Genomic DNA, 288,358 nt, shown 5'->3' with positions numbered 1-288,358 from the left:
GAAACGTTTACTTATTTGTATCTTTTTGAGACAGTGCCTTTCACCGACCTGGAATTTGCTGTGTGGCCTAGGCTACCCAGCCAACAAACACTGAGGACGCCACCTGTCTCTGCCTCACCAGGAGCAGGATTAAAAGCATTCCCCACTATGCCTAGCATCTCTCACATGGGTTTGTGGGGCTCAAACGCAAATCTCTGAGCTTGCAAGGCAAGCACTTACCAACCAAACTATCTTCAGCCCAAACTACTTTTTAAAGAGCAGTTTAGGCTCTGAAAAACTGAGTACTGAGTCTAGAAGGTCCCCAGATTTCCATTTTCCTGTGTGTGGGGTGTACACGTCACAGTCAGGGAAGTTAATGCTGAAGCAATGTTGTCACCAGAAGTCTATACCTTACGGCTCATTCTTGATGTACGTTCTCTGAGTTTCACCAAAAATGTAATGAGCCAGTTGAGTCTGGTCTGAGAGTGATCTGTAGGACCTGTGGTTTGGGATTTGAATGAATGAGTTTATCTGGTTCAGAGTGAGCAAAGGCAAGGGGCCGGTGGGAAGAGGATAGAGAGAAACATCAAATCGGTGCCTACAGCACCTGGTAAACCAGGTGCCTACAATATGCAGCTGAAGCTGGCTGAGGAGCAGGTCATCACAGGCAGTTTTAGATATCCCGATAAGCAGCAGCAGCGGCTGTCTGTGAGAAACAACTGATCCTCTAGCTGTTTTCAAGGGCACAGTGTTTTCATAATAATTCTTAAATTATAATATAGTTACATCATTTCCCTACTTCCCCTTCCCTCCCACCCCCCATCTCTCCCATGTATCACACTTCTCTCTTCAAATTCGTGGCCTTTTTCTTTAATTGTTGGTATATGTAATTCCTGAATATGTAAATACCACCTACTCAGTTTGAATGATGTTACTTGTATCTGTTTGACTTCAGGACTTTCATGTCAGCATGTCCATTGGTGCCCTCAACGTTCAGGTCTTAGCAGCTGTATTGGTAACACTTCATGGGTGTAGCTTATAACATTTCTAAGAGACACAATCTTATGGAAAACTTCCTGTTATGCTGGCTCTTACCATCTTTCTGCCCCTCTCTCTCCCGCAATGATACTGGGGCTTTAGGTGCAGGAATAGGGTTGTTGAAATGGCAGTTGGGACCGCTCCCCGCAAGATCTCTTGTTCTCTCTGTTTGGATGGTTGTTGTTTCTGGATGGTCTTCCTCTGTTGTAAAGAGAAGTTTCTTCAATGGGGGCAGGGGTAGGAACTACACTCATTTATGGACATAAAGACAAATATTTAGAATGTAGTTAGAAATTGTGTTGGTTTAACAAACTCATTCAAGATCTGTGAATTCTCTGTCTCCACGTGGTTGGCTAGGTGTCTAGTACCAGGCATGATTTCCCCCTTGTGAGCCGGCCTTAAATACAATGGGCAGCATTGGTCACCACCAAGGTTTGTGTGCCGCTCCTGCACCCTAGGGCTGTCGTGTCGTGCTGGTCATTGTGTGGTTCACAGGCATCAGAGCTGGGTAAGACTACAGGTTGTTTTCCTTCCTTAGGGGTTTGCATGGTGCCTCTGGTACCATGCAACCCATCCTCAGGGAGGATGCTTTTTGGTCAGATCAAGCTCAGGTCCTCTGGGTCCTGTGTCTGAAGCGTGTGGCATCTTCAGCAATGGGGACTTAACTTCCACTTCTGGGAGGCAACCAAGGGCAATATTACCTATAATGTTTTTGGAGTCTCTTGGAAAAGCCTGACCAGCAACTCTAAAGGGGGCTTTGCATGCCTGGTGTTGTAATTTTTTGTTAGATGGTCTACGGCTCTAAGGGGTGACATTATCAGTCTAAATGAGAACATTTCATTTGAACTATGTATGAATATATACCAATTTATATGTATTTATGTCATTTTAGGTAGATAGATACTAATATGACTAATTATGATTAATCCCCCTCTGGAGGGCATGATGTTTTTACCACCTTCAACTGTTTGCTGTTTTTCTTTTTCCATGTTGCAGAGTTAGAGGGGCTAACCTGCTTCAGGACAGGAAGCTGTGGAGGACACTCAGGGACAAAGATGCGTGGGTCTGAAGCAGGGAGGCCGACAGCCAACTTCCTGATAATCTCAAGTAGCACATGATGATTGACCAATGTAACACACACCCCAGACATGTATCCATCATGATGGGATCCCGAGGTGGTTTCCCTGCTTTAAAAGTCCTCTATGATCTGATTATCCATCCTCTTTCCAGCCCCTGGAAACCGCTGGTCTTTTCGTTGTCTCAATGTTTAGGAATACTATGATAAATATAGCCTTCCCAGACTGGGTTCTTCCATTTAATAATACACACACACACACACACACACACACACACACACGCATGCACATACACACACTATATATACAGATATACATATATACTATACACACATATATATTATACACATATATACACTATACACACATGCGCACACACTGATATATATGTGTATATCTGTACACACATACACACATATATTATACATGTATATACACTATACACACATGCATGCGCACACACACTGATATATATGTGTATATCTGTATACACACACACACACATATCAGTTTTCCTGTGTCTTTTGACAGTTTGATCACCCTTTTCTTTTTAGTGACAAATCCCATTTAGTGGCTATAAGGCTGCTTTTTGTTGTTGTATATTTTGGTTTTTCACCTATTTTTTCACCCTTTCATCTACTGTGAGCACACTCCACAGGTAATCATTCCCAGGGCTCCAAGGCTGCACTTCTCCTGGTGTCCAACAGGTGGCCACACTTCTCTGTTCTGCACTGTAAGGACAGGGCTGACGTCAGGTGGCAAGACTTTGTAGAGGAGAGAAGAGATGAATGGCTGCAGCTCCTGTAGGCTCCCTAACTCCTCCCTTCCCTCAGGCAATTTTTAACTGTTGGTACACGTTTCTTGGTTTGGGAAAGGATGAGGGCCTGAAATAAGTGACCATTTCCGTTTTTCAAAGAGGTGTTCTGCGGCCTTCCCCTCTTCAGTATTGCCTCCTAGAAGATGGGAGACTTCTAGGAAATCAGGTCCTTACAGTAGCCTCTGGTTTCAATATTGTGCTTTCCTGGCCTCGGACAAGGAGAGAAGCTCCCTGGATTGGGGAACGCCACAGTAACAGCCTAAATGAGAAACACTTCTGGTGGACAGGATTGTTGTCTTTTGCCAGAAAGACAGAACCATAGCAACAATGAAGTGGGTAAACAAAATATGGTATGTCCACGTGGTAGAATGTTATCCAGTCTTGAAGGAGAAGGAAGTTCTGACACTTGCTATGACATACATGAATCTCGAGGACATTTGCTGAGTAAGACACAGAGCAACAATACAACCCCCAAGTGTTTTATGATGATGTTTATGGGAGGGATCAACACTTACCATGGAGGTTACATTCTGATAAACTCATTGTGACTTGAAATGTACATTGGAAATGTGTTTACCTAATGCACCCCACTGGACATCCGAGCTGAGCAACACCACTGTACAGGGCTGGTCCCTTCCTCTGGGGGTCTCTCAGAGCCAACTCGGAGCTCTGGTTGCTACCACTGCTCGGCATTGTAAGAGAGGATGGGAATGTGTATCCCTACCTCAGGGACGGAGAAAAACCCTTAACACAGTTTATACTACATGCACATTATAAAGCTTCTACGTCACACACAGAATTATTGTGAGCTCATGACCATTTGTGGCACAAATGTTACTGTCACCATGACCCAGCACCAAAGGCCTCTGGGGAGAGACATTTTAAAAACAAGAGTCTGTGCCCTTCAATGGCCCTTTAGCAGTAGAAACAGGAACCCTAAAACAATGAGTCAGCAGATCACCTGCTGGGGCAAGGGAAAGGCTAAAGCTTGCTGTGCAGGCTTTCACACGGCTCTGACCGCTTATCACATAGCTAAATTAACGTGGTTATTTCCTGGATTTGTTTCGCCTTTCCCACAAAATGATAAAAGTGCTAGAGAAAAGGCAGAGAGAAGAAACTAGGAGTCGTTCTAGCCTCACTTTGGCCAAACTGGACATAGATCCGTGAAGGAAATATTGGCTTGTCTCCTGGTTTAAAGCGGTTAAGCACCCTGTAACAAGTCTGAGGAGCCAGCCAAGATATACACCCATGGCTTGCCCATTCCTGTGCTTGGAACCCATGGCTTTACTGCCCTGGTTCTCTCTGACCCTTGCGTGTCAGTTGTTATAAACACATGTTGGTGAATGGGTAAGGAAAGAAAATGCCTTGGATTTTGAGCAGGTCTTGCTTGTGTAGAGTAGCTTAGTTTTCAGCTTGTGAAGCAGGGTTCCTGCTTAATTCTCACAATCTGGTCCTTTGTGTTCTTGGTTGTCTTTGGGTTTTGGTTTAATATTTATCTCCATGTCTGGAACATGAATACCATTTAGATTTTGTCTCAAGTCACCTGGTCGTATCAGCTCGTAACAGTGAAGTCATTTCTGCTATCTGAGACTTTGGTGGCCATTTAGTTTCTGCCTTCGTTGTAGAATAAAGATTGATTCTTGAAAAACTTGCCTGGAGGTTTGGGGAGGTTGGCCCAATGGGCAAAAGCTATATGTGGTTGGATATTCACAGCTGGAACCCAGTGCAGAGTTGGAGACAGGGGGATCACTGGAGCTTGTTGGTCAGCCAGCCTAGCAGGGAAAAAAGGTAAGCTCTAGGTTCAACTAAAGACATGCGTCAAGGCAATACAAGGGAGAGTGATAGAAGAGAACAACACACAGTATCTTCCTTTGACATTTGCACATGTAAGCATGAGTGTGCACATCCCCACAAACACACACACACATACCCCACTGTACACATTGAGATTTGAGTAAATTGTTGAGAGATCCCTGCATGGAAAATAGTAAGTCCAACACTACCTTGCTGGACTTACCTGCTGAGTATTCCTCTTACGAGTGCTCTCTAAATTAATGTGACTTTTTAATGTATTGTTTTTATGTATTGTTTTGTAAATAAGTCTGCATCTCTGATAAGCAATTTCATGAAGGTTGAAATTCAGTGGCTGCAGCAATTAGGTCCCATTAAAGATTTAGAACTTCCGTTTAACACAAATAGAAGTTCTCGAGACTCCAGAGAAAAGACACAAATGTTCCCTCTTAGCCTAGTCCAGGGGATGGATGCTAAGTGACTTGCCCTGCTTTCAAGGTGAAGCAGGGAAGAAGAACGCATCTCATTTCTGGACTGGAAGAACTCTAATAGCGTGTTTGGGCATACCATAAGGTCACCCCCCACCTTAAGTCACCCCATAACCCTTGGTGTTGGGATTTCCTAGACCTGTGAGAGAAGAAATCTAGCCCTCTGCAGATACTCTGGGAAGGGATCCCCAATGCGCGGCACACACACATAGATACACTCTTCTGGAATTAACTTTTGCTTCAAGCCATCAAGGTGAGCCTCTAGAGTAAAACTCTATTTGCCTTTACATTTTCTAGAGATAACCAACCAACCATTGTGATTGTCTACCACCCTCTCCCCCACAACTTTAGACATTTTGAAAGTTTATTGCATACTAAAAATTATAATGATTGGCACACCTAATTAAAACATTTGAATTTGGGACTTGGGTCATCACTTGTTTATGCCAAGTCCCCCAACCCTTGGACCTAAAAGCACTTTATGTTAATTTAAATACTTCCAAATCATGTACTTTATAAAGGGCTTTTTTCTTAACTGGTCTAACTAGATATTGAAATGCTAACTTTGAGGTTTTTGGTAGACTACATAGAACTTTCTTCTTTTCTTTTCTTTTCTTTTTCTTCTTTTTTTTCAAGACAGGGTTTCTGTGTGTGTAGCCCTGGCTGTCCTGGACTTGCTCTGTAGACCAGGTTAGTCTCAAACTCAGAGATCTGATGTGGGATTCCCCTCTGTACGCTGTGAATACCATTGGTTAATAAAGAATCTGCTTTGGGCCTATTGCAATATAGAATAGGGCAAAATGGGAATTCCAAGCAGGTAGACGAGGAGAGAGTAGGCAGAGTCAGAGAGAAGCCACGTAACCACCTGGGAACTTTACCGGTAAACCACAAGCCTCGTGACAAAATACAATACAATACAATACAATAATATAAATGGATTACTTCAAGATCTAAGGGCTAGCTAGATAGATGCCTAAGCTATTGACCAAGCAGTGTTTTAATTAATACAGTTTTTCAGTCATCAAAAGTCTCCCAACCAAAAAAAGCCCAGGACCCGATGGTTTCAGCCCAGAATTCTACAAGATTTTCAAAGAACTAATACTAATACTCCTCAAATTGTTCCACATAATAGAAACAGAAGGAACATTGCCAAACTCTTTTTATGAGGCTACAATTACCTTGATACCCAAACCACAGAAAGATAATACTAAGAAAGAGAATTACAGACCAATCTCACTCATGAACATTGATGCAAAAATACTAAATAAAGTACTGGCAAATCAAATCCAAAAATACATCAGAACCATCATCCACCATGATCAAGTCAGCTTCATCCCAGAGATGCAGGGATGGATCAACATATGAAAATCTGTCAATGTAATCCACCATATAAACAAACTGAAAAATAAAAACCACATGATCATCTCATTAGATGCTGAAAAATCTTTTGACAAAATACAACATCCCTTCATGATAAAGGTCTTGGAGAGAGCAGGGATACAAGAAACATACCTAAACATAATAAAGGCAATATACAGCAAGCCAACAGCCAACATCAAACTAAATGGAGAGAAACTCCCAGCGTTTCCACTGAAATCAGGAACAAGACAAGGTTGTCAACTCTCTCCATATCTATTCAATATAGTTCTTGAGGTTCTAGCTAGAGCAATAAGACACCAAAAAGGGATCAAGGAGATACAAATCAGTAAAGAAGAAGTCAAACTCTCACTGTTTGCTGATATGATAGTTTACATAAGCCATCTCAAAAATTCTACCAAGGAACTTCTACAACTCATAAACACCTTCAGCAATGTAGCAGGATACAAAATTAACTAAAAAAAATCAGTAGCCCTCCTGTCCACAGATGATAAAAGGGCTGGGGAAGAAATCAGAGAAGCAACACCCTTCACAATAGCCACAAATAGCATAAAATATCTCGGAGTAACTCTAACCAAACAAGTGGAAGACCTGTATGACAAGAACTTTAAATCTTTGAAGAAAGAAATTGAAGAAGACACCAGAAAGTGGAAAGATCTCCCATGCTGTTGTGTAGGCAGAATCAACATAGTAAAAATGGCAATCTTACCAAAAGCAATCTACAGATTCAATGCAATGCCCAGCAAAATTCCAGCAAAATTTTTCACAGACCTCAAAAGACTGGTACTCAATTTCATCTAGAAAGTAAAAAAACCCAGGACAGCCAAAACTAACCTGTACAATAAAAGAACTTCTGAAGGTATCACAAGCCCTGACTTCAAACACTACTACAGAGTTACAGTACTGAAAACAGACTGGTATTGGCATAAAAACAGACAGGAAGACCAATGGAACCAAATTGAAGACCCGGATATTAATCCACACACTTTTTTTTTTTTTTTTGTTTTTCGAGACAGGGTTTCTCTGTAGCTTTGGAGCCTGTCCTGGAACTAGCTCTTGTAGACCAGGCTGGCCTCGAACTCACAGAGATCCACCTGCCTCTGCCTCCCGAGTGCTGGGATTAAAGGCATGCGCCACCGCCGCCCGGCTAATCCACACACTTTTGAACACCTGATTTTTGATAAAGAAGCAAAAAATATCAAATGGAAAAAAGAAAGCATATTTAACAAATGGTGCTGGCATAACTGGATACCAACATGTAAAAGAATGAAAATAGACCCATATCTATCACCATGCACAAAATTCAAGTCCACATGGATCAAAGACCTCAACATAAAGCCAGCCACACTGAACCTCATAGAAGAGAAAGTGGGAAGTATATGTGAACACATTGGCATGGGTGACCTCTTTCTAAATATAACCCCAATAGCACAGACACTGAGAGAAACAATTAATAAATGGGACCCCCTGAAACTTAAAAGCTTCTGTAAAACGAAGGACACAGTCAACAAGGCAAAACGACAGCCTACAGAATGGGGAAAGATCTTCACCAACCCCACATCAGACAGAGGGCTGATCTCCAAAATATACAAAGAACTCAAGAAATTGGTTATCAAAAGAACACATAATCTAATAAAAATAGAGTACAGACATAAACAGAGAACTCTCAACAGAGGAATCTAAAATGGCTGAAAGACACGGAAATGCTCGACATCCTTAGTCATCAGAGAAATGCAAATCAAAACATCTCTGAGATTCCATCTTACACCTGTAAGAATGGCCAAGATCAAAAACACTGATGACAACTTATGCTGGAGAGGCTGTGGGGAAAAGGGAACACTCCTGCATTGCTGGTGGGAGTGCAAGCTGGTACAACCCCTTTGGATGTCAGTGTGGCGATTTCTCAGAAAATTAGAAAACAGCCTTCCTCAAGATCCAGTAATACCACTTTTGGGTATATATCCAAAGGATATTCAATCGTGCCACAAGGACATGTGCTCAACTATGTTCATAGCAGCTTTGTTTGTCATAGCCAGAACCTGGAAACAACCTAAATGCCCCTTGACCAAAGAATGGATAAGGAAAATGTGGTACATTTCCACAATGGAGTACTACACAGCATCTTAATTTTTTCAGGCAAATGGATGGAGCTGAAAAAACATCATATTGAATGAGGTAACCCAGACCCAGAAAGACAATTATCACATGTCCTCACTCATAAGTGGCTTTTTAAACATAAAGCAAAGAAAACCAGCCTAAAAAAAAATCACAATCCCAGATAATCTAGACAACAATGAGGACCCTAAGAGAAACATACATAGATCTAATCTACATGGGAAGTTGAAAAAGGCAAGATCTCCTGAGTAAATTGGGACCTTCGGAGAGGGTTGAGGGGAGGAGAGCAGAGATAAATGTAGAGCTCAAGAAAAATCAATAAAATTAAAGAAATTAATACAGTTTCTCCGTGGCTATTTCGGGTCTGGGCAGCCAGGAAATGAGTGAACAGCCTCTGCCAACAGAGATCCACATGCGTATGCCTGCTGAGTGCTGGGAAAGGTGTGTGCCACCACTACCTGGCAGAACTTACTCTCCTGTGAACCCCTCCCATGTTCTTCATTCTCAAGTTGGTAGCCTCTTTTTCTCTGATACATACATACACATATGTGTGCACAAATAAATATGTATAAATAGGTCCTATTGAGTTTGTTTTTGTCGTGTGTGTGTGTGTGTGTGTGTGTGTGTGTGTGTGTGTATGTGTGGTTTCAAGACTGACAATTCTTCATTAGACAACCAAACCTGGGAGAGATTAATTCTTCTTCTCCGGGCAGTCATTAGTTGACTGTAGTTCTTTGTTTAGGGGTGGACCCCATGACATTTGCCCTCTTCAACATCAACATGTCACTAACATTGCCATTGTTCTGGTCTTGTTTATGCAGCCATGTCTAGGAGAGACTGCTTGCTGGCTGCCTTCCTGGTTTTCTGACCGAAGCAACCTTTCTATTCCTCTTCATGATGCTGGGAAACCTGGGGTAGATGTGTCCACTCAGCCTGGGCTCCCTGCAATCTTAATCTCGGTATTGAGGACACAGCATTTTCAAATGTCAGTTTTGGAAACCGAGGCAACAAACAGCAAGCAAACAACCATGTCTTAAGGGATTACAAAATAATTTACAAGAAAAAAATTTTCTTAAAGTAGATGTTCTTTATTTGTCATAAATATGGTTTCAATTTAACTGTCTGTTCAAAGACCTTTACTGCCTTATAAATCAGGGCACTCAGCTTAGCAAAACCTGTTAAAATAGTATTTGGAACCAGATGTAGTGGCACATGACTTTAATCCTAGCACTCCAGAGGGAGAGGCAGATCTCTGAGTTCGAGGTCACACAGAGAAATCCTGTCTCAAAAAAAACCAAAACCAAACCAAACAAAATTGGTGTTTGGGGGTCTATCTAGTATGTTTCATAAAAACATTAGAATGCTTTGAAAACATCGGGTTTTAGAAGGATGATACGCAACTAAGACACTTTACTGCAATAAAGTTTTTTTTTAAATGTAAAACAGCACCCATTGACTTAAATTTTGTTAGGTTACCAAATTTTATATTGGCTGTGCAGACCTTGATAAGGACTTTCTTCCAAAGCATATTTTACAAAGAAATTAAGCTTTATTAATTTCTCTAAATAGTCATTACCCTTGAGAGAACCTAAAAAAATATCATGTTAATTAAAATACCCCTAAATCATGTACTTATAAATCCTCTTATGAAGGAAACTTCTTATAGCCATGGGTTTCTCCTTCAGGAATACTCGTATATACAACTGATAAACAGGTGATTTCTTACTAAGGTTATGATACATATAAAATGATTGGGTGTATCTATTTGTCAGAGAACTTCATGCTGGATTTCCTTTTCATAATAGGATCACAGGGAATACCAATTCCTACAAACAGGAACATTTAGGGTCTGAGTAACCTTGTTTTTACCGTATTAGTCTTTGTAATTAAGTCTTACTCAGCAGAGAGATAGCTAGTATCTTGCATTTGAAGGGTGACTAAGTCGTCCAAATATGGGGCTGGCAAATAGCTCAGTGGGTTAACACACTTGCTACCAACTCTGAGGACTTGAGTTCAGTCCCCAGGACCCACGTGGTGGAAGGAGAGAGCCAAGTCCCATTGGTTGTTCTTTGACCTCCACACGTGTGCCGTGGCACATGCGACCCCCCTCCCCCATGAGATGAGTCATTTAAAAAGGAAGAAATATGTACTAAAATATGCCTTTGTTGATGTCTAGAAAATCTCTAAGCTATTTTTTGCTAGTCAAACTTAATACATTAAAAAGATAAAAATATTTTGTTTCTGTTGAAATGGGCTAATTTTTTATTGGGATGATAGATAAAGTTGTCAGTAAACATTCATTCACTGCTAGTAGGTAAAACATTTTATTATAAGTGACCTTAACATTTAAAACTTTAATATCTCTATCTATCTATCTATCTATCTATCTATCTATCTATCTATCTAACTAACAAAATTAAGATAAAACCAGTACTGCTCCCAAAAGGGCAATGTTAAGAGTGTCTGTAATCATCAGATCATTAAGTTCAATATTTATGTTTGTCACAGTCAATATCCTTATGGCACATGCAGTATAATGCTATGTAAGTATGTCTCTGACAGATGTGACATGAGGAAAACATTAGAAGTTTTGTTCGATTTTATGGCTTTAAGATATGTTATATTTTTAAATAAGAGTTTTAATATTCAAAGCATTCTTAGAATGCTGGTCTAATTTTAGTAAAATTGTATAAGGGCTATTTTTGTTTGGTTTTGTTTTTTATTTATTTATTTATTTATTTATTTATTTATTTATTTATTTATTTATTTTGGTTTTTCAAGACAGGGTTTCTCTGTAGCTTTGAAGCCTGTCCTGGAACTAGCTCTTGTAGACCAGGCTGGCCTTGAACTCATAGAGATCCACCTGCCTCTGCCTCCCAAGTGCTGGGATTAAAGGCGTGCGCCATCACTGCCTGGCTTGGTTTTGTTTTTGAGACAAAGTCTCACTATATAATCCTGGCTAGCCTGGATTTTTCTATATAGACCAGGCTGGCCTCAAACTCACAGAGACTACCTGTCTCTGCCTCTCAAATGTTGGGGTTAAAGATGTGTACCACCACACCTAGCCAAAAGAGATAGCTTTTCAAAGACAGGGGTTAATGTTTTATGCCCCTCCCACCCCCCTCTTTCTCTTTCTCCCTCCCTCTCATGTGTGTGTGTGTGTGTGTGTGTGTGTGTGTGTGATGTATAGGCACATCTAGGTATGTTTACATCTGTGCTGTGTGTGATGTATAGGCACATCTAGGTATGTTTTCATTTGTCTGTACATGCATGGAAGGTAGAGGAAGATTTTGTGTCCTGCTCTCCCATCGGATAATTTTTTTTTCCTATGAGACAAAGTCTTGCTGAATTTGGATCTGACTGTTACTGCTAGACTGGTTGGCCAGCAAGTCCAGTAAACCTCCTGTCTCCATCCCCACAATATGCTGGAATTGTAACCGCACCCTGTCTCCATCCCCACAGAGCTGGGGTTGTAACCGCATCCTGTCTCTGCCTCCAGGGAGCTGGGAGTAGTAACCACATCCTGTCTCTGTCTCCAGGGAGCTGGGGGTGGTAACTGCATCCTGTTTCTGTCTCCAGGGAGCTGGGGGTGGTAACCGCACCCTGTCTCCGTCTCCACGGAGCTGGGGTTATAACTGCGCCCTGCTTTTTACATGGGTACTAGGGATCCAGATTCGGGTCCTCATGTTCCCCACTGACCCATCGCCCAATCACCTCTTGATCCTTCCATCGGGTTTTTAAAACAGAATGGCTCCCATTTACATTTGGTTAAGCTGGAAACTTCCACTACCTCTTCCTAGCCCTGCTTTAGTAGGACTACCACATGAGAGGGACCCTTTGCAGCAGGCGATAAGTCTGGTTAGGACATAGGTGCTATTTTCAAAAAAAAAAAAAAAAAAGTTTGTAAGTGATGTTTTAAAACCCTGCAGGACTCTCTTAGTCAAGATTTAATGCACCAAAGTAAAACTGAACCAAAGTCTCTGTGTCCAAAACATTACGAACATAATCGCCATGAAGGATAAGATTTTTATGGTTCAGAAGATAACTGTTTTCTGCTCACTTTGTGAGGCTCCAAGGCTATGTAAGAAATTAAGTCTTAACCAAGTCTAGTTTTCTTGCAATGTATGAATATGTTAAAACTTATTCTTTCCAATTACCCGGATACCCAACTATTACTCTAAGGTGATTCTAGTACACTCAGGGTCCTCTGTGTCTCTGGTCAGCACCACGCAGAGCTGTATTCCTGAACCATAAATGTTATGCAAAAGTTGGCGTAGTTACTAAAGCTCTGTGTTAAATATATGCAAAATGACCAAATAAGTGTTCTGTTTATAGTACCACAACTGGGCTTTTAGATTTTTAAATGGCACCTTTACTAAGCTTTAAAGAAATGTATTTATTTATTTAATTTGTATGTGTGAGCCTATGTGTATATGTGTACATACATGCAAGTGCTCCCAGAGGCCAGAAGAGGGCGTCAGATCCCCTGGAGTGGAGTTACATGGGGGTTGTGAGCCACCTGATAATGGGTGCTGGGAACTAAACCTGAGTCTTCTGCAGGAGCAGCAAGTGCTCTTAACCGCTGAGCCATCTCTCTAGCCCCATCTTTTGCTATTTCCAGTTGGTACCATTCAGACTAAAACCTGATATCGGGGCCTTCAGGTTATATCTAAAACCAACCCGGGTCTGCATCTCTTAGCTTTGACTAAATGAGCCTGTGAGATGCCCTTTACACCAGAAAACTGGTCTCTGTGTAGCCACTAGCCTGTTGCCAAAGTTTGTACGAAGTATGAAGTTTCGCTTTTTGTCAGTCCTGGACACCTGTTATATTACTCTCTCAGAGTTATCATTATGACAATGAAATACCAGGACCAAATGGAAGTTGGGGAAGAAAGGGTTTATTTGGCTTATACTTCCCCATCCCAGCCAGGACAGAAATGCAAAGGGAGAGGGGCTCTGAAGGTAGGAACTGTCGCAGAGACGGTGGAGGGGTGCTTCTAAGTGGCTTGCTCATTGTGGCTTACTCAGCCTGCTTTCTTCCTTTTTAGAGTTGGTGTTTTGCCTGTATGTATGTCTGCGTGAGGGTATCGGATTCTGGAGTTACAGACAGTTATGAGCTTCCATGTGGGTGCTGGGAATTGAAACTAGATCCTCTGGAATAAGCAGCCAGTGCTCTTAACTGCTGAGTCATCTCTCCAGTCCTCTCTCTTTTTAAAAATAAGTTTTTCATTGCATTAGAATTACATCAATTTTTCCTCCCTTCCCTCTCTCCAGACTCTCTTGGCTACCCTCCTTTGAACCCCTCCCATTCCCCCTCCCATTCACTCCTCAAATTGATAGTCTCTTTATCTTTGATTATTATCGTTACATGCATGCATATATTCATGCCTAAACACACACACACACACATACACATACACATACACACACATACGCATGCTGGGTACATTTATGTTCCTTAGGAACATAAGCCTCCCAGAACACAACACTTAGGAGAACGTTTGACAAAGACGGCGTCCTACAAACTAGAATTATGAGTCTTTAAGCAAAGATAACCAGACCGTTGGGCAATTGCTGAGCCTCTAGAACATTCTAATCCTGGGCTATTCTAGGTCTTTTTGCCATGCTCAGCTTTTGTTCCTTCTCTAGAGAATTCCAACTCTATGAAAAGGACTACAACAAGTACTTAGGTTTCAAGCTGGTTTCTCTTTCAGTGTTTACTCTTTCTGGGCATGTTTCGTATTCTCCTTGTAGGACATTGTAAGTAACAATGTAGGACCTTGTTACTGCTGTCTGCCAACACTCTGCAGAAGGACTCATAACAAAAGATGCTGAGTAGTACTAGGAAACCACCTGCAGAAGAGGCAAAATTAAACTCAACAATGGATTCCAGATAGACTTGGCCTAAGAATGAATCGTTCCCTACTTTGAGTTACTTAGATTTGCCTAACAAGGGTTTTTATTGGCATCAGCTCCTTGCATCTGTCATTTACAACACCAGCGATGCCTTCAAAGACAATCTTAAGAATAAAATCAGCTGGTCACGATGCCTGCCTGGGTCCCAGCACTAATGAGGCTAAAGCAGAAAGATCTTGAGTCTGGGGCTAGCCTGAGGTTCACAGTGAGACCTGGTATCCAAATCAACAATGAAAATGGAGTCACTTGTGCCAGCCCTAATGCAAGCTCAGAGTTTACGAGCAAATGGTTCTTAGTCACAGTTCCCTGGCACTGACTCTTCTGACCTTTGGCTCCTACCTTGTGCTCTGTTTACACTTGCTTCAGGTACAGGCATAGTTCAGGAATTTACCTACTAATTCCACCATATCCTCAAGACGCTATCTTAAACAAAGGAGAGGATTTGATTTAAAGGAGACACTCTGCTTCTCTCTCTAGCTACCAGACCTACTGAAACATGGACCTCAAAGAATTAAAACTCTCCCAGGAATTCCATGGTAATTCCCATGGGGAAGGGAAAGGCAGAAGCCTAATGCCAGGCAGAGGAGGAACTTGCCTCCTCAACAGAGATCTCAGTTTTGACAAATTAGTACATGTGTGTTCCCTGGCTTCTGTTCTGTTGAGTCCGGGGGGCGGGGGGAGGAGGTCACGCAAAGATGGGGACAGACCACCAAAGTCTGATAAACCAGAAGCAAACTTTATTCCAGAAACCAGAATCCAGGAAAAATAAAATAAAACAAACAAACAAAAATCTCCATGGGGCACAAAAAGCTCATCATCTAGCTGAGACCACAGCCAGAGGTGGATTTTGTTAGGCTGTGGCGAAAGGCCGGTTTCTGAACCCACCTTTTTATAGTAGGGGCACCAAGCATTAGGTCTGAACAAAGGAATTTTTACAATCTCAAGGTAAAACTCAGATAAAGGTGTCCTTACTTTACAGTCTCCATTACCAGAGTTTTTCAGTTAAGCTAGTGTTTGTACCTAATCTATTGTCTTCCTTGGTACTTCCAGGTGGTGTTTACTGAAGCCCTGTGCTCTCCCCGCTTTGATGCTGCCAGTTTCACATAGCAGGGATAAGGCATAACCCAGAGGTCATATATCTGTTTCCTAAAAGTTGACTCAGCTCATATCCGTAGGCTAGCTCTCAGTTTGCAGAGAGATGCTTTGGCCTTGTAAATAGGGCTATGGGTTGTAAGGCAGAGGAACCCACTGTTAATAGTTAATCCTCAAGCTGCTGAGAAAGCTGCTGACAGCTGCTCTTATTCTCCTAGGCTTCCAATATTTCTTTATTTCTACATTCCTATTTCCGGAATCTACATTTTTATTTTCTTATTCTTGGACCCTTCATGTCCCGTCTTTTCTATAAAGCTCTGGCTACAGAAAGGGCGGGAGGAAGTAGATTTGCTGTCTCCCTAGTTTGTACAAATTGTGGATACATTCATTTTCTTTTCTCAAGTTGTTTTTGAATTTCTCTCTTGTGGATCTAAGTGCCCTCTATGACTAGATTCCCCAAAGAAACGAGGCTCTACTTTCTTCAGAAAGCCTTCTCACATACTCTCTCCCCTCCCCTCCGCTGAGACAATGAGAGTCTTGGGAGCAATGAGCGAACGTGATGATGATGATATAATATATGTATATGGAGTTATAAAGTCCTGAGTTTGAATTTTCCTGTTATCACCCAGAAGTGTCAATGGTAAAATACTGCACTTCATTGGACTTTAACATCTGCCTACAAGTTAATGGTAGTAATACATTACTTGATAGTATGGTGATGAAGATTAAATATTGCAACGTAACAGGCTAAACATGCAGGGTGCTGAGTCAGTAACAGTTTTGTTCCTTTGAACTCTCGGGGCTCTGCAGCTGAACTTTCTGTTTCGAGTCTTAGATGTCTGCGTTCACTCACTCACCTAACAAACATTTAATGACCTCAGAGGCGATAAGCACTAATAAAGAAAACTGACGCGTGGTGGAGGGGGGGGGGGCATGTTTTGCTGTTTTATTGAGGTAGTTTTGGAAAAAGCAGTGCTTGAGTAGGAGAAGTGAGGGATATCAGGGAAGACAGAAGTCCCTGAGGCAGGAGCCTAGCCTGGCCGTATGACAGGGAACAGAAAGTGGAGGAAGAGGGATAAAGGGGAGAAGAGGCAGGGGCTACATCACATGACCACTGTAAGGACCACCTCTGCCATCGACCCTAAGTGAGATGGGATGGAAGGATGAGAGAGCCAGCATAGATTATTTTTTTGTTTTTAAGTGGCAAGAATGGAAAGTGAAAGTGGGTTTGCAGGAACGACGGTCCCTGCCTTTCTGTTTCTTTCTGGACTGATGAGCCGTCCTTCCCATTTCCACGCTTTCTCCTTCCCCGTCATGTTTCCACACAGCAACCACCGGGACCCTTGAAACGTTGGGCAGCTCTTTTACTCTCCTGCCCACGCCAACCTTGTCTCCTTGGCTTCCTTGTCACCGTGTATTTGAAGACCGAGCCAAGATCCTTGCTCATTAGCTAATGGCAAGGTGTGCTAGGGGATTTACAGGAGGAGCATGTGCGCTCAAGTTGGGGCCAGAAGCAGCATCTGTGGCTTTGCATTTGCCTAGTGGTTTCCTATGTCCCGTGTGCTTCAGCCATTTGTAGCCACCAGACCCACCCTTGTGTCACCGAACCCACCCCAAGAGCTTTCTGTAACGTTTATTGTAGCGCAGTCTGCCAACTGTAAGTTTTCATACTTTCACTTTTGGTTTCAGAGGACTTTAGGTTTCTTTCTTTTTTTTTTTTTTTTTTTGGTTTTTCGAGACAGGGTTTCCCTGTAGTTTCTAGAGCCTGTCCTGGAACTAGCTCTTGTAGACCAGGCTGGCCTCGAACTCAGAGATCCGCCTGCCTCTGCCTCCCGAGTGCTGGGATTAAAGGCGTGCGCCACCACTGCCCGGCTTTCTTTTTTTTTTTTTTTTTTTTTTTAATTATGTTTGTGGTTGCTTGCCTGTAAGTCACCCTGTGCATGTAGTATCATGCAGTACCTTAAAAGGCCAGAAGAGGGCATCAGATCTACGGAACTGGTGTTAGAGACTGTGCATGGGTGCTGGGAACCAAACCAGGGTCTTCTAAAAGAGGAGCCAGTGCTCCTAACCACTGAGCCATCTTTCCATCAACAGGACTTATCTGTTTTAACAAGGACAGAAAGCATAGACTCTGGCTTCGCAGAAGAACATACAGAACTATTTGAAGCATACCACATACAGTCTGTAAAGGATAGACCTGTTTGGGGGACCTGAGTAAAGGCTTCATATCAAAACCATGAAAAGACACCAGAAGGTTGTTTCCACTGACAGTGATTCGTCCTAGCTAGTGTACTGCGCTTGGCAACCTCCATGGCCTTCGAAAAGTACGGCACACAGAGGTTCAGCATCCCCTTAGTCAGAGGCTGGGGCCAAAAGTTTAGCACATTACTGGTGGGAACAACTGGATCCCATCCTGCTTAGCATAAAATGCAGGCAAGTAATACTAAAATAGAATGAGTACTCAAATAAATGACCGGATCAGAATTGGAGCTGATGAGAGAATTGTTACAACATTCAGAAACATAATTACTCTCCAGTGATAAGTCACAGGATCTTCGCTCTCAAATAACATTCTATAAATCTTTATAAATTGTCTAATTTCATCTCTGTTGCTGTCATTAAACACTCCAACCAAAAATAACTTAGAGGTCTGAAGAGATGGTTCAGTGTTTAAGAGCATTGACTGCTATTCCAGACGACCCAGGTTCAATTCCCAGCATCCACATGACAGCTCACGACTGCCTGTAACTCCAGTTTCAGGGGACCCGACACCTATGGCAATACACCAATGTACATAAAATGAAAATAAATAAAAATGTAAAACCCTGCAAAAAACAACTTAGAGCAGGAAAGGGTTGATCTCCTCTTTTACTTCCAGACCACAGTTCATCATTGAGGGAAATCCAGGCAGAAATTTGAAACAGAAGGAAGGCTACCTGTTGGCTCAGCCACTGATCACTCTCTGGCCTGTCCTCTTATACATCCTGGAACCACCTGCTGGGGAATGGTGTCCCCTATGGGGGACAGGACTACCTTCATCGATTAATAATCAAGATAATCCTTCACAGATACAGCGGCACACAAACCTGGTCTAGCCTTCTCTCAGAGGACTCAGGTTGCTCAAGCTGACGTTAAGGTTAACCAGGACGTGTGCTTTAAGAATGCAAGCTTTTCTTCCATCACAGTTCTCATTAGGTAGACCAAAATGCCGTCCTTCTAACATGAGTGACCTTTCTCTGTGAAACCAACGAGACTTGGTGCCGAGGATAAACTTTCCCTGCCTACAGCGCTCACGTCAGGCGTGTTGGGGAAGCAATGCTCCTTTTTGATACCTTTGTGGGCTCTGGTCAAAGCAAGTCTTGGAGCAAGCAGATACCTACCCTACTGCAGTTTTAAACAAATGAAAATAATCCTTGTGTTATGGCTCCCATTGATCCACAGAAATGACCACAAGTTAACTAATAATCCGAGGTCATTGGTTGCCAATAAAATCATAAGGCAGAAGGATGGAGTGGCAAAATGTCTGCAATAGCAAATGCGTGTGCTGGCTTTTCCAAGGAAGAGTAGTCTGAGGGCAGATCCATTTTGATTAAACATTGACAGTTTAGATACGTGCCATGGCCTCCTCCCGTGAGTCTGAAGGCGGGCTGAAGGCTTTGTGGGAGACGTCTGACAATGTCGTTGGACAGCTGTGATGTCTCACGGGGTCATCACAGAGTGCAAACAAGACGCCACCACGCTGTGAAGAAGGGGCGGGAAGCCATCACTTTCACAGCCGTGAACTGCACACGAATTCTACCTCCATGGCTTCCCGCTGGGTGCATTTGGCTCTGAGAGGAGCCGCTATGCAGGACCTGGTTCCGCCCCGCCCCCGTCCGCCCCGTCTGCCCCCTCCCCCTGCACCACACGCCGGATCCCACTTCATCAGTTTGTTTGGTGCCTTTCAGGATGAGGTGGTTTTACAATACAGTGCTTGAAGGCCAGCTAGGATTCACTCATGCTTACAGTGTGAGGAACAAATGAATACCCCTGAAGGAAGGGTCTTGATCCCAACTCGGGACACTAACTAGTATGAGCCTCAATAGAATGCCTTTCCCATGCAAACAAGAATCTTATTTCCCTGTATTTCTGTTCCTGGGAGTTAAATATCTCCACAGTCACTTTAAACACAGACCAGGTTGTTCCCTTTTATGTTGTTGTTTATGGTTCTGCAGACACAGTCCCTGGGAACCGGCAGGAAGGTCTAAGAGCTGAGTTTTTATTTGTGGCCTGCAGCAGCTGCTCATCAACCGAGCCACCACTGAGTTACCTCTGGGTTGAAAGCTCTCTGCATTGTGCGTATGGACAACTCTGGAAGTTCATTATCAGATGCCATTTTCTCAAAAGTCTCTTCTTAGTTGGGATCTCTGTCTTGTTACACCCATAAACTGACCTTTTTGCAAGCTCCGTCTTGACAGCCCACTCTGGTCATAAATACCTGCTTCTGACTCCTGGGGCTCTTGCCTTGACAAGCTGGCCCCTCCCTGGTTGCCTTCCTCTTGGCCTAGACACTAGACCCTATAAGTTTTACTTTTACCTTTTTTCTTCTTTCATTTCTTTCTCTCCATCCTTCCCTCTCCCCCACCTTGGAAATACCTTCATTTTAACGTCACCTTTTATAGGCAATTTTTGCTGGGTATAGAATTCTGGATTTTGCTTTCAGTATTAAGATGTGGTTGCTGGTGTCTGAGCTCTGTTGGTAAGGCAGCAGTAATTTGAGACATTTCTCTCATTTGTAACGTGCCTTTCCCCCGGTGGCTTTCATGGTTTTCTCTTTGGTTTCTGCAGTTTGATTATGAGATGGGGTCATATTTGACTGCTATATTTGGGAAGTGATGATAGACAGGGGTGGTCTCCTGGGCCTGGTGACACACACCAGCTACTGGGGATGCTGAGAGAGAAGGAAATAAAAGCCCTTTTGTATTTGTCATCCTGGAGGAATCTACAAATGCATGTTCTTTCACCAAATTAGGGGACATTTTGAGAATTATTCCTTCAAGTTTTTTCCTTCCCTGCTCCCTTTCTGGTTCCAATTCTTACACAGTAAACATTTTGCTGTTGTTTTCCAGCCCTGCCTCAAGCTCGCTTTCCCCCGCTGCCTCAGCCCCTTTGTCCTTCAGATTGGAAACATCTAATTTTGGTTCATTCAGGTTCGTTCACTTCTTTCCCCCATCACTAACCCCATGCAGGTGACATTCCGTTTCAGGAACTCTTTCTCTAGCCTGCTATTTCCACTTAGTTCTCTGTCGAAAAGATAAAATCCTTCACCTAGAGAAACAAACTTGTAATAGCTACTTTAAAATTATGATGACCTAGGGCGAGGGGATGGCTCAGTGGACAAAAGTGCTGGCTGTGCAAGTCTAAGGACATGGGTTCAAATCCCCGGGACCCACGTAAGGTGGCACGAGAGAAGAGCATCCATGAAGTTGTCCGCTGACCTCCACACGTGCACCGTGGCACAACTATGCCTGTACAAGCGTATTCTCTCTCTCTCTCTCTCTCTCTCTCTCTCTCTCTCTCTCTCTCTCTCTCTCTCTCCCGCTCTCTCCTTCTTTCTTTCTCCATCTCTCTAAAAGAAAACATTGATTATATGATCTGTTAATTCCAAACTCAGGATCATCTGAAGGCTAGAATCTACTGGTTGCTTTTTCATATACTGAATAGCTTTTTTATATTCTGCACATTGTGATTCTTTGGTTGCAGAAATCTGGGCTCTGTTATGTAGTTCTCACAAAATGCCACATTTATTTGTATTTTTGTGTAGACAGTGAACTTCATCAGGTCAAGTGTCAACTGTCTCGTTGGTAATGGCCTAACTCTCAGTTCTGTCTGTCTACGGCTCGATGGCCACATGAGTGCATCTCATGCAGGTATTGGACTATCCAGGATTTATATAAAGTCTATCAAAATTATAGTTTGTCTTTGCGTGCATCCTCCCTCCTCGCTTTCATGGCTGTGATTGCCTTTAAGTCAAGCCTCTGATTCTTTGGGCTAAGATTCCTATTGCCATTTTACATATTTTTTAAAATTCTACTAAAAATGGAAAATTCATCCTAGACATCCTTTTTATTCCAGTGTTGACTCTGTTCTAAAAACTGCCTGCTTTGGGCACTATTCAGGGCCTCGTTTTCCACAGCTTGCCCAGACTACGACACTGTTATGTGCAGAGGCCAGTGTAGTGGTGGCCATTGGGCTGCCCTGGGAGAACTGTTGAGATCACTTAGAATGCATTAGGTTTGAGAGGGGCAGGAGCCATCCAGCTGAAGATGCTCAGTAGCCAGTTGGGGAGGTGCGCCTGGAGAATTCTGGGAAGGAATCACTTAACCTTTGACAGAACACACACAGCACAGGACATCATGTGACTATTGTGACCTAAGGTGTGAGTGGAGCGTATGAGGGAAACAGGACCAGAACCGAAAGCAACTACACTTGGATGCCAAGGATGGTAGGGTAAAATTAACAAAGTGGACTTAGAATGGACAAAGAGTGGGGAGAAAGAAAAACACAGGAGTGTTCTCTCGAAGTCCAAGGTAAGAGGGGATTTCAGTTAGAGTGGCTGATCAATTGAACACTGCTGACGGCAGTAAGAAAAAGATTAAAACTGACTGCTGGGCTTAGCTCTATGAGGGTATTCAGTGCAGGAGTGTTTCATTTGAGTGATGGAATCAGAACCTGATGGAGGGAACAACCAGTCTAGGAAAAAGAATAAAGTATTGGATATAAAAACTTTAAATATTAAACACACACACACAGACACACACACACACACACACACACACACACACACACACACACACACCACAAATAATAAAAATCCAGAGACAGATATTGGGGTTCAACCTGAAGATCAGAAAAGCAAAGCAGCCAAGCCACTAGAGAGTTCTTACCTCAATTAAATCTTCAGACTGAAAGAGAGCCAGTTCCTGGCTTATCCCACCTTATATTCCTCTCTAGTGCTGTAATTAAAGGTGTGTGCCACCACTGCCTGGCCTGGATAGCTGACTAGTATAGCTGCTTTGTGTTCTGGTCTTCAAACAAGCTTTATTTATTAAAATACAAATGAACTACCACTACATTTCCCCTTTTTTGTCTAAAATAAAAATAAAAACTATATACAATAAGTACAATAAATATATACAATATATACAGGTAATAAATATGTCAACAATGTCCAGTTCATTTGTATTTGACAAACTCAGAGAAAATACTCCAAATCTATCCTATCTTGGGGTGAGTCCAACGTCTTGTACCTAATTTACTTTCTATTATAACTTACTTTCTGCATCTGGTAAACAAAGAAAACTATATCTAGTCTGAAACTCCCTCAGAGACCCAAGAAGGAAATAATATTAACTGAGTAAACAGAAAATGCAAGCAAGCAACTTCCAAAAACTGTGAGAAATGGCAGAAACAGCTGGCTTCCTGGACAGTCACCCACAGTTCCTCTGCAGTGTTGGGGCATCCGTCTTCAGCCTACAGGCCTAGCATATCCGACAGACTCTTCTGTGAAGCAGGATGTTCTGAAGGGCTGTCCTGCCTTGTCTTGACAATGTTTGACAGTCACTTTGTTTTTGTGTCCTGCTTGTCAGTTAGGACAGCATACTGTCAGCAGTCAAGGAAAGGTTGTTTTCTTGCCCAGTGGCTTAATTTTGCCACAAAGTAAACTGCATGTGGAGTTTCTTCAATGCCCATCATCTTCTCTTTAGTAGATTGGTGCTGCCAGGAGCAGACATGTCTCATTGTCATAAAAAATGAACCTATGTTATTAAAACATCTTAAATTTCATATTCTGTAGATCTCTGAAGTGTTTGAAGATGATCTATTTAATCTAATATGCGTCTTTGTTTGACCTTGGAAACACACTTAATATGACTATAAGTTCATTTTTAGTAGGTGATTAACTACTAATCTTCATTTCCTTATTATCCTAAACAGCTGATAATAATTGTCAAGGACTAGAAGTTTACATTACATTGTTTAATGAGTTGAATAGGTACAACACCTTGAACAAGAGTAGCAATATAGGTACAGTATGTTCTAACAAAAATTAATCTCAAATTTGAATCAATATTCAAGATTTTCATATAATATAAAAATGTTATGTAAAATATTAAAACGAGTAGTTGCTTCTTAAAAGTAGATTCAATTATCTATCTTTTTATCTTATCATATCTATATCCTCCTTTTTTTCTTTTTAGAGTTGATTCAATAATCTACCCTTTTATCCTATCATACCTATATGCTCCTTTTTTCTTTTCAAAACAAGAACCTTGAATTTTCTTTGTTCAACTTTTCTCCTGGCCATAACCAACAACAACTTATAACCAACCCAGCTAAACAATGACAAATATCCATATCCCATTGAACAACCAACACCACACACTCCACCTCTTGGGAATGTGGGCATTGTGTTCTTAAATTACTTCCTGCTGTCTGGGAACAATGGTATTTTCAGGGGATCCTGAAAAGAAATATTTGAGTTAATCGTCAAGTCCTGGGAGAGGCAGCTGTATCATCTGTTGTCTAATCTCTGCATAATGGGAAAGTGCAGGACTTGACTCAAGTCCTGGCTTGAGTAATCTGTTTGGCTAGATCATCTCAGCCAGCCACCTTGAAATTGCTCTGAGCAGTTTGTAGTCCAAAAGCCAGTCTTTAGGTGGTGTTTTTCAGTTTAGTGGTGTTATCATAGTCCTGGAGAAATGGGGCCCTATTCTCCTTATGGAGACTTCACATGCTGTTAGGCATGCTCGTGGTTCACTGCAGAAAACTGATAGAGACTCAGACCCAAATCATGTACAGGAAGGTAGATGAAACCTTTTCCTGGAACTCATTAGTACTCTATATAACCACTATATGACAAAAAGCTTTAATATATACATATATGTTTCAGGAGCTCCTTCTGCTCCTTCAGTCAATAGCCTTTAAGAGACCACAAGAGCTCCTTCTGCTCCTTCAGCCCATATATATTAAATATATATATCTTATACCTTAATAATAATAATTATATATATATATATATATCTTATACCTTAAGAAAAGCTGTTAAAGTGTCAATATAAAACCAAAGGATTATGAGATTAGTGGCATTATAATAGCTCTTAAATTTTGTTTTTCTTCTGTCCCATATCAGGTGGCTTTTTTGACATGAGACAGAGATTTGGAATTTCATTTTAATAAGCATGATTAGGTTTACAGAAGGAGAGAGCCACACTCCTACTCCAAAGCCAGCATTGATTTTTAATTAGACTGGGATTATAAAAAAGACCATTTGCATTATTTATTTATAGAGAATAGCAGAAACAAACATTTGGGAAGATTTATGAAATTTTATCCTGTTGGAAAATGTGATATACCAATAGGCCAATTTACTTCTTTTCTTGGGATACTTTTTCTGGATGATTTGTTTTTTTTTCTTCAGAAGTCTCATTTGTCCAGTGGTCTTCTGATTCCTTAGCAGGATGCCTTTATTCTCCTGAAAAGGCAGAAACAAAACCTTTCCCCAACCCTAATTTTAGGAAGATTCTCTTTTGGCAAATAATATCTGATCAAATGAAAAGCATTTGTTAGTTTTATAGGTTAGTTTAGATTAAATGGCCATGGTGCTTAATGAACTATCATCTCTTCTAATAAAGACATGTCTCCTGTTCAAATTGAATCCTTATCAATTCTGATGGTATTCATAGCATTTCTTCTCCTGTGGAAACAAAGGCAAAACCCCTTCCCCAATATAACACCTGTCCTGGTTTCCATTCTGAGGTCAGGACATCTTTAAAGTATATTGGCTGATATAATTCTGTAATTTTCTCTATTATCCACTGTCTTTCCACAGCTGTTGTTCCTTTCTCATTAGCATTGAGAAAACTCAAAGCTAATAAAGCATTTTGCAATCTATTTCTGGGGGGTATTTATCATCCCTTTCTGTTTATTTAACATATCCTTTAGAGTTCAATTTGATCTTTTTATAATTGCCTGGCCTGTAGGGTTGTGTGGTATACCTGTAACATGCTTTATATTATAAGAAGCAAAAAAACGGTTTCATTTTCTTAGAGAGATAAGTTGGACCATTATCTGTCTTTATTTGCACAGGTATACCCATGATGGCCTTAACTTCTAGCAATTGTGTGGTTACCAAATCAGATTTTTTTTTCTAACTTCAAAGCAGTTTCTCATTGAAAACCTGAATAGGTATCAATGGTGCTATTTGCATATGTTAGTTTTTCAAATTCTACAAAATGGAACACATCCATCTGTCAGATTTCATTTCTTTGAGTACCCTTTGGGTTACTGCCTGCAGGTAGTGGTGTTTGGTTCTATAAAGAACAAGTAGGACATTTCCTTATAATTTCCTTGGCTTGTCACATGATGGAAAAGTCTTTTTTTCAAAGTTGCTATTGACATGATATTTTTGATGAATTACTGAGGCCTTCAGCACATTTCCAATCAATAATTGATCAATGTCTGCATTACCTTGTGCTAGAGGACCTGGCAGACCTGTATGGGATTGGATGTGTGTTATGTATATGGATAATTCCTATACCTGTTTGTATTTGTAACTGAATAAATAATAAAAATCAACTCTGTATCATATAGTATAACCTCAGCTGTTTCAATACGTAAAACAACTTTCTGCATATTGTGAATCAGTAACCATGTTGAGTGGTTCTTTAAAATCCCTTAGTACTATGAGAATAGTATGTAATTCTGACTTTTGGACAGAATCATAAGGACTGTGATCCACTTTACTTAAACTTTATGATTTGTAACCTGCCTTTTCTGATTTATTTGTATCAGTATAGAATGTAGGGACTCTAGTGATTGGTGTGTACCATACAATTTGAGGAAGGGTCTAGTTAGTTCTCTTTATAAGTTTAATTATCTTGCTTTTGAGATAGTTGCTGTTAATCTCTCCCCCAAAATTACTACAAGCTGTTTGCCAGGGTTCACTTTCTTCCCTTAATTTGTCAATAACATCATTATTAAAAGGTACTATAATTTCTTCTGGGTCAATTCCTGCTAATTTCAATGTTCCTTTTGGAATTAACTCAGAGACCTTTTTCATATAAATTTTTAATTTTTTACTTTGCTTATGTGGTAAAAAGATCTATTCTAAGATATTTCCCTCTGCATTAAAACTCCTATAGGAGAATGTTTAGATGGTAATATGACCAGAATGCAGTTAAGCTTCAGATCCATGTGATCTATGTGTACCTTTTATAATTTCTCTTTAATCAAAGCCAATTCTCTCTCAGCTTCAGCTAATAATTTTTTGGGACTATTTAAGTCCTTATCACCATCAAGGTTTTGCTTAAATTAATCAATTCATCAGGTTTTATTCCAATAGTGCATTGTAGGTGGAAAATGTCTCCTAGCAATTTTTGGAAGTCATTAAGAGTTTGCAATCGATCTCTTCTAATTTGCACCTTTTGGAGTCTAATTTTGTAAACCTACATTATAACTTAAATAATTAAAAGAATATTGTTCTTTGTATTTTTTTCAGGAACAATTTGTAATCCCCAACAATGCAAGATTTTCTTTACTTCTTCAAACATTCTTTCTAAAGTGTCTAGATTTGAATTAGATAACAAAATGTCATCCATGTAATGGTAAACTATAGATCCAGTGATATGGGATTTCCCTCTGTATGCTATAAATATGTTTTATTACCATTGGTTAATAAATAATCTGCTTTGGGCCTATGGCTTAATAGAATAAAGCCATGCAGGAAATCCAAGCAGAGATATAGAGAGAAAGTAGGAGGAGTCAGAAAGATGCCATGTAGCTGCCAAAGGAGACAGGTGCCAGAATTTTACCTGGTAAGCCACAGCCTGTGGCAATACACAGAATAATAGAAATGGGTTAGTTTAAGATGTAAGAGTTGGTTAATAAGAATCCTAAGCTAATAGGCCAAGCAGTGTTTTAATAATATAGTTTCTGTGTGATTATTTTGGGTCTGAGCATCCAGGAAATGAATAAGCATTCTCCATCTACAATTCAGGAGATTGCTTATGTACTATTTCTAAGCCTGGCTTATAAAATATTGGCACAGCGTGGGGCTATTTAACATTACCTGTGGGGGAATCTTCCATTCATATCTCTTAACAGGCTGAGAATTATTATAAGTAGGCACTGTGAAGGCAAAATTTTCTCTGTCTTTCTCTTGTAAAGGTATAGTGAGGAAAAAAATCTTTTAAACAAATAACTGTAAGAGGCTATCCTTTAGGTGATAGAGAAGGCAAAGGGATTTCAGACTGTAGAGAGTCCATTGGCTGAATCACCTTATTAACAGCTCTCAGATCTGTTACCATTCTCCATTTGAAGGCTCCTTTTTGACAACAAATACAGGAGAATTCCAAGGGTTGATTGATTCTTCACTTTGCTCTGCATTTAATTGCTCCTATACTAGCTATTCTATAGTCTGCAGTTTCTCTGTTGTTAAAGGCCATTACTTAAACCATGCAGATTTGTCTGCCAACCATTTTAAAGATAGTGTTGTTGGTACCTTTGAAATATCAGCAGCTGTTGTTCCCTGTTCTTGTATAACCTGAATGGTTGTGACTATTCTTTATAATATCTTATAATATTTTTCCCTGGGACATACATTAATTTATGATTTGTTTCTAAGATTGGGGAGATGTTTTTTGAGTATTCCATTGCTATGTTAGCCACATATGATTTTGATGTTCTTCTCTGTCCTTCTGACCCTGTACATTCAACCCATCTCATGTTCTTCTCTACCTGAGATAAAGTTCCAAGCCATAAAAAATGAATATTTACATCCTGAAGAGATCATTTGGATGTCAAGATTCTGATGAAATTATTTTTACATCTGCACCTGTGTCTACCAGACCCTCAATGACAACATAATTTATTTGTATTTTTAATTTTGGTCTTTGTTCATTTATAGAAGTTTGCTAAAATACTTACTTTATGATTTATCCTGAATTTTTTGTTCTCTCTTCTATAGCTGCTCTATTATCCACAGAAGTATGGTTTCTTACAGTAGGCATTAGGTTCTTTAATTGCTCTGGAAAAGAATTTCCTTTATAATGGCAGGAAATGACTGAACCAGATTTGGCATAGGGGTCCGCAAGAAGCCCCTCATGGAGTGTCCCAATGGCAAAGGATTATCTTGAATATGCCTTTGACCTACATTCACTAGTCCAGTGCCTGCCTTTGAGACAACTTCTGCATAATCCAGAAGGGGAGGGATATTCTGAATGGATCACTCTTAGAAAAATCATTGTTTCTAGGAATGCCCTGTCTATAATCCCCTTTAAGGTGACCTTGTTTGCCACAATTATAACATTTGACATTTCTATTTTTCCTCAAACCTCTGGAAATCCCCTCTCTTAACCATGCATCATTGCGGTCATGAGATTCAATATTAATTGTATCTTGAATTCATTCCTCCAAAAGTGCTGACCTTGCCTTTAATGGCCTAATTATCCTTTTACATAGAGAATTGGCACTTTCAAAAGTCAGAGATTCAATTATTATTTGTCTAGCTTCTGAATTTAGTATCATTCTATTTACTGTTGAAGTCAATCATTGAAAGAAATTCATAAAGGCTTCCTTTGGGCCCTGTGTAACTTTAGTAAATGACTCAATTTTCTTTCCTATTTCTCTAATTCTGCTCCAAGCATTCAAATATGTTGCATGGCATAAATCCAGGTTGTGGTCATCATATATAACTTGCCTTTCTGTAGTAGCATAATCTTCTCCAAGAATTCGATCTTGGGAGCATTCCCTACCTCTAGCTTATTTCATTGTTCAATAACATTAGCCTCTTTTCTAAACCAGGTACTCCATTGTAATTGTGGACCAGACTCTAAAACACCTTTAACCAATTCTACCAGTCTTTAAGGATAATTTTATTACAAACTGACCACAAGTTTAACATTTGCTTCACAAAAGGCAAATGAATGCTTTGTGAGGCAATTGCTTCCTTGAATCTCTTTAGCATTGACACAGGAGTCCAGTCAGCTGTAAGAGAGCCTCTGCCATTTGGCAATTCCTATAAGGTTACTGGATATATTAAAGTTGGTTGTCTAAAAATCTTAGGTTGTTCCTCGCTATTCTTATAATGCAATGCTTAAATTGTTTCTCCATTAAATTCCTCTGTCTAGATTTAACTATCTCTGTGATCTATTTTATTATGTTTTTCTAAGATTTATATCTTAGCACTCAGATTAACCAATTTTTTTAGTGATAATACAAAATTGATAAAGCTGATAATAATTGACATTATGTAAATCCCAGCTAAATTAGATATACTCTCATTTAATCATCCCATTTTCAAACTGTCTACCATATTATTTTACAGAGACCTAAATCCCTCCATTGTAATGGTTTTCCCCACTTTTTAATGTAGGATGTCCAGGTGAATGGAACTGGCCATGGAGCTGATTCCAGAGACGCAGTGGGTGCAGAAGTCTCTTTGCTTCCTCCTTAGGTGGAGTGAGGAACGTGGTCCAACTGAGTGTTAGGACAGTGCTGTCACTGTGGGGAGGAAGATCTAAGAATGGTGGAGCATTAAGGTATCATTGAGATCAAGTATGGTGCCTTCAGGTACATTTTTGTTGTGTCTCTTTCCAGGAGAATGGAGCCTCTTGCAGCCAGAACAGCATTTGTTTGCCATCTTGCCCAGGCCTGACCAGGTAAAATTATCTAGAGTTGGGATTTGGGCTGTGGAGCAGTTTTCCTTCTTTGTCTCTGATGTTGGCTTTCAAATTCTTTCCCCTCCCTCCCTCTCTCCTTCCTCTACCTCCATTTTTCTTTCTTTCTTTCTTTTCTTCCTTCCTTCCTCCCTTCCTTCCTTCCTTCCTTCCTTCCTTCCTTCCTTCCTTCTTTCCTTCCTTCTTTCTTTTTCTTTTTTTTTTTTGAGACAGGGTCTCACTCTGTTGCCCAAATAGTCCTGGGACTCACTAAGTAGCCCAGCCTGGACTTAAACTTGCAGTGATCCTCCTCACTCTATCTCTTGAGTGCTATGATTACTGGTATCAGTCACCATACCCAGCTTTAATTTTATTTTCACTAACTTTACATCATAGTTTAGTGCATATAGAGATAGGAATCATAGACTCCCACAGTATCCAAAAGGGATGGGAAGATGACTCGGTTGGTAAAATGCCTACTGCATAAGCATCAGGGTCTGCATTGAGGTCCCCAGTACCCACATAAAAGTCAGTCACTGAACTGGTAAAGTGGCTTTGTGTATAAAGACACTTGTTGCCAAGTCTGATGACCTGAGTTCAATCCCTGGGACCGACATGGGTGAGTAGTGACACATGCTTTTAATTCCAGCACTGAGAGAGGCAGAGGCAGGTGGACCCCTGTAATTTCGAGGCCAGCCTGGTCTACAGAGTGAATTCCAAGACAGTCAAGGCTGTTACACAGAGAAACCCTATCATGAAAAAAAAGCCAAGCATGGCAGTACATGTTTGAAGCCCAGTGCTGCTGGGACAGAAACAGGTGGGTCTTGAGCTCACTGGACAGCCAATAGCTGAATTAGTGAGCTCCATGCTCACTGATTTTGTCTCAAAAAAAAAATTAAAGAAGAAAACAATAAAGAAAGACTTTCTTTGGCTTCCAAAACTCCCCAAGAAGCTTCATATGTTTTATTAGTTGCTTTCCTCGTTGCTGTGACAGAATGCATGACAGAGCAACTTAATGAAGGAGAGGTTTCCTTCTGGCTCACAGCTGGAGAGTACAGTCCATGTGATGGGGAAGGCATGGCAGCAGGAGACTAGGGGAGATGTCTCATTTTCATCCTTCTCATTCAGTCTGGGCCCCAAGCCTGTGGTAACTGTCCACATTCACGGTGAGTCTTCCAACCTCAGTTAGCATAATGTAGATCATCCCAGACATGGCCAGAGCATGTCTCTTAGGTGACCCTAGATCTTGTCAATCATCACATGTACCATGGCTCAACTCTGTGTATTTCTCCTTCACCTGGATCAGCCTATGGAAACTTGAGGGTGCATTTATGTAAATGTGCAGTCTGGTTGCTGTATTAGCTACCTTTTTAATGCTGTGATAAAATGTTGGGACCAAGGCAACTTATGAAAGAAAGCATTCAATTGGCCCACATTTCCAGAGGGTTAGAGTCCATGATGGCAGAGCAAAGGCACAGTGGCAGGAAGAATTCACATCCTAATCTACAATCAAGATGCAGAAGGCACACTGGAGATTTTATTTAGTCTTTCGAAACCTCAAAGCCTGTCCCAATGACACGTCCTCCAACAAGGCCACACCTCCTAATGCTTCCCAGACAGTTCCATCATCTGGGACCAAGTATTCAAACAAATAAGCCTATGGGGCCTTTCTCATTCAAACTCCCACAGCTGCCTTGGCCTATGTCAAACATTCTCACTTTTCTGCATAGAAAGGAGTTGCAGCACCAAGCTTATCATTTCCTTTCTTAGTTCTCTAATCTGATCCCATTTCTCCTTAGTTCCCCTTCTTAACTCTGGGGGAGCCCCCTGAACTTAAACTACCCAAATTCCAGAATGCCTAGGGAAAATGAGACCTTAGGAGTCATTTGAGATGCTCACCACTTTTGGAGAGCATTCTGCAATTTCTGCTGATTCTCCAGCCACAGACAGTGCTTTGCTCACCAAGGCAGCCTCTTGCATGTTTAGACAACAATTTGGTTAAGGTCAGTCTGTATTCCTATGGCTTCTGTTGATTATTTTTTAGTTTAGTTTTGTTGTTGGTGGTTTTTTGGGGTATTGAAACTAATGAGACAATGTGTGAGCATGGAACATTTCTGGGAATAGAGTGGCCACCAGGTAAGTACTTGTTGCTACTAGTGTTCTGAAGGTCCACTGGAGTGATGCTGCAACAGCCATGTCTGATTGAATCCACTCCTTTCTCATGACTTCCCAAATGAAGATGGTGTGACACCTATCCCTTTTCTCCATCCTAGGCAACCCCAGCTCCATCAATCATGTGTCCTAGGGTGTACTAGTTAATCCTGACTGTCAACCTCATGAGATTTAGAATCTCCACAGAAACGAACCTCTGGGTGTGTCAATCTGAGAGTTTCTAGATTAGGTTGAGGTGGGAAGAGCTGCTTGAATGTGGGTAGACATGGGTTCTAGCCCAAAGACTGAATACAAAGGAGAAAGCCAGCTGAGCACCACATTCATTGTCCTCTACTTCCTAGTTAAAGGTACAGTGTGATCAGTCACCTCCTACTCCTGCAACCATGCTTTTCTATCTCCATGGTAGTACCCTCAAACCATGAGCCCAATAAACCCTTACAGAAGTTGCTTCTGCCATGTGTTTTGTCTCAGTGACACTGTTTCCTATCTATTTACTTCCCATCCTCATAACCAGTTGATGCCCCTCTGAAAATGTCAAATGTACCAAAACCTCCCCTTCAGGATTAGAGGTGAGATCAAGATTCTCAAAACCAGGGTACTCAGCAGTTAATCACAGTGGCCACATTATCTATAGCTATGTGTCTCATTTAGGGTTTCTATTGCTGTGAAGAGACACCATGACCATGGCAACTATTGTAAAGGAAAACATTCAACTGAGGTTGCTGCTTATAGTTCAGAGGTTTAGTCCTCTATTATCATGGAGACATGGTGCTGGAAAATTCTACATCTCCATACAAAGACAACAGGAAGTGAACTGAGATACTGCATGTGGCTTGAACATATATGAGACCTCAAAGCCTGCATTCATTGTGACATACTTCCTCAAACAAGACCATACCTACTCCAACAAGGCCTGTTGGTGATTACAGTAAAGTAGTCCCACACCAGCTCAGAATGGAGTATAATAAATGTCTCTTTATTTAGAAGTAGACTCACAGATCCACAGTTGGTGTGGGAGGTCCTTTTGCATATGTGTTGCTTTTATTGGTTAATTAATAAAGAAACTGGCTTGGCCTGATAGGTAGAGTATATATAGTGTGGGGAAAACTAAACTGAATGCTGGGAGAAAGAAGGTGGAGTCAAGAGAGAAGCCATGGAGCCACTGGAGACAGATGTGCTGAAACTTTGCTGGTAGGCCACGACCTGGTGGTGATGCATTGGTATGGATTTTGGTCTATTGATGCAAGGTCAATTTTGTTATATGTATAGTTTTGCTCTTGATTAAGGTATTGTGTTTGTGCAGCCCATTTAAAATGTAATGTATAATTAAAAATATAGGTTAATAGATAGTCATCCATAATAGTCAAGCTTGTAGTCATGTTAGCTAGGTTTTTTGAATATACAGAGATATATTTCAATAGAGATTCTTCAAATCTTTCAGAGAATTTCAGAATATGGCATTTAAAATGCTTTAAGAAGTTATGACTTTTCATAACATGAGATACATCTGCTCCTGGCAGCAACAATTACTTCAAGAAGAAGATGGGCACCAAAGAGGCTCCTTAAGGAGTTCACTAGCCATTTTGGGCAAGGAACTGCCATTGCCTGGACTGCTTGATGAACTGGACATGCAGGATCTACAGAGAAATGACTGATGAACTTGCCTAAAGATGAGACCATCCTTCGGGGTTCCTGCTTCATGAAAGAGTTTGCCAGGCATTCTGAAGGACACAGAAGAAAGTGACTGACAAATTGTCAATATAGGTGCAACTATCTGAAATTTCCTGTTTCATGGAAAAGTCTGCCAGATACTATGGGCCAGTAGACTGAATATTGGATGCTCCAATGTTACAGAAGAACTTTGGGTGACTGTCCAGGCAGCAAGATGTCTCTGTCAATTCTAGAGTTTTGGAAGTTGCTTACAATGTACTTCCTGTTTACTTAGATAATATTATTATATCCTTAGGTATTTGATGGAGTTGAATAATGCATAATTATAATTATGGTTTTTCTTATTTATAAAAAAGATAAATTAGATGTAAATATTGTAACTGTAATTCTTGCTTGATACCTATTTTGTTATATGTAATTTTACTATGTTAAAGTTAAAACCTTCCTTTTTATTTAAACAGAAAAGGGGAAATGATGTGGGAAGTCCTTCTGTCTATGTGCTGCTTTTATTGGTTAATGAATAAAAAAACTGGCTTGGCCTGATAGGGTGGAGTAGATCTAGGTGGGGAAAACTAAACTGAATTCTGGGAGAAAGAAGGTGGAGTCAGAAAGAAGCCATGGAGCCACCATCGGAGACAAACCTGCTGAAACTTTGCTGGTAGGCCATGACCTCATGGTGATGCATAGACTAATGGAAATGGGTTAAATTAAGATGTAAGAGTTAGCCAATAAGAAGGCAGAGCTAATAGGCCAAGCAGTGATTTAATTTATACAGTTTCTATTTGGTTATTTTGGGAGTCTGGGCAGCTGGAATATTAACAAGAAGCCTTATACAACACACAAGTCTTCTGCATGAGTTGGGAACAGGAACCGAATCCAGCAGCACATTTCTACATCTGTTTACATAGCACCCAAAGCCACACTCAAAGTAGGCCAGCATCTCAAAGGCCATAGGCTGAAGGAGTCCCCACAGCAAAGGTCATACCTTCTAATAGTGCCATTCTCTTTGGGGGTAATTTTTTTCAAACCACCATATTATGTCAGAGAAAACAGAAACGTGGCTACAAGTGATAGAGGAGCAGGAGAGACCCTGGCTCCAGAGCACATCCTGGTAGGGCTAAGCTTATGAGCAGCCTTTTGTAAGGAATCAGACCTTCATGGCCTATTTAGTAGGAGTCACTATCCAATGGAGTTTGAGATGCAAATAGCCCTAGTAGCCTGGCAAGATGCTAGCTTCATTATCAGAGACATGAGAGGAAAGGGTGGTGTGCTGGCTAGTATTAGGTCAATGTGACACAAGGTAGAGTCATTTGGGAAGAGGGAACCTCAACTGAAAAAAATATCCCACTGGATTGGCCTGTGGTGCATTTTATGTTTTTAATTGATCAGGGAGGGCACAGCTTACTGTAGGTTGTGCCATATCTAGGCATGTGGTCCTGGGGTGTATAAGAAAGTAGCTGAGCAAGACTTGGGGAGCAAGCCAGTTGGCAGCACTCCTCCATTGCCTCTACATCAGTTCCTGCCTACAGGTTCCTACCTTGACTTCCTTTGATGGTGAACATGGAAGTGAAAGCAAAATGAACTCTTTCCTCCCCAAGTTATTTTGGTCATGGTGTTTCATCACAGCAATAGAAAACCTAACTAAGGCAGGTGGGAATTTGTTGAAGCCTGCTCCAATAAAAGCAGGTATCTAGGTGTCTGGGTAAGGGTACAAGGATTAAGGAAATAACAGATTGAAAGAAATTGAGATGGGAAAACACAGGATCGATTTGGAGGACTGCCAGCTTACTCTACACAGCCCTCAAGGATACTGGAACAAGACTTTTTAAAGTCAGAATTGACTCCGATAGCAACTGAGTCACATGTGGGCTCCCACAGGAACTGTCATGAACTTGGACAGTACACACACTGTGCTGGAGATAGCCAGTTGTAGCCGAGTAAGACTATGGACCTCTATGTTCTAGATCATACACAGTATGAAAAGAAGCCAGAAACCTGCATTTAGAAATACAGAATCATTTCATTTTTAAGAGTCTCCTCATTTAATATGCTGTGTGAGCCGATGGTGTCCAGGCTAAATGGGTGCTGTGACACGGAGCTCGTCCTGGGTGCTGTGACACAGAGCTCGTCCTGGGTGCTGTGACACCACAGAGCTCTTCCTCCAGAAGCTGTTCTGTGACCCCAGGGCCAGGAACTAGGTCTGCTCAAAGCCGTTCTTTTAGCCAGGTCTTCCTAGATTGTTCTTATGTGCACTTCTATAGCCAAGGCCAAATTCAGAAGAGACAGATCAAGCTTATGTGAAGCTCCCGTGGGAGTTTTTCCTCTGTTATTGTTTTGTATCTTTTGTTTTTTTTTTTTTTTGTTTTTTTTGTTTTGTTTTGTTTTGTTTTGCAGGTGGAGAAGGTTGTTGAGACTGGAACATGGGGTCCAGGAGGACTCTGAATGGCATCCAGCCTCCACCCTGCAAGGGCAGCTTACCTTTGTGAACAAGCCAGAAGTCTCAACCTTGCTTTAGCCTCAGGCTTTGTGAATTGTGTCCAATTTTCCTCCCCCCAATCTCTGAAACTTATTTCTTTTGCAAAGTAGAGAACAAAAAATAAAGTTTTTGTGTTTCTTCTTAGAGAAAGCATGGAATGAATAAAGTTCTTAAAGAAAAAAATAAAACTTAAAAGAAAAAGCAAGCATGTAATGGCAGGTTGTATAGATGCTCATCACAGCAGTTTAATGGTGGCATGGGATCCAGAGAAGTAAACTGAGGCAGAGAGTAATTAGCCTATCGTCTCTCCGCTGGTTCACTGACTCTAACAGGAACCTTTCCAGTACCTTGGGAAAATAAATTGCACCCTGCTCTTGCCCATGCCACCCACTCACACACCATCACATATGTTAAGTATTTTTCCGGACTGACAAATCAAACCAGGTTTAGAATTCGAAAAGAGCCCAGGTTTAATGGATGGTAGCACTCCCAGGTGACCGCCGGGAAAACAGGGAGAGGGGAACAGAGACCGAAAGACCACAGACAACTGGAAGACCACGTGTTCATTCTCTGGCGGGCAGTTTAAATAGCCTGCGGGAGTGGTCTTGACACTCCCTGGGGAGGGGTCACTGATTGGCAGGCTTTCTTGGAGGTGGAGTCTGGACTGTGACCACTCCCAGGGAAGGGAGCTTTGAAATGGAGCTTGCGATCCAACATTCAAAAATGGATGTCGGGGGGCTGGGATGAGGCCCCCAGCCAAACAATCCAGACCTTTTTTGGATAAGGATGTTAGGAACTGAGGTGACACCTTTAACCAAACAGTCCAGACTCTTTTTTGGACTCCTGCAGGCATGGAGCAGCCATAGTTGCAGCGCTGGTCTGGCTCGTTGGCGCTGTCAGACCTGGGGATACTTGGTTTACGGCTATGTGTCTGGATCCTCTGTCGATTCCGCCGCCAGTATCAGAATCAGATGAGTGTCACCCGACAGGCCCTCCTACTGATGGCTGCACAGCCTGAATCTGCACAGTTTGGCTGCAAACGCTGGATAAGCGGTAGCCATGGAGGGGCAAAACCTTGAGGGCAGGATGTCCTAAGACAGGAGGGTCTTCTGTCTTATAAAAAATATAGTGGGGAGATGTTGGGACTGTTTGGAGTCCTGGCCTCCAGCTGCTGTTCCCACTAGTGACCTTTTCCTGCCCTTTTGATTTGAGCTTCTGAGAGCTGTGTCAAAGTTGTTTACCAACCCTGCTTCCTGAGCAGGCATTGCCCTGGCCTTGACCAAGGATCAGGCAATGAGGTCTTCACCTGTTGGCCCACCTGGCAGTGTTAAGCATAAAACCTCCTTCGTACTGTTCAATAAAGGGCTTCTACCGGCAGCTTGAGAGGTGTATGCGTGCTCAATCCTGACGTCCTTAGCTCGGTTTTGGTTCCAGACTGTGCAGGTGCGGCACCTGCTTGTGTTTCTTTTTTTCATATGGGTTCTAGGAGTTGGTCCTCCTGCATTCAAGGTAAGGCCTTCCCAGAGCTGTCCCCCAGCTCCCAGCTTCCAGTGTGCAGGGTTTCTGAATAAATCTTTGCTGTGAACTGAGCCACCTTGGCCACACTGCGGAGGCATTGTTGCTCCTCCGGTTGGATGGAAATCTGAGGTTTTGCTTGGTGAGTACTATAGTGTAGGAGGCATCATGGCTTCTCTCCCAACAGCTGCTCCTCCTTTCTTAGTATTGGATACCAGTTTTGATGAATGAGTGTTGAAGATGTGGTACACCTACACAGTCCCGGTTTTGATGAATGGGTATTGAAGATGTGGTACATGTACACAGTCCCAGTTTTGATGAATGGGTGTTGAAGATGTGGTACACGTACACAGTTTCAGTTTTGATGAATGAGTGTTGATGATGTGGTACATGTACACAGTCCCGGCTTTGATGAATGGTTAATGAAGATGTGGCTCTTACCTCAACCTCAGTCTGAAATGGCGATCCTGCCTCTTGGAATCTCAGAATGAGACTGTGTCTGAGAGCTGTCTCCCCAATCCCCCTTTTTATATTCCTCTCTAGGGATTAAAGGCATGTACCACCCAATTTCTATGGCAACTAGTGTGGCTACTGGAATTAAAGGTGCATGTCATTGTGGTTCCTGGGATTAAAGGTGTGTGTTATCATAATCTGGTTTGTAAGACTGATTAGTGGGACTGTTTTAGCCTCAGATCGTCAGGCAGTCTTATTTATTAAAATACAATTGAAATGCCACTACATTTGTATATTAAAAACTCTCATGTAATTTGCATTGGAAATCTGGCTCTGTGAATTTATTTGGGGACCAGAAACTTGGGCATAACATCAGGTGATTGGTTCATGTCTTTGTTCAGGGCAGTTTTATTGAACACTAATCCGAGTCAGTAGATCCTCTCCATTGGGCTACAGAGGGGCAAAGATTTCAAGTTGATAGACCTATGGCCAGCCAAAGAGCAGGGGTAATTGCTGGGAGGAGAGGGGAGGGGAGGAGAGGGAGAGGGAGAGGAGCATGGGATGTGATGGGGGCTCATCAGAGGAGGGACACGGAGGAGATTGGGGCATGGCATATGTTTTTCCAGGATACAGGGTAAATTTATCTATTTATTTGTTTGTTTGTTTGTTTCTTTATGTGAAGCTAGTTATCTGGTGGTGAAAGAAGTAGAAAGAAGAGTGTTCTCTGTTGAGAAAAAGAAAGGTTTAAATGGATAGTGTTTGGACATGAGACTTCAGGAGGGTATTGTAGGTAGAGGATGGCTGTAGTGCCACCTTCTATAATGGACCCATTTCTAATGGTCCTAGCCTTTGGACCAGCTGGGCTGCCAATGAATACATTCTACTGGGATTCCGATGAGGTAGTCTCCTGAGACTAGGGTTCCCTTTGGTCTGTGGATGTGAATGATACCTCTGCTCAGTCCAACAGACAGGGTCTCTCCAGAAGGAGGAGGGACGTTCCACCTGCCCCACTTTGACCTATGAGTTCTGTGGATACCTATTGTCACATCTTCTTACCAAGGACAAATAATAGGGGGGCAGTTTAGGCCCCCACCTCCCATGTAGGAAGCCTCTAGAACAATAGTTCTCAACCTTCCCAATGCCGCGACCCTTTAATACAGTTGCCATGTCGTGATAATCCCCAACCATAAAATTATTTTCATTGCTACTTTGTGACTGTAATTTTGCCACTGTTATGAATTGTAATGTAAATATCTGTGTTTTCTGATGGTCTTCTGGGAGTCATGACCCACAAGTTGAGAACCACTGCTCTAGAAGGTAGACTCCCATGTGCAGGAAGTGCCCCAAGTAACCATCTGCTCGTACAAGGACCAACAACATAACCATTTCTAAGGGACAGAGGCAGCTCTGTCTGAGGTCATTTGGTGGAAGGGGTAGAGGCAGCTCTGTCTGAAGTCATTTGGTGAAGGGGTCTTGAGAAAGAGACGCTGAGATGGGAGATGTCCCCCCTCCCAGGTAGTCAGATTCTACTGGAGGGAAGGATTTTCCTCCTCTTTCTTCCTTGGAGGGTTTCTGACCTGATGAATGGCAGGCCCTGTCTCAATCATGATGCCAGCTGGACCATGGAATGCTCCTGTTGTCTGATGACACATCCAGGCTCTAGGGCATCGACTGGCCAGAGTTCTGTCAGAGAGTGAGCAAAGTGTAGATTGCTGCCCCGTGCTGAGTAAGTCCCAAGAGAAACTGCAACAACAAAAGAGTGGATTTCTGTGAATGTTGAGTCAAGGCTAAAGTTATTTATTTATTTACTTACTGAGACTTTTTTCTCTTTACTTGCTTTAAAAAGGCATATCTCTTTGGGAACATTTTACTGACATGACATTTGTAAAAAGCCCTCTGCCCCTTATACCTCATCTCCACTCTCGCTTCTCTGGGATGACCAGAGTTAAAAATAAGAGGACAGCCTGGCTCTGTGCAAGCAATTCACGTGTTTGCTTTTGACTAGCTTTGCACTACTCCTCTTTCCTCTTTCTCTTCGTTTTTGTGCCAGTGTTTGGGCATTTGTTTGTGTGTTCACACATGCATATATATGTGTGTGTATGTATGTGTATATGTGTGTATGCATGTGTATATGAATATATAATATATCTGTATGTATATGTATATGTATATGTGTGTGTAGGTCAGAGGTCAACATTAGGAGTGTTCCTCAATCACTCTCCAGTTTATTTTTAACTGACTTTTATTTTTTTTTCTTTTAGGATTTTTGGAACAAGGCTTCTCTGTGTAGCCCTGGCTGTCTTGGAACTTGCTCTGTAGAGCATGGTGGCCTCAAACTCACAGATCTGCCTGACTCTGCCTCTCCTTCTAAGTGCTGGGATTAAAGACACATACTCTACCACTGTCCAGCATGATGTTTTAAAGGATTTCTTTATTTGTGTTTTATGTCCTTATATGTTTTTTCCCTGCATGTGCTATGTGTAGTACATGTGTGCAGTGCCCTCAGAGGCCAGAAGAGGGCAGCAAAGCCCCCTGGATCTGGGGTTACAGGTGGTTGTGGGTGCTGGGAAGGGAACCTGGGTCCTCTGGAAGAGCATCAAGTGTTCTTATGTGTTGAATCATCTCTCTAGCTCTTCCATTTTATTTTTTAGAGACAGGGTCTTCCAGCGAACACGGAGCTGCCCAGTGAGCCTCAGGAATCCCCTGCCCCTGCTTCCACAGCCCTGGGATGATTGGCACATGTTGCCACACTCAGCTTTGTCTTTTAAACCTGGGTTCTGGCGGTTAAGACACTGGTCCTTCCGCTGGTACAGCAAACATCTCACAGGCGAGCCACCTCCCTAGCTAGCCCTACTTTGCTTTGATTGATTTAAAAACAAATGAAATCATTCTTTCAGGCAGCTTTTGATCTTGCCTTGGAGAACGAAATGTAAAAGCCCAGTAGCCTTACCCCTCACCACGTCAGCCCCTGGAAACCCGCCCCGCAGGATTTGGGCATCATTTGATTTGTATAGAGGAGTGGTCAGACTGGTGATGTTGGAGTCATCAATTTCACGGGGTGCAGCTGCCTCTCTGACCTGTTGAGGCTCATCTCTGCTTATCTAGGCCCCTCCCTGTCCATGGTCATGCTGAGGAATAGGAGGAAGCAAGGAGAGGCCACATGGCATGAATGTGAGGTAAAGCATCTCAAAGTCTCAGAGCAGCTGGCCAGAAGCCCTTTCTGGGACTTGGGCACCTCCAGCCACAGTGAAGGGTATGCTCTCTGGACAGGTGGCTCTTCATTTTCCCTAAGAAATACCTTTTGTGTACAAAAGCGGTACAAAGAAGGGTCCCTGCACTAGGGATGACTAATTTGCATGCTGTCAGAGAGAGGGGAATGTTCTAGAGCAGGGGTTCTCAACCTTCCTAACGCTGTGACCCTTTAACACAATTCCTCACGTTGTAGTGACCCCCAACCATAAACTTATTTTCTTGCTACTTCATAACTATAATTTTGCTACTGCTAAGAATCATAATGTAACTATCTGTGTTTTTTGATGGTTTTAGGTGACCCCTATGAAAGAGTCATTTGAACCCCCCAAAGGGTCGCGCCCCACAGGCTGAGAACCACTGCTTTAGATATAAATTTTCAAAGGAGGTAAGCCTGCAGGACCTGAAAACAAAGTCCATGGGTAAAGGGTCCCTGAAGACTACAGGAAGCAAGTGCGGGCTGAGCACTCGGGACAGCCAGCCGATTGCAGAGCACACCACATCCCAAAGGTCGGGAATGGGAATGGGTTCTCTCTATTGTGAAGCTTAGACAGTGGCTTGACTCGGCACTCCCTGAAAAAGGCAAAGCAGGGATCAGGGTCAGAGATCTCGGGGCTTGTGCCTTAACTGTTTGTCATCTAAAACAGGTGGAACTTGTGGAGATCTTAGAGGCTGGGAGGAAACTGGTCAGATGTCGGTGGAGGAAGGTATTCGGACCAGGATACAGCTGGCAGAATTGCTTGGTTAGGTCAAGGGGAGTTTTTTAGTGTCTGAGCCACATGGCAAGTCTCGGTCACTGTGAAAGGCTTTAGGTGGGAAGGGGGACTAGAGAAGATCCTGTGGTCCTTCTTAGAAGGTCATGGGAGTCACAAACAGGAAAAGATTCACCTTGTGGGCATTGGCGAACCACGCCTGGATAAAGAGCGAAAAAGCCAACCAACCGAAGGAAGAAGCACTGGGAGGTGATGCCGGAAATGAGGCATGTGGAGATATGGGTGGGGCCAGGAGGCAAAGGGAGGAGGAGCCTTCCTCTGTCACGTGGATGGTGGGTCGTCCTCCTGGGAGATGCTGTCTAGAGAAACCTGTGCAGCAAACTGGCCCTCAGCGAGAAAACAGCAGTGCCCACCACCGAGGAGGGAATCGAGTGGGAAGAGGCAGGTCAAGGTGAGAAATGAGCTTTCATTAAAAGCCTTGCTCTGGGGATGGGGAAGGTAGTCAGCACCACTATTTACAGCTCTGCTTATGATGTATGGTGAGTGTCTTTGGCTGGGCTCTAGTGACCCGCTTGGGGACCAAGTGCCCACAGAATATGTGTCCTCTGTCGTCCTGGCCCTCAGTGCTCTGGTCATATCCTGGCATTGGGTCTGTGGGTCACGCTCCAGCACTGCACCCATGCCAATGGGTCTTGTCCCCCTAGTCAGATCTGCTAGGCGGAGCCCACATCTGTCTGCTCACAGCTGGCTGCCCTGCTTTTGTGCACGTGTCTACTGTCAGATTTCCCCATTTCTTCAAGACTGTGCTTGAAGTTGACAAGCTCTAAGCAGCTTCCCCCAGGGCCGCCCCTCTCTCTGATCTCAGCAGCGCTCTACACTTCTCTCTCCTCGTTGGTAAAGTTTCTATACTTTATTGTGGCTTGTGATTTCATCTTATCTTCCAAAGAGATGATGATAAAGTCTTGGAGGGTGGGGACCACGCCTCTCATGCCCCCCCCCCAGGTGATACTAAAATAGGGGTTGGTTCCCAGAAATCCCAACATGCCCAGAATGTTGAGTGAGTAGGGAATTCTTTCCATTCACTTGGCCCTGTGCCCCATTCTCTGGAATGATGGCCAGCTTGGGAGGGACCTGGTGATGATGAGCCAGCCTGCTCCCTCTAGGGATATGCAGACAGGATGCTCAGGTGAGAACAGTTGCCCAGGGGTAGCAAGCTGAAGTGAGACTCAGGAATTTCAATGGGCTCAGCAGTGAAATTCCCTTTGTTAAGACTCCGTTCTCCAAGCTTTAGATCCTTGACTCTTTTCCGTAACCAAGTCTTTTTTTTTTTTTTTTTTTTTTTTTTTTTTTTTTTTTTTTTTTGGTTTTTCGAGACAGGGTTTCTCTGCAGCTTTAGAGCCTGTCCTGGAGCTAGCTCTTGTAGACCAGGCTGGTCTCGAACTCACAGAGATCCACCTGCCTCTGCCTCCTGAGTGCTGGGATTAAAGGCATGTGCCACCACCGCCCGGCCGTAACCAAGTCTTTTACATGTGCGTGAGCACACGCATGCGTGCATGCATGTGTGTGAGTACAAGCCTGGTTGTGGTCTTTTGTCTCTACTTCCTATCTCCCTTTAGGAGTCCTGTCATTACAGACATATGCTATCGTGTCTGACTTTAAGTAGGTTCTGGGGACCCAAACCCAGGTCCCAAACCACATTTCTGTGGTGAGCTCTTTATCCACTGAGCCATGTGGTCAGTTTCTCTTCTGTCAGCTTTGTAGATCTTTGCTTCACAACTGGGTCCCGACACAATAGTTCCTTGGGTGGCAGTTCTTGGTGCTTTTCGTTTTGCTCTAGTTTTTCCCCAGACAGAAACCACAGCCTGGATGGCCTCCCAAGACTCCAAAATTGCTCTATCCCAGAACACACACGCGTGCTTTCTCACGCTGTCTTTCTTCCCCTCTTGAGACAGGCTAGTCTTGAATTCATAACTCCCCGTTTTAACCTTCACAGTGCTGGAGTTACAGGCATGAAGCACCACGCCTGGCTTCCAGGGCCCTCTTTTGAATCCCTGGTTTGTGTTCTGGCCTGTCCTTGGCACCTCTCAAGGAAGGGTGCATGTTAGTGCCTGAGTCAAGACTCTGGTGTCCCACAGCATTCTCTTCAACCCCCTCAACCGGGTCCTCTGATCCCGACTTAGTCACAAAACGGTGTCCAGGCCACTGTCCAGGTCAGAAATCTGTCCTCCCCTTTTACAGTGCCCGTTTCCTGCTTGAACATTTCCACTACGCCCATCGTCACCACCGCAAACCTCCTTCATGTCTTAAGTGGTGGTCTATAGCATCTGTCCTTCTCTTCCCGTAGTCACGTGGCCGTCAGAACCTGAGGGGAGGCTGGGTATGTGGTTTGGTTGCTGGAGTGCTTGCCTGGTGTTTATCCCAGGAAGCAGATGTCTTGAAGGTGACCGAGTCCCAAAGGTGATAGCAGTCTAAAGAGGATGGTTGCCTTTTGATAAAGACTCGGCGGCTCTCTCTTCCCTCCTTATCTCTCATATTGCCAAAGAATGAAACTATATTTTCCTACAGTTCAAGGCTGAGTCCTGAAGTTTCACTTCTCTCTCCTCCTTGATGCCTGATGTTTCAGGTTCACTAGAACCAACATACACCTCCCCTGTATAGCTCGGTGTTCTGAACCCATAGGAATCAGTCTGAGAGAGGCAGGGAGGCCAGGAGTCAGTACGCATTTTTCTCAGCTACCTGTACACCTGACCTGCATGGCCTCTGATCTCATGCAACTTCTATCTAAGCATGGCAGGGAGACATTCATTAATGTCATCTGCTTCCTGGGATAATTACACAGACAGAGCTCAATGGCCTTAGAGCAGGTGGGGTCTTACTGACGGAAGAAGCTAGAGGGCCTAGGAGAGGAGCCTTCTACTTTTAAGCTGCACACAGCATGGTTGGAATATGGTTTTTGAGTTCTTGAGGGAGAGTGGCTTGGGGCTGGGTACTGCAATTTTATGGCCTCACAAGTACATGGGTGTTGTCCTTGTGAGGTGGAGAGCTGCCGCGATGACTTTCTACGACATCTGAGTTCTCAAGTCTTCAAGTAGGATGAGGGTAGGAGCCAGTTCAGAGAGGCTGAGCTGCAGCACGAAGCCATCAGAGGTGAGAAAGAGGCCAAGGCTTACCACAGGAGCCTTACGAGATGGAGGACACTAGCCTACCTACCCAGCTGTAAACAGAGGTAATCATTGACTCCAATGAGCTAGGTCTACAACCAAAGCTTGGTTTTGACTAGTAAGTGGACAGGATCAATTCTTCCGCATAGGGGAAGCTCCTGTGTGATAAAATATCAAGCTGGTATGATACTGTTAGTTAGGGTTGCCTCTGCTGCGATGAAATACCATGACCGAAAAGCAAGTTGGGGAGGTTGGGGTTTATTTGGCTTATGCTTCTTCTAAACACTGCTCTTCATTGAAGGAAATCAGGATGGGAACTCAAACAGGGCAGGATCTGGAGGCAGGAGCTGATGCAGAGGCTGTGGCCACTTACTGACTTGCCCTCTCCTGGCTTGCTCAGTCTGTTTCCCTTTCCTTTCCTTTCATTTCCTTTCCTTTCCTGTCCTGTCCTGTCCCTGTCCCTGTCCCTGTCCTGTCCCTGTCCCTGTCCCTGTCCCTGTCCCTGTCCGTCCGTCCTTCCTTCCTTCCTTTGTTTTTGAGACAGGGTTTCTCTGTGTATCTTTGGCTGTCCTGGAACTTGCTTTGTAGACCAGGCTGGCCTCGAACTCACAGAGATCCACTTGCCTCTGCCTCCCTGAGTGCTAGGATTAAAGGCGTGCACCACCACCACCTGGCTTTATTCTGCTTTTTTTTTAGAACCCAGGACCACCAGCCCAGAGATAGCACCACCCACCATGGACTGGGTCCTCCCCTACTGATCACTAATTAAGAAAATGCCTTATGGCTGGATTTTATGGTAGCATTTTTTTCCAATTAAGGTTCCCTCCTTTCAGATAAGTCTTGTTTGTGTGTTAAGTTGACATAAAACCAGCCAGCACTGAGAGCAAAAGACTAGGTTCCATTAGAAATTCCCTCCCCCACTCCACAAAGGCTGAGGAAACTCTTGGTGCTGAGTCACAGAACACTTTTTTTTCTGTCCCTCTATCTAGGGAGCCAGGAGTGGGGATGGGGAGAGCTGGAAGAAGGGGTTGGGAAAGAATGATTCATGCCTGGCATCATTAAGCTTTTCACAGCATGATGATCCGACTGAAGATGGGGATACCTGCTCCCAGGAGGGGGTGTCGGTGGTGGGTTTGGAGTTTCTCATGGCAGAGGTTTGTTGTCCTGTGTTTCTCTGACCCATATAATGCTTTAGTCAGTTGGTCATGAAGAATCTCTCAGGCTCCTAATTGTCTTCACCCCCACCCTTCTGGGCTCTTCTCCAGGGTCCACATCTCCAGATACATCCTCATGCTGGCAAACCTCGTAGGTCTGGCCCTAGCCTGTCACTTGCCATCACAGGGAGGTTTCTGGGCCTTGGTGAGACACCAGTGTCTGTGCTCCTTGATGTGTGGGGAAGGGGTTTGAGCCCCACTTTCATCATTTGGAGCAGGTATGTGCACACTCATGTATACGTGTGTGTGTATGTGTGTGTGTGTGTGTGTATGTGTGTGTGTGTGATGTGTGCTTATGCATTGAAACCTGAGGTCAGCATTGGGTCCCTTTCTTTGATGGTTCTCCACCTTTGTTCTCTGGGAAAGGGTCTCTCTCTGAGCATGAAGTTTATCATTTTGTCTAAACTAACTGGCCAATGAGATCGACTTATCTTTCCTCCTTAGACCCCCACCACTACTATTATTTATTATTATTATTATTTCTTCTTCTTCTTCTCTTCTTCTTTTTTCTCTTCTTCCTCTTTGTCTTCTCATCCTCACCATCCTCCTCCTCTTCCTCTGTCTCTTCCTCCTCCTTCAGACTCATGCTTACTTCTAATTGAAGTAAACTAGGCAATCTCTGCTCTGAGCCCTGACCTAATGGCTGGACACCTGGGAACTCAGTGATCTCAAACTCCTATAAGCAGAATATGTCAGAGAAATGATCTTTCTGAAATAATCACATTCTCAGGACAAGCCAGCAGGCAGAAAGGACCATTTTCTCTGGATTTATTTGTCCTGAGGGGAGGGGGGCTAGTCTGGGAGGTCAGCGCTAAGAACTATGCTTGCATCCCACTTTATGATCCCTCCTCTTGGTGACACAATGACACCTAAGGACACAGGGTGAAAGGAAGGGCCAGCAAAGGCAAGTCATCAAGAACGCAGCTCCAGGGAAAGGTTACCCAAGCACAAATACCTGGATTCGACAAGTCAGTACAGTAGTCAAGGAACTCAAAGTGAAGGAAGAGGGGTCAAGGCTATTAAGCAGGATCTGCAACCAGTGGAGTGCCAAGGCTCAGTGATAAGCAGATGAAGCCCGATCCAAGTCAGGTGTCAAGATTACAGCAAAAACTCCAGCCAACCACAAGATGACGCCGGCAGATTAGTGGCGTAGATTTATAATCTTCCAGCCAGGAGGGACCCATCTGCAGTTTCCTCTGGATCTGCAGGAGTTCTAAGAGTACCTGAAAAGAGGGGGCGGGGTCTCTACTGACAAGTGTTCTCTTGGGGTGGGAATTTTGGCACTGACCTGGCAGAATATTTGGCAGTCCTGCTGGGCTCGTTACCCACATTTTATGGGACTGGCATGATTACAGGTTTTCTTGGTTTTCAGGGAGACTGCTCTAAGAGATTTCTTTGGAGAACAAAGAGACATATTTGGGTCCAGGAGCTGCCAAGGGTATCTCTTCCCTCATAAAGCCATATATTACAATTGGTCTCAAGGAATGCCTCTGAGGACTCTGTTACTAGCTGGGTTGCTATTGCATTAGGAGCTGTGTGGGAATGGCACTGAGGAATGAAATGTGGGTTCAGCCAAGGAGACAGCTCCAACTGGCCAACTGTTGGCTCCCCATCAAGGTGGAACAGCTGATGCGATGGGGCCTCTAGCAAACTGCCCGAGAGAATGGACCAGGGTGGTTAAGCCATCAAGAAGCAGAATTTGATTCTGCTTACTGGGGTCCCTGTAAGGAACCCAGGAATGGCTTGAGTGGGAGTGGATTTATACAACTAATGAGCAGTGACCACCATCAGCCTTATGCCGTGTAGTGGGGACACAGCAGCCAGTCAGTCTTTCTCCTCTTGGAGCTTAAGGTTGGTCAGACAGGATAATCTGTGGACAAGAAATCACAGGTTGAAAGACATACAAAAGCCCAGTGGGGTGTGTGTGTGTGTGTGTGTGTGTGTGTGTGTGTGTGTGTGTGTATGAGTGTGTGGGGAAGCATGTAAAACAAGGAGAGAGTATGGGACTTGAGGCTGAAGAAGAGGCATACAGAGCATTAAGAACCATGCTGAGATAGTTGGGCTTTAACTACAGGGCAATGAGAACTCATTCAAGGAAGAAGTATTATACAGGATATGACGTTAAGCTTGCACACAGACAAGATTGTTCAGACTGATATAGTTAAAGGAAGAAAGGAAAGGGAGACATAAGAAGCAGAGGTGGAGCTAGAGTCATTTGGCCAGCCCAGTGGGCAGTTGACAGTAGGCTGGGCCCAGCTTGGTCCAGTTTAGGATACAGAATTGAGGAGACTTGGCAATTGGTGATCTGCTGGCTGGAGGAGATGGAGACTCCAGGGACTCCGGGGACATTTCCTGGGTCTGTCTGTCATGGCCACTGCTGTTTCCTATAGGGTTGGAAACACTGGAGGAAGAATGATGCAGTCAGTTCTCCCCTCCCAGAGTCTGAAAAACTTCAAAGTGATTGTGTTGAGTCAGTGAAGGAGTTTATGGGGCTTGAAGCTCAGAAGAGAGGCTGGAAGTGGAAATGTGGGAATGATTGACACTTCGACTTTAAATCAAGCCATGGGCTCCTTATTATTGCCCTGAGAACCAGCAGAGTGGGAGGGGCCAGGCCAGAGGAGGAGTGGTCAGAAGAAGCCAGAAACCCTAGGCAGGACTAGAAGCTCAAGAATGTAGCAGAGGCCACCTGTGGAGCTTTGCTGAGATGCCCAGTAAGATAAAGTCTGGAGATCCTTCCTTGTCTGTTGAATTCAACAAACTGCTGACCTTCAAGAACTTTGGTGGAGTGGTGGGAACAGAAGCCAAAGGACAGGGACAGGTGAGTGAAAGGCATTTTAGAAATGCCACCTGGCAGTGAATTGGGGCAGTCACCTACAGGGATTCTTCCAGGATTCAGGTAACAAATGATCAAGGTGCAAGAATTTGAAGACTCATAAAGATTCAGGAGACACGGGAATCTGAACCTGAGGGAAGTTGGCCTGATGTAGCTCTGTCTCTGAAGCAAAGAAGAAAGTGAACAGGAACTAGGAGTGTCCATGATTCTCAGGAGGAGCACACTGAAATTCCAGCCACCCCGGAGAAGCATGTCCTCTCATGTTCTTGTCCCCCCAAACCCTTAAGAGGTCTCTAAATGTCAAGTAAGTGTCAGACCCAAAGGAACAAAGATGAGGAAGTGCTATGTCTTAGGTTAAAATAACTGGTCTTTGGAGCAGAAACACCAAGACAAAACAAAAACAACCGAGCTTTAAGGCTGGGCATAGTAGCACACAACTGTAATCTCAGTGCCCATGAGTCTGAGGCTAGGAGATCACATGTTCAAGGCTAATCTGAAATTTATTGTAAGACTCTATCTCAAAACAGATACAAATAAAATTTGCTTTTGCCACTCATTATCAGAAAAGCTTCTAAAATTTCTGCAGATTTAAAGGCAGTCCAAAAGGCTGGTGTGGAAGAACAAGACTGAACCCCCCAGTGGTAGAGACAGAAGAGTCTTTGGAGCTCACTGACCAGCTACTCTAGCCTCCTCAGCAAGTTCCAGGCCAATGAGAGACTCTCTCTCAAAATAGAAGTGCATAGTGCCAAATAAACGACACCTAAGGTTGTTCTCACACAGGTACACAAATACCCACACCCCCACAACACACATACACACACATATACACACACAATACATACAGGTACACCACACACACACACACACACAGAGAGAGAGAGAGAGAGAGAGAGAGAGAGAGAGAGAGAGAGAGAGAGAGAGAGAAAGAGGGAGAGAGAGAGGGAGGGAGGGAGGGAGGGAGAGAGAGAGAGAGAGAGAGAGAGAGAGAGAGAGAGAGAGAGAGAGTCTATTTTCAGAAATGCCTTAGTCTGAAAATAAGTTTAGGATTAAAAAGATGTAGATCTTGGGAATTCAATTTTCTGCAAGTAACAAGTCCTTCCTCCCGCATCTTTAAGGTGAAGACAGGACAGGTGGCAGGCTGATGTCAGTCAGAAGTGCCTGGAGGCAGTGGTGTATGGGCAGTCCCTCAGGAAACAAAACTTGAGGGAATAGCTTCTCCGTGAGCCACCCAGTCCCCAGCTCGGATGTCCTGATAGGTAGGGCGCAGCCCAGCTCTGGCTGGCCCCAGGGACCAGCAGGCCTTCTCCATCAGCACCTCCTCCTCTCTCCACCTACTCTCGCACAGCCCTCTCCCCAGGTGGTGCCATCCAAAGTAAACAGGTGGACAGGTCTGTGCATCACTGCCAAGGCCATTAACACCCACAGCTGCCTTGGTGTCCTGGGTGTTGGCCGCCCAGCCCTTGACCAAGCTGCTTACATAAAGTTCAGCAATCCCCTGCCCCACAACCAAAGGCTCAGAGGCCCCATCCAGCCAGCAAACTGCCCCAGTCAATCAGCAGGTACTGTTACCAGCATCCGGGTGAGAGACATTCAGGTGCAAGAGCTTCTTAATCTTCACTCCTGCCCTCTCTCTAATCCAAGACCGGGAGATGCTTTCTGGACGGGTGTTCTGTTGTGAATGCAGGCAAGGGAGGCAGGTGGGGTCAGCATGGGAGGCTTGGGGTTGTGGAATCCAGGGCCTTCTTGGCATGGCAGCAAGCAGTGAGGTTCCAGGGAAACCTTGGGGGTGGGGGTTGCGTATCCTTTGGACTTGAAGGACAGACGACAGCTCTTGCAGGCAGTGAGGTGACAATGGAGTTTCATGGGCAGAGCATCAAATCTCACGCCATCTGGCTTCCTAGCCTTGCTCTGTGGAACCATGGGTACCACGTACAGCATCTCAGTTCTGGGAGATCTAGGGAAGAGCTTCCCACACCAACCTTTCCCCAGGGACTCCACTGCTGTGGGACAATGGTTTTTACCCTATAAATATTTCTTTCTTGTACTTGTTTAATAAAATGCTGATTGGCCAGTAGCCAGGCAGGAAGTAGAGGAGGAGCAATGAAAATTCTGGGAAGAGGGAAGTTTCGGTCTGCGGTCATCACCCAGATAGAGAGGTAGCCAGACACAGAGCAAGCAAGATGTGACTGCCTTGCCAAAAAAGTTACCAAGTCACATGGCTAACACAGACAAGAATTATGGGCTAATATAAGTTATAAGAGTTAATAAGAAGCCTGAGATACTAGGCCAATCAGTTTATAATTAATGTAGACCTCTGTGTGATTTCTTTGGGACTTAACAACTATGGGAACCAGGCAGGACAGAAACCTCAGTCAACACTCCATGCTAAAACAAAGGTGGGGCAGGTGTGGGCATAAGGCTTTATGTTGGTATTATTTAGCATGGGTTTGTTTGTTTTGTTGTTTTGTTTTGTTGAGACAGGGTTTCTCTGTGCACCCCTGGCTGTCCTGGAACTCTCTTTATGGACCAGGCTGGCCTTGAACTCAGAGTTTCTCCTGCCACTACCTTCTGAGTGCTGGAATTAAAGGTGTGTGCCATCACCATCCAACTTAGCGCAGGTTTTGTTTTGAGTCTCCATAGCTTGAACTTGACCACTGCTGGCTGTGGTGGAGATACAAGCATCCTGGGATCTACCCTTAGTAGCTAAGCAACTTTGAGCCAGTTACTAATTCTCTGTGAGTTTTAAACTTCCTATCGATAAAACTGGACTAAAGTCACCATTGCTGTCATGGTCACATTCCTGAGCAATTAGAGGGAAACAGCATTGAACTTGGACCTGAGAGTCCAACTCCCAGCAATGCTTACTCATGACCAGGCTTCACAGAAGCTTCTTTCTTTGCCTCAGTTTTCTTCTGTGTGTGGTAGGGGCGGAGAAACCCTGGTCCAGGAAACTGATAAGGACCGAGTGCTTTCTGAACTATGCTTACAGTGTCCTGATTGTCCTCGGGGAGGGGAGAAGAAAGGACGGAGCTAGGCACCATCCTTTCTGTGGTGGGTTATAGAATGTCATCTTCTCTGGTGCTTCTGAAATAGTGCCAGAGAGGAGCCCTCTGGTGTCAGGAAAAGGGGTGCTGTACCTCCAGGTTCACCAGCACCCTAATTTTCAGATTCTGCATCCAGGATAAAAGAATTGCATTGGTAGGTAAGTCCTCTGTTAAATCTGATGTAAGAGCCAAAGGCAACCCTCCCACCACCACACAGGATCAGGAGCCTTCTGCCACTTCCCTCTTAAAGGAGAGTTAGGTGCTGCACTGGGTGGTCTCCCAGTGATGCTGCAGAGAAATGAATGGGGAGGGGCCTTAGATCAGAACCCTCTTTACTCTTACTCATCGGGTGACGTTTGACTTGGCTTTTTTTTTAGCCCCCAGGATCATTCATCGGGTGACCTTTGACCTTTGACTTGGCTTTTTTTTTTGTCCCTGGGAGGATCCCACTAGTACAAAATAAAACATTTATGAACATGAATTGCAAGAGGCCTGCTACTTAGTAGGTGCTCAGCTACTACTGAGTAGGTGTTCAATGGATGCTGTTTAACTCTGAATCTGGGTGTAGGTGCCTTAGTGGGCCCCAGGTGGGCAAAGAGATGTTCTGTCTGAACTTACAGGAGGGTGGGTACTGGGTTGGGCTGTTCAAAATACATGACTGATTGTCTCAAGCTTCTTGCTGTAAAAACATCTGCATTTTCTGTGTGATTGGAGGAATACAAGCTAGGAAGGCATGGCTCTCATAAATGTTTCTGTCTGTGCCACCAGGACGTTGGAGTCTAGAGGGCCCTCAGAGTCTGAAGGGGTAAGGTGTAGAGAAGCCGGGAAGACCCGTAGTTAGAGCATCCATGTGATTTGGGGACTACCAGGGCTCATACTGTGGAGACTCAGTCGCCCCCACTTGTGAATGGAGGTCAGCCAGCCCTAGTACCTTCTGTATTAATACCTGGTGTAGAAAGAGGGTATACTGCAGGCGTGAAGTGGGGTGGGTCAGCTCACCCCCCTCCTTCAAACACCGTGTGTCATGTGTAACTTGGCGCGGGTGTGTGGGTTCACGCGGATCTGTGAAATGAAGACTCAGAGACACCTTGAGAATAAACAGCCTCTGCGGCTGCAGGGGGTTCAGTCTCGATGAACTGAGGCGCTTCCCCTTTGCCTCTTGGCATCTTTATTCTTCCCTATGTTTACACTTTAGCTAGTAGATTTCCGTATCTCAAAACAAACAGACGTTTCTGAAAATACAATGCCAGGTGCACGTACCTGATTCATGAGGTACCACGGTTTTCCGGGTTCCCTCTAAACCAAGTTTTGCATAGGCTCTGTATCCATGGGAAACTCTCAGACAGGATTCTCACATAGGGCAACAAAAGGTATCTGTAACCCAAGGGTGGATTGGGGCAGAGTGAAAACTCCGGAGCGAGGCCAGGTATAGTCAGTCCAGCGCTTCAAGGCTCGTGGAGGTTGCTTGCTATCCCTCCGGCACCAGCCAGCGGGACATTATGCCACGACTGTGGATGCATCTGATGCGCCCACGGCGGAACGGAATCCATGCTGTCAAACACCACAGTAAATGAGGAAGAGAAAGAGCCTGCAAGTGACAGCAGGCATTAGGGCTGACCTCCAGCTTACACGTCCTGGGGGGGGCGGTCACAGACACTGCGCTTTTTCAGGCACCAACGTTCAGCACTTTTTCCATCTAACCCATGACCTCTGAGAAGTAAGCCCAGAATCTTTTTTTTTTTTTTTTTTTTTTTTTTTTTTTTTTTTTTTTTTTTGGTTTTTCGAGACAGGGTTTCTCTGTAGCTTTGGAGCCTGTCCTGGAACTAGCTCTTGTAGACCAGGCTGGTCTCGAACTCACAGAGATCCGCCTGCCTCTGCCTCCCGAGTGCTGGGATTAAAGGCGTGCGCCACCACCGCCCGGCTGTAAGCCCAGAATCTTAACAGACTGTGTGCGCCAATGAATTTTCTCTCTAGAGGTCAGCATGTTTTGCCAACTGTTAATAGCCTGACCTCTTGCCAGGTGGACTTTTGACTTGTCTGATGCAAGTCAGAGTCATCTTGTCATTCAGCTGGCTGCCTGGTAGCTCCTTGAGATTCCAAAAAAGGAAGCCAGGATTGGGAACCACCATGCGAACAAATCATGGCCACTTGCTCCACACACACGGGAGACATTCTCTTTGTCCTCAGCTCTCTGTGTTCAGTTGCAATTTGTATTCCTTTCATCTTTTCTAGTCTGTTCTGTGAGCTGATCTTTTTGTAGTCTTGGGCTCTGCTTCATTCCAACTTTTATCCCGTTTATTTATTCGCCCAGTACTGAAGGACTGCCTGCAGCAGTAGCCTTGGGCTAGCTTCTGGAGATGTTGCAGAGATCAAAGTAGACCAGGCGTCCCCTCTCAGGGGTTTGCCACGTCAGTCTTTCTTTCCTTCTTAGTAAGAATGAGATATTTCAAAAGTGTGGCTTTTCTCTAGAACTATATTGTTGATCCCCTCTTTGTTTCTGAGTGAAGTCCGTGTCTTCAGTATCTTGATATTAATTAGTCTCCATTCATGGGTAGCTGAATGAGCCTATTTCCTAGCGTAGGACAGTGTTTTGCTCACGTGGCCTGAGTCTTGTACTGGGAAACAGGCACCAGTAGATCCCCATCAGACACTTCCTATCATATTGTCCCCAGTCACGCCAGTGAATCCGGTTTTTCTTATTGAAGAAATGGAGCAGTTTACCTGAGGTTCTGCTCTCAACATTGCCCTTCCTACTGAGGCCCAGAACCAACCTCAGGCATTGCTTCTAGCTACTGTGTAACACAGAGGAATTGTGGCTCACTGCATCATCATCAGAGTACAAAACAGATCTCTGTGTTTCCTGCTAAGATAGTGGTTTTCAAATATTAACTGTGACCCACATTAGGAAGCACACTTCACAACATGTAGCTGAAACCAATTCCCCAGGCACCATGCTTATATTCAATACCCTCGAATGGTCTATAGTTGATTTTTTTAAATGGGATATTCATTTATCAAATTAAATTCATGAGAATAATAATCACTTATATCCTTTAGTTTGAAAGGATATTAAGTGCTTTTTAATCTGTGTGGGCCTTGAGCCTACAATTTGGTCTAGAACCTCCTAGTGGAATCTTGGGAAACAGCGACTACTTTGCTTTGTCTACAGAAGCCTTCCATGCAGGGAAGGAATACAGGCTAACCTCAAAGACATTGATGGGCTTGTTTCTTTCTCAAAGGGCACACTTGCTAGAACAGGCAATGGGGCACATTCACTCTTTTAGGACCTGTCTGTCCTCTTTACACATTTGATAGCATAAACAAATGGGAGAACGAAAGTTTACGGAGAAGTGATGAAGTTGACAGCTGCTTGCCTCTGGCTGTAGAGGACCTGCTCTTCCCTTGTTTCCTCGGGTGTAACAGGCCTCACAGACAGCAAGTACCATGCAAACTAACAGATGCCTTCACAGTGTTGGCAAGAGTGCCCACATAATGTCATTTACCAGTTGAGGGTCGATGGCTCACACCTGTAATCCCGTAACCCAGGAGGCCGAGCAAGGCAACTTCTTATGAGTTTAAGGACATCCTCAGAGACACTGCAAATTCTGAGCAGCCTGGAATACAGTGTGAGGCCATGTTTTACTGCAGCCCTGCACCCCCAAGAAAAACAGAAGAAAGAAAGGAAAGGGAAGGAAGGGAGGGAGGGAGGGAGGGAGGAAGGAAGGAAGGAAGGAAGGAAGGAAGGAAGGAAGGAAGGAAAACATTTTGCTTCCCTTACCACCACACAGCTAGTGAGGGTTCCTTTGAGGCACTGTTGATACTCCAATATTTCCTCCACTTAAAAGGCAATCCGACTGTCCTATGCTAAAATGTCTCCCAGAGATCAAAATGATTAAGTCCTATCTCATTTTTTAATGTAAAAGAGGTTATAGGATAGATTATGGCCAGCAACACACTGATGAAATTAGAGATGGGAGCAGGTATTTCTGCCCTTGCCCCATCATGCTCCATGCCCTACCTCCTCTTGGCCTACGCATGAGCAGAAGCTTATGGACCCTCATTGCCTTCAAGGAAGTTTGGCGATGCTCTTACAGGCTGCTGGCGGCACCGAGTGGGTGGTTCTGGCATCCTGAGAGGGGCAGCATCTGTGAGTCTGAGGTTGCATTTGTAGGCAGTCTAGTGATGGTGACAAGCGTCCAGGGAACATCTGTACTCAAACAGCCCCTGCAGACCTTGGCACATTTGGTACACTTTCTTCTTTCTTTTCTGAGCATGTCACTATCTCCCAGGCCATAGGATTAGCCCATGGTCAGCATGGTTAGTATGACAGTGTCTACACTCCACAACATGGTTTCACACCCATACAAAGTCCAAAGGCTGAGACTGGACCTGAGATGCATGGTCACCGATGTCACGTTTTTCTGAGCAGATGAGAAGGGATGACAATATTCTAGAATCAGGACTTTATAAACGAGGAGCTACCCACCTCTTCATCACTTTAGACACAAAGCAGTAAAGCTATATAAGAAAAAAATCTAAGTCAGGTTTGAGTTGGGTCATGGGAACCAGGTCAGGGCCCCTAGCTAGACCCCAGAGTTAGCTATCAGTAATCACGGGATGGGGAAGAGGCGAAGGTGACTTGCTTGTATTTGTGCGTATTATCCAAGGCAACCATTCCTTGGTATTTGGGGGGAAAGAATGAGAACGTCACCATCAACAGTTTGTGTCACTTAGGCTTTAGGCTCTAGCTCAGTCTGCTTGGCTTGGCCACAGCCCAGCGTCCCCTCTCCATGTACCCATGGAAACTGCTGATGGAGTCAGAGTGAGTTCCACGGCTCACCTCTTGGCCTTTTGCTTCTCACTGTTCAGAATGCAGACGATGGGTGTGCTCTACGCTGCCTGCGACTTCTGGCCATCAGTGTGTTTGGTGGTGGGGACAACAGAAACAAATCTCCCCTCGAGGTCCCAGCTACAGAGCCCAGCGGCTTCTGAGACCCGGTGGCGATGTATTTCCAACTAAGGAAGCTCCGATATGGAGCAGGTCTGATGGGTCCACAGCGGTCATGAAACACTTCCGTTCTCTGTGTCCTTATTTCCTGCAAACCAGGAAATAAAGGCAGACGCAGTCAAACTCAGGGATGTGCCAGAGTTTGGGCACATAGTGGGCTCCTAGCTCTATACATGGGAAGCTAAGGTTTATGGTCTCAGTAGCTCTGTCTCTGCCACCAGCCAACTCTGGACCTCTGACACCATGGAAGGTAGCAGGGAGGCCACCTGGTCCTGGTCTTTGGGTGTCTATGACTAGAGCATGCTACCCTGTTGTCAAGCTTCTGCCTAAATGTTAATATTTATCATTTACAGCCAGCCGCTGCCCCCTTTCAAAGGTGAGCACAGTAAAATTTACGACAGGTGTACTATCAGATCCTGGAGAAGCATAAAAGCAGGAAGGTGAGCGGTAACACAACCATCTGTGGAAGGAAGCCTCTTACTCAGAGGCCACGGACACCTGTGACGTTGTGGCATGGAGATGCGGCCAGGTGTTTCCCTCGCGGGGCTGCTGCTGCTGCTACTGGGACTAGGTAGGTGTGACTGGTGAGGGTAAGAGTCACTGGTACTCAGTCCTGTCGGTGCCCTCCACTGCTTAAGCAAGACGTCTAGGAGTGGAATGCCCCCTTCTATTGAGACAAAGCTCCGGATGGAAAGGTAAAACCCAAGAAGGCTTGTTTGCCTCTTGTGATGGGAGGCAGACACAGCCTTGCGAAGGACTGAGCATTAGGGGCTCTGAAGGCTGCGGTGGGCCTAGGGAGATGTCAGATGCATCGGTGAGCTGCGGAGTCTGGTGGGGGGGGGGGGGAAGCAGCGACTGCAGAGTCACCAACAGAGTCTGTTACTGTGTGGCCTTGGAAAAGTTCCCCCTACCTGGACCTCAGTTGTTGTTTTTTTTTTCCATCTTTGAAATGAGGCAGTGATGGTTGGAGATGTGGGTCCATGGTAGAGTGCTTGTTTATCAGTATAAGGCCCTGGGTTCAATACCCAAATTTTATTACCGCAAAAGAAACCAAGGAGAATAAAATGGGTATTTCAATATTAAGTCATGGTTATGGCTACTTGTGGCCTTTGTGTTTTTCTGTCAAGGACAGATAAATTCAGATGAGTGTGCTAAGTCCTAGAGATTCTCATAGGCTTCAGTTGTATGAGGTACTTAGTGAGCCTTGCTTGGACCACGTAGCAATGAGCAGGGCTTCATGTATCTTCTGATGCGGTGACTGTGAACAGTGTACTCCTGCTGCACCCTCTCTGCCCCATCCTCCGTGGTTTAGGAAGGCAGGATCCTTTAAGCTGACAAGGGCCTTGAGCATGACATTGCGTACTTTCCTCAGGAGAGGTTGGGTCTGGAGCCAAAGGCATTTGAGCCACCCAAACAATGCTGGAGGTATAGATAGGACAGAGCCACCCAAACAATGCAGGAGGTATAGATAGGACAGAGACCATACTGCCTGAGACCCCAAAGCCCTGCTTGCTCATCTAGAGTAAGTGTGCAGCCTCAGTGAGCCTCTGAGGAGACCAGTAGTGCCCCCTCTGCCTACTGTACCAGACGATTGTACTTTATGGTTCTGGTGAGACCCACAGGAGAACCTCTGGTGCTTAGTGATCACTGGGTTCTTTTCCTGTGCTGGGCTAAGTCCTCTGTTTTTCTGTAGTTTCATCTTTCCCTTGGATTATTTGAGTTCCTCATGTGTGCTGTTCTTTGGTGGGTGGACATATATGGCAACTGACTTTTCCCACCTGGAAACTCTCTTTCTGCTCTCTTCATGGAGAGACGCAGAATTAATATTGTGGGAACAGGCGATGCGCAGCCAGGAGGGACCTACAGGCTGTTTACTCAGAGTTTGCTAGAAGAAGCCATAATTGCGTTTTGTAGAGACTCAGAGGGAGTGGAAAGCTTAATGGTGGAGAACAGGAGGCTCCGGGTCTGCCGTGATTGTGGGCTGTTGGCTGGAAGCCTGCTAAGAAGTAGGGCATCTTCAGCAACTGACTTGAACAGACTTGGGTTTCTCTAGTGCGGCAGTTCTCAACCTATGGGTCACAATCCTTTGGCAAACCTCTATCTTCAAAAATATTTACATTATGACTCATTACAGTAGCAAAATTATAGTTATGAAGTAGCAATAAAAATAATTTTATGGTGGGGAGGTTAGCACAACCTGAGGAATTGTATTAAAGGGTCACAGCGTTAGGAAGGCCATTGCTCCAGCTGATCCTGAGTTGAAAGCAGTTACAGAACAATACAGACAGAAGGACAATGTTTGGTGGCCATAAATGATGGTCAGAGTCCTAATGTCTATATATACTGTCTCACTGCCTAAGGTATGAGTTGTTAAGTCTCTTCTATACAGTTGGCACTCCGTGTGTCTTGTTTAAGAGCGCCTACCTGGAGGTCATGAAGAATAGCTCACATTTCTCTCTCTATTTGCTGTTCCATTGTGGTTAATCTTGGTACATCTGGGCTTAATTTTTGTTGTGACTAGTGTATGAGAGGCACCCAGTGTTATGTTTGGTTATTTCGTCCCTCATGCAGATATCCGGCGGTCTCACCACCACTTATTGAAAAGTCAATTGTTTCCCACTGCTCCGGTGAGCCATTTGTTCCACAGGCGAGAGGTCATATGTGCTTGGCGAGCTCCTTTGTCTATTTCTCTGCCCGCGATACATTACCTTGACTCTGTAGTTCCATGGCAAGGGCTGTGATTTGACAAAGGAAGTTCCTGTTTCTCCTTCCTTAAAGTGTCGTGGCTTTGAAACCTCCTGTAACTCTATCAGCTTGTCCATTTTGACCTCAGAAAGACTGTTGGGATTTTGATAAAGATTGCTTTCAAGGCTATGAATCGAGTTGGGAGAAATAAACACCCCTGCCAGGTGGTGGTGGTGCACACCTTTAATCCCAGAACTCAGGAGGCAGAAGCAGGCAGATTTCTGAGTTTGAGGCCAGCCAACTCTACATAATGAGTTCCAGGACAGCCAGAGCTACACAAGAGAAACCCTGTCTCGGAAAACAAAAAATCAAGAACAAAACCCAAACCACCCTTCCAAAATTGAGTCATTAAAACCATGACTATATATTTAAACTTTTGTTCATAGCTCACTATGTTTCTTGTTGAAATCGTGCATGCATGTATTTTGATCAATTAGTTCCCAGGTAAATGATATTTATGTTGTATAAAAATGGATTTTTTTATTTTAAAATTATTTATTATAGGCATAAAGAAGTAAAATTGTTTGTTACATGTTGAGTTTTGAGCACAACTAAATTCTCATAGTCTATCTGCTTCTTCATTGGAATTTTTCATAATCACAATCTTATTGGTCCTGCCATTTTCTTCTCAGCCTTTCTGTCGTCCTTTCTTCTGTGCCCATGTGTTTCTAAAATCTCTGAAATCTGCTTTACAATTTCTCACAGAAGAGATGGCTGGGAGCATTATCATCTTACAAGTTCCATCAGGAAGTGTTTTCTTTTTAATTTTCTAAACTGCACTAAAAAAAACCTTGCAAACAAACATGAACACCCTAATTAACTAGACTCAAAGTCTATGCAACTCCATGAACTTCTATACAGTTCCATGTGTGCTATGGGCCTTTCTGTGGGACATTTCGAATATGTCTAATCTGAACATCCAGAGTCAGAAACCCACCAAAATGAAAGTTTGGGGGTGGGTGCAAGGGAGTGGAGGACTCAGAAGCAGCACTTCTGAGTCTGAGACCTGAGATGCTTCTGACTCCAGGTATCTTAAGGACAACTTAGCCTGCACTTCCCATGCAACTGAGAAACCTCCTTCTTGTTCTTAATTTAAAACAAAACAAGACAAAAATCTTAAAAGTCATAAGTGGATGTTCTGTGTGTATGTGTGTGTGTGTGTGTGTGTGAGAGTGTGTTGTGTGTGTGTGTGCATGTGTGTGTGCACATGTGTGTGCGTGCATGTGTGTGCGTGTGTTATACATGTCTAGGAGCACTGCACACGTGTGCACATGCTCATAGAGGACAGAGGTCTCTGCTGGATGTCTTTCTCAGTTGTTTCTCCTCAAGTTTTGAGACAGCATCTCTTACTGAAGCTGAAGCTCATCGTTCCAGATGGGCTGTCTGATGAATGAACTTAAGGGATCATTCCTGTTTCGGTACCTTCTTTCTCCACCGAGAAATGAGGTTACAGATGTGTGCTGGGCACCCAGCTTTTACATGGGTGCTGGGATCCAAACTCAGGTCCTCGTGATTACATGGCAGGCCCTTTACCAACAGAGCCATCTCCCCTGTCCCCAAACGATGGCTATGTTGAAAGCATATTTAAAGTCAGATTTTCTGTTTTCATCATTTTTTTTAATTTGTTTTTTGAGACAGGGTTTCTCTGTGTCGCCCTGGCTGTCCTAGAACTCACTCTGTAGACCAGGCTGGTCTCAAACTCAGAGATCTGCCTGCCTCTGCCTCCCGAGGGCTGGGATTAATGGCATGCACAACACACCCAGCTGTTTTCATCTTTTAAGTATCTATTTTAAGACCCTCCTTTTAAAATCTATCATTATTATCATCATGACTCTTATATATGTAGTGAGAGACAGACAGATAGACACACAGAAACAGAGACACAGACAAAGAAAGAACGCGTGGGTATATACTTGCCAAGGTCTAATAGGTGTGGAGGTCAAAGAACAAACTTGAGAATCAATTGTCCCCTCCCACCTTGCACTTGAGGCAAGTTCCCTCCTCTGTTTCTGCAGTGCTCTGGGGTAGCTGGCCTGGGAGAATCTTTGGTCTCTTCCTCCTGTCTCACCTTTGGAGTGCTGACATTTTAGATGCATGTCTCCATAATCTTTTTGTGTGAACTCTGGGGAGCAAACTCAGTGACAGGCTTACATGGCAGGAGCCTTTTCTCATGAGTAGCCTGCCCTCTTATTTTCAGGAAGGGAGTTGACATTGGTTGAGACTTAATCCATTTCCTTTTCCTTGTCTGTAGTCAGTGCTGGGGATTGAATCCAGGGTCGTGTGTATGTTAAGCGTGTACTACTTTACCACTGAGCTACATTCCCAAGCAACTCCCTTTTCTTTGTCTTATCAGAAGTTTGTCCATTTGAATATTTTTGGAGAACTAATTTTTGGCCAAACAATCTTCTATGTAATAGTTTTTGTTTGTTCGTTTTGCCGCATAGCAGATTGTAGCACACACGTCTCAGTGACTTAGTGGATCTGCAATTTGGGAAGCTCTCATCAAGGGCATCTTGTGTCAAGTCCCATAAACTGTCTGAAGTTGATCTGCAGGGTCTAACACGACATGCCTGGGTACTTGATGCTCTTGATGCTCTTGGTACATTTCCACATTGCCTATGTATTCTAATGTGCAGCTTATACTTTACATAATGACCCAAGACCCTTCCCCCCCAAAGAACACAAATAAAATTTAAAAGAGGTCTTCTAGTCTCTGGGCCCTGACATCACTCCTGCTGCTTCTGAGGGCCAAGGAAGATTTCAGAGCTGGCCTTGATTCAAGGAGAGAGAAATCAGCTTTGCAGCTGGGTGGAAGATAAAGTCACATCAACAAAGCAGAGGAAAAGTACCATGCCCTGGGTGGGGAGATGGCTCAGTCAGGAAACTGCGGTCTGCTCAGGTGTGAGGACCTAAGTTAGGGTCCCCAGAACCCACATAAAAAGTCAGACATGGTGGTGCTCAGTTATAATCCTGTACCACTGAGGCAGAGACCTGGAGATTCCCTGGGGCTTACTAGCCAGCTAGTCCTGGGAAAAATCAGTGAATTCTGGGCTCAAAATAAATAAACAAAAATAGAATCATAGATAAATAAAAAGGGAAGGTAGAAAATAATAGCGGAAGATACTGGATGGCAACCTCCAGTTTCTACACGCATCTACACATATGCAAAGAAGTGCACATGCGTGCACCACACACAAAGTATACATATATGCACATACATACTAAACCATATTGTGTGTTTGTTTCCTAGTTCACAAATTTCATACATTTACTTTGCTTGATCTTCCTGGTGTGCCCCAAACTTGTGGCTTGATTGTTTTCATCTGTTTTAAGCATTCTCAGCCAATAATTCTTTCTATTCCTCTTCTGTGCCAATTAGCTGTTTATTTGGCTTTCTCCTGGCACATACCATACCTTTTCATCTCTCTTCCAAAGCCACCATCCTTTTAGATACTCACCATTGAGCAGTTTATCTTAAAGCATGTAGGTTTTTCATTCTCTTTCAGTTGTTTCTAACTCACTGTTAGAGCTGATTAAGAAAGATTTTGAAAACTACTGATAATTATTTTTCAACTTTAATTTATATTCAGTTCTTCACATGTTGATTTGGCTTAATACATAGTATGTTATATATGTTATATAATATCTTGTCTACATTATACATATTATTATATATTATACATTATACACACATCACATTATATATTTACATATCACATGCATACATTATATATTATATATTATGCATTACTGCATTCATACCACACATATACATTATTATATACATCATTATAGTATTACATATTATACATTATTACACATATAGCATTATATATACATATTTGCATATTATACATATATTATCATATAATCATTATATAGTATTACATATTATATATTATATACATATTACATTATATATACATACATATACATGTTACATTGTATAAACATTATTATATACTATTTAGCATTATTACATTTACATACATTATACATGATATGTTGTATATGTTATGTACATAGCATGTTATATGTGTTATATACTATATTATACATAGTATATTAAGCTCTATTTTAATTATTATATCAATATCACTTGGTAATTTTGGCTACCTATAAAAACCTCAAGTATTTTCTGTTTTCCAAAAAACAGTTGTGTAATTTTGCCTGATAGTTTCAGCATACAAAGCTTTACGCTATCTCTGCTCTATTTTCTCCATGTTAACTGCTACTCACGGGCACTTGTGTCTCTGTGCTTTGGTTATATTTCCCGTACCCTCTAACAGCCTCCTTGAACAGTCTACCTATGATATTCTTTGGGGCCTAGGCTAAAGAAGACCAGTTCAGAGAAAATATAAGACTTCATGCTTTCAGACACTGAGGTCATTGCCAATAAAGAATCACTTCACACTAAACTCACTCTGTGATGTTCCCTAGAAGAGGTAAACCCCATGCCAAGCATTTACACACATTTCTCCCTGGTTCTAGCAGGGAGTGGGTTCCCAGACCCCACTCATTGGAGGATACTCCAATCAGAGGATGCTCAAGTTCCCTGTACAATCCATGTGCAGGTTGATGTGTATAGATAGACATATGTAGAGGCTCCAGTGTGCCTTAAGTCACATCTGGGTAGATTTCAATACAGACTGAATTGTAAATGCTGTGCAGATAGTTGGCACACCCGCACATGCTCAGTTCAGATAGATTTTCGAATATTTGCAACTCGCAGTGGTAAGATCCGTGGACGCAGGACATACAGCTGCAGAGAGCTGGCTGTACATAGCAACCCCCATTTAAGATGGATTGTGTCATTGTTCCCATTGTGCAGATGAGAACTCTGAGGGGTTTGGGGGCTTAACAAGACTCATTCAGCTAGTAAATCAAGGAACCAGTCCCAAGTCCCAGTCCCTTTGCCACTCATTCGTGTGATGCTAGAACCCATGGAGGACAGGAGCTAAATGGGCTATTTAAACTTAAAATACCCTCAGCAAACCACACATGTAAACACAGATCCCTGTGGAAAAACTCCCAAAGCAGAAACAGCATTACCTCAAAACTGCCCCAGCAAGCTGGCAGGAAAGCACCATAGATAATAAAATACAGATTTTTGTTAGAGTTTTGTTTTCCTCAAATGGGTCATACAAATCCTCAAGAGGCTGTCCGAACTGTGGATAAAATCTCATTGCATGGGCGATGTCTCCACGGCACGGTCAGTGCAAAGCCAGGGGTAGTTGAGTGAACTGACCGTGTATGTTCACATCACTGACAGGAGTGGAGTGGTCGACACACATCTGCAAGAAACCACAGTCCCGCTGGGAGTTTGCTTTCCCTTCCTCTTCCAGCCTTCTCTAGAAATACGATCACTACAAATTAAGAGTGAAGGGGCTGGAGAGATGGCTCAGTGGTTAAGAGCACTGACTGCTCTTGCAGAGGAGCTGGGTTCAATTCCCAGCACCCACATGGCAGCTCACCACTGTCTATAACCCCTGTTCCAGGGTACCCGACACCCTCACATGGGCATACATGCAGGCAAAACACCAATGAACATAAAATAAAGATAAATAAAATTTTAAAAATGAATAGAAGTGGAAACAGATCTTAGAGAAATTCTGAGCCAGACTCCTGCAAATTATTGGTGCAAGGGAGAAGGGACTGGCTTGGATCCCTCATTGGAGCCAGCAGAGCCATTCCTAGGACCCTGAGGTCACACCCTCCTCTCTATCTCAGCTGTCTCAGTCCCTGCCACCCTCCCTGCCATCACACATGTACATCCCCACACTCCTGCTGTGAACAGCCAGCACAGGCGTGGAGGTTTCTTTCAGGACTCGAGAGTCTATTTTCCTGGAATGTCACCCATATCTTGTAGATTTTTAGGACTTCCTGTCAATCATCATTTTCCTCAAGTTGCAGTTTTAGCTGCTGTCAATTAACTGTCTGAGCACCCCTGGGAGAGCCCAAGTCGGACTGAGCCTGGTTGGCAGATACTGAACAATGTGAGGAACCCTCTGGGGAGAGAGAGTGGATCTCATGGGGCACTGGAGGGAAATCAGGCACCAGTACAGGCACAAAGAGTCGTGATAGCTGCAGTAGGATTCCGAGAACTGGGGAGTGGTTGTGAACTAGAGAAGTCTTAAGTGGGGTGTGCTAGCAGAACTAGCAACTGGCTTGACATAAACCCAGAACAGACAAGGGGTGCAAAGGAAGGGAGGCGGACATGCCCACTCTGGGGCAAGGCTCACTGCCTGCCCCAAGCAGGCTGGTTGGGTTGGAGTCTGGTGTCCTGGGAGGAAGTGAAGAGCGAGCACGCCTAGTGCTCTCCCACTGAGCTGAGTCCCATCCTGAGCAGGAGGATTGGTGGACTCTGGAAAAGGCCGATGCAGCTCTCCTGCCTGAGGCTGCCATTTGCTCTTGTGTGTGAGGTTTTCCCCTTCACACCCCAACCTTCTCCCTTATCTCTGGGAGGAGTTCTTATCTCTGGGAGGAGACACCCTCCATACCCCCTACACACACTTCCTTAAGACTTCTCTCCTCTTGGAGCTCCCTGAGTATCATCCTTTCCCCACACCTAGCTCAGAGAGATCTCCATGGCCTTTTTGTCCTGGCCCCAGTACCTGTCCATACCCTCCCCCAAAAAAAATGAAATCAAGGAAAAATATAGGCCAAGGGCAAAACTACAAGTCAACTGTGTACATGCCCTGTCTTGTGAGGAGAGCTGCCATCCCTTGGAGCTCAGGGTGCATGATGTTGGGGGGCGGGGGTACGCAGAAGATGGAGAATATACTGGTCTCCGTCCCAAGCAGGTGATGTCTTCCTTTGGCCACTGGCATTGGACCCTGAATATTTAGACAATGTTGGTTCAGGACTTTTCAAATCATCTTTGATGACTTTCATGGCCTGTCAACCTAGGTGTCTCCCCAAAGGGAACGTTAGTGTTCTTGGTAAGTCACCTCTTGGGCCAGCCTGTTGGCAAACCTCTGCTGGAAGGTGCTGTCTTGTAGACATAGCCACAGGACACATTTCCAAACGGGGACAGTTCGGGGATGGGATTGTTAGTGTTCTCGTTGCTGTAACAGAATGCCTACAAGAAGCAATTTAAGACAGGGCTATTTATCTGGACTCAGGGTCCGAGATGATGCATCCATCGTGGGGAAGAGGGCATGGCAGAGTTTATAGCAACAGGAACCTGGGGCTTGACCACCGCACATTTCCATGGACCCAGAAGTAGAGAGCTCTCTCTGAAAGCAAGGTAGGCTCTAACTCTCCTTCCCGCAAGCCACCTACATCCTCCAACTAGGCCTCACTTCTAAAGGTTGTGGAACTTCTTTTCACAGTACCACCAGCTGAGGACCCAGTATTCAAACACAGCCCTATGGGGCACAATTTACACCCAAATCATCATAATACAACCAGTTCTTACTATGTTCTTTCAAATACCCTGTGGCCCAGGGCAAGGACACCAGACTCACTTAAAAAGAACTGAATGCTACACACCCCTTCACTACTGACTTATTGAATGTCTTTGGCATGTTTGCTGACCCATTAGATCATGGTTTCCTGAGGCAGCAAATGAAGTAATTATAGTGGCTTTCCCTTTCTACTATCCTAGAATTCAAATATTCAAAAGTCAGTCTCTCTGCACTTCAATGCCACCATGGACTGACTGGCATTTGGCTCCTCATGTACCAAGCTGGCAGAAGGATGCCTGTGCCTCCCAGCATGCCTGGAATTCTGAGGTGGAAGCCACAGTCAGGTGTGACTCATAGTTTCCTGACTCCGTGGGCACAGCTGCTCACAGGTCTGTCGGGCCACCACAGCATCCTGTAAGGTCCGTGTACTAATGAGACGTGCCAATCACCCAGGCGTTTAGAGTCACCCAGATCTGTGTACAGTCAGGGAGATCCCAGAGAGACATTCACTTTGACCCTCCCTTTTCCAGATCCTGGCATAGCGCAATGCTTAGTGATTACAGCATAGCTCAAGCCTGCATTTCCCTTCCAGCTTGCTGGTCTGCTCTCTGAGCCTGTTTTTTTTTTTTTTTTTTTTTTTTTAAAAAAAAAAAAAAAGTCTAGAGCAATGGTTCTCCACATGTGGGTCACGACCCCTGTCACGGGGCCCCATATCAGATCTCCTGTATGTCGAGATATTTACATTATGATTCATAGTGGTAACAGAAATACAGTTATGAAATAGCAACAAAATCATTTTGTTGGGGGTCCCCACAACATGAGGAACTGTATTAAAGGGTCGCAGCATTAGGAAGGTGGAGAAGCACTGGTCTAGAGGATCATAAATCCCGCCTCTCATGTTGCTGTGAGGACATGATGCTTTACAGAAAACCCAAGAATTTCATGCTCCCCCAAAGTGTGACCCCGGTTCCACTTCTGTTGCCCTAAGCCAGGCTCATTCCCAGTTTATAGATGAGGAAATCCATAGGCAGAAAGATCGAGGGCAGGATCAAGGTTGGCACATGAGGCTGTTTCTCCTCAAGGAAGCGGTTCGTTGTGGAACACTGTGTTCCAGATACTCTCTAAATGGACAGGCATCAAGATAATCTGTAAATTGGAGCGTGTGCCCTTTAACTTGGCCAGTAAAATCATCCCACCTGCCTGAGGCCAGCTGCTGGACTAGCACCAGTGGGTTGTCTCGTAGAGTCGGGTTCTGAACTTGGAAGTACATGAGCACCCCAAGGGTCTTTCTGTAATTGCTGTTGCCTAGCACATCCAGGCCCCATGCAATCTAATGAAACCTGGATTTGGTTTGGGGAGGGGGGGCGCAGCGAGGCAGTGTCTAGGTAACGGAGGAGCAATGGAGAGCTGATGCATTAAAAGGGGACCCTCTGAGGCAGAAGCCTCCAAAAGGCCTGGTGCTATGGTTCCCAACCCCAAAGGTTGCATTCTGATTTGGCTGACTGATCTCTTCCAGGCCTGTCCTGAGCACACACAGGTGGTTTTTCCTTTCATTCCCGGCAGGGTGGAAAAATACATGTTTTTTTTTTTTTTTTCCCTGTCTGACCTTACTGAGCAGGGGGAGGTTTTCAGGGAGACGACAGCCTTTTATGGATCTGTGATCCTGATAGTAATACAAACTTTCAGAAGTGAAACATTCCCTTTGGATCTCATGGCTGGGGTCAGTGATGTCACAGGTGCCTTAATGGTTCTTGTCACAACCCCTTAGGCACAGGGGGACACAGAATTTCCTTTCCACATAGCTGACAGAAAGCAAAAGCTAAGGCCCTCCAAGAGTCAATGGGGACAGGACAGAGGGCTGTAACTTTCCATGAGAATCAAGAGGATTGAGACTTACCATCTCTCAATCCAGTGCACAGCTTCTCTGACAGCCCCTGGCAGTTAGTTATACTGGGGACTCTACCATCATGTTGAAAATGCCAACCGTACAGCCTTTAGTTACATGGCTGATCTCAGGCTACAGAGTCTGGGGGTAGCTGAAGGGTTATATATGTGAACAGCCAATCACAGCTGCTCATTGCTGCACCCCTGACACCTGTTATATACACCTGTAAAAGTTAATTTATTTAGGGGACTGGACAGATGAATCCATGGTTAGAGCACTGGCTATTGTTCCAGAGGACACTGGTTTGATTCCTAGCACCTACATGGTAGTTCCCAACTATCTGTCACTCCAGTTCCAGGGCATCTGATGCCCTTTCCTGGCTTCTGTGGGTACCAGGCATGCATATGCTGCAGAGGCATACATGCACGCAAAGACACTCGGCATAAAATAAAAATAAATATCAAGAACATTTAGATTTATTTTCTCCCTTGGCAATTTTATATATGTCTATAATGTATTTGGTCATTTTCATCCCCATTACCCTCTCTCATTCCCCTCCCATGCTCACTAAACCCCATTTTACCAACAGCCTTCTTTCTGCTTTCCTGTCTATTTTGGTTTTGTGACCCACTGATTTTAAATAGGCTTGTTTGTTTGTTTGTTTTATTTCTTGAGACAGGGTTTCTCTGTAGTTTTGGAGCTTGTCCTGGAACTAGCTCTTGTAGACCAGGCTGGCCTCGAACTCACAGAGATCTGCCTGGCTCTGCCTCCCAAGTGCTGGGATTAAAGGCTTATGCCACCACTGCCCGGCTTAAATAGAGTTTTTGATGAGTAGGAGTGGGGAGGCTATTTAAACGAGCATGAGTGGGTACCTTACCAAAGTTGAGACCACTGAAGAAAATGACTTGCCTTCCCAAGCAACCATGCCTCTTTGGGCAGGAGGGAAACCTCGTGTTCCTTCCCTTTTAAACCTTATTACCATCATACAAGGCAGACATTACCACGTCCATCTTATAGACAGGAAACTAAGGCCTGGGAGGTTGACAGGACTCAGCGAGTCTAAGCTCCCAACCCTGTCTGAAATTCATAGCTTCTGCTTGGGCCAGCATTCTGGACTGCCTCTTCTTGTTTGGCGATCTGCAACTCGTCTCCCAAGGGGCAGCCTGTGTCCTTGTTCTGGTCTTGGTTTGGAAGCTGTCTGGGAAGGTCAGTTCTGATACCCAGCCCTGCAGCCACTGAGGAGTGGTTTCCTGAACCTTACTCTGCTTCTTCCTCCTAGACTCCCCTCTGTGATTGAATACAGTATCTTGCTATGTTTCAGGGTACTCTGTCTGTCCCAGGTTCTCTCTCCTTTCTCACCTCCTTAAATGCAGTATTTCTACTCTCACAGCCTCTGCCTCTTTCACCCGGATGACCTCTTTTCAGGCCCAGTGTCGATCATGGATTGGTTGGCAAACTAGCAGCACCACGTCAAATCCAGCCTGCTCTCTGTTTCTGGGTAGCTGAGGAGCTACAAGTCATTTGAAGGGAGTGTATCTATGTCCAGCAAGTCCAACATTTTCTTTTGAAAAGACTATAATTTCTCCACCACGTTGTCTCTGTTTCTTTGGTTCAATTGGTCGACTATGTTTTTCTGGGCCTCTCTGGCCTTCATTCTGTCCCATGCATCTCAGTTTTTTGGTAGTGCCACACTGTCTAGACTACTGTGCTCTGCAGTAAGTTTTGATACTGGGTTGTATTGGTCCTCGGTGTTGTGTTAGCTATTCGAGGACTTCTGCCTCTCCATAGAAACTTTAGAATCAGTTTGTTGATACCCAGAAACATTTCTGTACTCTTATATGGCTCTATCGTCTAAAAAGGAGAAAAGTATCTCATGGCCCGTGAAAGCTATGTAGAATATAAACTGTAGCCTCTGCAGGTGAAGCTAGCGGATATACATACTGCCTGTGACTGCTGTCACAGGATTGGAAGCGTGACTAGAACGGAATGGTCATGCCAGAAAAGAGACCCTTGGGTCTACAGATCCTCGAATAGGGGTGATCTGACCTCCATTTCCTCAGACCTGCCGTGGGTGTGCAGTTTATACTCACTGCGCTGCTTCCAAGCACGACTGAGTGAGCTAGGCTGCCTGTTTTGAGTTCCTCTGTCACCAGTTGATAGCGGTGTCAACTTCACTGTAAGCTGAGCTTTCTGGACCTCACTCTGCTGCACACAAGGTGTGATTATGGCGTTTATCTCATACAACGAGGCTGAAAGCAGTTACCTTATGTAAGTGCTCTAACTGGCACATAGAAGCTCTACGTAAGCAGTGGCTACCACGTATGTTTATATTTGCTTTCCTGGCCTGAGAAGAACATTGCCTGACGGTCTCAGCTCCCTGCCCTGATAACTCCACTACTGTAGTAACAACATCTTAAAAATCATCACAGTGTTGGTCAGGGTTCTCCGTCACCCATGGGTTAGCCTGGCGTTTGTGACTTTGAAGTCCAACTCCTGCCTCTTTGTGACCCACCCCTTCCTTGCGCTCTCGCCACAGACCCTGTGTCCTAGCTGTTTCCAGTACTCCATGCTTGTCCACACCTCACTGATTTCCCATCACCGGGCCCTTTCTGCTCAGAAAACCGGCTTCCGGGAATTCCCAGAGTCAGTGAGACCTGGATGTGGGCTCTGGCCACAGTTTGTGGAAACTGGTGTCTGGTCCCTCGGTGGGTAGGACTGGAAATGGACCGCTTCTCCCCCGTGCCACTCTAGACAAATTGTTTTGGGGGTCAAAAGGTAAAGCTGCAGAAGAAGGCTGGGGTGGGGAATGAGTCAAGCTTGCTGTTCACAGTGTCTGCTGTTCTTTAGAGTTAGTTCCCCGGGACCGTGCACATGGTGCAGAGAGTCGAAAGGAGAAAAGTCAGAGGATGCAAGGGATGTAAATCCAGGATCAAGTAGCAGGCTAGGAATGTCCTGTGGCGCTCTTGAGACAGATGTCAAGATTGTGTTACAATAGGAAAGATTTGCAGAGGCTGGCATACTGGCATGTGGCTTTAATGTCGGCACTTAGGAGGCAGAGTCAGGTGGAGCTTTATGAGCTGGAGGCCAGCCTGGTCTACACAGTGAGTTCCAGGCCAACTGGGGCTATAGAGCCAGAAGTATGCTGAGACTGAGGAGTAAGCCTCTGTGTCTCCCTATCTGCCTTGCCTTCTCCTTTGCCTCAATTAAGCAAGAGCCCTTGTGAAGTAACAGCTGTGGCTAGGTACATAGCACAGTTGTGGCTGCTGCAAGACCCCCATGATTAGCTCATTACAGTCTCATTCCCCTTCAGACCTTTCTGGGATGCCTTTTGTCTTCCCTGTCCAGTCCTAGATCCCCAAACAATGGCAGCTATCTGTTCATCATTAAGATTCTAGGGAGTTCTGTTCCTTGGCAAGGAAGCAGTGTGACAATCTAATAATGTGCCCATCAAGATGATGGCTGCCCCTCTCAGACAACACTATGTACCTTGATCTGGAGATTCTACCGTAATGGAATCTATTGATGGCATCATGGTGTCCCAAAGGGTGACAGCTAGAGAGACAAAGGATACTACTGCTGTGGGCATGTAGATAGGGTGGGGGGGGGGGACGGTTGTGAAGGGTACAAACTTGGGTAAGAGGAAATTTCAGCTTTAAAAACTATCTCTTATACAGAGACACATACATAAAACCAAACTATTTCTGCTTACTTGCTTGTGTGTTTCTTTTTATCCATTTTTAGGGCCCTTCCAAATTCATGGCTCTGCTGGAGAGAACACATTGGCATGGCAGCCACAGCAAGTGGTAAGATTTCACCCTGGTGGGAGGGGTGTGTGTGTGTGTGTGTGTGTGTGTTGGGGCATGGGATGTGAGCTCTCATCTTGTAGGGAAAAATCCAAATTTCAGAGCAGGTTGGTGGTCCCTCATTAAGGCCTTAATGGAATGGGCCAAAAAAGCTGCTTCCCCAGGCCAGCCGGGATGCCCAGCAGGACGTTACCAAAGCTCCCGAGATTTGGGTCTCATTATCCTTGCAGACCAAGTGGGTAGTTCCCAGAAGAGTCCACAAGTATTACAAATGGGTGTGTTATCACTGAGAACCTTGAAGCAGATGTTGTAAGTTATCCTACGGCATCTGGGCGAGGTCTTCCCAGAAGGTCCACAAGATAAGAGATGAGAGTAAAGGCTGTGTCTCTTACTGTAATCAGTAGTTCACGAGAAATTAGCTTACATTTGTGAGATACGACGAGGGTTTTGCGTGCTGCCTGTTTTTCCTGCCAGTGTCCCTCCCCTGGCAGTTTCCTTGTCCCAGTAAAACCGCTCTGGATTCCTGGCACCAGGACGCTGAGAGGCCCATGCCGCCCTGGGGACTTGCTTAGTGGTCACCATGTTCCCCCTCTGATCTCGGTGATCAGTTTGAGCTCAGGACGCTCCAATCTGGAGGAGATACAGGAGGCTGCTGGGTTCATGTTTACCCAGTTTCCTTCAGCAAATGTATACCATGCCTCATGTTCTTTCTCATGTGAAAATAAGAGAGAAAGAATATTTAATAAAAATAAATTATTATTTTTTTACATTTAGTCTCAATAAACTAGAGTATTCCTTCTTTTAAATTAGAATAAAAGTCCATAGCAAACATTAATATTTTCACTGTGTGTGTGGGACATTGGGCACACTGCCGTTGTGTATCCATGGCTGTCTATCCCAGAGCATTTCACCATCCCGAGAGTTCATTTTTATTCTCCTTCATCATCTGCTTTCCGTCTCCACCATTCTATTCCAAGACGGACACATGTCACTTGCTAAAACCCTCATTACCATGCCCTCTCTCCCCAGGGGAAGCGGAAAATGTGCCCATGGGCAAGTATTGCTTCTGCATTTTGAGCCTACATAACCCAGGGCAGGGACGTTGCTACACCAAGTGTTTTAGCAGGCGGGGCTTCTGTGCACAGAAATTGACGTTTGGGGGGTTTGGTTTCAGACACGGGCCCTGAAGAATTTTCCGTGCAAGGCGAGGAAGTTCGGACTGAGTATGACTTCTAAGTCAGGTATGTGCCCACTGGTCATGAGCAGGAGAGCTCTCTGGTCAACAGAAGCTCTGTCTCCATCCTTCTTCTACCGCTTGGCCTTCATCCTCCCTCAGCCCTTCACCAGACCATTTCAGTGATTCTCAACCTGTGTGGGTCCTGACCCCATCGGACGGTGGCATATCAGATCTCCTGCATGACCGGTGTTTATATTACAATTTATAACAGTAGCAAAATTACAGCTATGAAGTAGCAATGAAATAATTTTATGGTTGGGGTCACCATGACATGAGAGACTGTATTAAAGGGTCGAGGCATTAGGGCTGTTGAGAACCACTGCTCTATGTCCTCTTCAGTTACTCCCGTGGAGAGACAGTGACAGCCAACACTTACAGGATAAAAACAACTTGGAGACGAGCTCTAGTATCTTGACTCCCTTGAGGGATACTGTGTCCTGGGGATTGTGGGGTGGAAGCTGTCACTCACGTGGCGTCCCCATTTCTGCCACATAGTCACAGTGGCCATTCTAGCCATTTCCCCTTATTATGGGCTAGGTTTCTCTAAGACCTGGATGCCATAAACCAGCTTTACATGTTAAGTGCCTGGCTGAGCTTAATGGATGTGCATGCTGGGGTGTGTGTGTGTGTGTGTGTGTGTGTGTGTGTGTGTGTTCTTTTGTACTGACTTTATTAGGGTTCCCACTTAAGCTTATTTTAAGAAAAATAAACTGATGTACTTTTTAGAAAATGGTATCTTTAGCCAGGTAGTGGTGGCACATGCCTTTAATCCCAGCACTCGGGAGGCAGAGGCAGCCAGATCTCTGTGAGTTCAAGGCCAGCCTGGTCTACAAGAGCTAGTTCCAGGACATGCTCCAAAGCTACAGAGAAACCCTGTCTTGAAGAAACAAATTTAAAAAAAAAAGAAAAAAGAAAATGGTATCTTTTAGAAGTTTGTTTATTTATTTATTTAGAACCCATGTGCAAGGCAGGGTTTCTCTGTGTAGCTCTGACTGTCCTGGAACTGGCTCTGTGGACCAGGCTGGCCTCGAACTCACAAAGACCCTTCTGACTCTGCCTCCAAGTGCTGGGATTAAAGGCGTGCACCACCACTGCCCAGCTTGAAGTTTACATTTAAATCCCCCATAACATGGCCAGGGTGTTTGTCCAGTGGTTTCCAGGGAGACAAACATGTGGATCAAGGACATAGGTATCATTCACATAGAATTTGCATCCAATGTTTCTGTGTGGTCCCTGAGTTTGCATGCTATTCTCTGTAATCTTCAAGCTACAGTTAAGCATTGTGCACCCAGGTGCCCTAATTTTAGTCCGTTGGTCTGTTACTTATTAATGGTAGCTCAGAAATGCAGTCTTGAGTTAGGGGAGGTGAGAGGCAGGCAGAGGGTCAGGTGAGAAGATGCCATGAGAACCATGGGATATAGGCTTGGAGAGACCAAGTCCAGGTTCATAGTGTGGCCTCCAGAGGGGAAGGAGCCTTGAGTATGGGTCCTGGGGCTCCCAGTAAGTATAGGGTCCTGAACTTGGCAGCAGGCTTGGCCTTAGAGGCTATGTTGGGGCTTTGGGGTGTGGGTCTGCTCTGTGCAGCCACGTACGGCGTTCTCGGCCTGCTTCGTGGGCCTGTCTGTCTGACCTTCCACATGGGTTTTTATCTTCACAGTTCACTCTCTGACACCATCAGACATTAAACTTGTGGCAGCCATTGGCAACCTGGGAACTGTAAGTATTTCATATAGCTTGGCTTAGGGGACCATTTGGTATTGGTGACACCATGAATAAGCTCCTGATGTCTTGGCAGAATGTTCCGTTTGGGGCCAGGGTTGGTGGCACAAATCTGTTATCTGAGCACTTGGGAGGTAGAGGCAGAAGAATCACAAATTCCAGGTCATCTTCAACTCCATAATAATTTGGAGGCTAGCTGGATGGTGGTGGCGCACGCCTTAAAGGGAGGCAGAAGCAGGCGGATCTCTGTGAGTTTGAGGCCAGCCTGATCTACAGAGTGAGTTTCAGGACTGCCAGGGCTGGTACACAGGGAAACTCTGTCTCGAGAAAATAATAACAGTTTTGGAGACTGGCCTGGGCTGTTAGACTTCTCTCTCAGATAGTGTTCCATTTGGAGGAGAGCCCTGTATGAGTCAAAGACATCCTCAAATCTTAGAAGGAGAACCCAATCTTTTTTTTAATCAAATGAATGCCCACAATCACCACAGGACAGGGAATTTCTGGGTTTTTCATTAATAAGTTAAATCCACTGGTAAGTATTGCCCAGAGCCTTCGCCATATGTTTTAAAATTTATTGTTTCTGTTTTTTACACGTACTTACTCTTGTTGAGTGTATTCCGTTTATGTCACGTATCTCTTTACATTTATTGTCTCTGTGTTTCTCACCTCTCTTCCTGCCATTAGTCACCCTTGGCCCCTATTCTCCCTTTTGCTTTCTCTTTCCTGTCATCTAGTCATTCATGATTTCTGTGTATCTATACAGGAACTACAAACAAGAGAAAATGTTTGACACTTGTCCTTCTGAAATCAACTTGAATCACTTAGTATGATTATCTCCAGTTGCTTCCACTTTTCTTTCAACAACATGACTTGATTCCTTATGACAAGAAAATTCCACTGTGTATAGAAACACATTTTCTCCCTCCCCCCCCCCCCCCCGCTGTTGGACACATAGGCTGCTGGTTCCATAACTGAGTTGTCAGGAACAGTGCCACAGCAGACAGCGATGAACAAGTATTTTAGACGTGTTGACTTTGAATCCTTTGGGTAAATATGCAGGGGTGGTGTAGCGGGGTCAGACGGAAAACCTATTTTTAATTATCAAGAAACCTCCATACTGAATTCCACAGTCGTTACATAGAATTGATAAGGCAATCTTTCAGGCTTTTGCTTTTATAAGAGCAAGGAAATTCCATGTCTACTTTGTGTGTGTGTGTGTGTATGTGTGTATGTGTGTATGTGTGTGTTTGTATGTGTATGTGTGTATGTGTGTATGTGTGTGTTTGTGTGTGTATGTGTGTATGTGTGTGTTTGTATGTGTATGTATGTGTGTGTATGTGTGTATGTGTGTGTATGTGCGTGTTTGTATGTGTGTGTATGTGTGTGTATGTGTGTGTTTGTATGTGTGTGTATGTGTACATGTGTGTGTTTGTATGTGTGTATGTGTGTGTATGTGTGTGTTTGTATGTGTGTGTATGTGTGTGTATGTGTGTGTGTGTATGTGTGTATGTGTGTGTGTGTGTTTAAATACATGGAAGAGCTGGAGAGTTGGTTCAGTGCTTAAGAGCACTTGTTGGACCTAGAGGACCCAGGTTCAATTCCCAGCACCCACATGGCAGCTCACAACCAGCTGTCACTCCAGTCCTGGGCAGCCTCTTCAGACCTTGATGGGTACTTGGACCCCCCCTTGTGATACACAGACATGCATGCTGCAAAATTCTCATAAAATAATTTAAAAATACATTAATATTAATAAAAATGTATAATTGTGATCAAGATGAATTTATACAACTTGCTGTCTTAGCCATTTAAATATTTATTTATGACGACTAATACAATGCAAATGTAGGGAGTAGTGACAAGAAAATATTGGTATTCAGCAGAGACAAGCAGCCCCTTGCATCCTCCCTCACTGCACCCCCCACCCTCCAGGAATTCCTCCTTCCCCCTGCAGATCTCATGTGTTCTCGTGCCTTCCCACCCCTTTTTTAAAGCCTCTTTCTCCCCGCTCTGGTTTTCCTGCTGCTCCCCACACTCCCCTGGACATAAAGGAAAAGGTACCAACTTAGCTGTCCATCGACACGTGCATGGATGATGGACGTGTGGGACATATACACAATGGAGTTCTCTACTCGGCTCCGAAGAGATATAAAACTTTGAAATTTGCAGGAAAATGGATGGAACTGGGAAATACTAAGTGAGATAAACCAGGTCCAGCATGACAGAGATTACGTGTTCCCTCACATATGCAGATCCAAGTTTCCGTATGAGTCACTTTTAAGTGTGCAGCTCAGTAGTATAAAGAATGTTTTCACTGTATAACAAGTCTCCAGAACATTCTTCATCTTACCAAATAGGAACTCTTCTCCCATTAAATGACAGCTCATCTTGCTTTTTCCCAGCCCCTAGCAAACCATATTTCCACCTTCGGTTTCCGTGAGTTTGACTAGATACCTCACATCCTTGAAACCATGAAGTGTCTGTCTTTCTGTAAACAGCTTATTTTGATCAACATTATTTTCTTCTGTGCCAGGTGCTTCCTTCTTAAAGGTGACTAATATTCCATTGTATGCAAGAACATATTTTGTTTATCTGTTCATACATGACGTGAGGCTGTGTCATCTGGATGCTGCCAGTCCTGCAGAAAATATTACATACAAATGATCTCCTCAAGAGTCTACTTTCCATTCTTTTGGAAAGATACTTTTAAATATGACACTAGATTACACGATAATTATACTTTTAATTTTTTTGAGGGAGTTGAAAGTCACGGTGTCTACTTATAACCCCAATTTAGAAACCAAGGCAGGAGCCAAGAAAATTTGAAGTCAGCCTGGGTTAGATAGCAAGTTCCAGGCCAGGCTAGCTATACTGTGATATTTTGTCTAAAAAAAAAAAAAAAAGAGGTTAACATTTTTGAGGAGCTGTTGTACTGGTTTTCATAGAGGCTGCTGTACAATTTACATTCCCATCAGCAATGCACAGAGTTCTGGTGTCCCATATTCTCAACACTTATTTTCTATTGTTTTTGTTTGGTGGATTTGTTTTCTTTCTTTTTAAGGATTTTTTTAAAAGATGTGATGTGTCTGAGTGTGTGTATATATATACATACATACATACATACATGCATGCATACACACACACATGCGTGCACACACACACATAGTGAGTAGCCTCAGAGACCAGAAGAGGGAATCAGATTCCTTGAAGCTGGAGTTACAGGTGGTTGTGAGCAACCCACCATGAGTGCTGGGAATCCAACCCAGGTCCTCTGGAAGAGCAGCGAGTGTCCTTAACCATCGGGCCTGAGCAGAGAAAACCATCTGGGAGAGCCTAGAGAGTTAAAACACACACACAGGCAAAACGAATGGGAGACTGAGTTTTTAAAGCCCTCAATGTTCACACTTTTGCTTTGAACTCCTGGGCTGTCTGAAATGAAGATGCATTTATTTGGGATTCTATAAAACTTATTAATTGCTCTAGATTTGGATTCTCTCTCAAACATTTAACACTAAGGCCTGCAACTATTTACACAATTTATTTTCAATTGCACCCGTGAGACATGTTCCACACAAGAAAAATCCAAATGTACAGGGGAAGAAAAAGGAAAAGGTCCATTTCCAGCCGGTGCGTCAGCCCCCCACCATCTGTGTTCACCCCCATGCACACACAATGCAGCACACTTGATGGCGCTATATAGGGACGTATGTGTTCACTCCCATGCACACACAATGCAGCACACTTGATGGCGCTATATAGGGACGTATGTGGCATGTGAAGTCTAAATGGTATTATAACATAACAGTACATCTGGAAATCCTTTGTCTCCATGTTTAACTATCAAAGACGTCTCCATGCCAAACAATGAAAGCTTATGGTCCACTCTGTTGCATTTTTTTGTAGGAAACCCTGTAGCTATGGCTTGGGACAATAAGGTCATAGTATTGGCCAGGCATTCAGCAAATAAGATTGGGGAGAAAGAACACTGGCCATTCTCATGGTTTCGGGACCTCCCAACTGAGCTTCCTCACATCCTGGCCTGGTCCTCTTCTCTCTTCTTTCCTTCTTCCTTCCCTCGACCCCTACTTCCCCTCTGAGTACAAGATGTGCTTGCTCTCTATTAGCTAATTGCCGAAGCAGCAAATGTGTGGCCCTAAAACACTGTCTTTAATTCAGTCATCTGCCAACACTGAAATCTGGATTTTTCAAGTATTTTGTGTTTCCAGTGTCTGAAATATGAGATCTGGCAGCCATAGGTTCCTGCTCTTCAGGCAGCAATATGTTCAAGTTGGCAGACAGCGCCCCCTGTGGTCTGACCCAGACTGTCCAACCTGCAGGGCCCAGGAGGTGTGCTCTCTTGACGCCTAACCTTCAGCTCTGCTTCATAGTCCCTGGCTTGCATAGGGATTTTTTTGTTCAGCTTGTCACCTCTTCCAGGAAGATGACCTTCCCAAGTCCCTCTTACTGACAAGTGAGAGACGTGGCCCCAGGGAGAGGGATTTCATGGTCACCCTTCGCTCTTAGAGAGCTTTAAAGTCAGGACCCAGTTCAACGGGCTGGCTATGTTGGAACTGATGCCTGGGACAGCTGTGCTCCTTAAAGCAGCCAATGAGGACATGACTGTCCACCTGTGGCCACTCTACCTGGCATCCTGTCGTCTAGTAACTTTGACAGATCTATGCTTAAACGTGTCTGAACTTTGTGTGTGTTTGTGTGTCCAAAACTATGAAAATACTAATACTGATATTTGTAGAGTGCTTTCAATGTTCTGACCACAGTTCCTAGTCTCTCTGGGAGCTTGCTAAGCACACGGCCCTGTCCTGGGGGGACATGTCCCTTCCAGCATTGTGATTAGGACTTCCCCAGAAAGGAATTCCCTGTGCTACCTATTATTGTATCAAGGGGAAAACAGAAGTTGGCTTAATTTGTTTAACATTCACCGAGTGCTTACAATATTCCACTCCCTGTATCTGGGTCCAATGAATATAGTTGAGTGTGAACAGATAAAAACACCTACCTTTGGTGGCTCTTACTTTCTAGTCAAAGGGGGAGAGCTAACAAAGTTACCCCTAGATTTTGGGGGGCTACAGCAAATTGGTCCTTTGACTGTATAGAATATAGCATGACTTATGATGTGTCTATATTCTCCAAGGAGAGCTCTCAGCCTTTCTGTCGTGAGGGTCTTACGGACAAGCAATGGGGAACAGGGTGTGTCTTCCTCCCCATAGAGTGAGCAAGGTGTACTTGGTCCTCCTGTGGACTTGTACCTTCCCTGTGTTGTGCTAACCTTCCCTGGCTGACTTACTCACATCAAGTGTCTCTTCCAGCCTCCAGCCTCTGGCATGGTCAACATGGAGAAAACTCACAGGTACCCATCCTGGCATCCTTGCATCCTGGAACACAGCCAGCAGGGACATCCCACACATGTTCTCCTCTAACTTCTTGCCCAACTGATGGGGGACCCCAAGGACAAGAGAGTCTAAAGACTTTTGCTTTGGGCACAGGGACAGAGCAGTGGACAGAACCAGCTTCAGCCTCCCAGCAGCCTTCCAGAACCTTGACTTCCCATGGTTTCTCTGGGTGAACGAGAAGTGGGAGAGGCCAGAAAGATGGAATTCCTGTGTCTGTCCCAAGGCCTCCTCCCTCTGCTCTGGGGTGACCTTGCAGTGTTTGGACCAGAGTCATTTTATTCTGGACTGTGTCCCTTTCTGCTTCGGGCAAGACTAGAGAGCTTGGGAAGAGGCCTAGAGCCAGGGTAAACCAAAGCTTGTTAGGAATGGCCTATGGTGGCCAAGGAAAGGGCTCCCGGGGGTGACAAGTGTAGTCTAATCCGTTTGTGTCCGCTTCTTACAGTATTGAGAATGAGCCACAGCAAGCCTGCATGGCAGTCATGACAGGTGAGTCCTGGGTTTCCAGCCACACTCCAGGTTGTCCCCAACCCTATGACATGGCAGACATATTGTTGATAAAGAAGACATACTTGACTAGTCATTTTCTCACCAGTGCCTGGGAAAGGAAGAAGGCGGGTAAGGGAGGCAGGGAGTGGGAGGTCACATGTCCTGAATAGAAAGCACAAGCAATGTATGGGTTAGGATTAAGAGATAGGAAAGAAACCGGGATGGCTGGACCAAACCTTGTGGGTTCATGCTCCTCTAGGACCTCAGAGACGGATTCATGGCACTTACCTGATAAAATGTCCTAGATCCTTCCTCATGCCCAAGGGGAAGACCCTAGTCTAATTTTCCGTTTATTTGTAAAAGAAAACCTCATTCTATAGTTTCTCTCTCCCTCTCACTGGCCATAAAAACATATCCTAAGTTCCAGAAAATACCAGGAATAATTGTGATTAACATGTTGGCCTTTTCTGCAAACAACCGTGCGGATGAATCCATTCTCTGTGATCTGGGCTTCTTCGTTTGATGCCAGAGAACCTTTGTAATTCTACCAAGTTCTCCTACCCTGGCGAGTCCCTTGATGCTGCTAAGCTAGGCTGTAGGGTAGGGTAGAGTGTCCCATGCTGGCTGCTTATGAATTGAGCTGGCCATGCAGATGCTAAACTGAGCTGCCACCCCACTGCAGTGATGAGCAAGGGGGTAATTGGGTGCCCTGTCAGCTGAGCCTGGACATGGATACAAAAGACTTGTAATAACATTAGATTCTTAGAAAGGACAGAGATGAGGATCTCATCCCTCCTTTGCCCATGACCCAGCAAGGAAGGCTGAGGCCACTGTCCAGCCCTCCTGTCACCTGACTGACAGGTAAGGGGATAGTGAAAGTTAAGGAGGTAGGAAGGTCTCCTGGTCAGGGGTCAGAGTGTTCACTAACTTAGTGGCTGTCATAGCAGTCCCAAGGCCCTGATGTCTTTCCATTCAGTACGGTATGAGAGAGAAATGGAATGGTCTATTTGGGATGCCTGGGGATGTGCTCTGGACTCTGCTAATTTTCCTGGCTTCTCATTTTCCTCCATTTCTCCCCCTCCCCTGCCAAGCCGAATCACCTCTTTTAGGCACACGGTGATCAAGAATCCCAGCTGGGCGGAGGGTGGCAGAGGCGACAGGGAAGGCAGAGCTTGTGTCTGAAACCCCCAGCATCGGAATGTCCAAAGCTGACGGCACCCTGAGTAGGGAGGGGCAGTGCTGTGTCTGAAAGCATTACCGACAACCATGGCAGGAGTTCCACGGAGAACGTGGTCCAGGGATGTCCCAGACCCCTTCAGTGTGTGATAGATGATGGGTTGGCGTGGGCTCAACCTCCTATCCTCTGATCCCAGGGCTTTAGAGCACGTTAGTGACCTCCACATCAAGCCACACCCTTGCCCGTCATGGGAACATTTTTACAGATGGAAAAACTGAATGTCAAGCAGATAAATAGACTTTTCCAAGGTTGTATGTTCAGTAAGTGGTAGGGTCCCTGGAAACCAAGGTCATCTACCCCCTTAGCCTTTCCTTTTGTTTTGCCCCCTACCATCATGGAACCCCAAAAGAAAAACTAAATAGCAGTATACTAGAAACAAGCAGAGGAGAGAAAAATGATAGATGAAGTTGTGTGCAAAGCTTTAAGGTCAAGTTCTTCCAACGACTTCTTCCCGTGACAGTGTTCACGTGTTTTCATGGGCCTTTTGCAGCTATCCTCCCACACAGAATGGAGTGGTCCCCACGTGCACACATACGCCATTCTTACCATGTTGAACTGAGTTCAAAGCTCTGTATTTCCCACCCATGGCCCTGGGATCCCGCCAGCTTGTCAAAGCTGAGAAAAGCACACTCATGCATCTGGGTTAAGGATGGCAAAGCCAACTCACATATGAGTTAGGCAGTCACCTGAGGTCACGAAGCCGACCAACCAGTTCCCTGACCTTCAGCTGAGGTCTCCTTTCTCTCACTGCCTGTCACCTGCGGAGTGTGTCCCTTGTACAGAACTCTTCTGCATCCCTCTGGATCCTGCTTCCATGGGCTCCAAGGTTCTTGGGATTGGGCACAAAGAGAGAGAAGAGGAGAAAGGCATTTCCCTCTGCCACCCACCCTTCCTGTTCTGCCCTCTCCTCTCTCAGGAGCAAGACACAACTTAAGTATTCCTGACAGCGCTATTTTTGGTGGTCCTCTGGCTGTCAACTTGGCGACATGTCCTCTGTGTGTTCCCCGGAGCTTTCCTACCCTGCTGTCACTCACAGGGAGCAGCCCAGAGCTCTGGTTCTAATCCCAGTAGCTCCTGTCAGCTGGGAGACCTGACACAGCTTGCTTGATGTCTCTATCCCAATTTCCCCAGGAGTAAATGAGAGAATGCCTGGAGAGCACTCAGCCTTGGGCCCAGCTACCTAGACAGATGCTCAATTTAGCTCCCTTTACTTTCCAGGGTCTGCCTCGGGTGGCTGGGGCGGGCGGGGGCAGGTGACCTCACAGCGTGGGGTAAAGGCTGTGCCTTGCAATGGGGCAAGGATTCTGTCTTGTCTGGGGAATCTCTCATCTTTAGAGGTGACCCCTGGCTCTCTCTTTAGTCCTTTCAGACATCATCAGACATTTCAACCCTTCTGTTCTGATGCCCACGTGCTCTCCTGTGAAGAGTGGCTCAGGCCACAGTACTGCCGAGTAAGTTGTGTTCTTGTCCCTCTCTGGCGTTGCACGCTCTTGCTAGCCTTGGGTACACAGGGACAGTCAGAGAAGTTCAAAATAGAGGTCTTTGTTAAATCAGTGCCCAAATGCCTTCCCCTGCTGATTTCAGGTGGCTATGAAAGTCAGGGCAGGTCTGCCCCTCAGAAGTCAGGGTGGTTCAGGGACGCCCCAGGCTCAGAGACTGACGGCTGTGCTGGGGTGACGGGCTCAGCTTCTTGACCATCAACAATGTGTTTTATTGATTGCTCTTTTCCTGCCTCTGCACAGAGACTTGTGGATTCAGGCTAAAGAGCTGGTGAGACATTTGAAAGAGAACCCGGTAAGAGACTTTCTCACTCTGGTGTGGGCGGGCTGGCCAGGTTCGCTACAAGACAATGATCCCAAGACACAGAGTGCCGATGACCCTGGTGCCAACTTGCCATGAGCACCACACAGGTGTCTTGGCCTTTCAGAAAGTGTCCCTTCCACTATAATGCCCTGAAGGTCACTAGAGAAAAGAGCGAGTAGCTCTGTTTAGAATGTTTTCCTGTGTAGAACTGCAGAAAGTCAGCAGATGGACTAAGTGACCTTTCACATAGGGCGGAGGTTTGGTTTCAGAGGGAGAGAGAGAGAGAGAGAGATAGTCACTTGAATGTGACCTGGACTTTCTGCTTATCACTGCGTGGTGCTGGGTAAGGCATCTAGTCTCCCCTAAACTTTGTTTTCCTAGTTCAGGAGTGAAGGAGCAGCGAGAGAGCCTGACTCACAGGGTTGTAGAGGATTGATACGCCTGGCACCGTTGGTGCTCAATAAAAGCGGGTAGTTATCATCGCCACTGTGGCAATGGTTGCTGCGATGACATTTGCAGCACTGGGGAGGTGGCTCAGTCAGAAAAAAAGCTTGCTGTGCAAGCTCGAGGACCTGGGTTCAATTCCCAGCACCCGCGTAATAACTAGGCAGAATGGTATGTGCCTGTAGCCCCAGCACTGGGGAGGGAGGAGACAAAGGATTCCTGAGTCATGCTGACCAGCCAGTCTAACCAAATTTGAGAACACTGGGTTCAGCAAGAGACGCTGTCTCTGAAGAATAGAGTGAAAGAAGATCCCTAACATCCATCTCTAGCCGACACAAACACACAATGCATGCGCGCGCACACACAGGGAGCAGATGACCTGACAAGAGACAACTAGGGAGAAAGAACTTCCTTTGTTCATGGTTTGTGGGGATGGAGTCCACCATAGCTGGGAAGGCATGGCACTCAGGGTGTGAGACATTTAGCTACAATGTGTCCCTCAGTTAGGAGGTGGAGAGATGACTGTGTGTCCCTCCAGCTTTCCCTTCCTTCCTCTTCTATACAGTGTAGGCCTCTAGCCCAGGGATGGTACTAACCATAGTTAGTGTGGCTCTTCCTGCCTCAGGCCTCTCCGGAGATGCCCTCACAAGCAAGCAGAGAGGTGTCTGCTAGGTGATTCTGAATCCTGCCTAAGCCAGGGGTGGTGGCTCATACCTGTATTGCCAGCACTTAGGGGGCCAAGCGAGGCAAATCTTAGGCAATTTGGGACCAGCCTGAGCTAGACTTTGTCTCAAAGAAAAAAAAGCATAAATAAATAAATCTAGTCTCACTGGCAATGGTTAGCTATCATAATGATAATGAGAATGTAATTGTTCTGCATAATAGCTGGGCAGTCCTGAATCCAACCCTGTAATTTTAAGGATGGAGAAATTAGAATTCCAAGGAGTCACGTGACAAGGCCAAGTTCATGAAATCAGTTAGAGTTAAATCCTACAGAGCAAAATTCACAGTGTTCCCTGGCTACCCAGTGCTGCCTCAGAAAACAAGTTTGTATGGTATCCAAGTAATATGGTCACTAGGAAAAGAATCAGAAAGCAAACATAATAGTAAAGCCGCCCTTAAGCCTATGCCCAAAGATGATGGCTGATAATGAAAGAAGAAAAAGGAGAGTCAGAGAAAGAGAGAGAGAAGATGAACACCCAAGCCAGTGGTCACTCGTGCCCATAATCCTAGTACTCAAGGGGCAGAGGCAGGAGGATCCGATGTTTGAGGCTAACAAAAACAAACCTGTACCAGTGACTTAAGGGAGCTGGTGTGTGAGACTGAGGAACACGGACAGATAGACTCCTGGCTCATGCTCTTACCACCGTCTCTTTGCTCTTGTGCTTCAGCAACTTGACTTTGAGAGCGACTGGAAACTCATCAACGTGTTCTTCAGTAACACAAGCCAGTGTCACCTGTGTCCCTCTGCTCAGCAGGTGAGCTGCAGGCTGGGAGGCCGAGGGGTCGCTGGTGAGGAGGAGAAGGGGCTAACCCTGTCTGAGCGCCGTCTACTGAACTGGGGATGAGGCTCCTATTTCAGAATTAGGACATGTGGATGAGTAAGTCTGGTGAGAGGGTGTATGGACAGATGATGGACAGATGGATGGATGCTTAGGAAAACAAATGAAATAATGTGTATTTACTTTTCTTCCTCCAGCATTTTAGTGGGATAGCATACGCGGAACATAAAAATCGACCATCGTAACCATTTCTGTGTGTTATGATTTGGGTGGGATAAATGCTGATTGAGCGTGTCCCTAGTGTGCATTTATGACCATCACAAGAGCCAAGAATGCTTTAAATTTGTGTTTTAAATTTGTAGAAGAAAATTTATTGTTGTATTCATTGTTCAAAATAATGGAATCTTATGGTATTTTCACACACATATATACATGTATATATGTATATATAAAATGTACTTTCATTAAAGCCCCCAAAAACCCATTGCCCTTTCTCCTTCTCCCTCCCTGCTCCTGCCAAATAGTTCTCTTTTTAAAGCATTTATCTAATTATTCTTTATCAATAAAAACTCAGGAGTCAGATTTGGAAATAAAAACTTCAGTGATCAGAGACACCGTGGCAAAGTGACCAGTGACCTTCTATCTCTTTCATTCCTTCATCCCAAAAGGCCAAGAACCTCTCTAGGCCCCGCCATACTGCTTCTTGGATCTCTATCTGTCCTCAGTCCTCCAAAACCTCTATGGTTAATTTTGGTCAGCGAGCAGCTAGCTCTACCTTCTGATTCAAAGCAAAGTTTATTGTCAGAATACAATCAAAGTATCACACAATGCCTTCTGTGTGTATAGGCCCTATCCTCACCCTGACGTTCCCTGTGCTGTATAGGAGTTTCTACATTTCATGTGATCCTACTAGGGATTTTTTAATGCCCACCAAGCTCTTCTATGAGGAAAACAAATTCAGGCTTGGATAAACTGAGTTAATGATCTTTCTACACTAGCTTCCTAGTGGTTAAGAATTGTTTTGCCTCTCTCTTCATCTGCCTTCACATGAGTGCTGAGTTTACAGAATAGTGTAGGATGCACACACCCGAAACCTATGTGGTCCAGCTTGGGCGAGAAGGCTAGTGTTTACCGAAGGCAAACAGCCTGTGGATTTTATCATTCAGGCTCATTGGCTTTTCTGGAAACAAACTGTGTAGTTTTGTTTAATATTTGTGTAGGTGATTACATTGCAGATTGTGACTTCAGTATTTATGGAAGACCAAGTCCAGTCATCGGAAAGAGTAGGGTGGCTGGGGGACATAGGGTGTGGCAGTGTAAAGGACATGTGGACTCTAAAGTCCAGCTGCCACCAAGCCATCTCTGTCAGTTACCATGACTACTGACCCCTCAGCCCAGCTCTCAGGACCTCTTTCAGGCCATGGCTCAGGTGTAGCTAAATTTCCTGATATGCCCCTCCCCTGCCATGTCTTGCCTTTTCCCTCTGATCCCTGGGCTACTTCCCTTAGTGCTGTAGAACTCCGGGAGACTCGGGATAAAGATCCCCTCCCCTAGGCAGCTCTCGCCATTCTGCAGATCTTCTGAGTGTATTGTATACAAATGAAAGTTTCTGTCCACCTGTGCCAAGTGAGATTTCCTCGCTCTGTTTGTTCTCTCTGGGGTCATTGTGCGTATCAGCATTAGCTCATGAATTATGTGTCTCTGCGCTGGACTAGTCAAGCGTGCACTTGGACATTGCTGCCCTCCTCTTCAGCCGCTCACCCTTTATCTTGCCCATGTGTAAAGTAACCCTCTTACATGCAGACTCAGGCACACGCTGTCGTATCTGCAATGAGTTTGCTCAGGCTGGCATTTGATTTTTTTTTTTTAATGTGTGAGTGTGCATTCATGGTTCCTTATACTCATTCAGGACGTCTTTTCTGCACGCTGACTTGCAGCCACGCAAGTGTACATGATTTCTTGCCTTTCGTGTATTTACCCCTTCAAGCACTATTGAATACATGATGCGTTCTGAGTACACGCGCCCCATTTATGTCGCTTGATTTTTTTAAATTAATTTTTAGTTCCACAAGTAATGCACATCTTTTTCAACTTTTAATATTCTTTTTTTTAAAAAAAAAATGTATTTGGTATGCATATTAATAGATTCCGCAAGACATGTCCGTATAGGTGTGCGCTGTGCGTCTTTCATCAACCACGTATTTTCAAGACTTTGTCGTGTTGATACCTAATCAGATGCCAGACTAGACCTGGTCTTGCTGAGTGATTCACCCCGCAGTGTGAGTTTGCTGCCTCTTGTTTCAGCATTGGCTTTACTGGCAGTCATTTATCGCCTTCGAGGGTTTTTTTGTTGTTGTTGTTGGTTTTTTTTTTTTTTTTTTTGTATCTTAAACACGTAAAAGTGTTTTTCTAGGTTTTGAGGTCATGCACGCTGGTACGTTATTGAGTCCTGACAGATCAGTCAGGAAGGATACAGCAGAAACTGCAGAGTAAAGGGAAGAAGGACATGGAACGGAATGAACTATAAAAAACTCTAGTTTGTTGTACGAAGTCAGGGGGCTATGGACTCATGATGTCTTTGCTATCCTTGTTCTGAATACCTGCACTGGGCTGCCCTGAGGAGCACGGAGTCATGGTCCAGGTAGTTTGAAGACAAATGTCTAGAATAGACAGTACAGGCATATAACCTTTTCCACTCGGAAATAAACACCGTTGGTGAGCCAAGTGACAACCGTCCGTGCCAGGGATGACTGGATGAGCCCAGCTATATTCCCCCAAATAGCTACAGACAAACCCTTGACCCGGGAGTTTCTAAAGCAAGATTCACACTAGCAAGGGCAGGAGGAGGGGCCGCCACACTCCTCCACATCCCCTAAGGAGGGCGGATATCCTGAATGAGATACAGATGAACAGCAGGAACATTTCTGGACCCACTAACTAGGACTCTTCACGGGGGTGGGGGTGAGTGCGATGCTCCAAAGAATTCAGACAGAATGCTTCTCACTGACTCTTGCAACAGATGGGCTGGGCTGCCTCTGCCAGTCTCTCACCAAAGCAGGGCAGAGGAGAGACAGGGAGGGGCTTATTCCTATGCTGTGGGTGGCAGGCGGCCCTCCCCGGCAACCCCCAGTCTGGTAATTGGCAGCTGTCTCTAGGGCCCCTGCCCTTGTCCCCTCAGGTAATAGCACAGCTTCTTGCCCTTCCTTGTCTTGCCATCTGAGCCACATTGCCTCAGGGGACAGCCAGTCTGGAGCCCGCTGAGGACTGCACTGTCTCGTACTTTTTATTTCTGTTTCACATTGAAATGCTAACCAGGGGTCAAATGTAGAGGCCTCTCACTTGCTCCTTTTCTCACCTGCAGAGACGGGGAGAGGGCTGCACTGGCGGGGAGGGGGCAAAGGATTTATGCATTCCAGTAATGAGTCCTTCTCTCTGGGACCCTTTCTCTGACTCGGGGCAAACACGGCATCAGCATCGGGGTGAGGTATGAGAAGGAGGGATCTGGCAAGCAGACATACTTGGATTTCTGGTCAGGAATCCCAAATCCAAAAACGTTTGAGCATTTCAGGCTCAGGTTTGGGATTTTCAGATAATAAATGATCAGTTGACAAAATCTATGCAAACTTCCACACCCCCATCTGAAAGACTCCAAAGTCAGAAACACTTCTGGTCCCAAACATCTCCGATAAGGGATATTTAGCCTGTGTCCTGTGGAAGTTAGGGATTTTAAATGTTTTATTGTATTATATTTGCTTATTTTGGCCGTGTGTGTGTGTGTGTGTGTGTGTGTGTGTGTGTGTGTGTCACATACCATATGTGTGGAGGTAAAAGAACAGTCAAACAGGCCTCCAGGCTTAGCTGCCTTTCAGTCATTGAGCTGTGCCAGGTCTCCTTTGGGAAGTTCTGAGCTCTGTTTAGGTCCCTAAATCCAGGCTGATCATGTTCCCTCTTCAGATTTGATTTTTTTTCTTCAGATAAAAGCAGCTCCCTCAGCCCTTGGGAATGCGTCCCACCCTTTCCTGGGAGCATCAGAGCCACCGCGGTGTCTCTCATCATGTTCCAACCTTGGGCTTGTCTGTCTCTGATGTGGAACACCTCCCTAGTGGGAGGCTGACTGTACTCTGATGGAGGATGGGTTAGAGAAATAGAGACTGGACCCAAAACCCACACCAAAGTGAAGCAACTTGAGGAATCCTGGTTTCCATTCGGCCCCAGCCACAGTCTCTTGGGGGGGGGGAGGTCATCTGGGTCTGGGTCCCCGGGCCTCATGCACTCCCTGTAGCCACCATTGCTCAGCCCAGTTCTTCTCTCACAGAAAAGGCATTTGATGAAGAGCATGGAAAAGCTGTGTGAGATACTGAATTACCTGCACCAGGAGGTGAGACATTGGCTCCCCAACCAATGGAGCCTTGGGACATGCAACATGAGGCATGCATCATTTTGGGTGCCCCCTGAAGCCCTTCTCAAGGGAAGCTGAGGAGGGATTTGATTGGCTCCCAGTGGCATTTGCTGGAGTTGGGGAATTGGACTTCTCGTGAGAGAATAAGATCCTGAGTCATGGAATGCTCTAAAGACCCCGCCTTCTCGCCATCTTACAAGGGGGTGCTCCTGAGAGGGGCTTGGCAGCTCTTAGGGAAATCAGTGCCCTTGCTTTCTGACTGAGGCTGGCCTCTCTAGAGGCTTCAGGTTCTGAGCATCCGAGGATGGGGCTGTAGCTTACCTTCCCTTGTGCTATGTACTTCCCCAGGGTCGGGGCTGCACTGACCACCAGTGAGAGGAACAGCTGCATTTCTAAGATGCACAGCTGGAGGGTGGCAGCTTTGGGCCAACCTTATGCAAACCCTGAAAAGGGTGCCCCTCCCAAATGAGGCCCACAGGGTTGCAGAGAGCCCAGAGGTAGCTGTGGCTGCCAGGGCAGCTCGGCAAATGCTCATGTCCCTTCCTGTCTCTTATGTCTCTTTGTATCCCTTAGGTTCCCAGAGCATTTGTGAATTTGGTGGATCTCTCTGAGGTTTGGGACATGTCTCATCAGCATCAAGAGACTGGGTTCAGGTAAAGGAGAGAGAGAGAGAGAGAGAGAGAGAGAGAGAGAGAGAGGGGGGGGGGGACTAGTTCTCATATGTTGTGCGGTTATGATTGCCACATGCCAGTACTGCAGGGCTCTCCACATACATTGATGCCCTGGGGAGACCCACGCCTGGAGGCTGGGGGGTTCAATATATCTAGCTCACATACTGATGAGTGCCAGAGTCAGTGAGAATGTTGCAATACTTAATTTGGTTGATTCTGTGATAGAGCCCACCCCCACCCTTGCAAACGATTTGCGAGTTTCAACCACAGTTGGTAGCATGCTTGCCTAGCATGCAGAAATGGGGCTCAGTCTCCAGCATGGCATACAACCAGGTGTGGTGATACACATCTGTAGTCCCAGCCCTTGGAGATGGAGAGAGGGGCAGAAGGGCGAAGCTGTATGCAACAGCTGGAAGCAAGCCTGAGCCACTACATGAGATACAGTCTTTAAACAACCACAAACCCACGAGAGTTTGCAAAATATCTCTGCGACAAGAAGTATTAGCGAGTAGGGAAAAAAAACTAAATGTATTTTAATGTCTCAGAACTTGATCCCTGTATATTTCTGAGATTTCTCATAGGAGTTTTGCTTTATCTTCAGAATCTGGTATTTGAGTCTAAAAAAGAAACTTATATGAAAGAAATCAGAACAAGGACAGTTGAGAAAGGAAAGGAGTTTTGATGGGAAGGGAGGCACAAGGAGAAACGATGGGGTGTGGGTTTCTGAGATTGGGGAGCACATGGAAGGGAGAAAGAGAACACCTTCATGTCATATCTTGACCCTGTGGATAAGGGCTCCATGGGTACCTTCCACCCTGAGCTGGGGATTTCTGTCAACTTGACACAAGCTAGACTCCTCTGAGAGGAGGGAACCCTAACTGAGAAAATGCCTCCATAAGATCAGGCTGCAGGCAAGCCTGTAGGGCATTTTCTTAATTAGTGACTGATGGGGGAGGGTCCAACCCACTGTGGGTGGTGCCATCCCTGGGCTGGTGGTCCTGGGTTCTATAAGAAAGCAGGCTGAACAAGTCACGAGGAGCAAGCCAGTAAGCAGCACCCCTCCATGGCCTCTGCATCAGTTCCTGCCTCCAGGGTTCCTGCTGTGTTTGCGTTCCTGATTTTCCTCAGGGCTTGAGGATTTGTAAGCCAAATAAATCCCTTTCTCCCCAGATTGCTTATTTGTCACAGTGTTTCCACAGCAATGCTAATCCTAAGAGAAATAGGTACCAGGCTTGTTGATTTTTTTCCTGTGAAAGACCTGACCATGTTGTTTTGGGGTGGGGACTGTGGGAACACTTTGGAACTTTGGTCTAGAAGAGTCATTCAGTGTTCAAAGGGTGGTGTGTTGTTGAGAGAACATGGAGGATGAACCTGAGAGCCGGACAGATGACAGAGGTCTGGCTTGTGAAGTTTCCAAAGGAAGTTTAAGAATTACTTAAAGGCACTAGCGGGGTCATTGCATATTTTGAATTAAGAATCTGTGATTCAGGTCAGCTGGGCTTGGAGAATCAGCTGTGATATGAATTAGAGTGATAGCTCTGTTTTGCTTGGACAATTGATGCTGGTCAGCTGGAGCTGAGAAATTAGCGGTGATTGAGAAAGAGACCGGTATCACTGAGATGACGTCTTCTGGGAAGACTTGCTTGAGAGCATACAGAAACTGTGTTCCAGAGGTGGCCAAGGTCGCACTTTGTGCCGGCAGCCAAACTTGGTAGTGTAAGAATCACCCAGGTAGGTGGTGCTGGCAGGTGGTGCTGGTTTTGAAGGCGTGAAGGAGTCACGGAGAGCAGCTGAAGTTTGGCGCTGTGTGGGAGGGATGGAGTGCCCGAGGAAGAGCCTAGAAGAGGGAGAGGCTGATGGTGAAAGTGCAGCCCCGTTGCAGCAAGAGACCCCAGAATTTTGGAGATGCCAAGGGCAGCAGGCCTTGGAGTGGTCTGAGCTTAGAAGACGATGATCCATACGTACTGCAAAGGGCAGAGCTGGGTAAACAACCCAGGCCCTTTGGAGGACCCCAGAAAATTGTGAATGGATCCCAGACATTGAACTCTGAGTTATTTACACAGAGTGTGGTTTTGCTTTGTTCAGAGTGTAACTGTGCCCTGGTTCGCCTCTTTTGAAGTAAGAAAGTATTTCACTTACTTTGATTTTACAGGAGCCCACAGTTGAGAGACTTTGAGCTTTTAAGGAGCTTTAGGAGTTTTATGGAGACTTTGGATTTTTTTAAAGATATTGAATTTTAAGTGTTTGATTTTTATAAAGTCTGAGATTTTTAACTTTGTAATGTTTTATAATGTGATGTTGATTAATAGGAGATTTAAGACATGGACAAGAGAGGAAAGATTATGGCTTAACAGTGATTGTGTGTCAAGTTGGCAAGGGGTCAGTTGTGCTAACTAGTTTTGTGTTGTTGTGACACTAGACTCGTCTGAGAGGGGGGAACCCTAACTGAGAAAATGTCTCCCTAAGATGGGGTTGTAGGCAAGCCTGTAGAGTATTTTCTTAGTGATTGATAGGGGAGGGCCCAGCTCACTGTGGGTGGGACCATCGCTGGGCCGGTGGTCCTGGCTTCCATAGAAAGCAGGTGAGCAAACCATGAGGAGCAAGGCAGGAGGCAGCTTCCCTCCATGGCATCTACATCAGCTCCTGCTTCCAGGTTCTCTCCCCAGTTTGAATTCCTGCCCTGACTTCCCTCAATGGACTGTAATTCAAAATCTATAAGCCCAATAAACTCTCCCTCCCCAAGTTGCTTTCATCACAGCACCGGTAACCCAAAGATACACCCCAACCTTCATACTCTCTTCTCCTGCACCCTCTAAGGCTGCAATTACCCCTCCCCTCTCCCTAAGCAACTCTCTCCGTTGGAGGTCCTCTGGGGTAGCCCTATTCTACCAGGATATGCAATCATGCTCGGCTTGTTTTGATCTGCAGCCCGGCACCCGAGCTTTGCAATTGCTCGGAGGAGACAACGAAGTTGTCCAAAGCTGTCATGCAGTGGTCTTATAAGGTAAGCCTCACTTGGAACCTGGGCTGCTGGTTCAGGGGGGCATGGGAGGGTGGAGGAGGAGAACAGGGAGGGTGGGGGACAATGAATGTAAGGCAAGGGGGGCCTTGCAAGCAGCACACGGTTGTCAGTCACATGTAGAGGTGGTTAGTGAGGGTCTTGGTATGATGTGTAGAGGTGGTTGAGGGAGGGTCTTCATATGCCAAACAACTTTGGCTGGTGTGGGCTCTTGAACGGGCACTCTTTTGTCCCTTCTCCAGGAAGCCTGGGAAGGTCTCCTAGCCTCCAGCAAGTTCAACAACCATGAATCCTTCACAGTGGTTTTCCAGCCTTTCTTCTATGAGGTAGAACCATCTTTGGTGAGTGAGCCATGCGGGGCATCTCGAGTATGGATACTAGATGGTGAGAAAGGCTGGGCCACACGCCTACCCCTGCCTCCTCCCCGCCCCCTCTCCTCCACAGAATCCACAGCCTTCACTGAATACCAGATGTGCAGTCTCAGGAACAATGTCACCATAGTCTCTCATCCTTTCCCATGCGGTTCCCTCATGGGGTTGCAGAGTCTCGTGAGGCAGATTCTGAGAGGCAGAGCCTTGGGGCTGATAGCCTGGCTTAAAGCCCTGCGTCAGTAATGGGCCAACTGTGTGATCTCATGCAAAGAGTTTGACTTCCCCATGCCTTGGCTTCACATCTGTAAAACAAGTACTATTACTAATATCCCATCCATCTGGAGTGGATGTCAGGATTCCACGAGCTAGCATGTGGGAAGAATTCAGGGCCTGGGGCTTGAGGAGCCCTGGGTACCCCCCCACCTTTGTGATTACAGAGGTTGCCGTTTTCCAGACCGTTCCCTCTAGGTTTTCCCTCTGTGTGCTCCTCTACCTCCATCCCTGGAGAGAGGCATTTGTGTCTTCCTCCCCAAGGGAGGAGGGTTGTATAGCCCTGAGAGGCAGACATGCCTGCCTAACGGGGTCTCTGTAGCCCCTTAGCCTTCAGGGCTGTGTGGAGGAACAGCTGCCAGCTTCTCCCTGTTGGCCTCATTGTGCCACCTCCAAGACTTACCTGCTGTTTAAAGTCATGGTTTATAAGGTGGGAAGGACTCCCTGCCCGTGCCTCACTGCCCCAATGGAGTCACCTCCCAGTCACCTGCTCCTGTTCTGAGTTCAGTTTTGGAGGCTCCATAACAATACAGAGAAACCAGAAATTCACCCTGTTCCTGCCAGCCCTGACCTCCAAACCCTAACCCCAGACAGCGCTCCTATAAATGTGCTGCTCCTTGAGGAAGGGCTAGAGGACAGAGCTGGATGGGCCATGACCCTGTCCACATGGGTCAGTCAGTATGTAGAGATCATCATATCCTTGGGGTGGGGGTATAGTGACAGAGTCCTTTCTTACCTCATTCTCCTCCAGGAGAGGTCCTCGCCCCAGGATCCCAGCGCACTCGCCCTCAGGATCTGGAACAACATGGTGAGTGTGGAGATGTGCGGCTCATGCCAGCCTGTGGGCTCGTTCACAGAGGGACAGCCACGGCCCTGGTCAAGCTCAACCCCAGAACCTTGACTTACCAATGGCGAGCTGGTACAGAGCTCCATCCTGCGTTCCCCAGAGGCAGAGCCACGCCCCTAGAGTTGGGTGGTTGACTGGCTTCAAGTTTCATTCAGGCACAGGCTCCCTGTGGTTCCTACTCGCTTTCCTCTCTGAAGTGGCACCATGCAGGTTCAAAAGGTGTAGGTGGTACCTGGAGCCAAAACGGTCGTCAGAGAGATGACCTGGGCTCGAATTAGATCCTGCCTTTCATGCCTGCATCGATTCAGGTATTGACTCCCCACACAGGAAACACATCACCCCTGACCCTCCATGTCTTCAATTGTGTTGCTCTCCCTAGGGTAACAATGATGGGCTTTCCCAGGTCCCCAAAGGTTTCCCAGGGCCTTTGGGATTATTACCTGATGGGAGGTACCCCAATACTTGGTGCCCTTTCGGGGTGCTTCTTTTGCCCATCCTTGCTGCCGTATCCTTAGAATCCCAGCAGTATAAATTGGGTTTTCTTCTTCCTTGGATTAGAAGCATCTCATTCTTTTCCCCCAGCTAGTGAGCTGCATGGAGTATACTGAGTTTCAGTTATTCCAAGGTGACCTTGGATCAGGGAGGTTAGGGGAAGGTGGTAGTGACCCCATGTGTAAAACACTTTGACCTTTGGCAGTGAAACCCAAGGTCTTTTCCAAAGGCACTTGCTGGAGGGGCAGGCACTTGGGTGGGATAACCCCTAACCAGTGGTTCTCAACCTTCCTAATGCTGTGGCCCTTTATTACAGTTCCTCATGTTATGGTGACCCCCCCAACTATAAGATTATTTTTGTTGCTACTTCATAACTGTAATTTTGCTGCTGTTATGAATTGTAATGTAAATGTGGGGTTTTTGTTTTTGTTTTTTGTGGTTTTGGAGCTAGAGATTTGCTGAAGGGATTGTGATCCACAGGTTGAGAACCTTAGCTAGACTTTATTCCTTGAAGGGCAGAAAACAGACCCTGGGCTTCTTGACCTCCTATGACCTCCCAAGGAGACAGGGTTGACTGTGCCAGCTCCGCCTCGGGCCTCTGCCACATGCTTCCTCAGCCAACAAGGTCTGACTTTGCTCTGCCCTGCCTAGTGCTAGAGGGTACAGGATGACGACCAAATGTGGCCCCTGTCTTCATGGAGCTCAAGTTATAGCTGGGAGGGCACCAGTCATTAGAACAGGGCACAAGTGTCCTGGCCGGCAGGGCTGGGCTGGCAGATCTTCAAACCCAGTACGGACCATGAGGTCAGGAGGGTCCCTGAAGATGGGATTTGAAGTGAGTTTGAAGTGATGTACGGGAGGAGGGCAGGGCAGGCACCCTTGGCACTAGGGCTTCTTAGCAAAGGGTGTGGGGATAATGAGCCAAGTGCATCGGCAAGTGGCAGGAGGGAGGCTGGCCTATCTGCGAGGCAGTATGGGGATGATGGGACCCAGAGCGCAGACAGACAAGCCCTAGACCTCAGGAACAGCTGAAGAGAGCACAGCAGGGCAGGACCCTTTCCCTTTCTCCTCTCCTCCTGTGTTGCCTATCCTCAGTGTTGGTGGCAATAGTGGTGACAACCACTTTTATCAGGCGGTCCAGTGGCATTCCCGGGCTGCTGACCCAATTTCCTCTGGCCTGCTCAAGGGTCACAAGGAGTGAGTGTCCAGAGGGAGACAAGGGTTTGAGGTACAGCAAGTGCCAGGAGGACTTCCCGGAGGAGGTGACAGTTGTTCTAAGTGGGCAGTCACTGGCCTCTCTCCAGACCTGTCCAAATACCCGCAAGCCCACCAAGTTTCCCACTAAGTCCCTCCAGGTGCCTGCAGCCCAGAAAGGGAAAGAGGAGTGTTTCAGTTCCCCCGTTTCCCCGCTGGCAAAATACCAGGCCGCCCACCACTCTGCTGGAACTCACCCACAGCTTCTGCAGGCTTGAATCTGCCCGTGAAGGATCTGGAATGTGACAGGTTAGGGCGAGGCAGAGGGTGTCAGAAAGAGGGTTTGGCTCTGTTCCCACTTCTGGCTGTTTCTTTACAGAGTCACGTTATTCTCTCCCCTGCCAAGAGAGTACAATGACCTTCAACTAGGGGAGCCTGTGGGCTCCCTTCATGTCTTTCAGTTCTGTGGTCCCATAGAGTATGGCGAGGCTGGAGCCCTTGGTTTGTGTGTTTATCTTACCCCAAACCTTCGAAGCCATACCCAGGGTTACATGTTCTATGCCACATCCAAACACAGAGCCTCAGGGGGAGGGCTTTCCTCCTAGATAGGTAGCGGCAGGTGGGGGTGGTCAAAAGTGTTATAATCTCGGGGACCTTCACCTGCCATTCTCCTGACTGCCCATCTATGTTGAAAGGCATCTCTGATCTGTGCCCTCAGACGGCAGGTGTGAGCTCTAAGCGCCACACATATGCGGGGTGGTGAGTGGTTTTGTCTGCACACACCCGGACTAGAACTCTGCTAGGTTCTTGATCTCCCTGGTCCCAGCCCTGGCTGCCATTTGCTCCCCCTCTACAAGACTGAAGATTTGTGTTTGGGCAGAACTCATTCTCTCTGGGTCCTTTCTGCCGCTTCCTCAGCAGTTTCTGGAAATTCTTGTATCGTGGTAGTGAAGGGACATACCCTTGGGGACATTCAATCCCAGGTCCTCCCAGTAATCACAACACTACGCTAAGTCTTGCGGCAAGATGCTAGCGCTACCAGGCAGGAGGGGAAACGTGGGAAGTAGTCATACTTCAGAAGAACTCATTCCAGATCTGATTTCTAAAAAGTTATTGCTCTTATTTTTTTTGGGGGGGGGGTGCACTGAGCTACGATGCGCATGCAGAGGCCAGAGGACGGCCTGCCAGACTTGCATCAGGCTTGGCGGCCAGTGCTGAGCCATTTAACCAGCCCCCAGAGACGATCTTCTTATGATCACCCTCATCTGTCCCCGTGTAAGCTCGTTTCACAGTGGCAGAGCAGAGTGAAGGGGGCAATGGAGAGAGTGGAAGTTGAAGCAAAAGCAAGGATTGAGACCAGGGACAGACGTGGGGAGGAGAGAGTGGGGAGGGAAGATGGTGCCTTTGGGTGCAGCAGCCCCGGGTGGCAGAAGAAGGAAGAGGGTTTTCTCTCTTCTCCGAGGATTCAGAGTTAGAGCCAGTGTAAGAAAACTGTATGACTGATATGGCTTGCTGTGGCCTTGGCCTTGAGACATGATCTCAGTCTGTAGCCAGGCTGACCTCAAACTTAAGCAATCCTCCTGCCTCGGCCTCCCAAATGTTGAGATTATGGGCGTGTACCAGCATGCTCATTTAAGATGAGGTTCTAGACAGAAGCAGGTTTAGTGGACAAACCTAAAACCTGCCCTTCTCTGGGGCCCTTGAAGTGGTTTGCAGGGTTCTGTTGAATTCAGCCATCAGGATAGATATGGTTTCTTCCTAGATTCTCTCTGGATTCTGACTTTGTTGAAAGACTGAGGGGAAATGCAGTGCAGTTGACCCAGCCATTAGCCAGGCCCCATGAGCGCTCCCTTTGCTCCTAGGACGGGCCACCATCAAAATAAAACTGAAAGGAGTTTGAGAGCCCATTTCTTCCCTGCCACTCCTTCTCCAGAACTGGCTGTAATTATGCCCCTTTATCTGCCTCCTCCCACCAGATCAGAACAAGCCACAAGTCCTGAACGTTCTTCTGGCTTCCGGGTATCTGGGGCACAAATGCAGAATTACTAGATCTTGAGGGGCATCTGAATCATCATGGTTTATCTGTGTGAGAGCTAGAGGAGGTGGCCAAGCCAGTAACCAACCACATCCCTGTCAAAGTCCTTGTCAGGAGGGATGAGGGACAAAACTGCTACCAGGGCCTAGCACTGTGGTGTGGCAGGGCTGAGAGCAAAGCAGAAGGCTCCCAAATAGGAGGGAAAGGCATGGGCCGAAGACCCTTCAACCACTGCAGGTTTTAAGTTCCCGGATTCTTCCCTCCCCTCCCTCCCCTCCCTTTTTCCCTCTCAACCTCTGTCCTCTTCCTCTTTCTCTCCCTCTCCCTCCCTCCGTCCCTATCCCTCCCTCCCTCTCCCTCCCTCCCTCCCTTCCTCCCTCCCTCCCTCCCTCCCTCTCCTCCCTCTCTCCTCTCTCTCTCTCTCTCTCTCTCTCTCTCTCTCTCTCTCTCTCTCTCTCTCATCCAGGATCTCACATAGCCCAAGCTGGCCTTGAACTTGCTACTTGAGAAGGACCTGGAGTTTCTGGTCCTCCACCTCTGCCTTCACAGTACTGGATCACAGACATGCATGACCACACTAGGTCTTTATTCAGGGCTGGGGATCAAACCAGGACTCAAGCATTCTTCTGAGATACAACCCCAGTCCATAAAAAGAAGGTTTTTTTTTTGTTTTTTTTTTTTTTGGTTTTTCGAGACAGGGTTTCTCTGCAACTTTTTTAGAGACTGTCCTGGAACTAGCTCTTGTAGACCAGGCTGGCCTCGAACTCACAGAGATCCGCCTGCCTCTGCCTCCCGAGTGCTGGGATTAAAGGCGTGTACCACCACCACCCGGCTATAAAAAGAAGTTTTAAAAACACTTGCCCACCTTGGGTTGGGGATGTGGCTCAGTAGTCGAACATTTGCCTGGCATGTGGAGGGCCCTGTTCGTGACACCCAGCACTGAAGAAAACCTAAACAAAACCCTTCATCTCGTTCTTCAGTGGCCTTCATTCCCCTTTCTCTGGTGCTTTTGCCGCAGTTCTGACCTGCTGGTTCCACCTGCTGCTCTCAGTGCCATCTGTCTGCTGTCAGGTGGCCTCTGTGGCTATGGTACCAATGCCATCCGTTCTCAAGTTGCCAGCCAGTCTGTTGTCTGCGAGTGTGGGGGCCAAGCTGCATTCCCTGTCACTCCGTCTCTGTGGCCCAGCCAAACACTGGGGCCTGTTTGACTTTATAGGCAGCTGTGTAAACTTCAATCCAGAGTTGTTGGTTGTTTTTTTTTTTTTTAATTGAACCTCGGTTTGTGTGCATGTAGATTGGTGGTTCTCAACCTGTGCGTTGCAACCCCTTGGGGGGGGGGGCACATTTCAGATATCCTGTATGTTAGATATTTACATTACAATTCATAACAGTAGCAAAAATACAGTTATGAAGTAGTAATGAAAATAATCTTATGGCTGGGGGTCACCACAACATGGGGAACTGTATTAAAAGGCCACAGCATTAGGGATGATGAGAACCACACTGTAGGTTATAGCTGCAAGAAGGGGGAAACTGGGGCAAAGGATACAGGCTTTTCACACGCTGCTTGGGCTTGTCCTTCCTTCCTGTCTCTACTGTTCTTGACATGAAAATCTTTATCAGCGTCCAGCCAACTGGGCACTGAGGGGAGGGCACATGCCAAGTATAGTAACCACCCTAGGGAAGCCACGTGACCCGCTGTGATAATCTGGTTGGACTCCGAATAACAATGTCTGTCTGCCTTGGATACCTGCTCCAAACCATGTTCAGTTTCTCCTACTTCACTCCTGGGGAGGTGGGCTAGGAAGTCCCATCAAAAGCCAACACCCCCCAAAACCCACCAATCTCGCACCGTGGTCTTTAAACGAGAGTACTACCACATCCCTGGGAAGATGTGGGCCGCACTTCCTGAGAGTTGAGCTGCTCACCCCTCGGTCTAGGGCGGAGCTGGAAATGCCCACAAGGGGCTACTGACCCAAGAGTCAGACTCTGAGAGCTCCCTGGCTGGAGGAGCCCATCTCAGGAGTGCCACGGAGGGCAGCTACCTACACCAGGCCCCTGTTTCAGCTGTCACCTTCTCTTCTAGATGAAGCCAGTGGGTCACAAAGATGAACTGTTTGATGCAACAGAGAGAGAGAGATTGGAATGTCCATCTCAGGTAGGAGACACTGGAATGGGTGAGGTGGGTATGGGTGGCAACGTAGACTTTACTGAAAAGTGGGGTGTTACTGAGACTTTAGCCCCAAGAGTCTTGGGCCTGCCATTCTGGACCTGAGCACAGGTTGTCCTAAAATTGATTCCTGTGCACTGTGAGAGGGAGTGAATGCCCTTCATTCCTGTGGGCGTCACAGGAACAAGGCCACAGCTCACCTGGCCTCCAGTTATGGTCCCTTCTTGGGGCCCCAGGTGCCACATCAAGGCCTTCCTGTACTGATGAGGTTCTAAGGAGTCTTGAAGGCTGTATCCTAAATATGTGCCCCAAATGTAATAAGTTTATAGATAATCTTTCCAAAGACATGGATGAGGGAATAACCAAATATCAATGACGTAAATTCCTTCTCTCGTGGAATGCAGGTTGATTTGGGGGAGGGGTGCTTTCTTGATAGCAGAATTAGTAAGTTTATTGTGATTAGGCAAACCTCCTTTCCTCTTTGTTCTGACTTCAAGAAGCCTAAAATGAGGTCCTCTTCTGTCTGAGCTTCCTGTGTTTAGCTGGGTGATACAGACCACTGAGACAGAGAGAGAGAGAAAGTATCAGAGTTGACTAGCTTGCAACTGGGCCCTTTCAAAGCCCCGGAGACCTTCTTCAGGAGGCCATCAGGCACCAGGAAGAGAAGGGGCAGGGAAAGGTTTGGATTCATGGAGAAGATATGTGTGAAAACGCAGTGTTAGAATCCAGCCACTGCCCAGGCCACAACACCCGCAGCAACCTTTTCCCAGTCACAGAAACTGACAGGCACCTACTGAGTCCCCGCCTAACAGACCTCTGGGGCCAGGGTCTCTGCACTGGAAAGAGAATTTATAGCCTAGGGGGTTGGGGGTATTATCACATGCCTTCTTCCCCAGCCCTTTCCCTGGCTCATGTCTGACTCACAGACTTCTACTGTGAAACCAACCCCCAATCTCATCCTGCCACCCAGGCTCTGTACAGCTCTTCAGAGACCCCACCAGGCTGCCTCCCTCTGGGCTGTGAGCTGTCCTTGGAGCCCTCACCGTGCATGTTTTCTCTGTCTGCTTGTCTGCGACACTCCTAACTTCTTTAAAAATAAACTCCTTGCTCCCCAACACCGCTCCTCTGTGTCTCTCTTGGACCTCGCCCCTCCCTGAAACCTTTCAACATGAATGTTCCAGTTAACCATATCAAAGATGATGGGCTTGATTACTATGGGATGGAGAGCTCTGGGTCATGGCTATATGTTACCTTTCTCTGCAGGAGAGCCCCTACCTGTTCACCTACAGAAATAGCAACTACCAGGCCAAACAGCTGAAACCCATAGGAAGGCTTCAGGTAAGGGAAGGACAGACGTGAATCTCTGTAACCTTCCACTTGGTTCTCTGTGTCCTGAAAACTCCACTGGCCTCTGGGCACGCCGAGAGCTGCGGAGTTCTGGAAACTGAAACAACAGGCACCTGAAATTCAGCCAGGGCAGACTGGGGGGCAAAGGACCTCAAGTGTATGTGTGGCTTGCTCTTGGTGGCCTGGATCAACACCATCTTAGACCTGACTCCGTGCAGCTCACACAGCATCATGAGGTAGTTGGGGTTCCACGGCACTGTGGCAGTTTGACAAGAGACCTCGGACCCTCCACAGATCTTTGGCTAGTCCTTGAGCCTTTAATCTGAGGAGGAAGAAGAAAACAGAATTGTCAGGGTAGAGGGAGAAGGGAGCTGAGGTCTGGAACCAGGTTGTTTGGGGACCAGATAGCCTTAAAGTCCAACCTGTATCTGCACTGTTCACATCTGGATTGTGTCTTATCATCTCAGAGTCACCTGGATTCTTCCCGCTGAGATTAGATAAGGCACTTTGCACTCCTCAGGGCTCAAACACCGAAAGTCTGACGTCTTTGCTCTCAGAGATCTGGGACAAAGGTGGATAAAGATGACTTGGTCCTTCCCTTTCCATGGGAGCATTCACTCCAAGTGATAGAATGAGCTTCTACTCTTAAGAAATGCAACGAGAAAGATTCCTGAGTTACCAACGGGCCCCATATTTTCTGATATCGTAAATGCACCTAGAAGGAAGCAGGCACAGTGAGATGAAGCCACTGGTTCTACCTTCAAATCCAGAGTCTTCCCAATCTTGGCTGTGTGTGGATAAGAAAGGCCCTCAACCTCCCGTGCCTTTGGTTTTCATTTGGGAAGTTGTGGCTGTGATAGTCTCCTCATGTGGAGTTACAAAGTGTGTTAAGAAAGAGAAAGCATTTATTCCGGTGTCTGGAACGCAGGGAATCCTATCAAAGTGTTGCTGTTGGTTTCTATATATTGTTGTTTTCCCTCGGAATGCATCATTAAGTCTCTCCTATACCTCTAGAACGTAAGCTCAGAGGGGCAAGGACTCAGGGCCAGGGCTGAGTCGTGATCTGTTAGGTGACGAAGATGGATAGATGGATCTTAGACATGAGATTTTAAAACATGAATAAAACACACTTCTAGTCCAAAAGGACACAGTTTGGTAGAGAAATGGATACACCAGCCAGCAATTATAAACACTATAGTAACTGGAATTAAAATTTTGTGTTGGGTCTTCTGGAAATACAGAGGAAAAAAACCAACTCAGAAAGTTAAAGATGACTTTCCTAAAGATGATCTCAGTTTTGAAGGATGACTAGGGCTGAACCTGGGAGGCAGACGGGTAAGAAAATGGAAGAGAAGGAAAGAGTTGGAGGAATGTCTTAAGCAAAGGCTCAGAGGTATGGGAGAGTATCAAGACTTTGGTCAAGGACAGACTAGAGAAGGGAAATGTTAGGACCGATGGATTTTATGCCGAGGTTGGTATATGGCAGCAATTTATTTGTCCCATCAACAAATAGTATTTCCTAGATGCTTGGCATCCTTGTCATCTTTGGGGACAGAACAATAGACAGCATAGGCAGAACGGCCTGGCTTCGCTGAGAATTTAGGCAGGGGAAGGTCACAGTTACATCTTCCTGAGAGAGAGACCATTGCGAAGGGAGAGGAGGGGACACTGTGGAGGACCTGCAACACTGTAGACAAGAGTATTAAAGGCTTGAGCTCAGGTGAAGGAGGAGGAGGAGACAGATCGGAGCGATGTGTTATGGACAGTGAGCTATGAGGTTGAAAGAGAGAGAGAGATCTTTACAGACATAGTTCTGTTCTGTTTTGTGAGTGGTCATTTCCCAGTATATAGGGCCAACCCCCAATCCTCTGCCCCCAAGTTCTAGTGCATTTGTTCATCCCCTGCATGTCTCATTTCAGGTGAGAGAAGGCACAGAATTTAGCTGTTTGGACAAGGACCCCTCGGACACAGTCCCCACAACAGGTACATGGTCATTTGTTCAGTGGGTTTTCCCCTCACTTGAGGGCTGGAATCAAGTCAGAGCAACTTTAAAATAGCAAGGACTCCCAAGATCAGGGTCAAGGTGGGTGAGAAGGTCCAGGACAGATGTTTATGGCCCTGCACGAGGCCATGAGGTAATGTTTATGCTTGATTATTATTTAACTAAAATAATAGCATCCTTATCAGAAAGCTTTTACTGAGCATTGACCCCATGTCAAGCCATGTTATGTAAGGAGCCTAAGGGTTGCTGAGTGCATTGTTCATATCTTATAATCTTGATGGGTGAATTTGTTCTTTTAAAAAAAAATTACTTTTAAACAGAAAGCAAATTAGCCAGTCCATACTTCTTACCCAAGGAATGTGCAGAATGTGTTCAAAGTCCGCACAGAATGGGATGCCCAGCAGATTAAAAAATGTGTCATTGCTCTGTTTCCTTTCCCTTTCCTCTACCTCTCTCCCTCTCCCTCTCCCTCTCCCTCTCCCTCTCCCTCTCCCTCTCCCCTCCCTCTCTCTCTCTCTCTCTCTCTCTCTCTCTCTCTCTCTCTCTCTCTCCTTCATTCCTGCCTCTGTCCCTATTTTCCTATCTCCATTTCTCTCAAGACAGTGTTTTATCTGTATAGCTCTGACTATCTTAGAACTCACTCTGTAGACCAGGCTGGCCTCAAACTCAGAGAGCCACCTACCTGCCCCTGCCTCCCAAGTGCTGGTGTCAAAGGTGTGCGCCATCACTTCTGACTTCACTATATTTCTGAAATGCTGCTGGACTCTGAATATGAGCCTCACAGAATGTTCTAGGCAGTCATTAACATCTTCCTGAAGAGGAAGCTACTTAAGCACTGCAGGTTTTTCCACAGGTGAAGCAGCTTGGGAAACAATGTCCGTACATATGGGAAGTCACATGACGGTATTAGTGGGACCCTAGTGACTCAGAACCTTAGCTAAGACATTAGTGCTGTAAGCTCTCATGCTGGCCATTGGAGGATAATTAGATATGCTCATTTCTCAGTAAGATCTGCACTGATTTGCTTGTTGATTTGTTGGTGAATTGTTGGGTATCTCCTGTAAGCCATTCAAGAGTGTCTGTCCTGGCTGATCTAATTTAACTTCTGACCTGGATTGCTGAAAAGGGAAAATTGAATTTGGAGAAGTCACAATACCTACAAGGAATCTTACATCTGTTGTAACATTGTCTCCTTGTGTTGTGAGCAGAACAAGTAAGCACCATGGCTTAACTTGCCTTTTCCAAGCATCTTGCCTCTTCACAGTCAGATTAAGACATATAATTGTCAATTTAAAAAAACAGAGCCTGGATACAAAACATATTCTTTTTCAAAGCTGTAATGTAACAGAATAGGCGTTTGTGTTTAATCTGGTATCTGAAGTAAAAAGTACCTGAAGCCAGGACCTTAGGAAGAAATCTAGCCCATGGTTTTAGAGCCTGAATATCCAACATTAGATGGCCTGTCTCTTTGGCTATGCTCCTTGTGGCAAAGTTAAAACATGGTACAGAAATGGGAAGGGAATTGATAAAATGAGTCATGTGTTGGGGTCACCTTCATTTGTAACAGCCCACTCTAATTCACCTTGCAAGGCCAGCATTAACCCTGTCCAAGAGCAGTCCCCAGCCCCCAGTGACCTAATTACTTTGCATTAAACTCAGCTCTTCAGTTTCTGCCTCTTCCCCATCACCATATTGAGAACTAAGCCTCCAGAACTTGAGTCTTTGGGAGACCAAACCACATCCAAGCCCCCACATTAGTGGTGCAGATCTTACATGAAGATGTTTAGTCTTTAGACTTCTTGCTCCTATGTCTAATGGTTCTGCATTCCTATTGATTTACTTGCTGGGTGGACTTTAACAGCAGAAATAATCATCTTTATATGTGTACCCTCCCATGGTAAAAACCCTTATTCTAAGACATAGATAGAGGTATAATGTATAGAGATATGCATATATCTAAACAGAGATAGAATATCAGTTTGAAGGTTTCAATAGCGGTGATTTAATCTTATCAACTCTGAAAGGATGCTCTGCAAAGCATTTTGCAATCTCCCTGAATTATGTTTCTGTCATGGCAACTGTTGATTAGAACCTGTCTTCCCGCAGAAGCTATCTCCACATCTGGACACCAGATAGTCTCTTCCTTGCTCCCTGACCCTAGTGACCATTGTGTTTATGAGTGCTTGTAGGAGTCAAGAGCAGGAGATCTCAAGACTTTACAGTCTGAGATACCTTAGTGATAGGCACGGTTTTAAGTACACAGATAGGTGACCCAAGCCTCCACTGAGCTACCCCAATGACGTAGGACTGAACCATGGGCACTCGTCCAGTGAAATTCACGCCCATTTAAGAGTGTCGGGCTAAACCTCCAAGTCTAGGAAAAACAACCACAGATGAATGAGCAAGAAGAAAAATACACTTCGTTTTTGTTCCACTTACCTGCGAACATTCTAATCATATTCATGACGGAAGTAGTTTCATGTTTTTTTTTTAAAAAAAAAGGAAAACCTCAGCAAAAGACCACACTACTATTTTCCTTTGATTGTTACCATGTTTCTGGAAAGTTCTTCCCCCCCCACTCTTCTGGAGACCATGATTGCTGATTGAAATGAGAGCATCTGATACACCCCCACTGGCTTAGCAAATGGGAGGAGCCACTAAATACTTAAGGAGCAACTCTGAATGGCTGAGAATTTTAAATTCATCCAATGAATTTGCAGAGTCAGCCAGGCCACAATTCCACCTCTCAAGCATTGCCACTAAGAATGTGCTGTAAAATAACTATTTTGCCGCTCAGGGTATTTTTGAACCCCTTTTGGTGGTCACAGATGCACAGATGAAAAATGATGTTACACAAGAGGATAGTGCCTGTCATCGCAGGCTGTGGTCCCTGGTGCCTAGGTGCCTGCTCTCACCTGCCAGAGCTCGTGGGTGATAGACTGCATCAGCTGATCTATGGGGCTTCAGGGGTGAGAGGTAGAAACTTGGTGCAAGTCATTTTTAGAACCAATCAGCATTTGGAATTCAGTGATAAAGGCCTGCCTGTACACCTGTAGAGTTTACAAAGCACTATGGTTTTATAAACACTGATATCCTGATATTAACTGCCCCTTCCTCTCATATAGCCGGGATGAATTAAATGTCTACCTAGGGGTCTGCTGCCGACTTAAGTTTTTTCCAAAAATAAGTGGCATTGAGGAGTGAGAGGGGACATGGCTCACTGGCTATCCATTGAAGACAAGCTGCTAATTCTGATTTATCAGCAGCAACAACCACAGGAAGCATCCATGCGGTTACTGCCTGTGTGTGGCTGTGTCCAGCCATGTGAAACAGAAAAGGACATTCACCAAAGTCATTGATTCTTAGCTCCCCAGACATTTGTTTACCCCAGTTGGCTACACTGAACTCTCCCAAAGCTAAGGTGAGAGATGACCACTTTCCAGCAGTGGACAGTCAGTCACCAGACCTTTCACCTCATTGTGACCACAGCCAGTGCTCAGTGAGGCTCTGAAGCCACCCACCTGCTCTCGGGACTTGGTGTGGCCTGCCATCAGCAAGCAATGTTGCCCCCTGAGGACTAAGAGCCTGCCTGTCCCTCAGTACATCCAGCCTGCGAAGCAAATTCAAGTTCTCTCGGAGAGGCTCCTTTATCTAAGTGTTTTCCTCCCCCAATGTTATTTAAAAAAATACATTTAGTGTTTTTAAACAAATTGAGGATTTGATGAAGGAACCACCAAAATGCTAAGGATTTGAGCGCAACTTTGAAATATGAAAATAGGATCATGAAAATTGGGACCCTAATTAACATGGGAAAATAGTCATTGAAATTGGGACCCTAATTAATATGGGAAAATAGTCATTAAAATTGGGATCCCTGTTGATATGTAAACAACACAGACAGACAGAGTAGAAAATGAAATTAGTGAACTGGAGGGTAGGTAAGAGGACATTATTTGGAAGTCAGCATTCATTGAGGTATAATTGTAGGAATGAGAAGGACTAACAGATAAGTCTGTGGAGTTAGTCTAGTTTCCACGTCAGCAGATTCCAACAATAATGGCTCAAAGATGTCTGGGGGGAGGGGAGTCCCAAATTACAGGCTTTGTTTTTATTATTTCCTAAATAATCCATTATCATTTTTTTCTTTTTTTGAGATAATTACCTCATTTCTCCTTTCTCTTTTCTCCCTTCAAACCCTCCCATATATCCTTCCTTGATCTCCAAGTTTCTTATTTAAACTTTTGAGATCTGTAAAATAACAGATAACACATAACCTTTCATTCAATCTAAGATGTTTTATTAATATATTTATAGCAAATACATAGTAATCATCCACACTTTTGCAGTGCAATGTGGCCTTTAAATACATGAATACAATATATAACAATCAAATCTGGAAAACCAGCATATACGTCTCCTCAGACCTGTATCATTTCTTAGTGAAATTAATACATTTCTCTCACTCCTCCTATGAGCAAGGTACCCATTTATCCTATATACTTAGATTAAAATCTCCAAAGGCAGAAATGGGGTTTTATTCTAATGTCAGTAAATTACCATCATTGTAGAAACCTTTTTATAAAATCCCTAAAATTGCAGAACAAATGAATTGAGAAGCCCAAGCTAACAAAGAGAGCAAATTGATTTTTATAAGATTATAGCACTGGGTGGTTCAAGTTGTTGGGCTACGGAAGAATAAAACACCAAAGTATTAATCGCTACTCCTGAGCATGGCTTTTCATGGGCAGAGGCCGCTCCTCCATGTTTATTCTGTGTAGGCCGCTCGCTGCTCATAACACCGCCCCAAAGCATGGATGACCTTCTGATAAAGACTCTCTGTAGAAATGTCCATAAATTAATGATGAGTGTCAAGCTTCTCTCAAGGCAGTGAACAGTGTGTTCCAGATAACATTTATCTAATCAGGCCACATAAATTTAATCTTATCTTGAAATAGCTGCCTTTCCAAAGGGAGCAATTGCTAAAGTGTTTTTATTAAATTTCTGATTCTTTATCAGTGTGATGGTATTAATAAACCTCCAGCCAAGGTCTACAGAATATGAAACTACAGAGGTGCATGGGCCGTAGCATGACAGTAGAGTGCCAGATAAGCCAACTCCCAGCGAGCCTCGCTTCATACGTCCTAGCCTCTATGGCTGAGAACACAGAGCGGCAAACTAGAGAAACCACTCCAGAAGCAAACTGTGCGCACACGTACACACACACACATGCACACATGGACACACACACGTGAACACACTCACATGGACACACATGCACACATGGACACAGACACACGCACACGGACACACGCACACATGTGGACACATGCACACATGGACACACATGCACACATGAACACACGCACCCATGGACACGCACATATGGTCACACACACGTGGACACACACACGTTGACATGCATATGCACACATGGACACACACGCACACACACAGTAAGGGAACAGAGGAGATCTGTATATGTGCATATATTCTGTCTCATTTCTAGCCACCAAATTTAAGAGGTAATAATTATTGTCTGAGTTGCTATTTACATTTTTTTCAAATTTTACATGCACATGTATAAATGTGGGTAGGTGTGCTTGTGCCATGGAGCATGTGTGGAGGTCAGAGGTCACCCTACAGGAATTCTCTTTCCACCCTGTGAAATGTGCGAACAAAACTCGGGTCTTTTGGCATGGTGGCAGGAGCTTTTTACCCACTAAGCCATCTGGACTTTTCTTTTTTCTCAGCCTATAATAAACGTAGGAACTGTGGAGGCAAATCTGCCCATCGCCTTCACATTTTGCCAACTCCAAAGTCTTACCCTAACCTTCGCATACCAGTTGGCATTCATAGAATTCACTATTATGGCCCTGAGAATATAGTAATTGACTGTCGTCAACACAAGCTAAAATAAACCACTTTGGAGTTGAGGGAATGGGTCTCATTTTCTGGTGTGCTTTTCCCCCCTCCCTACCCCCTATAGCCTGATTTCTTTGGGAAGAGGTCATTTTAAAGTTTCCATGCTTAGCCCTGTAGGCGTGTGTTAATGTGTGCAGCTGGGTTTGTGATTTGATATTGTTCTGCTAACCACGCAGAGTAGCTGTGGAAAGCTGGGAAAGGCCACGTAGGCTGTAATCACGTAAAAGGAAATGTGCGCGTGTGTGCACGTGTGTGTGGGGAATTCAAGGCATGATGATGGGGGAAGGAAGACTCTAAAGATACTTAAATGACTCTAGGATCTCAAAACAAGATGGCAAAGCCACCATCAGGCTTTGCAATGGCAGCCACACTCGTGGGAGCCAATTTGTACCTAGATCTGGAAAGAAACAGTTATGGTCTCTACTACACATGCAGAAATGTACCCCTGCCCATGGCTTCAAAATGAAAAGGTATTTCTTAAAATGTGGGTGCAGCCACAGAGCCTGAGGATTAAACATGCAAATTCTTAGACTCACTAAAGAGATACTGAATCGGAAGCTCTTGGGAGTTTGCGTGTGTGTGTGTGTGTGTGTGTGTGTGTGTGTGTGTGTGTGTTGGGGGTCATGTGTGATTTAACAAGCTCTCCAGGTAATTCTCGTGCACAACCCAGTTGAAGGGCCGCTAATCTGTATACTCTCACAGCCTACATTCATGACCATATATGCATTAGTTTACATCCTAGGAAACATCAGGGCCTTTTCCTTCCCAGTGCAAGTCCTTAGTGGGAGTGGCAGCTGCCACTCTACCAGAAGCTTGGAAGTAGTAGAGGTATTTCCATGGAAGGGGAGCTGAGATGGCTCCGCACATCCTGTCCAACTACTCAGTTACTGAGTTGGCTGCTGGTGGCAGCAAGGTGAAAGCTAAGTTTCTCAGCCACTTTCCTGAGGCACAAGGAACCAGGTCCAGAGGCTTCCTGAAACCCTCATTCTCCATTCACCCGAGATTTGCTTTTCAGTTCACAGGCTGAGGCCGGCTGACATCAAGGTGATTGGAGCCCTGGGTGACTCTCTCACGGTAGGTGACCTCAACTGGAGAAGGAATAGGAGATTTCATTTTTGCATTTTGTTTGTTTGGTTTGGTTTGGTTTTTCGAGACAGGGTTTCTCTGCATAACAGTCTTGACTGTCCTGGAACTCACTCTGTAGACCAGTCTGGCCTCAAACTTACATAGATCCACCTGCATCTGACTCCTGAGTGCTGGGATTAAAGGCTTGTGCCACCACTGCCTGAATTTGTTTATGCTTTTTAGACCAGGATTAATGTAGTTCAGGCTAACCTCAATTCACTATGTAGCTGAGGTTAGCTTTGAACTACTGATCTTCCTGGGTCTACCTCCCAAGTGCTGGGGTTACAGCTGTGAGCTACTGTATCCAGCTGGGAGAGGAGATTTTAGTGAACATGAAAATATGGATCTGAAAATTGGGATTTTAAATCTAACCTGTTTCTGGTCCTAATCTCCAAGCCCACCATATTCCCCCCTCCCTGCCCAATAGCTAGCGTGTCTTAGACAGTGTGATATCCACTCCAACCTCTGCTTTCCTCTGCCAATGTTGGAAAAGTGGAAGGACCCTGAGGGCACATGTCTGTGGTGGGGCAGCATTTCCTGCCATGAGTGTCGCCAAAGACTCAGCCAGTCTAGAAGACTACTACTACTCAGACAGGCAAAAGAGATGATGAGCTAGGAGCTAGGACTGACAGGTATGGAGGTAGGGGTGAGAAGTGAGAGTCAATAGAAGAAGTAGAAGTTCCAAAGATAAACAAACCTACCTCTAAAACTGTCCCAAAGTGATACCCCAAACAAACCACCTGCTAAAAAAGCAAAAACAAAAACAAAAAAGCCAATCCGATAATCCCATAGAGAGCCTCAGGGGTGGTCCCCAGAGGTTCCAAGAAACTAAGGATCACTCCTGGTGGAGTCAGCTGCTGTCTCCAGCTTCTGTCCCCCTGGATCAGTTAGAAGGCAACATCTCCAGGTTTGAACTCTCCAAGGACAGTTGTGTCTTAGTCGTAGTGAAGTTAGCTCGCTCTGTAGCCCCATGACAAAAGTCCTGTGAGGTCTGGCGTTCCTCACGTTCCACCAATAAGGAGCGATGCAGTGAGTACCCAGTCGTCCAGCTTCTGGCTCTAAAAGCCCTAGGATTCAGAATGTTAGTTATCCCTATAGCAACCTCCTCTGTGAGACCCCAGCAGGTGCTTGTCCCATAGGTCCTACTGTGTGTAACTTTTGGAAGAAACTGGCAGGCTGGTCCTTGTCATCTTACTAGCTGTGTATCTTAGTCATTTCCTGCTGAGGGAGGCCTTGATCTCACCCCAACCCCCTACCCTCCTCCGTGGTCTCCTAGAAGATGCCCTCAGGACAGAGAACCGTAGGGAATCATACAGGCGCTCGGGACTTCTGGGGGAGGCAGCAAGTGTGCCGTGGTGGCAGGTAGAAAAGAGAATTTGGTACCAAACTGTAGGAAGCATAACCTGGGGATTCCACCTGGAGTTTAGAAATACATGCTTCAGGGGAGCGGATACCCGGAAGAACATTTTACGCCATTTCTCACCTGCGCATGTGTAGATGTCATGAGGCCAGGCTTAGCGAACGCTTCGTTTGATTATATGTTTCACAACTTTTAAAAGTGGACACAGTACCTTCAAGCATGTGCTTTTGAAAAAATATATGCTATCAGCTTGTGCATCTCTCAGCTGAGGTCTAGACAGGGTTTCCCGGAGGAGGGATTAGCTGTAGTTGACACCCAGGCTCTCCCAGTGGGAGCGCCCACTCATCCCAGAAAGGACAGGAGAGGTATCCATAGCAGGTTCCATCTGGATTCGAGAACTTTCCTAGGCATCCTGCCCAGGCTAAGGGCCTGGACATCAATAGGTGGACAGCTGTACTATCCTGAGAAAAAGCAGGGGCACCCACCCGCTATTTGCTTTCTCTTTCAGGCAGCCAATGGGGCCGGGTCCAAAACTGGGAATGTCTTGGACGTCTTAACTCAGTACCGAGGCCTGTCCTGGAGGTGAGCAAGGCAAAGGCCCCTGAGCCTTCTAGAAAAACAGACCATCAAGTGGGGGTTGGGCTATCTTGTTCTTTTTTTATAACGAACTTCTATATTCAATTTATTGACCTCTCCAAAAAACTATAATCCCTAGAACAGGAGGTGTGGACGGGAGTTTGGCGGGGGTGGGGAAGTGGGGGGTGGCGGGGGGGGGGGGGGGGGTGAATGGGGGTTGGCGGGGGTGGCGGGGGAATGGGGGTTGGCGGGGCGGCGTGGGCAGTGAAAGTGAACAAATGTTTTGTTCATAGAAGTCAGTGCTATCTCGAGACTTTGGAAGCTTGGGTCAGGAGACCCTGACACGGGTGCCCTTTCAAAAACAGCTTTTCCAAGCTAAGCAGGAACAGAAAGGCCAGCGTAAACTAGTGGCAGTAATGGAGAAGCTGCTTGGCACAGGGCTGGCCACAGAAGAAGCCTTTGGATTGGGAAAGGCGGTGAAAGAGACCAACTCCATCTGCTTGCTCCAGCATGAGAGGAACTCAAAGCTAAAAGTACAGGAGCCGCTGCGGCAGCGACAGTTTAAGTTCTCATGTCTGTTTGTTTGCTCTGGAGTCCAGGGAGAGAGGGAAAGAGTTGCGTTCTGATTTGGTTTTTAGTTCTCGTGAGTCCCTGGAGATTTTCCTGGAGGGAAATCTGTTTTGTTTAGGCTTGGCTGGCCCTTTAAATCTTCATTTTCTTTCCCCCTTCTCACCAACAGCATTGGAGGAGATGAGAACATCAAGACGGTGACCACCCTGGCCAGTGAGTCCCTTGGTGCTTTGGGGAGGGGTGGCTACGGCTGGGCCCACTGCGCCCCCTACTGGCGGCCGCCAGCCTCGCAAGGCAGCAGGACGCAGCTGCGTGCGGTAGGGGGCACTGCTTCCCCGTGACTGCCATCCAGGCTCGGTTTATGAACTAATCAAAGCCTTGGAGGGTTTTGTCAGCTTTTTAGTGCTTTTCAACAGGAAGTCGTCTTTATCCAATAAATGAGTAAGAAAAGGAAAGAGAGTTTAGACCAACTCTTAGGAAAATCATTTAAAAGTGATCCAATAAAGAAGGGTTGGACTGCCGTTCTGGACTCAGAGTCTATCTGGGGAGCTCTCCACCTGGGCCTGGGAGGCGTGGGCATCTCTGTTCACAAGGACCTTGCTGTATGAACCGGTAGTAATTGCAGCATTGAGAGATAAAGTTACCTTTCTCAGGCTGTGCAAACACAGCCAAATTTGGAGCTCAACATTTTCTTTAAGGCTTTGCCAACAACCCACTCAGATTATTTTTTTTAAAGCCTGGCTACATTTTTCCGAGGGGGGGGGGTCTACCTTTAAGTTTTTGGGCTGTGGCTATGGGCAGTGCTTTCCATTATGCTATTTGATTCATTATCTTTAGTGCTGCCCATCCCAGTGTTTATTCTTAAAGTGCACTTTTAATAAGGCATTAGACAGTATTTATAGTGGATTATTATCTTCTTAGATACCCCTAAGAATTTTGCCCGGAGAGGGGAAGGGGGTAGGGGTTGGTTGGTTTCATTCTTACTACTTTGTCAGGCACATATCCCTTTGGTATATCTTGAGCTAAGACACTGAGTTTTAAGCTAGCAAAGCTAGACAGTAGGGACACTTAATGTCCACATCGGCACGCCTGATTCGACTTCATGCCTATTATCTAGTTTAGTTCCTGGAAAACCGTGTTGAATTTAAATAAGTACAGTTCCGTGTCATGAGTACTTCCTGTCCCCTGTCTAGGAGGTAACTTAGGCTGTTTCTGTGAGTGTGATGATCTTGGCTTTGAGGTGGCCTGGCATGATGACTGGATGTCATATTGTTCAAGATCATCCACCAAAGTGCTTTACAAATGACTGAGACCATGTCACCTCTCAGATGGCGTCCCCGACGCACTTAGCTTATCTGTTCAGCCTTCTTTCCTAGCGGGAGGAGATAACCTCTAGAGCGGTGAGGTTCGGGGCAAAACGGGTGTGTGGAAGTGACCCATCCAGTGCAAGGTCAGGACGTCCCCCCGTCCAGTGCAAGGTCAGGACGTCCCCCCGTCCAGTGCAAGGTCAGGATGTCCCCCGTCCAGTGCCCTGCTCGATTTAACCCAGCAGCTGCTCCAATACAGGGTGTGTGGGAGACAGAACTCTGCCCCGATGGCATCAGCCATTCTCCAGGGCAGGGCATGCCACCCTAAAGACAGATGCAAGCACTGATGATCAGCAAGCATGGATGAACAGGTCCGCAATGTGGGGGAAGTCAGCAAGGACTTCGAGAAGTAAGGGGAAACAGAAATGTCAGAAGGGAGAGTCTCGGTGAAATCAGATTCCATAAAGCAAAGTATGGCCAATAGCTATAACCATAAAGAAAATATAAGGGATGGAGGACAAGGTTGATGAAATCTTTGATCAAATAGCAATAAAAAGAAACAATATGACCATAATGTCTAGGAACTCTAGGATATGATCAAGAGGCCAAACCTAAGAACAGACAAAATAAGCTGGATGGTGGTGGCACACACCGTTAATCCCAGCACTCGGGAGGCAGAGGCAGGCGGATCTTTGAGAGTTCAAGGCCAGCCTGGTCTACAGAGTATGAGTTTGAGTCAGCCTGGTCTATAGAGTGACTTCCAGGAGACCTAGGGCTGTTATACAGAAAAACCCTATCTCGAGAAACAAAATAGAAAGAAAGAAGGAAAGAAAAGGAAGGAAGGAAGGAAGGAAGGAAGGAAGGAAGGAAGGAAGGAAGGAAGGAAGAGAATGGATAAGATAGGAGAGATAAATACTAAAGGAAAACAGAATTATCCAATCTAATTTATAGCATAAGGTTTCTCAAATCTAGAGAAAAATACTCAAAGATGAGACATTTAGAATCCACCTGACCCAAGAACCACAATGTATTATAGACAGCATATCAAAAGTTAGAAAGTAAAGAAACAATATTAATAGCTGTAAGGGGGACGTGCAAACTTGCCCACAAAGAGAAATACATCAGAATAACAACAGATCTCATTAGCCACCATAAAAATGTGGAATTATATATTTTGAGCCCTGAAAGTAAAGAACTGCCGATCAAAATTGCTATACCCAGCAAAACGCTCTAAAAATTGATGGAAAAGGACATTTGAAGAAGAAATTGAAGAAATTAACTTTTAGGTGAAGAAAAAGGCCAGAATAGGACAGACTGACTAATGAATTCTACCAGACCTTTGAAGAAGAGCTAACAGTGGTCCTAACCATTCCATAAAGCAGCAAGTGTAAGAACGCCTCCTACCTCATACTACGTGGCAAGCATTGTCCCCACACCAACTCTGCTGAACACAGAGGAGCGTAAAAAAAGACCCATTTCCTTTGTGATTATAGATGCAAAAATTTTCAATTCTTGCAAATTAAATTCAAGAACACATTGAGACCATATGCAAGTTACTTTCATTCCAGAGATACAAGGTTGCATTGACATATACAAATTAGTAAGGACAGAAATCACATGATCAGCTCAATAGATGCAGGAAAAGACTTCAACAGCCTTTCATGATTTAAAAAAAAAAAATCCCTAAAGAAACAAGGACCTGACGGGAAAATCTTCAGTGTAGTAAATTAATATGTGCTGTGCCTGATAGAAAGCAGAGGTTCTCAACCTGTGGGTCGTAACCCCTGTGGGAGTTGAAGGACTTTTCACAGGGGTCACTTAAAACCTTCCTGCATGTCAGCTCTTTACATTATGGTTCATAATAATAGCAAATTTACAGTCATGAAGTAGCAACGAAAATAATGGTATGGTAGGGGTCAGCACAGCATGAGGTATTCAAGGGTCACAGCATTAGGGGGTTGAAGACCACGGCTGTAAAGTCTGGGGCACCCAACATTCTGTTCTGTGCTGGGCTATGGGACCCAGGCTGTGCTCTGTCCTCCACACTCAGTGGCCAAAGGAACTTGACAGTGGGCCAAGTAATCCCAGCGCTCCAGAGGCTTTGGTAGGAAAATCACCAGTTCGAGGTCTGTAGATGCGTGAGGACCGTACAACAGTCCCATCCTCCGGGAGTTTTTAAGAGGAAACGAACACTGGAGGATGAAGATCATGAAACAACTGACTCGTGCTTTGTAAAGATTACATATTATGTATTACAGAGCAGGGGATGATGGGAACAGGTCCCCAGCTTGGGAGGATTCGGAAGGGAGGCAGGTGTTTGAGCTGGGTTCTAATAGATGAGTGTAAGATCTTCTCGGTGCAGGCTCATACCTAGGTGACCCTATCACAAAACAAAAAGGGGCTTGGGAAGATAGCTTTGGGACTGTCGGTAAACATGTCCCTTGTCTTTCCAGACATCCTCCGGGAATTCAACCCCTCCTTGAAGGGCTTCTCTGTTGGCACCGGGAAAGAAACTACTGCCAATGCATTCTTCAACCAGGCCGTGGCAGGAGCCAAAGCGGAGTGAGTCTGAGTGTCCTGTGGGGGTGTGCAACGTGGGGAGGGCAGAAGCGGGGGTACCTGGCAGAGCTTGCCTTGGCCTGGATTTTAGTGTAGGTGGAGAGTCATGATCTGGGTAAAGAGTCAGGGTGAACAGCTGGAATGGGCTGTCTTCGGAGTGTCCTTTGCTGTCAGACACACAAATCTAGCCGTGGACACTCAGCTCTGCTCTAGGAACCAATGGAATTCCTCCGATGCTCTGCATATATTTCAAGTAGATCCCCTGGGTTCTTCTGTAAACCTTATTCCCTCACTAAGCAGTGACTGTAATGGGGAGTGCCCATTATTTGCTTGCTGCTATTGCTTTTGAGTCTTCTGCTCCTGGCCTTCCTTTGAGGGCTATCTTGGGCTCTGCACTCTCGAGGCTTTCCTGGGTCATAGGAAAAACACTGAACATGGGAAGCAAAGCCCTGAGTGTGTCCGCCACATTTCTTACTTGGTCTCTACAAGCCTCTGAAGCAAAGAGACAAGACTATTGGAAGCCTCTTTCCACAAACCACGGAGGTTGTGAGGTTGACACCATCTTGGATGCAAAAGCTCTCAAGAGCTGTGCCCTTGCATGGACTGGGTGAGGATGGTGGTCTCAGCACTAATTCAGCAGGGCTGCCAGGCTCCCCTGAGGGAAGGTGTGGGGACTCGGAGATCAAGGTGCTGCTGACCTGACGATCCCTAACGAACAGATCAGTGTCCCTGGTCTTCCCCCACCCCCCACCCCTGCTTGCGCACTATTCAAAGACTTGAGTGTTCCTTGGGGTCCTTTTCCTAGCCAATGAGACACGAACAAGGCATCCAGTTGGGGAAATGTATGAAAAGACCTTTTCTATTTCACCCCAGCTTTTCTCCCAGATATAACAAAGACCACATTTCTTCACATGAGTCTGAAGATTTTTTTTGTAGTTTCATCCCGAGATTCCCTGGTGATTTCCTAGCTCTCAAGGCTCTCCTCTGAGTAACTTTCGCATTTATTCCCCATAGGAAAGACAGCTCATGCCATGCCTAATAGGTTTGAGAATGACTTGAAGGCCACTTCTTTCTTTGGTGGCAATAGGGGTGAAAGGCTAGTGACCTGCCACTTTCAAGCCCAAACTGGCTTTAACGTTTACAGGATTTCTCTTCAGCTGGTAGCACCAGAAGAAAGGCAGTTCTACCACGATTAGGTCAGGCAGACACGTAAGAGTAGATGGTCAGAGTCGAGGACCTGAGTAATCGCAGTCAGTGTGGCTCACACAGCCTTAGCAAAGACATCCGGGTGGCAGAGAAAAGCAGGCACAGGGAACAAAGTTGTTCCCGTATTACACTTGAAACTACAGCACAAAACTATCTAGCCTGAACAGGTACAGCAAGCTGACCCCAGGATCTGGCCTTGGGTCATACAGGCCTTATTTTCAGCTTGGTAATACCCTTTCCTGTACACACAGCAGTGCCCACGTTACAGAATACCTTCGTGGCTGTCATCCTTGTGTTCCACACAGTAACTCTAAGACAGACAACACAGAGGGATTATTGCCTGTGTTTTTACCAGTGGCTCAAAGCTAAACCTGAGCTAAGCCTGAGCCCTTGGAGTACCCATTCCAAACTCGGGTTCAAAGACAGAGGGGCTGCCCTGATAGTGTCACATCCACAGATGAGAAGCAGGCTAAGTGACTGACGCAAAGCCCCCCTCCCAGGTCTCTGATACCCAGTGTTCTGGGGCCAAGATCAGAACAATTGGGCCAGTAGTTAAGGCAGAGGGAGGACAGCGGATGTTGCCTGGGGCGTGGTGCTGGAGGAACTTTGCAGGTGGTGAAGGTGCTAGTGACAATGGAAATTATTCTAAGGATGCTTGCCTTGTGTTAGGCACTAAATTCTTTATGTGAGCCTCATTTGATTCTCTCAACGCCGTGTAGAAGGCAAGGCACTAGTTTATTGTACAAAGGAAAGTACTGCTCTGTCAGGTAAAAGATTTCAGAGACGTGGTCGTGGGGAGCCCTGGGAGTCAAACCCATGCTATCCAGCAGAATGGGAGTTGTACTCAAGGGGCTGCTGGAGTCTTCTTTGCCCCCACAATGACATAAGCAGGTTGATCTCCATGTTACAGTTTTTGTTTACTGAGCCTAAGACCGTTCATGCTAAGAAATACTCGGCCACTAAACTTATCCCCAGCTCTATAGTCGTTTTAAACTGAGATCACCTTGTCGGGAGGGTGGGCCGTGGCATCTGTTAACGTGGGCTTGAGTTGAGCGGCACATAACATAAAACATTTATGTGAGACCTATCTGCCTTGAACAAGCCTAGCTTGGAAGAGAAACCAGAAGTATATCATTAAATACACTGACCTGTAAATAAACTCACTGAGAGTCAACCCCTCAAACGTGCAAGCGTCTGTCCTTCTCAGGCCGTCAGTCCTCCCCAGCCGAGCCTGGGTTGAGAAGGAGCTCTGCGTGGTGGGGCTGCCCTGTTGCCCCCTGAAGTTGACTGCCAGGTGCCACTGCCTCTGCTACGTTGCCTTTCCAGTTGCTGGTCCTCATTCAGCTCCTTACTGTGTGTTCCCACAGGGACTTAACTACCCAGGCCCAAAAGCTGGTGAGCCTGATGAAAGCGGACACGGTGAGTCTGGGCACATCAGGTGGGACTCCCTAGAGCAGGAGGATGACTCCATAGACACTGGGAAGTCAGTAGTAGGGTGAGAGGAGAGGCACAGGATCCAGGTTTCTAGCAGATCTGAACCCTGTACCTCTGCTCCTTGGCAAACAGGGTTCCCGTTCACTATATTAGCCGGCTGTACAGAGTAAAATTGTATTACCAGCCAAGGTCTGTAGATGCGTGAGGACGGTACAACACAGTCCCATCCTCCGGGAGTTTTTAAAAGGAAACAAACACTGGAGGATGAAGATCATGAAACAACTGACTCGTGCTTTGTAAAGATTACATATTACGTATTACAGAGCAGGGGATGACGGAAACGGGTCCCCAGCTTGGGAGGATTCGGAAGGGAGGCAGGTGTTTGAGCTGGGTTCTAATAGATGAGTGTAAGATCCTCTCGGTGCAGGCTCAGTGCGGACCTGGTTTGGGAGGTGATCTCAGGTGGATAAAATAACAAGGGGGGGGGTCAAGATTGGTTATTTTTATGCGATGTAATGTACCCCCAAAATTCCATCATCGGGAGAGTTTCAGAATGTGTCTGTGTCTCTTCTCAAGCTTCCCTGCATCTTGTCTCTCCCCTCCCATTGTTCTTCCTCCTCATTTGGAAGCAGAATCCAGAGAAGTGAAGCATGTGTGTAGATGGAGCGGCAGAGGGCCGCTTCCCGCCACCCAGCTAGCTTTACCCAAAATAATTACACAGAAACTGTATTCATTTAAATACTGCTTGGCCCATTAGTTTCGGCCTCTTATTGGCTAATTCTCATATCTTGCTTTAACCCATATTTAGTAATCTGTGTAGCACCACGAGGTGGTCGCTTACCAGGAGAGATCTTAACCTGTGTCTGTCTTGGAGAGGAGAAGCATGGCGACTGCCTATGGCGACTTCCTAAAGCATCTGCCTTCTCTCTCCCAGAATTCTGTTCTGTCTACTCCGCCTACCTAATTTTATGTCCCATTAAAGGGCCAAGGCAGTTTCTTTATTAACCAATGAAAGTAACACAGAGACAGATGACTCTCCTCTATCACATATGTGGACCAGAGGCTGTGAGTGCCACAGCCACCTTTGGGCCGTGGTGTGTGGAGTGTATGTGCCCACATCCTGTCAAATATGTCTCTAGCTCTCTCTTGCAGGAGGGTAGAGTCTAGAGGTGGCAAACTCTCCCGGTCATGTTCTTGAAACCGCCATGTTGCTCTGACCAGCTACTAGCTGGGACTTTTCTTTCTTCCTTCCTTTTTTCCTTCCTTCCTTTCTTTTCTTTTTTTCTGTTTTGTTTTTTCAAGACAGGGTTTCTCTATGTAGCTCTGGCTGTCTTGGAACTCTCTCTGTAGTCCAGGCTGCCCTCAAACTCAGAGATCCACCTGCCTCTGCATCCTTAGTGCTGGGACTAAAGGCGTGAACCACTATGCCCAGTCCTAGCTGGAATTTTCACAAGTGCCTTAACTTTAATTTATCTGAATTAGGAATGTTTCTTCTTAATGGAAGATGGTCTGTCTTCTGTGAAGCTAGTTGAAAACCTCAGATTTTTAGAAGATTTAGAGCAACCTTCCCTTCCCAGGACCAGGACCTAGTTTCCTATCTCCCACCTACTTCCTTGCCATGCTGAAGACTGAGAGCAAAACTCAGAGAGCCCCTGCTACTAGGGCAGTTGAAAACAGACCTACATCCTACTATGCGAACAAAAAGTCTGAACTCTCTGATGCACGGGGGAGCTGCCCTTTGAGAGTTTCCAACTGGACCCTGTTTGTTTCTATTCATTTCAGACAATAGACTTTGAGAATGATTGGAAGATAATCACTGTCTTCATAGGAGGCAACGACCTCTGTGCTTCTTGCAATGACCTGGTAAGTCCCCGGCCCCTAGCCCTTGGGAAGGATTTCTGTAGTTGGCCACTGCCTCCTGGAACAGCATAGCTAGGTCAGGACTCAGTTCATGGCTTGGCTTGGATCCAGTGAAGATTCATTAACGCTAAGACCCACAGGACGTTCATCTGGAAGACTGAGGGAGCCTGCAAGATAACCTTTTGGGGAAACTCTTACTTGTTTTCATAGCTAATTATGGGCCCTCCACAGCACTTCCGGCCTTGCCAATGCCACCTCTGCCCCATCTCTAGAGAAAGTGTTTTCCCACAGAGGTGATAAGGCAAGATTCAGGTCTGTGCCTCTTGGGGCTGAGGAAACTCACGATGGAGGCTGTTGATCTTTGGTTGCCACGTAATCCGGAAAGACCCCTGCAGGAGACCCCTTAGACCATACCATACCTGTGGTAACCTATGAGTCTCACACCCACACCTGTGCCGCACTCTGTGCCCAGTGGTGAGCAGTAGCAAATGAGATACAAACTCTGTCCTTGGGGTTTCCCTGAGCCAGGGGCCAGAAACCAGCAACTCTTCATACCACAAGAGACATCACCGTGGGGTTCTGATGATACATAAATAAGAGAGTCCACAACCAAAGTAGGCTTGGTGTAAGGACAACAGGGAGGGTCTTGGCACATACTGCAGGAGACCTGCAGCTGGGATGCAAAGGTGCATCCCGGGCAGGGAATGAGAGACCTGAGGTAGCAGGAGGGGATGACCTGTTCCCCCGCACCTTACAATGCACTTTCCTGGCATCAGAGTCACCAAGGGCTAGGAACTTTAAAGCTGAGGTTTAAAGGGCCCCTCAGGAGCACCAACAGGCTGCTGGGGACAGGTAAGGCTTTGGGACCTTGGTACCCCTCCCAAATTCCTCCCAGGGATCACAGCTTTACCCTGTTGTAAAGTGGGGTTCTCAGATCTTATCCAGAAAAAGGGTTCCACTTCCTTGCCCTGAAAATGAGCTTAGAGAGATGGCCCAGCCAGTAAAATGTCATCATGCAAGCATGAAGGGCTGAGGTTGAATCTCTAGCATCCACAGAAGTCAGCTATGTCTGTGCACGCCTGTAATCCCGGTGTGCCCGTGTCTGTGCACGCCTATAACCCCGGTGTTCCCGTGTCTCTGCACATCTGTAACCCTGGTGTGCCCATGTCTGTGCATGCCTGTAACCCCGGTGTGCCCATGTCTGTGCATGCCTGTAACCCCGGTGTGCCCGTGTCTGTGGACATCTGTAACCCCGGTGTGCCCGTGTCTGTGCACGCCTGTAACCCCGGTGTGCCAGTGTCTATGCACGCCTATAACCCCGGTGTGCCCGTGTCTGTGCACGCCTGTAACCCCGGTGTGCCCGTGTCTGTGCACGCCTGTAACCCCGGTGTGCCCGTGTCTGTGCACGCCTATAACCCCGGTGTGCCTGTGCATGCCTGTAACCCCAGTGTGTCCATGTCTGGGCACATCTATAACTCCGGTGTGCCCGTGTCGGTGCATGCCTATAACCCTGGTGCTTAGACAGACAAAGGTATTTCTGAGGCTTGCTAGCCTACCAGTCTAGTGAAGGTCCAGATTCAGTGGAAGACCCTGTCCCAAAAGATAAGGTGGAGCCACTGAGGAAGGTACCTGATGCCAGCCACTGGCTTGTGTATGTATATATATGGATGCCCACCTGTATACATTCATTTAGCTCCCCTACACACACAATTCTAAAACCATAGATATAAAAATCAAAGTGTATTTATGTTTGGGGGCTCCACAAGCCCTTCTTTCCCCCCTCTGCATCCTTGAGGCAAAGCTTAGATGTGACCGATGCTACAGCCTAGACTCTCTCTGTGACCACACAAGAAGAGGACAGACAGTAGAACCAGAGAGTATTTTATATTGCAGGGCTTGAGGTCAGCATCTGCCCCAACACCCCCATTTCTGAGGGGTTCAGAGGAGTGACATGGCATAGCTAAGGCTCTACCCCTAATCACTGCTAAATCAATTCCAAGTTTTCCCTGGCTCTGGGCAAAAAAAAAAAAAGGACCCTTTCCTGAGAGTCATGGTAAGCTCAAGCAATGTAGTGAGGGCCCCCAAAGACAAACCCTGTGTTTCAATTTTGTCAACTCTGACTGAAATACAGAAAGAGGGGAAGCCAGAAACAATTCTCCTTAGTAGGGAGGAGATTGGGTGACTCATGGGCCTCAGGAAATTCTTCCTCTGCCTGCAGGATCACTATTCTCCCCAAAACTTCACAGACAACATCAAGAAGGCCTTGGACATTCTCCATGCAGAGGTACGGAGCTTAAACCACACGGGGCCTCTGAGTAACTCTGTCATAGCCGTCATCTGTGGCCTCAGAGAAGCCTAGACGCAGCTCTGGCTTCATTCTGAGACCTCCTTGGCCAAAGTCTGCCTGAATGGCATCCTTGGAGAGCAGACATGAAAGGAGAAAGGAGCTGGGTGGGGCCGGGAAGAAGTCACATGATCTGAGCTCCCCCCCCCCCATGTGAGCAGCTGATGACATGGTGACTGATTCTGTGTTTCTACAGGTTCCCCGGGCCTTTGTGAACATGGTGAAGGTGCTTGAGATCATCGGCCTGAGGGACCTCTACAAAGAAACTAAAGTCAGCTGCCCGCGGCTTATCCTCAGGTCTGCTGGATGCTTCTCCCCTGTTCCGAAAGGGTTGTGGGGCTTAGCATATTCTTAAGGAAATTCCAGGGTAGAGTGTGGGGGTTGTTAGGACCACCCCACATTTTAACCTCATGAGGGACATCTCAGGATATTTTTTAAAATCAGTACCAGGTCTCAACAATCTCTCTGAGGAAGCACATGTGGCATCTCTTCCTGTTTCTGTTGCCATGGCAGCCTCGGGAAGGGAAAAGAGGATGCTAGGAATGGGGTCAGGTCATAGGTAAGACTTGGCGAGCACTCAGCCCACTGCTAGGTCCTATCTCACAGAATAGCCAGAGTGTAGTTACCGCCTCCCAGAGGCCTCCCAGAGGCCTCCTCCCAGGACAGTGTTTCTGACTGGCATGTGTGCTCCAGGTGTCACCCCTTAGAAGAGAAAGAAGGGAGATCAGAATCCACAGGGTTCCAAGAACAGCATTCTTCAGAAGGATGCTTCTAAGAGGCTCTCTTCAGCCTCCAGAACCAACCAAGGATAGCTTCTCTCTTGCTCCATTATAAGTGCATGCTTTGGAAGGAAGCTGTTCTTCTAACTGAAGCATGACCATCTCCCACAGATTCTGCCCCAAAAGCCTCCTCTGCACCCTTTGCCCAGGTCATAGGGGCTGTGCAAACTTCCCTCCCCTGCCCAATAGCTCTGCCCCGACCATGGCCCTGAGCATACCACGTGGTCATTAGTCACTGCTTTGTGGTGATTCTCCCCCACAGCCTGTGAGCACTGAGTCACAGCCGGCACAGGGGACAGGCTCAGGAGCTGTTTGCTGAATAACTGAATGAATAATTCACAAGGGCCAGCCTTGTTCTTGGAAATTAAGGGGGCATACCGACTGATCCCTGGAGAACTCTGCCAACCGTTCCCTAGGGGAGTATGGGTAGACAGCACAGGTTCCCTCGAGAAGGCTTCAGGGTGCCACGGGGCAGAAACAGGCTGCCTGCCAGTGCCGCGTGTCTATTAGCACAGCTGGTGTCAGGCGCGCTATTTTCAGCTGCTGACTCATCCATGGCTCCCACTTTCTCCACTCACTGGGACATGCAGGGAATTCAGAACGTATATTCTCTCCACATCAGAGCAGCTTCCCCCAAAGTCCCCTACTACTGATCGCTGTAAAGATTTGCAGGCCGCCAAAACTCAACGTTCCGAAAAGGCATTGGCCAAGCCCGTTTGGAGATGACGCTGTCAGTGCCGACAAAATCAAGGGCTTCCTTGTCTTGTAACCACATCCTCCACCTCTCTGCTGTTCTGTCTCAGTGGCCAGGCTTCCTCTGTGGTGCGACATCTATGCTGAACCACCCCGGCTTTTATTACCTTATCCCCCAGGTGAAACGTCCAGATTTTCTGGGTGGTAAGCCAGAGGGGAGCTGCAGACTGACAGAGGCAGAGTAGTTCAGAGACTGAGTTAAAAGTCCCTGCTGCAGTTGCCTCGGCTGTGTGACCTTGAGAAAGTTACTTAACCTTGGCCGCCTCTCTATCCCACCCCCTTGGTAAACTCAGGACCGCGGTTGGACTAGGGAAGTCCACTACCACTGAACTATAACCCTAGCCCTTTTTACATTTACTTGTTTGTTTGTTTGTTTGTTAATTTTTGGACAGCATCCTGCATATCCCAGGCTGGCTTCAAACTTTCTCTATAGCTGAGAATGACCTTAAACTTCTGGTTCTCCTGCCTCCACCTCCCAGAGTGCTAGGATTACAGGCAGGGACCATCACACCAAGTTTGGGGGTGTGAGGGACAGAACCCAAGGTTTTATGCATGCTAGACAGGCACTCTACCAACTGTGCCACAACCCCCACCCCGCTTTTCTTCTCTCGTTGAGAACGGTATCTTGTTAAGTTGCCCAGACTGCCTTCAAACTCGTGGTCATCCTCCTCAGCCTCTGAAATCACTAGGGTGGTGAGCCGTGCCGGCTTCAGGTTTCTCACCTGTAAAACGAGGTCAATAATGATTCCTGGAATGGCCAGGAGATTTAAGCATAGTAATACATGGCGCTTGGCACCGTTACCATGCAGTACACACTAGCCGTTGTTGCTCTGGTCACTGTTGCTGTTCAGGAAGATCTGTGTCTCTCTGCATATCTTCACACAACCATCAGGTGACTCAGTTCCGAAAGACCTCTCCTCCAGACCTCAGGGAGAAGTGTCTGTTTCTAAGAGCAAGTCCATGGATGTCTCCTGTGGCTTGCTTTGACCCAGACTGAGATTCCTGATGCCTTCAACTGAAAAAGAAATACATCGAAGCCCAGGCCAGAGCTTCTGAATCGCTCATTCAGGATGATGACCCAGGGCATCTTTTTGGTTTTGTTGGCAGGTCTCTGTGTCCTTGTGTCCTGAAGTTTGACGATAACTCAACAGAATTTGCTGCCCTGGTTGAAAGGAACAGGCAGTATCAGGTAAGCCGGAGGAGGGTTCTGCCCCTGCACAGGGTTCTGGGAGGTCTGTGCCAGGCAGAGTTATTGATGCTAAGTAGCTTGTTGACTGAGTGAATGGTAACAAGGACTGTGCCAATAGAAGCACATTCAAGGGCTCTAGGGGCCACAGGGCAGCTTCTTTGAAGCTACAGAATAAAGTCAAAGAGCACGCTTCACGGGATCCCATTTTCCCCATCACCTCCCTGATGAAGGAATTCAAGTGTTGGTTGAAAGTAGACAGTAAGACATGAGACAGGTTTCATTGTGTTTCTCCAGCTGTTCCAACCCCCTGTCTCTTGTCTCCTCTTTCAGGAAGGAACTGAACAGCTGATCGAGAGCGGGCGATATGACACCAGGGATGATTTCACTGTGGTTCTCCAGCCGTTCCTTGAAAATGTGGCCGTGCCAAGGACCCCAGTAAGGAAATGATGCGTTGAGAGTGAGGGGAGCCCCCAGAGGGTGTGCGGCTGCATTTTCTGCCATCTGTAACTATTCCTCCCTTTCTGCCTGGTAACTAGGAGGGCTTGCCCGACAACTCCTACTTTGCCCCTGACTGTTTCCACTTTAACGTCAAGACTCACGCCCGCGCAGCCGTTGCCCTCTGGAAGAACATGGTAAGAACTGTGGTGTAAAAATTCTCTCTCCCAACCGGGCAGTGGTGGTGCACACCTTTAATCCCTGCACTCTGGAGGCAGAGGCAGGCAGATCTCTGTGAGTTCGAGGCCAGCCTGATCTACAAGAGCTGGTTCCAGGACAGGCTCCAAAACTACAGAGAAACCCTGTCTCGAAAAACCAAACCGAAACAAAACAAAAAAGAATCCTCCTTCTGAGTCCAACTGCCTGCATCTCCTCCCCACCTCTACATCTTGACCAGTTCACCCAGTCCACATTCCCCATCTTCTTTATTTAGCTGGAACCTGTTGGCCATAAGACGAGACAAGAGAATTTTGAAGACAAGCTCCCTATCATGTGTCCGAACCAGGTAGAGTGGGCCAATGGGCAACACCCTCTGACCACATAGACAAGAGAGTAGGGAAGAGGGAGGGTGAAAACGGAAGGAGGAGCTAAGAAACCAGTGGGGAAAACAAAATAGGACCCCAGTTTCCACTCACACATCGTCAGATTCTTGGAGTTTTATAGCCTTATCTCTCAGCCCTGTGACTTCCTCTGGGTCCCCCAAAAGGGGCCCAGGCTTCTCATTAGGGACTAGTGGACCAGGGCTCACATGGGAAGGAAATTGGAAGAGGAGGGATCTGCTTTTTCTTGCTTAAGCAGGAAGGATCCAGGGCTTCTGTGGGGCAAGGCAGCCTGTTGGGAAGGGGCGGGATGGAAAAACAAGACTCAGCACCCTTAGCCAAGAGGACACATACATTCCTGGTAGCTACTTAAGGGTTCATTCTGAGTCTCAGAGCTGGGTTCAGGTTGTAGAGAAGGCCCTGGTGCATTCTGGGTGGGAACACATGGTGGCCAGCCTTTCTGGAAGGGACTAAGCTCTTAACTGTGGCCCTGGGAAGGTTAGGGAAGGACATGTGTAGGCGGACATGAATCCTGCCATGGTTCACTCCCCTTTTCCCACAGACCTTGCCGTTTCTGAGCACCTACAAGAACAGCAACCAGGTATCTACCTGAGTCCCCCTTTGGTTGGAGTGGGGTGGGCAGCCCCTGCTGATGCTTCCTGTCAGAAAGCACAAGGACGGCTCATCCCCTTCAGAAGATGATCTCTCCACCCATATCTTCCAGTAGGGAGGAGAGCAGAATAAACTCCATTCCAGTCAAATGGCAGCCCCTCCAAGCCAGAGCAAAGCTAGCTGCCCCTCTCACAATGGGCAGAGGGCAGAGGATGGGGTGGGTCATTTTGGATGGCCCAAGGATGGCCCTGGAGGAAACAGAGATCAGAGTCAGATGAACAGACCCCAGCTTGGTTGATATTCAGAATTATCTAGGGTACCTTTTCCAGTGCCCCTGGAAGCTCCTCCCCAGGTTTTTCAAGCCTGCTGAGTGAACCCGATGCCTGTCTGACTTCTCTGCCCACCACCCCCTTAACCCTGAGATTCTGGGATTGGGTCTTTGCATTTAGGGTTATGGAACCTGGACGTTGTGCGAGGACAGAGCCCCTTCTGCCTCACCACCAACCTCAGGTAAGCTCCTGCGATCCCCAGGCTCCAAGACCCCTCCACAAAGGCTCGCATAGCAATGAGCCATCTCTAAGACTTCATACAGTAACCACACAACACAGTTCTGACCAGTGTTTTCTAGCCCAGGTAGGCTTTGGCCAGCTCTGGCTTCTGGCAGTATCATGCCTGGTAAGCCCCAGTGCCTTCTGTGCCAGAGGCTGATTCTTGTCTTGCTCTCAAGATCTAAGCAGAGCCGCACAGCAGACATGGGAGCTTGCCCATGGTTGGTCCAGCCCTGCAGGGTGGTGAAGTCCAGATGTGGATGAAGCCAGGGAGTCCCATTAAATGAATAGCTCTGTGGAAATGTGTCCTCAAACTCTGCATACAGGTCTAGAAAGTTCTCTGGGCTCTTCAGAAAGGACTTGAGAGTAGGGAAAGTCTGGCATGACTATTTCTTGGATTCTTGTGGAAATCTAGAACCCAGTTCTAAATAGGCTGCATATGGGCCAGCATCTGTCTGGTTGGGTGCTTAGGCTCCCTGACTTCTCACACGGTGACTGGCACGAACGTGAAATCCTGCCTCACCTTCCCCTCCATTCCTTCCTGGGGCCTTGAGGCCTCCCTTTTCTCTCTTCCTCCCATTTGTCTATCTTCTAGCCCGATGAAAGTCTAAGAATTGTTTATCTCCTATAAGAAAGTCTGTTATGAAACTTCTGCCAACAGAGTTTGGGCTCCCCAGCTCTAAGTGGTCTGAATGCGCATGGAATCTTGTTTGGGGTGTTGGCATGAAGCAAAAGCCCTAGACGGTGCCTGCAGCTCCCTTCTCAGACTCAAGCGTGTCCACATATTTTTTTCAGTGCATGCCCTGAGACCTGCAGACATCCAAGTCGTGGCAGCTCTAGGAGACTCTCTGACCGTAAGGACTTTTGAGCGGGGTGGGGGGGGGGTGAGATGGGGGCATGGTATAGTGGGGGTAAGCGTAGGCAATGGGTATGGTGGGGCCTTCCAAGTCCTTGCCCCCTTACATCTAAAACCTGTGCTCCCACCTTCTACAATCTCTCTCCCTTTTGCCCCGGCTCTCTCTGTCCAGGAGAATGGCAACAATTTTATTTTTGCAACTGCTTTATCGAGTAGGTGTGCAGGGAAAAAAATCTTTTTCAGGAATGAACTGAATATTCTAAGTTGGCAGAGGTTTTGAACACCAAACACCACATTTTGACATATGCAAAAATATGTCATTTTGACTCAAAATTCTCCTAACGATGCCTGTGTGGGTGCTACTCTCCCTCCCTTTTGAGCAGCCCAGACCCCCCATCTGTTTCCTCTGCGTCAACAGAAGGCAGCTTTATCATGGGTGATGGAATAGGCTCTGCTCCTCACTTTCAACGCTGGGCTGAGCTGCCGTCCCAGGGCACCACCTTCCGGCAGTACAGCTGGGGCTTTAGAAATGCCTTCCTGGAGGCTCTAAAGGAAAAGAAATGAGAGAAATGAGAGACTCTGTTGGAAATCTCCCCTCACAGCGGCTCCCACCTAAGCGCTTTGCCCATGTCCATAAAGATCTGTGTAATATTACTTGGTGATATTATCGGCATTAGTCCCATTTGTAAGCACTTGAGAATTTTCCAGTCTAAAACTGTGATCCCAATTGGGCCTAAACCTCTTCTGTGGAAAGGCATGCCATAGTAAAAGAAGCCGTAGTTGGGAAGGGGGGTCTCAGACTGGTCCCCTCACTCCCAATCTTTATACCATTCTTGCTTCCATGAGTGCGCTGGGGGCCATGCCTTCAGAACCCCGTGTTCACAGTCCTCCACTTCTCTCTGACTTACTGGTTTTCTTGTGGAATTTGATGTTCTCAAAGGCTGGCAATGGGATCCGCTCCCAAGAGGAAAACCTCTCCGATCTCAACACACAGTATCGAGGACTGTCATACAGGTAATGTTAACCTTTGACCTCCTCTTCCCCAGGGCTTGGTCTGCTTGTTGTTTTGTTACCTTCTTGGTTTTGTGGATTTGTTCTGTTTCATTGCCAGGGTCTCCTGGAATTTGGGTTGGCCTTGAACTATTTATGTAAGGGGAGGATGACCCTGGGCTTCTAGCCCTCCTGTCTCTACCTCCTGGCTGCTGGGATTGCCTGCGTGCACTGGCTGGGATGTAGGTTTAGCTCCTATAAATGCACAAATCTCAAAGAGCAAGGACCAGGTCTAGAAGGGACTTTCAGAGGAACAGCTTTATTTCCTCAAACTGTGAACATTGACTGAACAGAGAATATACTTTTGCTGTTAATGATCCTTTTATCTTTAAATTATGCAGAAAAAGTAAGCCAAGGTTCTTACCAAACTCCTGGGTCAGCAAATCCATCACGAAATGTGCCCGAAAAGCATCAAATCCTTGAGTCTCCACCTGCCCGTTTGCATATCTGTGTTCGTATGTTGACGCTACTATGTTGGTCTTCATGTATGTATTCATGTCGTTTGTAGTCACCCCTTTGCTTGTTTGTATATGTACACATCTCTAAAGAAAACTGCCAAGACCCGGTATTCACTTCTGGAGGCAGCAATGGTGGCAAGTTGCAATCAGTGGGCATCCCTGAGCAGCTCCTGTGTGCTGGCTCAGGAGTAGAGCTGGCTGGCTGGCTGAGAGGTCGGTGTATCAGCTGGCTACTCGTGTTTAGAAAGGAAAACTTCCTGGACGCCTTGGGATAGGAAGGGAGAGAGGGACCAGCCTTGCCAGGAAGGATGGAAAACTTCCCTGAGAAACTGGTACCCAACATGTCTTTAGACAAAGTGAAGGGGTAAGAAGGGCACCCCAGATACAAACATAGAGAGGAGCTCAGGCTTGGGGTACCATGTGAGCAACTGAGTGTCCATTGTGTGACGTTTCTTTCTTTCCTAATAAAGTCTGCATGCTTCAGAGTGATTAGCGAGCAGTTAAGAACTTATCTGAGAAAACGCGACCACAGCCTGCCACAAGAGGGCAGAGCACGCTCCCTACTTCCTTTTTCGGGATGTGTTCATTTCATGCATCCTCCCTAAGAAAGTGGTAGGGGACAAGGTGGGGTGAGCAGAGCAAAGGAAAGCCCCAGAAAGACTCATTTTCCAAGGTAAGAGAGAGGCAGGATCACTCCGGTAGCCACCCACCGAGAAGTTCCAAAGCACCCTCAGCATGAAGGCAATCTCTCCTCTCCCAGAACAAGGTAAACTGCCTTTCCGCTCAGAGCCCCCACATTACCACAGCCAGATCAGTGGTCTAGGGGACTACCTGGAACAAGACAGAACCTCCGCTACTCAGGACTCTCCTGAAGGTTGCTGAAGTCATGAGGGGAAAGGAAAGGGCAGCAGAGAGAGCTGTGGGAAAGGCCTGGAGGATGCAGTGACATCGTCGTTATGTGAGAAAACTGTACACAAGTGTTAGCTCCAGAGGAGCACCCCTTGGGAGTGGAAGTGACTGGTACAGCCTCACAGGTAGTGAGATAGTGGGGCTCCCAGTCTAGGTACATAAGGCCTCCTGCTAAGAGATTTCTTGCACAGCCACACAAATGTTCAGCCACTTCCTGTTCTTTCCTAGGAATGAAATGCCTGAACTTTCTAGTTATAATCCCAATGGCTCATAGCCAATGACTGCTGTCACTTAAAAAACCCTGGATTTATCTTAAGTGTCCCAAATATCTTCCCCAGTACACCTGTGTTGAGGACAGTAGTTATAGGCTAGCATCTAAGTGACAGTGGTAGACCACTAGACAGCTGTTTCTCAGGGTTGCTCCATGAGTATTAACTGTCCAAGAGGTGAGGTCCTTCGTGCTGGAGGTAAAACATTACCTGCTGTTTCCTTCCTGTACACACTGGCATAGTACAGACTCCAGGAGGTGGTGCAGCAAAGACCTCTCTTTCTGTTTGTTTTGGGGTTTCCTTTAATACTAGGATCTTTTTTCATTGAAATATCTGTTAGCCCCTGGGGAAATGTCCATGAAGTAAACTGATGAGAGAGAACAATGTTCTGGAGCCCACTACACTGGGAATTCTAGGCAATGCAATGATTCCAGGAAATTAAAAAAGCACCTAGAGCCTTTTCCTCCAAGGACACAGTAGGGAAAGTGGACCTTATATAAACAGGGGAGAAGGGGCTCTAGGGCTCTCTGGGGATGGGTGGTTGTGAATAGGTTGTAAATAGGTTTCCAAGGTCCCTTGGCCCATGAGACTGTGCACCTATGGATGTCCTTGTCAGGTTACCAGAGGGTCGATCTGAGAGCTGTCTTTTAGAACATAGCTCTTTCTTTGGTAGAAAGGCATTGGCTTGTTTAGGACTATTCTGTGGACCAAAATAAAGTGCACTTAACCAAAGCAAAATGCATCTCCTTGTTTTTGTTTCCATTAGGACTTTAATCCCACATTTCTTTCGACACACATTTCTAAACACCTCCTGTACCTTTCTGCACACTGGATGACAACAGATGAAGTCTAGCCATTGAGCCCATGTGTCACAGGTCACATTTCCTCAAGAGTCCAGTGTAGACCAGATGTTTGGCATGAGTGTCTCCTTCCATGTTTGGGTAGTTCTGACCAAAATGGTGACTTAAATATTTTGACTTTTTTGTGTTTATTTCTGTACTTGTCTTTTCTCCTCTTGGACATTCCATTCTAAAATGGCACTGGGAATACCTTTTGGTCTTGTTCTGTCTCCATCCCCCTCCCCCTCTTTTTTAAGTACCTAGGTACCTTTAAGAAATGAAAGTAGGAAGGTACATAATCTATGTATGTGTTTGTATGTGTTTTTCTGTTTATTGAGGGAAATGTGCAGAAGACAACAGATGGCACAGTACATAGATTTCTGATTTCCTTCCAAGTGTAAAATGCTTCAATTTGGTGACTTTGGCTCAGAGAAGAAAGGATTCAGAGCAACATCTTCATGTAGAGCTAGAAAAACACAGAGTAGTAAAAAAAAAAAAAAAAAAAAAAAAAAAAAAAAAAAAAAAAAAAAAAAAAAAAAAAAAAACCAACCACTAGGCCAGGCCCAGACATGTGATGAGCCATGAGGAAGAAAATGGAGTGATGTGGAGGGCAGAACTTAGCAACTTTAATTTATGGCCATCTTTGAGAAGTCTCAACCAGTGGGGTAGCTTCTAACTGTGTATTCTCAAACTCCCCTGGCCTGGAGTAACATGCTGGGACTGAGCAAATGGGCACAAGAAAAAAACAAAACAAAACAGTAAATACCAAATATCTGAACATCTAAATTTTTTTGTTTTGTTTTTGTTTTGAGACAGGGTTTCTCTGTCTAACAGTTCTAGATGTTCTGGAACTTGATTTGTAGACCAGGCTGGACTCGAACTCACAGTGATTCACTTGCCTCTGCCTCCCAAGGGCTAGGATTAAAGGCAGGCACCACCACATCCAGCTAAATGTTTCTTTTTAAGATAGGCATACATATCTCCTTTTTTTAATCATGTGGAAGGAAATGACCTCTTATACAGTGTTTTGAGGTTGGGCCAGATAAAATGAGCTGGGGCATTGTAAGGCAGCAAGCTCCCATCCTCTGAATCTTCCATTGGAATCTACTTGATACTGGGCAGAAAAAGCTTATCTGTGCTGCTCAAGGTTTCCAGCTCCAGCTGGGTTTAGTTACCCTTAGCCACTAAGATCCCAGCACCTCAGATTTCTACTCTGTCACATGGAAACGTCCACAGCTACCTCCTGAGCTTGGGACAGGAGAAAGAGCCATGGCCTACAGTACAGTGCATGCTGGGCACACAGTGTCCTCAGATAAGTGTTCCCCACCAAAGTGGGTGAGGGACATTCTTTTACCTTCAGATCCTAGATTAAGGGGAAAATAGTTCACAGGTGAATCTAGAATGTTCTTAGGACCCCTCAAGAACAGTTGAGGATTGCTCTTTGGTAAAGTTTGTATACTGACTTGGGTTCTTTCCTTCCCTGCCTTGCTCACGCCCTACAGCGCTGGTGGGGATGCGTCCCTGGAGAATGTGACCACCTTGCCCAGTAAGTAAATTCCAAGGGCTTGGGTCGGACTGCTCAAGAAAAGAATAGCACATCCTCAGGGACAAGCCCTGACGTGGGAGAGGAGGCCCCATAGTCACCCTGACAGGGTGGAAAGGGCATCAGATGCCTATAGATCTGAGTTTAATCCCTGCTCTTTCTATGCTCTTGTGAGGTGAGCTAGAGCAAACCACCAAAGGCCCTTGAGCTTTTTCAGCTTGGTCCAAGAAATACTGAGACAAATCTCTAGGGGCCTTCACTGCATTGTAAGTTGGGCAGAGAAAAGTGCTGTGAGAAACATCTGGCCCTACCTCATGTCATCACCTCATTCCCACCAAAAGAGGCCCTAGTTTCTGTCAGGCATATGTGCAACTTCCTGGCCCACTTCCTGGCCCACTTCCTGGCCCACTTCCTGGCCCCAGGAAGTGTGAAAATTATGGTGCAGCCTGTGGTGAGCCCCTAGGACCCTTTGTACTGAAGAATATACCCTGGTCTTCTATCTTGAGTTCTGTGCCTCGAATCTGCCTTTACTCTTACAGATATCCTACGGGAGTTTAATGGAAACCTCACAGGCTACGCAATAGGCACCGGTGACGTCAATTCTGCGAGCGCATTCCTTAACCAGGCTGTACCTAGGGCAAAAGCTGAGTATGACATTTGGGGGGCTGCAGAGAGGGGAACAGAGGCATGCAGTCAGTCCCTCAGAGATCCCTATAGAGGTCTACACTTCACCCTTCTGCCACAATGATTTTTGAGAGCGCTCTTTCCTGTCCCCACCCTCCTTGGACGTGGGAAGGACTCATGTCTCTAAGTTGCCTACTCCTTGGTTAGGCTTTTAGACATCTTGACATCTAAGAGCTGAAATGACGAAGCAGTATTGCCAATCTTTGAGGCTCACTCCAACATAATGCCGCTAGAGAAATCCCCTGTCCCCAGAGCCTCACAAGTAACACTTATCCTTTATGATCAGGGAAGGCTTACTGCATCCAAGTAAAGATCTCCAGCCTGAGGCAGGGAGCCTCTGGACAAGTCTCTTGTCTCTCTAGTCCTGGAATAGAGCTAACAAAAAAAACCAGACTGGAAATGTCCAGGGGGTTGCTGAGGCAGAGCTCCCTAACCTCCTGGGATAGTCTCTCAAGGAGGCACTAATTCTTCTAGAGACCTCAGAAGCCTTGAGTTCCTGCTTCTCATGGTTCTTGGCCCACCTACCATTCCAGCCCACACCTTTACTTGGTGGGCATGCCCCAACACCCATTTTCTGGGCTCTACAATAGCAGTAGCCTGTGACATACAATTCCACTGTCCTACCCAAGGAGACCATCACGCTCTGGCTTCTACCGGCAGCTCATGTAGTGTTGGGGAAGCCTGGAGTGTGCAGGCCTTGTCGGGTAGGAGGACAGATATGGACACTCTTTCCCAACAGAAGGACTGACTTTCTCTCCTCAGGAACCTTGTGAGCCAAGTCCAGACTCTGGTAGAGAAGATGAAGACTGACCACGTGAGTCAGATTGATGGTTACTGATAAATGTTAGTTGTCTAGCCCACTACAATTTTCTCCAAATGAAGTGGTCTGCCGTGAAAAGCAGAGAGTGCCCTTTTGCTAGAAGCATTCGAAAGAGATAGGAAAGGCCCCTTGTCTGAGACCTTCTGGAGGATATTTTACCAGGACTGGGGGATGGGGAAAAGTGACCTTGAAGGTTCCTCTTGGTGCTAAGATTCTGGTCTATAAATAAAGCCTTTAAAATGCCACCAGCTCCAAGGTTCTGATTGTATTGTTTCAAGTGGACAAGGAAGTCACAAGGGACTGACTGGATTTCCTAGAGCTGTGAGGGTTTGTCAGAAACGATGAGCATTTTCCTCCCTTCTATGCAGAGAGTGAACTTCCTCCAAGACTGGAAGGTCATCACAGTCATGATCGGGGCCAGTGACTTGTGTGACTTCTGCACGGATACGGTAATCAGATAGGGTTTGGGCCTGATCCTGACCTTGAACATTTGGCTTTGGAGATCTAGGTCCCTACAACTCACCCCAGGGGGCATTCAGCTCCAACCACGTTGCCCACGTGTACACACAACTCACACATGCATTCACGCATGTGACTGGCACCACATACATGTCCCAGGGTGGTGAGGGGCCAGGTAGCACATGTATGGTGGCTGCTTTTAGAGCTCTTGAAAGAGAAGAAACTATAGACCCCAAAGCATTTCGGGAGAGCCTTCTCCATTTCCCACTCTGGTCAATGGTTCTGATCCTCTAGCCGGCTTGTCCCTGAGAACAGTGAGCTGTCAGGCGTTCAGCTCAGATTCTAACATGCTGATATGCTCACGGATGGTGGGGGGAGGGTAACGAGTCCTTGGGGCTGGACCCAGAAGGGAAGCCCACACCTGCCCCTCTACCCTCTCACTGGAACCAACCCCTCCCTTGCCCTTGCCTTTCTCTTTCCAGAATCGGTACTCCCCAGCCAACTTTTCTGACCATCTCCGCAATGCCTTGGACATCCTGCATAGGGAGGTGGGTAAGGGCGTCAGTAACTTGGTTACAGCTCTAGAATGGTGGAGGAGAGGAGAGGAAGGATGGAGCCAGCCAGGGGCATGCGCTCTGTCCCTGTCCAGAGGCTCCAGTCTTCTTCCCAAGTCAGCTGCATTCTATTTGGAAGGAGCCCCAGAGATCTCAGGTATCGAGAAAGGCAGGCACTGGGCACTAACATCCTTCCCCAGGACATTCCTTAGTCTTAGCAGCTGGCAAGTGCCCAGGCTTGGCATTGCGTTTTGAACACAGAGTGTGCCTTACGTAAGCCTCTTTATATATATACAGCCTCACTCCTTCCACCCCACTGCTACCTTGTGGGCAGCCACACACTGCCGGGGAAATAGCATTCTAACCCCCAGATGTTCTGCTGGGTAACTGAGTCCCCATGTCTACTCAGAAGAAGTTGGCCTGAGTCAAGCTGGCAGAAATTGGTCAGGAGCCAATGGCCTGGCAAACAAGTTGCCTATCACACCATGTTTTGGGTCACTAGATGATGGCTGGACAGAGCTGAGCTCTTAGCATTTATTGTCCCATCCTAGAGGTACCATCTATGCTGTGGCTGTGCAGGATGCCTTCCACCACCCACTGGTGTCATGCTTGGGCTGCAGCCCTCTGTGAAGAAATCCGGTACAGACTCATCTCTTGACCCCAGAGATGAGCTGAGCTCAAAGTCTAAAGGGAGTCTCTGCCCAAACCCTGGGAGCCCTTGTCTCACCTGCAGCCTTCCCTTTAGGTACCCAGAGCCCTGGTCAACCTTGTGGACTTCATGAACCCCAGTGTCATACGGCAAGTGTTCCTGAAGAATCCAGACAAATGCCCAGTACATCAGGCCAGGTAGGCGGGCACCTGTCATCCTATCCAAGAGATCTGCTAAGGCTTGGTCTGGCCCTGCCCATTTAGCCGTGACTTCCCAGAGGCTCAGCGGCCTAGTTCTTCCTGTCTATAAACAAGGACTTGTGCTGGCCTCATTCTCTTCTGGGAGGCCAAGAGCTTTGATCCTGTTCCTTACCCTATCCCAGGAGCCTGGCAGGACTTCTGTCTATGATAGCAAGAACCGTAGGGGCTACTCTCCGAGAGACTGAGTAACCCAAACTGGAAAGAGCAACACAGAATGGTATTTCTGGGTGGCTAAACTACAATAGAGATCAAGAGACAGAGCACTCAGCCCAGGCACCTTGTCAGAAGAGGGAAGCTGGGGCGGGGGGAGACTGTTTTGCTTCTGTGACTGGGTGGTGGGTACACAGGTGTGTGATTCTTCATTCTCCACACCTCTTCCATGCACCTATTCACTTAACAAATCTCAAGGGCTGGAGAGATGACTCAGCGTTAAGGGCACTGACTGCTCTACCAGAGGTCCCAAGTTCAGTTCCCAGCAACCGCATGGTGGCTCACAACCATCTATAGTGAGATCTGGTGCCCTCTTCTGGCCTGCAGGCATACATGCAGGCAGAACACTGTATACATAATAAATAAAAAGAATCTTTAAATAAAATCCTCACAGAATTTACTGTGCCCCGGGGAACTGTCTGAAGGCTTTATACAGATGGTCTTGACTTGGGATTCTGACCTTTAGTATAATGCAAAAGCCATGTGCACTCAAGAGAGAACATACTCAGAATACAGTCTTTTCCTGGACTGGAAATATGTAGTCCCATGCTCTCAAGTGACTCTGGAAGTCCCCAAGAAATGCCCCCCCAAAAAGCCCCCCACCCCATGGGGAAACAGTCAGATCACTATGGTGTATGGGATGCTATGATGTACTATTTGGTAGGTAAGTATAGCAAATGATTTATTTTTCCTTTTTCCATTTTTTGAGGACATGGTGCACATGTGTGTATGCATGTTTGTATGGGGGAGCACACACATGTGGGTGCACATGCACATGTCTGTGCATGCCTGTGAAGGCCTCAAATTGATGGCAGGACTCATCCTTGACTGCTCTTCCACCTTATTTGAGGGGGCAGGGTGTCTCAGTCAAACCCAGAGCTCACTGATAGGGCAAGACTCACTAGCCAGCTCGCTCTGGGGATCCTCTGTCTCCACCTCCCTCGGGTGTATTTACAGGTGGACTGCTACGCCCACCTAGCATTTCAGGAGTCTGGGAATCCAAGCTCTGGTCCTCCCACTTGCACAGCAATGCATATTTAAACCACAGGGCCCTCTCCTCAGTCCAGAAAATGAATTTTAACCAACAATCTTATAAAGTTACGATGAGCTTATATTGGAATGTGACTGCCATCGTATGTCAAAGGTCATCTTTAACTTTCCTCTTTATGTTAAGTGTATGTGATTGAAACTAACTCATAATCAAAGGAAGACATTGGGATAGCATTAGAGGAAGGGGTCTCAGAACATTAGTATCAGAGTCCTGGTGTGCCTGCTCCAATCTCAGGATGCATTGCTATTTTATTTTTAATTAAACATTGCATTCTCTTTGCCTGAGTTCATTTACTGGATAGAATTGCCAGGCCTAGCCTCTGAAGTCCAATTCTAGAGTTTGTTAAAGTAGATTCATTCAAACTGCAGACCCACCCACCCCACACCAGTCGCTTTCTCTAGGACCTAGGACAGGTGCCTCAGAACCTTCTGGCACTTGTGCTTCCAAACCAGAGCTTGACTTGACAAGACAGAGCGAGCCTTGCTACCCCACCCAGCTCTGGGTGTCCAGAAGCAGTCTCTGAATGGATCTTCATCTATGGCTCTTCTTGCCTCCCCTCTTTGTACAGTGTTCTGTGCAACTGTGTTCTGAGTCCGGGGGAGAATTCCCAGGAGCTGGATAGTCTGGAGGCCTTCTCCCAGTCCTACCAGGTAAGGTAGAGGAGAGCCCCTTTCCATGTCTTCCTCCTCTGCCCTTCCCATGACAGCCCAGAGCTTCTACCAGGCAGGGGAGGCATGAAGAAAATGGAACAAGACATCAGCCATCCTGGGCCCCTCCCTCTGTTCCACCTGGCTGAGGGTCTCAGTTTCCTTGGTTGAAAAGCCCCAGTAGCATCCAGGTGACATTAGTGTGGCCTAAGCAACTTTGGGGGTGGGGATGTGAAACCTCCTTTTTAGTCAATAGGCCTGGGGTATCCCATGAAGCCACACTGGAGACCAACTTCTCCCCATTTCCCTGGACTCCACACTCACACCAGTCCCCACAGACAGACCACAAGAAAGGGGATTACAGGCTTGTAGCCTGACGAGCACTGGAGTGTCTTCTCTGGTTTTTATTTGTGTGTTTTCTTTCTTCTTTTCTTTTTTTCCCCCTTGTGGGACTTTCTGCCAGCTCTTTAGAGATGGCATGTTTAAAAAGCCAAGGGAACAAACAAAAACTAAAACAATACACCCATTTCCAAACTCTTTGGAATGGGATTTGCCATCATGCTGATGAGCAACCTTGTCTAAAGGGTCTGGAGACAGGGATGGGGACAGAGATGCTGTGTGCCACTTGTCCTTTCCCACCCCTGTGCTAACGGCTGCTGTTTGCATGTGTGTGTTCCCAGAGGAGCATGCTGCAGCTGGTTGAGTCAGGCCGCTACGATACCCGGGAGGACTTCTCTGTGGTGCTGCAGCCCCTTTTCCGCAATGCCAGGCTCCCCATTCTAAAGGTATGCTCCCCCGATCTTGAGCTCGAGCGGGAGAACTGCTCTGGGCATCTGGTAAGAGAGCCATCCAGGCAGGAACGCATGAGACTGGGAAGGATGCAGAGAACCCTGCAGATGCTCCGCTAGCAGGCACACCTGAACACAGGCATTCTGCATCCCACAGATAAGGTTGCCACAGCTGCCTCTGGGGATACCGTGAGCCCCACAGAGCAGCAGTGAACAGACGTGATGTCTCCTTCCTAAAATCAGATAGAGCATAAAAGACAGGCAAGACTCACAGGTATCCAGGTCTACGTTAGTGACTTGGAGCCACGCATGTGGTCTCTCTCACATGTGGCCCACCCCGTGGCCATGCTCTTTGTGGGACACAAAGTCCGTGTGCCCAAGAGCTCTGTGGGTGGAGCAGGTTAGGCCTCTATCCCAAGACCTCAGACAACTTGGGGAAAAGCTGGAGGGAGAACAGAGTGGTGTATCCAGACCCTACAGTGAGAGAGGGTGTCAGGTGACCTGTTGGCCTGATGTTAGCTCTAGACAGGCCTGCTTGGTATGCCCTTTAATGTCCTCTGCCTAATTATGGAGGCTAAGGGTTAAGAAGGACATGCCCCTGACCCCATCCCCCACCCAACCCTAGCTAGTTTGGTATTAGCTCCTTTTCTATTCGGTGTGATAAAACGCCTGACAAAAGCAAGGGAAGGAAGAAACGGGTTTGTTTGGGCTCACAGTTTAGTTTAGGAAGAGACACAATGTATCCTGGCAGGGGCAGCCTGGGTAGGAGCATGAGGCAACTGGTTACATTGTATCTACTGCCCGGAAGCAGAAAGCTAGGAATGCTGGTGCTCAGCTAGTTTCCTCTCCCTGGGCAGTTCAGTACCTCAGTCCATGTGGTGTGGATCCTCCCACCCCCATTCTCCCAGTCTAGAAAATCTCTCACTGACATGCCCAGATGCTTGTCTCTTTGGGGAGTCCAGATCCAGTCAGGTTGATGTCAATATTTACTTGTCAGGACTCCCCAAGACTCCCTGGGGAACTAAGAAACACACTTTTCCACTTCCAGCGTGAGTTAGGCATTATGCAAATATGCCCAAACAGGGCACTTTTAAAATAAGACGTGGAAAATGTGGAGGCCGGAGAAGGTATGGCTTGAGGTCCCCCAAAGCTATTTATCTGTGGGAATGCCATTATGTCCCTGGCATGGCATTCCCGAGGATCCCATGTCCTATGGCTCCCTGGAACCCCACAGGGCCTTGAGGAAGTATGCTTGTCTCTTTCAGAATGGGCAACCAGACACATCCTTCTTTGCCCCAGACTGCATCCTCCCTAACCAGAAGTTCCACTCTCAGCTCTCGAGAGCCCTCTGGGCCAATATGGTAAGATAAAGGACTGCTTCTGGCCATGTAGTCCTACCCCACAAGGTGGGGCAGACCCCGAGGAACCACAGCTGGCACATCTGTAGCCGTCTACAGCTTGGCCCTAGAGAATCCTGGATGACATGGCCAGGTTGCACTGCCAGCTGTCCTCCGTGTTTGCCAGCTGTATACGTTAGCCATCAGAGAGCCCCCCCCCCCCCGGGGAGATGGCTGAGTGGGTAAACTGAGTTCAGATACTTAGGGCTCATGTAAAAGCCGGGTTTTGGGGCGGGCATACTTCTATAACCCCAGTGCTGAGGGACGGAGATCCCAGGAGCATGCTGGCTAGCCAGTCTAACCGTAACAGCACACTCCCAAGTTCAAGCCAGAGTCCCTAACTCAAACAATAAGGTGGAGAGCAGTGGGGGGAAAACCCTTGACACACTGATCTCATACCTCCATACAAGCACAGGCACCAATTCATAAATGTACGTGCGTGCACGCGCACGCGCACACACACACACAAGCACAAGCACACGCACGCGCGCACACACACCAGAAACCTCTCATTCATTCTTCCTTTCCGGTACACCACTCTGTATGCTAGGTGCTGAAACCATGTAATCAGTCTCCTTTAGCACCTCCACGGTCACACAGGAAGTGTTTTGAGTTTCCAGGGAACCTAGCTGACTCTGGATCCTACTTGCCAGCGCCTGACAGAGCCTCAAGTCAAAGCCACACCCCCCAAATGAAGTTCTGATGTTCACTTGAGCAGAAACAAACTTGGTGTGTTTCTCTTTTCTTCCCTGATCAGCTTGAACCTCTGGGAAAGAAAACAGACACTTTGGATCTGACAGCGTTCATAGCCATGGCCTGCCCCACTCAGGTAGTAAAGGAGGGACTGCTTGGTCTGTCCTCAGAAACTGGCCAGACCTGTCCCTCCTCCGCCTCCTCCTGCTCCTCTTTTTCCTCCCCCTCCTTTTCCTCCTCCCCCTTCTCTTCCTCTTCCTTCTCCTCCTCCAACTCCTCCAAATGAGTTTGCTCCATCCCTAGGCTGAGAGATGGACTTGGGGGCAGGGGAAAGGGAAATTTGGCTGAGCTGCTTCTTGAAGGATGGGTGATGGAGTTGGGTCCACACAAAGAAAGAAGAGTCTGGGTAGCAGAAGCCAGGAAGGCAAGAGAGTGTGGAGCAGATGGGACTGTCTGGATGTGGGTGAAAGAGCCAAGAGAAGGACCCTGGAGTCCAGAGCCTGGACTATGTTCTCCCCTTGAAGAGGGACCACAACAGGGAGCACAAAGGAAGAGACCGAGCTGCCATCAGGCAGGGCTCAAGAGAACCAGCCTGAATTGGCATGAGGAACAGCTCAGGGCTCCTTTTAAGGAGGAATATGTTAACCATGATTTCAGGCCTGGAGTGGGGGCAGGTTCACGTTCCCATTGCCTTCAGCTCCTGTTTCTGGTCTTGTCTTATGGCTTTTTAACCAAATAAGGCCAAGGCTAGAGAGCCCTTGGTGGCCATAAAAGCAGAGTGCCTGACCTAATGTGGGAGGCTGGGTTTCCAGTCTGGGTCAGGCTGCAACTAGCCTCCGCCCCCCACCCCACCCGATCCACTTCTTGCCAGGCAGAGCCTCAGCCTAGGCTTGCAGCTCCCTTGGGATATCTGCTAGGGATCCCAAGAAAAGGGGAGGCCCCGATTCTGCCTCACGCTCCCGTTCAGCTGTCTTTTCCATCTGTCTTATATAATCTAATATACCATGATCAAGAGTGGCAGGAGGAGGGGATAAGAGCAATGGAGCAGAGGGCTCAATGGCTGGATCTAGTGCCCCAAGCAAAGAAGAAAGTCCAGTCACGTGATTATCAGTGTGCCTGGGTAGCTCGAGTGCCAACGATTGATCAGATGCTGGGTAAAAGGGCTCGGGTGAGGCCCCTCTATGCCATGTGCGAACATATTCACAGCCACTTCCTGAGGCTGCCCAGGGGCATTGAGGTGGCAGAGCCTGGACAACCTGGGCAGTAAAGGGGCATCTGAGGACTTAAAGCGGTGATCATACCATAATCATTTCATTTTCCTTCTGTTTGTGTGCTCTTGTATGTATGGGTGTGTATGCATGCGTTCACTGAGGCCAGAGGTAGATGCTTTTCACCTTAGTTTTAAGACAGGCTTTCCTAATGACCCTGGAGCTAACAACTTGACTAGACTGGCTAGCTAGTAAATTCCATAATCCTCCCGCCTCCACCTCCCCGGGGTGTCTAGGACTTCGGGCTCAAACTTTGACATCTGGCTTCATGTATGGGTTTTGGATCCAAATCCAGGTCCTCATAATTCATGTGGCAAACACTTTACCAACTGGGCCATCTTCCCAGCCTATAATTGAGTTTTTCAGCACTTTAATAAGCTATAAGACAATACTGAATATCAACTACAAGAGTCCCCTCCAAAGTGTCAAATCTCAGCCATAATGAGCTCTTCTTCCCCACAAATATATTATATGCTAAATTGAGGTTCCAGCTCTGGGTCAGGGAGAATTCCTTCACTGTGAACCCCAAGATAAATTATGCCCCTCTCTGTCCCAGTTCAGGCAGGGCGCCCCAAAAAGGAGATGCTCTACCTAGAGTCTCAAGCTTACCTCCTCCATTCTGCAAAGAATCTAACTTAACTATTGATGAGGTGAGGTAAGACCCAGCCTCCTAGAGCCTGTAAAAGCCCAGCCCAGGAGAAGCTGTTGCTAAGCAACCCTGGAGCCCATTCCAAAAGGGCCCATCTGTTGGCCAGCCCAGCTTCACTGCACAGTGTCTCAGGTGCCATCTGCTTGCTGCCATGTGCCTCAGAGCCATGCGAAAGTCCACCCATATCTCAGTGTGAGCTGATGGGAAGCCAGGCAGCGCATATTTTCATCCAGGCTGTATCTAAACATAGAAGCAACAAGCAGGACCTGGGGGATGAAAGCGGGGCAGAGGCAGCAAGTTGGGAGTGAGCGCTTCCAGAAGTGCCCTATTCCTCCTCCGTCCCCAGCCTCACAGCTACCACATTCTGCTGTGCCAGGCAGGGTGACATCACAGCGCACCGTGGTCTTAGGATGGATTTGCAGGTGGGGTGAACTGTGGACTGTTCTCCACTCTCTACCGTAACTGTCTCCCTGCCTCTTCTTCCCCCTACTCCAGAACTGGGCCATCTGGAAAATAAGCTCTGTCCTTATTTATTAACCTGTCACAGTTAAGTTCCTCTTCCTTGGAATCTGTTCCTCCCTGACTTGGGAAGGCTTAGGCACCTTCTTTTTCTTTTCTTTTCTTTTTTCTGGTTGCCTCCCTTCCTACCTCTTAGTGGCATTTTTATCTCTAGCCCTGAAAACGAGGTGCCTCTCAGACGTTCCTGTCCATCTTATGGTCTTCTCTGGGTATGTGGGCATCCTCACTGGGAAGCTGATCTATTTCTAGAGTCCCGCCCCACCCCCCTTGAACGTCATAGCTCCAGCTTCCTCAGTCTCTCACTCTACCTCTGTTGTTTTTAAATTTCTCAGACACCAATCCTCTATTTCCAGACCCTTAAAACACATTTCCTCTTGGAAGCTACATATAGTATAGGATTATTTGCTCCTACCAAAGAAAGCAGGGAGGGGATTCAATGTATCCATAACCCATCAGAAAAGCCCCCTTCCTTCTCCGCAGACCTTCCCATCTGAACTGCTGGCTCTTGCCTAGTCTATGCCTCCTTGGCAGCCAGGCAGCATCCCTTCTACCTGTTCAGGCTGGCAGCTGGGAATCTCTCATAGAGTCAGCTCCACCCCAGGCCTTTAAACCAGCCTGACTCATGCACACCAAGCAACCAAAAGCCAATAAAAGCAAAATTCCAAGGTCCCTTTGTCCTCAAATCCATTCAGCATTTTCTCCTCTCCCCCAACTCATGATTCCTGTGGTCAGATAAATGGTTATGGGACTCCTAGCTCTTCCAGAAAGATAGAAATGGACTGTGTCTTCTGCTCTCTCTATACTGGCCACCCTGGGACCAGATCCAGCCAGGACTTCTCTGTGGAGGGAGAATCATAATTAGCACCCACGCCCAGTCTTTTCCCCAGGGATGTTCGTCCCCACATCTTGCGTCAGCTCCCTTGACAAATTCCACACTTCTAGGTCTGCCAGTCTTCATGGCCTAGGAGTGTCTCATGTCCTTCTCCCTTGTGCCCAGGGGACAGGTCTTCCCCTGCCCTCCTCTCAGTGTTCCTCTGGGTGCAGGAACCGGACATTGGTGTGGGCCAGTCTTCTGTAGAAGGCACCTAGGCTGCACTCCTGGGGTGACTGTTGAGGGGGTACTGACGACGCTGGTCTGAGACAGCCTACCGCCTGAGTTCCCCTGGTCTCTGTTTCAGATCCAAGTGCTGAGACTGTGAAGAAAAGGGGAGACAGGCCTTAGCATCAGGGCTCTCTGTGTAGCCCTAGCTGTCCTGGAACTCGCTCTGTGGACCAGGCTGGCCTCGAACTCACAGAGATCCATCTGCCTCTGCCTCCCTAGTGCTGGGATTAAAGGCATGCAGCACCACGCCCACCCGGCTGGCCCCAACATTTTAACCTTCCTTCTTTTCTTCTGTCCTATCTCTTCCTCTTCATCTTCTTCCTATGGCCTACCCCTCCTTGAACCAAAATAAAGCCTCTCCGACCTGAGTTTATGGTGAAGAGTTGGTTTACATCTCCCGAAATTGATCTCTAAGGACATCTTTTCCAACAATCTGACTTTCCCCCTCTCGTCTCCCCAAACCTCTTCCATTTGGTTCCCATTTTTTTCTAAGCCTTGGCCTTTCTGTTCCACCAGCATGTCCCGTGAGCCTACCTTGCTATTTCCTGGTCCAGACCTTAAGCTGACCTTGCTTCTCTTGGTTTTGAGTTTCCTCGTTTGTTTTTCTCCTAGTTCTCCCACTGCCCCCTCCTCCCTTCTTTGATTAACCCATCACCTTCACCTGGGTGGACTGGGGGTGTTGACAGGGCTTGTATCAGCACTGATTGTAGGACAGATAGGTGACCAGGGCCTGCCTGGAGGGCAGGTTAGTCAGGGGGAAAAAATGACTGAAAATACAGGAAGCCACCTTAAAGAAGGTAACACATGCAGCACAGGGGTAAAAAAGGACAGGTACTAAAATGTATTGATAACCATATAACCCTTCTTCAGAAGGAAAAGTGCTGAAATGTGAGTCTTTTGCCAGAAAAAAAAAAAGAGAAAGAAAATAGGTTAGACTGAGGACTGAAGAGATGTGTAATTGTTCCAGGTCTTCATGAGGTCATGGAGCCCAGACCACAGGATGTGTAGAACTTTTCTCTGAGTCTTTTATTTGTGCCTCCCTGGTTAATAAGGGTTTACAAAAACCCTTCCAGAAATGACTGAATTTCTGTCTGTGCAGCTCTTTGCCTTTCAATGCAGAACCCTGTTAAGTAAACCTAGAAGTCAGGGTGGTTAGCTCAAGCACAGCCTCGATGCTGTTAGATAATCTCTCAGTGTGATTTCTGTTTCCTCCTAGGATGAGCCCTTCCTGAAAACCTTCCGGAACAGTAACTACACGTACCCTTCCGAGCCAGCCATTGAGGTAACCTCTGACTCATGTCTGTGTCTCTCAGACACAAGCCAGTCCCACCTGCCGGGGACTCGGGGCGTGGTGCAGACTTCACTGTTAGCTTAAGCACAAATATACCCTTCTTACATACTGGGAATTGGAATGCACAGAAAAGGGTCCGGAACTGAGGCCCCAGGATGCTCCTGACATGTTCTCAAGTTGCCTACCTGACGTCAGCGGCCAAGCAGAGGAAGTGCCTTGACCTTTGCCGTCCTGGGCTCAGCGACATTGTTTTTAATTAAGCATCTCAGCCTTGCAGAGGTGGACAGTGGAGGTGGGGAGGGGTGTCAGGGTGGGGCAGGGGGCATGAAGTGCCATCAGTGTCCTGAATGTGGAACCCTAAACCAAGTGGGAAAGAATCTCTGTGCCAGGGGTGGGGCCTGGCAGGAAGCTGACTCATATCCACACCAACCCTGCCCCCACCAGCCTTAACTGGATACGAGTCACTCAGCCCGGCTCTGAACTTTCAGAGCCCTTTGGCTTTCAGGACTGACACTCCAAAGCTAGCTAGCCACATCCTGTGCCATATCGCACCATACACATCACACCCTGGTCCACCGGGACAAGCATTTCGCTTTCGTACTGAGTGCTGGTGGGGATGTAGAGAGGCATGTAACACGGTCCTGACCTGGGTAGTTAGAGCCCAACAGAGTTCACGCCTGTCATACTATAACAGGCGTATACTGTAAGTACATACTATGTGCCATACCTATCTCAGGGAGTTAGAAACTGATGGGACTCCACTCTCACAGAGTCCTAGCTGCTGAGTTGAGACATCTAGGCCATAGTTAAGTGATCATTTCAGATAGGGACAGCCATTGCCCAGAGGAGGGAGATGGGACAAAGACCTTAAAGACTGAGGGACTAATTCTGTTGCATCGTGGTTGCTGAGTCAGTTTGAGAAGGGGAGACTTGAGTTGAAAAATGCAGGTCAAAAAGATGCCAGCTGCCCAGAAGACCAGAAAAGGCCAAACCCAAGGGCCAGAAAGCATGGAGGCTGGGGGCAGGAGGGGGAGCACGTTGAGTGTAACGAGGAAGAGAAGGAAGGTCAGAGTGGCTGGAGTCAGGGCATGGGAAACGTGGTGAGTGAGGGGTGTGGAGGATGAGATCAAAGCAGTGCCGGGGGCCAGATCACAGCCCCAGTGACTGGGCATGAAGGCTGGGGTTCGGATGGAGAACTAAGGGAAGCCATGGGAGGTTGGAGGATTTGGTACACAACTTTAAGAGACTTCTCTGGCTGCCACATGGAGGCTATATCAGACATCAGGGACTGGGGGGAGACTTGCTTTTTGAAATAGAGTGACGTGTAGCTCAGGCTGTCCTAAAACTTAATGTAGCCAAGGATGATTTTGAACCCTTGACTCTCTTACCCCACCTCCCAAGTCCTGGGGTTACAGGTATGCACCACCACGCCTAGCTTTTGCTTAAATCTTTGTTTGGCTTTTGAAATATGATCTTGCTCTATAGCCCAGATGGACCTTTAATTCACAATGATCCTCCTGCCTCAGCCTCCTAAATGCTGGGATTACAGGTGGGAACTGTCATGCCTAGAAGAAAGATCTTTTATAAGCCAGCCAAAGCACTGAGAATAGCCTGTGTGGAAGGTGCCAAGGAACTGTCAAGTGTGACGTCCTAGTACAGCCGTGTGGCTGGGAGCTGTGTCATCTTCAGGCTCCCTGAATTCTCTCTGACTCATGTTAGCCCCAAGGAAAATAGTCCTGCTTGAACCAGCGACTTTTTACTGTCCTGTGTGACTGAAGAGCCTTGTCAATCAGGCGTTCATCTGTTCATTTTCCCCTTCCTTGTCAGATACTAAGAGCAGCAACCACTACGCTGAGCACCGGATGGGCGGTAGTGAACAGAGTGGGGCTCTGCCTGTTCTTTTGGATCTTTATTCTCGGGATCTTTTCTTTCTGTTAGAAGAAAGCTCAGGCTGGAAGGGTATTGCTTGTTTTAGCAGATTGCTGCTTAAAGTGGGCAACATCAACACAACCTTTGTTGCAAAGTCCTGGTGGTATCCTGGACCTTCTCTGTGTACCGATAGCAAGATGGCAGGACCCTGGGCAGTCCAGGCTGAGGTCACGGCATGGTGTCCTCCCCTTTGTAACAGATGTATACACTCGGATCTAATCTATGTGTCGTATAGAACACGCTTAACTCTCAGAGATTTCCATGGCATGGTAACTCTAGAACTTTCCTTTGTAGTTGCACTTTTCCCAAGTGGTTGTTCTTGACTTCATAAAACGTCTGAACAGATGGGTGGAACCACTGTGACCCATCGAGGAGGTCCTGGGATTAATGGGTCTACTGGAATAAGCAAATATTTAGGAGACAGTTTGGTGAAGCCCCCCACTCCTTCCCCACCCCATGAAAGCCGCACTTCTGTCAAAGATTCTTCAAGGTTGATTGATGGGGATTTCATGAATGTTACAGATCCAGAGCCACGTTGTCGGGTGCTGTCTTTAGTCCCCTTAGCAGCTGATCATTGTCCAACTCTGTGCCCAACCGAAATCCTTGTGACTATCAGGGGAAACTTTTTAAAAATACATTATTAACCAAACAAATGAACCACTAGCGTCCATCAATGCCAAAGCTAAAACTGTCACCAGGTAGCATCAGAGAGGGCATTTTCCTTCTTTCCTGTAACCAGGACACCTGATGTCTCCATCAAAGGATTTCTTTTGTTCTGTAACTATAAAAAACCCTCACAGAATCATTTCTATGTTGGAACAGATTATCCGGGGAACCTAAATCTATGTTCCTAAGCCATGGGCATTTTTTTTCTCCTGAAAAATCAACTTTGTTTTTCTCTCCCTTTAAGGGAGAGTTGTCTTTTGAGTGACAGTTTATCCTCCCTCCCATTGAGGTGAAAACTATGTTTTGATTGACAGTTCTTGCTCGCTCAGGAGGGATGTGAGAAAGTTTGTCTTTGGACAGCCTTTCTGAGCCTCTGGCAGTCACTCACCATCAGTCGAACCTTTGCGGGGAGGCTTTCCTGCACCCCCAGTGTGCTCCTGTTTGGGCAGTGTTAATCCTTCACCAGTCCTCTTGAATTGTCATTTCTATGCCTTCTACCTGTCTTTATTAAAGACAAGGGCAGTTGGCTGAAAGTATCCAGTGTGGCAGATGTCTGTTTTTGTACGGGGTTGGGGGAGGGGAGGGTTGATGGCTCTGAATTAAATAGGCCAAACAAGAAAGATGTGCAGGAACCAGAGGCTTTGCGATTACGAAACTTCAGTATTTTCGTAAAAATATTTTAATGGGTGGTTGTTTAGACTCTAGCATCATAATTAATGTCAATCAGCTTAGTGTTAACAGCACACACCAAATACCCCAAAGCACGCCTGTGATCGCTCATGTTAACCATGTAAAACATGTATCCTATGCAGAACCAATTGTAAAAATTCCATTTGCTCTCCTTGTCTTGTGGCTGCTGACTTCATTCAATTGTAGATGAGTTGGGAAGAGAAAGGCTGTGCTCTGTGTGTTTGTCTCTCTCTCTGTGTGTGTGTGTGTGTGTGTGTGTGTGTGTGCACAAAAGCCTACTTCTCTCTAATTTCCTTTTTCCACACCTACAGTTACTATGCCTACCCTCTGGCACTCCCCACCCCATACATCCAGCCAGTGATGTATTTCTAGGTTCCTGGGCTGACTCTTCTTGGGCGCACTTTGCCTGCACGTGAGTGATTGACCCTCTATCTTTCTTCCTCCTGACTCAGAACTGGGGCAGTGACTTCCTGTGCACAGCGCAGAATCCTTCCAGCAGTGTGCCCAGCTCAGGTAAGTGCAATCATCTCACACCCTTCACAAATCGGATGAGAGACCTGTAGGTGCACCCTAGAGTGGTCCTTGCTGGTCTCATTGTAAGGCAGAGCTTCAGGCTTGGAGACCCTGGGAAGCAGCTACTGCTGAGTTCTCTTCCAAGTGGAGCGGCTCAGGCCTCCTCCCCCAGTAATACTGACTCTCGGTAGCTTTCACTCTTTGGAGTTTCAACACTGCTCCTCAGGCCCCCTTGACTGGTGAGACAGGTGCAGCCAGGGATGTGGCCCTAGCTGCCTATTCCCTGTGACCCACGCTGGAACTCTGCTAGGCCACCCATAGGGCGCCTGATGGCATCACACACTTCAGAGCTTTAGCATTCTGAATGAATGGAAGAGGCTGAGCTGGTGAAGCCTTGGGCTAGACACAGCCCAGGAAGTTGTGGGCTGTGGCGAACTCACTGGTCTTGTTTACTTCATACTGTAAAAGGCCAACACCCACCTGCTCTCCTTTTCCCCGTCTCTCCTAGTCCATGAGCTCCGACCAGCAGACATCAAGGTGGTGGCAGCGCTGGGTGACTCCGTGACAGTGAGTACTAAGCCACGGGCCAGGGAGGGCCCCACAGGGTTTAGCCTGGCTTCGCAGAGCTGGTTCTTCCTCTGCCTTCAGTAGGGAGTCCCCTTCCAGGCATGAAGCATGGACCCCAGCCCGCCGTCTTCCTTAGCCCTACTTACACTTCACCCCATGTACCCCTCCACCCCACCCTGCTCCCTAACATCCCATCAGTCCAAAGTTGTCTGAATTCAACTCCGTCAACACAGTCCTAAAGCGTGCCAGGTCTTCTCTACACATTGCCTGGAGCTCCTCGCCCCACTTAAGGGCATGTTCCTTAGGGACAGAGGGAAACACATCAGACCACTGGTTAGCTACTGCTCTGTGCACCATGCTCTCTCAGCATTTCTTAAAAGGCAGTGTTAAACAGTCATAGCCCTCTGGCTAAGGCAGCAAGAAACTTATGGGGTCAGAGCGTCTTGAGTGAACAGGTGACATATGGGACTTTGAAAATGCATGTCTGTTCCTGTGGGAACAAAGCCACCCCACAGTGAAGGAAGTGAAGGAGTTTTCATTGTGGTCCAGACAAGGGAAGGTAATGAAGAGTACAGACCAGGCCCCCACAATCATGACTTCACCCGGGGGTGAGGGTGGGGTGGGGAGGGCGTGTATATGTGCAGGGGAAGGAGGTGATAGAGTAGATGAAGACCACCAGGGCCATGAGTCTTTCAGTGTTGCTTTGTGTGTTGGGATCACAATAAATTGCCCTGACTGGCTCCAACATGCTCCATAGCCCAGGATAACCTCAAACTCCCAGCAAGCCTTAGCTTTTCAGCTGCTGGGATTATAATAAAGCATGAGCTACCAGGCCCCGCTGAGGCAATATTGGTTGCTTTGTTTTGTTTTATTTGAAAGATAGTGAGAAGCGCTGCCTAGGTTCAGACTTCCTGAGGATGACCTTAAACTTCCAGTCCTTTTGGCCTCTGTGGCTGGAGTGCTGGATTATGGGTGCACACCACTGAACCCCGTGTATTTGGTTCTGTGAACCGAAGCCAGGGCTTCATGCAGGCCAGGCAAGCACCTTACAGACTGAGTTGCATCCCTAACCTTGGGGCAAGATTCCCGTGGTGATATTAAATTATTTTTTCTTAAATTAAAAAACATAATTTATTTAATTTTATCTTATGTGTATTGGCATAAAAGTGTCAGCTCCCCTGAAACTGGAGTGACAGACAGTTGTAAGCTGCCACATGGATGCTGAGAATTGAACCCAGGTCCTCTGGAAGAGCAGCCAGTGCTCTTTACTGCTGAGCCATCTCTCCAGCCCACTATTTTTTTTAAGTCTTTGTTTAATTCACTGATTATGGTAAACACGTTACTTTGGTAAATGTCAAAGATAGACTGCTTTTTTAATTAAGAAAAATATAAGATGGCAGCTTCAGAAATCTTCATAGAAAAGAAGTTAGAGACGAGGAAGGAACACAGGGAAGTAACTGCAGGGTATGATGTCCCCATGGGGTAGGGTTTGACTTTGACCCTGCCTTGGAGGGGATAGCAGGGAGAATGTGGTCAGGGGTGGGTGAGAAGGAACTAGGGGTTCTGGGGATGAGGAGGAGGAGGTTCAACAGGCTAGGAATGGGGTGGGGGGAGGCAAGGACAGCAGAGCAGCCAAGGTCTTCCTGCTTTGGAAGTAGCAACCAGTCAACATGCTTCCATCTGAGGTGTTGCGTGGTCAGAAATGCAGGAAGCAAACGTTGGGGTCAGAAGGTGAATGCTGGATTATGGTATCCAGCACCAGGGTCTAAACCCTGAAGCGGGAAGAGAGACACATGGAAGTGTCAGAGTCAGAGGCAAATGACAGAGATGCAGAGAGTTGTGGCCGCCCTGGTGGCAGGAAGGGAACATGGTGGCACCTATGAGGTCAGATGCGATGCCGGCGTGGTCCGTAGCAGGCACACGAGTGCCTCCAAGAATATGAACAGTACAAACGGAAGGACCTTCACTGGGGAAGCGGAGGGTGTCAGAAAGGATCAGCGGGACCAAATGGAAGTCTAGAAGAACTCAGACCTTAGATGTGGAGAAACAAAGAGTGGCCCCTTCCCTAGAGAAGGCCACGCTGAGTATTGGCTGCTACACAGGGCCAGAGGACCTGCCCGAAGGCCCCCTGACTCATCGCCAGGCCACAGCCTTTCGTAAGTGTCTCTGGGCTTTTCACAGGCAGCCTCGGGAGCGCGGCCAAGTGAGTCCAGCAGTCTAACCACCTCCTGGAGGGGGCTGTCCTGGAGGTAAGAGTGTCCGTGGCTCACGTCCTACGGGTCATATTCTATAGTGGTATAAGAAGCGGGCTCCCTGCCACCTGCTCAGGGCCAGGTCTAGGTCCCCATGGCCCAACTCTGATATCCAAGGAGACAGTGATGTTTGTATTAGCCCTGAGGGTGGTAGGAGCAATGCCCCAAGGACAAAAATCTCTCTGGCCTGACTCCTACCTGTGACAACTCAGGAGGCAGCAAGTCTGTGTGACTTTGACAAAGTTACTTTTCTCTTCCCCAGCATTGGAGGAGATGGAACGTTGGAGACCCATACTACACTGCCTAGTAAGTAGCCCACACCAAGAGCTCCCAGTACCACGACCATCATAAATAACCCTCACGGAGGCCAGGGCCTTTTGCCTAGAGTTCGAGAAACAGGAAATTGTCTGCTGGGAAGAGAGTTAGCTAGCACCAGAAAGATGAGGACCCTCCTGCCACGCACTTGGGACCCCAAACCCTAGGCCCATCTCACTTCCTTTCACCTGTGCTCTCTGCTTTGTCTATCTTTAAAGACATACTGAAGAAGTTCAACCCTTCCATCCTTGGATTCTCCACCGGTACCTTGGAAGAGACAGCGGGATTAAATATGGCCAGAGAAGGAGCCAGAGCTCAGTGAGTTGATGTGGGGACCAGCAATGAGATCAGGGTGGGAAAGAGGAAGTGACAAGGGGCACAGTATCTAGTACCCAGTTTGTCTGTCAGGGGCATGAGCCACCTGTGCAGAATGGCTCTCAGCATCACGAACCACTCAGTTCTCTTCCTCCTTTGCTTCTCTCTCTCTCTGTCTTGCCTCATATCCTTGAATCTAAAAGAAGAATTTTTTTAAAAAGCTGTGTTTTGACACTAGAGAGTTAGATGTCAGAGCCCCTCAAATAGCATGACTGTGGTTTATTTTCACTGGGCTCTCTGTTGCTGACAGCAACCCAGGTAATTAAGGCTAAAATGCCTGACCGGGTTCATTGATTTCCTGCGTGGAGCGTGCTGGGTATTTGCTTTGCAGAAGGGTTGCTGCATTCTTGTCACCAGGGAGACAGCACAGGCTTGACTCACATGCCACTTACAGAGAACAATCCTTTTGGAAGCCTAAGCTAGGCCCAAGGCTCAGCTTGAATCTTGGTGCCACAGAAGTGTTGATATCCAGTGTCACAAGAGGAAAGACTTATTTGCCTACAAAACCCTGGGCCTGTGCGCCGTCGTGCCAGCACATACTTACTGTTAGGATTACTGGAGTCCAGGCTTTGTTTATCAGAAGCTGGCTCCTCAGTCTCTTCCTCCTCCACCCCTTTATGGGGAAATGAGGGTATGGACACGCGTGTGGGTGTGTGCATTCAGGTGCATGTGCACACATATGTTCCTACAACTAGAGGCCAGAGGACAAGGTCACCTTTTGCTCAGGAACTTGTTACCTTAAATTTATGCTTTAAAGATTTACCTTGTGTATGTGCATGCACATGCACACAGCCATGCCCACAGATGCCAGGAGAGAGGACTGGAATCCCTAGAGCTGGAGATTCAGGTGGTTGTGAGCTGCCTGGCATAGGAATTGGATGATTGTCCTGTGCAAGCATTTTTTTTTTAACTCTTGAGCCATCTTTCCAGTCTTGTAATTTTATTGTGTGTGTGTGTGTGTGAGATGTGGGGTACACATGGGAAGAGCATGTGTAGAGGTCAGAAGTCATCTTTGAACAGTTGGTTCTCTACTTCCATCATGGCTTCCAGGACTCGGACTCAGGTTGTCCTGCTCACGTATAGCAAGCATTTCCGCCTACTGAGCTAACTAACTCACTTCCCTCTCCACCTTGTATTTTGAAACAGGGTCTCTCTATGAACCTGGAGCTCACCAATATGGCAAGGTTAGCTGGCCGGTGAACTCTAGGGATTCACAGCCTGCACCTCAGCACTGAGATTACAGGTGTTCACTGTCATACCTGGATTTACATGGTCGCTGGGGATTCAAACTCGGTCCTCATGATTGGATAGCAAGCACATTACCCACTGAGCCATCTCCCCAGTCTCCCGCCTTTCCCTTCCTTCCTGCCTTACTTAGCACCTCTGCCTGAGCAGAGGCAGTGGTAGGAGATACAGCTGGCACCCTCGGGCATCGCTCGTGTCCAGTGTTGAAGGGAAGCGACGGGAAGTCGTTGGCTTAAGTAAGGTTTGAGAGTTGTTCTCTCTTTTTCTCATTTTGACCCTGTCATTTGTCAGTGTGGATAAGTGGAAGTTCTCTGAAGAGAAAGATAACACATGAGGGACCCAAGTTTGAATCCCCAACACCCATGTAATCGCCAGGTCAGCAGAGATTACACCTCTGTGTTCAAATCTCTACTCAGAAATGTGCTGGCTATGTGACCTTGGCAAGTTGCTTAGCATCTCTGTCTTAATTTTCTTCTAAGGAGGTAATCATAGAGCTTGTCTCTGAGATGTCATAGGATTAAAGGAGATAAATAAGTCTTGGAAAGATTGTGTATGGCATATATAGTCTGTGTGCATACAAAAGTTTACCATTCTCAGGATATTTAGTTTCAAATTTTTATTCAGTAGCTAATTTCCCTTCCATTAATCATCAGGAAAAAAATGCATTCAGTGTCTGCATTGCTGAGTGATACCCACAGACTCAAAAGGTGAAGTCTGGGCTCTGGAAGAATTAGTCCAGCCAAGGAACGAGACAAAGAGCAGCTAACTTTGGGGGAAGGAGGGGTTGGGTACAGTAACACTGCAGACTGGGACCAGCTGCTTTTAAAGTTCTCAGGGAGCCAGGATGATGTCAGGACATGTGTCTCGGGCCTGGGACCTGTGCAAACAGTTGCAAGGAGAGACTCCAGACTCTGGAGGACTTGTGGCTAAGAAAAGAGGAGCATGAAGAGTAGGAAGCAGCTGGTTGTGGGGGGAGGCGTGGAAAAGGCGCCTCCCATGGAACCTAAAGGCATCATCTCCGTTTCACTCCTGGGCCTGACTCGGGCCTGTCAGGAGTTACAGCGTATCTATGGTTGCCTTTACTTTATAACTTCTATCCCTGTCACTATAATCTTGGGTGCATAAATTCTCCATGAGGAGGGCAGGGATGGTGCCACGTGTGCTGGCCAGTGTCTGCCCGCTGTGTCCACGCTCAGCCATTCTTGTTTTGGCGCTTTATGTTGTCTTGTGTGTCCTTTGCTCACCTAACTTCTCAGATCAATTTTGTTGTTTTGTGACAGGGTCCCAAGTAGCCCAGGCTGACCTCTCAGTTACCATGTAGCCAAGGCTGGCCTTTAACTCCCAATTCTCCTGCCTCTACATCCAAAGTGCTGGGATTGCAGGTGTGCACCGCCACACCTGGCTCAATATGTATGCCCTTTTAAGGAAGCAGCGTCATCGAGGTGTATTGACCCACAGTAAACCACACTTATTCAAAGGCATACAATTTGCGAAGCCTGGATACTTGTCTACCTGCAAGACAATCACCTCTCTCATGCAGTGAGCATGCCTGTCACTCAGAGTTACCTCAGGTCCATCCCTGCTGCCAAGTACAGCAATGCCTCATTCCTTTTTGTTGCTGTGTGCTATTCCACTGCCACACATAACTGAGTATCTAGAACTTAACAGTGTGCCGTTATTTACACCAAACAGTGGGGAGACAAGGAGTCCCCATCCTGCCCATATTGTCTCTCCTATCCTGTCTTGTTGGAAGGGAGGGAGAAATAATAGTGTCGAAATCCAAGTAACAATGGAGAGGACAAAGGATTGGTTGCTGGGGCTCAGACATAGTAGTGAACGGAGCCATCAAGCCTGGAGAGAAGAAATCCGGGGACTAATTTAGGAATGTGACTTTTTTCAAAAATAAAAAAGATTATTTTTAAAACAGGCAACCGAGTAAGAATCAAACAGGCTCAGCTCATAGTGAAAAGACTTGTAGATAAAAGGGGTGGGGGTGGGGGGAATTGCTGAGAATGTTGTCCAAATCCTAGATAAGAGACCAGCGAGGCCTTGGTCCCTTCCCAGGCGCAGCGGGGTCTGGAGCAGTGTAGATTCAGGTTCCTGATGAGAACAAGTTTGTGACGTCTGCAGAGCAGAACCTCACAGGCTGACTGGGAAGAGCGGCTTTCATGGAGTCCAGCTTCAGGCCTCTGTGCCGAACAACTCTGATAATGACATGTCTCCCTTCTAGGGACATGCCGGCCCAGGCCCAGGCTCTGGTGGAGAAAATGAAAGCCACACCTGTGAGTACAGACCCCCTAAAAGGTGTTCTTCCCTCTAGCTAGGGAGATGCAGGGCCTGATGAACCCCTCAGCTTGTCTTCAGCCGATCTTCAAGGGGCTCACAGGACTCTGCCTGGCACCCTGCCCTGGGGCTGGCTGCAGGAGGACAAGGTGGAGTGGGGAGTTGGCCAAGATCACAGGCCTTGGGCTCTTTATCCCAGGGTTGGCTTCCCAGAGCCCTCTTATATAAACACAAAGCGCTAAAAATAGGCTGCCCGTTCCAGTCCCTCCCCCTCCCCAGCCCCTCAGAATCTCACTTTGCACTTTCTTCTATTGCCCTGTGGACTGTGGCTTCTGGAGGACTCCTTTTATGGTGGAGGCTGAGTGGGGCGCCGCAGCTCCCGGGCCTTCCTGGTATTTCCCCACCATACTACCCCTCCATGAACCCAGGCCGTAGGAGCCCCGACTTTGTCCCCAAGCTCTCTTTTGACACAAATTCCTTTGAAGGAGCATGATGGTCCGTGAGGCCTTTCGAGAGCTCGGGGCAACGTGAGACACAATCGTTCTAGCACTTTAAGAGAATTGGTGGTGGGGAGAAAGTAGCCTGTCACCTGTGTACGAGAAGAAGACCCCCCCCCCGACACACACACACACCCCTCACAGAGAAGTGCCCATCCATCTTCTCACGGCACCATGGTGATGAAGGAGTCTTCAGACTCTGTGTGATACAAAAAAAGATTCCTGAGGAACTGACTACGTAGCATGGCTAGCATCACCAGCAAGTGTCCCCAAACCCTAACCTCAGGATCTGTCCCCTCAGACAATCAATCTGAAGGAAGACTGGAAGCTGGTTACACTCTTCGTTGGGGGCAATGACCTGTGTCATTACTGTGAGAACTCGGTAAGTAGCTGACTAGCCCCACGGGGGGCATGAGAGTGCGCAACCGCTCACCCCCATCCTCCTCGCCTTGGGCTCTGACATAAGTCCTCCCATTTTGAATGTCATATTAGTCTGGGCTCCGAGCATTTGATTCCACCCCAGCAGCCTCTGGTTCACACAGAGCAAGTGAGACTTAGCTTTGCCTAAGTGGGTCCCCGCTCAGAAGAAAGATCTAGAAGGACCCAATCTTCATGCGCTGGGGGCAGGGCCTCCTTGGGATATACAGATGGCACTTTCTGGTAGATAGGTGGCCAGTGATTGTCTTGTGCCTGCTTAGAGTCTGCCCTCTCTTGGAAGAGGAGGTAACACAGTCTTCTAAATGTAATTGGAAAAAATAGAACCAAACTTGAGAGTGTCCTTGCTGTCCTTCAGGACCATGATAAGTTAACCAGCCAACCCCAGCCAGCTGGCCTGGGAGTTGACCCCATTCCTGATGTGTCTCTGTGAGGACACATGTCTGGACTTACAAGCCTTTGGAAACTTTCCCTTTTAGAATACATCTTGTTCTAAGCTAGGGACATCCTGTATTTTATTTGGCCTGGGAAAGGCAGCTGCCAGGACTTGGAGGATGTGGTAGAGTGTTTGATGGTCACTGTTGGGGGTGGGCGGGCAGCTCTTTGCTCCTGCTGGATCACAGAGAGCGACTATTCCAGAACCCAGGGTGCTTATCTTCCTCACACAGGCTCAGCTCTTCTAGACTCTGCCCTCAGTCCTTTCCCAGAACTAGAGACCTGGGGTACACAAGAAAGACTTGACCCCTGGGGCTTTGTAATCATACTGTTTTGTCGGGACAGCCTCCCACAAATAATGAAGACTTATTATAAAAAGCCTGGGCTATAGCTTAGGCTTATTCCTAATTAGCTCTTAAAAACATAACCTATTTATAGTAATCTACATTCTATCACATGACATAACCTCTCTTCCATCTTGCACCTTGAACTTCCTGTTTCCTCTCCATCTGACTGACAACTCCACCCTTCTTCCCAGAGTCCTGTCTCCAGAAGTCCCACATAACATCTTCCTAGCTGTTGGCCATTCAGATTTTTATTACACCAATCACAGCAATACATTTTCACACCGTGTATAAATATCTCACAACAGGGCTTTCAGCATAGCTGGGTCCTAGATTGTGGGGCTCATTGGAAACCAGAGGATAGCAGAGCTGCCCGTGGACACGTGGTGTGGGAAATGTAAACAATTTCGCCTCTGCTCCATAGAGCTTATGTTTATGAAAAACACCACCAGGTCTCTCGGGAATGCAAGAAGGCAGGACTTTGGGGGACAGGAGTAGCTCAGTTCACTCTCTGATTCTTCCTCCCAGAATAGAAAGCTACAGCGAGCCTCTTTTTCCCTTACAGGAGAACCAGTTAGTCGATGAGTATATCAAGCACATCCAGCAGGCCTTGGACATCCTCTATGAGGAGGTAGGAGTGGGTAGTGAGCAGCCTGTTCCCTAGTCCTGCAAGCAACCCTGCTTTCTTTCCCACTACTGCCATGTGTGGAGGGCCCTCCTTGGTTAGCTTCTAGGCAAGTTGTACCTAATTCTCTGCAGGACAGCTTCTAACTGACTTGGAAGCCAGATAATGCATAGCAAAGAGCTCCTGCTGGAGCCAACTGCCCTGGGTTTGAGGGCAGACACTGTGGCGTTCATTCGTGCTGGGTATCTGGGTATCAACTTTTCTGTCTGATGAAGTGAGGCTCTAAAGAGTCGTTGCGATTACACGGGCCCCTCCCTGGGCATCCGTTTCTCAGATGGTAATATCAGGTGGGCCAGGTTAGATTGAAGATTGTTCTCCAGGCTTCCTAACCCCCACTACCTCGAACTCATAAAATCCACGCCTCTGCCTCCTGCAGCTTCCCAGGGTTTTCATCAATGTGGTGGAGGTCATGGAACTGGCTGGCCTGTACCAGGGTGAAGGTGGGAAGTGTGCCATGCCGCTGGCAGTTCAGTAAGTGTGCAGAGCATCGTTGCCTGGGGTGGGCAGGGTCAGGAGCCAGGGACTTAGAAAACACTTGGAACTGACTATAGAACCCAATGCCTACTCCATTCCCTAGATAGTAGTTCCCTTTTCTATACAGTGAGACATACCAAATAGCCCATAAGCCTCCCCAGCACTTCCGAATCCAAAGTCCATTCCTCCCTGCAGAGGACAGTGAGCTTCCAGGATACCTCCAGTGTTCTTAAAATCCTGGCTCTGCTGCTGGGGAACAATTGGACCTGAACCCACAATCTCTCTGGACTTCTGAGTACTTGCCTATAAAATAGGGGTAACTCCTTCCCCAAAGCAACATCAACAGGAAATACTCATGGGCTAGAACAGGCTCTAGGAAGATACCTTTTCTCCCATCCTCAAAATCAGAACTTGGAGGCCAGCTACTCATGGGCATGAAGGCTCAAAGGATTCATCTCGGGGACTGTTTCTGCAGCTGTAGCTGAGGGGTCCTGTCTGATGACAAATGGGTGCCCTCTAAAGGTAGCTAAGAAATCAGGTCCCCAGGTGGAACAGCCATGGTTAGTAAGAGAAGTCCCTCTCATGCCTCAGGTTCTGTATCACATTCTTCCTTGTCAAAGGGGTTTTAGGCCTTCCGATAGCCACCACTCAGTGGACCTGAGGGAACTCCCCAGTACTCAGCAGTAGAGCTGAGAAGCCTCAGGACTGTGGGGAGTGAGGCCAGAGCTGTCAGTCTTCCCAAAACTCTCCCCTTCTCCACCCAGGCTTTCTCTGAGAGTTGAGAAATAGTCATCTTGGATGACGGAGGGCCTCCTTGACAAGACCTTGCCATAGGGGCCAATCCTTCCAACTATAAACAAGTGTCTCCTAAAGATCCCAGTGCCTCAAAATACTTCACACAATCTATGAGAATAGAGTTGTCTTGGCTGTTGGTCTCAGGGTTTTCAGTCCATGGTCTCTTGACCCTATGGCAAGACAAGTTTTTGATGGGAATATATGGGGGAGCATGACTGCTCACTTCATGGATACTCACTTCATGGAGGCTAGAAGGCAAAGTGGTGGTAGAACAAAGGGCATGACCTCTGTGACTACTTCCTTCAAGTAGGCGCCACCTCCTCGTCGGTCTGCCACCACCCACAATGCCAAAAGTTGGGACCAAGCCTTCATTCTGCACCCAAGATTTTAGGGAATGTTGACAGTCCCAACCACGACACACCTTTACCTCATTCCTGAGTTAGGGCTCTGTGAGTTGGATGCGAGTAACGTAGGGATACTAGTGTATCAAGCCCCACACCTCACCACCTTGCACAGGCATCTCCCTGTGGGCAGAAACTCCCGTGGGGTGGGGGCACAGCTGGGCCTCCCCCACGGAAGCCTCAATGCAAGATCTTTTGTCTCATAGGAACTGCAGTTGCTTTGAGCGTATTCACAACCCCACAGCAATGCAGGAGCTGAAGAAAGTGAACTGGAACCTCCAGGTGACTTGACACTCTCTTCCTCCCGTGTCTCTGAGGGCACTCAGAACATGTGTGTTCACCAGGGGTTGACTGATAGGACCTGCGTTTGAGGGAACGCAGTATCTCTCAAAGTATTTAGCCAGGGAAAGATGGGATAGCGATCCCAAGGGGACAGCTGGAAGGAACCCTGCCTCCTGGCTCAGGGTCAGCCCCAAGCAAGTAACGGCATCAGCCATCAGAGTAGATGTCACACCACAGAGGCCTCTTTCCTTTCCTAGAACCATTACGAGGGGAACAGTTAGTGTACCTGGCTCCCACATCCCCCTATGAGCAGAAAGCTTAGCCCCACTCGCTTCTGCTCCCCTAACACTCGTACACATCTGTGCTACCCTTTATGATCAGCCTACCTCAAAGCCGTGTTGCAAACCAATTCCTCTTCAAGAGGCCAAAAATAAATATTCCTCCTTAAAGCCCCTACGAATCCCTCTTCCTTCACCTCGGCAACCTCCTCAGATCATATACATGCAACTAATTTAATTTAATCCTTTTTTGTTTTTTTTGAGACAGAGTTTCTCTTGTAACAGTCCTGGCTCTCCTGGAACTTGCTTGTAGACCAGGCTGACTTTGAACTCACTGAGATCTATCTGTCTGCCTCTGCCTCCCAAGTGCTGGGATTAGAGGTGTGCGCACCACCGCCACCCAGCTTAATTTAATCCTTTTAATAGCCCATGTTTTGGTACTTAAGTCTGAAACCCATGGGCTCTCTATCCCTATCATCCTACATTCTTAGGTAGTCTTGAAGAGCTAATGAGATTCTCCCCATGCAGTGAGGGCAGCCAGACCCGTGGCCAATGTAATGCCATCAGCAACTCACATTTAGTCTCTTAAAACGAAAGCAGTAGAGCCTGTGAGTGGAGGGCTTCTCTAGCCAGGGCTCTTGATGCGGGAACTTGTTACAAGCAGGATGAATTCATGTGTGGGCCCGCATAGCCCCTTTAAGTTCCTTTTGTCTAGCATGGGTTCACTCCTGTCACAACCAACCCATGGCAGCTAAAGTAGACCCTGTGTAGCCTTGCCAGTCGGGTTGAGCAGCCTCTTCATCCACAGAGCGGCATCTCCGGGCTTTCCTACTGGCCCCAGTACATGCAGCGCGAGGACTTCGCAGTTGTCGTACAGCCTTTCTTCCGGCAAACCCTCATCCCGCTGAATGAGGTAAGCTTCAGCTGTTTCTAGGAAGCTTGTGGATGCAGCCCTCATTTTTATTGCCTTGCTCTAGGAAGACTCCCAAAGGTACTTTTTTTCGTGTGTGTGTGTGTGTGTGTGTATGTGTGTGTGTGTGATTAGAACTTACATTCTCAGAAATGGTAAGATGAATAGTGATCAAATGTACCCCCACCAAGTTACCTCCCACCCCAGAGGAGAATCATTACCTCTTCATTTCCAGGACAGGGATGAACTGGGAAAGCTATAATTCATGTTTGCTAGGAAGCAAATCCAAAACCTTGGAGGTTTTCCACAGTATCTGAAGCTGGAGGAAGCAGAATGGGAAGGAGGGGAGGGGAAGTGCTGTGTCACCTGCTGGGAAGGGAATCAGGCAGCCCCATCCCGATGATAACCTCCCTGTCTCTGGTCACAGCAAGGGGACATGGACCTCACTGTCTTCTCTGAAGACTGTTTCCACTTCTCAGAACGTGGGCAGGCTGAGATGGCCATTGCCCTCTGGAACAACATGGTAAGTGGACAAGGGGCAGCCTAAGGCTATTGGCTCAGTCCTTCGAGAGGACAAACGTGTGTGTGTGTGTGTGTGTGTACGCACGCGCGCGCAGGTGCACAGGCTAGGACACCAGCTACCCTGCTCTTTCATTCTCTGCTTGTCCCCCACAGTGCTGGGGTTACAGGCACGAACAACCATGCCTGGAATTTGAATTCAGGTCCTTGTGCACAGCATGGGTTAGCAGAAAGTTCTTAGCAGCAGAGTCATCTGCTCAGCCCCTAATATATTGGGGTGTGGGAATATGTGAGGATCAGAGGATAAATGTGGTGTCAGTTCTGTCCTTCCCCTATGAGTTCCAGAGGTCAAGTTCAGGTCGTCAGAATTGGATGGAAAGAGCTTTTCTTGTCCCTGAGCTATCTCACTGGGGAAAAAAAGTTTTATTTATTGTGTGTGTGCACAACATACCACAGCAGATATGTAGGAGTCAGTAGGAGTCAGTTCTCTTCCACAGTGTGGTTTCTGGGCCTCAAACTCAGGCCACCAGGCTTGCCAGTAATCATCTTTACTTACATACACACACCGTGTATACATACCTTTTTGAAGAGTGTATGCATATATATGTATACACATTTGTACACTTACAACTCTTCCTAGGCATTGCTAAGAGAACAGCTTTGCAATCAAACTGAGACTGAATGGGAGTACCAGCTGTGCATCCTTGAGCCAAGGGTCTCTGTCCGCCTTTCTCAACATCTGTGAGACAATGATAGAATCAGTACCCAGCTGTGCATCCTTGAGCCAAGGGTCTGTCTCTTCACCTGTCTCAACATTTGCGATAATGATAGAATCAGTACCAGCTGTGCACCCTTGAGCCAAGGGTCTCTTCACCTGTCTCAACATTGAGATAATGATAGAATCAGCACCAGCTGTGCATCCTTGAGCAAGGGTCTCTGTCCACCTGTCTCAACATCTGTGAGATAGGATCAGCACAATACTCAGCTTAGGCAAATGTCAGCCCCAATACCCTTCAGTATCCAGTCTTTAGCATCTCCAGCAATTATTTCCTTTTTTAAAAATTGTTTTTACTGAGCTATATATTTTTCTTCGCTCCCCTCCCTTTCTCTCCTCTCCCCTTCTATCCTCTCCCATGGTCCCCACACTCCCAATTTATTCAGGAGATCTTGCCTTTTTCTACTTCCCATGTAGATTAGATCCTCGTATGTCTCTCTTAGGGTCTTCTTTGTTGTCTAGGTGCTCTGGGTTTGTGAATTATAGGATGTTTTTTTCTTTTCCAGCAATTATTTCTATAGACATCAAAAAGGCAACACCACACAGCCTGTTCTCCTAGGTGGAGGCCTAGTGCGGTCCTTTCTGCTGGAGAGAAGGCGAGACCCTTATGAAATGGACATGCAGTCCTGGGCCCGCAGGGGCAGGTGTCCTTGTGCCTCGCCCATCACCCCTGATGTCTGGTCATCTAGCTCAGGGCAGATGGAGTGCTTTCCCAGCCTTTGATCTAGGCTCCACTGCAATTCAAAACCCACCTGGCCTGCGTGTTTCCCATGGTGACTGAACCATCGACACCCCTGCTCTTTATTGAAGTCTCAAGCCTAGGGTGGCTGTGCCAACCACCGCTGGGCAAATATTCCCACCCCTGTCAGCAACTCCACGCTGCATGGTGCCTTCCTCAGCTGGCTCACAATATTGACTTTCTCCTTAGCTACATCACCTCCTCCTCTCTAGCAGCCAGAGCAGCATGTAAGCAAGCCTGTTTAATTGCAGACTCAGCTTTCTTCCCCTCCTGCTGCTGTCTTGGGGTTTTCCTCCCGTTGACATCATCTGTCTGCCTAGTTCCAAAACTTTCCAGCACAGGACTCGAAATTGCCATCAAAGATATCTTTGTGTTTCCTCGACCTGCTTCCTCGGGTTATCTCGATTCTTAGTTCTCGTAGCCTAGGCTGACCTGATAATCTCAATTCAGTCTCTCAAATGCTAGAATTACAGCTGTATCTGGCTCTGTGTGTGTTTCATTGGTCTTACTGGGTACTGAACCGAGGGCATCTCTCTCTCTCTCTCTCTCTCTCTCTCTCTCTCTCTCTCTCTCTCTCTCTCTCACACACACACACACACACACACACACAAATCACTGAGGACTCATCTTTTATTTTAAAAACAATGTCTCATTAGGTTTCTGTGATGTCTCTGCCTCAATCTCCCAAGGGCCTGCGCTCTCAGCCTGGGCAGTTGTACAATTTTTTTTTTTAATCAAAGTTTATAGACCATAATCCCTAGCTGTTTCTTTTGGCAACTTTGTTATTGAAGAACAACTGTCCTTCAATAACTAAGTCACGTGACTTTTTTCCTTTTAACATCTCTCCATGGAATGGGAATCTGTTTCCTGTCTCATGTTCCTCCAAAGAGGAGAAAGCCCATCTCTTGCCTTCCCAGCTTTCCTATCAAGCCACATCTGCTTACAGCTGGGTTCTCCTGATGTTCAGAAGTCAGACTGATGTTTACACATGACCATGTCCACTGGTGTCTGCTGTAAGGACTAACAGCATGGCTCTTACCTTCACTGAGGGCTTTGTCCATGAAGGCAGGAGAAAGGAATTTAAAAACAAAAGCTAAAAACGCCCGGTAACACAAGACAGCCTTGCTTCCCCAGTCGTACTCCAAATTTACATAAATAAATAACACTAAACTCAGCCAGGCGGTGGTGGCTCATGTCTTTAATCCCAGCACTCGGAGGCAGAGGCAAGGCAGATCTCTGTGAGTTCAAGGCCAGCCTGGTCTACAAGAGCTAGTTCCAGGACAGGCCCCAAAAGCTCCAAAGCTACAGAGAAACCCTGTCATGAAAAACCAAAAACAACAACAACAGAAAAAAAAAAAAACCCACTAAACTCAAACCACCCCAGTGTCAGTCTCTTGTCCTGTATAATTTGGGGAAATAATTACAGAGTCCCATGTCAAACCATCTCAGACATATGGCTCTACCATCCTGCCAACTCTCCAGTCGTCTTATTGGAATGTCACCCCTAGAGTCAGAGCAGATAAATAGGCTGTTAGAGCTGGAACAGATCTGCGGGGTCATCCAGCCAGAACACTGTGTCACTAAGATCTAGAGACATGAGCCAGTTCGCTTAGCCTCACAGAGCCAGTCAGGGGCACAGCAGAAACGAGAGTCCCTATTTTCCGTGTCTTCCTCCGGTGGCCCAGCCATAAGGCCAACCTTCCTCCCTCCTGCTCCTGGCCCGATAAGCACATATACAGCCGGTGAATTCACGTCTCATAATTAGAGTCCTATGACATAGTGTCTGCACTTTGGCTGATGGTCCCAGGGCACCACATACACTTTCAGTCACGGGACTGCTTGCCTCTCCAGGCTTAATGACCCACACTTCTTCCTCTGGAGACTTATTCCACTGCTGCTACACAAAACCCTTTATCCACAAACCCTATGCCAATAGTAGTTGTATCTCTTCCTACTTAGCTGCTGTCTTCAGACTCACAGCCCCCATACAACAGCTTCGGTCCTGACTGCGTGCGAGAATCCTCCAGAGCCATTAATGGCTGAGCCATCTCCCCAGACCATCCTCTGGTGACTTTTAAATATAACTGAGTGTTTACAACCACTTGGCAAGCTCTTGTGTATCTAACAATGCTGAACCTATGCACTACCTAAGACCCAACAATTCTGTCCTGAAGAGTAAACAACACTACACATGGTTAACCCTGGGTGTCCATCAACAAGCTGTTGTACTTCCATAAGCTAGAGTATTTCCACACACCAAGAGTAAGCAAACGTCCACACACACATACACACACCCCTACCTCAAAGGCAAGCAACTAAATGTAAGGTGTTAAAAGTCCGTGTTGTCTTTCTCCTCGATGGTCTCTCTTTGGGTAAATAGGATTCAGGGAAGGTGTAGAAGGAGCCTTTCTGAGTACTGACTGCGTTCTTTTCACCCAAATGATCAGCTGCTTATTGGCAATGTATTTGTAAAATATAGCAATGGGACTGGGGACATCTTATCGTCTTGTTTAAGAGTGCACACCGCTCTTGCAAGTTCAGTTCCCAACTATGTCAGACAGTGTCTTAGTTAGGTTTCTATTGCTACTATGAAGTGTCATCCCCCAAGAGAGACTTGGAGAGAAAAGGGTTTGTTTGAGCTTACGGTTACAGCACAGCACAGTCTATCATTGAAGGAAGCCAGGGCATGAACTCAAGCAGGAACCTGGAGGAACGCTGCTTACAGGCTTGCTCAGCCTGCTTTCTTATATCATCCAGGGGCACAGCTCACAACACGCCTCCCACATCAATCACCCATTAAGAAAATGTGCCATAGGCTTACCTACAGTTCAATCTTATGGAAGTATTTTCTCAATTGTGGTTGCCTCTTCTCAGATAACTATAGCATGTATCAAATTGACGAAAACCTATCCAGCCCAGAGAGTTTACAATTGCCTGTAACTCCAGGGGATCCAATGTCCTAGATCCAATGCGCACGCACACACACACACACACACACACACACACACACACACACGTCTGGAGTAGGTCTTAGAAGACTTGGTGCTCTTTTCTTTCTTCCTTTGGAGATAGGGTCTCACTATATATCACTGACTGACTATAGAAACCAAGTTGGTCTAGAACCAACAGACCTGCCTGATGGCTAGGATTAGAGTCGTGTGCCACTCTGACAGAAAGGAAGGAGCAGGTTAGACCCCTTTGGCATAGCATACAAGGCTTTTGGGAACTTGGCCCCAATCTCTTTCTCTCGCAACTATGCTAGGGAGCCCCTACCTCTACTTTTCAGCTTTACACTGGCCTTTTACCTTGGGTTTTCTTTCTCGCTTCCTTGCCTAGTCTAAACACTCAAGGGGAAGCTACCTAGGGACCTCTTTTGCCTACCAGGGCCATGCCAGTGCCTGCCAGCTCCACTGTACCTTGCCAAGCCCTGAGATTGGCTGCATCATTGGTATCCCACAGTGCCTGTGTTAGGAAAGGTTGGTTCTAGAAAAACAACTCCACTTCCTGGGGCTGTACCAAGCTTTTTTCCCTTCTTAGTGTTTTTCCATTCAACTCCATTCATAACCAACCATCTAGCACTATTACATGGTAGGTACTGTTCCAGATGCCAAAAATGTAACAGAGTGAAGAATACCCCTGCTGTCATGGAGTGAGAACAGTGTGGCCAGGAAAGGCAGGTGATGATCAAGTTAGACAGATCAGCACAAGGTCACAGACAACTGACTACATTTGGGTCTTACAAGAAGTAAAGCAGGGAGGTAGGGACAACGGGTTGTAGGGAGGATGGCAGTGATGGCATGCGAATTGAATGTCAAGAGGTCGCCAGGCAGGCAGAGGTCTGGACCACGGTGTTCCAGGGAGAAGAAATAGGAACCATGCGGCGTGGAATCAGGAATGAGCTCGAAGCTTCAGAGGCGCATGCAGGCCAGTGGGATGCTTCAGCGGTCAGGAACCAGCGTCAGAAAGACGGGCAAGGGCCACGTCCCCAACTGTTTTAAACAAGGGGCTGGCATGTTCCCATCTGTTCTCTAATCACTATGCAGACATGGGCTGGGATCCAGGATGCGAGAGAAAAGATAGCACGATCAGAATGTGGCTGGGTCCAGGGTGACAGCCATGGAGACCTGTGATCACAGGATGTATTTAAAACTGGCTGAGGGAAGTGACTAGGGAGGGGCTTCGGGGTTCGGGGTCTAAGACACTGAGCAAATGGTCAGATTGGAAACTGTGTTCTGTTTCGGACATGAGAAGTGGGAGCTGCCTTCTAGGGATCAGGATCTGCTATGGGCAAGAGCTCAAATGGGAACGTCCAGCAGAGATTCGACAACCACAACAGAAGACTGACCTCAGCACACCAACATAGGATTCGAAACCGCAGAATTCACTGAGATGCCCTAGGGAGGAGTAGGTAGCAGGGATCAGAGGGCCAACCACCAAGGGGCAGGTCATGGAAGTACTTGCTATGAATTTAATATAGCTGACTGTAAAAAGAAAAAAGAAAAAAGAAAAGAAAAGAAAAAATTATAGAGAACAATAGCCCGGGTGATGGAGGGGGTGAGGATGGAGCAGGTGCACTCTGGTGGGAAGCAACAGGAAGAGGAAGTTGATAGAAGCTTGTTGAACCAACAGGGTCACAGTTGTCCTCTGTGCCCATAAGTTCTTAGGACAGCGCTGGGAATCAGCCAACCTGACCTTTAGCGTCCATTCTGTCTCTGGCATTTCTGTTTGCTAGAATGCAGTGGTGTTTCCTTGGCGCTAAGAAAACAGAAATAGATCTACATCCATAGCCCATCCCGGTTTATGCCTGCTTCCCCGTCATCATTTCTCTGGAAGCCCTAAAATAAATGTCCTCAAAAATGCGCTACAGTCAGTGCCAGTCATCCTGCTGCCTTGAAGAAGGCACTGTCTACCCTGCATGGTCATTGTTGACCAAGCGAAGGCTCAGATATGTGCTCTTGGTATCTTTCCCAAGCCCAGAGCCATTCCCCTTCCTCTGAGTCTCTAAGAAATGGGTGTGGAAGGCATTTAGACGGAAGACAGTGAGATCAGGGCCCAGGCCTGTCACCAACATGGAGAGAGTGTTAACTTCCTGCATGGTCAGGGCTTGGTGGCCAAGAACAGACCTGAAACAAATTACACAGTAAATGAAGTCCAGACCAGTTCAAAGTGTCCAATCTTTTCCTCCCCATGGCGCACAAGTCCAGGACAGACTACTACCTAAAGTTGCTGGGGTTGGGGGTATACCATATTTCTGCTACTTCTCCCAGAGTCTGAAATGGAAGCATTTAACAGCACCCCACCAAGCCACAGCTGCTCCCTGGGATATTTCAAGTAAATGTTTTCCTCTGTGTGACAACCCATGAAGCAGTTCCAGTAAGATTCCAGTTTCTTAAGGTTGGCACGCCAAGTGTAGTAAGGATGTCATGGTAACCAATATGCTTTTCAAAGTTCTCCTGAAACTGACTAGCCCCACATGCTTGGACAAGTTGGTAAATATGATCACCATTTTATAAAATTGAAGATACAGTGTCTGCAATCACTGCCACCCACGAGTGGAGAGGCAGTGGGCATTCTGGTTCCAGATCTTTAAGAGATTCACTATGGTCTGAGGGTTCTCTCCTGGGGCCCTGGTGTCCTTTTCTGGGTAAGTCTAGAGGCATCAACTCAGGGGCCCCGCCTGGTTCAGACAGACTTCTCCCTGGAAGTCAAAAGTCAGCTCTGGCCAGCGCTGCTGTGCTGTGCAGCAGATCTTAACAAGTGGCCGATTTGAACATACCCTTCCAAGAGAGCATCCTATGTAAGCCAGATCCTAGCCTTCTTCATAGTCACCGTATCCTTTTTTCTCTTCCCAGCTGGAACCAGTGGGCCGTAAGACAACTTCCAATAACTTCACACACAGCCGGACCAAACTCAAGTGTCCTTCACCTGTGAGTGAGCAATGAGTATCCTACCTGTCCTAAGCTGACCGGATGTGTGGGGGCGGGACTTAAACACACTGCCACTCAGGGCCTCACCACTTTCCCTTCTGACTACCACAAAATAGGGGAAGGAGAGGAGTCATGCTAGGCAGTGCCAGCTAGATGCCTTAAACTGCTTTACTGCAGAAGGATTTGAGGATCTTGTCATGCCCAGCCCAACACTGGGAGCTCGGGGATGGGAGGTGACAATAAAGACACTGCCCCACCTGTCCCTCCAACTCTCCAACATCCTCCACTTGCTTCTAGACACTGAGTGACCGGCCTGGGAAGTAACTCCTTCCTTATCTAATCGCCACTGCCCAGGAGGGAAGACATACCTCCTGCTATTACACCCCTGACACCCTAGGCAAATAGACCCACTTCCAGAGGAGTTTCACTAGTGTGGATGTGGGTTTTATATCTGTTCACTACTGACTTGGCCTGTGAAAATGTCTACCTCCTTCTGACCCCACTGGCCCCTTATTCCCTGGGCTTCTCTCCATCCTGTCTTATTCTGCTGCTCCTGCCTCCAAACACACCCCTGTGCAGGGCACCCTCTTCTGTTTGCACCCTCCCCTTTATACTGTGGTTGTTTCCAGGCATCTTCCTCCTGGACAGAGAGAGAATATCCTCAGTCCTTGGGTACTTATTGGAGCGCCCAACCCAGGGCCACACAGCTGTGCGAGATGTTTGTTTACCAAGAGAGCAAGCAGTAGGGCCCACGGAGGCAGGCTCTGGTGCCCGCCCTCCCATCCACTTCTTACTCTGGTGCTTGAATCCACTGCAAGACCAGGGCTCTTCTTGCCCTGACTTTTCCTCAACCCTAGGCACTCCTGGGATGGGAAATGACCAGAAGACCCAGAGGTGGCAGATCAGCTAGCACCCCAAAACTCTTCCAACAGTAGCTTACCAACTCCCCACCTTTCAAAATCACATTTGAAAGGAAGTGCTAGAGAAAAAAACAAAGGAATTATAGCTGGGTGGTGACCCCTTGACAGACCCATTCTCACAGGAAGGTTCAGGTAGGATGTGAAGAAAAGAGATTTACAACAGGGACGCGCAGTAATGAGGTCACTGCGCTCTTTAGAGATGGGATTTGGAGCCGGGCGGTGGTGGCGCACGCCTTTAATCCCAGCACTCGGGAGGCAGAGGCAGGCGGATCTCTGTGAGTTCGAGGCCAGCCTGGTCTACAAGAGCTAGTTCCAGGACAGGCTCTAAAAAAGCTACAGAGAAACCCTGTCTCGAAAAACCAAAAAAAAAAAAAAAAAAAAAAAAAAGAGATGTGGGATTTGGGCAGATGGATAGATGGGTGGAGAGAGCCTTTAACCTCTGATTGTCCTGCCTCCTTCCCTAGGAAAGCCCATTCCTCTACACCCTTTGGAGTACTCAGCTTCTCCCAGCCCAGCAGGCTGAAGTATCCTCCAAGGCGCTGACCTGGGCAGTGCCAGTGGCAGCAATAGGTGGTCTGGTAGTTGGCATCCTTGGCATGATGCTGTGGAGAGCCATGAGACGCCCCCGCAAGGAGGTTTCTCCCACAATTTTGAACAGTACCAGCTTCTAGGACCCTGCCTGACTGCGTGGATCTTCGTCCAGATTCCAAGCTACACTCCTCACCAGGCCTTCAGCTGCCGCAGCCCTGGACACTGTGACCAACCTTGCTTCTATACCTGGTGCCCTCAGAAGCCAAAGGGACTGGCACAGCTTCTTGGGAATTTGGCTGCTCCCAGGTTTCTGGGAGGCCAGAGCCTTTACTGAAAGACTGTTTTATTCTTAGCTTAGCCTGGTCCTCACCCTCACCCTCCATCTGATGCTCATCCGGGGTGGGAGCCAGAGTGTGTTTGTGTTCGGTCCTATACCAGGCAAGGTTGCCTGGAGAATAAGACCAGAGTCCAGGCTGGCCCTGACCAGCTTCGTCACAGTATTATGACAAGTGGATCTTGTCACGCACCAAACCCACAGTTTCAAAAGAAATGAAAACACTGGTTACCTGGTGGTAGCTGGAATCTGGGGCTGACTGCTCACTGTGCTGTCCCACTCAGCACCTGTTTTGCCACGTGCCCAAGGCAATGAGAGCATTGTGGTGGCTCCTGAGCTGTGCACGTCACAGCCTGGCTGGGAAGACAAACTCCTTCCAACATAGAGGAGGCTCTTTGATAATGTAGTTGATTCCTGGTAGATGCATCTGATTGCTCGGGGAGTTTCCCTCGAAAAGATGATGCCATTTTGGAAGAAAACTAGATTTGGCTATGAATTATGTCATGTCCCCTCAACCTGATTTTCAAATGATTCTCAACACTTATTTTAGGTAATTCCTAGTTCTATATTAGCTGATATCTGAGAGAAATCTGAATTAAATCTGAAAATCCAGACCACTGGTCTGGGACAAGGCCAGAGCTGCATGTCTCAAATGTATTCTTCCCTTTCATCCTGCATAAAACCTCGGGAGGACACTCTGAAAATGGTGTGGTCACCACTGTGAATGTACTAAATGCCGATGAGTTCTTTTTAAAAGTGATTGTACGCCATGCAGATTTCACCTCAAAGGAACCTAATAAGAATCCAGAAATCCTGCATGATCATCTTTGTATTAAGCATGCCTAGAATTCCTAAGCATGGGGTGACAATGCATGTTAGAACCCCATATAGTCAAACCGTGTTCTGCACTCAGCTTCTCAGATTCTACATCAATAAAATTGGAATGTGAGCTCCCCTCTTCCTCGGCTCCAGAACACTGCGCAGATGAAAACATGTCACTGTGGCATTTTCAGTACAGGGTTGAGGCAAAGCCCTTGGTGCTGGGCAGTGCTCTCAAGGGATGGAGACTGACTACATTCCTCTCCTGGGATTTCATCTCTTTTCGGGAAGATCCACAAGAGGAGCCATGCTCAGTGTCTGTTTCCTCCTGGGCTTCCAGGTCTGAAACTATGAATAGTGCATCACGCCCTGCTCATTCCGCAAACTGTGTCAACACCTCCCTAGGCGCTTCTCATCTGAGCTGACCTCACCACAGAGACAGCCTAGGAAATCTAGGAATTCCAAACCACACACCTTCCGTTTCTTCCAATTCCCATTCCTCTTTCCATCCCAACCCCAGAGAACACCTGACACACTCAACACCAACATGGTGGTTCGAGTGGAAAATTCCATACCTGACCCCCATATGATGGATGCATTGAAACCTGTGGAGTTACCTGCAGAATACTTGTAGTTGGTTTGCCTGAAACAAAAGTGGATCTCATTTTTAGACTTCAGTTCCATCCTTAAGTTATCTCAACTACATACATACAAATATTAAAAAAAAAAAGGCAGAATCCAAAACACTCAGATCCCACACATTTTGGATGAGAGACTCGGGACCTGTGCGCACTGAAGATGTACTGTGTCCTTTTAGGTAAATAGTCTCCTTAGGACGACGCCCAAAGCCTCACCATGAACAAAGCCAATCATTTCCAGGGACGCTACCTCTGTGGTACACCCCATACAGGCTCTCAAAGTCATAAAGGAAAGATTAGGGTGGATTAAACCCAGTCAGAATCCTTCAGCGAGGCTTTGGGAACATCAATGGAGCTCTGAAACATGAGTGATGATCTTGTTAGAGGCCCAGGGGGAACAATAGAGCCATTAAGACTGGTATTTCTGCGTAGGTTGAGAAAAGGATGTGCCTGGTCTGTATCCGGGGTGATGTCTAGGGAAACGGAGCAAAATGATGAGTCACTGGGAGAACCGTGTGGAAACGGCAAGGGGTTAGCAGTGATTGTGCTTACGATGGTGGCAGTATCAGGCTGCCTCTGATTTGGGATGGTATGTGATAGTGAAAAAGACTCCTTCAAAGGGAAGTTCTCAAGAAGATTGAGGGCCGCAGCCGTTGCTCGGATGGCGCAGTGCTTGCTGGCATGAATGAAGCCCTGGGTTGAATCCCCGTGTAAACCAGAGGTGATGCCACACCTATAATCCAGCTCTCAGGAAGTACAGGCAGGGGAATCAGAATCTCAAGGTCATCTTTGGCCACATAGTGATTTCAAGACAAGCCTGGGTGACATGAGACCCTGAAAAGAGAGGGTAGGGGAGTAGGAAAGAGGAAAAAAGAAGACAGTTGACATCATTCTAGCACTTGGGTCAGGCCAGACAGGCACCCTTGTCCATAATAATGACACCCCTCTCCTTCCTGTCATCACCCACTCTGTACCGAGAAGGAAACCAAGATTCAGAGAAGAGGGAATTGGCCCAGTTGCATTTTATTACACCGAGTGGAAGATTAATCCCTTGGGAGAGGAATAACCTCCAAATAGAAAATGGCTGCCAAGTCCAGCCATGAATCCAACCCAGGAGAAAATGAGTCGTCTATAAAATCAAATAAAAATCTAGGCTAACATAATGACAGCTCTAACGGTCCCTTGGGTAGAAGAACTCACCTGATTAATAAGCTGTGATCTTAAAAATTAGCTTCAGTTAAGATTTGTATGTAGCCAGTCTTTTCATAAGCAAAGCCAAACAATCCCGGGAAGTGAGAGTCAGGCGTCACAGCTAGACCTGTGACATTTTCCCTGATGCGGCTCTTACAAAGGAGCACAGCCTTGTTAGCTAATGACAGCCAGGTGCTGAGAGGTATGTAGTGGGGTAACTGTCTCTGAGATCAGGGAACGTGCTTACACAAGCCTAGACGCCGTGGGCCAACCAAGAAATGCAACAGAGCTGCCCGGAGTGCTGTACAGCCCTAGCCCCAGTCCTGGGGAGGCTGAGGTAGGAGGACCCAAGTTCCATGCCAGCCTGGGTAACCCTATAAAATGAGACACTTTCTCACAATGAAAGAGAGTGAGAGATGGGGTAAGGCAGGGAGCCACAATGCACAGGCGCCTCCTAATGTATCATGGCATACTGTTTTTATAACAAATGTTTTGTTTAGAAATACAAAGAATACACTTCAAAATAATAAGTAGTATAGTGTGCCACTCTTCTCAGCTCTGATGAGGATGGACTCCCATGCCTCAGGAATCCTAAGCACAAATACACCCTTCCTCCTATAGGTTGCAGTCTTAGGGCTGCTATTGCTATATGAAACACCATGACCAAAGCCACTTGGAGAGGAAAGGGCTAATTTCACTCAGTTCCACATCACGGTTCAATATTAGAAGCAGTGAGGGCAGGACCTCAAGCAGGGCAGGATCCTGGAGGCAGCAGCTGATGATGCAGAGACCATGGAGGGTGCTGCTTACTGGCTCGTTCCTCATGGCTTGCTCGGCCTGCTTTCTTACAGCACCCAGGACCATGGGCACAGGGGTAGCCCCACCCACAATGTGCTGGGTCTTCCCCCATCAATCACTAAGAAAATGTCCTCTGGGCTTTTCTGCAGCTCTGTCTTAGGGAGGCATCTTCTCAAATGAGGTTCCCTTCTCTCTGATGATTTCAGCTTGTGTCAAGTTAACATAAAACTAGCTGGTACATAATGCCTTATCACAGCAATGGAAAAGTAACTACTACATATACCACACACACACACACACACACACACACACACACACACACAGGACAGGACATCACTACATGATTAAAAAAAAAAAACTTCAACTCCATTATAACCTATAGAAGCCCTATCCTATAGGTGGTCCCCTGTCAGCAAAAATGTCACCATACAGCAGTACATGAGCATATCAATATGTTTTTTTTTAAATTAAGGAGTGGCGTGGAAAAATGGCTCAGCAGTTAAGATACTTGTCCAGAGGACCTAGGTTGGGTTCTCAGCATCCACGTTGGAAGCTCAAAACCACCTGTTACTCTAGTTACAGTGTGCGCCTTTCTGGCCTTTGAAGGGACCTGCATGCACACAGTACACATGTGTACACTCAGGCACTTACACAGAAAATAATAAGTATTTTTAGAGATAAAAATGTAAACTGAAAGAACAAGGCAGTATTTTTATGGAATAAAAACTGAGACTCAAATAGAACTTCCAGAAATGAAATACACTGTTACTGGAGAAAAATAAGCCAGTTAGCAGTTCAGACAGCAAGAGGGGTAACTGGGTAGCTGGCATCTTCATGTGCGATGGGGATAAGATAGTCTGGGGGTGGCATGGGGCACTTCTTGGCACGGAGAGCTCGCTCAGGAGATTGAGCTATTCTTAGTACTATTCATGGGAAGCGCTTCAAGTTTCCTATTTTATTTGATTGCCTTTGTTGCTCTGCCAATGTTCATTGATCCAGCACTGCTGTCCTCCTTAAGTTGATACGGATGCTGTTTCAATAACAAAAATACCTGGGCCACTCTGTGTTCTACCCCTTCCTCCAGACAGCCACAAACCTGCCATCAAAGGGAGGAGAATCTGGTTTGGGGAGCCTAACTTTTCCACCCAGGAAATACTCCAAACACACGTACCCCAACACAAAACTCGTAAGTATCTCTATATCTGGCATATGACTTTTGTAACAAAACTAGGATTGGGGCTGCTGAAATGGCTCAATGAACACGGCACTTGCTACTAAGCCTGTGGACCTGAATCCAATCCCAGGAACTCATGTTGTAGGAGAAAATTGACTCCAACAAGATGGCATCTGACCCCTGCCCGTATGGTGTGTTACATGTGCACCCACTTATATACACACACAGACACACACAAGTATATACATATTCATATACATATATATGCACACACAAATAAATACACATAAATATATACAGAGAGACACACATAAATATATATGTATATGTGCACAGATAAATACACATAAACATATATACATATGCACAAAGGAGTATAATTTTTAAAAGAAAAATAGATTTAAGTTTATAGTTATAATTATGAGCACATAATAGTTATGTTATAATTAAAGTTACAGATAAAATAAGCATTTGGCTCTTGCCAAAATAGTACTCTTGTGGGGGAAGAGCATTTTGATGGAATAGATTTCACTATGTTTTAAAACCATCTAACCTTTATAAATTTGATTTCGAAGATTATTGCATCTGGAAAGATTCCTTACAAAGATAGGTAGTCACCGATGTTCCTTGGCTAGCAGAATGTCATGCAGCTCTTCAAAGATGTGTGTTAAGTCACCTCTGTGAATTGCTAGCCTTCTGCCCAGGGTCTGCTTGTTTGGGAGGAGGGATAAGCGAGCCAGTTGGAAGATTTCTCACTTCAACCCCACAGTTATTCTTCCTTTTTTTTTTTTTTTTTTTTTTTTTTTTTTTTTTTTTTTTTGGTTTTTCGAGACAGGGTTTCTCTGTAGCTTTGAAGCCTATCCTGGAACTAGCTCTTGTAGACCAGGCTGGTCTCGAACTCACAGAGATCCGCCTGCCTCTGCCTCCCGAGTGCTGGGATTAAAGGCGTGCGCCACCACCGCCCGGCTTTATTCTTCCTTTTGAATGTTATTTTATTGTTGTACTGGGGATTGAACAGAGGGCCTTGCATTTGCCAAAAAACCTCTCTTCCACTGAGTTATACGACTAGCCAGGTTTTTCCCTTACCTTTTTGGCAGTCTCTGTTGTACAGACAGGCCTTGAACCCACACTGTAGCCCAGACTGTGTTATGATCCTCCTGCCTGGGTCTGCCAACCAGCTGGGGTTCCGGGCCTGCAGAACCAGGCTCCAGCACAGAGCAGTCTCAGAACAATTCCTCCCAAGTTGGTTTGAATGTGCACAGATGGCATTACTCTACACAGACCCCATGTCTCCTGCTGTTATATTATGTAACCGTAGCATTTCCAAACACCTCTTCCAACTTTTCAAAAAAAACCACCTCCAGGGGCTGAGCACATGGCTCAGTGGATAAAGTACTTGCCGGGCAAGCATGAGGACCAGGATTCGAATCTCCAGAACTCCTGGAAAAACCACTGCACCTATCTATCATCTTAGCTCACCTGTGTCGAGATGGAAGCTCACACAAGGGTGAACAAGAGGAGAGCCTGCCTATAACAAGAGGGAGTAAGAGGACAGATGCCCAAGATGTCATCTGTCCACGACGTATGTGCCATGGCAAGCATGTACCCATACATACATGTCAAATACACATGAATGTGCACACACAAATAACTTTCAGGGCTGGACTTGTAGCTCGGGTGGTAGGTGGGGGACCTATCCTAACATCTGTGAAGCCCTGGATTTGGTCCTTGGCATGCATAAAACTGGGTGTATGGGTGTAGGGGCACATACCTCTAACTAGCATTTAGGAGGAAGAGGCAGGAGGATCCAGAATTTAAGGTCATCCTTGGCTACTCATGTGTTCAAAGTCACCCTGGGATATATGAGACCCTGTCTCAATAACAAACCTCTAAATAAAAATAAAGACACCATATTTTTAAAAGAATCATATTTATATGTGTCATCAACTTGAAGATTGCCATACACCTCAGCTTTCAGAAAGGAATAATTTCTTCTCCTTTCCTATGAACCGAGTTTACGTTTTGGTAAATACATCCTGTGTGCCTTGCTACTGACACCCAGTTGTCAGCAGTGCAGAGGGAAGCAAATTTGGAACAAGCTACTGATTAAAATGCATAACTCATCTCCATGCAGGGTGGCTCTTACACACTTTGGAGGTGACACTTATTACAAAATGTCGTAAGAATTCTATGAATCTGCAACGCCTGTGTTTGTGCACTGCCGTGTGGATGGTAATGGCCTGAGATGCTCTAGATGCTTCAGGCTGTACTGTGGTAGCCAGTAAATGATGTAGCAAAACCATCTCATTGGTGGTGCGCTAGTTGTATGCTTACATAGGGATCTGCTTCTGCACGCACAACCACACTCACTGGTCCAATATGGACTATCAGCACTATAGGAGAAGCACACTTCTTAGAACATTTATAAAATGAAGTCCCAGGGGTCTAACCCAGGAATCTTTGTTCATTTATTATTTGGGAATCTCACATCATGTACCCCAATGGCACTCATCTCCCAGTCTCCCCATATCCACCTCCTCATGACCTTCTCTCCCCCGCAAAAAAGAAAGAAAAAGTTCATTTCATGTTGCCCATATATTCAATGGAGCATGGTCAACTTCTTAGTGGCCATACCCCCACCAAGGGAGAATGAGTCTTTCTCTGCCTGCATCTGCACCAGAAGCAATCAGCTGAGGAGAGCCATGGGGGGAGGCACTCTACTGAGCCCAAGGCAATGCAGGCAACCCATGCATCAGCAGGCAAGGGCCAGGACCACTGACCCAGGAATCTCACTTTAGCTAAAGCAGGAACTTTAACTGTGAGGACACGTCCATGACTTTTCCAAAGCATTACTTTTTGTTTGTTTGTTTTTTCGAGACAGGGTTTCCCTGTAGTTTCTAGAGCCTGTCCAGGAACTAGCTCTTGTAGACCAGGCTGGCCTCGAACTCAGAGATCGCCTGCCTCTGCCTCCCGAGTGCTGGGATTAAAGGCATGTGCCACCACCGCCCGGCCCAAAGCATTACTTTTTAAGATGTATTTCTATTTGTTTTATTTATATGGGTGCTTTGCCTGCATGTAAGTATGTGTGCCATGTGCAAACCTGGTACCCACAGAGGTCAGAAGAGAGCATCAGATCCCCTGGAACTGGAGTTACAGAAGACTGTGAACCACTCTATGGATTCTGGGAAATGAACCCAGGCCCTCTGCAAGAACAAGTGCTCTTAACTCCATCAAAGCATTTGTTATATAACAGTATGCCATGATACATTATGAAGAGCCTCATGCATCATGTGGGTTGTTTTTGTTCATTTTTCTCTTTGAGAAAGTGTTTCATTTTATAGGGTTACCCAGGCTGGCATGGAACTGGGGTCCTCCTACCTCAGCCTCCCCAGGGCTAGAGCTGTACAGTACTATGGGCAGCTCTGTTGCATTTCTTGGTTGGCCCATGGCGTCTAGACTTGTATAAGCATGTTCCCTGATCTCAGAGACACAATCACCCAAGCACCTGGCTGTCATTTCCCCAGCCCCAAAGCATCATTTTGTGTTGAGTTTGTTCCTGGGGATTGAACTCAAGAGCCTCTTACATTCTAAACACATGAGCTATCCTTCAGTCCCACAGCATAGCTTGAATTAATTCACTGGTACATTTCCCTCTTGAGTGGGACACACACATACATGCAGAGTCACTCCATATTTCATAGCTGACACAAAATAAATATTATAGGCTAAACATATGGGGTGTTTAGCATATAATTTCTTCTAATATCTGACTGTGCACATTTTCCACCAGTATAAAAAGCGAGTTTCTATTTTCTTGGATGCTGTGTGACTTCCCTTATTGCATTTAAACATGACGACATGTGGGGACTTTTTATCGCTATAAGAAGGAAACCTAAGTGAAGAGAGGGGGAGAGACAAAAATTAAAGCTCCTAAATATTTGTCACATTTATGGCTAAGTGAGACTTTGATGAGGCGCGGAGCTCAGAGCCCTGGGATTTGAAACACTGCTCCGTAAAGTATAGTGATGGTCAATATGGACCCGGTGCCTCCTTCTTCAATGTCCTGCTCCTCCATGTGGCATGATGTTACTAGTTTATGTCTGAAGGCACCAGCTGCGCATAAAGGGTGGGGTTGGGCAGTATCAGGGTGCAGCTCAATCTCTATCCAACACAGACTTCTGGATTGGTCCAGTGTTATGCCTTGATGTTGGCTCTAATTAGATAGATCATCATAGCGTGGATTTCACCATGTGGCTACAGGAGTTCTCCCTGTCAACGGCCAGCCAGCATTGCTGTTTGCCTTGTCCTGTTAATTTATCTGACAACTTGTCGTTGGACACCTTTCAAATTTTGGTACAGCCAACTCTGTGACTTTAGGGGACAATCACCATAGCACATTAAAAGAGGACTCTGCCCCTAAGGAATATGGCATGTGACACCCGAGTAAGTTCACCACCAGCATCCGTCCACAAGTAAGACAGTAGGAAGGCAAAATTCTTCCTGCCCTTATACAGACGGCATGCAACCCGCCACGTTAGTGTTTGTTTCCTACAACCTACTGCACCCTCCTGTGCCGGAGTTGGCTTCTCCACCAAAAACTTCTCTGTCCTGGCAAACTGGGCGTGGATGTGTCACAAGCGTGTGTCAAGCCATCACTCTGCACGTGCAACCCGCTGAGTTTCCAGTGAAAGGGGAGGTGTGAAGTTCGAGTTTGTCTCCAAAGCCCAGGTTCACTGAGCGTGACGGTGGGAGTATCCCTGCCCAGGATGGCAGTCATAAACAGAGGGGAGTATCTGGGCTGGTTGGAGAAACTGACATCCATCAGAGCAGGTGCTGTGATGAGAGCCTTCTAAGATGAGGAAGGAGAAACCCAGTGGAAGGAGAAAGAGCAACCGGAGCTTCCCTGCCTCTTCCCTGGGGTCATGGGGCAAACCAAGAACTCTTTGAGGAACAGCATAATGTTCAGAGCGGATCAGGAGCTAAAACCATTTCTGCCAAGGACAGGACGTCGACCTCTTCCCACTAACCTTGCATGGTGTTATCTTCTTTGTAAGATTTTTATTTTTTATGTGGATGAGTAGTTTGTCTGCATGTATGTATGTGTGTGTACCATGTACATGCTTGGTACCTGTGGAGGCCAGAAGAGGACATAAGATATCCTGAAACTAGCTGGGCGGCGGTGGTGCACACCTTTACTCCCAGCGCTTGGGAGGCAGAGGCAGGTGGATCTCAGTGAGTTTGAAGCCAGCCTGGTCTACAAAATGATTTCCAGGACAGTCAGTACTGTTATACAGAGAAACAATGTCTCAAAAAAAAAAAAAAAACAAAGAAAAAAAAATACCATGAAACTAGAGTTACAGATGGTTGCGAATTGCCATGTGTGTGCTGAGACCAGAACCCAAGTCCTCTACAAGAGAGGCAAATGCTCTTAGCTGTCAAGCCATCTCTCCAGTCCCATCCACAGCCTTTTCTTAAGAGTCAATAATGTGGCTGTATCTCCTCGGTGAGACAGGGTCTCCTACTATTTTCCTCCCTAGGATTTGGGTCTAAGAAACCGTGAAGAAGCCTGAAGAGCTGGCCTCCATCCAGGATGTGTCTGACTATTATCTTCTCAGCAACAGAGGGTTCTTTAAAGCGGGGTGTAGCACGGGGTGCTATCTTCCACAGCTATGTTTTAATGTTGCCAAAGTTCTCCTGTCATCAGATTGCCTGGCAAGCTCTTTAGAATGGCAGATTGCTGGGCCCACCCTCGATCTTCAGAACCTCAGTTTCCAAGGATGGATACGGACAGCAATTTGTATTTCAACAAACTCTCCGGCTCCTTCTCCTACATTAACCATAGCATTGCTTCATCCCCAAATGACTTAGGAACGTATTCGATGCAGTGGCACACACCCTTAATCCCAGGCAGGCGGATCTCTGTGAGTTCGAAGCCAGCCTGGTCTACAAATCAAGTTCCAGGACAGTTAGGGCTGTTACACAGAGAATCCCTGTCTTCAAAAATAACAACAACAAAACAAACAAAAATCCTTGAGAATATTAAAATTGAGTTCAGGTAAGGACAGCCACGTCCAGGTGGATGCATGCATGTGTACATGCATGCTCACACCCCCTACACACATATGTACCCGAACACAAAACCTCCCAGTAGGAGTATAAGTCAGGAACGGCGGCCAAACTGCCACCCACCCTGCCTCTCCTGGTGGACCAGACAGGTCTCTGGAGGACAGGGAAAGACGCGTCTCCGTTCTCTAGAATTCTACATTTTTCACTCAGATCCAACTTCACTTGAAGCCTTCTCATGAATTAACCTCTTACTTCTCCCAGCCAGGGTTCCTGCTCTGCTCTCCAGCCCTGGAATTTACATACCTCCACGCTGTCGTTTAATGCATAGTTGATGGCACACACCACTGTTTTGTTCTCGGACTGCTCTGGGTGGGACCCTGATGTCCGAGTGAACCGTTTTTTCTAAGCCGTGGAGATGTAGTGGTGGGCTGGTTTGATCCAGTGTTTGCTTCTGAGCCAACACCCACAGCAAGCTCAAATGCTCTGTCCCTCTAAAATGCTAGAGTTGTAAACTAACCAACCGCTACCGCCGACAGTTTCACTTCCCAAACCCCAAGGGGCTTACATGTGTTCTTGTGACCACACACACACACACACACACACACACACACTTCAAAGGGAAAAGAATTACAAGCTGTCTTAGTAGGCAGCTTCATAGAAGATTCCTTTTCCCGGAAGGGGGACCTGTGAGGGGAGACCTAGGAGTGAAGGGTGGATATGATCCATAAACATTGTGTACATGTGTGAAATTGTCAAAGAATGAATTAAAAGATGACTAAAAATACATTTTAAAAGAAACTTCCCTTTCCTTGGTAGCAAAATTGTAATTGTATTGACATAAATTAAATTAACTAACTTACAGGGCTCTTCTTGCCCTTTGCCACCTAAGGATATGTCCCTAAGTCCTTTTGTCAATGCTCCTAAAGGCAGCGCAATCAGTGAGATATCTATGGATAATTTTGACCTGGACAATGAACTTTTGGCCTATTCTAGTAACTCATGGGCAGCACGAGGAAATGGATGGATGAGTCAGATCACTGAACTGCTGTCCCTGGGGCCTGACTGGTTTAGGCTTTGGTGTTACCCCAACCGGGAGTGGAAATCTCCAATGGCTTGGATATACGGGGCCTTGATACTGGTGTGGCAAGTCATGACTTGGCCCCATGGCACAGGGGATATACCCAGAACAAAGGCAACTTGGGTTTGAGAAGAGACTAAGTCTAGAGAAACTGGCCAAGTGAGACGGTGAGAAGCAGCAGTGAGTGGAATGGCAGGTGACAGAGAGTGACCTAGAAGTAGAAAGATAATGGATCGGGGAGAGAATAAGGGAGACCAAGGGCAACCCCCTGAGAGCTCTGTCAAAACTGTCCTAACCAAAATGCTGGCATGCCTAGCGGCAGCTAGATTCACTAAAAGAAAATACAGGATACTCGATGAAATGTTCCACTTCAAATAAACAGCAGTATTTATATATGGGTACTTGTTTGTGTATGTGCATGTGTATACAGGGTATAAATGCATTAGTGTATCCATGCATGTAGAGGCCAAAAGGTCAACCTTGAATGGCTTCCTCAGTCACTCAACATCTATTTTCTGAATCAGGATATCTCACTTTTATCCGGAGCCTGCAGATTCAGCTGGCCAACAAACCCCAGGGATCCTCCTGTCTCCATCCTCAGTATTGGGATTACAAGCATGATTCACCATGCCCAGCTTTGTTTTTTTTGAGACAATTGCCCTTCTGTATGGTTCTGGCTGTCCTGGAACTTGCTATGTAGACCAGGCTGGCCTTGAACTCAGAAATCCACCTGCCTCTGCCTTCCAAGTGTGGGGATTAAAGGTGGCATCAACTCCGGTCCTCATACCTGTGCAGCAAACGCTTAACCAGATCCCCAACCCCGAGTAACAGTATTTTAACTAAGCATGTCACAAATACAGCATATGGCACACACTAAAAACCTATGGGAAGAAGTAGGCTAGCACACACCTATAATCCCAGTACTCGGGATATTAAGGAGGGAGGCTCTTGAGTCCACGGCCAATCCTGAGTTCACATAGAGATACTATTTCAAACCTTAACAACCCTCCGCCCAAATATTTGTTGTTTCTTTTGAATTTTACTGGGCATCTTGCCATCCTAAATCAAAGAAAATGTTTGAGAGAGAATCAAAACTGACAGAAAGTTCCCACTCAGCAATAAGGTGTGAATGCACACAGAGCAAACTGGGAAAGAAGCCAGAGACAGGGTTTAAAGCAAGCAAATAGAAGCATTCACAACCAGAAAAATAGGAAAGGTAGAAGAGCTAACCAGCCAGCACTGGACCAGGGCAAGGAAAAGCAGGCAGGAAGGACCGTGTCCTCTAGCAATTGTGATGCAGTAGGCCTGAGGTGAGCCCCAGGAATACACATTTCTGTGGTAGTTAATATTGTCAGATGGGTAGAATCTTACCTAGGGGATAAGCCTATGTATGAGCATACCTGGTAAGGGATTATCTTAATTATATTCAATTGAGATGGGAAGACCCACCTAAAAATGGGCAGCACCATTCCCTAGGCTGGACTCCTAGAATGAATAAAAAAGAAACCCAGCTGAACAAGGAAGGGTAAGCAGATGCGATGTGATTAGCATTCTTAAGCTCCTGCTCCCAGCACTTCCCTACCATGATGAACTGTGCCCTAAAACTGAGCTCTCAAATTGTGAGCCATCGAATTGTGAGCCCTCAAACTGTGAGCCCTCAAACTGTAAGCCCTCAAACTGTAAGCCCTCAAACTGTGAGCCCTCAAACTGTGAGCCCTCAAACTATGACCCCTCAAACTGTGAGCCCAAGTAGACTCTCTCTTAAGTTTAGGGTATTTTATCACGACTGTTAAGACAAGTAACCAATACATTTCCCAACCATCTTACATGTAGAAACTATCGATCTGCAGTTCTCAAAGCATGGCCCTTAGGGTGACAGCACTGGAATCCCACAGAACTTACTAGAAGGGCAATTCTAAGGTTCCACCCCATGCCTCCTGATAATTCTGGTGGTTGCCTAAGTTTGCAACCCACTAGGAGGCCGTAGCAGATCAATGGCCACTTGATCTTTCCATTACAGGAGGGATAAGGTCAGAGGAAAGGAGCAAGTAGAGACCAGACAGAGGTAGAACTGCCAACTGGGCGTGGGCATGAGCAAGAGAATGACAGATACAAAGGGACAACAGAACCTGGCAGAATCTGATCCAGGCTCCTCTTCTGCTTCTTGCTCACCTGGGCAAACAAGGTGGGCAGAGTACAGCCTGGGAGCCAGAGAAAGGTGGAGGATTTCCAAGCTTTGTTGACCTTTAGTTTGTCACATAGTTGGAACAGGTGGACAGCCCCCGTTGGACAAAATGCTGGACATTAGCTGGAGGCAAATGAGTCTGTGGCAACAGCCAAGTTATAGCAATGCTCAGGGAAAGGTTCTAAGGTGGAACAGCAAGACAGACAGGAGGGAGGCGAAAGCCACAACAGTGTCTTGTCATATTTAGGTGCTCAGCCCCCAACATGCCCCAAGATGCCAGGGGCCAGGTATAAGGCACAAAGTTCTGTGGGTATGATCATTGGCCAAGCTGAAAAAATGTTGGATTGTGTTCCAGAAGAGTTTAACATGTACCAAGATAAAAAAAAAAAAAAAAAAAAAAAGCTTGGAAAACTCTCCATTCCTCTCACTTGTAATAGGTTGCACGTATGCTTCTTCAAGGCATTGTGGAATCTTCATTTAAGGCTCCTGTTGCCCTCACGCTATCTTTACTGAACACAGGCCCTCCTCTCTCCCTCCCCAAAGAGGCATCCTACAGAGTACTGCTTTACTGATTGTCCATTTAAGAAACAGAGCCTTAAAATTCATACTAGGGGCTGGTACGTGGCTTTGTTGGTGGGGTACCTGGCTAACATGCACAGAGACCTGGGTTCAATCCCCAGCACCACAAAAATGGGGTATAGTGGTACACACCTGTTATCACAACACCCAGGAAGTGGAGGCAAAAGGATCGGTTGTGCAAGGTCATCCTCATTGCATAGGGAGTTTGAGACTAGCCTGGCTTAGTGACCCTTGGTTGTGGGATATTGTACACGGCGTGAATATATATTGCTGTGGGATATTTGTACACGGCGTGAATATATATTGCTGTGATTTGGTTTAATAAAGAGCTGAGTGAGCAATAACTAGGCTGGATGTATAGAAGGGACTCCTGGGCAGAGAGCGAAAATAGGGGATGAGTATTGGTGCCCCAAGGACCCCAGGGAGACACTGAAGAGGTCAGGTGTTTGGTACAGAGTAGAGGTAACCGAGCCACGTGGTAGAATATAGATTAATGGAGCAGGTTAATTTAAGTTATAAGAGCTAGTGGGACCAGTCTAAGCTAATGGCCAAGGTTTTATAGTTGATAAGTCTCTGTGTCATTATTTGTGAGCTGGTGCCGATGAAAAAGCAAACCACCACCCTTTCTCTAGACAGATAAATCATGCCTAGAGCACCCATGGCCTCCACCACACTACACTGACTGGCTTACCTTCCCACACATTCCCAGCCCCGCTGAACACATGAACCCAGCTCTCTCTTGTGCAAGACGTCTAAAAGCATCTCTACTCCGCTCAACTGTTTCTCACATTTTTGTTCTCTTTTCTTTATGCCTCCCCCTCCTTTCTTGGTACCAACTCTCTGTTGCCAGACACGAGTCCCTGATAATTTTTCCTCCAGAATTCTGGGCTTTGGCTCTTAAAACCCAGACTCTGGATGTAGCCTGCCTCCTTCCCATCTCTTCTAGATTTGACCCTGGCCTACCAGCCGGCACACGCCTACCTACCGCTCCCTACACATCAGCTGTTGCTGGGTGTGAACTCCGCTCTGCCGGCCTCCAGCTCAGGTGCTTTGCCTGTGCCTTTCCCATGCAGAAGCATTCCTGTCCCTCCCCTGGGTGGGCCATCTCCTGGCCTCACTTCGATGCCAGCTCAGTCAGCTCTTGAGCACTTCGTTGGGCAATTTTGGGGTGTTTTTCTAAAGGCTGGATTTCCCCCCCCTCTTTGGTAATAAGCAAGTGATATATTGCTGGTAATAAATCTGTCAGAGCTGAGACAGTCTCTGTCGCATGGTGATAGGCAGGCAGGCAGGCAGGCAGGACAGTGTATCCAGCATGGTCTAAAGAATGCCAGACCATTTCCTTCTGCGTCTAGGTCTATGACCTTGGCCAAGCCAACCTTCTCGTTGAGTCTTTGTTTCTCATCTGTAGTGTGAACGTAATAATATCTGTCGGGCCCACCTTAAAAGGAGGCCAGAAGGATGAAGATGAAAGGCAGCATTAAGAGCACTTTGAAAGCCTACATCACTGTAACAGTGCCAGGCATTTATTATCATTACTTTATGGCCCAGCATCTTTCTGACACATCACAGACTCAGGGGATGGGGGTGTGGCAAGGGGCTTCTTGCTCTGTTTATGGAGACACACATAAATGCCTTTCGAAGGCTGACTCCACAAGAATTCACGTTATAGAGCGGCAGCGACACCCCTGACCGTACATATCCCCATGCATCTCAGTGAATTAAGAGTTTGTTTGAATGAAGAGGCCCAGTTCAGTCTGCTACTTTGTCACCTAAGCTTGGCCACAAGCCAGGTAAAGCTAGCCATTGGACCTGGCTATCCCTCTCTGGCTAAGAGGAGCTTGGCCCCTAATGTGGAAGGGGTCTGCCCCTCTGCACAGAACAGGTCCTCCCACCAGAATTCAGGCCACCGGCATGGAGAAGAGACTGAGACACTGAGGACTGACATCAGCAGTGGCAGCGTCTGCTATGGAGCCAAAGACCCGGATCCGAATTCCAACCCTGCTGCTTCTCACCGTGTGACCTCAGACATCAGAGGGCTTAGTTCCTTTGGCTCTTAAAGCTCCTTCAGGTAGAGTTCATTGTTCCTGGGCCACACCACTCAGCAGACATCAGAAAAAGCAAGAACCTTACTGTCCGAGTCCTAAACAACCATCTTCCACTTCCTTCTTTTCTTATGCATGCATGCATGTATCTATATGTATGTTTGTGTATGTGCTCGTACATGTATGCAGAGGCTAGAGCTCCTCAGTCATTCTACACCTTTTTTCAGTTTTTTGTCATTTGTTTGAGATTTTTGTCTCGCGATTAGCCTGGAGCTCACCAGTTCGGCTAGGCTGGTTGACTAGAATGTTCCAGGGAACTACATGTTTCCACCCTCCCAGCACTGGAAGTATAGATACACACCTAGTTTTTTTCTTTGCGTACTGGAGATCTGAACTCAGGTCCTCATACTTACATGGCAAGTATGTTATCAACTGCATCCTTTCCCCAGTTCTCCGCCCGCACCTTTCCAACAGCCTTCCTGGTAAAGTCCATGTGGGATTTAAACAAGATTCTCAGGACATGAATAAGCATACTAAACTTCAAAGGTATCATTTACCATGTCTGGGCTGGAAAGTCCCTCCTTGAACTCTGGTGTTATTTTTTTTTTTCTTTAACTGAATCTGCATGCCTGGTCATTCAGCAGATCCTTGGGACATTAATTTACTGTGCCCTTCCCTGCCAAGCATCCTGCCAGGAGACTGCAAAGTCAATAGTGACACTGTCCAGGTCTTCCACGAGCTTCTGGTGACGTCTTCAAAAGAAGCGGCAGCCAAGGTCACGATCACAGATGGTCCTCCTGAGGCAGACATTTCCCAGGTTACATTCAAGGAACACTGACTGCCCCTGGTGACACCTGCCCCTAAAGACTCTGTCACCTTGCTGAGTGGCTAAGTACTTTGCTGGGAAGCACTGGAAGGGTGGTTGCGTTCATACCTGGTATGCAGAAGAGGCACAATATACGTAGAACTAAATTCCTTAGCATGGCTGCCTGTCTTCTGACCCTCCTAGAGTTTTCTATCCCCTGCAGCACCTCCTTTATCCTTTCCTACTATTTCCTTTTCCCGCTTTCTCCAGAAATCTCCATGTATGAGTCTACCAGGCTAGGTAGCAGAAAGCATGGAGGACTGAACACTCCGGTTTCTGCGTGAGCCTCGATGACGGGTACACAGCACATTGCTTTCACAAAGCCCCAAACCGTGAGTGCGGGGAGAATGGCTTTCCTTCCTGAGCCCTGGGTAGCTCAGATGTGTAGTTGGAGCAAGTCAAGCCAAGCAACCATTCACGGGCACCAGGCTGCACAGAGGCCTCCAGCTGCTCTGGAAGATTGGCTGCAGCTGCCATGCTGAGCTGTGAAGTCACCCTGCAGCTGGATTACATTATGAGGGCCAAGGGGCATCCCCTTCCTCTGGCAAATCCTACCTAGAGCAGAGAACAGAGCTCAGACTCAGTGACAAAGGGACCAAGGACAGAGTGGGACCACTCAAAATCCCTGTCTTGGGTGAGGCAAGGACATCTGAAATGTAAGTTCAACAGAGAGGAAGAAACTGCCAGGTTGGGGAGTGGAGCTGTAGCTCAGTTTGTAGCTTCTCTAGCATGCACAGAGCCGTGAGTTCGATCCCCAGCACCGCCTAAACCAGAAGTGGTGGCACATGCCTATAATCATGCCTTCACCTCCCAGGTGCTGGGAGGATCTGAAGTTCAGGGTCCATCTTTGGCTACAGAGGTTGTTTTAGCCAGCCTAGACTACGTAAGGCCCAAGGAAAGAGAGACAATCATCACTAGCTGTCCCAAACTAGTGACACAGAATGAATGTCCTGCCATATGCCTGAGCTCACGCGCCACTTTGATCCCAGACATGAAACCACATTCTGTCTGTGATCAGTATTAAGACAAGCCCATATCCCAGCCTTTCCCAGCCTTTCCTGTAATTGCAATGGGTATCAAAGTAGCCAGGCACAGAATTTGATCTCTTGGATAGAATATCTGACGTAGATTCTCTCTAACAGGAAAGGAACAAAACGTGTTCCTGGATTTCACATGAAAGGAAAACTGGACTCCCTCACTTAAAACCCCAGCAGCTGCTCTGACATATGTAATCTGAGGTGTGTTTACCTCAAAAAATGAGAGGCCCTCTAGCCTAGGTAATACGTGCAGCCAGGCAGGGGAGGCAAAGATAACAAGAGCACTGACTCCAGGTTCTGGTCTTTTCACTGATGTGGTCAGCATGTGCCCTTCATCGCCTCCACACCTTACTGGAATGATTCTCTTAATGCAGGGTGCAGCCCATTCGCCAGACAGGCCCGGCGAAGTGAGGAGACATTTCTACAAAATACCCAAATTCACATCTCACACCCAAATGGCCCGATTACAAATGCTTTCTTCTGTAACCTATTGTGTCTCAGAGAGACCACAAAGGTCTGGAAGCTTCCCTCGGGGAAGTGAGGCCAAGGATGTAGACACAGAAGATAAGCTGGTAATTAAAGCTTGGAAAACCCATGACGTCCCTGGAAACTCCAGGGCTGAGAATTCGGTTTGTTTGCTGATGGTGCAAAGGGACACGGGTGGGAAGGTGTTCAGGCACGGAGGGCAGGCCCAGCCACTCTTCACCTCCTGAGCCTATCCCAGCAGGTGCGCGTGCCCTGGAATCGGCCTTCTAGCCACGTCCCTCTTGCATCAGGCACTCCTACGTCCACCAACATTTTCATGCCATTCCTGGTCACCGCCCTCTCTCCTGAAGGGCTCCTTTCTTTAGCTGCGGAGTTGCTGACCATGCCCCGCCCAGCTCCTGCTGAGACAGACCTCTGGGTGGCTGCCTACCCATCCACCCTTGCTCCATACCAGTGCCAAAGATGGCTGTGCCTCCCACAGCCAAGTCCTGAGAGCCCACTTTTGTCAAACTGCTGTGGACCGCGATTTGATTGCCCCTAAGAATCCAGCTCCATGAAGAGCCTCCCTCTCCTCCTCTCCACAGCCACCTTTGTGACCCCTTTGGTGGCTTTTTCCTCACCTCTGCTGCCGCTAGTCTAACCTGTCTCAGTCATGCTGTCTCACTGATGACCGAGTGCTCAACACAAGGATGCAGACGACAGAGGTGCCGTTTACCAAACATGTGCAGTAGAACTTTCTCCGCCTGGCAGGACAAACCAAGTTACAAGAACTGAACCACCACACTGGGACAACCCATGACTTCTCACCAGGAACGTCATAAAACAGCTTATGATTTTACTGAGACACACCTGTGGCAGGCACTCCCTGACTGTATATCACATGGCTAGCTCCCTTTATTTTTATCCCCAGAATGACTCCACGCTGTAGGGAAGAGCCTGAAAGTCCCTTCAGGTACCCGGGCCACCATGCCGACCTGCACCCCCTTGGAGGACATGTTGCCTCCCACAGCCACGCAAGCTACCAGTAGGAGACAGATGGGTATAAGGAGGGGCCCAGCCATGAGCAATGGAGAGCTCAGATCGTCCATCTCCCATGTTTTACTCACGCAAACTAGTCCAGAAATGCTCTCCTCGGTACCAGTAAGGAACCCAAGGCTTCACAGACAGCAGGACGGCCTGGGACAGCTCAGAAGAGAAGAGAATGCTGGCCAGGAGACCAGAGTTCACTCTGTCCTTGCCTGCATGCTAGCCACTGAGAAGCCTCGCAGGGCCCTCCTATCCCTGCTTCTATGTGCCTCTGTGTCAACAACTCCCTCTGGCATCCTCACCTGGTATCCCTTGCTGCCCATGACTCCTTCTTCCAAAAATACTCCTTTTCTTCCCAGGAAGCAGCACACAGCTACAAGAGGCCCCGTGACCTGCCAATCCAGCACTCCAATATGCCGAGAGGTAACTCAGCGGCCTTTTACCTAACCCTCCCAGCTGCCCAGCTTCCTGCCCTTTTCATCTGCCACCTGGACCCCTCCTGGAGCAGCGAGTCTCAGAATCACCTGGGAAGCGGCTAAAACGCAGGTGTCTGGAATCTACCTAACTCAGGCCCTGTTACTAGCAAGTTACAAACAGGTGCCCTTACTGATGCTGCCGGGCCAGGACTACCCTAGGAAAACCACCAAGCAGGAGTGTGCCTGAGGGGCCTTTGAGTGCAGCTTTGAACTTGATAGCTCCTGTCAATGCCTCATCAACTTGCAAAGCTTGATTTCCATGGACCCAAAGGAGGAAGGAAAATACCTTAAAAGGTCTATTGTCTACCAAGTACAAGATTTGAGGGACTGGGGAGATGGCTCAGAGATTGAGCACTGGTTGTTCTTCCAGAGGACCTGAGTTCAATTCCCAGCAACCACACAGTGGTTCACAACATTCTGTGACTCCAGTTCCAGGGCACCTGACATTTCTCTTCTGACTGTCGAAGACACTGTATATACATTGTACACAGACATACATGCAGACCAAATGCTCATATATATATATACATATATATATAATTTTATTTTTTATTTTTATTATATAAAAATAAATAAAAAGACAAGACCTGATATAGCCTGTATAGGGCCCTGACTGTCATAGAGTCCCATGGTTCCTGTTTTGAGGCAATTCAAACTTGAATGAATGAGACCTTTATGGTACTTCACCCTGTAGGACAGGTCTCTTGGCTTCCTAGGGATGAAGCTAATGGGGCTGCCCAGTCTGGGGAAGGCATGTTCCCAAGTTCCCCTTGGACCCTATGCCACATTTGTTTCCTCGGATGCCTCCCTCCACCTCTTTAAAGCATGAAGCAGATGAAGCCTCCTGCCCAGGAGGTAGAGCCCTGTATGGCCCTCACCTTCCTTGGAAGATGCTAGGCTGGGAGTGAAGGCACAAAGAACCAAGCTTGCTGGTCACCAGTTAGATATGTGACGCCAAAGAGACTCTCAACGTCACTCCGTCTGGTGTGTCTTCCGTCAAAGGAAAATACCGGACAAAACCCAGGCGAACCTGTAATATTGTAAGCTATACAGTGGCTCTGTACGGAGGGACTGGTTTTTATTACAATTGCTGTTACTATGTTTTTCATAGGACAAAACTATTTTCCCCAAAGCAAAGTAGCTTCTCCTGAAGGGATGAATGACTGTTACTTTTTTTTTCTTTCAAAACAGGGTTTCTCTGTATAATAGCCTGGCTGTTCTGGAACTCACTCTCTAGACCAGGCTGGCCTCAAACTCACAAAGATCTGTCTGCCTCTGCCTCCCGGTGCTGGGATTAAAGGCTTGTTCCACCACTGTCCCTTAATGAGCTATGTACCTCCATGTTCCAGAATCCTCTCCCTGGCGGTAGCTGCTTGCAGACCTTCACTACCAAACCCACCCACCCCCTCCCTTTCTCCTGACTAACCCTGAAGTTCCCTTTTTCAGACAATAGCTGAAGCCCTAAGCCTGATTACCCAGTCTCTCTTAGCATTCTCTCTCTCTCTCTCTCTCTCTCTCTCTCTCTCTCTCTGAAAACCCTCACAGCACACCTGGCAACTGTTCCCAGCCTTCCATTGCTTAGCCTGCCTGCTTTCTTGATTTCTAATTAAAAACTCTGACTCGGAGGTGGGAGAGATGGCTCAGTGGTTAAGAGCACCCACCAGCTGCTCTTCCAGTAGTCCTGAGTTCAATTCCCAGCAACCACACAGTGGCTCACTGCCATCTACAGTGGGGTCTGGTGCCCTCTCTGGCATAGGGTTGTACATGCAGACAGAGCATTCATATAGATTAAATAAATAAATCTTTAAAAAAAACAAACCTCTGACTTCCTCTCTGTCTCTAATGCAGCTTCATCCTCCTGGAAGCTGCCAAGATCTCCAGCTTACATGTCTTGTTGTTTTAAGTTCAGATGTTAATTAATTTTTCCTCGAGTTTAAACACACACACACACGTGGGGGGGAGTCACAGGAACACTGTCCTGAGTCCCCCTCCTTCAGCTCAGTTTTTCCCCCAAAGGCATCTGTTTATCAAATCCTGCGGGAACCCCTTCTCTTTGCCAGGCCCATCAAGTACACAGACCACACATGAAGCCTCAGACAACATCCTCAGCCCCTAAAGGCTGCCAGTGTTGTTGAGGGACAGCAAGCGAGACAGAATCCCTTTGAGTGGTTGTGTCCTATCAGAGGAGAGTTCACCGAGGACACAGAAATGGAGGAGGCCTGTGGCAGAGAAGGCTGTTCTCATCTTCTATTCCCTCTTCTTCCTTAGTACCAGCGCTCCCAACTTTCCCTGTTATAGGTCCACCTAGAAAATAGATTGAAAAACAGTTGGCATGTGCCGTTTCTTACCGCTTCTTCTCTCCCGCTGCCTGGAATTAAGATGTGACAACTGGAGCTTCAACCACATTTTATTTATTTATTAGTGACTGGGGCAAAGGGGGCAAGAAAGTGAGAATGAGCAAGAGACAGAGAGAGAGAGAGAGAGAGAGAGAGAGAGAGAGAGAGAGAGAGAGAGAAAGGAAGGACAGGTGTCAGGGTGTCAGAGGACAACCTGTAGAGTTGGTTCTCTCCTGCCACCTTTATATGGGTTCCAGTGATCAAATTCAGGTCACCAGGCTTGCAAAACAAGTCCCTCTGCCTGCTATCTGGCCAGCCCTCCAACTGCATTTTAAACTATGAGAGTAGTAATGATCTTGAGATGATAAATCAGGGAACCTGAAGAGGTCTGGATCCATAACAGCTCTAGAGTGGTTCTAAACCAATTTCAGGCTATCTCAAGAATTCATTAACACAGGAGAAAGCAAACTTAAATGCCATCTTAAAAGCCCATTATTTTGTGGTTACTGACACACGGCCTGATCATAATCTCAGCTACTTTTCAAGGCGGGCTGTGAGTGCCTGAGGTCTTTGAGCTCATTACAGTAGGGAACAAGGAGCAAGAGAGGGTTTACAAGCTGTGGACTAACTTGATGTAGAGAGAAAAGAAGAAATGGAAATGGCCTAAGAGTAAGAGAGACATTGGAAGCATATTTCCACGGATGGGAATGAGGGCTCCGACAATGCTACGCTACTTTCCTGGTTGTAACCAAATACCTGACAAGAAGCAGTTTGAGAGATGGAGAACTGACTTCGGCCCAGTGGCGGAAGGCAGGGAAAGCTCGGTGACAGGAGCAGCATCCAGCTGTGGTGGTAGGAGGCTACTTGCTCACATCTGGGAGGATCAGGGAACAAGGAAAGGAGGGTGCTGGTACTCCCCCCGCCCAGCTTTTTGGAGAATGGGAGGGGTTGAGACCAGGTATCTCCACATAGCCCTCCTGGCTGTCCTGGAACTCACTCTGTAGACCAGGCTGGCATCAAACTTACAGAGATCCATCTGCTCCTACCTCCCAGTGCTGGGATTAAAGGTGTGTGCCACCACCACCCAGCTCATTTTCACCTTTTTAATTCAGTCCAGGACCCCAGCACCTGGGATGGTGTCTTCCACCTTCGCCTGATTCTTCTCTGTCAGTTAAAGTTCTTGGGAAACACCCTCATACCCAATCATCTCCTAAGTGGTTCCAAATACAGACAAGTTGGCCGTGAAAATGAACCCTCACAGGTGGCACACATGGCTTTAGGTTTGTGACCTTGGAGGCAACAGAAATACACTTGTGTTTTGAAAAGTGTGGGTATGTGTGTACAAAACTAAAGACACAGAAGCAAGCTGTCAGAGGAAGGCGAGTCCTAGAACTACGAATTTGGGGCCAGATTTATGTAAAGGCAATCATGGATCTGTTCCAACGGGGATAAACCTTGCTGAGTTTAAGTGAAATAAAATCACAAAGACCATTTGCTTCCACATCTGTGAAGTGCCTCTAAGTCCAATTCACAGGAACAGAAAGTAGGATTGTGGTAGCCAGGGGGTCATGGAAACGGGGCTGGGGTAGGGAATTACCTAATGGGGACACTTTCAGTTTTGCAAGGTGAATGCCAGTGGTGGAGATTTCAGAACAATCCAGAGGTGCATAGTGCCACTGCTAAGACACTTTAAAGCCACATACATACACACACACATACATGAATAAATAAGCAAATGAAAATTTAGTAGCTTGAAAAATAGTCATAGCCCCCATTGTACCTGAGGGGTCAAAATGAGATAGAAGGACATATAAGAGGCAGAAGAAGATGTTAATGTAAAGAAAAAGAGAGGGGTCAGGAGGTCAGGGGAGGAGGCTGAGAGGAAGAAAAACCAGCAAGAAAGAATGGACAGCATGCTTCACAGGCTCTGGAAAGAGTGGTGCCTGCACCAGGTCTCTGAGTAAGACCGCAGCACCCCAGGCAAGGTGCCTTGCTAGCAGGCGTCTTGAGTTAGCTCAGAGCACAAGGCTGAAAGCACTGTTGAGATCTATGAAACTGGAGAAAGTTAGACACGGGAAAGCCCCTTGCCACAGCACTGGGTGTGCAGGGAGAATGGCCTTGACAGTTCCTCCTTCTGCAGCGCTTTCGAAGTCAAGGGCTGTTGCATGAATAACAAGGGAAGCGGGCGTCGCCTCAGAAGTGAATGTGTTCACTAAGATATGAGGCAGCCCTCCCGTTTACCTGAGAGACACTAAGAGGACAAGGCTCTTGCTGCAGGCCATTGTGTGTGACTCTAAGGAAAACGCATGCCTATCTTGGTGAAATGGAGCGATCTGGGCCAAAAGTAAGGTACAGTTCCAACTCTAGGTTGGCAGAAGAATAATTTAGCCATAAAGGTGGCTCCAACCAAGCATAGTGGTACACACCTGCAATCCCAGGACCTGGGAAGCGAAGGCAGGAGGATCAAGATTTTATGGTCGTCCATGAGACTCTATCTGAAAATAAACAAATAAAAGCAGGCAGCTCTAGAATACAAGAGCTTACCGGGGACAGAAAGTGCGAAGCAGAAGCGAGCGTGAGAAGGGTGCCAGGGAGACCCCGGACCACACCCAGGGAAGACCGCCTCTGTGGTTTGGATGCCCCTACGGTTGCATGGTGACACTGTCGCTGAGGCAGTAGCAGGAGGCGCATCTATAAGAAGTGATTAGAGTGTGGGTGGGTGCTCCCCTCGTGAGTGCGGGTGATGCTCCCCTCGTGAGTGCTGGTGGTGCTCCCCTCGTGAGTGAGTGCGGGTGGTGCTCCCCTCGTGAGTGAGTGCGGGTGGTGCTCCCCTCGTGAGTGCGGGTGGTGCTCCCCTCGTGAGTGCGGGTGGTGCTCCCCTCGTGAGTGAGTGCGGGTGGTGCTCCCCTCATGAGTGAGTGCGGGTGGTGCTCCCCTCGTGAGTGCGGGTGGTGCCCCCCTCGTGAGTGCGGGTGGTGCTCCCCTCGTGAGTGCGGGTGGTGCTCCCCTCGTGAGTGCGGGTGGTGCTCCCCTCGTGAGTGCGGGTGGTGCTCCCCTCGTGAGTGCGGGTGGTGCTCCCCTCGTGAGTGAGTGTGGGTGGTGCTCCCCTCGTGAGTGCGGGTGGTGCTCCCCTCGTGAGTGTGGGTGGTGCTCCCCTCGTGAGTGCGGGTGGTGCTCCCCTCGTGAGTGCGGGTGGTGCTCCCCTCGTGAGTGCGGGTGGAGTGCGGGTGGTGCTCCCCTCGTGAGTGCAGGGAGGACTAACACTGCTCTGGAGGGAGCGGGTGCTCAACAAAAAAAAAGTGGGTTTGGCTTATGTTCCTCTTGCTTGCTCTCCAGTCGTGTTACAGAGCAGTGCAAAGCCTTTGCCAAATATTGGAGTCATGCTGCTAGACCCCTTCCTCGCCAAAACCATGAGCCAAGTAAGCTTCTATTGCCGAGAAAAGACCAGCGCAAGGGATTCAATTGCAGCGGTAGGTGAGAGACCGAGACTGCCTGAGGAATGAGCAGTTTGGCTCTGCTAGGGTTTTACTGTCACCATAATGGCCAGGACTTTTCAGCAATATGCCACCTGTGAAGTTGCTCTGTCCCTGCCCTGTTTCCCACAATCCTACACAGCAGGCTGGAAGGAAACGGGAGCAGTGCACAGTGTCAAGTGAAGTTAAGAGAAGGGAAGCAAGAAGGTCGCTAGCTAGTGAAGTAGCAAGCCACTGCCAACATTAGAAGGGGAATTTTAAACAGGAGTGGAGACCTGTGTGCTCTGGATTATGCTCATTGTTAAATAAAAGCTGACTGACCAATAGCTAGGCATGGAGAGATTGAGTGCAAGAGCCAGACTAGGAGAATTCTAGGAAGAGGAAGGGTGGAGGCAGAGAATGCAGGGGTGAGAATGCCATACTGAGAAAAGGTACCAAGCCATGTGGCTAAACATTGATATGAATTATGGATTAACTTAAGTGTGAGAGTTAGCTGGTAACAAGCCTGAGCTATCGACTGAGCACTTACATGTATTATTAAGTCTGAGTGTGTTCATTTGGGAATTGCTGGCGGTACAGAAACTCCCGCCTACACCTGTACTCCAAGCAGGTGCAGACTGAGCAGTGGACAAAGGCAGCACATCTGGCTTCTGACATCACAGAGGGGACGTTTGTGACAACTTCTCAGTCAAAGCACCTGAAGGAATGGATATCTTCTTAAAATTGACACAAAAGTCTCATCTGGAATAGAAACAACTCCAACAAGGAATTGAGGCATGTGGAAGGGAGATTGTGGATGAGGAGCAAGTGAAGAAATTCAGACGATGTCTCTCGAGTGCCAAAATGGAGACATGCATTAGGTACTTTCTGCTGCATAACAAATTACTCAGGCATTGACTCTGTGTGTCACCTCTTGTTCTGTGAGGGAGTCTAGGTGCAGGGTGACTAAGTGATCCTGGCTCAGAGCTTCTCCTAAGACTGCAGTCATTATGAGATTTTATAGACGATAAAGGGTTCAATTCCAAGCTTGTCACAGGGAAGCTGGGAAGTCCACGTTCCCTTTAGGCTCCTGGGATAAAGGTCTTAGTCCCATCATCCCCTTTGCTGGATTCTGTTGTGGTTTAGATAAAGTGCAGCAGTTCCCTGAGGGGCACAGTGGGCAGCGGGCCACAAAGGGCAGTCAGTTCCAGGCAGGGAGCCCCTTGGTGGGTGAGAGACGAAGACAGATAGGTATGCCATGCAGAGAAAGTGGGTATTTATTTAGTGAGTTATGGAGGAGAAAGGGAAAGGGGGAAGGAGAGAAGGGAGAAGAGCAGAGAGAAAGAGAGAGAGAGAGGCAGAGAGGGGGAAGGGAGAGGGGAGAAGTGGGGAGAAGGGAAAGAGGCAGAAGCTGCCTCTTTGGGAGAGAGACAGAAAGGAAGGAACTCAGGCTGGAAGCAGAAGGAAGATCAGCTTGCCTCTGGGGACAGTGGAGAAAGTGGGCAGAGCTTGTCTCTTAAAGGGACAGGACAGACCATTACATTCCCATCTCTTTTTTACAATAAAAAGGTGAGAGGTAAGAAATAACAGGTTAAAGGAATTGGGACAGTGGATTCTCAAGACTGCTTCCTAGTTATTTGTGGGTGTCATTTTGTGGGGGAACCTAAGAAAGTTAGGTGCTGGTCACATCCTGGGGTAGCTGGTCTCTTTGCTCCTGTTCAGTGTTTGTGGTATGGAAATGTCTGGTGTCTCTTACACCTGCTTAAGGTATTGGCAGAACAGAGGACAAAGTTAAGATTGGGGGAAAAATTAGGATCAGGGAATTGAGAAGAATCTGACCTGTTTCAGGTGGATCCTTCAACTCAGCTCCCTGGAACTCACAAGAATTTTGGGGGTTTGTGAAAATTTAAACAGCAGCATATTTATATCAGAATAACTGTGATGAATATTTTTGCACAATGAAAAGTGTCTTTAAGACTATAAAAGGCAACTGAGAGAGAAATTTGATAGTGTGCACTTATTCTCACACCTTTATAACCTGTATTTGTATTTTGCTGAATTTATTTGGTGAGGCTGTCCTTTTAAACCAACAAAACATTTCAGCTGTCAAACTTCATCAGAGATCTTTGAGAAGGATAAAATTTTACTTGAGTTATTGATTAAAAATGACAGAGAACATACTTGGTTGGCACCCAGAGCTACTCCTCAGGGTCCTCCATGGTCGCTGAAGGTTGTATTTGCCTTTTGCTGATAGCACAGGGCCTGCCTGGCTCCAGAAGATCTGTGAGCTAAGAAATCTGTAGGAAGACAAGCCTACCTTGAACTGAGCAGCTAGGTTGTTGATTGCAGTGATTCTGACCACTGTCTGGAGATCTTTAGTTCAGATGAAAGGCAGTTTTTCCCAGTGGTCAGCACTTGGCAGTTGAAACAAATATGGATGGACATTGTGTTGTGTCCATTTGTCTTCTTTCTTCACTGCTGCTAGGAGCCAACCTGTCTCTTTTTGTTATGAAAAGTTCTTTTTTAATAATTAAGCATTTAAATGCTGTATTCCCTAGGTCTTTGAGTAGTTGAGGGCTGTTTACCAAGTATAGCTAAGTTATAGAATCTTCCTGGAGAGCAAGCTTGGCTATACTAGCTCTCAACTTAACAGGTAAGATTTATACTTGCAAAAGACAGAAGAAAAAACTGCTTGCAATAGAAGGTTAATGGCAGAACTGACACTAGTAGAGAACATGTTAATATATTTTATACTGTATTTTTGTAAGACTTAAAAGTACATACCAATTTAAAACATGAGACTTATTGTTTTGTAGTCTGATATGAAATACAATGAACAGACAGTTATAACATTTAATAGTAAACATAGGTACATTTAAGTTACTTGTTTGCACATGCACACACACACACACACACAGTGAACAGGAACTGGGCAAAGTGGATGCTTTGGTAAGCACAACCAAAGGCATGCCACTGCACAAAACACACATGCAACAGAGTCAGCAAGAAGAATTTAGAGACAAAAATGTAAGTAAACTGGGGGATTAGGCAGGGTATACCTCAGTAAAGATGGTGGGACTTGGTCACCTGACCTGGCCATCAGTTAAGATGGCAGTGAAGTCACCTGACCTCAGTTAAGATAACAGTAAGGTCATCTGACCTCAGTCAAAATGGCGGTGGTCACACATTGTATGGAGAAACCACGTTTTTTGAGCCATGGGAGTTTTAAATATAATAACAAGAGAGACCTGGAGGCTTGATCTGCCCTTTTGCTGAGTTGTGCCACAAGTAGTGGCAGGGAGCAAAAGGTTGGAATTCCTAGGTAAGGAGCCTGGTGGTGGGTGAGACAGAGATGGATAGGCATGCCATGCAGAGTGAAGTTGGATATTTATTTAGTGGGTTATGCAAGGGAAGGGGAAGGATAGAGGGAGGGAGAAGGGGGATGAGGAGAAAGAAGCAGGGAGAGATAAAAAGAGAAAGGGGGAGAGGAGAGGATCCACGGCAGCAGCTACCTCTTTGGGAGACAGAAAGGAAAGGACTCGGGCTGTAGGCAGGAAGGAAGATCAGCCTGCCACAGTGGTGGATGGGGCGGGGGGCGGGCGGGCAGCAGTGCTTGTAGATCCCCAGGAACTGGAGTTAGACAGGTGATTGTGAGTCACCCAACATGGACCCTGGGGACTGAATTCCTGTCCTCTGAAAGCAAGAAACACTCTTAACTTCTAAGCCATCCCTCCAGCTCCACAAACTGTTTTTAAAGAGGCAAAATCATTCTCTCATTCTATAGGAAAAGTATTCCAAATACAAAGGAAGAATTCAAGCCAGGTGGTGGTGGCGCACGCCTTTAATCCCAGCACTCAGGAGGCAGAGGCAGGCAGATCTCTGTGAGTTCGAGGCCAGCCTGGTCTACAAGAGCTAGTTCCAGGACAGGCTCTAGAAACTACAGGGAAACCCTGTCTCGAAAAAAAAAAAAAAAAGGAAGAATTCAGGGAAAGTTCTATGTAGATGGATTTTTCTTTTTGGGCCACCAGCTCAGAAAAAATGACATGGAAACATTAATTCTGAAAGCTCTAGCTTATGCTTGCTTCTAACTAGCTCTTATAACTTAAATTAACCCTTTTTATTTTTTAATCTACATTCTTCCATACACTGTTACTTCATCTTGCTTCATCTCAATTATGCCCATCCTGGTTAGTCCACATCTGGCTGGCAACTCTGCCTTTATTCTTCCCAGAGCTCTCTCTGTCCAGAAGTCCTACCTTTACCCCCTGCCTAGCTATTGGCCAGTTAGCTTTTTATTAAACCAATCACAATGACACATCTTCACACAGTGTAAAGGAATATTCCACAACGGTTCCAAACTGGCTTTATAAGGTAAATGCTCAAGGAGTAGCATGGTGACTAAACTCAGCAGATAGATACCCACTGGCTTGTCCCTCAAGGAGGGCCTGGCCCTCTGCTTCATAGAACTTTAGCTTTGCTGCCCCAAGTGAGTTTTCTGAGGCCATCTTAATGTGAGCACCTAAATTCCAACAAACATTTCAAATCTAGAATGAATAGCCCCACTTAGGAATAATGCAGAGAGGCACCAAAGGAAAATGAACAGCGTGGTGGTTGTACAGGAACATCCCCATAGGTCTATATAATCTAATGTTTAATCACTGGAGAGAGGAGCTGTATGGGAATGATTAGAAGGACTAGGTATTGTTGGAGGAAGTGTGTCACTGGGTGTGGGCTTTGAGGTTTCAAAAACTTACAGGCCCAGTTTCTCTCTCTCTCTCTCTCTCTCTCTCTCTCTCTCTCTCTCTCTCTCTCTCTCTCTCTCTCTGTCTTTCTCTGTCTGTCCCTCCCTCCCTCCCTTTCTTTTTCTCTCTCCCTGTGAATCAGGATGTAAAAGCTCTCAGCTACTGCTCAGGTACCGTATGTGCCTCCAATGCTCTCACCATGATGATGGACTAACCCTCTAAAACACTGTACGCAAGCCCCAAATGAAACACTTTCTTTTATAAAAGTTGCCTTTGTCATGGTGTCTCTTCACAGCAATAGAACAGTGACTAAGACAGTCTCCAAGGCTGGCTCTGCTTCTATCTTGTTTGGGGACAGAGTCTCTTACGCAGAAGTAGGGAGGTAAGGACACCCCCCCAGATGAGCCAGTGACAGGGAGGACCTGTGTCCAGCTCCAGCACTTCCAAATGCAGGGCTAGACAGACATGGGACAAAATGCTGGGCTTGAAGCTGCCGAATACTGCTAGATGCACAAGTCATACGTGGAAGACTGTTCCCATGCACATCATGGTGCTCTTATCAAGACATCTGCATTTCTCCCAAACTTCTGAAGCAAAGAGAAGTACAAGGATGGATGAGGGGGCATTTTCAACATGGAATAAACCATTAGACCACAGACAGGGCCTCTGGATTCTTTTAGATGCTCCTGGAATTTCTGAACCACTCCTGAGTTGATTCAACTTTATAAATATTTATCTAAGGTCTGTTAGGATGATGTGTCAGCTATAAGCCATGGACTGCCTCAAATGAAGTGGGCCAAGAGGAGACAGAACTAGAATAGGAGGTGCCCCAAGCTGGTGGCCATGAGGGCAGGAAGTTGCCTTGGTCTGAGGTTGCAGTAGAAGGGACGTCATTCAGGGAGGAGATATACAGTTACTGTGGGCACAAATGCCAAAGCCGAAGTCAGATACTGACATGAAATCAGATACTCTTAGGACTTAGAATCAACTGATGCCTAAAATCCCAGAACTCTGGAGGCAGGAACAGGAGAATCAGGAGTTCAAAGTCAGAAAGTTCTAGACCAGCCTGATTTACATGAGACCCTGTCTGAATAAGACATCAAAATAAAAGATTTAGAAGTTTAGATCCAAAGCTGATGTTCAGGAGGATCACATGAACAGAAAAACAATGCCCAGTCCTGGCCAGGGCAGAGGCTAGACCAGGCATTCATTCAAAAGCAGGGCGATGTTGATTTGTTCTAAGTGTTACTTCCAATATCTAGTCAATTCAGGTGCTTAAACTAGACAAGAGAAGTTAGGTCTAGTTGTCCATCTAGAGATATCTGTAAATCAAGATTTGGAGTCCAAGGAGGGTCACGGGAAACAGAGGGAATAGTTTTAGGCATAGATGCTAGGAGAGTTGATTCAGGATCCCGAACAGGTGATGTAAGGGAATGTGTTACAGTGGTAGTGTTGCAGAGACATCCTGACTATTGGGAAGCCAGGCTAAACTTAGAGCCAGAATGGGACAGCCCTGGAGGGTGGAGCCACAGTAGGACAGCTCAGCCCTGGAGGATGGAGCCACACTAGGACAGCTCTGGAGGCTGGAGCTGTACTAGAACAGCTCATCCCTGGAGGACAGGTGGCCTGACTATCGGGAAGTCAGGCTACCTGAAGCTGGGGTGGGCTTGGCGATGATCTCCCCAAAGATATAACAACCCGGCTCTTCTGGAGAGCCGCTACAGCTGAACTCTGTTCTCTTCCTTTGAGGGAACATCCTAGCAGAGCTGTCTGCTTCTTCTCCCACTCAAGATGTTTCTTCTTTTGCTAACACTCTGCTAAAGCGGACGCCCTTGAAGAAATGCAGCAACCTCCTCTGGTTCTGGGAGAAAGTTGTTAGTTTTTTTTCTGCTCAGCCTTGCTCAGCCTTCCTAGCAAGGTTCTTCTGTTCTGCTCCATCTTGCTCAGGCCCACTAGGGGAGCATCTCAGCAAGTCTTTCAGCTCAGTCCCCTGAGGGACATCCCAGCCAGGTTCTTCTATTCTGCGCTGGTAAATGAAGATTGTCACCCAAGACTCTTTTGAGAAAGAGATCTATTTGGGAAGGAGGAGTCCAGGAGAGTACCTGCCTCTACCAGGGAGATATAAATGGCAACCCCTAAGGAAGGGGCAGAGAGACATATATAGGGCTTCTTAGGGGCAGAGTTTTCCCAGGGAGACGAGGGATTTGTTAGTTTTCCCTGCTCAGGGATTGGTCAACTTAGTTGGTCAGGGGCAGAGTTGGCTCTGACTTTATGCCCAAACTGTGTTTCTTTCACTGATACTTTTAAACTTTTGACTCTAATCTTATAACCAGGGCATATTTCTTTTACTGGCTCTGATTCTAGAGACAAAGTATGTTTCTTTAACACTAGTTTCAGAGTCAGGGTGTGAGTCTTTAATCCTTGTTTCAGGGATAAAAATGTTTCTTTCCTATGAGGTTCAGTGTGGCAGGCTTTATGTTGAGGTCTTTGATCCATTTGGACTTGAGTTTTTTGTGCATGGTGATAGATATGGATCTATTTTCATTCCTCTACATGTTGATATCCAGTTATGCCAGCACCATTTGTTAAATATGCTTTCTTTTTTCCATTTTATATTTTTTGCTTCTTTGTCAAAAATCAGGTGTTTGTAGGTATGTGGATTAATATCTGGGTCTTTGATTCTGTTCTGTTGGTCCTCCTGTCTGTTTTTATGCCAATACCAGACTGTTTTCAATACTTTAGCTCTATACTAGAGTTTGAAGTCAGGACTGAGATGCCTCCAGAAAGAAGTTCTTTTATTGTACAGGATTGTTTTGGTTATCCTGGGCTTTTTGCTTTTCCATATGTAGTTGAGTACCAGAAAGTGGAAAGTACACTTGAACACATTGATTGGCACAAGAGACCACTTCCTAAATATAACCCCAGTAGCACAGACACTGACAGAAACAATTAATAAATGAGACCTCCTAAAACTGAAAAACTTCTGTAAAGCAAAGGACACAGTCAACAAGACAAAACGACAGCCTACAGAATGGGAAAAGATCTTCACTAACCCCATATCAGACAGAGGTTTGGTCTCCAAAATATACAAAGAACTCAAGAAATCGGTCATCAAAAGAACACATAATCCAATAAAAAAATGTAGTATAGACCTAAACAGAGAACTCTCAACAGAGGAATCTAAAATGGCTGAAAGACAATTCAGGAAATGCTCAACATCCTTAGTCATCAGAGAAATGCAAATCAAAACAACTCTGAGATTCCATCTTACACCTGTAAGAATGGCCAAGATCAAAAACACTGATGACAACTTATGTTGGAGAGGTTGTGGGGAAAAGGGAACCCTCCTGCATTGCTGGTGGGAGTGCAAGCTGATACAGCCCCTTTGGATAACAGTATGGTGATTTCTCAGAAAACTAGAAAACAACCTTCCTCAAGATCCAGCAATACCACTTTTGGGTATATACCCAAAGGATGCTCAATCTTACCTCAAGGACATGTGCTCAACTATGTTCACAGCAGCATTGTTTGTCATTGCCAGAACCTGGAAACAACCTAAATGACCCTCACCTAAAGAATGGATAAGGAAAATGTGGTACATTTACACAATGGAGTACTACACAGCAGAAAAAAAAAAACCAACATCTTGAAATTTGCAGGAAAATGGATGGAGCTAGAAAACATCATATTGAGTGAGGTAACCCAGGCTCAGAAATACAAATATCATATGTGCTCACTCATAAGTGGTTTTTAAACATAAAGTAAAGAAAACCAGCCTACAAATCACAATTCCAGAGAACCTAGACAACAATGAGGACCCTAAGAGAGACATACATGGATCTAATCTACATATGAAGTAGAAAAAGACAAGATCTCCTGTGTAAATTGGGAGCATGGGGACTATGGGAGAGGGTTGAAGGGAAGGGGAGAGGAAGGGAGAGGAGCAGAGAAAAATATATAGCTCAATAAAACAATGTTTCTTTCCCTGGCCCAGGTCTCAGATCCAGGGCGTGGTCTTTTACTGGCTCAGTGATTGGTTGGTCTCCTGCTCCAGTTGTTCCCTTTTACCCAACAGGTAGTTCTAGGATTATCCACACAAATAATAATTCTAGGCTTCATTACTGTAAATAAGCTTCCAGCTTCTGTTAGCTGAGGCCTGGAACTCTGCCTGTCTTACTAGATATAACCTAGGCTAGCATTTAAAAAAAAAAATTTAAATTTTAAATGTTTTTAATGTTAAATTTTTAATCTTTTGATTCATTTTAAAGGTGCTTGGCGTGTGTATTGTTGAGGGATCAACACTCCCAAAGGAGAAGGGGAATCTGCAAAGAATAGAGGATGAACAAAAACAAGATCAATTTGGAAGTGGGATTGCTTTTATTCTCCCAAGCCACGGGGCATCCAGACAAGCCCCTGGAGCCCAGCTTCCAAGGTAAAAGCAGCTGATACATCAAGCTGTCAGGAGACACCACACTAGCAAGTTCCCTCCACCCATAACTAGGTGGGGTGGCCTTGAGCAAGTAATTTCAAGTCTCCGCTGTCATCGTCTGTACACTGAGGGCATTTGACCAGATGGAAGCTTTTCTCTGATAGTCTGTGACTCAATTATCCTGCTTTGTTTTGGAGAGACTACCGATTAGGATTGGCCACCATGAAAACACGCAGTGGTTCAGCAGCTTCTAAGGAGAACTGGAGTGTGCCTAGAAGAAATGCCATGCACACGCCCTCTCCTTGCCGTTTCCATGGACTCTGTGGAGGAAGCTACAGCATACTTCCTGGAGACAGTTGCTTCTGTTTCCCTCTGGAGAAGAGTCTGTGGGATAAAGCTGAAAGCTCATCGGGTTTAAAAGGGACAAGACGGGGACTCTGGTCCCAAACCAGAGTGTTCTAGGTCACTATTAACTTGTCTGCAATGGATAGGATTGCATGGAATCCACTAAGAAAAAGAAAAGGCCTCTTCCAAATGTGAGGCGCTGAACTGATTGTGTGAGCAGTTAGGAGAATCCAATCAAAGAGGCTCATGGAACCTGAGAAAATGAGGGGAGAGAATGGGCCCTGCCGTGTTAAAGGTGAATTATTCCGATGTTTTGTTATTTTGACAAATACCCGCTAGAAATAAACGAAAGGATACAAGGTTTATTTTAGTTCACAGTTTCAGAGATTATAGTCCATAGCCCTTGGCATCATGGCGGCAGGACCATGTATGCTGTTCACCCAACGATGAACAAGAATCAGGGCACAAGGGAAGGACTGGGGACCAGGCACAACCTTCAAAGCACACCTCTAGTGGTCTACTTCCAAGTAGGTCCTACATCCTAAAGTTTCTAGAAACTCCCAAGACCGTGTCACCAGGGAACCAAGTGCTGAACTCATGAGCCTGTGTTCATTTCATGTTCAAACCCCAGCAGGAAATATAAAGGCCTCACTAAAGGTGTGTGCATGTTATCAAATGAAATTTAAAGCTGGCTGAAAGCAGCAGCATTGTCAAAACAATAAAACCAGAAGGTGGCCGTTCCAACCCTGTATACTACACTCTACCTCTCTTGTCTGTTTTTCCTCATCTATAAAATGTATATGAGCTCATGGCCCTGGCTACTTGACAGTTGTCACAAGACAACCTTGATTAACCAAACATGATCAAATGATCTCAAAAGTCATGTTGCTAAAAATATGGTCCACTGCAAAGGCCCACAAGACCTAGGTGGCATGGTTTGTTTCCTGTTGCTATAACATAATACCCAAGACTAGGTAGCCTATAAAGATAAGAAGTTTATTTTTGCTTACACTTCTGGATGTTCAAGAACATGATACGAGCATCTATTCGATATCTGATTTTGGCCTCAAGACAGCAGATAACAGGGAAATGTCCATGTACAAAAGAAACAGAATGAGAGGGACAGCCTCGTGTTATGACAATCCCATGAGTGAGACATTACTCCCTCTTGAAGACCTAGTCAATCTCTTGATGGTAATGACAATCAGATTTTAGCATGTGTTTTAGAAGGGCTCAACCACATTCAAACCATAGAATCAGCTATGCTATGTTCTTGTAGAATGCTGGGCCCTTTGACAGGTCTCCTAGCAATGGGTTCTGCTAACCCAGCCTACAGCTGCAGCTCTCAGAGTACTTGAAAGAGAAGGACGTCTACGTGATCTGAATTGTGGGCAACCTGGAGGCTTCATCTGTTCCCCAAATGTCCCCCTCCTCCTCAGTTTCATGTCCTTCCTGTTAGGCTCCTTCCATAATTCTCAGAGAGTTTTTTGTAGAGGTGTTCAGGCACTGGACAAGTCTGGGCTGGAGTCCAGCTCAAATTCCACCCAAGGCTTGTGACAACCTGGAGAGAAAATGCTTTTCTCCACACCCAAGGGTGGCCTGCTGTGGCCGCCAGCACATCCCTCACTCACCTGGAGGTCAGAAAACAAACAGCCCGTGCTGAGGTAAACAAATGTTTCCTGGAATGGAGAGGTCACCCTGTCTGCCATTAGTGTATGGGACCTGGCGCTGGAATTCTCCCCTCTCCTCCCGTGTGTGTGTGTGTGTGTGTGTGTGTGTGTGTGTGTGTGTGTGAGAGAGAGAGAGAGAGAGAGAGAGAGAGAGAGAGAGAGAGAGAGAGAGAGAGAGAGAGACAGAGAGACACACGCAGAGAATATACATGCATGGGCCCACGTATACATGTTCAGTAAATGTATATAAACATACTCATTCATATGTTTTTGGATGTGTACGCCTTAGTTCTTAAAGACAGGAGTCGGTGGTGCTGTAAGAGAATCCCAGCCCAGCCCAGGAGCTGGGTGTTGTGGTTGATGTTGAACAAGACCCAGGAATGGCAAGGCTACCATACAGGTTCTAGGGAAGAAGAATGAACAGCAGAGTGGCCAGCACACCCTGGCCTGACCTCACAATCCTGCTGAAAGTCAGCCCTCCGGTTTAGACCCCCGGGGGAGTGACTACAGCAGGTGGTGCTTGGTGAGGAGACACAGGACTCTGTGCTGAGGTTTGGCATCACCTGAAGCTGTCACAGCAGGCTCCATCCTCCTCTCAGCAGCACAGTCAGAACCCTGAGCTTTGCAGGGTAGCTTCAGACAAACAGGAACATACAGTCATTTCAAGATCACTTGTGGAATTGTGTCCACGTGGACTTAGGTGACTCCTGTACTCTTCCTTTTGCTCTGAATGAGATGCCTCATTGTTTGAAGCTTGAGAAGATAGGAGCCAGCCTGACAGAAAAATAAACAGAGGTGAGAGACTGTGCCCATGGTGGGAAGGAGGGGAAGTTTGCCTGCAGGGCAGACAGAGACGTAGCCCTCGGTGTAATTTTCTATAAACCTTAGCAGCTTAAGCTATAGCACCAAGGACACAGTCACCTACAGCAAGAAGGAGGGGCCAGTGGCCAAGCAGCTTCCAGCTTCTATACCAGCAGCAATAGGACCACGAAAAAGCTGCATCCTAGCCTTCCCCATGGACTCCATCCCTACATCTTCAGAGCCTAAGAATGTCTCCACGTGAGAAGAAAAAGGAAGGCACCCATACACACGGTAGAATGCTTATCTAGCAGACATAAAAACCTGTGATACTTTCTGTGATTCTAGTATTAAGAGGGGAAAGCAGCAGGAACAGAAACTCAGTCTTCAGCTCGTGAGTTTGAGGCCAGCCTGGAATACATGAAACCCTGCCAAAAGCAAAGATTGGGAGAGACAGGCAAGCATTCGAGAACAAGGTTTCTCACCCTATCCCCATTTGCTTACGTTTCTTTAGAGCTTCGGGCCCTCACTTTGTGAAAATATTCCCTCTAAATACTTGAGGTCTATTGCCCATGCATTTCTCTCTTCAGTTAGCTGGCCTTCCTACTGTCCCTGAACCTTGATGACTGTTTGACTCGGAACAACTTCACGAATTCTCCAGGCCTCAGTTTGCTCAACTTCCTCAAAGGAGATGATAGCTGGCCCAAAATAAGCAGTAGTAATTGGCAAGTGTTAGCATCATTTTCCTCCCAAATAAGAGAGCAGGAGAAAGAAATGGCCAGTTGGGAGTCACCCTATTGTCTGCCCCGCCAGGCAGTATACCATTCCTGAGGACACCAATGTCCCTGAGGACAAGGGACCTTGGCATGCCACACAAGGCCACGCCAAACTTGCAATCACACAGTTGACCAGCCAACCAGACGGACCACACCCGCCCCCAGGCCTCATTAAATATTGATGACTTCTGTAATGTCTTTCGAACACAATATGATGCTTCTCATACATGACCTTCCATGATTCCATGGCCCCAAGGGGAGGGACAGCTTTTCATAGCCTTTGAGCAGCTCAGTTTCTGGGAAACTTTGCCATTGACTCAGGGCAAACTAACCTACTTGGAGAACTTTCCTAAAGTGTCCTCCCCTCACTGCCCTGCCCCAGAAAAAAGGAAATGGAAGCGGACTGTCTGTGGTTTATGGGCAAGGGGACTCAGACAGAAGGGGCTAACCCGGTGAAGGTGACGTGAGCGAGTGGGAGGATGGGTGGACTTGAAAACTGGAGAGCATCGCTGAGCAGAGGAGCACTTAGCTGCCATGCCTGAGGCTAGGGGTTCCTTTCCAGCACTACAAAACTCAGCTGGTGTGCTCCTGCCAAATATAGTTCCTGAAATAAAGCATAGGGTGTATGCCCCCACTCCAGGTATGTGCCCAGGATCGTACCTGGGGTCAGGCCCTCAAAGCTCTGCTCCTTTACATCAATGTTTTCATGTTGGAAATGAGCAGTCGTTAAGGACTCGCCCTCCTGATTTGTCACAGTCCTGCCAAGTCAAGAAGATTGGGAGGCCTCGTGGCCCCTGCCAAGCAATCTCTGACTAACGCTCTCATCCTGCCCCTCAGAGGCCACACTTTTGTTTCTTCCTTTGCCCTCCAGAGAGACAAATGTTCAGAAAGTCTCAGCGGCTGGGGGAGGGGAGAAGATAGGAGAACAAAGTACTTAGAAAAGAAAGAAAAGTATTTGATTCCTATGGAAAGCACTCAACAGCAGCACAGGCACCATGTAATTACCCACGTGCACACACATCAGAGAGGGGGCCAAGAGAACGGCTTTAGTAAGACTTCATTGAGCTACGCTCCCAGCCCTCTGCCTTAGTCTTACCCTCAGGAAGCATGGAAATCATACCCTTCCCTCAATATGAACTTGGATGGGAAGGGATATCTGGGATCTAGCATTCTCCAGGGGTGGGGACAACTCTAAGTTAAGGTCTGGCCTTATTTGAGGAAAGGGTTACAAGAGGTGAACATCAACCAGCAGAGAAGAGGGAGAGCTACCCACTGAAAAGCTGAGGGACAGCAGCACCTTTCACAGATAAAATCAGATGAGGTGTTGAATGGTCTCCCCTTCATGCTTAGGTTAACCCTGGGACGTGAATTCATTCATCGTTAGTCACCCTACTCCATGCCTAGTACTGGGGACTCAGCCCAGAACTACACAGACACTGAGGTAAATCAAGTCTAGGATGGCAAGCCCAAGAGGACAAACAAAAGAAGTGAATATAGGGCAGCCTCCAGGTCTACCCTGGTGGACCAGCTTCCTGTGATGCTGAGGCCTTTGGGAGAAGCCAGCTTCTCCCCTCTGGCTGAGGCTGGACCTGGGACTCAGTGTTCTCTCTCAGTCTCAGGTTTGTTTCTGAAGGTCAAGAGATGTGAACAGGGCAGGGACTGGATGGCAGCCCTGGTCACTGAAGGAGATCACAGAGAAAGAGCTAAGTGGTTTGGCATCTGTGGCCTGGCCTTGAGTTTACCTGACTCTGCCATTAAGTTGGGTAATTATAGCCAGTTACTTAATATCCAAAAGCCTCCAAACTAAAAAAAAAGAAAAAAAAGAAAAGAAAAAAAAAAAAGAAAAACCCGGAGACAAATATGCTTACCCCAGAAGCTGGTGACAAGAATTCAGGCCAGGCTGGAATCTGACACGCCGTCAGCCCTCCATGAGCAGACGCTGTGTGCAGGCTGTGGGCTTGAGGGCCACTATCCAGGTGGATGCCAAGGCCATGTGTCCCCTCCCAGGGGAGGAATGGACAGGAGGTCATTTGTGGGGAATGACTGGCAGGGCGCCTGCTCACAGGGAGTGCTCAGCTCCAGCAGCAGCTGGGGAGATTAGCACTATTTTAAGTCTCTCCCCTTGGGAGCCAGGTTGCTGTTTCCACCCGCATGGGCCCCCTCGACAATAGACACAGACCAGACCAAGGAGTCTGTACATCAAGCTCCGTGACCCTGAGGACCTGTGACTCCTTGGGTCTGGACAGCAACAGGCCTTAGTCTTGGCTCCACAGAACAGAGAAAAACCTGTTTGCCAGCAGGGATTCCACATTCCTTTTGGGTGGAATGTCTTGGCAGCAAACTCCCTGAGGGCTGGAAGTCAGCTCCTCACAGACTTCTGAGGGACTCTACTGGGAGGAACAATTTCTCCTCTTTCCTTGGAAAGCCGCTCCACTCCCAGGGAAGGCTTTTATATGGTTATTATCCCGTGTCCTCCTGGTGAGACCCCGGTGTGCTGGTGAGACTAAGCCTAAGACAACAGAAGCGAGTTTACTGCATTTACTGCATTGCTTTTGAAGTGGGCATGAAGGCTGCTTACCTGTGGTGTGCAAAACACAGTGTGCATGTTTACACACTAGGGCGGTGGATTCCTCAAGGTGGTCCCCTAAAACAAGAGCAAATAAACAGAGGTGAACACGAGGGTGCAAGAGATCTGGCAGACCCCAGAGCAGAAAAGCTTTAGTTTGAGAGCAGAGGCCCAAATGGGAAGGAAAGAGACCCAGGGGAGCTATGTGATCCTCTCCCCTCCCCCAAAGAGGTTGGCCTTGGATAAGGTCAGACTGGACAGAGGATCCCCCTTATATGTAACATACCTTCTGAGTTGCCACTGTCCACGGGCTAGCCCGTGTAACCTTGCCCTCCTTATCAGAGGCCCTGTCTGGCCATACAAGAAGGCTGGGGAAGAAGGTTGAAGGGCCCATCAAAAAAATGAGCCACTCTGGTCATCAGGCTGGAGCAAAACCTCCCAGGTCTCTCTCTCCATAGTCATTCCCGCCAGATAGGACTTTCTCTCTGAAATCTAAAAGCCAGTTTGAACCACACCAGTGCCGGTTTGCCCCTCGTCCCCTACCTTCTTAGCTATACCTCATTATCAGGTTATTTGAACTTTTCCACCCAGGACCCAGTCCTTCATCGGCAAGCTGGCTCCAGTTTCTACCTCCAGCTTCGCTCCGAACTCAGGTCGGTTCCTTTGCCTGTTGCACCCTTGCCCTTGCGGCAGCATTAAGCTGCCCGCTCTTTCTGGTCACCTTCATGTTCTGTTTTCTTCATGAAAGCATCCCAAATCGACCTACAATCAGCCCCTTGCTGGTCACCCCACCTACCTCTTGAAGTGACCTCTGACTTCCTGCACCATGTTGCTGCCATGTGTCCCTTGTCACAATCCATCTACCTCAGGCCTTACCTGTCATCAGTCTTGAAGTCCCACCCACAAAATGTTCGCTCTTAGAGCGTGGGCTCACTGATATAGCTGCTGGAAGCATCCCTTCCTGATTGTGGGCCTCCGGACTCTAAAGCTCAAGTCCCTATCTCCCAACATCCTCTGGGCCTTAGAACCTGCACATGTAGTTAACCTCTCAGAAGCGTCATTCTATAGCCCCCTGAATGCTTGAAGTACTTTTGCATATGTGAACCCAAAAGTAGAATAAAGACTTCCCAGTCTCTGCCTGAGTGCTAATCAAAACCTAGGCTCTCAAATGCTCAAAACCACTTGGAGATGGGATCTCTTGGAATTCATCCCTGGTGCTCACTGGGATACTTGAACATGTCTAGTCTCATCTGAGTATGGAGGCTAAACAGAGCTGGACCTGGTCAACCCTTGAAAGGGAGGACCCATCTCCAACTGCCATCCTTCTCTGCCTTGCTTTGTCTTCTGGGCTTGCCCTTCTGCTCACCCATCTTTTCCAGGGAACTTCTCTAAATCTTGCCACAGAAAGAGCCTCTTCCCTGACATCCCACCTTGCTTCCCAGACTAAAACCCAGGCCCCTTCCCTCCCCAGCAGGTCTGCCAGTGAAGATGGAAAGTCACACCTCTCTTTTAGCAACATGCTAGTGCCCCCCACTGTCCCCTCCTTTGGACTGCTCCTAAGATACTCAACACATCTCCAGAAATTACGTTTCCAGCTAGAAAGCCCAGAATCTTCCTGAGCATCTCCCTGTCCTTCATGGCTTCATTCTGGTGGAACACCATCAGAATTGTCCTGGCCGGTTCCATCACCATCACCCTCAGCCATTCCTCAAGTTTTTCTCCTGCATGGAGTCCCCTGAGTGTGGTCCTTCAACTGGGAGGGGTCTGGTGAGGCACCACTTGCTCAGCTCCTTCATCTTGTCACCTGCCCAGGAGCATGCCCAGATCTGACAGTCATAAGACCTCTACTCAAGGGACTGGACCATTTTGTGTCCTTAGAGCCTATTTCTTTCTCAGAAACTCAAGAGACAATGACTAAGAAGCTACTGAATGACCGCCAGGCTACCAGAATGGGGGTCCCTAGACCCAGCAAGTACCAAAAGCAAAGTATTGGAGGAGAAAGGGATGTGGGATCAAGTGCAGATCTGAGTTCACCTTTCTAACTTCCTGTTCCTTGGCCCCGTCTCAAACCGGAAGAGGATCGCCAGGTCTTAAAGAGATAAAGACAGAATCAAGGAAAGATCTAGAAAGAAGATCTGAGGCCGAGCACTATGGCGTCCAAGGAAGCCATCGTCCCCAGAAAACACTCGCATCCCGAGAATGAGGAGGAACTGGAGAAATCCCGGTCGGGATGTGTCCAGGAGAATTTAATAGTTACACATCTGGAGACCATGGGAGTATTGTGGCTCAAGCAACTAAGATGGTGATATTTATTCATCTACTTATTTCTTTATTTATCTATTTATTTATATAGTCTCCCAGAGCTGTTCTCAGGAGGACTAGAGACCAGGAAACAGCTCAGAAGGCTGTTGTTATAGAGAGAACTGGAAAGGGCAGTTACAGGAACAGAGGCCAAGCCCTACCTGACTTTTGCTGGGCCATGAACCCCACCTTTCCCCTCTAGTTCCTCTGTTTAGTTGTTCCTTGAACCAATATTGACTGAGCTACAGCATACAGAGCCTGTGCTGAACACAGGCTCACCTGCTGCGGCCTCCCTTTCCCTCCCTCTCTTCCTTTCTCCATACCTGTCAGCCCTTCTCACCAGCCCCCTGCTTCCCCCACATCTCCCTCTCTGTTACTTTCCTCATTAGGAATTCAGTGAGCTAAAGTCAAAACTCCAGCTCTTCCCTCGTAGGTGAGAAGCACAGTGCAGACAAGGCTCTCCCCTCCCTGAGACCCACCCTTGCACAGTGAGCCCTCAGAGTGCCAAGCGAGCAGCAATAGCACACGCCCAGTTCAACCCATGTGATTTAAAATACGTCTGTAAACCTCTCTACATAACAAACTAGGTATTTGTTGGGAGGATACAGCACTCAGGAGGCAAATGCAGGAGCACTGCAGGATCAAGACCCATCTGGAGAGAGGGAGGGGGGGAGCATCTCCTCCCAGGTAGACAGTGACTCCACCTCTGAGCCACCAATATTACTCAGGGACCAACAAGGAAAGGAGGACCACTACAGATCTTTATGATTAGAAGGATTTAACCAGGAAACTGGAACACAGGCTGAAGAAGCCACTGGGAAATCAACTAGGAGGTGAGGTGACCACCCAGAACAGTTAAAAGCAATCCTCTCCCAAGTAACTGGAAGAGAAAGAGCTAGAGGCAGTGATGGACCCAAGAATAAAGTCAGTAGTCCCTGCCAAATGTGGGAGTAGCGGCCAGGCATGTCCTTGCAGGAGTCAGAATAATGCTCCCAAGGCTGTAAGGCAAGGAAAACACCCACCCCCTGATTTCCCACGAGCACTTCTTACTGGTCAAGCCCAGCCTGATGGCACTGCCATGGCGGGGGTAGCCTTCCCAGGGTACTGGGCAAGGGCTGGAACAGGAAGGAGCAGATGAGCCCAGCTGCTCTGGCCCTTACCATATGTCCTGGTCCCACTCCAGAAGCTGCCACTATGCTTTGGGCCACAGGTTGGAGCACTCTCATCCTGGAGGGCACATATCCCCAAGACTTCATCCTCCTGCCCGCTTTGAACATTGGCCTCTGGATGCTCACACTGGCTTGTTTATCTTATGGTTCCTTCCCTCCCTCTCTTCATCCCTCCCTTCTTCCACCTCCCTCCCAACTTCCTTTCCTACCTCCTTCCTTTCCTTCCTTCTTTCTCCTTAACTTCTTCCTTCCCTTTTTCCCTCCCTCCTCCCTCCTCTCTCACTTCCCTCTCTCCCATCCTTCCCCATCTCCCTCATTCCTTGCTCTTTCCTTCTTCTCTCCCTTCCTTTTCTCTCCTCACATCTTTGGGTTTCCCATTTGCCCTTCATGTCTAGCTCACTCCCTGTATGTCAGGTCCTGGGCCGAGCTCTGGAAACTTGTCAGAGGAAGAGAAAACCTTGCTACCCTCACAAGGAATTCCTCCAATGACAATCTCCTACAAAACTACGTATGCAGGACAAGCCCACCCATCCATATGCCCCCAGAAGTAGGTGGTGGCACAGAGGAAGGTGTGGCCAGTCCTGCCTAGTTGATGCAGGAGAAAAGCTTCCCAGAGGAACCCACGCTGAAGTTAAATCTTGAAGATTATCTCAAAGCTAAGTGAGCAGACAGGGTATCCCTAGGAGAGGGACAATATGCATGAAGACATGGGGACAAAGAAAAACACTGTACTCAGGACGGGCAGAGGTCAAGCATCCACATGAAATAGAAAGGCAGGGCTAGTTGCTGAAGGGTTTTTCAGGGTATTTCTTTTGGGAGCTAGCAAAGGGTTTGAAGCAAGATAGGAGTGTGTCAGGGTTTGTAGCTCAGGCCTGTAATCCTAGCTACTCAGGAGACTGAGGCAGGTGGATGGAAACCTCAAAGCCTTCAGGGCTGATCAAGGCAATTTAACAAGATGCTGTCTCAAATTTAAGAAGAGGGGCTGGAGATGTACCTTAGTAGCAGAGTGCTTGCCTGGAATGTCCAGGCTCCATCTGCGGTATTCAAGAGGCAGACACAAAGGAATCTATGAAAGGGTTGTTTGACAACCCACATGTTGAGAGCCGCTGATCTGGAGCCTGGAAACCCAACATAGAGGCCCTGGCAGATCAGTGCCCCTTTTAAAGGAACCAGCTTCCTTGTGCGCAGAACGCCTGTGTCCTCATGTGGGGGGAGGTGGAGCCAGCTCTCCTGGGCCTCTTTATTCTTATTTCTCCCCAAGTTCCACCTCAAAACTATTACCTTGGGAGTAAGGGTCTAACATACAAATCGGGGGGCTGATCATAGCAGGAAGCTCATTAGAACTGAGTGTTAGCAAGGTCACTCTGTCCATCACATAGAGAAGGGACCAGAGGTGTCACCTGAGGCTGGAGGGTGGGAGAGAGGCCACGTCCACGAGAGAGAAGGTGAAATGATCATCCCCCCTCCTTCCTCACAGTCAAGGATTGAGAGAAGAATTTAGGGGAATGGAGCTAGCAGGGGTGGGGAAGAGAAGGGATGGAAGGAAAGCTAGGGAAAAAAAGCAAACAAACCTTGGGGCAAGTTAAGCTTTTTCCAATAAATCAGTTGTCAGAGGCTGGGGTTGCTAGGCTACAGGAAGGTGGAACAGCCTGCGCTTGCTTGCTAAAAGGAGCTTTGGGGGAGGCCAGTGTAATCAGTCAAGTTTCCCTCCTCCAGGCCCAGATCCCAGAGCCTCACCCTAGACAGGGTGATGGGGGCGGAGAGAGAAATGCTGCTCTAACTCCAGGCCACGCCCACTTGTTCAAAGAGTACAGCACAGGGCAGCATCAGGGAGGTTTGGGGCCTGAGCTTGGATAGAGTACCACAAGCCCAGGCAGCCTGTACATCCACGGGTGTGCAGGTGAGCTGGGTGTGCGTCTTGCCTATCATTTACCAAGGCCACACAAGAGGCTGCTGGGCAAAGGATCCTTCCACTATTTGGGGTAGCAATATGCATCTAGATCATAGTTCTGTTTTTGTTTTTTTAGAGCTCTACTGTGCTGGATTTGCCTTGTGTAACCAAAGTAGCTTTCTTTAAAAAAAAAAATATATTGTGCCGGGCAGTGGTGGTGCATGCATTTAATCCCAGCACTTGGGAGGCAGAGGCAGGTGGATCTCTGTGGGTTTGAGGCCAGCCTGGTCTATAGAGTAGACAGCCAGGGCTCTTACATGAAGAAACCCTGTCTCAAAAAAAAAATATGTATATACATATAATATATTTTTACATCTATATGTAATTTACTTTACAGGGGTGGAAGTGTGTGTGGACGGTGTTGTATGTCAGAGGACAACTTTCGGTACTCAGTTCTCTCCTTTTAATGGGGGTCCTGTGGATTGAACTCGGGTGGTCAGGTTTGTCAGGTGCCTTTACCAACTGAGTCATATTGCCCAGGCTCCTGTTTTATTTTGTGTTTAATCATTGCTTTTTAGGTAAATTCATATTAATATTATAAGGAGAGTTACAAGATAAGAATTTCTGCCAGGCAGTGACCTCTAATCAAGGCACTTGGGAGGCAGAGGGCAGGTAGATCTCTGAGTTCATGGCCAATCTGGTCTACAGAAGGAGTTCTAGGGCAGCCAGGGCTACAAAGAGAAATCCTATCTCAAAAAAAAAAAAAAAAAAAAAAAAAAAAAAAAGAAAGAAAGAAAGAAAGAAAGAAAGAAAGAAAAAGGAAAGAAGGAAGACAGACAGACAGACAGACAGACAGACATCCAGGAATGGTTACTCATTTTGTTTTCCAAGACCATGAATGAATGAACGGAATACTTTGAATGTGATGGCACGTGGCCTTCTGCTCTCAAGTGCATGTTGGGGCTCAGAACTGTCTGGGACCAGAAGCCTCCAGATGTACATGTCTTCAACTTTGTCCCTATGGGTGGACAAACACACACAGAGTTCTTGGGGTGCTTTATGATACATGGTTGTTACAGAAAGAACCACCTGAAGGCCTTCCACATCAAGTCTCCTGCCTTCTACCCTGACACACCTTCATTCCTACAAGCTCCACTGAGTCCCCCTGGGCCCAGGGCTCCTGGAAGCAAAAGTGTGGGTTGCTGAAAGAGATGCAAACCGTCTTCGAGGGTCTGCCTCTAAGAAGGACAGGAAAGAGGTGAAGACATCAGTAGAACACAAGACAGGTGGTAAGGATGGGGAGGTCTAGGCTGGAATGAAATGGTGCATATAGTGGGTCAAAGAGAGCTTCCACACCATCAGCAAGTCTTGTTCTTTTTTGTTTTTCAGTTTTTAATTGATATTTATTGAGCTCTACATTTTTCTCTGATCTCCTCCCTACATCTCCCCTCCCGCTTCTGCCCTTCCCCAAGGTCCCCATGCTCCCAGTTTACTCAGGAGAGCTTGTCTTTTTCTAATTTCTACTTCCCATGTAGATTAGATCTATGTAAGTCTCTCTTAGGGTCCTCATTGTTGTCTAGGTTCTCTGGGATTGTGGTTTGTAGGCTGGATTTCTTTGCTTTATGTTTAAAAAACAGCTATGAGTGAGTACATGTGATAATTGTCTTTCTGTGTCTGGGTTACCTCACTTAAAATAATGTTTTCTAGCTCCATCCATTTGCCTGCAAAATTCAATATGTTGATTTTTTTTTCTGCTGTGTAGTACTCCATTGTGTAAATGGACCACATTTTCATTATCCATTATTTGGTCGAGGGGCATTTAGGTTGTTTCCAGGTTCTGGCTATGACAAACAATGCTGCTGTGAACATAGTTGAGCACATGTCCTTATGGCACGGTTGAGCATCCTTTGGATATATACCCAAAAGTGGTATTACTGGGTCTTGAGGAAGGTTGTTTCCTAATTTTCTGAGAAATCACCACACTGACATCCAAAGGGGTTGTGCCAGCTTGAATTCCCACCAGTAATGCAGAAGTGTTCCCCTTTCCCCAGAACGTCTCCAGCATAAGTTGTCATCAGTGTTTTTGATCTTGGCCATTCTTATAGGTGTAAGATGGAATCTCAGAGTTGTTTTGATTTGCATTTCTCTGATGACTAAGGATGTTGAGCATTTCCTTAAGTGTCTTTCAGCCATTTTAGATACCTTTGTTGAGAGTTCTCTGTTTAGGTCTGTACTCCATTTTTTAAATTGGATTATGTGTTCTTTTGGTGTCCAATTTCTTGAGTTCTTTGCATATTTTGGAGACCAAACCTCTGTCTGATATGGGGTTAGTGAAGATCTTTTCCCATTCTGTGGGCTGTCGTTTTGTCTTGTTGACCATATCCTTTGCTTTACAGAAGTTTTTCAGTTTCAGGAGGCCCCATTTATTAATCATTTTTCTCAGTGTCTGTGCTGCTGGGGTTATATTTAGGAAGCGGTTCCCTGTGCCAATGCGTTCAAGTGTACTTCCCACTTTCTCTTCTATAAGGTTCAGTGTGGCTGGCTTTATGTTGAGGTTTTGATCCATTTGAACTTGAGTTTTGTGTATGGTGAAGATATGGGTTTATTTATATTCTTCTACATGTTGATATCCATTTATGCCAGCACCACTTGTTAAATAGGCTTTCTTTTTTCCATTCGATATCTTTTGTTTCCTTGCCAAAGATCAGGTGTTCAAAGATGTGTGGATGGATATCCGGGTCTTCTATTCAGTTCCATTGGTCCTCCTGCCTGTTCTTATGCCAGTACCAGGCTGTTTTCAGTACTGTAGCTCTGTAGTAGAGTTTAAAATCAGGGATTGTGGTGGCTACAGAAATTCTTTTATTGCCCAGGATTGTTTTGCCTATACTGGGTTTTTTTGCTTTTCCATATGAAGCTGAGTACTGTTCTTTCGAGGTCTTTGAAGAATTTTGCTGGGATTTTGATGGGCATTGCGTTGAATCTGTAGATTGCTTTTGGTAAGATTGTGACAAGTCTTGTTCTTAATATCTATGCAAAGGGATTGAAAGCTTGTCTCAAAGAGATGTGTGTATATCTATGTTCACAACACCTTTATTAGCAATAGCTAAAATATGGGATCAATCCAGCATCCATCATTGGTAAATGGTGTAAACAGAGACTGTGCTTTCATTTCCTGGCCACCCAGACCTGAATAATCACACAAAACTGTATTAATTACAACACTGTTTCACCAATGACTCAGACATATTCCTAGCTAGCTCTTACATCTTAAATTAACCCATTTTTATTATTTTATATTTTACCACGACTCCTGTGGTTTGTTACCTCACATCTTGCTTCTTGGGAAGCTACATGGCATCTCCCTGACTCTGCCTTCTTTCTCCCTGTATTCAGTTTAGTTTTCCTGCCTATCTATATTCTGCCCTGTCATAGGCCAAAGCATCTTCTTTATTAACCAATGGTAACAAAACATTCACAGCATACAGAGGGGAATCCCACATCATCTCCCCTTTTCTGTCTAAATAAAAAGGAAGGTTATAACTTTAACATAGTAAAATTACATATAACAATACAAGTATCAAGTAAAAATTAGTTACAATATTTAGTCTATCATATCTAGCAAAATTAAAGAAAATATTCTATTTTATCTTTGTGAGTCTAAAGTTTCATGTCTAATTTATCTTTTATTAGAACTAAGGAACACTATAACTATTTGTCTTCAACTCCATCAAAGACCCAGGAAGGATATAATATTACCAAAGTAAACAGGAAGTGCATTGTAAGCAACTTCCAAAACTGTAAATTGACAGAGATATCTCGATGCTCAAACAGTTACCTAACGTCCTTCTGTTACATTGGGGAATCCATCTTTAGCCTACAGGTCCACAGTATCTGGCAGACTCTTTATGAAGCAGAAACCCTGAAGGACTGACTCACCTTCTTTTGGCAAGTTCAGCAGTCATTTTTCTGTGGGTCTTACATGTCTAGTTTATACAGCATACTATCAAGCAGTCCAGGCAAGAGCAGTTTCTTGCCCAAATGGCAAGTCTTGTCACACTGAAGGCAAATTCCATAATGAGTTTCTTAAATGTCCATCAACCTCTCTGAAGTAATTGGTGCAGCCAGAAGCAGACATGCCTCACTAAAGAGAAAAGTCTGAGTTCTTAGAACATTTTAAATACCATATTCTGCAGGTCTTTCAAGTGTTGAAGATTATCTATCTAAATGAAATTTATCTCTGTATATCTAGAAACCTAACATAATTAAAAGTTTGATTATTATAGATTACTATCTATTAATCTGTGTTTCTTAACTGTACATTATATTTTTAAGTGAGCTGCACAAACACAATACCCTAAACAAGAGCAGAAATACATATACACAGTGTAACAAAATTGACCTTAAATTTCTATCAGTAGACCAAGACCCATACCAATGCAAAGTATTTATCTCTATTTCATATCCCCCTTATTATTTTTGGTAAGTTATTGTGCCCATTAACTATTTATAACAAACTCTTAAAATTAAAAAAAAAACTTTTACAATCATTTTGAGAATTTGGGCATAGTTTTCTCCAAACTGTTTCCTGCTGTTTGTTGGGTGAAGTATTTTTAGGGTTCATGGAGACTTTTCGGGGGGTTTGTTTCATCAAACTACATTAATCTGGAAGGAAAGGTTCTCATCTTCTGTGGAAACAAAAGCAAAACCTCTCTTCCAAAGTAATATATACTTAGACTTAAATTTTGAAGTCACGATACCTTTAAAATACATATGTAGGTTTAGCTTAGCATCCCCCAGAATCAAATGTTTTTCAGCAGTTAACTCATTAACAGTCAAAAAATCAAAGAAAACACAATAATATAAATAATCCAGACTCTGTGTATATTCCATCTTTACATGGCTTATTTTTACTCTATTAAAGTTTATTTTATTATCTTTATTCCTTTAATCTATGACTGTCTATAGTCTTTCTTCTCTCCTCTTCTAAACCCATGTATAGTATGGGAAGTCCTTCTGTATATGTGTTGCTTTTACTGATTAATGAATAAAGAAGCTGCCTTGGCCTGTGTTAGGGCAGAGTAGAGGTAGGCAGGGGATACTAAACTGAATGCTGGGAGAAAGAAGGCAGAGTCGTGAGACACCCTATAGCCACCAGAAGGGTAAGATGTGAGCTGCCAGCTGGAAACTTGCTGGTAGGTCAGGAGCATCGTGATAAAATATAAAACAATGGAAATAGGTTAATTCTAGATGTAAGAGATAGCTAGCAATATGCTTAAGCTATTGGCCAAACAGTATTGCAAATAGCATAGTTTCTGAGTGATTATTTCATGGTCTGGGCAGTCAGGAATGAACAAGCAGTCTCAGCCTACAAATTGGCACCCAACCATGACCCATTCAGAAGCCCTTTTTGTCTGAACCTGTCTTCTTGTCTATCTGTAATCATTTTCTGGCCAGGAAAGTTCTTTAATGTCAAGCAGGCATCCAGCATGGCATAGGTATGTTCACTGCCTCTGCAAGCCATGCTCACTGCCCCAGTTCCAGGGATACAGTGGGTCTGTGTCACCATTAAGTAACTTACAGCACTCTGCGCACAAACACCTTTTAAGTGCTCTGTAGCAAGATCTCACAAAAGAGCCAGAGCCTTTCATGTTGCCAGTACAAACCAGGAAGCTATCTTTTAAAGAAGCTGTGCCTCTGCTTACAGCCAGCAAGCAGAGCCTACCTATCTGGAAAAAAATGCAGCTACCAAGAAGCTCCAATTGACTCACATTTCTGCAGGTCTAGAAGCCCCGCTTTTTAGCTTTCTTAGGCTTTATGTGGATGTACATTGCTGAACATTGGGTGTGATTATGTAAATGGGGACTGTGCTTTCCTTTTCTGGTCACCCAGACCCAAATAATAACACAGAAACTATATAAATTACAACACTGTTTGGTCAATTGCTCAGGCATATTCCTAGCTAGCTCTTACATCTTAAATTAATTCATTTCTACTACTATATATTTTATGAGGCTCGTGGTTTTTTTAACCTCATGTCTTACTTCTTGGGCAAATACATGGTGTCTGCCAGACTTCACCTTCTTTCTCCCTGTATTCAGTTTAGTTTTCCTGCCTAGCTCTATTCTACCCTGCCATAGGCCAAAGAAGCTTCTTTATTAACCAATGGTAATAAAACTAATTCACAGCATACAGAGGGGAATCCCACATCAAAATGGATAAGTAGATAATGTATAAATGCACAATGGAATATTACTCAGTCTTTAAAAGGGAGAAAACTCTGACACATACAACAACAGAGGTGAACAATGAGGATACTGCATTGAGTGAAATAAGCCAGTCACAAAGAGACAAACACTATGAATCCACTTATATGAGATACTTAGAGTATCCAAAAATCAATGGACAGAAAGTAGAATGGTATTTTCCATGGGGCTTAGGAAAGAACAGAGTAAAGACTTATTGTTTAAAGGGGAGAAAGTTTCCATTTTCCAACATGAAAAGGGTTGGATAGTGGTGGTAGACACATAATAGTATTGCATTTAATACCACAGACCTGTCCACTAAGCTTGGCTGTTATGGGGCTGGGACATAGCTCAGTTAGTAGTGTGTCTTCCTAGTATTCGTGAAGCATGGAATGAATCTATAGCTCTACCTAAAGTCACACACACACCTGCAATCCCAGCACTCAGGAGGTGGAAGCAGGAGAACCATTGAGAGTCTAAGGCCAGTCTGTGATATATAAAACCTGTCTCAAAAGAGACAGGAAGGGAGGAGAGAGAGGAAAATGTTTAAGATGGATTTATATTACATGCAATTTATAATTAAAATGCAAAGGAAAAAAGCTTACCATGTGTCAAGTTGGGACCGTAGGCCCCAGCCCTTCGCATCTATCCCAGCCCCTAGGCCTGGTCTGGACTCCAAATCCCAGCAGGCCAGGTCCTGACCCCTCCCTGGGGATGGGGTCAGGACCACTCCCTAGAGTATTTAAGTGATCTCCCGAAAGAGGAACGCCTGGTCTCCCTTTTTCCTCCTGGGGTCGCGTTTCAGTGGCTTCCCGGTTTCCCCCTCAGGGCCACCCGGGAGTGCAGAACTCCCATTAAAACTGGATATTTCTTAATTTGGCTTGTTTTGATTTGGCTTGATTGGGAATTTTGCATGGGCAGGGAGCTTGTGTTAAGAAATATTCCTAACACCGTGGAAAGTAAATTGAGTCACAAAAGCTATGAAGAACAATATCGATGCAATAAGTCTCTCTTGACAAGGCCTGAGACAAAGGAAAAGTCTGGGCTGCTGAGTGAATTGTGTGCACGAGTGATTAACTGAATCCCTAAGAATGCATCCGCGTCACATTAGGGGAAAGACTAAAGTACTCCTCCTTGGAGTCGTTTAACCAAAAGTGAGTCCATATTTGAATTCTGTTTCATGCTCTGTGTCATCTGTCCTCTGTCTGTTGCAGGAGTCTGAATTTATGTCTGCCTGAGGCAGTCTTGTGAATCTGAATGTCCCTGTGTATGACTATATCTGTGTGTTCTGTGTGTGTCTGTCGTGTGACTGTGTGTGCTTGTCCCTTACAAAGGACTTTGTTCTGTCTTTATTGAATAACATAGAAAGCATCATATGGGGAAGAAATGGGCTATTTTACAGAAATCATTAGCAGAGTTTTACAAGGGTCAAGTCAACTGGTTCTAAATAATCTCAACTGACCCAGACAGACAGTACTACAGACACCATTTATCAACTCAGAACCACAAATGGATGTTTTCAACCTTATGGCAGAATTTAGGGAGCTGTTTTCAACTTTTGTTTTTGCTGCTTTCAGTAAATTATAGCCAGGCATTGCCCTGGGCCAGTGGCGTGGAAGAGTACACAATTGAAGATCTCGAGTAAGCCTTAGCTTGGGTTGTAAAAGTTGATCACACGGAAAATACAAGGCAAGTAAGGTTGTCCATCACATTGTTCTCTGGAAGGTAGGTTAAACAAACAGGCTGAGTACACAGTATGACAGCAGCCTTAAGGTTTTAGTGAACTCGGGTGTATTACTAACTCTGGCAGTGAGGTTCAGCAAAAGTACCGGTCTCTTAGAATGTAAGAGATATTTTCTATGATATTTGCATCGCCACAGGTAGAGGAGGGGGAAAATAAGACAGGGAGGACTCAGAAGAAACCAATCTCTGTCCTCAATCTCCACTGGCCCCAAACACCATGTAACCCCATGGAAGGCACAGAAGTAGCCAGAAGCTAGCCTTCTTCAGACCTTATAGGTCTCCTCAAGCCCAGAGAGATTTCCTGTTCCTCTCTTAGAAAATGTAACTGACCATTTGGTATCTGTAGGGTCCAGTACTACGTAACCTCACTGTGGGTCTGGTTCCTCTTCAATAAAATGAGGGGACTCTAACAAATTTGTTGCAACAATTAAACAGGTTAATAGTAGTGAAGTGCTTAGGACAGTGTCTGGCATGTGAGCCACTCGAAATGATAAGCGTGATGACTTCCATCAGTATCATCACCGCCTGCTCATTATTTTATCCTCAAAGTATGAAACAAATGGAAGAATGAAGTCAAAGGAGGCCAAGTCCTTGCCTGAGGCCACACAACTATGTATGGGAGCCAAGAGTCTTACTCAGATCTGCTCGGCCTAAAGTTTGGTATCAAACTCATCTCACTTGACTCCTGGCATGTTCTGGGATGTGTGTGAAAAGCTCAGAAACTTTGTGTACAGGTGTGTCACTGGGTTCCAGGTCTTTGCTGCTAGTTATGTGACCAGGAACATGCCAGCTGTGTCCCCCCAGCCCCCTGTGAAAAGGATAAGACACCCACTTTTGAGGGTTGTATCTAAATGGCAGTGAAGTCTCCAGAAGGGAAATGTAGGTTCTGTGTTTGGAGCAGATTAGATGGGGCTGGAGACACGACTTAGTGGAGTGCTTATCCAGCGTGCATGAAAGCCTGGGTTCAACCCCCCAGCAGAGAACAAAAACAGGTGTGATGGCACACGCCTATAATCCCAGCCCTGTGGAAGCAGAAGGATCAAAAATCCAAGGTAATTCCTGTTACCTAATGAACTTCAGGCCAGCCTGGGCTACATGAGATACCCTTAGGGTATAGTTTAGCAGGATAACACATGCTTAGCACTGGACCAATGCTCAACCCACAGAACCCAACAAAGAAAAAGCAGAATGTTCTAAACCTCCTTCCCAATATTTGTGAAACTCTGGCTGCTTCCTCTTGGCTATGTCCCATGCCCTGGGGACTCCCCTGTTTCCATCTGTTTCTAAAACACCTTTCTGCCTCTTGCTTGTCCCTTTTGCTTCTGATTCCATCCCTGTGTGACCTCAGGCCCCAACTGCTGTTTAGTCCCTATCTATGCCTCCTAGGCAAGTAAATACTATCTCAACGTAAGGGCCAATCCAAAGCAAAAGAGTGACTTTGTGGCAGGCCTGAGGCAGCAAACTCCACAGGTGCAGGAATGAGCCAGCAACCTGGGTCAAAGTGGGCCTGGGATGGTGAACTCCATAGGAGCAAGAGTGGATCCAGACTAGGGATATTTGCAGAAGCAGGAATGGGCCAGCGACTTGGCCAGAACAGATCTGAGGTGGTGAGCTCCATGGGAGCAGGGCTGAGCCAATGGGCCTGAGCAGACCTGAGACAGCAAACTACACAGGAGCAGGTACATGGAAGCAACTACTGAGTGAGTGGGCCAGAGCCAGAGACCACTGCGGGTCTAGGTGTGAATCTGGAACATTTGAGGAAGTATACCTGAGCCAGGACCTCTGGAGGATTGGGGTGTTGGCCTGGGACCTCTGAGGGAGTATGCAGGAATCAGAAAGGTCTGGGACCTTTGAGAGAATAGGCCTGAGCCAGGTCCTCTGCAGGTCTGGGCATACTTGAGTCTGGGACATCTGAGGGAGAAGATCAGAGTCAGAGACCTTTGCAGGACCAACCCCAAGCCAGGGGCCTCAGCAGGAGCAGATCCAGACCAGGGACATTTATAGAAACAGGTCTGAGCCAGCATCATAGACCAGAGCAGACCTGAAACAGCAAACTCCACAGGAGCAGAACAAACCCCAGGAGTACTGAGTGACCTCCAGGAACAGGAAGTGACCAACAGGGTAACAAGAACCCTGGCACTGACTATACCGCAAGGAACAACCATCTAAGCCTTGGATCTACTGGCACCTAGAAGATTAATCACCAGAGTCACAGACATCCCCAAACAAACCAATTAGAGGAAAAGATGAGTAGTCAAGGTAAGAACACAAACAACACCACAAAGAGCAACATGACACTAGTAAAATCTAGAGACCTTACAACAGCAAGACATGAACAAGCAAATATAGATAAAACAGAAGAAAATGACCTAAAAAATAACTTCAGGAAAATGTTTGAGACTATTAAAGAGGAAATGAGAAATTTCCTCAAAGAAATTGAGGGAAAGACAAACAAAAAATTGGAAGACATCAGCAAATCCCTTAAAGAAAACCAAGAAAAATCAATCAAACATATGAAAGAAACTATTCAAGACTTGAAAACTGAAATTGAGATAATAAATAAAACATAAGCCACGGGAATTATAGAAACAGAAATCATGAGAAAACAATCAGGAACCACAAATGCAAACATAAACAGCAGAATACAAGATATGGATGAGAGAATCTCAAAGCACTGAAGATACAATAGGCAAAATAGACTCATTAGTCAAAGAATACATTAAATCTAACAAAAGCTTAACACAAAATATCCAGGAAATATGGGATACCATGAAAAGACCAAACCTAAGAATAATAGGTATAGAAGAAGGAGAAGAAGTTCAACTTGAAAGCACAGAAAATATATTTAACAAAATCACAGAAGAAAACTTTCCCAACCTAAAGAAAGATATGCCTATGAAGATACAAGAAGTGTACAGAGCACCAAACAGACTGGATCAAAAAAAGTTCCCTCACCACATAATAATCAAAACACTAAACATACAGAATAAAGAAAGAACATTAAGAGCTGCAAAGGAAAAAGGCCAAGTAACAAATAAAGGCAGACCTATCAGAATTACACCTGACTTTTCATTGGAGACAATGAAAGTCAGAAGGTTGTGGTCAAGTGTTATGCAGACATTTAGAGACAACAGATACCAGTCCAAACTGGTATCAAGCAAAATTTTCATTCACCACAGAAGGGAAAAACAAGATATTCTATGACAAAACCAGATTTAACCAATACCTAGCCATAAACCCAGCCCTACACAAAGTACTAGAAGGAAAACTCCAACTCAAGGAAGTTGGCTACATGAACAAAAACACAGACAATTGATGATCTCATAGCAGCAAATCCCAAAGAAGGAAAAACACACAAATTAACATCACCAACAATGAAAAATAAATTAACAGGATATAGCAATCACTGGTCATTAATATCCCATAATATAAATGGACTCAACTCACCTATAAAAAGACACAGGCTAACAGATTGGATATGAAAACAGAATCCATCCTCCTGCTGCATACAAGAAACACACCTCAACCTCAAAAACAAACATTGCCTCAAAGTATAGTGTTAGGAAAAAATTTCCAATCAAATGGACCTAAGAAACAAGCTGGTGTAGCTATCCTAATATCTAACAAAACAGACTTCAAACTAAAATCAATCAAAAGAGACAAAGAAGGACATTTCTTATTAGTCACAGGAAAAATCCATCAAGAGGAAATCTCAATACTGAACATCTATGCCCCAAATACAAGGGCATCCTCATGTGTAAAAGAAACAGTTCTAAAGCTTAAATCACACATTAAACCCCACACACTAATAGTGGGAGACTTCGACACTCGCTCTCACCACTGGACAAGTCCATCAAACAAAAAATTAACAGAGAAATAAGGGAACTAACAGATGTTATGAATCAAATGGACTTAACAGACATCTATAGAATATTCCATCCAAACAGAAAAGAATATACCTTCTTCTCAGCACCTCATAGAACCTTCTCAAAAATTGACCACATACTCAGTAACAAAACAAACCTCAACAGATACAAAAATTGGAATAACCCCATGTATCTTGTCAAATCACCATGGTTTAAAACTAGAAGTCAAGCCGGGTGGTGGTGGCGCACGCCTTTAATCCCAGCACTCGGGAGGCAGAGGCAGGTGGATCTCTGAGTTCGAGGCCAGCCTGGTCTACAAGAGCTAGTTCCAGGACAGGCTCTAGAAACTACAGGGAAACCCTGTCTCGAAAAACTAACTAACTAACTAACTAACTAAATAAATAAATAAATAAAGCTAGAAGTCAATAGCAATACTAATTCCAGAAAGCCCACAAACACATGGAAATTAAACAATGCTAACCTGAATCATCAATGGGTCAAGGAAGAAATAAAGGAAGAAATCAAAGACTTCCTAAAATTCAATGAAAATGACCACACAACATACCCAAATTTATGGGACACAATGAAAGCAGTGTTAAGAGGAAAGTTCATAGCACTAAATGCCTATATAAAGAAGCTGGAAAAATCCCACACTAGTGAATTAACAGAACATTTGAAAACTTTAGAACAAAAAGAAGCAAACTCACCCAAGAGAACTAGTCAGCAAGAAATAATCAAATTGAGAGCTAAAATCAACAAAATAGTAACAGAGAAAACAAAACCAAGAATCAATGAGGTTCTTGGAGAAAATCAACAAAATAGACAAACCTTTAGCCAAACTAACCAAAAGGCAGAGAGAAAATATCCAAAATAACAAAATCAGAAATGAAAAAGGGGACATAACAACAGACACAGAGGAAATCCAGAATCATCAGGTTATATTTCGAAAACCTGTACTCCACAAAATTGGAAGACTTATAGGAAATGGGCAGCTTTCTGGATAAATATCATTTACCAAAATTAAATCAAGACTACATAAGCAAATTAAACAGAGTTATAACTGCTGAAGAAATAGAAACCGTCATCAAAAGTCTCCCAACCGAAAAAAGCCCCAGGGTCAGATGGTTTCAGCTCAGAATTCTACAAGATTTTCAAATAAAAACTAATATCAATACTCCTCAAATTGTTCCACACAATAGAAACAGAAGGAACATTGTCAAACTCTTTTTATGAGGCTACAATTACCCTGATAACCAAACCACATAAATCCATTACTAAGAAAGAGAATTACAGGCCAATTTCACTCGTGAACATTGATGCAAAAATACTAATTAAAATACTAACAAATCAAATTAAAGAACACATCAGAACCATCATCCACCATGATCAAGTTGGCTTCATTCCAGATATGCAGGGATGGTTCAACACACGAAAATCAGTCAATGTAATCCACCATATAAACAAACTGAAAAATAAAAACCACATGATCATCTCATTAGATGCCAAAAAGTTTTCAACAAAATACAACATCCATTCATGCTAAAGGTCTTAGAGAGGACAGAGATACAAAGAACATACCTAAACATAATAAAGGCAATATACAGCAAGCCAACAGCCAACATCAAACTAAATGGAGAGAAATTTCCAGCGATCCCACTGAAACCAGGAACAAGACAAGGTTGTCCACTCTCTCCATATCTAGTCAATAGAGTTCTTGAGGTCCTAGCTAGAGCAATAAGACAACAAAAGAAGATCAAGGTGATACAAATCAGTATAGAAGTCAAACTCTCACTGTTTGCTGATGATATGATAGTTTACATAAGTGACCCAAAAAAATCTATCAAGGAACTTCTACAACTCATAAACACTTTCAGTAACGTAGCAGGATATAAGATTAACTCAAAAAATCAGTAGCCCTCCTGTACACTGATGATAAATGGCCTGAGAAATAAATCAGAGAAACATCACCTTTCACAATAGCCATAAATAGCATAAACTATCTCAGAGTAACTCTAACCAAACAAGTGGAATACTTGTATGACAAAAACTTTAAATCTTTGAAGAAAGAAATTGAAGACACCAGAAAGTGGAAAGATCTCCCAAGCTCTTGGGTAGGTAGAGTTAACATAGTAAAAATGGCACTCTTACCAAAAGCAATCTGCAGATTTAATTCAACACCTATCAAAATCTCAGCAAAATTCTTCACAGACCTCAAAAGAATGGTACTCAACTTAATATGGAAAAGCAAAAAACCCAGGATAGCCAAAATAATCCTGTACAATAAAAGAACTTCTTTCTGGAGGCAACATAATCCCTGACTTCAAACTCTACTACAGAGCTATAGTACTGAAAACAGCCTAGTATTGGTATAAAAACAGACAGGAGGACCATGGAACCAAATCGAAGACCTGGATATTAATCTACATACCTACAAACACCCGATTTTTGACAAAGAAGCAAAAAATATCAAATGGAAAAAAGAAAGCATATTTAACAAATGGTGCTGGCAAAACTGGATATCAACATGTAGAAGAATGAAAATAGATCCATATCTATCACCATGCACAAAACTCAAGTCCAAATGGATCAATAACCTCAACATAAAGCCAGCCACACTGAACCTTATAGAAGAGAAAGTGGGAAGTACACTTGAACGCATTGACACAGGAAACCACTTCCTAAATGTAATCCCAGTAGCACAAACACTGAGAGAAACGATTAATAAATGGAACCTCTGGAAACTGAAAAGCTTTTGTAAAGCAAAAGACTCAGTCAACAAGACAAAACAACAGCTTACAGAATGGGAAAAGAGCTTCACCAACCCCATATCAAACACAGGTCTGATCTCCAAAATATGCAAAGAACTCACGAAATTAGTCATCAAAAGAACAGATAATCCAATAAAAAAAATAGAGTACAGACCTAAACAGAGAACTCTCAACAGAGGAATCTAAAATGGCTGAAAGACACTTAAGGAAATGCTAAACATCCTTAGTCATCAGAGAAATACAAATCGAAACAACTCTGAGATTCCATCTTACACCTATAAGAATGGCCAAGATCAAAAACACTGATGACAACTTATGCTGGAGAGGTTGTGGGGAAAAGGGAACATTCCTGCATTGCTGGTGGGAATGCAAACTGTTACAATCCCTTTGGATGTGAATGTGGCGATTTCTCAGAAAATTAGGAAAACAACCTTCCTCAAGACCCAGTAATACCACTTTTGGGTATATATCCAAAGAATGCCTCAAGGATATGTGCTCAACTATGTTCACAGCAGCATTGTTTGTCATAGCCAGAACCTGGAAACAACCTAAATGCCCCTCGACAGAAGAAAAATGTGGTATATTTACACAATGGAGTACTACGCAGCAGAAAAAAATAATGACATCTTGAAATTTACAGGCAAATGGATGGATCTAGAAAACATCATTTTGAATGAAGTAACCCAGACACAGAAAGACAAATATCATATGTACCTACTCATAAGTGGTTTTTAAACATAAAGCAAAGAAAACCAGCCTACAAATCACAATCCCAGAGAATCTAGACAACAATGGGGACTCTAAGACATACATACGTGGATCTAATCTACACGGGAAGTAGAAAAAGACAAGATCTCCTGAATAAATTGGGAGCATGGGGATCTTGGGTGAGGGATAAAGGGGAGGCGAGAGCCAGGGAGGGGAGCAGAGTATTAGAGCTCAATAAAAAGAGAAAGAAAGAAAGAAAGAAAGAAAGAAAGAAAGAAAGAAAGAAAGAAAGATGACAGAACAATAGAAGATAGATGATAGATAGATAGATAGATAGATGGCAGATTAATAGATATATAGTAGTTGATAAATAATTAGGCAGATATATTAATGATTGATACATGATATAAAAATGATAAATAGACAGATAAGTGGATACATATACAACAAATAGATATATAATAGATAAATAGATAATAGATTGATCTAGTGGGAGAAAGTGTACTTTCAAGATTTCCTGATTGTGGTTTATTTTTATTGAAGAAACCTATGTTTCATCATCACCTGTCTTGTTTTTATACTTCAGTAGCTTTTCTGGCATTAGAGATATTTTCATCAAAAAAAATTGGAGAATTGAACCTTGCTAAAAAAAAAAAAAAAGTGACTTTGGGCAACTATATGGTAGAGGACCTGTCTCACGAGGGGCGCCCAAGGCCTCGGCAGGTGGAAGACTGTGGTGGGTGAGAGATAGACAGATATGCCATGCAGAGAAAACTTGGGTATAGACTTTATTTAGTGGGTTATGGAGGGGGAAGGGAAGGGAAGGGGAAAGGGGATAAAAGAGGAGAAGAAAGGTAGAAGTTGCCTCTCCAGAAGAAGGGCAGAGAGAGAGACAGAGATAGAGAGAGAGAAGGACAGAGAGAGACAGAGAGACAGATAGAGAGAGAGAGAGAGAGAAAGATACTTGCCTTGGCAGAAAGAGGAAGTTGGAAATGTGTGGGGCTTTGTCTCTTAAACGAACAATGTATCCAAGTGACAGACCAGGCCAGCAGATTACATTCCCATCTTTTTCTTGTAATAAAAAGGCAGGAGTTAGGCATAGCAGATTGGAGGAATTGGGACAGTGGATTCTCAAGACTGTTTCCTGCTTATTTGTGGGCATCAAAGTCTTTCTTGATGGTGCCTGAGATGGCTAGATGCTGGTCACATCCTGGGGTAGCTAATTGCTTTACTCCCATCCAGGATTTGCTATGTAGAACTTTCCAGTGTCTCTTGGACCTGGCAAGATGTTGGCAGAGCACAAGACAAAGTTAAGTTTAGAAAGGAAAAAAAAATTAGGACCAGGGAATTGAGAGTGGTGTAGCTAACCTGTTTAAGGTGAATCCTTCAATTTGGCTCCCTGGAACTCACAAGAATTCTTTGAGTTTGTGAAGACATAAGTTTTAGACATATACATTGTATAAACAGCAGCATATTTATGTCAGAATGACTGTGACAGATGTTTTTGCACAATGAAAAGTATCATTAAGATTATGATTTGTATAATATTTGTCCTCACACCTTTATACTTGTAGGTACACATTTTAATAATTGCATTTGTATATCTTAAGACTATGAAATTTGTTTGGTGAGGATGTCCTTTTAAACTGACAGAATCTCTCAGCTGTTAAACTGCATTTGTAAGAAGGATGAAATTTTACTTGAGTTATTGATTTAAAAAATGACAGAGGACTTACTCTATTGATCATTGAGGGCAAGGGCATCAGAACTGTATTTGTCTTCTGCTATAAAAAGCAGGGCCTGCCAGGCTCCAGAAGATCCTGTAGGAAGACAAGCTAGAAAATCTGTAGGAAGACAAGCCTACCTTGGCCTGAGCAGCTAGGCAAGTCGGTTCCATTTGATTCTTTATCCATGTCTGGAGATTGTCAGTTTAGACAAAAGGCAGTTTTTCCCAATGGTTAGCGCTTTCACTTGATGAAGCGAATTGTTGATGGATACTGTTCTGTGCCCATCTGTCTTCTGTCTTTTTTGGAGGAAATAGAATGCTGCTGCTAGGAGCCAACCTGTCTGTTATGAAAAGTCTTTTAATAATTAAACATTTAAGTGCCATATTCTTCAGATCTCTAAGCATTTGAGGGCTGTTCATAGGGTATAGATAAGTTATGATTACAGTATAGAATCTGCCTGGAGAGCTGGGTCCAAGCTTGACTGTGCTGATTTTTAACAGGTAATATTTAAACTTGTGAAAGATAAAACTGTTTGCAATAATTGCTTAACAGTAGAATTGACAATAGTGGAGAACAACTTAATATATATTTCAAAACGGGGTTGGATTACACATACAGATTTTTTGTAAGATATTTAAGAGTGCATACCAATTTAAAACTTGAGACTTACTGTTTTTTTAGTCTGGAATGAGATACAATGAACAGACAATTATAACATTTAACAGAAAGTGTAGTCAAAATGGCGGCAGTCATACGTTGTTTGGAGAAACCACGTTTTCAGAGCCGCAGCAGGAATTTTAGATACAAATAACAAGAGAGACATTGAGGCCCGTATAGAATACATTTAACATAAATTTAAACCAGAATTACATCTGTGTGGCCACACCACTTACACATTCTTTCATACATGAAGTAGACAGGAAAATTACTCAGTGCCGCCACCTGCCACCAGCCACCGTGGGGAGCAAGGGCTGGGAGCGGAACAGCCACCTGGGATCTGGCCAGTTTTGCCAGTTACTGCGGGACCAGTAGCTGTAGCGGGTGGCAGAAACACACTATGAAGGAGAAAAGGAATAGGAGCAAGAAAAAGAGCGTTCACAGGCAGGTAGGGGTGGGGCTGCCCAGTGAAAGGAAAAAATGGAGGGGCATGAGATGCTGGCAGGACACTGGCAATACAGAGCCTGGCTGGATAGAAACTTTTTTAATCTACCTGTTTGCTGGTAGAAATTAGAAATGTCAGCTCAGGCCACTATCCATTCGTCCTCAAGAGAATGGGGACAGGGGAAGGGCAGTCACCCAAGAGGCACTAGGCCTGAAGTTCAGCATGGATCACAGCTCAAGCTGACTTTGGGTCATCATTCAAAGTCCAGGGGCCATGAACACAGGTGGGCACAAACCGAACCCCTACATCATTAGGTAACATCGGAAGCCCAACCAAGGAGCTTTAAGCCCAATGGGCAAGTGGTTGGCCAGTACTGGGCCATTTTTTACACGAGGAAACCACTGCCAAGTGATTGCACACTCATGGAGGCATGGCCAGATGTGTGGGAAGAACCTACCATTTGATGTTGGGTGTAGAATTTCAAGGATTTTAATTTGGAAAAGTGACCGCATAGAAGAAGAGCTGGAAGATTACAGGATCCCTAGCAGTCCTCAGTTGCAAGGGATAGCCTGCCCAGTTCACAGCATCAATGTTACCATTTCCAGTTTTGTGTTCCAAGCAAATTGTGGTGGCCTTCCCACTGTGACCCCTGAGACCTAAGGCCCTTAGGTTTTCTTCCCTCTGGTCAATGCCAAACCTAGAATTTCCTTCCCACTCAGGGACAAGTGATAATCCCCAATACCTCCAGAGAGCATGGATGCCGTGCTGAGGGCAGGAATCTTCTGCTCAGACACTGAAGACGTCTATCTATCCACCCCATTTCATATCAGAATCTCTAAAGGGACTTGTTTCTGACACAGGGTCTTTTCTGGAAAAGCCCCGTCATGTGGGACATAGGGACCGTCCTAGGCATCAGCCAGGCCCTGGTCATGTCCCAGGATAATCTCTTTGCCTTTTGGGCAATATAGTCATACTTGCCATAGCAATGCCACCTCTCATCTTTATATCTCAAAGAACGTTGGAAATGTTAATTAATACAAGATACCACCCACAACAGCAGACTCACGGGCGACTCCCTCTAGCTCCAATTGCATCTTCTTTCCAACTTATCACCCTCCATTAAGAAGGAAATTCACGGTTTCTAAGGCCCAAATCAGCCCTTGTCCCAGCACAGAGGTCACACGCCCCAGGCTTGAAACACGGTTTCAACAGCTTTCCAAGCTGATTTCAAATGACGGTTTTGCTGGTACCATCTCATCTGTATTCAGCAGCCTCGTTAGCATACAGGTTCCAGCCCCAACTCCCAATCTTGAGGGCATGATCCTAGGCAGGTTCATGACCTTTCTTCCTCAGTTCCCCATCTATAAAACGATGTAATAATTCCTAACTCTGGGGATTGTTGTGAGCCTTAAATGAGATAAGATCTACCCAAGTGCCTACTTTTGTGCTTGGTACTAAGAGATCCTTGGTATGGGAGTCTCCTTCTGCTCTCTCCTCCCGTTCCCGCCAGCTTTCCATAGCGCTGTATGGAGAAACAAGGAGAAAAGCCATTAGTCAGAACCACCTGCTCCAGAACAAGATGCATTTGATCACTGACTGGCCTAGACCCACTCCTTTCTTATATCCTCTCTTGAATTCCCTTTCACCTTCTTCTACTTATGGAAAAGCCAAGACAGGACCAGGCAGTGGTGGCACACGCCTTTAATCCCAACACTTAGGAGGCAGACGCAGGCGGATCTCTGTGAGTTTGGGGCCAGCCTGGTTTACAGAGTGAGTTCCAGAAGCCAAGGCTATACAGAGAACCCCTGTCTTGAAAAACAAACAATAAAAGAAAAAAGGAAGGAAGGGAGGAAGGAAGGAAGGAAGGAGGGAAAGAAGGAAGGGACAAGACAGAGTAAAAACAGAAGATGACCTGAAGGGCAGGTCGTGGAGAGCAGGGCATGTTGGTCATGTGTCAGACACACCAAAATAAGCTGTGTTCAGCGGAGGTTGTTTATAGTCTACACATTGTAATTATTAACCTGGCTGAGGCTACAGTGAGTAAGAAGGACCCAACAAATGTCCCTCTTTTAGAAGTCTGTGACAGGTAGTGCAAGCTGGTATTCATTCATCTCAAAAACATAATAATAGACATCTCGTCCAGTCCCTATGGCCTGCTTTGGCCTTCTCCTGGTGACGCTACTGTGCTGGAGTCAAGCAGATGGGACAGACTAGTAACAGTGAATCCCTGATTGCCTTTGGATTCTGGGTCTATGCTGGGAGAGCAAGAGCAGGGTCAAAACCCGATGAACCAATGGGAACTACCGTCAGAAGGTAAATGCAGCAAGATGTTAGAAAACCAGCTGTCAGGGAAAACCGGAGGTGTAGTCAGTTCGTAGAGTACTTGCCTAGCATGTGAGAGGTCCCGGGTTCAATTCCAAATAATCCCAGCACTTTTGTGGGGTGAAGGCAAAAGGATCAGACATCCAAGGACATTCAGTCACATATCCAGTTTGTGCCCTGTCTAGGTTGCTCTTATCTTAAAAAGTAAAAATCATTTCAAAGCAGAGGCAGCCAAATCTCTGTGAGTTCAAGACCCCGCCGGATCTACAGAGTAAGTTCCAGGACAGTCAGAGCTACATAGTGAGACTCTGTCCCAAAAACATACAAAACAAAACAAAAAATAGTGTCAGGATTCAGCTCTGTTACTTATAACTCAATCCCACTTACCAACTGTGAACACCATGGACAGGCTCCTCCTGAGCCTTCCCCTAGTTCCTGTGTCGCTCTTCCTACCTCAGGTGGAGGTTAGGAATCACCTCGTGGGTCAGTCACTCACCTGGAATCCCACTCCAAACAGCTTGAGACCTAAGGCCAAGCCACCCAGCCACTGGCAAAATTGGAAGATTTCTCTGTGGGAGAGGGACGAGCCAAGGTATCACAGCTGTAGAGATGAGGAGGGAGACTACCCTGGTTTGCTTATGGTGGAGCCTTGCTTCCAGGACCTGTGCTCTCCCCACTTGGTCACACAGTCTAATATAGTGTTGAACTGGAACCCGGATATAAGTGAAGATTGGCCTTCCCTCTGAACTCTCTTGGGGTTTGGTTGAATCAAAGTTGAACCTCTAGACACGTTACTACCAAGGATGTTTGCTTTGGGTTTCCACCTGCTTCTGACCCCAATGTTTGTTAAATAAATGAGTTTTTTTTTTAAATCATGCTAATGAGGAGGGGGAAAAGTAGAAGGGAAAGCAGTAGGTGAGGTCCCTGGCAGGGTGCTAGCTACATGGAGCAGTGGGCACCAACTGATCCAGAGGTGCCAGCCAAGACAAGCCCGGGCAAGGAACTAGCTGAAGCTGGAACACATGGAGCAAGAATAGGATAAGGTCAGAGAGCACCCGTGACTCTGTTGTCAAATCCAAGTGTGATGAACAGAAGGGCAGAGTCATGGAGACTATGAGGACCAGTCTCCCTGCCTTGCTCACTGCTGTGGCCTCAGAGCCTCGAGCCATGATTGGCAAATGCACAATGAGGGTTTATAATACTTGCTATGATCAAAGTTAGCAGAAGCCAGTGAGTGACTGAGGTGACTGAAGAGGCGTGCTGGCTAGTTTTACATCAATTTAACAAAAGCTATACTCACCTGAGAAGAAGGAACCTCACTGAAGAAAACGACTTTATGAGGTCCGCTGCAGACAAGCCTGGAAGCCATTTTTTTAATTAGTGAAGGAAAGAGGGCCTAGTGTACTTTTGGGGGGAGCACACCTTGGCTGGTTCGATAAGAGAGCAGGCTGACCAACCTATGAGGAACAAGCCAGAAAGCAACACTCCCAGGCCTCTGCATCAGCTCCTGCCTCAAGATTCCTGTCCTGTGTTTGAGTTCCTGTCCTGACTTCCTTCAGTTGAGAACAGTGCTGTGGGAGCGTAAGCCAAATCAACCCTTGATGGAGGAGAGTTATCTGTCTATGTTACTTTCATTGGTTAATTAATAAAGAAAACTGCCTTGGCCCTTTAAGAGAACAGAAAATTAGGTAGGCGGAGTAGACAGAACAGAATGCTGGGTAGCAGGAATGGGGAGATGCTTCTCCTCTCCGAGATGGATGCAGGTTAAGATCTCTCCTGGTAAGCCACACCTCGTGGTGCTACACAGATTACTAAATATGGGTTAAAGGAAGATGTGAGAATTAGCCAATAAGAGGCTAAAACTATGGGCCAGGCAGTGTTTTAAAAGAATACAGTTTCCGTGTAATTATTTCAGGTGTAAAGCTAGCCGGAGGCCCGGTGTCGGGACGCAGCCCCACCGCTTCCTTCTATAGATTGGCGCTCCAACGTGGTGACTAAATCCACTTAAAAACCTGAGTTGGCTTTAAATAAAGGAGAGAGAGTTTAACACAGCTTTTTGCTGTTTGCCTGGACGTGCCGTAGAGAGATTTCTTGTTTCGGCAATAGCGGCAGAGAAAAAGCTGAGTCATTTTAAAACGCGGCTTCCTGGTGCTGTGCCGCCAGTGCAAACTCTGGCTATAAAGCATTTCAGTAGCTTTTATGGGCCTGGATATTTGTGTTCCCGCTCGGGATAGGAAGGAGAGTGCACTGAGACCAGGCCAATGGCTCCCTGCTCCCTGCCTGCACCTGGGCAGATGGCGAAATCAGGCTTAGGTGAGCGGGAGAACATGGCAGATTTCTGCCGCCATACAGAGAGGTTTCCAGGCTGCGCAGTTCTCTGCGCGTCAGATTTGGCTGTAACTTGGATGAAAAGAGTTTCTGTGCCATACACTCAGTCTCAGAATTAAAGTGCTGAGTGTGGCTCCTACCTGGAGGCCCCAGAGCTAACAGAAAATGGTATATCCTCCATTTTGAAATTGGAGAGAGGTGGAGCCAACATCCAGAATAGCCCAGTGGCTCTGCAGCTCAGAGCTGCAACCAATTCAGAGTCACAAGCAGTTCAGCCATGTTGGACTGGGCGTGGCAAGCCGCAGTACCTGTTTTTGACCTAGGAATGTCACAGCTTAGAGTCTTAAGTGCTTAGCAATGTAAAGGCGCAAATCAAACATGTTTCTCGACAGTAGAAAAATTAGATTCACAATAGGACAGATTCAGACATAAAAGACTTTTAAATGAGTCACAATGTTGGATGACTGTGTAGGCTTGAGAGAGAGAGAAAAAATAAATATATAAAAAATAAAGTTAATGCCTAAAAAATGGGTAAAATCTTTAAAGAGACAGAATAAAGTAAAGTGATAGAATGAAAATAAGCCACGTAAAAATGGAAAATTCACAGAGAGTCTGGATGATGTATTTTATTGTGTTTTCTTTGAAATTTTTGACTGTAAAGGAGCTAAATACAGAGAGACATTTCATTATATGGGCTGCCAGGCTAGACCAGAATGGACATCTTAATGGTATGATTTCAGAATTTGGATCTAAAAACATGATGCTTTGGAAAAGAGGGTCTTCTTTTGTTTTCACAGAGGATGATACCCTGTGGATTGCTTCTATTCCAATATGGTATGATAGACCACGCCCTCCTGAAAGGTTGCTGTGAACACCCTCAAAAAATTACTTCACTCAACTGCCAACTGAGATGAACCTAGCACACAGGTTATACCATAAAAGATCTAAATAACAGCGCCCCCATTCAGCAGGAAGCAGTTTGGAGAGAAATAACTGCGCCCATATTCCCAAATATTGTTTATAAATGTTCTTTTACATTTAAAGGGGGATATGATATAGAGATGAATAATTTGCATTGGTATGGATTTTAAGGTCAATTTGTTGTGTGTATGTGTATTTCTGATCTTGATTAAGGTATTGTAATTGTGTAGTTCATTTGAAAATGTAATGTATAATTAGGAAATATAGGTTGTTAATGGATGATCATTGATAATAGTTAAGCTTGTAGTCATGTTATTAGATTTTCTAGATATGTAGAGATATATTTCAGTTAGATAGACATTCTTCATATCTTTCAAAGACTGCAGAATATGGCATTTAATGTTTTAATAACTTAGGGTTTTCATGACAATGAGACACGTCTGCTCCTGGCAGCACCAATCTACTTCAAGAGGAAGATGGGCATCGAAGAGGCTACTTATGGAGTTTGTTAGCCAGTTGGGCAAGAAACTGCTCTTGCCTGGACTGTTGCATAAACTGGACACAGGAACCCACAGAAAGAGGACTGCTGAACTTGCCTAAAGGTGAGATGGCCTTTTGGGGTTCCTGATTCATTAAAGAGTCTGCGAGACATTCTGCAGGACACAGCAGAAAGTGACTGAACTGTCTTTGGAATTTCCTGCTTCATGGAAATGTCTGCTGGATACTTATGGGCCTGTAGGCTGAAGATGGATGCCCCAACGGTACAGAGGAACTTTGGGTGACTGTCCAGGCAGCGAGTTGTCTCTGTCATTTCTAGAGTTTGAAAGTTACATATGACTTGTTTACTTAGGTAATATTATATCCTTCTGGAGTCTTTGATGGAGTTGAAGAATAAATAGATAGTTATAGCTTTCCTTAGTTATGATAAAAGATAAAATAGATTTAAATATTGTAACTGTAATACTTGTTTGATAACTGTTTTGTTATATGTAATTTTGCTATGTTAAAGTTGAAGCCTTTCTTTTTTGTTTAAACAGAAAAAGGGGAAATGATGGAGGAGAGTTATCTGTCTATGTTACTTTCATTGGTTAATTAATAAAGAAAACTGCCTTGGCCCTTTAAGAGAACAGAAAATTAGGTAGGCGGAGTAGACAGAACAGAATGCTGGGTAGCAGGAGTGGGGAGATGCTTCAGTCTCCATAGTGAGTCTCCATGTTTCTCCTCTCCGAGATGGACGCAGGTTAAGATCTCTCCTGGTAAGCCACACCTCGTGGTGCTACACAGATTACTAAATATGGGTTAAAGGAAGATGTGAGAATTAGCCAATAAGAGGCTAAAACTATGGGCCAGGCAGTGTTTTAAAAGAATACAGTTTCCGTGTAATTATTTTGGGTAAAGCTAGCCGGGTGGCGGGACACAGCCCGCAGCTTCTTTCTACAAACCCTCTCCTCCCCGAGTTGCTTTGGTCGTGGTGTTTCATTGCAGCAACCATGACAAGAGGGAAGGCCGGTTGCATACACATTCTGAGTGCGTGCTCTGGTCTGTTTCAAAAACCTGGCCCTCAACACTTAACTCAGACAGACCTCAGACCTGAACTCTCGTTTTCCTCATAGCGTATTTGAGTTTCTTGTGGCTGATGTAATCAATTACCACAAACATGGTGGCTGAGAGCGACAGAAATTTACTCCTTCACAGCTCTAGAGGCCCAAGTCCCAAATCTGTCCATCAGAACCAAAGGGAAGGCATCAACAAGACCACACTTCCTCAGGAGTCCCTGCCTGGAAGACGCTTTCCTTGCTGTGCCAGCTTTGGCTTGTGACTCTCTCTGTCTCTCTGTCTCTGTCTCTGTCTCTCTCTCTCTGTCTCTCTCTGTCTCTCTCTCTATATATATATATATATGGCTCTGTCTCTCTCTTTGTCTCTCTCTCTGTCTCTCTCTGTTTCTCTCTCTCTCTCTCTCTCTCTCTCTCTCTCTCTCTCTCTCTCTCTCTCTCTCTCTCTCTCCTGCCTTCCCAAGAGTCACCAGGGAGTGCTCTGCTCTGCTTTGTTAAGTCTGGTCTTATTAATTCAGTTTGATTTGTCTTATTGCATCACTGGAGGAACCAAAACTTATCACTAAGATCTATAGACCAACAGTTGAAAGGCCATGCAGTTTCAAAACATGAGCATGTGTGGGCTATCTCAGTCTACAACAGTCTCTCTTCTAGATCCATAACCTGACTGTGTTTATGCAGAGAGACCTTCTTTTTCCAAATCTACAGCTCCCAGGATGTGAGCTTCCGTGTGGATACTACTCATTCAACTCACTGCGGTTCCCCTGCCCCACGTTTCACTCCCATAGGGCTCCGAGTGGATGTTAAATATTATGAGCAAACATGTTGATTAATGATTTACTGTGTTGCTTCCCTGTTGGGGCTGAGTACCCAGAGGTTTGTTCAGGGGAGTCACTGTCTAGGGGCTTCAGTTCCAGGCCCATCCAGGCCCCTGGAGAAGACAGCTTTAGAGAGAGGCTTTTTCCCAGTGTCTCACTCACCTTTAGCACGGAGTTCTCAGGGGATTCAGACCTGTTCCCTGTTAACCTGGAGTCATAGGAGAGTTGCAAGGGCTGTCCATTTTATCTCCTCATCTCTTATAGATAACCTTTGCCTCTTTTCTGCTTACCTTTTCCCCCCTTAATGGGGATCAGGAACATAGTTCAGGGCTTGCTTAGTATTGCAAAAGGCCCAGGATCAACCCCCAGCATCAGAATAAGCCAGCTGTGGTAGCGTAGGCCTATAACCCCAGCACTTGGAAAATAGAGGCAGGAGGATCAGAAATTCAGTGCCAGTGTCGGCTAGCCTGGGCTACATGAGACAATAAATAAATAAATAAATAAATAAATAAATAAATAAATAAAAACAAATGAACTACTAACAATAACCATCTATTGGGCTTTGTAATCAATAAGCAATATAATCTTATTTAACTCATAACTTTCATATGAGGCAAGTACTATTACTTTTGTACTTTGCAAAGAGAACTAAAGTTAAAAGACAAACAGCAGAGCTAAGGCTTTAACAAGGCAGGTTCCGCTTTGCCTCAGGCCCCATCCTGACAACCATTCCTATGTAGCCCCCACAAATCCTTAGATGCCATTCCCCTCCAGGCTGTGAACCTAGTGGTATGGAGAGCCCACGAGAAGCCAGGAAGACAGAGCTGCTAGTCTTGTTTCCCAGAAGTCAAAGGTCATGGGCTGCAATGGTGGGTCAGGCCCAGCAGACCCAGAGACCCTTCTCTTTAGGACAGGGCTGCCTCAGGCTGACAAAGTTTAGAGACAAAGAAAGGAAAGGGGCAGAGCAGAATCCCTCTGGGTGTTTTCCTGTGAGCTCAGGTGCCAGCGAGAATGAGGAAGTAACATTTAGAGTTGTGGCAGGGAGCCTTTTGTGAGGTAGAAGACTGTTTATGGTAAGGTAGACTTTCCTCCTCACCGCTAGGGCTCTGCTGTCTTACCCTCAGGCAAAAGAGCATTGCCCTTGCTGGTCAGACTAACTGCCTCACCTATCAGGAAGACAAACCAATGTTTATTTGAGCAGGCAGGCTCTCAGACTAAGGCCCTTGCATTATTAATCCTCCAATTTATCCTCTCAGGAAGATGCTCCTGCACTCCTTTTACAGATAAGGAAATGGGGCCCAGAGGGCTGAAGTGGTTTACCCAATGCCATTCAGCTAGTTGGTGGTGAGGGTGGGACAGTATCTTATTACACCTGGGTGCAATCTAGCCCGGGGCAGAAAGGTTAGGCAAGGGCTTAGGGGATCTGGGCCTCTCCTGCATTCTACCTCTGTTCTGAGCCCTTCCAGGGCACTCAGGCTGGCCTCAGAGGCTTCTCTATTCTCCTCTTATGTTCAAGTCACTTGTGCCATTAACATGCCCTGCCCAGAAACTGTATAGATCCCTAATGACATAGGCTGGCCGTAGCTTTATCTGCCATTGCCCCAGCGACATCCATCTCCTTCCCATCACTCTCCTGTCCTGTCCCATTACTCTTCCTCCCAGGATAATGGCTGTCCCAGTCTTGGGCTGGGCACAGTAATGCACACAGGAGGCATTGGCAGGTAAATCTCTGTGAGTTCAAGGCCAACAAGGCTACACAGTGGGACCCAGTCTCAAAAAAAAGAGGAGGAAGAAGGAGGAGGAGAAGGAAAAAAATGTATTAGGTTTTAATCCCATTAATGTTTCTGTAGACTTTACCTTGTAAGAAAGGCTCTTTGCTGGGTGGTGGTGGTGCACACCTCTAATCCCAGCACTCAGGAGGCAGAGCAGGCAGATCTCTGAACTGGAGGCTAGCCTGGGCTACAGAGTGAGTTCCAGGTCTGCCTGGGCTACACAGAGTGTTATGGATTTGCTGCAGGTCCACAAACCAAGGTGGCTGGTCCCCTGGGCATTCCCAGCAGCTAGCCATGTGGGTGGCGGGTGGGCAAGGGGCAGACAGATAGGCACACCATGCAGATGGGTTTGCTGCAAGCTGCTGGGGTCCAAAAACCGGCCAGTCCCAAGCAGGTATGGCACACGAGACCACGCGGGCAGTAGGTCTCCATGTGACTGTGGTGGGTGGGGGAGAGAGACAGATAGGCACACTCTATAAAGTTAGATATTTATTAGGTGGGTTATGGAGGGAAAGGAAAAAGGGAGAAGGGGAGTGAGAGGGGGGAAGGGAGAGAGGGAGAGAGGCAGCCTCTCTGAGAGAAAGTCTGGGTCTGAGGCAGCAGGCAGGAAGGGAGTGGGCATGGCTTGTCTCTTAAAGAGACAAAACAATCATAACACAGAAATCCTGTCTTGGGTAAAAGAGGGAAAAGGGGGGCATCTTGGCAGATGTTACAAAAGGTGGCGACATGGCAAGATTATCTTAAATAAACCCTGAGTGTAATTTTGAGTATCTTTATCAGTTAGAAAATTAGGGAGATTTTACGTGCGCGCGCGCGTACAGTAGACCATGCAGAGCCCAGAGCAAAGGCTAGAACAACACATGTAAGCTAAGGAATGTTAATAGCCAACATAAACCAGAAAAAGCATGAAGCAAATTTCTTCCTCCAGCCTCAGAGTGAGCTTTTGTTGCGATACTGGTTTTCAGACATTTGGCCCCCAGAATTTTGAGAGAATCAGCTCTTGTTGTAAGCCACCAAGCCAGTGGCAATTCACCACAGTTGCCCCAGGAAACTCATACAGTCCCCAGAGCAGCTCAACTTGCTTTCTGGCTTCCTATCTGCCGTGCTAGTGTTACCTCTAACCCTATCTACCTCCCTCCTCTGGTTTCACAGCCCCTTTAGGAGCTGGAACCAAAAGCCAGCATTTCCTGCACACCCCCTCCAGGCCAGGCACTGAGCCAGGGGCTCCACCTGGACTGGGTCACACTAGCCCACAATCACACAGCTAAAAAATACTGGAGCTGAAATCTAAACACAGCTCCTGCTAACTTCAAAACCTGTGGCTACAACCCTGCTGTCTCACTGTCCAAGTTGGGGGGGGGAGGTTCTAGTTACCTGAACATTAGCTCCTGCATGCCTTTCTCCAGAAGCCTACTGGCATCTCATACAATAAGTACATGTGTGTAATATGTCTGTGTGGTGGTATGTATGGAGGTGTGTGCATGTGTATACACTCATATATACAGATCCTTGTGCTTGGGACATTATGTGCATTGCTTTATTTTTATCAACAAAGCAAACCCACTAGGTAGAAGCTATATGTAAACAAGGAAACAACCTCTAGTGGCAGAAGCAACAAGGGGCCCTGGACCAAAGTCATTTCCTCTGATCTCCCCAGCCTTTCATTTGTACCACCGTGCTGGGCTGTAATTTGACTTGGACCGCATTCAGACTTCTGAAAGGTTTCTATGTGGTTCAAAGTTTGGAGGACCTCCATCAAGTTCATGTGTGGAGCTTGTTAGCTTCCAGAAAGTACGAAACACCCACGGCGCCACATGACTATTCTGCTGCTTGTACACTCACAGACACCCTGCCTATGTTTTCAAAACTCTGTTTGCCTCGATCGACCTGCTCCCTCCTTCCCCTCCTCATTAGAAACAGTGAGACCGTTACTCTACAAGATTAATATACTGTGAAATTTGCAAAATATTTATGATCACAGAGCATCATGGTGATTATAATATAAAATTTAGAGACAGAAAAACGGTATTAAAAGATTTCACCAACATACACATCTAAGTCTTTTTTTTTTTTTTTTTTTTTTTTTTAGAAGTGCATGTTACTGGAATTGGGGGTTAGGGATGAGCCAGGAAGAGAGAGAAAGAGAGGAAGGGAAAGCAAGGTGCCCCATATGTATAAACCCTGGAGACTGAAACTGACTCACTTCCTCTCTGTGGTAATTCGCATGCTTCTCTGTGAAACATGGTAAGCCTTAACTGACCCAGCAATCCATGCAGCAGGCACCAGAAAACAAACTGGCTTTGGAAGTGAATCAGAACTCCCAGAGTTTCCTGGAATCTTGGCTGTTTTAGGATATGGAAAGAGGATCAATGAAAGAGGAAGAGTACTGGTTCTCCATGGCTGACGAAAGACAGGCCAATAAGAATGAAGGGTGCCACCAGGGCCTGAGGACCCGGACTCCAGTCCCAGCTCAGATCCACGGGTGCCGTGTAATGCTAGACCAGGTGTTTAGCTTCTTATCTTCCCTCGGTTTCAGTTTCTCCCATCCGCAGGTAATTTCTCTGGGTCCTGAAATTCCATGAGGATATTTTAAAGTGAGAATAATATTTTAAAGTGAGTTGATACAGCTTAGCAAGCAAAAATACCCACTACCAGTCCTGACACCCCGAGTACAGTCACCGGAGCCCACGTGGTAGAAGGAGAGAACCAATTCCCTGAGAGTCTTATGCTGTCTACTTGAATGCCATCACACACACACACACACACACACATACACACACACACATAAATAAATAAATAAATAAATAAATAAATAAATAAATAAATAAATAAAAATAAACACGTTTGAGAAAAAGTGTCAGCCGTTTTTTTGTTTTTTTTTTAATTTTGTAAAAATGTAGTGCATGTGTGTGAATATGGGTATCCATGAGCCACACCCTACACATGGGTCAGAGAGTCAGGGATAACTGTGTGCCGTTGGTTCTCTTTCCACTGTGGTCCAGACATCAAACTCAAGCTGTCAGACTTGCACCACAAACACGTTAGCCGGCTGAACCATCTCACTGGTCCTCAGCCATGCGTTTCCTTTTCTGTCTTTTTCCCCAGTTTCCTAATCCACCAGAGAATGCGGCAAGCAGACTTGCTGCCAAACACACACTGATCAGGAGGGTAAACTACACCGTCCCCTGGTCGCCTGAGAAACACCGTGTCTCACACCCAAATCTCAACATTAGTGGCACCGTTCTCAAGATGCCAGCTGGAACAGGCCTGCCAGGGAAGAGGCTGGTGGTGACCTCTGTCTGAATCTTTCACTGGGACGCTCCCAGGGCCCTAGCCTGTCATTAAAGTCTGCAAAGTAAACACTACCCTAAGCAAAAGCCCAGTTAGAGTCCTCTAAAGTCATCCCTAGTCAAAATGGGAGGGCTCTCAGGCCGTCCAGGGCTCTCTAGTGCCTGCATTCAAATGGGAAGCTAACTGGAGATCCCTGAGGCTCTGCCTTTCAGCCCAGACTCCTGGGGCTCCGGGGAGGATTCAGATGTTCGCTGGCTGATGCAGGTTTTTTCTGGGGGAAAGCAACAGACACGGAAGAATCAAGAGACCTTTTAGGAAACTACCAGGAAGAGCCTCGCTGGAGCTATTGGCAGCGTTTATACTTTCAGGAAACCTCACTAAGTTCAGAGGCTGAGAATGCAGCTCCGTGGGTAGAGTGCTTTCCCACCATGCACGAGGCCCTCAGGCCAGTCGCCAGCACCTTAGAAATTGGATACGATAGCTCACGCCTATAATCCCAGCATGTGGGAGGTGGAGGCAGGGGGAATCAGTAGGTCAAGGTCATCCTCAGCCATACAGACAGTGTGAGACCAAACTAGACTATGTGAGATCTGAGGCAGGGAGGGGGATGGGAGGGAGGAAGATCCATAATTCAGATTTGGCAGTATGTCTTACTGTCGTGGTCTAGCCTTCAACCTCTCCCATGGGAGCACCATTTCTGCCTTGTCGCTTTGCCCTTGCAAATCTACTCAAAGTCTCCTGATGACGAACTTGCATCTGTCTTGAATCCCTGTCTTCTTAGCAAATTTTTTCAAAGCGGAAGCTCCAGCTGTTGGATTTGCAAAGCTAGGTACCCTACATAAAACTGAGCCAGGACAGGCAGAGTGGTGCACCTTTACCGTGCTTACTATCCCCAAAGCCCTTCTAGACCAGCCCTCTTCAGCTATTTCTGTGACCCGCAGAGCAGTAACTCCTCCTTCGGGTCTGAAAAGACTGAGCAGGGCTGGACTTGGTGGCCTGCTATCCCAGCACTTGGGAGACTGAGAGCAGGCAGGTGGATTTCTGTGAGTTTGAGGCCACTATGGGCAACATAGTGAGATTCCGTCTCAAGACCCCTTCCCTGACTGTCCCCTCTCCCCCAAAACAGACAGACAGAGAGATAGAAAACAGCCAGAGTGGTAATGGAAGTGGTACCAAGTTCTCTCTCATCCCAGACCAGTCGTGATCCCATTCTGGATTTCCTGAAATATAACGAGAGCTGACTTACTATGTATTAGCACTAAGTAGTTTATCATGTAACATAATTCAGGACAACTCTAAAACAGATAGCTGCTTTATCATTCCCATTTGGGGGGTGGGGTTGAGACAGGGTTTCTCTATGTAGCCCTGGCTATCCTGGAACTCACCCTATAGACCAGGTTGACCTCAAACTCCAAGATCTGCCTGCCTCTACCTCCTGAGTGCTGGGATTAAAGGTATGCACAACCACCATCCAGTGGACTGATTTTGTGTTTTAACGTACAACTCGCCACACTAATTTGCAAATTCCTTGAAAGCAGAGATTCTGTCTTCTCTGCTCTTTGCACAGCCAGGAGGAAATGTGAGTGATAGCAAACTCTTAGCATCTCCTTACCAACCTTCCCATGATGGGACATCCCTGCCCAACACACTTACACCCCAGAGGTTAGACTGACAGAGAGGGTTGGCAAGGATCTGGCTAAGAGAGTTAGGAGAGCTAGCCTTAGCCAGCCCAAGTCGGGGGGACACTACAGGCACAGAAACACCTATCAGACAACATTTCAAAGTTTCTGGAAAGCCCTAGGTAGACATCCCTCCTCTGGAAATACTTCAAACAATAGTAAAGCATCTAGACAGCACGGGCACAGGAGTGGCCATGGTACCAAACCTGATGTCCTTGTCATCGGTGGTCATGAAGGAGCCAGTACTGCTCTGTGGAACAAGCACCCCATCTCTGGTTTAGAAGAGCTCAGGTGCACGCATGTTCCTGCACTCTGGGCAGTCTCCTTCCAACAGTAACATGTGGAGGAATGTAGCCCTGCATGCCTAATGGTTTACACCTCCATGTTTTATTCATAAGTCAGTCGTCTGAAACCAAGGGCAAGTTTCCCACAGGGAAACATGTTATGTATAGAAGTTGGTGTCTGAGGCTGAGACTTAAAGGTTTCATTAGCGATATTTATTATTTATTTATTTTAGTTCTGGTCATGAAACTCAGGGCCTTGTTCTTGCTAGACAAGCACTCCAACCCTGGGATACCATCTTTATCTTTTTTTGTTTTATGTTGAGCCAGCAAGATGGCTCAACAGGTAAAGGCGTTTGCCACCAAGTCTGCCAACCTGGGTTTAGTCCCTGGGATCCATATGTCAGAAGGAGAAGACTGACCCCCTGCAAGCTGTCCTCTGAGGGTCACACATGTGCTGTAACACCCACACAAACCCCCCACAAGTTTGATGTTACGTATCACCTATAAATAATCTCATTCACATACGAACACACAATCCTAACTCTAAATGCAGCATGTGGAGACAGGCTCTCCTCTAGCCCGGAAAGCTGGGATTCCTGAGAATGAGAAAGTTGACAGCAAGCAAGGCACTTGACAGCTCACTAATTGGATTGGAGAACTGGAGGAGGGGAGATGACAAAGCCTTATTAAGGAGGTCTACAGAAGCAGAGTTCATTAGTCTCTGTGAGCCTGCGGGCCTGCATCTCACACACAGGGCATAAATCACATTCCTCGAACCCTCAGGCAACATGATTTTAGTGTGCTTGTGTGTGTGTGTGTGTGTGTGTGTGTGTGTGTGTGTGTAACCATAGCACCAGAGGCCACGCAGTGGGAGTCCAGTCTCTCTTATCACGAGGTGGTTTCCAGGGATGAAACTCAGGTCATCAGGCTTGGTAGTAAGTGCCTTCACCTGTGGAGCCACCTCTCAGACACCCTCAGGGCAACTTCAAAATTCAAAAGGATTCCCACCATGCTCAGATTAAATTCCAGAAGCAAAGATATAAATTCTTACCTAGTGCCTAGTTCCACACCAGACCCTTTGCTCTGCCAAACAAAAAACAAAAACAAAAGCAAAAGCAAACCTACAATGGTTGTTAGGTTTTATCTCTATTTTGGGTTTTTAATGCTGATTCTAGGCCAAAAGTTTTGTCTGAGTTTATTCACAATATTCTCTAGATAAGGTTATGTGTGCACTTAGGCTCACTTGGAACATGAGGAAAGTGACTGGAGACATGGCTAAGAAATGTGTTCTAGATCAAACTGCCTGGACAAGGAACAGTTAGAATTCAAGCTATTCAAACCCAGTCTGTTTGAAACACCAGATTTCAAGTTATTAACTGTTATATTTTTCACCGGGACAGGGGATCCAAAAAACCAGAGACCACAAAGAAACTCATTCTGAGAACAGTAAAATTACGTGTGTGTGTGTGTGTGTGTGTGTGTGTGTGTGATAATTTTAAAAATCATACAAGGAGGCCAGGTGGTAGTGATGTACTTCTTTAATCCCAACATTCAGGAAGCAGAGGAAAGCAGATCTCTGTGAGTCTGCGGCCAGCCTGGTCTACAGAGCAAGTTCCAGCACACCCAGGGCTGCGCAGAGAAACTGTCCGTGCTCTCTACCCCTGGAACTAGATCCCCAAGTCCTTCTTTTCCCTCTTCTGTGTTTGTTCACAGTTGAGCTCTACTTGGCTCACCAAGTTAAGGAAGGTTTGGCAGTAAACAGACAAGTCATGGGAGAATGGTTTCCTCATAAAGTCCTGCCCCACAGGGCAGCTCAGAAGAACCTTCCCCCTGAATTACCACCCCCAGCCTGGGAGCACAAACTGCAGATTCCATTTTTCTGGAGCCAGTTTCACACCCCGTGTTGACTCATCATTTAGAGAACCTGTGGCTTAGCTAGCAAACTGCTATAGAGACCAGTGAGAACTGTTATAGGATAAAGTGACCTCCCCGCTGAGCTAGTCTTCTTTCCGGGTGCCACAGAGGATCATTATAAATGCCCTCAGGAATCTCTTCCCTTACCCAGTTTAAAGAAACTTTGAGAACAAGACAGAAATCAGTTTTAGTCCATGCTCCCCCATAAGCAGCACACCAGACCTGCTTAGGACAAAGGAAACGTGTGGCCCGCATTAGGGAAAACATGGAAGAGGGTGTGTTGAGAGAGCCCAGGGATGGAGCTTTAACTGGCATGCACAAAGTCCTGGTTCCATCTCCAACAAGAGAGAGAGAGAGACAGAGAGAGAGAATTTATGTAGTGTACACGACGTGCTTGTCTATAACCCCAACACTGGAGAAATGAAGGACAAAGGGTCAGAGTTCAATACTTTCTTCAGATAGATAGATAGATAGATAGATAGATAGATAGATCCTATGAAGGCCAATCTGGCCTACAACTGTCTCAAAAAAAAGTTAGAAAACCAGCTCTCTCTATATTTTTTTTCTTGTTTGTCTTTGTTTTGTTTTCTGAGACAAAGTTTCTCTGTATAGCCCTGGTTGTCCTAGAACTCACTCTGTAGACCAAGCCGGTCTCAAACTCAAAGATCTGCCTCCCTCTGCCTCCGGAGTATTGGGATTAAAGGCGTGTGCCACCACCTCCCAGCAAACTATGTATTTTATATGAGAGGCTTACAAAATTTCCAAGGACTAGCTAGAATGCCATGAGATAGAAGTATAAGAGGGGGAGGGATTTGAGTTGGTAAACACCCTCTTAAAAGCTAATGTAGTTATTACTCTCAATAGTGAGTTTAAGACAAAAAGTGTGTAGCTAGATCTAGTGGTACATGCCTGTAGTCCTAGCCTCTAGAACCTGTGGCAAGAGGATGTAGATTACAGACTAGTGTGGTCCATAGCATGAAACCCCATCTCAAAAAAAAAAAAATGGAAAAAGAGAGAGAGAGAAGAAAAAACTTTAATGGGATGAAATGAGTCCATATATTTTGACAAAAGTCTTCATTCATCAAAGAGATGCAAAAATTTTAAACTTTTTTTTCAGGGCTGGGGATCAAACCCAACATCTTGCACATGCTAAGCAAGCACAGTAGCACTAAACTATGGCCCCAGCCATACTCCAAACTCACACGCATTTGACACTATATAGTGTATCGTCTAAGTTTGGTACACCTTTACTTACATTGCGAACTGGAAAGTGAATAAACTTGTGCCAGGCTTTTTCCTTCGGGCCACCAACCAGCTCCGAAATCATGACAGGGAGACTTCTTATTAGTTTTGAATGCTCTGCCTTGGCTTAGCTCTTTTAACTTTAATTAACTTGTTTATTTACCTTTTGCCTTGGGGCTTCTTACCTTTCTTTCTGTATGTCTTACTTTCACTGCTTCTCCTGTCTGCTGGCCAGTGTCTCCCTTGTTCTCTCCCCCTCCTCTCATTCATTCTGCTCATTTTGAGCCTAGAGGCCTCCTCCTATATATTCTCTGCCTGATAGCCCTGCCTAGCTATTGGCCGTTCATCTTAGACCAACCAGGTGTCTTAGGCAGGCAAGGTGAAACAGATGCCACCCACCTTTACATAATTAAACACATGCAGCATAAACAAATGTTTAAGAGACCTTTACATGGTTAAAGTCATATTCTTCAGCATAAACAAATGTAACGCATCTTTGCCTAGTTGAAATAATATTCTACAACAAAGACTACTTAAGGAAGACTGGGAGTGGTACCCCACTCTTGTAACCCCAACACTCAGGAGACTGAAACAGGATGGGTATGTGTTCGAGGCCAACCTAGGCTATAGTGATTTCCAGTCAGCCTGGGCTACACAGTAAGGTCCTGTCTCAAAGTGTGTGGAGAGGAACAGAAGCAACAAACAAGAGGGCTGTGGAGATGAATAAGAGAATGTATTGTTCTTGCAAAGGACCACGTTCAAATCCCAGCACCCATGCCAGGTAGGTCACAAATCAGGAGGTGTGTGTGTGTGTGTGTGTGTGTGTGTGTGTAGAAAAATCACTTAGAAGTCATTTGAAATGGTGAGAAATGACTAGGTAGACAGGGGCAGAAGGGAGAGGACCAAAGAAAAAGGCATATCAGGCCAGGGAAACATCACACACTGAAAGTCAGTGGTAAGAACACAGAGCCTCTACAGAGCTCCACCGTACTGAGAAAGAAAGATGGTAGTGTTGATTTCACACCCACAAAGTCCTAGTAGCCAAGATCCTAACCTGTTCCAGGACAAGCCAGAGAGAGTTCCTCTTCCATACAGAGCACCATCACTAGAGAAGAATACAAACCTCCTTGGTGGCAGGTGGGAGGCGGGAGGGAGCAAGAGTGACAAAAAGCTAATGCATAGTTCATTCTCCCCTGCCAATCCTGAATTACAGGTATGTTGTGTTCTGTGCTGTTTACTCTGGTGAGGTCATTTTAGTCTCGAATAATTGCACATTCCGAACAATCACATGACTAATCCTTTTGACTGTCAGCAGGGAAGTCTGCAAAGCCAGAGAAACCTAGCTCAGCCTCTTGGTGCTAGCAGGCAACCTCCCTCCATTCCTCGTTTGTATAATTACGATCTCACTTGGGGCATGCAATACTCAGCAGAGAAGAAAGGAGAAAGACAAAGTGTGGAAACTCTCCCCCGGGTAGAGCTATGACTTCATGTGTTGGATTTCAGTTGGCAGAGGAAGCAGACGATCCAGTTTGACAAAAGAAATCATGAGCAGTAACACAATGGGGTTCTGAGCTGGAGCATCCTTTGTATATTATCAGTTTCTACCATGACAAGTAATTCCTTCAGTTATGAGCTCAACACCTTAGAGAGTAGCAGAGACTTCTTAGGAGGCAAAGAACACACTTGCAAGTACTGCTGGTTTTCCTTTCTTTCTTTCTTTTAAACCCTTTCAGACAAAATTGCGGGTCTTGAATTTTTTTTCTACCCTAAACAATTGTCCAGTTGTTTAATGTGAAGTGGGGTTGACACCCATCTAATCAGTTTTCATTTTGACAACAGAAACTGAAAACTGAGAAGAGGAGGCTAGGAGAATAGGGGAGCAGTGGAGGGACTGACCCTCAAGACAACCTTCTTTTAGCTAGGCATGGTGGTAGAAGCAGAGACAGAGTCAATGCCACAAGATCAAGGCCAGTCTGGTTAATATATGGAGTTCCAGGTCAGCCAGGACTACTCAGTGAGACACAGTCTCAAACACCTAAACAAGCCAAGTCCATTTCTTCATGCAAGGCCTGATCTTTGCTGACCCCTGACCCCTTACTTCCTTTTCAGCTGTCTGTTTTGTTCTCTACTGAAAGGAGTACCTTTCTCTTTGGTGTACCTTTTTCCTTATTTATTCTTTAGCTTCTTTCATTGGGGGAGGGGACAGTGAGAGCATTTGAGACACGGTTTCTCCTTGTAGCCCTGGGTACATGGATAAAAGGCTACAAGGATAAAAGATCCCCTTGGAACTCACTCTGAAGACCAGGCAGCCTCAGAGCTCCACCTGCCTCTGCCTCCCGAGTGCTGAGTTTAAAGGCGTGTGCCACCACTGCCTACCTCTTTAGCTTCTTTCTTGCCCAACAGAGTAGCAGAGATTATGCAACCCAGTGCTTCTCATGGAGCTTCTTCAGGGGAACAATGCAACAAGGATTCACCAAGGACCTGCCTTGTTCTCAATGCCAGGAACTCACCAGAAAGCAGTCCCAGCTGTGCCTGAGAGACATCAAAGAAGCTCATTTGAGTGAGGTCTGAGTAAAGGCAGGGAGGGAGCCGGCACGTGGAAGCAGAGGGGCAGAGCCTCCAGGAATGGGAAGGCTATGGCTTTATTTCAGGGAGAAATCCAGTGGTGTAAATTAAAAGAGAGGCAAAGTGGGAAATAGGCAGTAAGACACTGGAGGTGGGAGACATCTTACACACGGCCTAAGGGGGTTTCCCTTGGGTGTAGAAGAGAGAGGAGGCCAACAGGAGAGCTGGGGTTCAAAGCCTGGATAAAATCAACAGGCACTCCTCTTTCTTAAGGAGGACACGGTGAACTAGAGAGGGAAGGTCAAGTTCATAGAAAATCAGGATGGAGCACTGGCTCTAAGGCACAGCAGGTGCAGCCACATGTACGCACGGTGGCTGGCAGCTGATGCTGCCTAAACCTGTGCTAGGCAGAGGGAAATGAGCTAAATGCATTGCTTTCCCAGTAGACAAGCAGGCAGAGGTGGTTCCACAGACTGCATCCTCAACATCTAACGCTGGTTCCTCGTGGTAAACTTAAGAACCGCGTGCTCTGCCATGTAGAAGCCAACGCCTGCGATCCTAATACTGAGGAGGTGGAAGCAGGAAATCTCTGCGAGTTCAACACCAGCCTGGCCCACATAGTGAGTTCCAGGTTAGCCGGAGCTCCATAGTGAGGCCCTGTCTCAGAAAAACAAGCTAAAAAAAAAAAAATCCCATCCTTTTCTTTAAGATGATTTGGTTTTCAAGTAAATACAGTAACTAAAAACAAAGATGGTTTCGGAATGTTTCTTGTTACTTGTGCACATTTGGCCTCAATCAGTTTTGGTTTATACCTTGTGGATCCTAATCAACATACAGACCTCTCTGGAGATTTCTGAGCTACTGAGACCTGTGTCACCGGACTGCACACTCCTTCAAGGGACTCATAAAACCAAAAGGCAACATGGAGCAGGCTACCAAAATTTGTCTTTAAAGACACACAGGTTTGGGGTCAATGAGAGGATTCAGCAGGCCATAGCCGTTGCCACCAAGCATGACAATCTGAGTTTGATCATCAAGTTGGCAGCAGGAGACAACCAACTTCTGAAAGTTGTCCTCTGACCTCCACATGTACATTGTGACACAGGAACACACTCGTGTGCACACACATACACACACATATCCACACATACCACATACTCACACAAAGGAATAAACAAGCACAATTTTAACCATGTAGGGTAGTATGTTTGCCTGGCATGCTTGAAGCCCTAGGTTCAATCTTAAATATCATATAAAAAACAGACATGGTACATGCTTGTGATTCTGGTATCCAGGAGGTAGAGGAATGAGCACAAGAAGTTCTAGATCATCTTTAGCTGCACAGTGAGTGTGAAGCCTGCCTGGGCTTGGAGGGAACTAGATTTAAAACTTTATCTAAGCCATAAAAGTAGAGGGGGTACTATTTGGAAAGATAAAGGGGACCAGTGAGAGAGGTCAAATGGCACTAGGGACAGAAATGACTACTGAACTTGCCTAAAGGTGAGATGATCCTTCAGGGTTCCTGTTTCATGAAAGAGTCTGCGAGACATTCTGCAGGACACAGAAGAAAGTGACTGAACTGTCTTTAAAAGCTTCTGCTTCATGAAAAAGTCTGCTGGATACTATGGGTCTGTAGGCTAAAGATGGATGCCCCAACAGTACAGAAGAACTTTGGGTGACTGTCCAGGCAGTGAGATGTCTCTGTCAATTCTAGAGTTTTGGAAGTTGTTTATAGTGCACTTCCAGTTTACATAGGTAATATTATATCCTTCTAAAGTCTTTGATAGAGTTAAAGAATAGATAGATAGTTATAGTTTTACTAAACTGCCTTGGCCTAGTTGGTAGGGCAGAACTTAGGTAGGCAGAATAGATAGAACTAAATGCTGGGAAGAAGGGCAGAATGGCAGACGCCATGAATCTCCCGCCTGAGACGGATACTGCTTAGAATATTGCCGGTAAGCCACAGTCACGTGGCAATACACAGATTAATAGAAATGGATTAAATTAAGATGTAATAATTAGCCAATAAGAAGTTAGCGCTAATGGGCCAGACAGTGTTTAAATGAATACAGTTTCTGTGTGATTATTTCGAGTGTAAGATAGCCGGGCGGCAGGGACAATAAGTGCCCACTCTTCCAGTTACACTGGTCTACAGAGCAAATTCCAGGACAGGCTCCAAAGCTACACAGAGAAACCCTGTCTCAAAAAACAAATAAACAAAAAGGCTAGACATGGTTGCTCATGCCTATGAGGAGGTTGAAATCTCTGGGGCTCACAGTCTAGCTGAACTGGTAACCTCCAGGTTCAGTAAAAGACCATGTCTCCAAAAATAGAAAGCAATTGAAGAAGATATAAGATGTATATCTCTGGCATATACACATGCATATTTTTACTCACACATATATGTACCCACATATACATGATGCACACACAGACACCCATACAATCATACATACATACATACATACATACATACATACATAAAGATGCAAATCCCCCTAAGAGGGAAGTATCTATGGGTCTTCTATGAGTGACCATGCAGAACAGAGGGAAGAATGAGAGAGGAGCCTTGCAGGATTCTGGAGGCACATTATGCACCCAGGTACTGAACAAGTTTCCACACTAGAGTGTCTGGCATTCACACTTTCCAGTAGGTGCCAAGGAAGCCACTTACATCCTTACCTGGGTCCACAGAGGACTTAACTATCTGGTAATATCACTCCTTGGACTGAACTTGGTACCCTTACCCAGGCAGGAGTACTGTAAGCCTCCAGAGCACAAGAACCTAGAAGATGAGAAGATCTTCCAAAGTCTTCCCAGAAACAATACATCTTTGTTGGAAACAGTACATGCTCCTGACCATGAACCAGTTCACACAACCCCACCTCATCTGGGCAGATAAAACTCCAAAAGTACCCTCTCCTCCTTGAGAAGGCAGCTGCAGTCTTTGGAACTGAGTTTAAGTCCCTAGTTGTCCCCTTGGCTCTGTACCCAGCACAGGATACAACCCACAGTGCCATACATGTGGCTCTAGCCTGATCTGTGGCCATCACATCGGGGCAGGGCATGTAACCTAAGTTCTAGCAGTGGCACAGCAGGGCAGAGAGTACCATACTTCATTCCACACACACCCTAGGCTCTTTGATGTACCCTTGACCCCCAACCGTTCCACATGTGGGCCCTAAAAGCCCCTTCTGCAGTGGTGTAGTGAAGGGAAGAGTTTTGGTTTTCATTTTAGGAAAAGGGGATATACAAATTGAAAAGAACTTGTTTTAAACTCCTAATCTAGACTGGCCATCTCTTGGTCTTTGGAAGTAATGGTAGGGGGTCAGGATGGAAGGAATGGGGTGTGGTGGCCTCTTCAAAGGCTTCCCCAGTCACTGTCTCTTGTCCCCTATCACAGTAAGTTGACATACCTCTCCTTGACACCCCACCAGGCAACTGAACTTTACAGATTTATGTGGAACTTTCCAGTGTTTTGAGTGGAAATTCTTGGTGCATCTTAAAATGGGGCTTTTATTAAACTTTTCACATGAGCAAGCAGATAAACATGTGTGTTTTAGCACCCATGTTTGAAAACTATGCTAGCTGCATACTCCACTGTAATCTACAGCCTGAGAAACAACCAGCACATTCCTTTCGTTTCCATCACTAAATTTAGAAGCAAATGTTTTCAGAATACGAAATTAAATCATAAAGGTCAGAGGACAATGGATAATGTGTCCTATGTGGTTAATTATACTGTTCTAAAAAACAACAGCGATCCTCTCCTCAGTGTAAAAACTGTATAGTTACTTCACTCTGAAATGTCACGGGGTTGCCTGATTTCAAAACGTACCAAAAAGCACAAAAATATTTATGCAATACTGAAAGAAAACATTTCTTAAGAGAATATAACATTTAATTCTTTGCGGCTTTTCTTGTCCTGGGGCTGGTTTATCAATAGCACAACTCTCTGCGCTATGGAAAGTAAAGGCTCATGATTTTTTTTTTTGGTCTGTTCAGAGAGGAGAGCCAAATGATTTAGATAGAGCAAAGAGATGCTTCCCAACAGCTATTAGATCCAATGAACCACAATAATCATAAGGTAGATAGAATTACACTCTATCTTTTCCAGGGTGAGATCACCCATGGTACTTATAACTTCAAACAAGAAACTGTTCTTATTTCACCCTAAGACTCTGTTCAGACAACAAACAAACCAGCCAACGAACAGAAAAGCATTGTTACTGACGACAACAGTGGGAGCAATATCCAGTGAGTGTCTAGCAAATACTGACCTGTGGGTGGGGGTAGGGAAGGCTCACCTATAAGCAAAACAGATCACAACAGAAACAGCCAAGCTTGCCTTTGCTTTTCACATCATTTTGTCCACTGTGCCCTGGAAGAGCTGAGGGTTTTTTTCACTCAGTATTTCCCACTACCCTGGAATTTAGATTCACGCTTCTGCTCGATACAGCCACAGCATTCATTGAATGCTTACTAATGATCAGACACTGTATTGGATGTTAGGAAAGAAAGCTAAAGCACATAGTCTTTAACAGACCATAGTAGTATGTGCTTATAATTCTACACTCTGGAGGCCAAGGCAGGAAAATCATGAGTTCAAGGTCAGCCAGGACTACACAGTGAGACTGTGTGAGGAAGAGTCAGCAGGAGGAGAGGATGGAGAAGGAAAGCAGGCCTAGGTGGACCAGAGCATCCTTATCCTCACAGCATCTGATGGGTCGTGAAAGCCAGAGGGCCAGGAGCTCATAGCTCTCAGCTACATAATGAGCTCAAGGCTACCTGGGATCCTGAGACAGACAGACTGACAGACAGAAAGGCAGAAAGGGGAAGGAGAGGGAGAATGTTGAGATTGATCTCTTGGTAGTTAAGGGGCCTAGACAGCTGTGTGGGGTGTGCACACCTTTTATCCCAGCACTCCGAAGGCAGAGACAGGCGGATCTCTGTGAGTTCGAGGTCAGCCTGGTCTATAGGCTGTCCAGGACAACCAGGGCTACACAGAAAAGCCCTGTCTTGGAAAGAAAAGAGAAGAGAAGAAAAGAAAAGAAAAGAAAAGAAAAGAAAAGAAAAAAATGAAAAAGGGACCTAGTCAACAGAATTCAGACCATATGAATGTCCCTCCAGCTGTGACCTGTCTACTATAGGGACACCACAAGATGCTGATTAGTGCACCCAAAGGGCTGTTTAATGCAGGGATTCAAATTCTTTATGACTTACTTAGGGTTTCTAAAGATCTAATGAAACACTGTGACCAAACAGCAAGTTGGGGGAGAAGGGGTTTATTTGGCTTATACTTGTAAATTGCTGTTCATCATTGAAGGAAGCCAGAACAGGAACTCTAACAGGGCAGGAACCTGGAAGCAGGAGCTGATGCAGAGACTGTAGAGGGGAGCTGCTTATTGACTTGCTCCTCATGGCTTGCTCAGCCTGCTTTCTTATAGAACCCAGGACCCTCAGTTCAGGGTATTCCCACCCACAATAGGCTGAGCTCTCCCCCATCAATCCCTAATTAAGAAAACAGCTTACAGGCTTGCCTACAGCCCCGTCTTATGCAGGCATCTTCTTAATTGAGTTTTCCTTCCTCTCAGATGACTTTAGCTTGTGTCAAGGTGACATGAAACTATCCAACACATTTCATTAGATGCATTAGCCGGGCGGTGGTGGCGCACGCCTTTAATCCCAGCACTCGGGAGGCAGAGGCAGGTGGATCTCTGTGAGTTTGAGACCAGCCTGGTCTACAAGAGCTAGTTCCAGGACAGGCTCCAAAGCCACAGAGAAACCCTGTCTCGAAAAACCAAAAAAAAAAAAAAAAAAAAAAAAAAAGATGCATTTCTGAAGAGACAGGGGCATGTTGGGGTGGTATGGTCATAGAGTAAGTGGTCAGGTTCTCTAGGGTCTATCCCCACTCTGAACTGTTTCCAGTTCTAACTGGGGACTCTCGGTTCATCACCTTATCATCTCAGACACAGGGTTCATCAGCGAGACTGTGTGGGATATGGCACTTCTACTCTGTGGGTGATAGTGAGTCTGAATCTTTCCCAGGCACTTCTCTGCTTTTCTGATGCCATCAATCTACTTTCAAATTCCACATTTGAGCCAGGTGTGGTGGCTCTCACCTTTAATCCCAGCACTCTGGAGGTAGAAACAGGAGGCTCTCTGGAAACTCTTTGCCAACCTTGCTTACAAATCAAATTTCAGGCCAGCCAGTTCTATACAGTGAGACACTGTGTCAAAAAAACAAAACAAAACAAAACAAACATACAGTAAACAAAACCAAAGAAGCTCACATTTACATTTTCTTACTAGAGAAGCTGTGGTAATGGATTTGCATTCAATCCATCCTCATTAGGAGGAGAATGGCTTTATCATCTGACATTTTACTTGTCCCAGATTCAAATTCTGAAAGAATTTATTATTTTGTTTCGATCCTTTTGAAATGAACTCAGTGAGTGTGAGATTCATTCATCCAGAGAGGACTTAACATTGAAGAGTCCAAGAATAAGAATATAGAAATGTAGATTCCAGAAATCAGAATGAAGAAATAAAGAAATACAAAGTTGGAAGCCTAGGAGAATGACAGCAGGCTGTCAGCAGCTTTCTCAGCAGCTTGAGGATTAACTATTAACAGTGGGTTACTCTGCTTTACAACCTATAGCTCTTTTTTTGTTGTTTGTTTGGTTGGTTTTTTCAAGACAGGGTTTCTCTGTAGCTTTGGAGCCTGTTCTGGAACTAGCTCTTTTAGACCAGGCTGGCCCGGTTCCCATAGCTCTATTTGTGAGGCTGAAGCGGCCCTCTGCAAACTTAGGGTCACTCTTCAAACTGAGGATCAGTTTTTAGATAACCCTCCTGGCCACTCATGACCAGAAATTGATGTGAGCTAAGTTAACTTTTAAATGATGGGATGTACATGACTTTTGACTTTTTGGTTTTATATTGTCCCTGCCATGCGAAACTGGCAGTGTCAGGAGAGGTACAGAACCTTGTTAAACACTACTAAGGAATGCCATGGAAAAACAATGGACTAGATACAAACACTAGTTTAACTGAAAACTCGGTTAATGGAAATTGCAAAGAACCTTGAGATTGTAAAAATACTTTTGTTATTGCCTAACACTTGCTACAAAAGGAGAAGTTAAAAAACCGGCCTTTGCCACAGCCTTACAAATCCATCTCTGGCTGTGGTCTCAGCTAGCTGATACGCTTTTTGTACCCCATGGAGATTTATTTTTTCTAATTTTTTTTTCCTGAAATAAAGTTTGCTTCTGGTTTATTAGAAACTGGTGGTCTGTCGCCATCTTTGCGCATCCCCCGTGAACCCAGCAACATGGCTTCAACTTCCGGCTTCTTCAGCTATAGGTTACCACCCTATCCATGTGGGTCACATCTAAAAGGTTTCCAAATGCACAACGACCAAAATAGATCTTTATGGCGGTACTCTCCTGTGTGTCGTCACGTGATTTCACTGCAGTCTTGGTTCTAAACATTCAAGTCGTGCCCTTGGCACTGCACACAGCATCCATTTGCACACCAGCACACGCTGCCTGGTCGCCTCGGCTCGGGTTCAAGACTATTGTAAGTTAGTTTTCTAGAGACTTAACTCTGTAGCCAATGGAGAAATGGCTTACTGTAGAGCTCCTTGGTTTCTTCTGTCTGTGATGGACCGGAACCTATAAGCCAAATACGTTCTTTCCCGTCCCAAGGTGGTTTTGGTCAGTGCTTTATCACAGCAACGGAAACTAAGCTAGGACAGCCTACCTATCCAGAGGCACGTAAAAGTTACTCAGGTGAATAAAGTTCACAGTGGAGGAAGCTGAAGGCGCCCTGCTCTGGCCAGTGCTTTGCAGGGCAGCCTCTTGCCAGCGAAAGACAGCGAGCCCTGCCTGTGAACCGGCCAAGCTCAGGGTTACTGACTCAGGAGCCATTTAGTTTTCTAGAGCTCTTTCGTTTTCCACTTCTAAACCCATGGAAACGCCCTCCAGAGCCGGTCTCTCCCACCTGTCGAAGTTCCATCTGTTTGAAGAGGTTTCAAGAAGACCCCAAATCACATGACGCGAACTGTAAATCGGAGAGTTGCAGCTTCAAACCAGGAGAGCTAAAGGTTTTCCCAACCTCACAGCAGCCCCATCCCCGTCTCTATCCACGGCACATGACAATTGCTGCAACAAGCGAAAACAGGTAGTTCTGTCACCTGCTGCTCTGCTCCGCCAGCCTAGTTCACCTTCCAGTCAACGACATCTGTCTGTTACCTACACATCATTCTGAGTTTCTGTCAGTGAAACTGAGGGTGATTTATAGAAAAAAATAATATAGTTAAATCATCTCTACTTACTCCCCCAAAGCAAGCTGCAAAGGTGGTGAGATTGGGTTCTTTCAGAAAGCATTGTTTCCCATTCCCCAGCCCCATGAAGGAAATGATGCAGACCAATTGTTGATTGGTCCGGAAGATCTGGTTTCCCTGCGTGCACACACTGGGGTGCATTCAAGTCATTATGCAAACTGCTGAGCCTCTGCCTTTGTTTTCTGTTTGTTTGTTTGTTTGTTTGTTTGTTTTTGTTTTTCCAGACAAGGTTTCTTTGTAGCTTTGGAGCCTGTCCTAGAACTAGCTCTGCAGATCAGGCTGGCCTCAAACTCACAGAGATCCGCCTGCCTCTGCCTCCTGAGTGCTGGGATTAACGGCCACTGCCCGACTGGGCATCTGCCTTTATGAGGAGGAATGTAGAACACTGCCCTTGCAAAGCCAGGCTGTTAAATGGAGCTGTCTTGGGGATACCAATAGCCAGAGCTAAAGTCATTCCAGTCCAGGGGTGTTTTCTTGGGAGCCTTGTTCTTGTACAGATTCCATGAGATAGAAGCGCCCATCTGGCACCTCAAACCTGTGTGTCTCCTTGGCTGTCCCCACCCATCCTGCCAGTGTACAAACACTCACAGCCCAGCTTCTTCAGCACGTTTCCCCCCCCCCCCCAGTTTGCTCCTCACTGCAAGATCAGCTGTCCTCACAGACGAGCAAAGGTACTCAGCTCGGCCTAGATGGGAGTAGGCAGCTTAGAAATTCACTATCTGTTAAGGAGTAAACAATTCAAAGCTTGATGGAAAGGTTTCCCCACTTTTCTCATGATGGAAAAGCCAACTCAGGACTACAGCAGGGCTTGTCAAACTATAGTCTCCCCACTTTTCCATCTCAGGATGGAATAGTCAGCTCAGGACAGCAGAACTTGTCAAACAAGAGCAGTCAATCCAAACCCCAAACCAGAGTCTGGTTTTGTGCTAAGAGCAAATACATACATATATGCCTACATAGCTACACACACACACACACACACACACACACACACACTCTATGTTCATTGGTGTTTTGCTGTGAGTATCAGGTTCCCTGGAACTGGAACTAGAGGCAGTTGTGAGCTGCCTCTTGGGTGCTGGGAATTGAACCCAGGTCCTCTGGAAGAGTAGCCAGTGCTCTTAACCACTGAGCCATCCCTCCAGTCCCGACTTTTATATGTGTGTGTGTGTGTGTGTGTGTGTGTGTGTGTGTGTGTGTGCATATGTCTGTTTTTCGAGACAGGGATTCTCTGTGTAACAACCTTGGCTGTCCTGGAACTCACTCTATAGGTCAGGCTGGTGTTGTACTCACAGAGATCCACCTGCCTCTGCCTCTTGAGTGCTGGGATTAAAGGCATGCACCCTGACTGCCCAGCTACTTTTATAATTTTAAGGAGCTATTTAAAAGTAATAATAATAAACAGGACCTGAGGGAATGACTTCCGTACTTACAAGGTCTGGTGTTGGATCCCAGCACCACAATGAATGAATAAATGAATGAACGAGAAAGCGGCAACAACAAAACCCAACAGAGACTACATACATGTAGCCTACTGTGGGTTTTCGGGGTGTTTTTGTTTTGTTTTTTATTTTTCAAGACAAGGTTTTCCCTGTAGCTTTGGAGCTTGTTCTGGAACTCTCTCTGGCTGGCCTCCTACAGAGATTCACTGCCTCTGCCTCCCAAGTGCTGGGATTAAAAGCGTGCCACAACTGCCAGGCTCGCCTGCTCTGCTTATTATCTGGCCCTTCACGGTAAAAGCTGGTTTGAGGACTACAGTACTCGCATATCCTCTGCCAGGACACCGTGAGATCTTGAAGGTGGTCCAGCTAAAGTCACACCTGGCCTCTCATTTTCCCCCCAGCTCAAAGTCGTGCAGATTCTCTGCTGGTTTATTTATTCTCAGGAAGGGACCGAGCTTCATCAGCCCCTAGCAGAGGTATTTCTTCAGAGTCTGCGTGTTGTGTAAACTCTAGTCTACTCTTTGACTTATGGTATGGACCTCCTGCAAAGCACAATTCTCTAGAACTTAACAACCAGGGGTAGACACATACAAACCCAAGTTCAAAGAGACTATTACAGAGCTGGAACTCGAGCCCATTCCATTCTAATAGAAAATACAACAAGCAAACAGGCTTTCAAGATACTGTATAAGGACAGTAGCTTCTCACAGACAGACAGAGTCCTCAGGTATGTATGTCCCCATGCTGAGTTCCCATGTTGTGTGTAGAGCATGAAGTCTGAGTGAGAAAAGGCAGGTATATGATTTATCAAGGCTTAGCCTTAACACAGAGATCTGATTGTCCATCCCTTGGGCCAAAGTCCCAGCCTCCCTGACAGGCAGTGCCTCTACCCACTTCTGGCCTCTCAGGGTGAGGTTTCCCAGGCTCTGGGCTGACCGCCCCCCCTCCCTGTCTACCTCTTACAATCTCCCAGTCTTCTCCATGCACCTGGCCAACTTTCCCCCAGTTAATAAGAACGCTGTGGAGCTTAGGACCTGCATTACCCCCAGGTCACTGGGGCTGAGGTGACAGGCATGCTCAGTCTTCAGTGACTTCCTTGGTGATTCATGTCAGTTGATTCCCTCAGTTGGTTTATCCTAATTCCCGCCCCCCTCCTCACGGCTTTAACTCTCAGAAGGTAATCTTATTTCCTATTTCCAGGCTTTTCAGAAGGAATTTTATTGTTACCCCATCTGCAGCCGACAAGGTATTTTTTGATATTGCTTGAACAAGAAAACAATCTTCATTGCAAGTGTTTTTACTCCTACTTTTAAACTTGGCTACTTGAATTCAAGCATTTAAGAATTTGAGTTCTTTTTGCCTGATTTCACAGGGCAATGAACTATGAGACTGGGTAAACGATCACAGATCCCCGGTGAGGGCCTTGTCTGACGTGTCTGCTCTGCACTCACCACGCCTTTAAGATCTCTGATACGAATCCAAAGGGGGTAGAACAAAATAGTCTACCACTAAGCAAAGAAATAGCTTTGCCTCTAACGTCTCAGGTCAGAAATAGCTTCCCCGTTGTCTTCCTTTTTCTCTCTCCCTCTCTGCCTCCCTCTCTCCTCCTCATACATGCATGAAGCATCTTCCATGTGTTAGGCATAGTTTGGGGAAGTCTGAACAGGGAAAAAATGATATAAGAAAAGATCTCTGGTCTGCTGGATCTTTCAGCCCAGCACTTGGGAGGTAGAGGCAGGCAGATCTCTGAGTCTGAGGCCAGTCTGGTCTACAAAGTGAGTTCCAGGACAGCCAGAGTTATATAGAGAAACCCTGTCTTGAATGAATATAAATAAATAAATAAATAAATAAATAAATAAATTTCTGTTCTGTTGGGGTTTATATTCTAGTTTGGAAAGAAAGACTTTTATTGAAAATAGTCTGGAGATATAGTTCAGTTGGTAAAGGCCATATGCAACATATACAGGGCCCTAGGTTTGGTCCCCAGCACCTCCTAAACCAGCCTTGGTGGTTTAATCCCAGCTATGATCCCAGCATTTGAGAGGTAAACGTGGGTCATTCGCAGCTACATATGTAGTTTCAGGCAGCCTGGAACTCTGGCAAACACTGTCTCAAATAAATTTCCAAATACCCCTCAATGAATAAATCAGTAGTTGGTAAGTGTTATGCAGAGTCTACAATTAAACCATGTGCTTGGGAGTGATTCGTGAGGTATTCAGTGAGAGCCTCTCTGAAAGGTGGTGGCATTTAAATGAAACTTGAGTGACGGGAACCAATCCCCTAAAAATTGGTGGGGGTGGGGGGGATAGAGAATCGGACAGGGGCAAAGGCAGACAGTCAGGGCAGGCTAGGGAAGGGCAGGGAGAAGGAAGGAGACCAACAAGAACAGCCTCCCATTGTGAGACTGTGACCTGAACGAGTGACAAATACCCCACGGCTTCCTCATTTGGAGACCGTGACCATTATGATTGCTTTATGCCACTTGGTTTTATTTGCCCTGATTTTAAAACGTGTGATAAGGAAGGAGGGGAGTACCAATGGGCTGGTTCAACCTTCATGACATTGGCCCTGGCCAAGTTCATTGTGTATCCTTTCCAAATTTACTAGGCTATGACTCAAGCCAACCATGACAAATGGCATTCGAAAAAGCAAAAGGACAAGGATGTTTAAACTGTATTGCCATGTGCCTCAGTGTCTCAGAGGTCACAGGGGTTGAAAGGCAAAGGCTAAAAAGGAAGGACCCAGGGGAGTGACTCCATTTGAACAGTTTTATTAAGGTAAATAAAATTTCCCCTGTGTAAGGATGGAAATGTAGGGATTCCGAGTTCCTATGTTTCTCCCAGTTTGGTGTGCGTACAAATTAATAGAAAGATACACCAGGCCTTAAAACCTGAGTTAGATCCCGGTATTGTTGCTCTGCACTTGAAAGGCTAAGGCAGGAGCATTGTCCTGATAAGTTCAAGGCCAGGGCCACAAGACTTTTAGAAAAAAAATGAGAGAAAGAAACAAAGTAGCTGGCTCCAGAGGAACAACATCCAAGGTTAACCTCTGATTCCCATGCATACATGCACATAGAATGCACATGCACCCTCTCACACACATATGCCCTTGCACATTCTTCTCTTAAAGTGTGTCAGTCTGACAAACCACAATCCCAGAGAACTTAGACAACAATGAGGACACTAAGAGAGACTTACATAGATCTAATCTACATAGGAAGTAGAAAATAGAAAAAGACAAGATCTCCTGAGTAAATTGGGAGCATGGGGACCTTGGGGAAGGGTTGAAGTGAGGAAGGGAGAGGCAGGGAGGGGAGCAGAAAAAAAAATGTAGAGCTCAATAAATATCAATTTTTAAAAAAAGTATGTCAGTCTGAGGTCAAGGGTTTATAACTCCATTGGTCCCAGCTCTTTTAAGATAGAGCTGGCTCTGAAAAAGTGATTAATTAGAATTATAAAGGACTGACTAATAAGTCCACTATCATTTCTTCATTATTCATACCTATTAGTCAGCATAGGCTCTTCCTGGTAGGATTGGTGGTTGTAGGGAAGTACTGGGAATACAGGACTTGGTACATGGCAGATAAACACTCTACCACAGAGCTACACCTCAATCCTTACTTTTATTTTTTTTTCTAGACAAAATCTCCAAATGGACTGGCCTGAAACCCTTGCATCTGCCCCCAGAAGAACTGGGATTATAGGCAGGCACTCCTGCATGAAGCTGTAAATTAAGGCCAGTAAGGTGACATATCCCTGCATTCCTAATACCTCAGAGGCTAATGAACAAGGGTAGCCAGTTTAAAGCCAGCCTGGGCTACAGAACCAGAACTATCTCCCCCGCCCAAAATAATGGTGGGTGGGGGCAGAGGAACTAAATTCACATGAAGAAATTGAAATTTTAAATAAGCAAGCTACACAAATCGAAACTGGCATTACAGAACTATTTTCCTTAGCAATGGAAAGTGGATGCGTCCTTTTTCAGCATAGGGTCTGTTGTCAGACATTTCCTGAGGAGAGAAGCAAAAAAAAAAAAAAAACAAAACATTTATTCACCTTCAAGTAGAGAGGGCACCAACAGACCTTAGACAAGATTCCATTCTCGTCCAGATTGATGAACCAAAGAGTTTATCGGAGTTATTTATTAGGCACACAGGTTTCTTCAAGGTAACTACACTTTAGGAAACTTCTCGGGCAACTTACAAACTTACACCACTGAAGAGACCTCCTTGGTGACACAAGAGAAGCCACACTACAGAAGGGTCCAACCTGCAGTCAGCTTCTACCTATATAAGCTAGGGAGAGAAAGATCCTCATGAGCAACTCATGGAGACTCACAGGGCTGGATCTCCTGGGGGTCTCAAGCCAGTGAGCACAGATAGTCTCTGACTCAAGAAGGCAATATCCAACAGAGAGGAACCAATCACGTGACAGGGGAGAATGATTCCACCTGGGCAAGTGACATTCTGTTCAGCTGGACAGGGAGGGCCAATGCTGCAGACACAGGGGCAAAGTGTCATTCTCAGCCTTTGCTCTGCGCCTACACTATTTCCCACAGTGCAGTAGGACTAAAAACCAAGAGTCCTGGGTTAACCTGGCTTCTCTAGAAAGCCTGAGCCTTACTGCGAGGCCCTACACCAAAGACAAGCCACATGTAAATGTACACACATTTTATTTCTCCATCCTGTTTCTGAACCAGAACCTCTCTCTACCTTTGGACTGGAAATATGAATTTCTGCCTGTTCTTGGGAGAACTGTAATACGCATTTATGTTCTGAAAACCGCGGTTAGCTGCCAAGCTGTAGAGCCCTGGAGCTGTTGCTAAACTTCTCTAAGCCTCAGTTTGTCTATAAAGCAGAAACACAATAGGCTCTGTCCTCTAGAATTACTGTGGGATCAAATGGTGTGTAAGCTATCAGTACAGCACTCTCTTGCTCGCTGTCACCGCTGTCGCCACTGCTGACAGTTTTCGTGTCGTTATTCAGCGACCACAATTTTGTTCACTCACAGTTTGGAGTTCTTCAACATCAAGCACAACCACGTTCTCTGGTTACAATATGAAGAAAGCACACCCTTGACAGACTCTTAGCACCATCCCCCGGGCTCTTTTCATTACTATGTCAGCGCTCCAATTCCTATGGCTGGAAAAGATGGTGTGGTACCCTAAGCCATTTCCCAGCCAGGTTTCTAACAGCATCCACAGAGCTTGACTTAAAGCTTTGGGTCACCTTTGGTCCCAAGGTTTGACATATTTTTACCCTGCTTTGGAAGATGAGTTGCATCCTACTACTGAACTGAAAGCTCTTGTGTGTGTGTGTGTGTGTGTGTGTGTGTGTGTGTGTGTGCATGTGTGTGTGTGTCTTCCTATGGAGGTCAGAGGTCAACATCAAGTGTTGTTCCTCAAGCTCCATCAATCTTATTGTTGTTGTTTGGTGCTTTCTGCTACTGTTGTGTTATTGTTTTATTTTAATTAGTTTTGTTTCTGTTTTTTTGAGATAGTGTCTTACTATGTAGTTCTGTCTGGCCTGGAACTTGCTATGTAGACCACATTGGCCTTGAGATCTCAGAGTTCTGTCTACTTCTGTTTCTAAGTGCTGGGACTAAAGGCATGTACCACTATGCCTGGCCCACCTTGTTTTTGGAATCAGGGTTTCTCGCTGCCTAGGAACTCATCAGGTGGGTGAGGCCACCTGGCCATCAAGGCCCAGGGACACTTCTGTCTCTCTGTTCCCAGAGGTGGGATTACAGAAACACAGGCAACTATGTTGGCTTCTCTCTGTGGGTTCTGAGGATAGAACTCAAGTACTTCGCTGAGTGAACTATCTCCCCAAGCCCAAGATAAAAGTTCTTGATTGACCTCAACAACTGGTTTGAAATCATCCTCGAAATATTTGTTATTTTTGCCTCCCCCTCCCCTGGAGCTGAGGACCAAACCTAGGGTCTTGGACTTGCTAGGCAAGCCCTCCACTGAGCTAAATCTCCAACCCCTCTTCGAAATGTTTTAATGACATATCACCTTATATTCATACTGTCCTTTAAAAAGTGAACAGAATTTTAAATTAGACTCTTCTTCTTGGCAGAGGGGGAGCAATTGTAAGTCAGAGGGAACCAGGGAGATACTATACCAGCACAGCACAAGGGGAGAGCCGCACATCACCGTCTCACCTTGCTAGGCTTTGAAGGGAGAACTTACAGCAGAACCCTTCCACTGCCTCTTCATCTGAACACTTCAAAGTCCTTTATGAACAGTCATTAGCCTCCGAGCATCGCGGTGACGTGGATAATTACCCTGACCAAAGAAGGAAGAAGATAAGTGGAGCGAGTTCCTAGGCTAGGCTGAGTCAGCAGCAGAGCCGCCAGGGAAGCCTTTGTCCTTGCAATGAAAGTATTTCTGCACCTGTTGTCCCCAAATGTCAGCATAGCATTTAAAACTGAATTGTTGAGGGCATGGGGAGATGGCTCAGTTAATAAGGTGCCTTTCTTGCAAGCACAAGGGCTTGGGTTCAATCCCATCAATCCTCAGATCTCAATCCCTAGAATCTGTGCATAAAAGCTGGCAAATGGAGACAGGTGGATCACTGGAACTCCATGCTTAGACAGAATAACTTACCTGGAGAGCTACAGGCCAGTAAAAGACACTGTGAAAGAAGGAAGGGGGGAAGGAAGGGAGGAAGGGAGGGAGGGAGGAAGGGAGGAAGGGAGGGAGAGAGGAAGGGAGGGAGGGAGGAAGGGAGGAAGGGAGGGAGGGAGGAAGGGAGGGAAGAAGGAAGGAAGGAAAGAAGGGAGGAAGGAAGGGAGGGAGGAAGGGAGGGAGGGAGGGAGGGAGGGAGGGAAGGAAGGAAGGAAGGAAGGAAGGAAGGAAGGAAGGAAGGAAGGAAAAGGAAAGAAATGGGGGCTGGTAAGATGGTGCAGGGGCTAAAGAAAGGCACTTGTCTCTAAACCGAAAGACCTGAGTTAATTCCTGGGACTCACATGATGGAAGGAGAAAAAAACAAAAAAACAAAAAAAAACCTAGCTCTCAAACACACACACAAATATACAATAACATAGTAAAAAAAATAAGGTGGATAGTGTTTGAGGAACATATCTGAGATCTGAGGCTGGCCTTTGGCCTTTACACGTGTACCCAAACACACATACTTGTACATATATAAACAAACAAACAAAAAGCAGGGCAGTGGTGACGCGTACCTTTAATCAGAGCACTTGGGAGGCAGAGACAGGTGGATCTCTATGAGTTCAAGGCCAGCCTTGTCTACAAGAGCTAGTTTCAGGACAGCTAGGACTGTTACACAGAGAAACTCTGTCACAAAAAACCAAAAACAAAACAAAAACAAAAACAAAACAAAAACTGACTTGTTGAAACGTTGATCTCTCTCTCTCTCTCTCTCTCTCTCTCTCTCTCTCTCTCTCTCTCTCTCTCTCTCTCTCTCTCTCTCTCTAACAAAAACAGAAACCAGCTAGTCTAACCAGGGGAGGAGAAAAGGAAAGATGGTGGGTTTATAGGGGGACTAGCCAGGGTTCAGCTACTCTGAGGTTCTTTATATCCCTCCCTCCCCTTCCCACCTCCCACTAACTGAGTTCCTACACTCAGATGCTGGCCAGGATAGGACAGCCTGGGCTCCTGATGGCTGGCTTGACTTGGCTTAGAAAGCTCTGCAGAGCATCATCCCTAGCAGACAGAAAGTGTGTGCTCAGCTCTACCCCATTCTTCTCCAGTTCATTTTCTGCTAAACTTAGCTCAGCTCAGCTGGCAGGACTCCAAACTATTTTTAGCTGGGTTCAGAGATCAGGCCAATAAATGGCAATAGGTACCTGAGATTTAGCTCTAGCTAAACACACACACACACACACACACACAGAGAGAGAGAGAGAGAGAGAGAGAGAGAGAGAGAGAGAGAGAGAGAGAGCGCCATTTATATTGTTTTATCCCTTTCATTACAATTGATAATGCTTTCATTTTAGTTTTTTTTAATTATAGCTCAGGGGAAAGGTCACATATAGAAAATATAGCAAAAAGAAGTGAACTGAAATGCCCTGCAACACTGCCTATTGAGGTTTTGTACCTGTAGCACCCTATTCATAACAAACGTAAGTATATGCTTGCTTAATTACCACTCATATCCGTGTAAAGTGCCCAGCATTATACCAAGCTCTCACCTGCCCCTGCTTACGCAAGGTGCTCAGAGGTAAATCCGTGTCTGACTTTTAACAACTTCTCATTAGTTTTAAGATTTTCGTTTCATTTAAGGATCATTAATCTGTTTTGGTGCTTTGAGACTGTGGCCGTTCTAACCATAAAGCCCTAGGTAACTGAGGGTAACCTTGAACTCTTAATCCTCCTACCTCTGCCTCCCAAGTGCTGAGATAAGAGGTGTGCACCATCCTACCTGGCTTAGTTTGAGCTGTTTTTAAACTTCATACAAAGGAAAGCGTGCAACTTATCATTTTTACATCTACACGACATTCATCTATGTTGTTACAGGTAGCGGGTGGTTTTTTACCATATCGAAGTCTACCATACAAACTTGCTGTGGTTTTGTTCGTCGGCTCTTGCTATGTAACACTTAGCTTGTTTCCAATGTGGGTGTTTTAACAAGTAAACTTAAAAGTGAACATTTTAGGGCAGGTCTTTTAGTGGTCATATGCACGCATTTCTTTTTAATACATTCTAGCACTAGAACTGCTGAGTCATAGGATAGGCTCAAACCTGACTTTCAAAGTCATATGAATATTCTGAATTAGCTGCATCATTTTACATTCTTGCTGTCAGTGTGCAGAGTTCTGGCGGGCTTGTATCTTCACAAACACCTGATAGTATCTGTCTTTTAATACTAGCCACATTGTGGTTTTCAATACATTGCCTAATGTGTGTTGTGCACCTTCTTAGATACTTAATGAATATTCAGAATCTTCTGTGAAATCTCTGTCTTTCTTTTAAATTGGATTATTTACCTTTTTGCATTGGTTTTAGGAATTGAGTAGATATATACATGTGTACATGCACGTGCGCGCACGCACACGCACACACACACACACACACACACACACACACACAGGTGTGTGTGTGTCTTCCTCAGGGGGGAGCTTATGGTTATCTAACACCAAGTGGCCAGACCTGAAATCATATATTATCTGTAACATTATACAGATTCAGCAGGCTGTATATTTGTATAATAATATAATTTATACTATAATATATAAAATGATTTTAAAAAGAGCCCATGAATTTAAGACAGAGCAAGGCAGGGTACATGGGAGGGGTTGAAGGGAGGAAAGGAGAGGGGGAAATGATGTGATTATATTTTAATTTAAAAAATAAAGAAAAGCTGGGCATGGTGGCACACACCTTTAATCCCAGCACTTGGGAGGCTGAAGTAGGTGAATGTCTGGTGTGTTTGAGGCCAACCTGGTCTACATAGTGAGTTCCAGGGCAGCTACATAGAGAGACCCTGTCTCAAAAAACAAAACAAACAAATAGAATAAAAGGTCTTTGCTTTTTATGAAATCCTATTTATCAGTCTTTCCTTTCATGGTTAGTATTTTTTTTCAATGTTTAAGAATCTCTGATGGCCTTGAAGTTATGAATATATTCTGATTTCTTATCCACAAGCTGTATGCTTTGTCATCTAGGACTCTAATCCACTCCAAGTGAATTATCATAGGATATGAAGTAGAGACCAAAGCTCTTTTATGAGAAGATTAGATAATGTAAGAATATTATTGATTGAAGCCAGGAGTGGTGGTTCATGCTTGTTGTAATCCTAGCACTTGGGAGGCTGAATAGGAGAATCACTGCATTTGAGGGCAGCTTGGGCTATAAAGAGTGAGAACCTTTCTCAAAGAACAGAAGGAAGGAGAGAAGAAGGGAGGGAGGAAGAATGAAGGGAGAGAGAAAGGAAGGAAAAGACGGAGAGAGGAAGAAAGAAATACAAGGGGCTGGAGAAATGGCTCAGCAGTTAAGAGCACTGGCTTCTTCTCCAGAGGACCAGGTTCAATTCCTACCACCCACATGGCAGCTTATCACAACTGTCTGTAACTCCAAGATCTGACACCCTACATACATGCAGGCAAATCATCAATACATATGAAATAAACATAAGTAAAAGATATAAATATATGTGAGAGGAATGCAAAATCTCCAAGACAGAATCATTGATTTAAAAGACTCTCCAGGACTGGGTATATAGCTCAATAGTAGAATACTTGCTTAGCAGGTTTGATATCCTGGACCACAAAGGACCATCCAGCTTCTCCTCTATTGTGCATGTGTGATACTGTATATAGACTCTAAGCTCTCTCCCATCATTTTGTCTATTCCCATGCCAGTACCACACTTCATCTTGTTTTAACTCTTTAAACCTGAGCACATAATCTGCCGGCTTTGATCTTTGCCTTGGATATTTTATATCTTTTTCATTTCCACACACATTTCAGTGTCAGCTTGTCGGTTTTGGTCGCCTCTCAAACAACAAGAAGGTAGTAGAAATTTCACTAGACGTATATTGAATTGAGGCTGCAGAGATGGCTCAGGGGCTAAGAGCACATACCATTCTTGTCAAGGACCCAAGTTCGGTTCCCAGCATCCATATCAGGCAGCTCACAGCTATGAGCCACTCCAGCTCTAGCACATCTGGCAAGTTCTTCTGGACTGCTAAAGAACCTGCCACTCACGCATACACACAGCCACATGGAGACACACACACATGCACATAATTAAAATATAACCCTTTAAAAATAATTAAACTCTAAAGTATATTTAAAAGAAATGTATTAAGTCTATAGAGAAATTTTGAGAGGGTGGATTTTTCTTGTTTCTTTCCCTTAGTTTTATTTAAAAAAACAAAACAAAACAAAAAAATCTCGCATAGCCTAGGATGGCTCCCAACTTAATTAATATGTAAAAAAGAATGATCTTCATGGATCTCCTGTCTCCACTTCTTAAGTACTGTGCTAGAACTCCTTATACAGACCCAAGCTGGCCTCAAACTCACAGAGATCCACCTGCCTCTGCCTCCCGAGTGCTGGAATTAAAGGCGTGCGCCTCCACACGCTTCTCTAGGTGGACTTCTTGATACTGTATTTTCCAGTTCTTCTATTGAATGTGATGTATAACCCCATTTCTTTGGTCCTCTTTAACCATAGTCTGCTTTTCTCACTTTATAGTGTTAATATATCCATAACTATGCCACTAAATATTCTCCTAGAACATGACATTTAAGTGTCTACTATTTGGAAATACCACAAATTAAGTTCATCCCAAGCACTAAGCATTCGTTTCTAATATGTTGTTCTTATGAGAAATTTGGAAATAGTCAACATTACAAATTATCTTTTCTTCTCTGTTATTTTTGAGACAGGCTCTCTCACTGAATCTAAAGCTCATCCCTCTGAATAGGCTGGCCAGCCAATAAACTCCAAGGGCTCCATCCATCTCTGGCCCCTTAATCCAGCACTGCAGTTACAGATACACCCCGCCGTGCTGAAGTTTTCATGTGGGTGATGGAGCTCCAAACTCAAGAACTTACGCTTGTGTGCAGCTGATACTTTGCTTCTGAGCCATCTCACCAACCCCTACAAGAAGAGACTTCTGAGAAGAAAAGACAAAACCTCCCACCCACCCACCGAGAGAGAGAGAGAGAGAGAGAGAGAGAGAGAGAGAGAGAGAGAGAGAGAGAGAGAGAGAGAGAGAGAGAATTCTTGGTCTACAGAATATGTTAAGCTATATTAATCATGTGGGTTTTTTTCATTTTTTGACTAAACATATTATACATTTTTGTGACTCAGACAAATTCTATTCTATGTAGAAAATTCAAGATTCCTAAAAGCAAAAGGCTAAGTATCTCATACCACTCAATCCAGGTATGGGAGAAGCTTTCTTTTTAACTACGATAGTTTAAAAACGATAGTTTTGGCTGGGTGGTGGTGGCGCTCGCCTTTAATCCCAGCACTAGGGAGGCAGAGGTAGGTGGATCTCTGTGAGTTTGAGGCCAGCCTGGTCTACAAAGTGAGTTCCAGAGCAGCCAGAGCTAAACAGTGAAGCTGTCTCGAAAAAAACAAAACAAAACAAAACAAACAAAAATCCCCACAAAAAAACAAAAAACGATTTTGCAGTGTTTTCTCAGACTATTGATTCTTTCATCTACACATGAAATAAGGAACCAGATATGATGGTTGGAAAGTTCCTGCACCTGATAAGCCTCTCTGACAATGCAGCAATCCAAATCAGAACAAATCAAACTAAATTAGAAAAAAACCCAGGTTTAATGGACAAAACGCTCCTGATGATTTTCCAGTCCCCCAGAGAGGAGACAGAAAAGAGAGACTGGAAAATCACGTCTGTTTTCTGGTGGGTAGTTAAAATACACAATGGGAGTGGTCTTGAGCATCTCTGGGGAGGGGTCATCATTTGGCAGATTTTCTGAGATGTGGCAGGGTTTAGAGAGAGATGGGGGAAGGGGCTTGGGGTGGAGTTTCCACCAGAACATCCCAGACTCTGGGTATATGGATCACAGTGGTGCACACTTGTGATCCCATCACTCTGGAGGCAAAGACAGGAGACTTGCCAGTAGAAGGTTAGTCTAGACTATATTGTGAGTTTAAGGCCAACCTGATCTGCATATTGAATCCCCGTATCAAAATAAAAAAACAAAACAAAACAAGGGTTGTAGATGTAGCTCCATGGTAAAAAGCACATCTAGGACTCTGGGTTCAATCCTCAGCACCTCAAAAGGTAAACAAGAAAATGAGGAGCCTAACATTAAAATCCCTCCAACTTCTAACACTTCATTATTTCACTTACTGTAGCTCACTAAGTTCACGGGTTCAAAATAGATGAACGAAAACAACCAAAGCATTTATAAGGAAAACATAGAATGAAGGAAGCTACATAGGCTAAGCATAAACAATAGGAGCTGCCCAGCTGTGATGGCGAACATTGGTTGTCAACTTGACAGAGCCTATGGTTACCGAGGAGACAGGCCTCTGAGACAGAGTTAACTAGATAAGTTAATTAAGGTAAGACCTATGTAAATGATCTATTATTTTATGGACTGGGGCCCTGAGCTGAAAAAGAAGGAGAAAGTAAATTGAGCCCCTGCATTCATCTCCCTCTTCATCCTGATTGCAGACACAATGTGAACAGTGGCCTCAAGTTCCTGCCGTCGTGATTTCTCTATCACAGCGGACTGCACCCTGAACTGAGAGCAAAAATCAACCTTCCTTCTTTAATTGCCGCTATTAGGCATTCTGTTGCACCAATTAGAAAAGGAACACACCACCCAAAATATGGAAACTGGCACAAGTATATAGATTTAAGCATGAATATCAATACCCAGTTATCTTCCTTAAGTAATCACTAGATGTGAACAAGAAGGTCATAAATTATAAATACAGTAAAGCTCATTAAAATAGAAAAGAAACATGCCATCAGCCTGTCACTATACACCTGTTAAAATAGCAAAAATAAATAGAAAAGATTAAAATACCAATAATGGCTAGATGGTGGAGAAATACACCATTTCATGGTGGTGAAGTGTTCAGTCACACAAAACACCATTTTAAAAGTAATTTCCTAGAGTTGTGCATGGAAGTCATCCCTGGATGAAGTTTCCTGGGGAACAAGCTATGGATATGTCCAAAGGAGCTATGAAATCACTTCTGTTGTTAAATAATGATTCCTAGACAGGTATATGCTAGCTCATGACTGTAATCCCAACATTTGAGAGCTGAAGGCAGAAGGACCAAGAATTGCAGGTCAGGCTAGCCTAATAAGACCCCATTTCAGCAATGCAAACACATACAGTAATGGTTAGTCTAAAGAAATAATGTAGAACGGGGCGGCAGTGGCGCAAGCCTTTGATCCCAGCATTTGGGAGGCAGAGGCAGGTGAATATCTGTGAGTAAAAGGTCAACCTGGTCTACAAGACTAGAGCTAGTTCCAAGACAGCTCCAAAGCTACACAGAGAAATCCTGTCTTGAAAAACAAACAAAACAAAACAAAACAAAAAAGGGAAAAGAAATAATGTAGATGAAAAAAACATTTTATAGAATTTGTACAGTTTCATGTTTGTCCAGATATTGAAATAAAAGAATAAAGTAACAGCTAAACAGAAAAATAAAGTCATTAATAGAAAATTCATCTATGCTGTCATTCACTAAACATTCAAGTGCCTTCTATCAAAAGAAAATGAATTTTGTTTGTTTAAGACAGAGGCTCACCAGGTAGCCCAGGCTAGCCTCAAAGGCACAATTCTCTTACCTCAGCCTCTCCAGTGTTAGAACTGCAAGCATATACCACCTTGCTTGTCTAAGAAAAGAGAGTTTTTTTAAAAAGTAAAAAAGAAAAAGAAAAGAGGAGAAGGGAGAGAAAAACACACACACACAAGAGAGAGAGAGAGAGAGAGAGAGAGAGAGAGAGAGAGAGAGAGAATGAGATAGCACTAGAGTTATATAATCTCATTCTTCCTTAAATTTAAACTCAGGGAGATAATATAAAATTTATAGACAGTGAATCCTTTAGGACTAGGTTATTATGGAAGAGATTCACTCTTAATACATAACCCTGAGGGGTGGGCATTATGATGACTATCCAGGAAACATGGCAATGAAATAACCAGCTCCAAGTGAGTGTTCTAACACAGGGAAGCACCATCAGTTGCTCAACTCTTAATCATCTGGCCCAGTTGTTAAAGGTCAGCTCTGGAGGTCACGTGGCTCCAAAGCTTGCGCCCTGGACTTCCACACCAACTGTCTTGCTCACTTTTTTATAGGAATCAAGGGCAAAGAAGTTACAGTGGGAACAAAGTACCACGGGAGCACGAAGCATAAAACTGTGGGTTTAGCAGGGGTAGAGAACAGGGCAGGGCCAGATCAGGGAAGACAAAGATGCGGAAAAGGCAAAGACACACCTTGGATTGGGCAAGGTCTCGTATACCCAGCGAGGTATTCAGGCGTTATCCTGCGGACAAAGTGCACCGGCTAAGGATGTGAACTGGTAAATGGTGCAATCGTGCTATTCCGGTGAAGTGGGAGTTGGAGGATGAAGGAGGAAAAGCAGGTTGGAGTAGTGTTAGTGCTAAAGATGAATTGATAGCCTCCCTCTCCTGCCAGCGCAGAAACCTGATGAGGAAAAGGCTCTGCTCTATCCGCAGCACAGAGGAGACACACAATAACTACACAGTAAGTGCACAAAGCACAGATCCTTTCCCGTGTCAAACAGCATCAGGTTTCCACTCTCCTGCCTCACTTTTCAGGCCCTTCAGGATGACCTTCTTAATTGTCATCCCACCATGTACAACAGTCTCCCCACCCTGGTATAAACTTCCCCCGAGGCAGTGAAGCAACCTCCCAACTGGCCCCTTACCAGAATGAGTCTCCTTAACAAGTTCTGCTGTGTTTCCTTTTGTTTGGTTTTGAGCTCTATATCAGTGAAAAGTGGGGGAGGGAGAGGATAGTGTTGTAAGGGGTAATGTTTCAAAATACAACTTTGATTATTCTGGGGAAAAGTTCCCTAAGTAATTTTTTTGTTTTTGTTTTTGAAACGGTATCAATTTGCAGTCTGGCTTTGAACCCACCTCATAGGCATGCTGGCCTTGAACTCAAGATCCACCCAGTTCTGCCTCCCAAATGCTGGGACTATAGATGTGAACCACCATAGCTGGCTCCCCAAAGTGATTCTACAACAAACACACCAGCCATTTTAACTGCAAGTCACTGATGTAAATCACCCAATGCTTCAAAACCCAGGTGAAATCCTTTTTCAGCATTGGTGCTCCAAAGGCTTGCATGACCTCTCTGGAATTCTGAAAAAGTTTAGGAACCAGCCCACACTTCCAGAAAGTTGTGCTGGACTTGCATAGAATGAAAGTTTTGGGTTTGTTTGTTTGTTTGTTTGTTTGTTTTTTTGCTTTGGTTCCCCCCTCCCCCAAAACAATGGTTCCTCTTTGTAATAGCCCTGGCTGTCCTGGAACTCACTTTGTAGACCAGGTTGGCTTCGAACTCACAGAAATCTTCCTGCCTCTGCCTCCCAAGTTCTAGAATTAAAAGTGTGTTCCACTACACCAGGCTAGATGAAGTTTTCTTTCTTTCTTTCCTTCTTTTTTCCTTTCTTCCTTTTTTCCATCCATCCATCCATCCATCCTTCC

At 46.0% G+C, this 288,358-nt stretch overlaps 1 protein-coding gene across 1 annotated transcript; it reads left to right on the top strand.

Annotated features, from left to right (window-relative positions):
• The first annotated feature begins 70,790 nt into the window (after positions 1 to 70,790).
• Positions 70,791 to 194,056, top strand: Plb1 (phospholipase B1). The gene is made up of 63 exons (XM_042054553.1): positions 70,791 to 71,136; positions 73,672 to 73,733; positions 74,908 to 74,974; positions 76,628 to 76,686; positions 82,017 to 82,057; positions 82,543 to 82,586; positions 85,184 to 85,274; positions 85,566 to 85,617; positions 87,462 to 87,548; positions 91,888 to 91,950; positions 92,545 to 92,624; positions 95,571 to 95,646; positions 95,904 to 96,002; positions 97,054 to 97,110; positions 102,957 to 103,028; positions 104,304 to 104,378; positions 106,307 to 106,370; positions 113,327 to 113,385; positions 115,305 to 115,378; positions 116,112 to 116,155; positions 119,703 to 119,811; positions 122,382 to 122,433; positions 124,231 to 124,311; positions 126,527 to 126,592; positions 126,849 to 126,949; positions 129,292 to 129,373; positions 129,704 to 129,808; positions 129,910 to 130,005; positions 130,302 to 130,373; positions 130,970 to 131,008; positions 131,469 to 131,529; positions 132,363 to 132,421; positions 133,364 to 133,437; positions 137,451 to 137,494; positions 138,031 to 138,139; positions 138,938 to 138,989; positions 139,364 to 139,444; positions 139,937 to 140,002; positions 140,754 to 140,854; positions 142,747 to 142,828; positions 143,506 to 143,610; positions 144,879 to 144,974; positions 145,768 to 145,839; positions 150,458 to 150,523; positions 154,270 to 154,330; positions 154,839 to 154,897; positions 157,079 to 157,146; positions 157,412 to 157,455; positions 157,683 to 157,782; positions 161,315 to 161,366; positions 162,166 to 162,246; positions 163,644 to 163,709; positions 164,140 to 164,234; positions 165,640 to 165,715; positions 166,802 to 166,906; positions 167,331 to 167,426; positions 174,789 to 174,863; positions 176,248 to 176,418; positions 182,775 to 182,850; positions 183,894 to 184,027; positions 188,197 to 188,535; positions 192,919 to 193,189; positions 193,863 to 194,056. Exons 1-63 carry the CDS (start codon positions 70,791 to 70,793, stop codon positions 194,054 to 194,056), a joined length of 5,646 nt encoding a protein of 1,881 aa, XP_041910487.1.
• The last annotated feature ends 94,302 nt before the right edge of the window (positions 194,057 to 288,358 follow it).

The sequence above is a fragment of the Arvicola amphibius genome, chromosome 2 (assembly GCF_903992535.2).
Source record: "Arvicola amphibius chromosome 2, mArvAmp1.2, whole genome shotgun sequence".
Classification (NCBI taxonomy): domain Eukaryota; kingdom Metazoa; phylum Chordata; class Mammalia; order Rodentia; family Cricetidae; genus Arvicola; species Arvicola amphibius.
Note: the sequence above shows the minus strand (reverse complement) of the source record. Positions and strands in the feature narration are given on the sequence as shown.

Coding starts and splice junctions, on each gene's coding strand:
- Plb1 (XM_042054553.1), top strand. CDS start 70,791: ATGAGTGGGTACCTTACCAAAGTTGAGACCACTGAAGAAAATGACTTG. Junction 82,587..85,183: donor CTGCATGGCAGTCATGACAG/GTGAGTCCTGGG, acceptor CTCTCTCTTTAG/TCCTTTCAGACATCATCAGA. Junction 119,812..122,381: donor GTGGCAGGAGCCAAAGCGGA/GTGAGTCTGAGT, acceptor GTGTTCCCACAG/GGACTTAACTACCCAGGCCC.